Source organism: Haemorhous mexicanus, chromosome 1, assembly GCF_027477595.1.
Source record: "Haemorhous mexicanus isolate bHaeMex1 chromosome 1, bHaeMex1.pri, whole genome shotgun sequence".
Taxonomy (NCBI): domain Eukaryota; kingdom Metazoa; phylum Chordata; class Aves; order Passeriformes; family Fringillidae; genus Haemorhous; species Haemorhous mexicanus.
The window spans coordinates 61429657-61644760 of record NC_082341.1 but is presented as its reverse complement, the minus strand read 5'-3'; the positions used below and the strand labels follow the sequence as shown (position 1 = coordinate 61644760).

General features: G+C 37.1%; 2 protein-coding genes and 2 long non-coding RNA genes across 6 annotated transcripts in view; 3 read left to right on the top strand and 1 right to left on the bottom strand.

Annotated features, from left to right (window-relative positions):
• Positions 1-2007, top strand: part of SALL3 (spalt like transcription factor 3) — a 19697-nt gene extending 17690 nt beyond the window's left edge. The window contains exons 3-4 of the mRNA XM_059840740.1: positions 142-482; positions 1456-2007. Coding sequence (XP_059696723.1) covers positions 142-482; positions 1456-1887 — 773 coding nt within the window. The 3' untranslated portion in view covers positions 1888-2007. The remainder of the gene's footprint in view (positions 1-141; positions 483-1455) is intronic.
• Positions 2008-40111: 38104 nt separating this feature from the next.
• Positions 40112-43409, bottom strand: LOC132329813 (uncharacterized). Its single transcript, XR_009487193.1, has 2 exons — positions 43031-43409; positions 40112-42612 (listed from the first exon to the last, which is right to left on the bottom strand). It is a non-coding gene; the product is annotated as an uncharacterized LOC132329813 (long non-coding RNA).
• ATP9B (ATPase phospholipid transporting 9B (putative)) lies at positions 43380-196749 on the top strand. 3 transcript variants are annotated; one of them, XM_059851261.1, is made up of 30 exons: positions 43380-43523; positions 59453-59626; positions 68560-68710; positions 72184-72297; positions 75879-75987; positions 83546-83604; positions 89969-90020; positions 104510-104604; positions 113254-113334; positions 119705-119780; positions 126785-126861; positions 147036-147196; positions 158388-158530; positions 166372-166484; positions 170760-171008; positions 179347-179508; positions 180113-180205; positions 181341-181424; positions 181975-182145; positions 183550-183648; positions 186201-186290; positions 186746-186890; positions 187224-187288; positions 187721-187876; positions 188026-188090; positions 189276-189384; positions 191031-191088; positions 191718-191921; positions 194404-194436; positions 195232-196749. In XM_059851261.1, exons 1-30 carry the CDS (start codon positions 43429-43431, stop codon positions 195366-195368), a joined length of 3420 nt encoding a protein of 1139 aa, XP_059707244.1. In that variant the 5' UTR covers positions 43380-43428; the 3' UTR covers positions 195369-196749. The 3 variants fall into 3 exon arrangements, with proteins under 3 accessions (XP_059707244.1, XP_059707253.1, XP_059707262.1); XM_059851270.1 differs by lacking the exon at positions 194404-194436; XM_059851279.1 differs by lacking the exons at positions 191031-191088; positions 194404-194436; positions 195232-196749 and having other exon boundaries at positions 191718-191879.
• LOC132329817 (uncharacterized) lies at positions 43899-46522 on the top strand. Its single transcript, XR_009487194.1, has 2 exons — positions 43899-44863; positions 45682-46522. It is a non-coding gene; the product is annotated as an uncharacterized LOC132329817 (long non-coding RNA).
• Positions 196750-215104: the final 18355 nt, after the last annotated feature.

Sequence of the window (215104 nt, the reverse complement as noted above, 5' to 3'; positions counted from 1 at the left end):
GCAGCCATACTAAAGAACGTCCATTTGTTTGTACAGTCTGCAGTCGTGGGTGTTCCACTATGGGTAATTTAAAACAGCACTTACTGACGCACAAATTAAAAGAGCTGCCTTCTCAGTTATTTGAACCCAACTTTACTCTAGGTCCCAGCCAAAGTACTCCTAGCCTGGTCACCAGTACAGCACCTACCATGATCAAAATGGAAGTGAATGGTCACAGCAAGCCGATCTCTTTGGGTGAGGTTCCCTCGCTTCCAGCTGGAATCCAGGTTCCTGCTGCACCACAGACAGTGATGAGTCCGGGGATCACCCCTATGCTGGCACCCCCCCCTCGCCGGACTCCCAAGCAGCACAACTGTCAGTCGTGCGGGAAGACCTTCTCCTCAGCAAGTGCACTGCAGATACACGAGCGCACCCATACCGGTGAAAAACCGTTTGGTTGCACAATCTGTGGTAGAGCTTTTACCACAAAGGGGAATCTTAAGGTAAGAGGCCACATGAAACTGTAAAGGCTTGGGGAGGGGGGGGTTAAAGAGCACTGCTCTTGAATTCAGCAAGTTTTAGTGCTAAGTGTTTGTCCCAAAGACAGGTGAGAAGGGAGCTTCAAGGATGCTTGCTGTACGGTGGTGGTCGTTATGCTTTCACAGTAGAAGATAAGGACTGGAAAGTGGCCGTGCAATGATGCGAACTTTAAAACTGGTTCCAGCTGTACGTGCAGGCATGTTGTAGTTCTGACTGATATGATGGCATACCCAGTCAGCTGGTGGACATGTTATGAGAGTTCTTATGGACCATCAATGCAAAATAACCTTGCTATAAACCAGGAACACAGGACTTACTCAGCTCCTTGGGTGCCTCCCCAGTTTCTATTTTCTATTCCACTTTGCAGCAATTGCAGAGCAATTGATGTTTCTCACAGATTTACTATGGGTTACTACAGGACTGATCGCTGCTATTCCTGCCTTTTGGTTAACCATCAGGACTCAGCCTGGGAAGACATTTTAAATGTCCTTTTTAAAAATACTAAATTTAGCAAATTGATCAGTGCTTCTGAGATAAAACATGAAAACAGACAGGATGAAAAAAAGAAAAGGGAAAAACCACCCATCTTCTAGTATGAGTAATGCCTTTGGTAATCTTCAGCATGTGAGGACTTCCAGCTTGCATGTGAAATTGTCTAACCTGAGAGAGTATGTACCCTTTAGTCTTACAGTGCTGCTTGTTTTCACTGAGAAGAAGCAAATGCACATTGAAAAACTACCGCAGATCTGGGTTTTCTTTGTGTGGGCTGACTGGAACTTAGAACTGTGTCCATACTGGAATTGGTTTTTTTCAATGCTAATTAAAAGGCATTTTTTTTAAAAAGCAAGCGCTACTCTAAGTAACAACATTTCAGACTAGACACCTCACCAGAATGTGCTAACTTGGGAGTGCTTCTCTTCCCTGTTCACTCTGCAGGTTCACATGGGGACTCACATGTGGAATAACGCCCCTGCACGCCGTGGCCGACGCCTCTCCGTGGAAAACCCCATGGCTTTGCTCGGTGGTGATGCTCTCAAGTTCTCCGAGATGTTCCAGAAGGATTTGGCAGCTCGGGCCATGAATGTTGACCCCAATTTTTGGAACCAATATGCTGCAGCTATCACTAACGGACTTGCTATGAAGAACAATGAGATTTCTGTCATACAGAACGGAGGCATTCCTCAGCTCCCAGTAAGTCTAGGCGGAGGCGCCATCCCGCCTCTAAGTAACCTTACCGGTGGCATGGACAAAGCTCGCACGGGCAGCAGCCCTCCCATTGTCAGTCTGGACAAAGCAAGTTCTGAGACGGGAGCCAGTCGTCCATTCACCAGATTTATTGAGGATAATAAAGAGATTGGCATAAATTAAAAGCATTCATTCCGAATAACTGTTGGACCTCTACTCGACACAACACTTGTCCTGTTCCATGTACAGCTTTTGAAGCTAAGCTTTAGTTTCCTGACCTAAATGCATAGGTTCCCTTTAAAATTTTACCCATAGCAGAAATACATAACTTTTTGTGGCTGCTGAAAAGTTGTCTTGCAAGATCTGCATGGTACTTCTTTCAACAGTGAGTTTGACTGTTACTGAGAACTTTGAAACCTTTTAATTTAACAGAAAACAAACAAACAAACCAGTTATGGGATAACTTCATTAGAAACAGAAAGAGGCTAGTCTGCATTCACTTTGCTTCTTACAAAACTTACTATCACCTGAGAAAGGGGGGCTTCATTGCGGCATTCTGTCACACTTATTTTCTGGTTTTCTTCAAATTAGTTAGCAACTTGGACTATGTTTTTAGGAATCTTAATCTTAAATAAGTGATTTAGTACCCCAATGCTGTGTATTATTACAGTATCCTTGTCTGTAGTATTTATAATGTTAAGATTATGCGGGTAACAGACAATATACTAGCCCCAAACTTAAATGAAGCTTTTGTACTGCAAAATTCATCTGGCTATGTGATTTTTCTTTTTTCTTTTTCCTTTTTTTTTTTTCTCTTTTTTTTAAGCAAGATTTGTTTTACTATGAATAAGTGGTTTCTTTCAATGCAGGCAAAATTGTGAAGTTTTATTGGGAAAGATAGCATGCTTTTCATGTGCAAGTACCTGTCAGTAACAAACCTTTTTTTATTTAAATATTTGTAGCTGCTATGTGGACAGTTGTTCTATTAAATGAAAAAAAAAATGTAGTGTGGATTTTAGCTCAATGATTGGAAAACAAGTTACAGACAAACCTTAGCACCATAATTATTCACAACATTATAAACAGTTGTGAGTAAATACTCCGTGTTATCAAAGCTGCACAATAAAAAGGTAATGTTTGTATAATGTGGTTGCAAACTCTTAATTTATACTATTGCACTTTTAGTATTTTCTATTAGGGAGGTTTGTCTATAATTTGAAACCGAACAAAGATGTCAACTATTTTATAAATAGTACTTTGACTTAAGGAATAAGGAGGAGGACCCTGTTGCAGTTTCTTGTTTTGTTTTAAACTCCGACAATGAGAGATTTCTATCAACTAAGCAGAAAATTGCAGAGAACTGTCAGATCCTTAGGAAATATGGGGACTGCCGTTTCTTAAATGGAAATGATTCATTTAACTTTTCTACGACACCCACTTAAAAGCGTGACCACCCCTGACAGAATTCTGATACATTTATCTTAGGAGTGTGATATTAATACAAGTCTAGGATAGAGGAAGGAGAACATTATGTAGGTTTAATTTTCCTGTAATGTGTTCTGTCTCTTTCACACATAACCATAAGAAAGATGCTGACTGCCTAATAATAGTGGGAACAAAAGAAGAACTTTTGGGCAGTGTGAGCAGTAGTAACACACAAATGCTCTGTATTTATTTCCAACTGTCTGATTATCTTTTCAGATTGCTCCAAAGCACAATGTACTCTGATTAATCAAATATAATTTTACATTGATTGCATTGTTGGAATTACGCTGAGTAAACAAAGGGATTGGTTCCACTCATAAGTTAAGCGGGGGATGCTGAGGAGACTGGGGCGTAATCAAAACTTGAACAGTAAATGTTTTGTGTACTACCTCATTTTTGTGCATTACAAGCATGGTGGAGTTGACACTCTGAACTTCCGTCCAGCAGAATTGCTTGAGGGACATTATGGGTAGCTGGGTAACAGCGCAAGGAGTTTCATGCCCCTGAAGAACGAATCAGACAGTGAGGTCTTCTCAGTTAAGACTGAAAAATAGGACAATCTTTCTTATAAAACAGAAACCATTACTGTAAGAGGATGGACTATTTCTGCCATCACGTAATGGAGTGAAAAGAGGTTCAAAGACTTATTAGCTGTTTGTTTCTATCGGAAATGAACAATGAAGTCTACAGCTCCATTTTCTACAGTGATGAGATAGAGATATATAGATATAAATATATATCTATATCTGAGCAAAATTATATATCTGTAACACCTCTACGATATAACATAATTTTTTGCCACAGTGTGTGGGTGGTTAGGGGTGTTTTCAAACATTAAAGAAAAAGAAAACTGAGGTGGCTTAATGTTGCTGTATTTCAGCAATTGAATGTTTTTATTTATCTGTGTAATTTTTGGTGTGACTTTTTTTTTTTTTTTGTTAGTATTTGGTACCATGTAGTGTTATCTCTATTCCCTAAAGGATGTGTATAACTTAAAAAAAAAAAAAAAAAGAAAAAAATAAAAAAGAAGGAAAAATAGAGAAGAAAAAATGAAAAAGTAAAAAGAGAAAAAATATGTATAGTGTTGTAAATAAGATGGTTGATGATGGTACAGTAAGACTGACCCCATTTTGTATTCAGGGTTAGGCCATTCCTCTCTGCATGGTGAAGAGAGACACTATTTTTATACTGTGATACCATGCAGGGCTAGGAGCCTCCCTGAAACAGCTGGGAATTGTTACCTAGATCCAATATTTTTTATTATTAAATCTTGTTGGCTTGACACATCTACTGATTGAAATGGATGTCTTAGTCTAGGTTACTATTTTTGTCATATGGAATTGAATAAAATGCAGGATGTAATATTATTTCTGAATTGCGTTCCTTGATTACTCTAACAACAGAACAAGATATGAGACTAAGGTCACTCGTGGTAGATTGGTGTCAATGACTTCTAATCATTGCATCTGAAAATCAGAGTAAGGTCGACACCGTATATTCAAATGTTTTTCTAATTTATATTAACAGTGCAAAGGGATAGAATTATTAAAATATCTTTTCCAATGAAAATAAATTTTAAGAGCATTTATCCCAAGGCAGTAGAACTAAAAAAGACACCAAAAACAAAATTTCGGAGGGGGGAAAACAGACTTTAGAATGACTAATGTTTCCAATTGACTGCTTTCTGAACATTTATCCCGTACTGTCTAATGAAAAAGCCTCCTTTTCAGGTTGTTTAAACATCTGCCTAATATTCACGATACACTGCATGATAAAATTGGTGAACAAATTTATCAGGAGCAGTTCAAATTCTAAAATACAAAAAGGAAAAAAATTGACAGCTCGCATCCATTCATTCCAAATGACATAACCTATACGTTTAAACCCATGGTTTTGTTTTGTCTTTTTTTCCAATATCCTCAACTATCAAAGCATGTCTAACTTTAACCAAATTATTTTTTCACATTGGTTTAAATAAAAGTATTTACATTCTTAAGGTTAGGCATGTGGTTACGTATCTCCTGCAAAAAAGCTGTATGTTTGAGTAAACTCCAAGCTGTTATATTCCGATGGTGAATGCCTGCTGCATTTAAAACAGACAAAAGATAAATAAAAGAGAAAAATCTGTATTAATCATTTTTCAGTGGCCTTGTTATGCAGATACTGTGTTTTATAAGACGAACCCAAAGAAGGTATGAGTTTCCTCAGGTGACTCAACAACAATGATAGATTTGTGCTTTTCTTCCTCCATGCACGTCCCTGAGCCTTGCTGAGAGAAAACATGATATGCAAAAGAGAAGAAAAGCAAAGGAGAGCTGATAGCTATGGTTCTGTTCAAAACACAAGAGGAAAATTGCCTGCTTTCCCCTCCTCCCCCCCCCCAAAAAAAAGGATGAAAGCAGAATGGTATCTATTTTTAAATATGTATGGGTTATTTTTTTTATCATACGAAGACATTAAAAAATAAAATATGCTACACAGATTAAAATGGCCAAAGTCTGTTGAATTACAGATGTTTAAAAGGATAGCCATGTAGGAACTCTATATATGATCAGAAAAACTGCCTGTTACAATTTTTAAAGGAGAGTGTTCCAGAAAGGCTTTCAAAGTTTTCACTTCCATTTTTCCCATGAGTTATTAGACAGCATTTATTAAATGATTGAAATAACTTAATTTTTACCCAATTCTTTTTTTTTCATTTTGTATATATTAACCCTCAATACATTACCAATTCCTTTACCTGTTTTTTCCTTTCTCTTTTGGCAAAAGCATTGTTTTTCTAAAGCTGCATTTGTGCTGTTTTTCTGTTGCCTTCAATTTACTTCTCTGCATGTACTCTGTCATTTGGAAGATACCGTGGTTTATTTTTTTCCTTTTTCTCTAATTCTGCAGAGGTCAAAAGAGCTGCCTGTTTTTTACGTCTATGTGTAACACTAGCATAATGAGTGATGAAGTCTTCAGTGATGTGATCAGGTATGTGCATAGCTCACAGGATTTACTGGCAAACGCGCCATTCACACTCCCTCCGGCAGATGAAGGCATGAAGCTCATTAGTTCTGCTGGTAGAGGGCAGCCACAGATGGGCAGGAGGATGGAAGTCCTGATCCTGACTTCACTCTGCCTGCTTTTACACCACTGAAGCTCTACGGCCTTCAGTGGAGATACTCCAGGTTTATTCTGGTGCAAGAGGGACTGCTTCCATGTTCAGATGTCTTGCTTTTCTTTATGCATCTTCAAAACAATGGCTAGCTACACAGTATTTTAAAGTATGTCTAAGCAAAAGCATTCTGGACTTTATTTTTAAAAAGAGGGAAAAGAGAATACATATATTTTAGTACATTCCACAGGATTATCCCAGTTTTAAAGGAGGTCCTGAAAGCTGAATCTAAAAAAATATATGGCTGTGCCCCTTAATATATAACTTGATGCCACCATACGACCATTCAAGTATTCACATAAATCAGTAAAAGAAACTGCAATTTTTATGCAAATAAGTGAAAGAATGGGAGACTCTTGCTACAGCTCTGCCACACAAGGTATGCACTCACAGGGAAATGCCTTTCCTTTGCAGATATGAAAGGTATCAGCAGACTTAAGAAAAGAAAAATACATGTTTGTGCGTGTCACAGGACCAACACGTAGTACCTTATTTTTTCAAAGGGAGAATGTCTCTATCAATTGACAAAGTGACAAATATGAAAGCCAACAGCTTTGGGCTGTGCCACTGACATTTTTAAGGATGTGGGCAAGTTCTTTATTAGACTAATATTTTGCTTAAGAACAAGATACTTCTGGGGCCTCTGGGAATCCCCTTGCAGCATCAGCTAGCACCTTGTAGTATTGGGATGAGTTGCCCCATCAGTAAGACGGGGTAACACTTTCGTACCTACCTCACAGGAATGTTGTGAGGAATAGTTTTGTGTTTGTATAGTGTTTCAAAGATGGAAAATGCTTGGTATTATCACTGAGTTTAGAGACTTTACAGTACATGTACTATTATTTATTATTTGTACTCCAGTAGTACCTATGAGCTCCAGTCAGGACTGAGAGGCCTTATCCTAAATGTTGTACACTCACCTAGTTGGGACTGATACAAAATTTTACTCAGTAACATTTTTCAATGGAGATATTTCATTATCAAATGCCTATTTGATTACTATAGGGTTTAATTCAATTATTTAGATATTTAAATTGATTATCAGTTTTAGGCTATGGCAGAGAATTATCTAGTATCACATTTTGTTTTGAGCTTATATTGATTTTCAGAGAAAGTGCACCAATTTTCTATGGATACTCTACAATCAAATCTTGCCATCAGTGGAATTCTACTGTACTTTTTGTTATTAAAGATAAGCATTAAAATACATGTGTGTGTATACATTATTATACACCAATATATAATATATATACCTTTAAACATGTATGTTTAAATTTCTTTAGCTACTTAGATTAATTTCAAACTGTGTGTGGCATATTTTGCTCAAGAATTGCCCATTTCAGATGCAACTTAAACATCGTTAAATGGTGTTGGCTCTCAACAAAAGACATATTGTTGCTATCATATTTATGAAGGCTTGTAAGGAAAGTGTCTAAGTCTCAAATGTATTAAAAAACCTTCAGTAAGTCATAGAAGTCTACTTAGATTATGTTGAAATAAACTACTACATCAGAATAAGATCACTGTATATAAGTATGTTAAAATGAATAAATAATTCCAAAGGTAATGCTTGCTATCATTTGGATGTTGAACAGAAAGTAATTGTTTCCCAGACTGGCAAACTATAGTTAATATGTTTTTACAGGTATCTGATTTACAAGACTGTGTTAAGCAGCCTCTTTAGCATCTGGTCATGTGCTAAATATATTGGCTCAATTAATTCTATTGATAGTCTTGGCTTTTTTTTTTATTTTAATGAAAGTTTTTGGTTAGTTTTGATTGAATTGTCATCAGTGATGTTAGTCTCACTGATTTCACTCAGGCACATCATGGAGTAAACATACGAGCAGGAGTGGGTGAATCTAGTCCAAAGAATGTCTCTTTCTTTTCCTCCTGTGTATTACAGATACCTCTCCATCAGCCCATTCCATGCTGGTCACCAGCAAACATGCCATAGGTTGCTGTCTTCCTTGTGTATTTATTAGCACTCATGGCTCAGCCAGTTTTGTTGAACACTTGGCACTTGTTCTGCTACAATGCACACTTCATGTGGGACCTATAGAAACACTAACATAAATATCATATTTAAGACAGGCTGCTAGTGGAGTAAGTGAACACCTCTGCTGGAAGTTGTATGTCATTACCTGTCATGTGTGGTGAATAAAATGGGCACATTTGGTCATCAGGCCACTTTATACTCTCAATGATGTGCTTGATATAGGAGCATTGGTTTGGGTTTTGCTTTTTTTAACAATTGTTGCAAGAACAGTTATGAAAATATACCTTAAAAACGTGAAAATACATTTTCAGGTAGGAGTTTGGCAGGCAGAATTTGATTGGAAGCTGCCTTTTTTCTGCCCATTTTCTATTAAATGATTCTTCCCAACATAATCTTCTAGATAACTTCACAGTCAGAATTTAGTCCTTCACCTAGGTTTTAGTGCCACTATCCCATTCCAAACAGGCTTACTAAAACCAAAGGGCTTTATGCTAAGACATTAGCTAATGCATCTAATGGGTAAGAGAATCCATTTCCCTGAGCAATTTTGATATTTTCTTAAAAGAAAATTCAGTTAAATCTTCAAAGAGTTTTTCATGTATCTTGTGTCATTGAATGTGATACCTATTCCACTATTTGGCAACAGTCTGGGCCACTCTTCAGTGCTTTCCCTTAGACTGAGTAGCCCAGTTCTCCACAGTTTGCCCTAAGTAATGCAGTGACATGTTCCAACCAGTATTAGTCATTAAATGGATTTTTTTTTCAATGTGTTATCATTGAAAGTAAGTTATTACAATAGCTGCAATTCCAGCCTCACAGAAGGTAAAGTGAATGAGCCTGGTAGACTCTGCAGCCTGCATAATCCCTCTTCTCCAAGCCCTACTGTCCTCATGAAGTAGTTTGCCAGTGTTTCCTCTATGATAATGTGTCTTCTGATTCTTTTCAGCAAAGTAGTGCTGCTATGTTCATTTCTTTGGTTTCATTGTCTTTCTGTACATGATCACGTTCTTCACATGTTTTCTTTTAAGGTAGTGTTATATTTGCCCAGTACACACATCTGCCCTTGCATTATGTTGAGATTAATTTCTTTTTTGATTTTGGGGCCAGGCCATATTGCCTCCACTCGTATCTCCACCTAATTTCAGTTAATTGCTTTCACTGGGACTATGAGTAAAAGATACTGTATAATGAAGCAAAATCCAGCACTCTGAAACTTTGAAAAATTTTTAAATGTTTGTCCAGCTGGGATTACTGCACACCCACATGTTGCACACTTGATTTTATCAGCTTCAACTCTTGGGCCTGTTATACATACAACTAGTTCCACTCTTAGTTCCTTCATGTCTGGAAACTCTTTCAGGCTGACCCTGATTTCACATACTTTTTAAAAATAACAATATATTACTTTTCCCAAAAAACCTGTCTCAAAAACCCAGTCATTTAGTGGCTAATGTTTTCTATGCAACAAACAAATTGTAACAAGGAGTAATCAAATTTTGCTATCACTTCAATGGAACAACTCACATGTAATGCTGAGTTGGAAGCAAAGCTCAGATGAGCACAATAAGTAGCCTTTTCTTCACAAGTATCTTTATAAGAAGCCTTACCTATATATCCCTACTGCTAAATTGAAGAAAAAGAGATCACAGACTGCATGATTAGCAACTGACATGGAGATCACGGCAATAGTGGTGTAAAGCACAAACACAGGCACAGTACAAGAAAGAAACACAATAGAAAACACAGAATTTAAGATACTACCTTTAAAAAATATACATCATAAGGAAACAGAATCACACCTCTATGCAATTAACAATCATGAGCTTTATTTTTTTGCAAGGATTGACTTTCCTGAAGTCAAGAGCATCTGAGGGGAGCCAAGCAGCATGTCCCTGGGTTCAGCTTCTTCTCAGACTCAGGAAACACTTTCAAGTTCAGTTGTTAAGGCTGGGGAACTCCTGAAACCAGAAATATCCTCTAGTCCATGTTAGCATGTATGAATGTCGCAAGTAGATTTTCAGCTTACCCCTACTTCACAGTCTCAGAAAAAACTTACCGTAAGGAAGAGGAATGAAAATGACCCTTAGCACATCCTGATAAGTGAAGCTATAAAAGAACTCATCTTTCTTCTGGGCACAGACATTCTAATTTCTACAGAATCACTCCTGATTTACACTGGTATGGGCAAAATCAAAAGGCTGTAGTGACTGTGTCATCCATTTTTCATCAGAACAAGACCCTTGACTCTTTTCTTAAATAAATTTATGGTGGAATTCATAAATTTTATTAATTCCATAAAATAAATTCCATAAATAAATTCATAAAATTCATAGATTTTTCAGCCTACTTTTTGCAGTATAAATCACAGTACACTCTGGAACAAGCATGGGATAATCAAAGTGTAACTGTACTTCAGTATGTCTCAGACCTGTTCCTGTTCTAGAGGCCACCTGTCCCAGCAGAAGCTGCATCCATATAATTTCAAACTCTTTCAGTCTCTTGGAAGAGGACAGTTACATCCAAAGGGAATATTGAGATTGGCCTTTGTCCCCCAGATCCCTCTCGGATATTGAATGGGAATGTATTTGTCAGCCTGTGTCAAAGCTTCCTGTGAATATGTTGCAGTCTGGTGGGGCAATTCCTGGCTGCCTGCCCTGGTCCTGGTCAGCTCAAGGAGATTATTAAAGCCTGTGAGGACAAACATTTCTTTCCTGAGGAGCAAAACATGCTTTTAGGTGGAGCCATCTTCTATTCTGCTTTTATTGAGCTGTACTTTTGAAGTAACTGGAATGGCCTCTATCAAACCACCCCATTCAGCATCTTTCTCTCTTGCCATGAGGGATTTGACTCATAGTATGTGATTTCATAGGTCACATCTCATGCTCCTGGGAAGCTGGGCTTCTTCCACCAGCTCTAATGTGCAAAAAGTGAATCGCTCCTTGTAGGTTTTCCGATTCAGTGAAGCTGCCAGAGCATCTTTTAGCACCTGTTTATTCATTATTTTATCTAGGCATATTATCTAGCCCACTCTTTTTCCAGCAAAAGAATGTTATTCACGGTTATTCAGGAATAATATTTCCTGAATACTTGTGTAGACAGAGTAGTCCCTTAAGTAATGAGTTCAATTAGGCAAAGATACACTGTGTAGCAATTCAATAACAAAAGTCCTGGGAGGTAGAGGGAGGAGAGGTTTGCCAATTGCTTACACGCAGTATGCTGGATGACAACTAAAGGCTCCGTGCTGTGGCATATTTGGCACATGCTGGCCTTCAGTTATGCCTAGCAACTCCCAAGGTTTGAGCAGTTCCTTACTAAGGTTTTAATCAAGGAAAAAAGTAGCATGGTGTGCAAATTAGTAAGACAACAGGCTCCATTTGAAATCTCTTTGGGGATGTTCATTCTTACAGAATACCAGCATTCAAGAAAATCAATTTATCTTCCATTTTTTCCTAAAAAATGTCAATAGACAGTTTAATTTAGCAATTCACTACCCTGAGCACAGGGTATTGGATTCAGAACTGTAACTTTAAGAAAAAACTCTCAAAACTTGGAATGGCAAAATTTGACAGATTTTAATTAGGAATTACAATGGACTCAGCATTGGTGTGCATTTCTCATTCCCATTGTTAAAACATTTAAATATTTATTCTAAGAAGATCAGTTATCTGCTTTTTAATTGGGCGAAATGTTCTACCAGGTACTTGAAAAAACATACCTTCTCTGTATATTTTTTTGAGAGAATAATACATTGCAAAACTGCCTAGAAATCTTCTTTGGCTCTGCTTGTAGTCTAGTGAGATTATTCTTCTCAGTTTCCATTTCAAGTTCCTTTTGAGGAGCCCGCCCTGTAAAATGTTGCTCATTTTTGGAGAAAATTCCTGCAAGATTTAAAACCTACTTCAAGTCATTATAATGACTATTCAAATGAAAGCAACACCCAGAACCTAGCAACACTACATGAAAATAATATGGAATTAAAGGATTCTTATGCCAATACCTCTGAGTCATCTGCTTTTCAGGCTCCTGGTTTTGTGATAGCAATGAGATTCTGCCTCCCAGAGCATTAAGCATTCTTCTCCAGTTTCTGAGGAGGTGACTGCCAGTCAAGCCTCTTGACTGCTGCTGGGGTAAAGTCTTCAGAGACCTGAGATATTGATAGAGATTTTTTAGCATTGATTTTTATGGAGAATGTTAAAATGTAAAGTTTCACTCAAATGCTTCAAACGAATTACATTATTACAGTAGTCAAGCCACAGAAGCAAAGGAAAACTTTGGGTAATTAAATAAGAGCCAAAAGCAGATTTCAGTGGCTGAAATTATGCCACAGCTTTAGAATCTGTGCTGATCGGCCATTCATGGTCTACAAAGGTTAGAACTTGCCCACTGGGTTAGGATTTCCAAGCCATACTATACCTGACTGCTCATTGACCCAGTAAAAGCAAGACCCTAACAGGGTGCTGGAAAACAGAAAAAAGCCCCTGTTTCTCCATTGCAAGACAGAGATTTGACTGTTCTCCTGAGCACTTAAAGTTGATGTACTATAGTTTTCATGATTAGAGCATTACAGTAGAGCTGAAACTCTGCCAGGGATTTCAATATGGATTTTGTGTGCTTTGTTTTTAACTCATCTATCTGCCAGTTCATTAACTTGAGGTAAGCTTTTCTCAGCTTGTATTTGACTTCTGCTATCATTATTCTTAAAATTGGCTTCTGTCCATGCTATTTTGTACACGGGCAAGTTGTACTGTTCTGTTCACAGGATGTATTACTCAATAACTAGTTGTAATGTAACTGAAAGCATTCAGAGAAATCACAAACCCATCACATTGCTGCTTTTATTTGTTAAGATGTCAGATACTGTACTCCTTTAAATTCTTACCTTTGGCTGAAAGGGGTAGATTTGTCTCCATTTTTTTCTTTTCATGTACACCTATAAGTAGGGCACAGCCACTAAAATGACCATGTACTTGGTAGTTGATTCTTTGTTTTAAAACCAAACTCTCACTAGCTTGTGCCTGAAGTTTGTATTTCTCCCAGAGTGGTTTAACAACATTATATGGTTCTCCATCAGTTTTGTGGCTTATATGTAGGAACTGGAACAACAGGTTTTTTCTTCTCAGAATGATTCAGAGATTTTAGTCACTTATTAAAATGTTGCTACCAAAATGACCAGAAATGGTTGGTTTGAGTTGCAGAAAAGCTGGCGGCAATAACTGGCATAAAGTGATGCAGGCAGCCTTACTACAGCACAGAAATAACTAAGCAGGAGACAGGAAATTGGCTCAGGGGAAGGAAGGAAGGAAGGAAGGAAGGAAGGAAGGAAGGAAGGAAGGAAGGAAGGAAGGAAGGAAGGAAGGAAGGAAGGAAGGAAGGAAGGAAGGAAGGAAGGAAGGAAGGAAGGAAGGAAGGAAGGAAGGAAGGAAGGAAGGAAGGAAGGAAGGAAGGAAGGAAGGAAAGTGAAGAGTGACAGAGCTAACTGTTGTGCATTTAGGAAAAAATCTCTTTGTATATAATGTCTTCAAAGAATACAAGACAAAGGTAATACACAGTTCATATATATTTTGTGCAGACTGCAGGCTTTTCATTAACTGTTTGATTTTCTTATATGCTTTCAGACAAAACTTATCTACAATTTATTCCTTGTCTTCAGTATTTCACACTCTGAAAATCACTCATTTTTTATTATCAGCCCTGGTTTTGCCTCAACATCAAACTTTAAAGCTCTAATTGCTCAATTGACTGCTATAAATGCTGTCCTATTGCAAGTTACAGTAGTACAGTAACAAATTCCATTGGCTCCTTCTGAATAGAGAAAATGTATCTCAGCTAAATAAAGCTTTTATCTAGGATCATCTCCAGCCTGTGTTCTGATACCATAAAATTGGCCTTTCAGCCCTACTCGAGGCTCAACTGTTGCTGTTTATGTATGTGTTGTAATTTGGCTTTATTTTCTTTGAAGAAGCTGGGTGGACTTACTGAAGAAAAGTTTTGAAACATTGTTGAACAGATTCAGGGCAGACCACTGGAGTTCAGAGAGCCATTGCAGATCCGCTCAGTTTGTATCTTTCAGAGACCAAAAGGCTGAATGAAAGGCCTGGAAGCAGACAGCCATGCCTGAAGAGTGATGGAAAAAATATCATAGGGGTGTGGGAAACTCAGCAGACTTTTCTGCTTCTCAATTAGTGGGCTGGCTGGGGTGATGGTCACACCTGAAAGGCTGCTGTAGGCAGAGAATTGAATGTAACACAGATGATTTTGCTCTCTAGCTCCTCTGAGGGCATTTTTCTACTTTAAACTAGTCGTTCAAATAAAAGCTTTTATTAGAATAAAAATTAGCTTTCCTGAACTGGGGTGTGGAAGAGGAGGAAGCAGGTCTGCACCAAAGCTGTAGTTGAAACAGAGCCTCACGACTTTTTCCATATGTTCATCATGGCAGCTTCCTTAGGCCACCACCAGCTCTAACAAATGTTCTCTTCCCTCATCCATTCAGCCAGCGTACAAACACAGCCAGAAACTTCTTCTGAACTGTATTGAGCTTCTGCAGGTCCAAGTGTCTGCACAAGCAGGGTAATAAGATGATGAGGAAGGCTTGCATCTGTCCTAGAGAACAGGGTGGTAAAGGAGATCTGAGGTAGTAAAGCAAATGTAAGGAATATCTATCCCCATTAGGCATGGCCCATGCTTGGGCAGGAGGTGAAGGCATTTTTTCCAGCACACAGCTCATTGCAGTTAACTGCCTCCAGGCTGATTTCTGACTTTCTGAAATTGTTTGAAACAAATCAGGAGCTATCACTGATGGAGAGCGAGGTTTTCCACTCCTACAGATCTTCCCCCCGTGCAGAATGGACTGTCCCTGAGCTCGTAGCTGCATTTGCTTTTATATGGCAGCAAACACAATTTAAAATAGTGATCACATCCATAGCTGAGGGGGGGGAGCAGGATGTTGGGAGAAGCTCATACATGTCACCTCTAAGTCTTCCCGGGTCTGGATTAGCTTCTTTGGAGGTGTGATTCACATTGTTGTTATTCCCTCCTGGATGAAGTAGTGGGAATTTAAAAAAGTTTGCAATTGCATTAAATGAAAATATTCATTCTGGACAGAAGGAATGGATTTACTTAGGGGCATTGGTCAGCCCTGTTCTTGCACACATGCAATCATATTCTTTACCTGTATTCAAATCACAATGATAGATTTTAAAATGTATTTAAAGAAAGAGCAAATAACTGTTTAACTACCCAATTTCTGAAATACCTGTATTCTCTACAATGATGGCCTGTGTTTTCCTGAGCCACTAACATCTGAATTCACCTGTCTGGGTTTTGCTTTCTTCTGTATCCCTTGCTAATGCCACTTTTGGGAATGATCTGCCTATCTAATGCTACCAAGCTCCTGAATATGTGCACATTTTCAACTCTCCTCCCCCACATTTTTTCCCCCTTTAGTTACTTCCATGGCTTGTGGACCATTATAACTCCACTTCTGCTGGTTTAATTAAATTTACCTATGGAAAACAAAGACATGAGATCTGGCAGTCAGGGAGCTCAGGGACACAAGGTGGTCTGTTACTGAATAAAGTGATGCTTGAGAGGTGCTATTCTTTATGCATCATCATGATCATCAGATAAGGAAGAATCATATGACACATTGCAAGAATGCTTTGAGGAAAGTGAAATTCTAATCCTTTCCCAACATAATCATAATGATGTAAATGTATCCCTTTATGTGGTGTAAAATTGATTTTTCCTTCCTGTTAACAGCTGTACAATTTTTGTTCTGCACACATTTTTCTTCAAAACTGCCTGGTTCCCTCTGAGTACATTATTGTTCTTTCCTTTATCCCTTCCTTAAACTCATTCATTTTTTATTTATTTTATTTGCCATCCTGACCCTTGGTAAGGTTAAAATGATTATTCAGCAGTTGTGCACTGTTGAATTACCTGGCCTTTGTTCCATGGTCTATTTTGTTGTTAGTGTATTCCATAGACGCCTTTGACTCAATTATCGCTGATATTGTTAATCTCTGGGCTACTCAAGATGAATTCCCAAACTGTATAAAGATGACATTGGTCTATTCTATTCTTAAAAGACTAATTCTTTTGACAGAAATCCAGGAAACTTCAATCTGTGAATGAATAAGGTAAAAAGGACAGAGCAATGATGTGATACTTTTTATCACACTGACATTGTAACTTGACTCTATTATAACTTCTCTTAGGAATCTGATATCCTAGTCCAATAAAAAGTATGGCAGCCTTTATTTTATGTAACAAAAATCTAGCTTGTTCATGTACACTGCTGGACCTTAGCTGTCAGAGTGTGGTCAAAGGAGTGCAAAGGGCTGTGCTCTGTTCTCAGAAATAACTTGTGTGCTTAGAAACTTAAGGAGTCCCAGAGATGTCCCACGATAGGAGGAAATTTTACTGATTTACTGCCTTGATAGGGGAGGGGGCGAACTATTGTGCTGCTGAGTTCTCACGGGAAGGCAGGAGTGCTGAAATAGGTGTCTCACAAACTCACTAGACTTTTGCAGCTCTTGAACGAAGTAAAGCCTTACACTGCTTTAAAGGTGCAGTGTAAGTCCTCAACATACAATTGGGCACATGTGCTTGGATCCAAAATGCTGAGAGCAGCACCCATCAGGACCTCGGGGGAGGTGGTCACCCATAAGTACTGCCTGCTTACAGCACTGAACACACTCTAATAATTCAAGACTATAAAGCTAAAGTACAGGAAAATTCGGTAAAAGAAGGATTTTTCCATTTAGTCTCTGATCTCATTGTGGATTTAATACCATAATTCTAATGCTAATGTGAATGTTAATAGTTTAAGCCCGCCTCTCACTTTTCTCCTGCTTTTCTGGCATTCCACTCCTCAACATCCTCATAGATATGACTCTTGCCTTTTCTAAGTTTACCTGCCACATCTCTCCCTAATCCCTGTCTGCCAACTCACATCCCCCTAAGCTGGGACACTATATTCAAACTTCACACCTGCTCTTATTCTGGAATATCTCATTCCCTTGGCTCTACTCACGCTAGTCCAGGAGAAGTCAGTTCCTTAGACCAAGATCCATCCAGTTGCAGAGCTTCCCACTGGATCTTCTGAGTGAGCTAGTTATGCCTTTAGCCTGATTAGGTGGCTCAGATAGGACTTAGATACATGGCATGAAGGAGATTATTCAAAAAGGAGGATTAGACAGATAATAGCTAAATTGGCAGGGAAGCTAATCCTGTGCATATGCAAGAGGGACAACTAGCTGTCAAGGGACTTTTCCCTCCCTCATCTGTGTGGTTGCTGGGATAGGATAGATGGAAACAAGGCAAGGTGGGTGTGTGGAAACAAATGGAGTTTAGGTGTGGCTCCAACAGCTCTGTGTCCCACTGCTGGCTTTCACAGCTCTCCTAAAATGGGAGTGAGCCTAACCATTGAGAGAAGGATACAGATCCTGGACTAAGGGCCATCAGTCAACTTTCAGGATTCAAAAAATAGATTGGTATGTAACAGAGATGTGTATCTGTATGACCTTACAAGATACTTTATGTCTGTACAGCTGCTCCATCTGTCTGAAACAAATTTACTGCGCTACTATAAAATAGCTATTTCCAGTGCAAGTGCAAAACCAGCCTGGGATCTTCTCTTCTCTTCTCTTCTCTTCTCTTCTCTTCTCTTCTCTTCTCTTCTCTTCTCTTCTCTTCTCTTCTCTTCTCTTCTCTTCTCTTCTCTTCTCTTCTCTTCTCTTCTCTTCTCTTCTCTTCTCTTCTCTTCTCTTCTCTTCTCTTCTCTTCTCTTCTCTTCTCTTCTCTTCTCTTCTCTTCTCTTCTCTTCTCTTCTCTCTCTTCTCCTCTCTTCTCCTCTCTTCTCCTCTCTTCTCCTCTCTTCTCCTCTCTTCTCTTCTCTTCTCTTCTCTTCTCTTCTCTTCTCTTCTCTTCTCTTCTCTTCTCTTCTCTTCTCTTCTCTTCTCTTCTCTTCTCTTCTCTTCTCTTCTCTTCTCTTCTCTTTTCTCTTCCCCTTCCCCTTCCCCTTCCCCTTCCCCTTCCCCTTCCCCTTCCCCTTCCCCTTCCCCTTCCCCTTCCCTCCCCTCCCCTCCCCTCTCCTCCTCAGTTGGGCTAGAATGTTGGGACTTGAGTTTGCCAAAAGGATCATAGTCTAATTTTTTTGTTGTTGCTGTTCTTTTGGGGTTTTTTTGTTTTGTTTTGTTTTTAAGACTTTTCACCACTCTGTCTTTGACTATAGCCTCTATTTATTTACTGTGACTTCTTTACCAGCTCTTCTGGCAGGGTATTGATCAGTGCAGATTTTATTTGTCTAACACTCTTCATTTGTACTTTTAGCAATTAACATGATTTGGTTGTCATAATTCAATACTGATCCTAGCCCTCTTTTTCTCATCTTATTTTTTTCCTTTCAAAGGATGAAGCGTCTTTTGAAATATTCTCTGCATTATTCAATCCTTCTTACCTTCAAATATTCTTCAACTACCACACAAAATCACATTTGTTAATTTTTTTTTTTGTCTTTGGCTATTAACTAACTTGCAAGTGCACAGAGGCCTTAGGTATCAGTATTTTCTTTTCTGCAGTATTTTCTTTTTATTGGCAATTCTTTTTCTTTTCACATAGCTGACCATTTTACATAAGCAAAGAAGAGCTAAAAAACCTGAGATTTCACTCTAAATTTTTAGTTTATTCTAACTGAAACAATATGTGCAGTTTGAATTTACACACTTCCATATGAGAAGATTTCGGAGGTCCTGAAAAATTAACGTTTTATTAACTTCTTTACATTTTTATTACTATTCATTTCAGGGCAATGGATCTAATTCAGAGTATTTTAACATTTCAGCTGGCTTGAAATGAAGTTTCTGTTTCAAAATTCATCCCCCACAGATCAAAACTTCACCTTTAACTTGCAAGGCCATGCACATTTTGTCTACATGCAGACTTGGTGAGATAACCAGTGGCACTGGGAATGCAATAATGAAGTGAGATAATCTCCCTTTCCACTTACTTGTGGCCTTACTTTTGTGTTGTCTTCAAGGGAAGTCAACAACTTGATAAATCATCAGAACTTTTCCTATATCACCTTTTTTGTGTCCTAATCAGGTTGAATTATCTTTAAATTGTGACAGAATTGTGAACTGGAGTGAGATCCTTGCACAGAGATGGTTTTTAAAATGTAAGCATGATGGTTTCAAATTTAAAATATGTGCCAAATGAAGCACATTAGGTTGCACTCCTTATGAGTCTCATTTACTTCTTTGCCATTTTTTCTAAATTACAAGGTCTTTGCTCATTCAAGAAATAAATACATCTAATTATTGTGATGTGGAGAAAAGAGCTTCCATTTTTGAAGTTGTCCTGACTGACAATAAAACAGCAGTTCTGCTCAGAGAAAATAGCCAAAAGCATTGTAATTATTCTGCTATTGCATTTTCTATGTGCTTGGTTTTGAACTGTAATTATTTACTTCGTTTTTAGACTTGCCTATATTTACCCATGGTCAGACTTTTCTGCTTTTGTTTGACTCACATTACATCTAAACATTACTGAAAATATAAACACAACTGTGCTTCAATTACTATTTTCCTTCTTCCCTAATCAGGCTTTTTTCTTCCTTATTTTCGTGGCTATTATTTGCTCCTCTTTACCTACTCTAGACTGTTTCAGTATTTCCTCTTTGTCTCCATGCAGCCCTGTGTCACTCTTTTTTTGCTGTGTCCACTTCCACATAACTGTGGGCTGCCAAACAGTCTTCCTTCATTTCCTCCTACTTTTGTCTTAGAGCCACTGAGCTGGCAAAATCACAGGAGCCCACCCATTGACTGCAGAGAGAAGCAGGTCAGCTCTCTCCACTCTCCATGCTTTGATCCTGTATGAGAGGAAAGAAGGGAAAAAAGCTCCAATGAGCTCCTTCTTTGTGTGTCTTCTGTGTCCTGTGTCCTCTGTCTGCCTCAGTTTTGCAGCCTCCTTGAAGTATAGCTTTGTTTGGGTCACTGAGAGAGGAAAAATACTGTTTTAAATGTATTCACACGTTTCAGTGAGACCATTAGTCTTGGGGTGGGATGTTTCGGGATTTTCCCTACTGTTTCTAAACCAGTATTTAAGTAATACAGTATGAGGGAAGTCAGAGACTTTATTACTATTCAGAAAGCTTAAAACATTCCCATCCACATGCAAAAACATTAAACTTGCAGTTCTCTTATCAAAAGCCAGAGATGCATCTATGCTGGTGCTGAACAAGTCAGACCAAGGGAGGAAAAGATTTATCAATAAATTTTTTAAAACTGACTCAACTCCACAGGGTACAGGACTGAAATTAAAAATATTTTCTGATCTCCATACTCACTATACAGGAGATAAAGCGATAAGGAAGAGCAGTTATGAAAGATAATAATGCTTTGGGGGAAAAAAAAGGATTAACTAGTACACTTAAGCCCCACATGAAATGTTGGAGTAGTTGGGATGCCTGAAAATGCTTAGGGCATGCATAGCTGAGGGCTCAGACCCAGAAGGATTTTTTACAAGCTGGCTGAAAGAGTTATTGATACAAGCCAATTTAGCTGCCCCAGTTGTGCTGGCATCTGTCAGGAGCCTTCTTGCTAAATAAACTTCTCCCTTCCTGTGTACTGTGCTGGTGGGTTGTGTTATTGTTTTTGTAATAAAGAGGCTCCTTAAAACATCTAGAATTGCTTCTAATCTGAATTACCAAAGTTCTGCTCTGGGAATATACATCCAGATTACACTATGTTACTTTTGCAGAGGAGACAGATGTTCATGGCTGTGAAACAGACCTTTCAATATATTGGTTTACTCCTCGTGCAGTTCACTACCCAGCCGGACTTTGGGTACAAGGCAAGAGGCATATGGACAGATTTTAACTCCTGATGAAGCAAGCATGTTTACACAGGATCAGTGAAAGTGAGACTTCTGTATTTTCAGGAATGCAGAAATTAATAAATAAAAAAAAGATCCTCTCAGAACATTTCATGATGGAGCAGCAAAATGTGGGATTAAAGCATCCTATAACATAGTGGTTACATTTCTTTATGTGATACCTTTATTTAATTCCTAAAGGTTCAGAGGTAAAATCCATACCATCATTTAAGGATGAAAAGAAGGAAAAAAAATACATGCTCTGGAAGTCACTTCCTATATCATCGTGTCATGACTGAATTTTAGTTACCTGAGATTTCAGCAAGCAAATCAAGAACCAAGACCTCTTGAACTATATATTCCAATAATAATTGCTGTGTGCAGTTTTTTTTTTCTTTTTTTTTAATTGGATATGCTTATGTGCACTTGGAAATATAGATGTAGTCCAATTGACTACAGGCTTTTTACACCTGAATATGACATTTATATTAGGGATATGGAAACCTTCTGAGGTACCTGCCAAAGGTAAGAGGGACAAAGCCAGTCATCCTAACTCTTTTCTTTTTATTTCGTAGAGTGTCTCCTCAGTCTTATACTGCAGTTTAGTAATGAGGAGTAACTGACTGCTAGGATTTACACTATAATGGTATTATGATAATTGTATCATGTCACCTCTTATTCATCTGCCTCATAAACAGGCCTAATCTCTTCCCATGTGGAATTATTTCCTGGCGTCTGATCACTTGCCTGTAAGTCCTTCCAGTTTATTGTATTTTTGCCCTGCTTTGTGAGAAGTGCTGACAAACAGTAAGCAGGATCAAAAGTGAAGGGAAGCTATTAATTTGTAGGATCATATGATAAATGCCTTCTAGAAAGTATCTTCTATTCCATCTCTTAATACTTCCTAAAACACTGTGGATTTGTTTGTGGTGGTTTCATGTTCATTTTTAACTTGCTGCTGCATATTGAGCAGATGGCTTCATTTGAGCCACACACAAGGATGTCAAGGTCTTTTTCCTGAGTGTTTATAGTTAATTTAGAAAAGTCCAAAACTGCCTCTGAAGTCAGTGGGGAAAATCAACAAGAACTGCTGAGGAAAGGCTCAGAGGCTGTCAGGATGTTACAGTCTAAAAATCTTCAGTATAATTTGGAAAAACAAAGAAGGCAGATTCTTTTTCTGAGATACAAACATATTAAAATGATAGTGCTAATAGCTTTCTTTTGGTAAAACTGGATGTATGTGATGTAGATATCCATTTCTTATAAGTGGGATAACATAGTTAGAGAATTAAGCATTATAAATAGGTCACAAAATTGTTTCCTCATTTCACAGACCAGAATGATGTAGAACAAAATTTCCACAGCTGGATGTTTCAGCATTCTTCTGGAGGCACACGGAGCCATTGGCATTTAGCATAACTGAGAATCACACTTTATTTTGGTGACTCTGCATGGAATCAGGATCCATTTAATTATTTAGCTTTTGAGCTGAATAACTTTTTGTTTTCCCCTGGGTCAAATGGTAATGCTGCTGAGGCCAATGACTCCTTCACACAAACCAAGGAAAAGTGACAGAGGGCAGCCCAGCAGTAGGAGCAGGACCATGAATTGGGCTGTTCCCATTACTCGCCCCCTTCTCCAGAAAATCACACATGGAAGATGTACAAGAGCACAGGACATATTTCATATTTTCAATCTAGAAGTACAGGGAGTAAACAGCTTTATGTTATCTCAGCTTCAGTGGTGGGAAACAGGCACTAATTGGGTGCAACACCTGCTGTTTGACACCTCTGTGGTCTTGGCTTAACCAGATGAACAAAGGCATCTACAATAGGGGACTTTACAATCCTGCCCTGAGTTAATAAATGACCAACAGTTGTGAAGAGCTCTAGATATATGCATGTCCTTGGCATTGCTGACCACATATGTAGCTGAAACTCCTATAAGATGTCAATAATATTTCAGCAGCTCATGCAGTTCTTATATGAACTCCCTTTAGCATTTTAATAGAAAGCATACTGCTCTCTGTCAAACTCTATTTTTATTCTTGTATCCTGGTGTTTGGTTACATTTCATTACATTTCTCAAGATCTATTTCTTTCTGTAACGATTTTCCGTGGCAATATAAATCTATTCAAAGTGGTAAGTGGAATCTGCATGAACCTAAATTTTTGTGAAATTAATTTTATCTATGCAGTTAAAATATTACTTTCATGGATTATTGCAGTTTTTGTTGTGCAGGTACAAACTGAAGTTGTTTGTTGGAAATAATTTGGCATTGCAAAAAAGTCCTATTCTTTCTTTAGCTATCTTACAAGTAATTATGCAGATTGCTTAAATAACAACTACTTACATGCATTATATGCTAAAACAGATCTTTTCTTTGAAGTCCATTAGGGAATTAGAGAAAACCATTTCAGTTACTGATTCTGTTCTATGAGTTGAATAATTTGACAGTTTTCTTCTTGCAAGTTTATATGTTCATAGATAACCATTTATCTCTAGTGTGGGTATTTTTCCCGTCAAAATGTTTCTTTTGAAATAGGAATTTACTTAGGGAAAAACGGGGAATTCCATGTCCAGCTGTCATTGGTCACTAAACACTTAAAGAAAACATTTCTGTGAGGTTTCTTATATTGACTCGGCTAGATTGGGAGAAATCCTTTAAAATCTTATTAAGGGTAAGAAAAAAACCCAACATGTCAACTTTTCAGACCAAAGAAATTCCATCAATAATTAAAACACATGTGAACCGACAGTAGCTTGGTGACAAAACTGCTGCTGCATGATACAGCTGGGTTCCAAATGATCAGGAGGCTTCTGAGAAAGATTTTGTCTAGCTTCTCTGGTTGCCTCTTGAGTAAGAGTCTCACAGAGCAGTCTGTCCATTCCCCTACACATAGTAGTGCTGTCTAAACTAAGAACAAAAAGCCTCAAGAAATGTTAAACAATGGGCTGAAGTCATGATAACTTTTTTTTGAATGCTGGCACCTAAAGAAACCAGATGGAAAAATCTGATCTGGTTGTGGTCAGACCAAGAGATAGTGAACATGTTTGTTTGGATTCATATTTCTGGCCAAGATGACAAGAAGTGGCATTTTACTGGGACATGAGAGGCTTGATCCTGTCTCCTGTACATATGTATTAGTGCCATCTGAGATTCCCTCAGGTATCCCACCTGATGCCCCTGGCCCACCACTGCTGCAAGGTTAAGACCTCTTCTAGTCCTATATCACATTTGCTGGGCCCATGCAGAGGTCTTAGGCACCACTCCTCTGGTTTTAGGGAAGTGAAATGTGCACAAGGTGATGACTGGAGCATCTCAGTATTACATATAGATAAACTATGTGCAGTTTTTGGTATGTGTGCATTTTGCAGCGTGTTTTATGCAAAGGACTGTAGGTGAGATGTAGCTGAGGAAAGTTCTGGGTGACAATAAGCTAAACCACCACAGCTGGTTTTGCAGTGAAGAATTCAGAGCTTCTTTTGCTGCTTAGGAAGGCGAAAGTGGTGGGGGTTTTTATGGGGTTTTTTAAATTTGTTTTAAAGAACTATTGGATAGCAACAGCTCAGACCATTACAAAATAACAATGTTGCAACACACAAACATTCTTTTTAACAAGGGGTCAAGGAATTAATTTTTAATTAGGGAAGAGAAAGGTTAACAGTTTACAATACTCCTATGTGTTCTTCATTTGGCTAGGCCCTTAGTTAATTATAAATCTAGGGAAAAAACAATATCCCCTCACACAAAGATCATACCATTATCACTAATTATTCACATGTTTTATAATATCTACATTCAGGAGGAAATAGAGGGCTAAACAGAAACATGGATTCAGTACAAACAAACATCAGTTTTATTTAAAGAGACAATATTTTCCAATGCCTAGACTCAATCCTATTGACTGCTTCCTGTGTTTCAGTCAAAACTCTCATGTCTCCCATGAATCTCAAGCTTTAATTTCTAGTTAAGGTATTCATTAAGCCAGATTGACTTCAAATGTCTATTGAATACAAATTTCATCTGCCTCATGTAACGGCTTTGAAAGGGCTGGTCCTGTGATCCTTTGTCTTCATCAGTTCTTTGGACCTACAACCTGTTCAGAAAAGTGTACAAAACTTAGAAGGCTCCAGTGGATGCTTGAGTAAAGGTGTTGATTGGTACCCCATTTGTCAGGACCCTGCTTCCTGACAGCTCCTCCAGCACAGGTGCTTCCTGATCTATGCTGCTGATGGTCAGGCTGGACAGGTGATTGCTGCTTGGCATCTTTAAGCTCCCAATTCTGGGTATTCTTTTTTCTTTTTTTTTTTTTTTTGCCTCCAACAATCTTGCTCTGTATCTAAATGTTTGCTATCTAATCATCTGATTTTTGGCCAGGACTTCAATGGTTCCTTGCTGACAATTTCCAAGGCTGCAAAAAGCTGCCAAGGGGGTCATTAGCACAAATCCATAAACATCTGCTGTGAGAGGGAGTTTTTTTGCCAAAGATAGTAAAATTGGGAAGGAAGTAAAGCTGCCCCAAAGAAGTCAAGGGAAGCAGCACTTCATCTGTAAATGAAATCAAGCTCTTTTGGGAACAAGGAATTTTCCTTCTGTGCTCAAATTGATGGTTCAGCACTCTGGTGCCTGAGCAATCTCCTGGAAACTGGAGCTGAAGTAGGAGGGATGTGCTTCTGGAAGAAGAAAGATGAGAACTTAATATCCCTTCAGCAAGATGTACAAGGATGTACCAGGGCATACATGCATACATACATACATACTTTGCATACTGATTAGGGTGCAGTCATTTATATATATTGAGGTTTATACAGCTCATCTGCCCATTGCATGCTGCCAAGTGTCAGGTGATGATAGTACATAAATGTGCTGGTAGAGTGAATTTGATATCCTTCCTTTTCCTCTTTTTCTCTTACCTGATAAATCTGTGTGTGTTAAATGTACACAGATGCTTGAGTCTAATCCATGAACTATGTGCTAGGGAAGAAAAGGATTAGACTAATTTCTACTTGACTGGGATGCCACACAAATGAGTACCAGATCAGTGCTCAAGTCAGCTCCCCCAGGTGAAAGACAAAACTTTTTATCCACCCATATAGCACCCAGTGACTTACTGGGAAAGGAAGTGAATTTGGAGAAAATTCTCTGCAGGTTAAGTATATTCTGTTATAGATGAAGCACAAAACTAAGGATCATGGACATCTGAACATGTCTGATGCCCCTCAAATCAGCCTTCTAACTCCACAAGAGATCCTACTCACTGCCAGAAACACAAACATCACAGAGGACATGAGAAAGGATGAGATAAAAATATCTATGATGGACCACTTTGCAAGCACACTGAACAATGGCCTCATTCAGTACATGTGGATGTACTTTAAAGCACAAACTAATGAGCAAGTAAGTGATGTGTTCTAAGGGAAAGTTAGCTGGCAAATAATTTTTTTCAAAATTTTTTTTTTCAGAAAACAGCACACTAAAATATTTACCTTTATGGATTACCATTGCTGCTGTTTTCTTTCTGTGTAAATAAGGATGATAGGAAGCCTAGAAAACAGCATCACCTATTTAAAGATATTCCCAGTACTTACAGCTGGAGTTCCCCATGCAAGATCACTGTACTGAAATGGAGGATGACCTAAATCAAGCTTTCCACTCACCTCCAAGAGACATACCAAATAAGACTTTTGGACTCTTGTGTTATTTTCTGCCAAAGATTATACGGAATTATCTATGTAATTGCATAGGATATAATTATATAAGCAAAAATATATTGATTTTATAATTATACAGAACAAAGAATAATAAATAAGAATAATTGGGCCCTAAGAAATTATGAGAATAGTATTAAATTCTTTTAGCTAGTCTAGTGAGGGATGGTCTCTCCCTGTGGTATAAAGATACTATTATCAGTTGTGCACAATTTTGCTGAACTTTTAATCAAAGATTTACACCATGGAGAATTGTCAGGAGGTGGGATTTTTTGTTTGCTCACTGCAAAAATATTTCTGTTGCTTCTAAAAATGAGTTTAAGGAAAACACATCACTTTGCCAGTATTAACTGTGAGTAGGATTCTTTCACTAAGATGTTCTTATGCTCTCATGGGTGGGAACAGAGATTTGAGGCTTGATGTGGCATTGCACAATTTTCTTTCAGCAGTGTTTCTTTTGTCATTATTGCACATTAAGTGTCCAGATATGGCCCCATTACATGTCTTTAGAAAAGGTCTGTCTTCATATGCTCTTTACAGGCTTGTCAGGCTGGCTGCTGCCTTTGTGAAAGGGCATGCTTACAGTGAATGTGCTCTAGTTTTTTACAGGTGTTCTTCCTGGGTCCTTTGGTACCAAAATTTAAATCAGGCACATCCCCTCTTGCCCTTTCATACCCTTCTCATGCACAAAGGAAAAAAAATGCCTGAGTGGGATAAAAGGGGAAATGAACAAGTCCTAGACTAGAACGCTAAAGATGAAATAGGGTAAGGATCTGAAAGGTTGGACTGTCAGGCCTTGGGGAAGACTGACTGAGAGAGTAGGGGAGTCTGGCATTCAGACTGAGGGCAGAAAGGATGCCTGAGACTTAGTAACCAATTCAGAGGCAGGACAGAGGAGGGCATTCTCCCCACATAACTTGGGAGACTAAAATCAGCATGTCAGAGGTGAAGGTTAGCATGGGAAGAAGAGGTGTGGAGAGTCTAATAGAGTTGCCTGACATTAGCTAAGCCAGGAGTTTTAAGAAAAATACACTGTGTTCAGTGTAACTAAATGGCCTCATAAAGTGTATAGAGCTGCATTGAGACTGTGGGAATTTGGAGGTCAAACGATGATGCCATTTTTGTCTTGCTTTATTAGACTAATAGAGAAAGGCTGAGATTTTGGTTGGTTTGTTTGGTTTTTCCTTTGTGCAAGTTTGAAAGGGAATTAATCCTTTCTTTTTTTTTTCTCTGACAGGCATAAAAAGAATTCTGTTCCTCAAAGTGCAAGCATTTATGAGGACTCAGTGAAAGCAAGAGCCTGAAAAGCCTAGGAACACTTACAGTGCTTGCCTTGGAGCATGTGTTACACCCTGCATGATACTAACCACCTAGAGGACTGGTGTACCACAGCACACGCAGTGATACCCTGCAGTGTGGTCGCTTCTGATATTTATACAGCCTAGAAAACACAGAGACTCAAGGGAGAAATGATCTCACAATATAAATACTTTCTGGTAGAATAAGGAGCAATGGCCCGAAACTAAGAGAGGAAACATTTCGACTTGCTATTAGAAAAATGTCCTTAATGGTGAGAGCAATTGGGCAGAAGAACAGATTACAATGAAAAGAGATCAAGGAACTGCTGCTATTTTAGATTACATTAGGCTGAGAATAATACCAAAAGCCAACAATACCTGTGGAAGTTCACTTAAGTGCTTCATACTTACAAAAGGTAGAATTTGTAAATAACAATATACAGTTATTATGTATTCTTTTTCTTCTGATTGTTTTTCAAAGCAGTGGATACGATACATAATGATTGCAACCAAAAAAAAATGGATTAGGGGAAAACCATAGGAAACTGAAAAAATGCCTGATGGGATTTGCAAATTTCTTCACCAGAATGAAGATACATACACTCATGGTATTTCTTGGTTACCACGTCTGGAAAACTTAGAACAATGCTGAGTACCATGAACTGAACTTCCTGTGAGAGCTAAGCCAGTTAGTGGCAGAAGGGATGTGTTCAGCTGTAGCCAAACCACAGGCAACCTCACTTTTCCACTAGGGTGAAGTTTTGCAGCTCTGAAACCTGACTGATCTCTCATGATGGATGCTTGGAGGAGAAGTCATATGGGGGGAAAAAAAGACTGCATGTGTTGTAGCACCAAAGAATGTGTTCAACAGCTTTGGCATTTGAAGAAGGTAGACCTCAAAAAATTTTGCAATGCTAATAGGTTTTCTTCTGTTTGTGTGCAGTTTATTGCCTCTTGCAAATGCCTTTGTGTCGAGTCAGAATCTTCAGTCATGCACTAACTCTAAATTATGACAGTAGTAATAATAAAAAAAACTACATAGTTATTACAGTTTTGGCTTACTACAAGATCTAAGAGAATCAATTACATTATTTGAAAAAAAGAGAGGCAAGCATAATAGCCAGTGCAAGATGTTGCAGAAATAAAATAATAATCTCATAATGTTGTTTTGTTTCTAATTTTTAATAGCAGGCAACATCTGGAATAAGTAAATGTTTTCTAGTTTCATGAAGAATCAGAAAGGCTACATACCAAACCCTTTTATAATTGAAAATAATGAATGCCTGTGGAAATATTTTTGTGTTATGACAGAAAGGAAATTTTTATTGTTCTTAGCTACTCATTTGCACCGTTGATATTAGAATTGAAACCATCTTAGCACAAAGTCTCTGAACGAGAAATAAATAATCACTGACTGACATAGTGGGATACCTGATTGAATGTAACACCTGATAATGGTATTGAGATGCTTCAAAGCCCCAGCAGATATTATGGCTCAAAGAGGATGTTCATAAAAATAAAAATCTATGCATCCTTTTGTAAAGTATTTTTAGGTAGTAACTTGAATAAATTAATTTCAATTAATATTCTCTGCAAGAACTATGAGGGGAAAGTACCTACAGAAGCTAATAAGCTGCAAAGGTAGTTCTTGAGCTCAGAATGTATTTTTCAAGACTAATGTTTCGCTGCACATGTGATGATCCACAGTGCCTCATCTTTTTGTTACATGAAATATATGATGGCACAGCTATTTCAGCTGTTTGTCACACCAAGCACAGGAGACTTTTATTGAACTTTCACTATCCATTGATTACCTGCCATACATTCTGTGGCCTGAGCTGACCTATTTGTATTTATAGTTTAAAATATACTTAGGACACACATTATAAAAAAGATTTTGTTATTGTTAAGACTTTATGCTTAACTATGCAAACACAAGTGATATAAAAAACCCAGTGAGGATTTCAGCATCACCACAAAAAAATAAACCTACTTGTGTCATGTAGTCTTGGAAGATTAATTGAAAAAGAAGCAAAATTAGCTTCTTCTTATCTAGGCTGTCCATATTTTTATTTTGAAGAGTAGGGGTTTTTTTAATGCCATTTAAAAGATCTGCTCCATTACACTGTGGCTTTGCAATAAAAACTCAGTGTGGGACAGAAGAACAGCTGTGCTATCTCAGAAGCATCTTAGTGAACCTAAAATTGCCTCACACAATTTTTTCCCTTTTGTCAGAAACTTGGATAATGTGGCTGAAGTTAGTTTGAGTTTTCTTTTATTTTTTAAAGCTCTTAGAAAAATACATCATCCCTTTCCTTTTATCTGTGGGATAAACTTTTCAAAATATATATTTAAGTATCCAATGTTCCATCAAAACAGCTTTATCTGTATGTTTTTGATTAATCTAGTTTAGAACCACAAACCATTATATTTTCCATGATCCAAAAAGGGACTAAGGTGGTTTTTCCATTTGCAGGGGCAAAACTCTGCTAACAAGGAGCCAAACCTTTCTTTCAGCTTCTCCCTTCTTGCAATTTTTTTGTAACTAGGAATCTGTATGCAACACTGGTCTGTGAAAGAAGTAAAATACTTTAGTTAGTGGCCTTGCAAATAAAGCATATGGAGAAAATGGTCAATCAGCACCTTGTCTTTTGATTCCTTCTTCATAAATAAGCACCTTCACCTTTTAAAGACAACATCACAAATGTAGATAAAGGATGGGTGAGAGTTCTCCCTGGCTCATTTACTGGAGCCAAATGCAGCTCTTGGAAAAGGCTGGTAAGGATCATATTTTCAAAGAAATAAATAGGTCCACAGAATGTGCCAAAGCACAGGACAGGTTTTGGGGATAAATAAGAGGGCACAGACTAGGTAATATCTGCCTCAGCTCTTGAATGTGAGTGACAGAAGTAGTTGAAATACTGGCAATGGTCCATCAGTTACATGCACTAAACCCTATTGGCTCTGCTTAACCTACAGAATTCGAGGAGGGGTGTCTTGGCTACACATCTGAGAAGGGTGGAAGGATGTAACCTTGTCCTCTGCAGAGTTGTGTACAGCATAAAATTGAATTATGAAAACATAAACCATAAGAACAAACAATTCTAGCAAAATACTGAGTGTCTTCAGGATGGCAGGACTGCAACTCCCAACAAGATGGGTACAGTTCACAGTGGTTTGTGAATGTTACATGGACTTCATCTAGAACAAGATATTTTTAAAATCTTTCTTCATAAAATGGGTATGTAGTTTTAAACAAGTTCATTCACAGGGAAAATTCAAGAATAATATAAGCAAATGTCTGCTTATGTTATTATATTATTAATATTATATATTAATTTTTATAATAATATAAGCAAATGTCTGTAAAGTGAAATTCTAAAAATACCAATAGTGCAAAATTCAGCACTGCAAAGCTCTTTCTTGCCTCCTGGGACCCGGACACTGGAGAACCACAAATTGCCAGATCTATGCAGAACATGATGAGACTGGCACTTTGGGGCTACATCTCCTTGCTGAACTGCGTTAAAAAGAGCAAGGGGGTTATTTTGGTCTTTTAGAGCAATTATTATTTTTGTCATGTGGCTTTATAAGATCAAGATTAACACTTAGAGACAATATATGTGTGTGTTCATTATTACCATCGTAACAAAAGTGTTTCTGAAATATGCAGTTGAAAAACCCCTTTTTTGATTATTTATGGTATTTTTGCATTACTTTGGAAAAAACAACTCTTAGAAAAATAAAAACTTTGTTTACAAAAGAAGATGTTTGCACATCATGGAAAAAATCTGCTTTGAATATCCTCAATCATTTTGTTAGTGACAAGGAGAAGCCATATTCTTTGAGCAAGTGAAATTCAGGAGGTGATGGTTGCTCAGAGCAGCCTAAATTTGCAAGAACAGCAATCTTTGTCTTTATTTTCTTAAATCATTGAGGAAGACCTCTTGTCCTGAAAAAGACAAGAATGCAATATGATTGGGTTCTCTCTACTTTTTGTTATTTATTTAATACATAATCATCTGTTGATGGGAACCTGTTGTTAAGAGACGGGATTGCACGAATGAAAGGCTAGAATCCTTGGGTCCTCTCTCCCTTCTTAAGAGGGTGCAGCCCTGCAGGATTTGAATCTATGGATGGGGTCCCATTTGCCCTGAATGCACAGCACACTTGCTCCAGAGCATGGTTTCAAGACTCCATGTCTTCTGGTCAAACAATAGTGTAGCATTTCTAGTCTTGAGGCTGACTGGACAGGACGAATCATTTGAGTTTATCTCAGCCTTAACTATTTGTTGAGAGAAGGAACTATGGATAATTTTCCCTGTTTGCTACTTCAATGCAGTACAGAATGGGCATTACCTATGCCAATGTGCTCTGTGAATATGAGGCAGGAAAGAAATGAAAATACCATAATCATCCTTTTGGAAATGCAGGAAGATTTAGACAGAATAATTACTGAAGCTGGAATTTAGCCAGAATGCTGAGTCTGAACACATTTTCTGTTCCAAATACTACTGTGGATCCTTTTCTGACTGCATGTGGCCAGAATCTGATTTTTTGCATGTGTTATAGCAAGCTGCCATCTCCTTTCATCCTCATCCCAAATTAAGAATGACATATTACATCCAAATCATAGACCTGCATTATCAACAGCTCATAGAACAGTCTTCAACATAATCAGTGTAAGTAATTTACCAGATAAAAGAATGTTAATAGCAAGTACAGTATAATTTATGTGGACACAAATTGTACCTATCTTTCAGAAGAAGAAAGGCACTGCTGCGTACAAAGAGTGGATCAAGAGCAAGGTCAAGTGTAAGCACTTCTGTTTAACATGCACAGCCTGAAAACAGCAGGAAGAGCTTTCAAAGACAGATGGAAATTATACCAAATAAAGTTATTATAAATAATTGCTGTTTTTATGCTCCTAGTGGGTTTGATATGAGAGGCAGTTATAAATGGAAGACTTATTATTTAGAAGGCATTTGATGAAGACCTCATTTCATCAAAAGGGTTGAAAGTTTACAACTTGTAATACTAGAGAGAAATGGTCATTTTAGTTAGCTAAGTTTCTTAGCTAGTGTGTGTTGATATATATGAAACACTGGTACAGGAGATTTTGTTCACAGTTCTTGCTTCTCAGTTATACAGGTCTTAAAAGCAAACACAGGTGAAATTTTGTCTTTGGATTTATGGACCATCTTTTCTTTCTGAAATTACCAGTGCCTAAAATGTACTAGGAATGGACTAGACTGCGAAAATTAAGGGGTTTTTTGATATGTACCAAGGCTTGGGATTTGTTAGCTGCACAAAAGATCCCATTTTGCCTATATTTTTTTCTCTCCTCTTTATAACTCTGTTTAATAAGATTAAAGGAAAACATTAAGAACTGTCATGCTGTATCTTCATAGTATCTAACAACAAAGCTTCCACTTCTCAGGGAACCTGCTCTTTGCATCATAAGGTGTTTCCCAAATCTACTCCTTCAGCAAAGGAAGAAACCTCAGGCTCTTCCCTCTTATGGTAGCACATGGACTTTCTGAAGCACAGGAGAGAAAGCCACTTTACTGACTGGCTTTCAGAAGGTTGCTTAGGCTAGACACAGTCTGTAATTGATGCGATATGAGGAATGCTCATTAAGAGTTGAAATTGCACTTTGTATGGCATGGAGAGCACCCCAAAAATGTGTTGTCTACCATTCTGAAAACCTTCATGCTTCAGAGATCAGCTATGCAATCCAGCGGATGAGACAGATTTCTGTCTAATGAAGCTCCGTATTTTTCAGCAAGGTAATTTACCTGGAATAAGCTGGCAGATGACTTTCTGGACAAGATACTAGACTAGGACTGAGGCAAAAGTGAATTTTCCACTGGATTTTCCACAGCCTTTTTTAGATCATTACTGTTCAGTTCTGGTCCTATATTTTTATGTTGTGGAAAAAAAAACCCTCCATCCCAAATTTACTTGGGAAAAGTAGGGAATAAATGAGGCCAGACATGCCACACTGATAGTACCTTCTCAGCACATATCAGCACATTTTCTTCTGGGTATCTGCTAATTTTCACCCCATTTTCTTCACCTTCCTGAGTCAGCCCTGTGTCCAAAGGCCTGTGTCTCAGGCTTGTGCTTTGGGAGCTTTGCACAGCTGTTAACATAACTCATCTGGTCAATTCTCCTAAGTTTATCCAGATTTTTAGTCGTGCTCTGACCAACAGTGAAGGCAAAGTGATTTTAACTGGTAGGTGAACAATAAGAGATGTCAGCACTCTGCAGCATTTCTGATCCCAGAAACAACACTGGTGATATAGGGATGCTTTAGCTGATGTCTTTTTCTTGAAGTATATGCCATGGCAGGTAACAAAGGCAGCCTTTCCAAACTTCTTAGACAGAACATGAATCTCAGTCACAGACCATGTCCATATGTCTATGGGTATGCACACACATATACACACACTCACATCTATACTGAGCAAAGGTAACTGAACGAAAGTCAGATATCCACAAAGTCCTCTTGTACTTAGATCATGTTTTCCACTGCCCTCAGTCGTGTTCTTGCCTGAGCTCACTGCCAAAAACCTTTCATGCTGTACCCACTGCAAAGAAGACAGCAGAAAGGCTCCTTGCTGTAAAGACACAAGGAGGTGACCAGGGTGACTGAGGAGAAATTGAATTTCAAATACTCACATACACCCCATTCACCTCACAATGATTCTATGGCTCTATGAAGCCTAAGGCTATAGGCCCATTCTAAACTCCACCTTTTATGTACCACTGCACCCACATTGTTCAAGTTTCAGAAAGGGCACAAGGATACATTTCTCCTCTCTATCAGTGATGCTTCCATCTCAGCAAAGTCTTCAGATAAGAATCCTGTAATGAAATGCATTTTTTCTTCTTAGAGACCATGTTGCACATTATTAGTACAAAGGGATGTGCAATGTAAAACATTAATTTCTATTTTCCAGAAGAAACATCTTTGATCTTAAAATGAAGTTACATTTATTTACTTGAAAATGTCATACAAAATTTGCAGGGTACCCTCTCTCTTTTTTTTTTTTTTAATGCTGATCAACTTGTCTCTTTCCAGAAAGCAAACCAGATGCAACTTGAGACTACACATGCATTCTAGAAGATCAATATTTAATAGTAATGTGTAGTAATAACCCATAAATTTCATGGAGAAAAAGGAATAGACCTATGATCTTGACAAGACGGTATAAAGCAGTCCTAATCCCAACTGAATCTGTTTGTGAGTAAATTGTTTTAATCTGTATTGCCATACTGCACCAGAGGTCTGGTAAATTATTTTCAAGCGCCTCACTCACTGCTTTCAAACTGATCACTCAGATCTTTCCATGTTTTAAGTGAAAAAAAATAAAACCACAAAAAACCCCAACAGGATAGGGGAAAAAGAGCATATAATCCCTCCCAAAAAGTCTATTTTCAGCATCAAGAGAAAATACCCTCTCGTGTGACATTGATAGAACTCACTGAAGAGAGTATGGCTTTTCTTCTTATTTTAAACAGGACATATATGGGAGAAGAACAATTCCCTAAGATTCTCACTTTTTTGAAGAGCTTCTTCCTTGACTCTTATCCAGCTTTCCTCTTGCCAACAACATTCTAACTCAAAGGTGCAATGCACATCTCTCTCTCCCTCTTTAATTTCTTTTTAGCCTTCGAAAATGAATTAATTCAATTTCCCTGAAATCTATACAAGACATGGACTCTTTTAGATTCCTGTCACAGAAAATTTACTTAGGGGTTAGAAAAATCTTTCTTTTTACCAGAAGACTGAAAAATGACAAGCCACAGCTGACAGTCCTTGCATCCTTACAGTTGTACATGCTATCTGCAAAATAATTTCATGCTGCTCATTCCCTTAGGTGCTTGTTTCAATCGGGTTTTGTCTTTTGGGTTGTTGCACCTATAATTTTGGTTATATAAATATTTTCATTAACGTCATGGGTTATGACTCCACACCTCTGTAATCCAAGAAATTAAATCCTGGCAATTTTAATCTAAATGTATTTCAGATCTTAGGCATTATTTTTAAACAATGTACTAACAATTTATATAGTCACAGTCAATTTTTGTGGATAACCTATTTACTCTGCTATATGAAGTATATATTTCTTTTCAGTTTAAAGCCTCTTCACAACAATATTATCTACTTTCAAAAACCACTGTGTTTGGCTACCAGTTCTTCCAGATTTAGATAAGTTAGAATCAGATAAGGATATTGGAAGTTGCAGGTAACTAACATTTGTAGAGTGACTGGTCTTTATCCTAGTACTTTGAAGACAAAATTGATTTTCTTTATCCAGTATTATTGAGGGCAACCCTGGCTTCAGTTTGCTTTGTGGAAGGAAGCTGACCCTTTTTAGTTCTGAAAAGAAGCAATGAGGGGGGTTTTTTCCATTTATGGGAAATTCCCCAAGGAATGGGAGAAAATATTTGCAAATTATAGAAGTAGACAAAACCCACTGGAATTATTTGATTATTATAATTGGAAGAAATCTCTCAGTGACAAATAATGAGTTGAGTGAGAATAGACGGCTGGTCAGGGCAGTACTGGGGAAGAAGGTAGAGGAAGGACATGGTGGGGCCACACCTCAAATCCTGTTTCCAGTTCTGGGTCACTCACTGCAAGAAGGACATTGAAGTGCTGGAGTGTGTCCAGAGAAGGGCAGTGGAGCTGGTAGAGGGTCTGGAGCACATCCTATAAGGAGTGGCTAGGGGAGCTGAGGGTGCTAAGCCTGGGGAAAAGGAGGCTCAGGGGAGACCTTCTCACTCTCTACAACTGCCTGGAAGAAGGCTGTAGTGAAGTGTTGTTTGGCTTCTTCTGCCATGTCTCAGGTGAAAGGACAAGAGGAAATGGCCCTCAGTTCTGCCACGGGAAGTTCAGATTAGATATCAGAAAAAAAAGTTTTCACTGAAAGTGTGATTTGGCTCTGGAATAATTTGCCTAGGGAGGTGGTGGAGTCACTGTCTCTGGAAGTGTTCAAGAGCTGTCTGGATGTAACACCTGGGGATATGAATTAAGGGTGACTATGGTGGTGTTGGGCTGACAGTCAGACTAGATGATCTTGAAGGTCTCTTCCAACCTTGATGACTCTGTGATTCTGTGAAAATAATGTTTCCTATATGGATAAGAGATACAAGAAAAATCTGTAAGGTTTAATTTGCTGCTTGGAGTGAAATCAGTATACAAAGAGAAGATGTTTAGGTTTTAGCAGAAAACAGATCTGACTGGCAAAAATATCTGAGGAAAAACTCGTTTCAGTAGCAGGTCTGAGGCAAATTTTTTTTTTTTTCTTTTTACTATTAGTCTGAGCTGATGGCTGGGACAGACATAGGGAGATATCAAAGAAAGAGGAGATTTCAAGTAATTTCAGACTTTTGAAGGATATGCTTTACAAGACACTTAGTATTTTTCACTTCGCATCTGGGAACTTTTTCTTCATCTACTTCTGCATAGCTCCCAGAACAAAGACTCCCTAACCCCAAGTGAAGCTTTTGGTCACTATTGTATCAGAAACTGCAAAAGGAAATCAGATGCAAGCAAGTCTGATACTAGCAATCACAACTGAGTTTACACTTGGGCCTTGTTTGTCCTTCCATGACCTTTTCAGAAGCTTTGAAACAACACAAAATTTGTAATTAATCCACGGGTATATTTTCTTTCAGTTTCAAGGAATAGTTAAAACAGCTGTATTTATTTATTTGAAATGTCGACAGCATGGAATTTGAAGAAATAAACCTACTGAGAACACTCAAAAAGAAAAAAGGGTCCTTTGAAAGTAGTGGTGTGCTTTGCTGTAATTTTTCAAAACAGATCATGGGAATATTTTATCAGATATTCTCTCATTTTAAGAGAAGATCAGAAGTCGGTAATACAGCTCAAGAGTTTTAAATCCATAGGGCTTTTTATTCTCCAATTAGAAATAGAAATCTAGCACTGAACTTAAATACAAGAAGAGCATTAGAAAGAATACTTCAGAAGCTAACTAGAAATTCAAAGGCATGGGATTTTGGAATGTATATTAAAGCAATGTTTAAGTTAGAGGGTAACTTAACTGAAGAGATACTGTGCAAAATTACTAGATGGTTGTCAGTGAAGGGTCACTGTGAAAATGCAGTAAAACAATGAACATTGTATTACAAGTTTCTCCTTTTATTTATTTACAATCAAAACTTAATATCTTAAGTGAAAGCATAACTGATATTTATATCAGAAGTCACGAAAGTTTATCTGCTTTTAAACCAATTTTATTTAAGTACTCCAGGATTTGCACTTTTTTCTGCCTCAAGTGTTGCCAAGCAAATTGGAGAAAATGCCCTGTCAGCCAGGCTTGTTACTGTCTAGAAGACATATCTCTAGTAAAATCCAAAAAACAGCATGCACCTTATTTTTCTTATGTAATTGGAGAAGATATTGCTTGCATTTTATTCTGAATATCTGACTTGGTGGAGTACAGGTGAGGGTAACACAGGACTGAAGCCAATGCTGAGGGATCATAGTTTGGTAAGGATGGACTGCAAAAGGAGGAATAGAGATTTGGCAGTCCATAAATGCTGCAGGGCTGCAGAGAGTTGGCATTCGCCTAAGAGAATACCTTGAAAGAAGGTGTGAAAGAAATGTAACAGCTGGGAGTACAATTAATTGACAAACACTGAATGTTGTGAATATTAAAAATAAAATGTGTAGAAATAGAATTTTCTTCTAGCTATGTAGACAATAATATTTTTTATTATGTGAGTAACATTTTGTTTTCAGCATTTTTATACTATAGAAATATTTTAAATTATTATTTTTACTTCTTTTTGCTGTTTTTAAACTCCTATATTTTGGCATATAAATGAATTGCATGAGGCTTCATTGTCTGAAGAGGTCTTTCAAAACAAGGATCCTTTCAGAGAAAACAGTGCCTCCCCTTTTGTTCTTTCCCAGAGCAAGATACTATTTTGTTATATCCTACTGTTATATATTGAAGATTCGAAGGCACAGCTATTAGCATTATTAAAACTGATAGAAGGAGCTAAACCAGCTGCACTTATTTAATATTTGTTTTGCTCCCTTTCTCTAACAGTGTAAGAATTTATTTGGTGTACCATTCCTTGCTGCCCTTAGCTCTTCCCATAAACAAAACCATATTCTTTCTGTGTTGGTGTGCTTAGGTCTTGCCAGTGATTTTTTTTTTAAGCCACCAGGTGTTTTGGACCAATTTACAATTAGATGAAGATTTGAAGACAGATACCTAGCTGGTTCACCACTGATGAAAAAAGTTACACAATTAAAAGAGAGGTACATGGAGGTTTGAAGGATAAGGAGGTTTGAAGGATAAGGTGAGAAAATACCCAGTATATAAGGAGTGCAAATTTTGTACCTGTAACATTACATTAGGCTTACTTTTTATTTTATTTTTGAGCAAACTTTTTATATTGTTTTATATCCAATGATTTTTGTATCATTTCTACATATTTACTCCCGTACAAATGATTTTATAATTTGGCTTTGAGAAGGATAGCAAAGAATGAATTAGCTTCCAACTGCCTTTCTTTTCCCCTGTTACCCCAGCCCAGACTGGATACATAATCACTGTTAGGAGGGAGGGAGCACTTAACCTTGAACATTTACAGCAGAAGTAGAATGGCAACAGAAGTATAAACTATTATTAAATGCCCTCTGGGGATATCAGGCAGAACTCGTTACAGATAGCTTCTGCACCTGTAGCAGATACATGCAACAAATGCAAAACAGTTTCCATGCCAGCTCATTCCTAGTCAAACCAAGAGTTCACAAGATCCATAAATCATAGGTTCTGGATCTCTGCCACTTATTAGAAATGCAAAAGTTATGCAAAAAAGAAGCACAGAAAGGATGATACAGAAAGTTTATTTCAGTGTGGTGCTATATTTACTTCTTATCACAATGTATGTTATCATGATATTTAAGTTACAAATGCTACTTAGCCAAGTATTGAAATTAATATTATAATATTAATATTGAAATTAATTCCTGAAATGAAAAGCTTTTTTTTTCATAAAGAAAAATAACATCTGCCTGAAACACCTGAGGACCAAAATCTGGATCAAAAGCATGTTTATTCTCTGACGTTTCAGTATTGCTAAATAAGAAAGGAAACATATTTTCAAAATGCAGGGACATTTTCAAAAGGCAACTTGAAACGTTATCACAAATTGTATGCCAAATTGTCAATTCTGCATGATGAAAACTTTTATATAAATGTCTAGAATTTTCTTTAAAAAAGAAAAGACAGGATCACATCATAATCTAGAGGCAAAACTGAATAATACATGCTAAAAAATCCTGCACTTAAGAGCTTCTACCATTTTATGAAAATAGTGATGCAAAAAGGCAATTAAGAGCAATTAAGAAAGTGAAATCATTATAGATTTCCAGCAACTGTCTTAACAAGCTTTAAACATATATTTGAAGTAATCAAAACAGCATGTATTTAAAATTATTTTGTCACTCTCTTGGCCATTGGCATAATAAAAAAATAATTTTGCTCTTCTTAGAAGGCTTTCTGGTCAAACTCTTCTCAGTACACAGGCAATAGAGAAGTATTTCTTTCTTAAAACCTTAAAGTAATCATAAATAGAATAATGCTTTATGGACTACATGAGACCCAGTAAGAAATGAAGACTCTAAAGGTATTTATGGTTCCTAATGATTGTCTCATGCTGGGGCCTTTACAAGTCTGACAATAATAAACCTTTCATTACACATTCCCGATCACTTATTTGTCTATGTATATGGAATTTACAAACACAAACACAACATTGACTAACATTAGAGATTAGTTTCAAGCCAAACAACCTGCTAAATAGCCAGAAATATAACCGAATAACCAGAACCAAAGTTCTGCACAGACAAGAAGATTAATCTTAGGCCACTAAGTTGTGAATGAAGTGCTTTCTGTTCAGCTCAAAAAATTGCTCTGCCATGGGCTAGAATCCATTAATAAACTGGAAGCAACAGCTTTCATTCTCTTGGCCTCAGTGATCTGCAGTATCTTACTTAGCCATGTGAGAATTCTGAATATATAGTTATTAATATTAATGTTTAACATTTTAAAGCTGTGAGATGTGCAGAATTGCAGTAACAACAGCCATGAAAGCACCTAGGACTGGCATTATTGTTACCCTGAAAGTTTTCCAGGCTGTGTTTGCTTATTCCAGCATGTAAGCTAAAGCCATCACGGCAGAGCAGGCCACACACACCCCATAAACTGCCATAAACATAAAACACATAAACATAAAACACGTAAAAAGTGGATGCAACAGCAATGTACCCTTGAGCAGAGTCACCCACATACACTTTGGGCACTACTACTAATTGTGTAGCCAGCACCTACAAGAGGGAAGTGACCCTTCTCCTCTGTCTGGTAGTTGCAGGACCTTATCTGGGTTACTATGTCCAGTTTTGGACTTCTCATTACAGAAGCTCATTTTTTTTGTCACTCTGAAGTGAGTCTATGAAAAGGTGACCAAGATGGCCAGGGGGCTGGAGAACCTGGTGTATAAGGAGAGGTTGAAAGTTCAGCCTCCACAGCTTAGAGTAGAAAAAGTTAAGAAGAAACTTTATGGCTGAATAAGACTACTTAATAGCAAGACAATACCAAGAAGATGGTGGCCAGACTTGTCTCAGAGATGGATGGTTTTGACTGAGCCTGTGTTTCCCAAGCTGGACCACAGGAAGTTTTGAGTACTTATTAGCAATTTGTTTATCTCAAGATAAGGACTGCAACAGCTAGCCCAGAGAAGTTTTGGAAACACTGTGCTGTCCTTGGAGGTGTTCAATACTCCACTGCACATGGCCGTGAACAACCTGATATTAAACGTAAGGTCTTGGTCTAGGTGATGTCTAGACATCTCTTTCAATATAAACTACAATTCTGGATTCTACTGATGAACTGATTCTGATTCTAATACCAAGAACATTATAGGGATTAACAGAATTAAAAAGCTAAATAAATATCTTTTCCCCTTTCTAGCATTTCCATGTGTGACCCTTTGAATACCCAGCAAAGTCCTGTCACATGCCCAGCATGTTTTTCCCTTCTATTCCTACAGAAGCCTTGTGCTTCCTTTGTAACTGTTGTTCCCATCTCCTGGTTCAACTTCAAGAGTTCTGTATCTGTCAGCGAGTTCAGAATCCAGATAGTATGCTTACAGTCAAAATTCTGCTCAGAAATTTCCACTTGGAAAGCGCTGCTGGTGCTCCATAATCTTCACTCCAGCAGACAGGAGCATCCTTCATTGTAAGCTGTGTGTGTTGAGGAGCCTCCACAGTGATCATCTTCCCTTGGGCGAAGGTACACTTCAGGGAACAGCAAGGCTTCAGTCCGAAGTGCCTGGCTCATAGAAGCAAAATTCATTTAGCAACAGGCATTGAGGAAAAAAAGAAAATAATTCTATTTCTCCTGCTGTGCAAAGTCTTCTGTATTTGTAATGGTGTTAGGCATTTTGCTCCCCCACAGCACCTCATTTCAGAGGAACACCAACAGATAACATTCTACAGGAGGTCTATGAACACAAATATCTTTCAAACCAACTTCTGCCGGTGACGACTTGTATATCAACCCTGTGAGGTAACACAGACTGGTTCATTATCCCTGACATACAGAATGTCTACTTCCACGTGCCAGTACTTGTCTGTTTAATGGCAGGAAACCATCACTGGCAGGCATAGGCACCTCAGAAGCTGAATAATTACGGAATCACAGAACGTCTCAGGTTGGAAGGGACCACAGGGCCCCCAGGACCACCAACCTCCCTGTCCAAGCAGGGTCGCCCTAGAGCCCAGGGCACAGCGCTGCGTCCAGACGGCCCTTGAGTATCTTCACCACGGGAGACTCCACAGCCTTCCCGAACAACCGCACAGGAAAGAAGTTCTTCCTCGTGTTCAGGTGGAACTTCCTGTGCACCAGCTCTTGTCCTACAGCCTGGCAGCAGGGAGCAGAGCGCGGCTCGCTCCCTCCCGCCCGCCCACCGTTCCCGCACTGCGGATCCCCGCACTCGGCGCTCCCTGAGGGGCTCGAGCCCCACGCGCCGCCAGCCCAGTGTTTACCCCGAGCCCGCGCCCCGCCCCTCCCGACGCCACCGGCGTGGCCGTGACGTCAGGAGGGCCCGGGCGGCGCCCGGCTGGGCGGCGGGGGGGCGCCCCCAAGATGGCGGACCAGATCCCGCTGCGCCCGGTGCCGCGCAGCGCCCAGCGCAGGGCGGCCTATTACAGCAGCGCTGCCGCGGCGCAGCGGCACAGCAGGTACGGGCGGGGCCGGCGCGGCAGCCGCTGCCCCCCTCCTTCCCCTCTCCTTCCCCTGTCCCTAGCTGCGGGCGGGGCGGCGTGCGCCCCTCGCCCAGTCCCGCTGCCCTGCGGGGCTCCGGGACCGACCGCCCGCTCCGCGGGGAGGGCGGGAAGGGGCGGCGGCCCCGCCGCGGATGGCGGAGGGGGGTGTTGGCAGTCGTTGGCTCCCGCAGGCCTCCGCGGCGGTGGCTGCCTCTCCCGGGCCGCTGTTCCCGCGTCCCGGCGGCGGGGCTGGGGCCGGGACGGGCTGCGGTGGTGGCGGGAGGATGCTCAGGGCGCCCTCGGCCCGGCTGCTCCCGGCGCCAGCCCCGCGCCCGCGGGTGCGGCCTTCGCTCGCCCGGCGCCGCCGCCCGCAACTCCGCGCAACTCGCGTCCCTTGCCAGGAGTTCACTCAGGAGAGGGATGCTCGCTTGTTTGGGCGTCCTTAGTAAATATGTTCCGAGCTAGTTGTTGGGTGCTAGCGCTGACACCATTCCTGAGTGTGGGAATTAAATAGTTTCAAATTTCTTCAAAGATACACTATTGGGCTTAAACAATTTGGAGAAGAAGATTTAAAGATGTGCCATCAAATTGTTTCCAGGCAAAAATTTGCTTTGCTTTGCTTCCCATTATTCTGAATAATTTATAGGTATGCTATTGTTGTGAGCATGGAGAAACTCTTCTCCATAATTTTGGTATCTCCATTGGATAGCACTCTTACAGTGGATTATGTGATTGTACTTACTAGTTACAGGTTTCTTTCCTCTTTTGGTTCTTGTAGAGCATTGTCTGTGGGTAGAAGGACTGGAGGGAGCAGTTGTAGGATCTGAAGTAAATGGTCTTGCTAAGAACAGAGTAGTGGATGCTCTTTTTCAAGTTCAAATACAGTGATAAATCTGTTTCATAAAGAATAAAATGTGATAAATCTGCTTCATAATGAATTGAATGTATTTACTTCTTTGGCTGGATGGGATAACCAACAAAAAAGGTAGTTTAAAGCTGTGCAAAATAGGTTAGGCTTACATTATGTTGTCTTGATTCTTAAACTAGATAAAGGGGTTTTCTGTGAACATTCACAAGTTTGTGGGACAGCCTGCCATAGTATTAGCCTTCCCCATCTCACTAATACTTGAATGTCTGACAACTTGTTTTAGATTTGTCCTCTGTCTTGAGGTAGGGCAGTGTCATCATCATTAACCCCATTCCTTAGAGAATTGAATCAGAGAACGCTCTCACTGAAATTTGCTTCTCAGTAGGTGTTGTGCTTGGGAATGAAGAGGAGGATTTGGTTGGCAAAAATTTAGTCCAGACTGTCAAAGGTACTGGAGTTCTGTTGTAGGTTAACCAGGAGTGTTCTGGTGATGCTGTAGATGGGATGGCTTGAGTCCATGAGTCTGATGGTTACACAGGTTAATTGAAGGTATGTGTGTGGGTTTCATTGTGGTTCTTTAGACAAACTGTTTAATTGTGGCTTTATAAGCAGATTTGGCAAGCTGTAGGAACTAGTAAGGAACTAACAACTCTTTACAGATTTGCTTCTTGCCCTGTGTCTTTCATCAGTGTTGCCTTCCAAAGATTGTGGATTACATTCCTTCCAGTTTGGGTGACATCTTTCAGAGTTAGGGTCTTTTATAATCTGTGTATTTAACATATTGATCCTCCATAAAATTAATTATCTGTGTTTTTAGTTACTTTAGTGCAGCTTCTTGTAGGTATATAAAGGCTTTAAAAATTGACAGGCTCATTTTATTGTGTTTCTTCATTTTTGATCAGTTGATTAATAAATTGCTTATCTGAGCTCTGAGAATCAGAATACTTATACCAGCCTCTTCACTCACTTTACTGGTTTTATTTTTCTTAATGTGAGTTGGGTAGGTTGGTCATTCTCCTTCAAGAATACCTTACCTTGGATTTGTGAGAGCACCTCTGGAAGGTGTCCTATGGACCTGCAATAAAAACATGGGAATGCTTGTGTTGGGTCTACTACAGCTGTCTTGTGTAGAGTCAAAGGGGAAATACAGCAGTGCAAATAGTGGAATTACAACTTGCAAGTTTTATGGCTCTAAGCTTGTAATTGAACTACAGCTTCTATGTCTTTATGAATGATTCATCCTGCTTTTTTAATCTTTATCTTCAGCACAGACTCTGAAGAAGCCTTGTATTCCTGTGGAAACTGCAGCAAAGGTCCTGATGTCAGATACTTATGAGAGTGTTGAAGTCACTGAGGTCTCTGATATGCAGAAACCTATCATGTGCATGTATGCTTGAGGATTTTGCCTAAAAGGGTGTAATACATATCTCTGAAGATGTCTAGAAACAAACACCTATTGAAATATACTGGAGTTGGTATGTCGGGTTTAATCCAGTGCTGTTGTTTCTGGACCTTCAAGACATTTTGACTTGGTGTGATTTATTTTTTCAGTGAAGAATTTACAGTCTCTTGGAAGTCTTACACGCACATCCTTAACTTTAGTGTGGTGGTGTTTTTAACTCCAGTTAATTGTGCTGCTGCTGTGCAACATCAGTTAATACAACTCATCAGTTGCTAACCTTTATTGGCCTCGCTGCTAAGTAGGATGACTTCTTTTGCTTGAGCTAAGCAGTCTGTAGGAGTCTTTGCCAGTGTTGCTGTAGCTCACTTTGCAGTGAGGACAAAGATTATCATACTCATTGTTTGTCACACTCACTGTTTGTCTGTAGTTCACGTTGTGCTTTTGAGATTTATTTAGACAGACTGATAGTGCATATTTTAAAGCTATAATATGTGTTCCCACACATACCTAAAGAAACTTCAATAATATGCACACTTCTGTATAAAATTGTAGCCAACTAAGAATCATTAAATGTCCTGGGATGTACTTGATATATAAATAAACATGAGAAGATTATGTATTTTTTATATATTCATACTGTATGTCTTAAGGCCTGTTAAAAATATATTAAAAATACATATTAAATATTACCTATGGCTCAATGAACACATGCATCCTGTTCTGCTTTTATTTCTGATGTGTAAGCACAATTTATTACTTTTGCAGAAGAAATTCAGTTTTTATATTTTCTCTCATCTTTCCCTACCTCAGATGGACAGAGAACTGTTCATGTGTTGCCGTTAACAATCAGGGAAATCTGTCTTGGAGGAAAAAGTTGTTCACCTTAAAATGAATTTGAAAAATCCTTGCTGTAGTTTTGTATATTCAACTTGCATAGTTTTATAAAGGCTTGGAGGAAAAAACTGATTGGTTCAGCACTTGTTTCAGCACCTTGTCCTTCAGCTTGAAGGTTGTTATCTACAGGAAAATAATTGCTGCTTTTTGTTTACATGGTGAGGGAGAGAGAGGACCAGAGAACATTCAGTTTCACCTTAAATGTGCAATGAGGCTTATTCTCATCTATTTGACTTGTATTTGTCATCATCAACCGCAGAGTAATCAACTGCTGACCACAGGAAGGAAGTTGACTGTGCTGTCATGTGAGGTTGGTGGCAGGAAAACAAGAAGCCTGGTGGAATTTTGAAGCTGATAAGGGACTAAACAGTAGTCAACTATCATATATCCATAAACAAAATACCTGGTTTATTCAGGTGTCTATGCTTGCTGCTATCAGTGCTTGATTGTATTTGGCCTAATAGAGCTGAGGTAAGAGGTCTTGAGACTGCTGGGCTCCTACCAGAAAATCACATGTTTTCAGCTCTCCGTTATGTGACCTAAATTCATTTGCATTCCAGATATTCATAAAAGAAATCTGTCCTTGTTCATGGTGTGGGCCACAGTAGTGTATTTATGAATGGCACAACTGGATATATTAAGTGATTGTTGTAGGGCAAGCTGTGGAACAGATCAACTGCTGTTGCTTGTCCCTGCAGTTTGCCACTGATGGAGCAACTCTGTTTTGAGGCAACTGACTATACTGTTATTTTGGAATTCTTTTATGTCATTAGCAAGTAAGAAAATTGCACAAGAAGGAAAAAGGAAACAAGTAATAGGATAATGTGTCTTTTGTGTAGGTAAATGTAGAATACTTGTTGCTTAACAATTTGGGAACTGTAGCTTATTTAATGTGAAGTATGTGTAATAGAAAAAAATAAAATATGTTCCAGACAAAAGGGAATGGAAGTCTGCAGAACTTGAAGTTCAATGAAAATTCAGATGGTTCCCTGATACTTACAAATCTCAAACCAGTTTTTGTAGTACACAAAAAATAACATTATTTAATGTTGTAATACTGTTCTAATGCTTTTGATTTGAATGAAAGCTGTTCCCAGCAATCTTGTAATCCTTATGGTTATGATTTCTCAGAGTGTTTGGCTAGGTTCCACATTGAACCACCAAAAAAAGAGATAAAAATGTCAATAGGTAATAGTCAAGGTATGTACTGTAATGCTGTGAGATTTTTCATTTCTGACATAGTCTGATGTGAGCTTTGTTAAAATACCTTTATTTTCCTGCTGCCTTTCAGTTCTTTGTTAGAATTGTGTCCTAATTCTAAATGACAATGTGATTTTCACAGTCTAGATGTTATTCTTTGTATTCCAGTGGGTTTTGATATTTCATGTGCAATGACTAAGAATAATGTCTCCAAATAACAAAAAATATTATTTGGTAAGACTGTGTAACAATCAGAGCTTTTAGGACCTAACATCTCCTGTAGAATGCTGTTCACAGAAAGTTCATGACTTATATTGCTAAAAGTGCAGGTCTGGAAAGCCTTTCAAAATGTCCATAATTGTTCAAACCCCCCAAATATCAATACATTTTAGTGGAGTTTACCCATTGAATGGGCTATATGCAGTGATATTTGGTATTTTGTACAGTTTTGTGAAATGCTGCTGGTTCCTATGAATCTCCTTCCCTGGGTATTTCTGAATGTTTAGAACAAAAGTTCTTACAGTATCTGAGCAGAGTTATCCAGGTTTCAATTTCATCTTCTCCCCAACACACCTGCTAATTGAATGGCTCTACATATTTCATCCTGAAAATGAGCTTGAAAATGATGGATGAGGCTGAATGACTGACAATATTGGCATTAATTTGAATTTTAATACAGTTTCTGTGATAAAAAAATTCCAGAGATGGAACTGAATTTACTTTTGAACATCTGTGTTTTAAAACTGCTTTTGCAAAGTGACAGTAACTTCTTCCAACATCTGTTGTTTGACCAGAAGCAATAACTTGTTAAATCCAGAAACATAAACTATAAATATCTATGGTTTTGTTGGGTTTTTTGGTTTTGTTTGTTTGTTTGTTTGTTTTTGTTTTTGTAGAAATAGCATTGTTAATGCTATTCATTCTGCTACTCTGGACATGATTACAGAAAGTTAAGCAGCTGTGGGAGTGTGTGGGCGTGGGCACTGCTTATTAATTCTCCATATGTGTACTGGCACACCTGCACTTCCTTGTGGGTAAAACTCCTAACGTCATCCTAGTTCCTGTGGTGCTTCATTTAAATCAGAGCTCCTGTCTTGTGTTGTTTTTCCTCTGTGACAAGCAAACAGGAATGGCAACAAAATGGATGCACCATTACTGATGAATCTTCTGTCTCTGTAGGACAGAAATCTTTGCTGGAGGTAGTGACTCAAAGTGAGAGGTATCAGTAGTTACTGTGATGCCAAAAGCTGTAAATGTTGCAGGTTGCTCTGATACTTGCTAGAAATGTCATGAACTGTGAACAACTAAATCTGTTATTCCTGGGAAGTGTTTCAGGCTACAGGTGCTGATATGTAGATGTTGTAGTGTATTGGGAATGAGAACACATTAAATTACACAGCTGTATGTTATGCTGATATATTCAAATATATATATTCATTACAATACACCTCTGTCTCTTGTTTCAGCCTGAGGAGGAAAGGATCAAATGCAGTATAAAGAAATCTGTCTAGAATAGTCCTTAGGAGAGTTGTCTGTACTTTCATGCCGTTCTTGCAAAGTGGATAGATCATGTATGTCCTTTGTTCTTTTCCAGGAGAACTCTCACCCCTCTCTTTATTCAAAGTGTTCGTCTCTTTTTCATGAAAAAAATTTCAACATTGATGTCACTGTCTTGCAGGATGTACTGCTCTTTGTTTATTAGCCTTTCCTGGATTGTGGTTTTGGACAGAGATTCATCTCTGTTATTTGGAACTATGTCACTCAGTGACTTTTAGGCTTAGTCTTAGATTCCATCTCGGAATTCTGATTCTTCCAACAAGGTTGTTTGTTTGGCAGCTTTGTACTTGGGATGCTGTATTTGTGTAACAGTGGTTGAGTTGGGTCTGTTTTCAAGAACTGAAGTTGCGGAGAAACTAGTTCTCTAGTTTTTAGAAAAAGGAGTAGTTCATGTATTCCCATTCCTGGACTTTATTTTTTGTTGTTGTTTAGGTTTGGTTTGTTTGTTTGGTTTTTTTCCTTTGCTAAAGACTGTTTTTATAGGTTAATACTGCTGGCTGGGACTGATGCTTGATTTAGCACACATGCAGATTCTGAAACTTCTGCCTGGAACAAAAGTCTAAGGAGTTTGATGTATAAGTCTTGAAAAATAGTCTTGCCATATGTGAATATTTTCAAACCTTTTATGCAGTGTATGTTGTCATTGTTAGGTTCTGGGCTTTTACTTTTCAGAGCAAAGTTTAGTGATTTAATGATGCTGGTAAGCATATGACATGCATATAAAGTTGTTCATATTAGCAACTGTAAAATAATTTTACAAACAATAAGACTTTTATTGGCGCCATACATGAGAAGCAGTTTGTTGTATTTTATCTGCAGTCACAAATTTAGATGACATACAAACCTTAGGTGATTTTAGTAAAAAAGTGGGTTTTAATTGCAGTTCTTTAACTTGATGTTATGTAAACTGTGCATTTGGAAAAAGTTTGTGTTTTTCTGTTCACTAGTTATGGTCTTTCATTCCAAGATAGGTTTACAGAAATTCATAATTTTTAGCAGTTATTCTTACAGTAACTATCCTGATCTGAAGTGTTTTAATCATTGGGCAGAAAAAGAGTTTGAGAACTTCAAATAACTATTGCAGGTGTTACTGTTGTTTGCATAAGCACAAGTGACTGCATGTTTAAGCTATTATTTTTGCATGCCTTCCTGGTTTGTACCTATAGTATCTAAATACAGTGATTTGTATTGCTTGGGCAGGCATTTGGATTGCTAAAAAGAGGGAGAGAAAACAATTGATTGGGCTACAATGTCAATAACAATACCCAGTGACAGTGATAAAATGGCCCTGTTGTTCTGATCAATGACATACCCAACTAATTAAAAAAGGGTTCTGCTGAATGTAGATGATGTTTCCTGAGGTCCTGCTGTGTACTTAGGTATTTCTGGTATCTATGTGTTAAATACAGAGACTCACTCATCTTGTCATGGGTTGAAAAAGATCTTGTGTTAAAGTATACATAGCACTTTGTAAGGTGAGCAAGGGGGAATAAGGATGGGTGCCTTTTTTCATGGAGGCTCCATTACATATCTTCTCAATTTGCTTCTTCTGTATGTTGTTCTAGTAAGAAAGTGTAGTGCAGGAGAAAGAGAAGGCAAATAGCATTCAGAATATTTGATCTTTGTCTGGTGGAACCTGTTGTTTTAGTGTCTGTTTTAAGCAATTTTTTAAAAACTACTGATGAAAGGGAGCTGCTGTGGTAATAAGTTTCTATCACGCTTGTAGACCTTTATCTGAACAGATGTAAGGGGTTTTCCCTTCGTTCTGCAAGGCTGAAGATACCAGCTTTTTGTTTGTTTGGGGTTTTTTGTCTGTTTGGTTTTTTGTTTGGTTGGTTTTGTGGTGGAGCTTTTTGTTGTTGTTTCTTGGTTGGTTTGTTGTTGTTTTATTTTTTTGTAGTAGTAGTTCAACAATGCTGCCTTGTGATTTTCCATATTATCTCTCTGTATCATTTGGGGCAGGGGGGGCAATTATTTATTTGGTCTTATTGCAGAGTTTGGTCTTACTTATCTCAGTGACACAGTAACAAACTTGCCTGCATGCAGTAGGAGTACTTTTTCCTTATATTTTGTTGTTCAGTGGATAAAGATGCACTATGGCAAGAATATTGTACTAAGTTTTTAAAAGATCCTGGATGTAAATGTTCTGCTTTACAAATATCCAGCATCCTTAAAAGTTGCTAGTATTAACTGTGGTTACTCCATAAAAATTTGTAACAGCAGTATTTTGTGTGTGTGAATTTTTTTTTTTTCAGGTCAGGACCTGTGTTCAGAGACTTCCCAAGTAACACTGATTAGGGTGTTATACTTGCATTAGAGGCACAGCTGAAGCTGAATAGGAACATAGAGCAGCAAGTTCTAATCAATTTTAAAAACTTCAGAAATACCTTTTCTGTGTTTTTTGGGAAGAGGTCAAAGAAAATGCTTTCAATTTCATGCATTTAGCTGTAGAAGATTTTTCTGTTTGCAACTTCTTTTGTAATCTAGGAACAGCATGATTGCTTTGTCATTTAACAGAATTTACTGCTGTGTGAACCATAGAGATTTTTGAAATTAGAGGAAAAATGTAATTTTTAATTCTTAGAAATGCAGGGTAATATTTGAGAAAAATACTTATTTGTAACTTGATTTTTCTTGGGTAACTTCTAGCAAAGCAATTTATTTTATGGATACACTGGTTATTTGTTTAAGAAGAAGGGTTACATGAAACTACATTGTTTAGTTATAAACGTGGTTATGAATGAATGTGCCTTGGTAAATAAAATCTATGCAGCTGCAGTTTCCTGGGAATTTTTTCTTCATTACTGGACATGATCTGGACAGTTTTGTCAGTGATACAGGTGGTCTACAGCAGTTGTTGATTTGGTTGTTCATCCTGTAAGAAACAATTTTTGCTCTTTGTATGGAAATGCCTGTCACTTTCTTCATTTTTTCTACTGATGCCTCTCTACAATTTGGCAAATTCCTCCTTCATCCTCAGACTGGGAAAGAGTTCTTATAGGTTGGAGGTAGAGCAGGATAGGGTATGAGTGAGACAGATTGTGCAGGTTACTCTGTCCTGTGCCCATGATGGGAAGCAGAGGGAGTCTTGTGGCTGCCACTCAGCCAAATCACCAGCTCTCAGCGGGATGGAACATGGTCACAGCATTGGGTGGCAGTAGCTCAGCTAGTCTTTCTCAGCTCTTTTACTTAAGACTTTCTGCTGCAGCTTCTCTTCCATGCTACTCTGCATCCCACAGCCATCTCCTGGTTCCAATTCATGCATAGACTCATGACCATGCATTCCTTTTTCGTCCTCACTAGGTTTGAGAAATACTGCTGTAAGACATCAGCTTTTTTTTCCTTCTTGTGAATGGTCATCTATAGCAAAATCGATAGGTGATGAGGAACAAATATTTATGCAGGATCTGATGCAGTGCTTATATTCCTACCTGGGTCTTTTGATCAAGCAGATAAAACAACCCTCTTCATAAATACTGCTTCTACAGTTGTTGAGTGAGTAAAACCAGAAAAGCATGCAGTCACAATTGCCCTGTGTCTTGCACCTTCCTGCTGCACCCTTGGATATTGCTCCTTTAGAGTAATGGAAAGGTGGCAGAAAGCATAGAAATTATTATGGACCTGAATAAGTAGCCAAGTTAGATTTAAATAACTTAAAACGTCTTCCATTACCTGTTGTACCTATGAAACTCTGCGTCTCGTCTGGCAAACAGCCATCAAAGTGGAGTGACGTAGGTGCATGTGACTTCAGGCATCATTTTCACAGCAGATATTTATATCAAAATTTCACTTAAAAGGATTTAGTATACATGACTTTCTTTCAGTTAAATCTGTTCAATGAGATTCCTAATAGCAGTCAGATTTTGTGGAAAGTTGTTTAATATTAATGTTCCTTTTTTCTTGAGAAACCATATTTTGTCAAGATAGTTTTCTTCATACCTGATTTGGTAGCAGTCATGCTGAGAGTTTTGATGTCTCCTCTCTGGCTTCTTTATTCTTGTTGCTTTCGTTGCTTCCCTGTTTTAATACAAGTTTCTAGGATTATACTTAATTGATTTGTCACTCAAGGAAAATCAGCACTTCAAGCAATTAAGTGCAGCAAAATACTAGGTAACAAAGACACAAAGGTTTTTTGTTCTCATTCTAGTTATGAAAAATCCATTATTCATTATCTTACTGTTTTTAAATACTGAAGTACAATTTTCCAACACAATAGCAAAATTGCTTTTGAAACAGAATAAATTGCTTGCCAGTTCACAGGCTGTATTTTGAAGTCAGGCTTACCAAACATGATGTTGCTTATGCTCATTATCTTCACTACTTGGTGAAATTCCATATTTCAAAGTGCAAAAGTAGATACCAATTGTGGAAAAGAACCCCCTTGTTTTTAATATAATGGTAAACAAATCTTAAGAAATTATGATTAGAAGATCAATGTATTCCGCAAATACTACCACATTTACAAAATAGTTTTTAACATTAATCATATCTGTGAATGTTTCTTCGTCAAATCTCTCTCATGATTCTCTTGCATTAATGTTTCTTCATGAAAGATTTTACCCTGTTTACTGTGTTACTGTTGTTTATAAGAGATACTATTTTTCAAATCAGACACTTGTTAACTTTGTAGGGAAGTAAAAGGAATGTGTTACTTTGTGATATCTTGTACCCTCAATTACAGCTGTCCGACTGTGATCTCACTGGGTGGTGTTAAAATACATCATTAATAAGATGTCCAAGAGCAAAACACAATGCAACATAAAGCTCTCTATTAAAACCATGATAATGTAATTTACAAATTTAATTAGAAAATATTATAAAAGCATTGGACAGGAGTATGTTTAAACACAGGACTGTCTTATTGGAAGTCTAAGATTAAAGTAATATCTTTAGTTTTTACTATGCAGTGGTTTTATTACCTAGTATTGATCTAGTCTGAGAAAAATCAATGTAATTTGATATAATATGGATCCTAACCTGTAATAACTGCTGTGTTCTGTGAAGAGAATTTTTTGTATAATGTTTTTTCTTAATGTCCATTAATAATAATAATAATAATAAGAGAAAATATATTTCTAGATTGTCATATTAAACTAAACATCAGATACAGCTTTTTGCAAACATCATTGTGAAGGCCAAGTTTTCTCATGTTTGAAATAAACTTTTTTTTTTTTTTAATTGCATGCTCTTAGCAATAATTTGGAAAGCATTTTCCATGACATATTCTCACATAACTTTCTGGAAACTCTTAATAGTTTAGTATTAGCACAGTTTATTTTAGTTTGAAACTTTGGTTGTGTTTACTGCAGTGTGGCAGTGCTTTTACACCATTTGAAACGTTGATGACGATTTCTTGTCACAAGGCCTAATGTAGTAAAGGTTCCAATACTCAGTTGACTTGCAGTGGGGTATGGGAGATGTTTGCTTATTATTACTCCTAGTTATGCAATATTTTCTAGTCTGGTCTAAACACATCCCTTAATGGTGTTCCATGCCAAGTGATCCCAAGGCAGTGCAGAAATCAGGGCATCACCTGCCAAAGAAGAGAGAGAGTGTCTAACTCAAGACTTGTTAAACAGTAGTGGGTTTAGGGCTTTTTGTTCCCCTTCCCTGTTAGAGTTTACTTCTTAACTGTGTTGATACCAATTTATTATAAAGCCAGTGTCAAGTATGTGGTGTACCTTTCCAATAGAAATCTAATATTCAGTCTCTTGCTTCCCTCCCTCCCTTTCCTGGCATCCAAAAAAGTTAGTAACTGCTTTAATATATATTCTTGTATACAATAAGGCTCAACATAGAAAATTTAGGGGGAACAGAAATAGTTTCAGGCTTTTGTATTAAATATGTGGCGAGTTGAAAAAATGCAAGCCTTTTCATGCTTACCCCTTGTGTTTGTAATATTGCTTAAAACAAAAACAAAGCTGTATTTGACTGAATACTGTTCAGGGTGCTGGGTGCTGCTCTGTCAGCAGAACTCCCTCCTGCTCAAGCAAGGCCACCAACAGCTGCTTGCTCAGTATCATGTCCAGACAGGTTTTAAATGTCTCAAAGAATGGAGATGCCACAGTCTCCCTGGACTGCTCATGCCTGTGCTTATTCATCCTCAAGTTAAAAGTGTTTCCTGATATTGAGATGGCACCTTCTGTGTTTCAGTTTGAGCCCATTGTCTCTAGTCCTGTGACTGGGCACCACTGAAGACAGCCTGACTCATTCATCTTTGCAACCTCTCTTCAGCTTCATAGACATTAATAAGATCCTGCTTGTGCCTTGTCTTCTCCAGGCTGAGCAGTCCCACCTCTCTCATTCTTTCCTTGTAGGAGAGATGCTTCAGTCCCTTCATCATCATCATCATAGCCCTTCATTGGACTCTATTCAGCATGGCCATATCTCTCTTGCACTGGACACACTGCTCCAGGTGTGGCCACCCCAGTGCTGAGCTGAGGGGAAGAACCTCCTCCCTTGATGGGTGCTGGCAGCACTTTGCCTGATGCAGCCCAAGATACTGGTGCCTGTCTTTGCAGTGAGGGCACAGCGCTGCTGTCCGCCAGGATCCCCAAATTCTTTGCTGCTAGGCTCCTTCCCTGGAGTAGCCCCCAGCATGTAGTGGTGAGTGAGGTTGTTCAGGTGAAGAACTTTGTAACTTCTAACTTCTTGCTGACCTTCCTGAGGTTCTCATCAACCTGTTTCTCCAGCCACTCAGATTTGCACTAGATAGTGGCATGTCATCATTCCTTCTAGTTTTGTGTCATCTACAAACTTGCTGAGGGTGCATTTGGCCCCATCTTCCACATCATCAGTGAAGATGTTAAACAAGACTGAGCCAGTATGGATCTCTGGGGTACACTGACCTGGGGTACTGACCTCCAACTAGACTTTGTGCCCCTGACCACCCTCTGGACCTGGCCATTATGACAGAATTCAATCCATCTCACTGTCTGCTCATCCAGCTATTGCAGCAGCAGCTTAGCTGCTTACCTACAAGAATTTTATAGGAGACAGTGTCTAAGAACTCCATGCAGACACTATCCACTGCTTTTCCCTTATTTACCAGGTCAGCTTTTCAATCTTACAAGTTTATCAGGTTGGTCAAATAGGACTTCCCTTTGGTGAAGCCATGCTGACTACTCCTCTTAATTTTCTCGTCCTTTTTTGGAAAAGATTTCCAAAGATGAGCCACTCTATAACCTTCCCAGGGATTGTGATGAGACTGAGAGCTAAGGGCAGGTTCCCTGGGTCCTCCTTCTTGCCCTTATTGAAAAGGAGGAGTGGCATTTGCTTTCCTCCAATCTTTAGTCACTTCCCCCAATTGCCATGATTGATCCAAGATTATTGGAAGTGACCTTGCAATGACGTCTGACAGGTTTCTCAGCACTTGTGGGTGCATCCCATCAGGGCCCAAAAGCTTTTTTATTTTTTTACATGCAAATATATATATAATAGAATACTACTAATATATAAATATATAATACATATTTAATTACATATTATATTTATTTTATTATATATGTAATATTACACTATTTAAAAGAAAAAATATATATATATTTGTATTTGGTTTGCTTAAGTGTTTCCTCACTCATCTTCCTTGCTTTAGGCTGTTTTCCTGTTCTCTGAGACCTGAGACTCCTAAAAGTCAGTCTTGCTAATCAAGACTGAAGCAAAGGCATCCAGTACCTCAGCCTTTTCCATGTCCTGTGTAACTATATCCCCTGTGTTATTCAATGAGACCCCATTTTCCCTAGTCTTCCTTATCTCACCTATGTACTTAAAACTTCTTGTCTTTGACATCCCTGGCTGGATTCAATTACATTTGGCTATAGCTGTCCTAGCTTTGTTCTTGGAAGCTTGGGCAATGTTTTTGTATTTCCCCAGATTACCTGTCTTTTCTCTGTGCACTTCCATTTTGTGCCCGGGTTTGAACAGCTCCTTGTTTGTCCAGTCAGAGCCATCGCATTGGATGGGAATCTCTTGAACTTGGAGTGATCCTTGAGTACTAGCCAGCTTTTTTGGGCCCCTCTTCTCCCCAAGACCTTATTCCATGGGACTCTTTCAAGCACTTATTGAAAAGACTGAATCCATTTTGAATTCCAGGGTTGTGAGCTGCTTGCTACTTTACCCCCTGCTCTCAGGGTCTTGAACTTCACCATCTTATGGTCACTGCAGTCAAGGCTGTGTTGACCTTCCCATCCTCAGTGAGTCTCTCCTTGCTTTGTGGGTATGAGGTTCAGCAGAGCATCTTGTCTCATGGGCCTCCTCCAGAGTAATTAGAGGAGGAAATTGTTGTCAAAGTGCTGCAGGTCCCTCCAGGATTGCCTATGTCCTTTTGTGTTGTTCTTCCAGCAGATACCAGGGTGATAGAGGTTCACCATGAGGATCAGAGTTTGAGAATGTGAAGCTGCTTTTCTCTGTCTGTAAAGGGCCTCACTCGCATGCATTTCCTGTTCAGGGGTCTCTAGCAGACACCTACCAAAATGTTACCTTTACCTGTTCTCTTTGTTCTTAATCCAGAAGCTTTCAGTTGCCTTCTCATCCATCCCTAGGCAGAACACCATGCACTCCAGCTGCTCACTCACATAAAGGGAATGAATGTCTAGTTTTGTTAATTACTATTTTTAAATGGTTTGGGATTAGCTTGCTGGGGAGAAAATGAGACGGTCCTGGGATTCACCTTGTAAGAGATGACTTTAAATACAGCTTCATAAAAATTAAATTTACTAATTCTGAGTAACATTGTGTTGTATTGCACTAAACGAGGCACGATCTTACAACAGCGCATCTTCTTTCAATCATCTTCCCTAAGGTATAAAAGTATGAAAGGAGTAAGTTAGTCAATTTACATGCACTTAGAGGAATTTTCTTACTGAATATTCCAGTGTTTTGTCCTAGCTTAAAAAGCATTCCATATGTGTAAAATTGAGATAATGAATAATAATTTCTGGGGAGGAAAGGACCATTGTTAGTCTAATGTTGTTTCCATGGCTCTGATGCCTTAAGTTTTAGCTGTAATATGTTCCAGATTCTGTGCTGCATTAGTATATACCTCTGAACTTCATATAAAGTGTTAGCAAGTGCTCTTCACAGTTTAGTTAGACAAAAGAATCCTTTTCCAGCCTGATAACTAAGGACACCCTTGCAGCTTCAGGCCCGAAAAGTATAAACAACAGCGAATTGAGGAGAGCATGGGAGGATGGGACTTCATAAGCTGAAGCTGTAACTGAGCAATTAATCCCAACATGCAAATGAACCAAAACTTATAAAAGTGTGAAAACATGTGACCTGTCATCAATGTTGGGTGTAGCCTTGGCTAGGCTCTTGTACTGCTCAGGGTATATCCTCTGAAGGCCTTTTTAATAAATACCTACTTTATTCCTTTAACACTTTCTAGCTTCTGTTCTACGTAGCTTCTCAAGGTATCAGGTCCCACAGGCAAATCTTCTTGACTCTCTGAATGTTTTCATGTAGAATTATAAGAGTAACTATAATGTTTTCATAATTAAAACCAAGATGCTGATGAGTGGTGTAGAAAGTGAGGCTCAAAGGCCTGCACACACAAGAAAATTCAACAGGAAAGCAGGTTGAAAAAGCACAGTGGAAATAAAAAGTCTGTACTTCCGTCTGTACTCAGTCACTTGTGTCTGCTATAAGCTTTGCAAAGTAACTTCTACCTAACAAAATCCTACAAAGAATCCTTTGAAGTGTAGGAAATTGCAACTTTGTTTAAACAGATTATATAAAAAATAAGAATTTCCCTAGAATTATTTATACTATATTTATATAATGATTGCAGGCTTTCTGCTGTATTACACAATTTTAACTAAAATCAGAATATCTTGTTAATGTTTTAACAAAAATGCATGAGATACTTAGATGAAAATATCTAATGAAATTCCATATGGCAAAAATTAACTTGTTAGTTTAGGAAATTTTCGGTAATAAAAAGTATGTACTGGCTATTTATGTAGTGCTTTTATCTCATTTTGCCAGGTACCAAGCGGAAGATGAGTCCTCTCATTTGGATGAAATGCCACTAATGATGTCAGAAGAAGGCTTTGAAAATGATGAGAGTGATTACCACACTTTACCAAGAGCCAGAATTTCTCAGAGAAGAAGAGGCTTAGAATGGTTTATCTGTGGCGGCTGGAAGTTCCTTTGCACTAGGTTTGTCACATGCTAGTACTTCTAGTTAAAGTTTTAAAAAAATAGGAAAAAATACTAATTTTGTATTGTGTGATGTGTGCAGAGTACAGAACACAGAATAATTTGCTTGTCATGAGTATTTTATTTATTTTATTTATTTGCCTGCATTTTCCTTACTTGGACACTGCCAGCTGTTAAAAGCAGTTCTGAGGAGATGATGATGCTGTTGTGCTTCTCCTGTCTGCCTGGCTGACTTGCAAGAGGGATCATGAGCTAAACTTGTGTTATTCTGAGGTCCATAATTTAGCATGTAATCCTGGTTCTCACTTCACTCAAAAGTACATTAGGGTAGAGGGGTTAAATTTTTAATTTTTTCAGATATTAGTGTATTAAGTTTTCAGTATATAAATTTATTGATGTTGCTGTAAGGAAAAAGCAAATTCATCAACTAATGAGTAGCCAACCCTTCAACCTTAATGGTTAAAATATAAATTTAACTGGTGGTCTTGGAGTGAATTACAATTGGAATTAGCTCTTGTGATTTGGTTCTTACTTACAAACTTTCTCTGCCAAACTCTGCTATATTCAAATACCTTGGAATAGTAATTTTCTATTGAAATTTTAGCAAAACTTCTAAGTAGTGAAACTGCTGTTAGGATTATTAAGGATCTTCCTTTTTCTGTAATTTGGAGTGATAAAATCTGACAATCAGTGAAGTCGAGTGACTGAAGCATTTTGAGTGAATTTAAATAGCGGATTCTTTCTTTGGCAGATGTTTTTAGAACAGATTTAGATAGAAGTCTTCACAGCTGATTTTCACGGTGCATTAAGAGGCCTGCTGTCTTAACTAAGCAATGCTGTGTTTGTATGCCTTCAGTTTTATGAAATAATTGTTAGAAAGCTTTTAAAAACATGGTCTGTGTTGATTTCTGTTTCATATAATGATTTAACAAAACCTCATGGTTCATTATTTTATTATTATGGTTTATTAATTTTATTATATGCGTTAAGTGTTTGGAAGGTAGAAGGAAGGAAGGTGGAAAAGTTTAAAGAAGTAGTGTTTGTATATGTTAATGGGTTGTGGAAACAGTGTTTCTGGTATAGACCTACATTTTAGCTGTTAAAAAACATTTATAAGTATTTAAAGAAGTCGTTAATCTTTTGGACGTGTCTTAAAGTTTAGATACCTTTCAAACAACATACTTTTATGTGAGTTCAGCTCTGTAAGTATTAGTGATTATTAGTTACTGTGATTATATTGCTGTAAGTTTGATGAAGACAGGCAGATCAGTAAAGACTGCACCATTTACAGTGTTTGGATAGAGACAGACAATTGCAAGGTGAGTTTATGTTGGAATTAATTAAAAATTGTAAGACAATATCACAAGAAATGGTCATTAGTGTTGGAGATTGCAAAATTTCATGTTCCTGCTTGCTTTTTAAAATTGAGAGGTACATCTCAGCTTTCAAGCCTAGAAACTTTAAAACCTGTTCTCTAAATTACTTGAGTCACATTTATGGTAGATTTTTGAGAAGGAAAAGAGAAAGGAAATTGCACTATGGATTTTTTTTCTTTTTTTCTTTTTTTTTTTTTGCTATTCTCTAGACATACTTTACTCCTAATATAGGTGTGTGAAAAGGAAAGTCTTCACTAAGAACTTCACTAAGAAAGAGGCTTTAGGGGAGTATGACTTCTGCTTTGCTGATTTCCTCACCTAAATTTGGACACAGTAAAGAGTCCATTTGGTCTTGCATTTATATCTGCAGGAATTGTAATCACGTTAGTGTTCTCTAAAATAGAACATCATAGCAGACAATTTTCCTTTTTCATGGAAAAAATAATGAAAAAATGAGCATCAGATTCTAGCAGAAGCTTGAAATTTCAGTTGGATATTAGGAGACAGAGGACACTCCCATAGGAAAGCTGCAGGTGCCAGCTTATGAAGTAGGGAAAAAGATGTGGAAGGGAGGTGAATCCTATGGTATCTTATCTACTGGTCCAGTTAAGCTGGGTAGAAACCTCCTCTTGGGTGTAAATACATGTCATTGTAGTAGGGAGATTTCATCCGGGCTGACAGCATTATTGAGGCTTTGTAATTGATAAAAATCAGGGATGTGCAGTCAGTGTAAGTTATTCTTTTTGATGGTTTCTCATTGTAATAGCACTTCACAAATTTTTGCTAGGGCCCACAAAATAGTTGAGTTTTTGAAATGCCAATTTGCAGGTGATGAAGTTAGCTAGAATCATACAAAAAATCGTGGAGGAAACTTGGAGGCCACTGTATTGTCAAACCTGCAGTATTTACTTTGTGTTGTAGAATTAGTTACAGTGTTTTTATGTGGTGAGAAGTATTGGTTTGAGATACAATTGTGTGTTGATGCCTTCACTCTGGAAATGGAGAGGATCACATTGGAAAAAGATTTTTTTGTGTGTTAGTGTATTCATGTTGAAGGAACAACTGAAACTTATTTGCAGAAGACAAACAGGGTTATTTTAAGTGTAAAGTAAGATTAAAGCAGTCTGAAACCTGTTCATTTAAACAGAACTTAAAATTTCACCTATTTTTATGGAAATCAATACCTCATACCTGCATCTGGGTGAGGTTGAAATCTCTGCTTCAACATCTAGAATTTCTTTTTGTGCTTTAAACAAAATTGTAAATTTTTCAAAGCTGTGACAGAAAGATGAACACAATAACAGACTCGGCATTATCCTGGAGCCAAGTTCAGGGGGCCCCTGATTTCTTTTGGATTCTTAGTGAAAGTCTTGTGTTTGTGTTCAAAATCACTTTACATGTTGCAAACAAACAAAAACCCCCATACCCAGTAGGGGTTTTGGTCTGTCTTGCATTGTTAGGATTAATCTCATTTTTGTGAGAGGAAGTTTTCCATCTCTTTCTTTTCACCTTTGAATTTTATGTTCTATAGATGTTTGTTGCTACATCACAAACTGTTACTCTTTATATTCTAAAAAGTTTCAGCTGCTTTGCAGAAGGAGACATGGAAGGTTTGACAAAGTTCTGTGTACTTGAAAAATGGTTTTGTAAAAATCTTTTATTCAGCTTTTAACTTCAGTTTAGACAATAGACTTGTTGATCAGATCTGAATGGTGCGAATTTTATTTGCAAATCTTCAGCTCTTTAAAGAGTTTTTCCATTTGCAAGAAAAACATCATAATTAAATCAAATGTTGTCTTTGATTTTGAACAAACTGAAGGCTTAATTCACCCAATATAACTTTTAACTTCAGAAACTGCCTATTTCTTGCTTTCATAGCACAGTTAAAAGAAAAACTTTGTGATATAGCAGCTGTTTTGTGGTTGTAATCATTTCCCCTTTAACTTACAAATTCTCTTCAAGCTTGTGAAATTATAATGCACATAGATCAATACTCGGGAGTTCTTTGGGCTGGATTGATTTCTTTCTCATGAGATTTACATTCCACTTGTTATCAAAAAACACTTTGTCCCTATGAAAATGGTGCCATTGAATGGCATTTCCATATGAAGTGAAGGGGATATCAAATGCTCGGATTAATTTGGGCTCTAAGATGGCCTGTACGCTTTCAATTAATCTGCAACGCATTTGTTATGCAGAAGCATGGGAAAATGCTGATCTTTTGAGAATGACATGACCACTGTGTTGCTTTTGGCCTGATTACTGAAGCTACCTGTTGAGTACAATAATTACAGTATGTTTTCTTTGCAGAACTAGTTTCTGCTACTTAAAACCTAATAAGGAAAAGCTGACCCTTGCAGACAATATAGAGCTTTTATATTATCTTTCCATTCTGATGAAAATGCTGTTTTGTGAAAGATACTGGCAGTTAAGCTTGTAGGATAAAAGTAATGAAAAGAGAAAATAAAAAAAAGCCTTTATTATTAGAGCTGCAGAGTCAGTTGAGACTTTTACTTTAGCTTTTGACTTGTAGAGATTCGCTCTATTTATGAAAAAGTTAAGGGTTCTTATTTAACAATTACTTCAGGTTTTCGTTTGCTGATGGGGAGTTTTTTTGGTTGGTGGGTTTTTTGTTGCTGTTTTTAGTTTAAATATGGTATTAGTTCCTAATATGAAGACAGTGGTTATTGTTCCTTCACATCAAAATAATGCATTAGAAAGCAGGTTAGTAAAATGCTATTTAATAGATATGCCTTGAAGTTCTTTAATAAATTTAGTTATTTTTCATACATACAATTTTCATACATACAGTTATATTGATACAGACAACACAGCTTGCACCTAGCTTAAGGAAAAGACTTTCTGTGCATATGTTGAATTTTCTGGGCAAGGGTATTTGAAATACAAACTTAAATCAGTAAACAAGGATGCACTTTATATTTTTTTATTGCTGAATCCCTAGCATTATATGTGGTTTTATGTAAGAGTTCAGAAAAATCTGAAATGTCTCGATCGTGTTGCATGTTACGTTATGTTTCTAGGCTATTTGAAACTCGGAGAAAGCTACTCTCATTTATCATACAAATTTACTGGGTACAGAAAGCCCTTGAAAGGGTCTATACCCTTGTTCATAAATATTTTCTATATTGGAGAATGTTAATTCAAGAACAGATTAGAAATGTGTTGGAGGGTGATAATCTGAGTTGCAAAACTTTTGGGTAGACTTCATAGGTGTTAAATTTTTAAATTAATATAACTTGATTAGGATTTCTGAGGCCTGCATGTCCACCTTGTATTCTTTCTGTGACAAAGCAGTAATTGCTGCTGAGACTGTAAATAGCAGAATCTAACTGATTTCTATTTCTATGGTAGTAAAGCTCATCTGAACCATGACAATATTGATTTGGGCATAACCTGTAATATTTTCATCATCTGTGACTTCTTACCTCTGAAAACTTGACTGTTAGCTCTGTGTCAGTCAAACCTCTTATCAAAGGTATTGCAGTTGTTTCCCAGTCAGACATGACTCTTGTGTTTGTACTTTTTGGTATTTGCTAAACTAATGGTCATGATGGTATCTGTCGATCTGTAGCAAAATAAGTAGTTTCAAGGAGGGGAGACTCTGTGGCAAGGAAGGCAGTGTAATTATGTTGCTTTAGGTGAATGTTTAACTTTAGCAGTAGAGAAGTCCTTAGTGTCTGAGGAAATGATTCTACAAAAGAGACTGTGCCTAATCAAATATTCTGTCTGTTTGCAGTTCAAATTCAAAGACTGATTGAACAATGCTGGATTTCAAAGATTGTTAGGGAATTTCTGTCTATGGGACTGTAGGCAGATCTGTCATGCTAGCTCACTTTCTCCAGGAAAAAGTTATTTTCCTGGGAACTTTTTTCCTCCAGATCTGTCCTTTCACTTCTCACTACATAACTAAGCTGTCTCTTCTGTCTCTATGTCCCTGCCCTGCAAACTATCAAGTTTAAAGCTTTAATGCCATGAGCAGTTTTATCAAGTTGGCACTGAGTGGAATCATTCTGCCTTCTGCTGCAAACATATCACCTGCGTTGTTTCAACTATTTTTACAGTTTTTTAGATTTTTAAAGGTTGGGGATGGATATAACTGAAAATAATCCCCTTTTATTCTGCATTAGTTTACAGCTGGGTTGATTTGCAGGCCTAGTTTTCCCATGCGGTTGCATGAGTATTTGTGCCAGCACAAGAGAAGGAGCAAGAATCCACACCTTTGTCATGGGGGGAGGGAGGTACTGGACATTTCGGCAGCAGCAGGATCTGTTCACAGCCATTAAACTGTTTGTGGAATCATGAAAAGGAAAGATTGCTGTTTATTTTGCTTTAAAGACAAGTTTAAGTAATAATATTTCCCTTTTGTATGTTACTAAATAACAGGGCTGAATTTTGAAAGTTGAATTAACGCTGTTAGAATTTTTGTGATAGAATAATTCTTTGTCACTGTTTTAAAGTGACTGGGAGAAGCTGATGAAAGGACATTTCATTTTTCTATCAAAAATAAAAAGCATGCAATAAAATGCATGTTTACGTCTATCCCAGAGTGAGAGTTTCGGGGAGAAAATTTTAAGAATCCAGGAGAATATCTTAAGAGTCCAACATTTAAAATTGAAGTATTTTAAAGGTCAGCTTGTGAGTATTGATGTAGTGGTATTTCCATAACAAAGTTACTGTTGCTATGAATAATTTTGCTATTGGCATAACCTTCAATTTTCTTTAGGAAGAACCAACAAGTATGAATTCCATTCTTTGGCAAAATTAATTTGTAATAAGCATGGGATTATGTAGACTACACACAAGAACACTTTAATAGGCATTGTGGCAATGTAAGCTAACTATCAGCCTTCCTTCCCTGCAGTATTTGTGTGTTTCATGATTCTCTAATTGTGAATAAGCAGACTAGGAAAGGACCTTAAGCGGTTTCCAGTTGATTCCTTACCTGTACAGAATGAATTATATCTATCACTGATGTCTGATCTAACCACATCTTAGAGATCTGCAGAAATTTCAGCCTCCTTGAGTGTCTCCTCCACCCCTCTCATTTAAAGCCTCCTTGAGTGTCTCCTCCACCCCTCTCATTTAAAGAGTTTACGCAATATCTGTTCATGTCGTGCCCACCCTGCTTATTGATTTGCTACAGTTGAAGGTCTGTCATTAGTTAATGGTGGTGGACCTAGAGAATAATGGTCCCTTTCCTCTTTGCAGCAGGTTCTTACATACTTTTAACCATATTAGGTCCACACTCAGCCTTCTGTGAGCAGCTCTGTTTCTTTGGTGTATCTGGTAGTCAGCCTGCCCTGCTTTCTAGACCTGTAATTGTTTTCTTGCTCTTGTGTGTGGTCTCTGTTTTCCCAGTAGGCCTGTTTGTTGAAAGTTGGTATTCAGAATGGTCCTGTAAGCCAACTGAGATCATGCTAACACTAACTGAGAGAAAGGAATACCTTCATGACTAGCTACAAGCATTCTTGTCCACACTGAACAGATTTGCACGTGTATAACATTCTCATGCAGTAACTGAGCTGCCACCTGGTTTTGGAGCATTTCCTGGTTCTGTATTTGTGTAGTTGGTTGTTTCTCTGTAAACTGTGTTGCACTTGTACCCATTCAACTGCATTCTATGTCTTCCAGGTAGTTTTTTTAGTTTTTCTAATCTGTTAAGACAGCCTTAAACTCTGATCTGCTCTTTGTATCTACCCCTCTCTCTTCTAGTTTTTGTGGTCTGAGAAATGAAATATTCAACAGTCAATTACCCAGTAAGTTCTAAATAAAGCTTTAGAGGCCTTCACTGAAATTACTTGGGTTTTATATAAGCTGCTCTGCAATTATGATTTTTCCTACTGCATCAGTTCCAGGAATATGTTCCTTTATTTTTCTTATGATAAATGTCTTGAGAGTTAAATTTTATTAGAGACATAGAATCATAGAATGATATTAGTTGAAAGGAACCTTTAAAGATAATCTAATCCAGCCTCCCTGGCATGGGCGCGGGCATCTCTCACTGGATGAGGGTGCTCAAAGCCCCAGGACTCCATAGAGGACTCAAGCAGTAGTGCAATTGGTTCTTAGAGTGAAATTAGTTCAGTTTTAGACATTGTTCTTGACATGTCATTGTTGGTTGTGACTTCCGTTTTCTTACAGGTGTGTACAAATATATATGACTATAAGAATGAATCCAGTAAACAGTGATGAAGTGATTTAGATTTAAATTTCTCTTTTGTTCTCAGCCAAATTCTTCCTGTTGGTGTGAATAACATTTGTAAGAATTTCCTAACATTTGTTTTCTTTTTGCTGCATCAAAAATATTGCCAGTATATTCAAAAACCCCACTAGAAATTGTTTCTCATGTCAGCTTCATTAGCTGATGTAGCTGAAATCTGTTATCAGCTCAGTCAACTACCGAAGAGGAAGAGCATGGAAGGCCTGTCTGCTCAGTGTTCCTGATTCACTTGCCTAAAACAGACTCCCAGCATGACTGAGGCACCTCCTCACTGTATAAACAAATAAATACAGATAAATTGTCCTTTAATGTATGGGATTGTAAATCAAGACTATGCAGTGTATAGCAAACCCACTTTTCTCTGCAAATGGTTTCTGGATAGTCTTTCTGCCTCTGTAGACAGTACTAGCAAGTACTTAAGCTGATTACATTATGTGAGTTGAGTCACATCCATGTTTGTTCCTTGTTTTATGACTGTTAGTAAATATTCTGTTGAGCCTCAGAGGCATCATTCCATTTGCCAGCTTTTGTTCCTCCTTGTTGTGACCCCTTCCCACCATTCCTGTATCCTTGTCCAAAATGCAATTGTTTAAACGTTGCTGTGAGCTCTTTTCTATCACACTGCCCATGGTTTAAAGTTCTTCAGTAGATTTGTAAACTGGTAAGGCAAGGATGCTTTTCCTTTTTCTGTGAACTGAAGTTCCCCCATTGCAGATCATTGTGCATTCTGCATTTATGTAGTGGGCTTGTTTTGAAGGGTTTTCTGGTTTTGTTTGTTAGATTTGGTTAGGGGTTTTTGGTTTTTTTTTTATTATTTGACGGTATGGCATTAGCAGCAGTATGGAGGAAACTGAAGATTTGCAAATTATGTGGTAACTGTATCCAAAGCTGCTGAAATCTTTTGAACTGAATCAAACAGAAGCCTTATTTCCTCTTCAATCATTAGCATAATCTGAATGTTAGTAATCCAAGATAAAGAGTTTAGCCAAAGGACTAAAAGGCATGATGCAGAATCTTATTAACTAGAATTTTTTGAACCTGTATCAGGGTATGGTGTAGTGAAACTTCTCATGAGTGTATTACGATTTTCTGCAAAGAATGTGCAAGTGTTTATATGTGTATGTCTGGGTTAGTTCAGTACTCTGAATTGCCCTAAACATTAGAAGCTAACGTCATGCTTGTTTATATAGATGTGGCAAACATTTTTTTTAACCTGTTTTTCTTAGGTATTTGCCTTCAGGGATTCCAGGTTTGGAAATTGTGATCTTGTGTAATACATTTTTAGTTTTAAAATAAACAATTGTCTCTCTTTTCAGTTGTTCTGATTGGCTCATAAACATTTGTCGAAGAAAGAAAGACCTGAAGGCTCGCACAGTGTGGCTTGGGTGTCCTGAAAAGTGTGAAGAAAAATACCCCAAAAATGCCATAAAAAATCAAAAGTACAACATCTTTACCTTTATACCTGGGGTAAGGCCACTAAACGTTTTCTGGTGTTGTGCTGACTGTATGTTCTGCAGTGGTTTTTGACCGCTCCACAGAAAGATAAGTTGATTTGCTCGGGTTCTTCTTTTTCTTTCTGTATTTGTCTCAATTATTTCAATGAAAGTTAACAGTTGAGAACAAGGTTGCATTTTTGTTAAATTGTTTGATTTTTGAAGGGATATGTACTTAATTAAATTTTCAGTGGTTCAAATTCAGTGAAGCTTTTGAAATTTGAGGTGAGTTTCTTTGCACTTTTCTATTCAGCATTAGAAATTTTTAAATTCTTTTTTAAAAAATAAACAGTTCTTCATGCAAAGGATTGACTTCAACTGAGAAGCAAATAGTTGAAAATTTCAGTTTAGTCCCATGGATCATTTCTCATACTCCTTGCTATTGAAAGTATAATAAATAATGAATTCCAAAACAGACAGCTCTTAAGGGACAAAAAAAACAAGCATCTTCAATTTGTATCACAAGTAGGCCTAATTTAATACTTTTCAGAATTGAATTTGTTACTGTAGTCTTTTTGCAGGTATTTTGGGCTTTGAGTGCAGTTCTTCAGCAAATACTTTTGTTGTGGAATGAAAAGTTTTTTTGTCACTTTTTTCCTACGAAGCCATATTGTGCCTTAATTTCAGTTTTTTTGCTTGTACTATACACCGTGTATATGAAGCCAAAAGAGAGATTACAGTTTTGTCTTGTTCAGAGTTTTTAAAAAAATGTGTTGTTAGAATGAAATTTAGCAACAGAGAAACAATTTTTGAAATTTAAGTAGTTAAACTTAAAAATGTATCCTAGTGGGATATTATAGATTTTAGTATTACTCTTTTAATCATATTTTTACAAATACCATCCAAGAGTTCTGTGTCCCATAGCAAAAACTGAATGTCTTATACTTTTGAATAAATACATTGAATGCTTTATCTTAAATTTTTTATTTAAGTGATCGTGCTGATTTATAAGAGTATTGATTCTATTCTTCTGGTCTCTTTGAACTAAAGACTGGCAGGTGTTTGGTAATGCATTTCCTTATTAAAACAACAAAAAAAAATTAATGGCCTTGTAATTAAGACTGACGTCCTGTCAGGAAAATAAAATGTCACTTATCACATGTGGATAAAATATTCTCATCATTATTGGACAAAGTAAATGTTTTCTTCCATAGTTTTAAATTATTAAATACACTGAAATTGGTTAAGCCACATATGCTTTCCTAAAGGTCACAAAATTCGTTAAGCATGTAGTAAGCCATTGATTATTGCAACTCGAAATCTGCAGTGTGGATTACAAATTGTGAACCGGATTCACATTCCTTATAGGGATCAGATGTAGTTTGCAATTCCCTGTTGTGAGAGAGAATGTTTGTTCCTTTCTGATCTTTTAAAAATCTTGTCTTTATCCAGTAGGTCAAGTCAGATTTTTAATTTGGTGCTAGTATTTGAAAACTCAGTAGTTACTTCAAAATGAGGTGAGATCCTAAATGTGAAGCCCAGTAGTTGGTGAAAATGAAATGTTTTCAAATTTTAATTTTAGATAAAAAGTAAGACTTTTCATTTATTAAAATATTGAGTAGCTGTCTTTTTTTATGCTGCTTTACTGAAAGTAATTTGTAGGGAACATCACTGTATTGGTCCCAAACCCATAAATATAACAAAATAATAAGTATTGACTCCAATGGTCTTCTCTGGTTGAAATTTTCATCACGTGAAATTTTGTCTTCTCTTCTATGGTTTTTTAAACATTGAGGCTGGCAATGGGTAATATTCAATGATTTCATATCCAAATACAAACTTAAAATAATGCTTAGATTAACAGAATTTTACTTGCTGGCCAAAAGAGCTGTAACATTTCCAAAATATCACCTAATTTCTGAATATTACATAAAATACTTGCTGCTTCTCCCTTTATACCAGTCTTTTCAATTTCTATTTACAATTTCATATGCATCTTGATACAGCTGCTTAGGAATTTTGCATGAGTTTCCATAAAATAGATCTTCTTTGATGGGTGGGTTTTGAAGATACCCCTCCTGAACTTCAAGGTAGTAATTTCATTAGTTTTATCTAGCTGGAGACTTTTCAATTTGCTTAACTGGACTGAAGTGCTTAGCTTTGTATTGAATGAACTGTCAGTGGTCTGCCAGGATTCATAATATTTGTAGGAAGGTGTTTTTTAACTTCCACCTTCTCCTACAAGATCTGCACCTCCTAATGTACTGTCTGCACTTTTCTTTGATCGGGTGTATCAAGCTTTTATAAATAGTTAAACATAGTAGCAGAAATGAGTGGATGAACTTCATCAGGATCAATATAAGGCACAGGTTCAGCATGAAATACTTTCATTTTGGAAGAAGGCTCTGACCTTTCTGACAACTTTCAATTTCACTTTTTTATCTTTACAGTTTTTTTGATAAGTCATGAAATAGCATTCTGTGCTCTGAAAAAAATTCTGATGTTTGGAGGCTGTTTAGGTAGTCTCTAGCTGAATTGGCAGCTTTGAGGTACCTGTACTTTGTTGTGCCTGCCCGAATGACACTCTGAACTTTACTGAATATTTTTTTCCTAGCACCTGGGTTTTTACATAATTAAGAAATAATTTCGGACTGGTAAGAGCAATAAATGTGAGTCAAATAACTTTAATTTTTATGCAGAAGTCATTGTAATATTAACTGAATTTTAAAATTAGAAAATGGAGACAATCTCTGAATATGGCTTTTTGGTCTATTTTGAAAGTTTTATCTTTTAGATAATTGGTTGTTCATTTTCTTAAGTGTTCCAAGCTCAGTAACCGCTTCTCTTAATGCTGCTGGAGGTGCCATATTAGCCTGGCTTACTGAGGAAATATGTGAAGACTTTGAAGATTCAAAATTCTATAAAATGAATAATGTTCTTAGCATTGTAATTACAACCAAAGCAATCTTGAGAACTTGTGCTTGCTGAAGTGGTGCTTTTAATTACCAAAGGAATCTCTGCATCTGACATTGCTTTGGACTATGAGACAATGTATTCTATGATAAGTCTACTGTGGCTTCACTTAAAAGTTGGATAATTAGCTCTGAGTTTAAACCAAATCTTTGATTTAGTAATAAATATATCTTAATACCTATATTTAAATCTTTCCACAGTGATCTTGATACATAGTCCAGTTTTCAAAATACCTAAAATTTAGCAAATTGCTTCTTTAGAGTGAAAAGAGGCAATAGTATCAATGGATTTTTCTCAACAAAAATATAGCAGTATAATATAAAAATTACAGTATAATATAAAAATAGCAGTATAATATTAAAATAACATAGTAGTGTGTGATGCTATATATTGTGCTATATAAGTATTGTAATAATGCCATCTATAACAGTATGACATTTAATGCTTTTATATGTCCTATCATGAAAAAGTATACTTTATGTATATTATGAATGGAATTTTTAAGACATTTATTTACTTTATTTTTCATTTTAGGTTTTGTACGAACAGTTCAAGTTTTTCTTGAATCTCTATTTTCTCATCGTGTCCTGCTCACAGTTTGTACCAGCACTGAAAATAGGCTACCTGTACACGTACTGGGCTCCTCTGGTAAACAGAAGAATATTATTAACTAGAAATTTGGGGGTTTTAATGTCAATGAAAGGTTCATGTCTATGTACATTGCATAAATCTGCAACTGGTAAACGACAGTGGTCAAGGAACATAAGAGAAGTAAAATACTTATTTGAAAGCTGTTGTTTGACAGCCTTCCCTTCCTCTTGCCTACTATGCCTCTGCCCCTCAGGCAAGGTCGCTTTTGTTAACCAGCTAGTGTCAGTGTGTAATGCTCCATTCTGCCTGCTGTCTTGAGAGTTTAACAAAACCAACCAGCAAAAAAAGCTCCAGCTGCTAAAGAAACTTACAGGGTAACACAGGTAATTTGTGTGTCAAATATCTTCCCATTTATTGTTATTTGGTGACTCTTTTATGTTTTCAGACTAGGTCAGAATTGTGAGCATAAATTTTTTGCATTCCTCTGTATCAGTTTTGATTACAACCTTTTCTCACAAAAATTGAGATCAAATATTTTAAGCCGTGGATAAATCAGAAGGAAATTGTGCCTTGAAAATAAGTTATTAATTAAACATGTTTCTCCTAATTGATCATCCTGCCAGTTGCACTGGCTTTCTTTTGATATGTCTTTTTATTACTGAGGTCTCTGCAGTATTTTCTTGGGAAACTGTTCAAGTCACTTGCTTCTGACTCAGGTTTCCTATGGTTTGCAAACTGAATTCTCTTCAGAGGAGACCCTGGCTGGTAGTCTGCCAGCTGTATTGCCATGATTTGGAATTATTTTCTTATTTATAACCAGATCATTACTTTTTCTTTCATCTTCTTCCCAGTCCCTTCACACTAGATTTAAAGGCAGGACGAGCTAATGCCTTATGTTTTAAACTTTTTCTAAAAATTGGTATTTTTCAGTAGCATTTATTTTCAGTAGTATTGAAGAAGAGCTGTGACATGCTGACTGCTTGAGTAAAGGTCGTTCTTAATGAGTCAATAGAGTAAATATTCTGGATTGATTTCATTGTTTTAATTGTTGTAACATGTGTCCTTTTAACTATGGATAAATGAGGAGACCATCCTCGATGTTCTTCCCACCTCTCTTCCCAGAATTTTGCTTCTTCTGCAACAAAAAGCACTTTCAAGACAGAAAGCTTGTTCAACAGTGGGATTTTAAATGGATATTTACAAGTCTTTGTCACTGTCACAGTAAGAAAAGGCAGAAGTCAGCCTTATCTGGAAGTTGCTCTGTTCACCATGATGTGCTGTGTGCAGAACTATACATTAGTGGGATAGTAAGGAAAAGAAGCCAGTAAAACCTTAGCATCTCAGCTCATTTCTATCCTGCTCTAAGAAGGGAGAAAATACTGTATTTTGTGAACACCAGTGATCTGTCATGTATAAACATGTTTGTCTTATTGAAAGGTATTTTGAATTATGCATCCTAGTTTTCACATATAGCTTGAAAATATTAGTACCTAGTATGGGTTTTTTTGCTAAACTCACTTGTTTCTACTTTAATAGCTTTTCTACTAATAATCAACCTACAGGTAGAAAGCAGCAATTGAATGTTTTGCAAAGCTAAGCATCTATGAGGAAAATAGGAAACATTTAAGTCTGATCTATTGATCTGCTTTTGCTGCTTAACAGATAAGTTTAGGTTTTTTTGAAGGGCGTGTACCTACTGATAAATCTTCAGTAATAATCAGAGGAGTAGCTATGACTTGTATTTTTTCTCAAAATTTTTAAGGAAATTGTTTGCCCTGTTACATAAATCCAAATGACTAGAAGCTGACTATTGCTAGAACTGTTTTGGGGGTTTTTGATGATGTATGTGGATTTTGTGGGTTGTTTTGTTTAGGATTTTTTTTGCCTTTGGTTTATTTCAACAGATTTTCACAACACAGATACAGTTATATCAAGCCCCAAAGTTCTTAAAACAAGACTATTTTACTAATTTATTTTCAGTTGCTTTAGGGAATGGACTTCTCATTTCCACTCCAGCATACAAAAGGTTTTAAAGCATACAGGTTTGATTGTAGGCAGTACATGAAAGATACCTGCTTACAGTCAAAGAAAGAGGACAGGTTTCCTTGTTAAACTGGCTTCACAATTTTAGCTCTCCTTTGAAAGAATATCAGCTTCCTTTGAGCAAAAGAGTAAAAAGACAAGTGTCTTTCTTAAATTGTTCCTCATAGTCATAGTCAGCTGTACTCAACTGTTCACAAGAGGCTGCTAGAAGAAATTCTTGCAAGTAGCACCTTGCAGTCTGTGTTATGATTACTGTCTAGTAGCAATGTGTGCAAATGAGAAATATGTTTGAAGGTGCTTCAGGAGGTCCCTTTTTTTATGTGGCCTAAATGTCTATATTGCCAAAGCATATGAAAATACTGCTGTCACAAAGGGGGAAAATCTGATTTTTTTCATTCAGTTATGCCCTGGGGAGTAAAAAGAGAATGCTTTTTGCATAGGCCATACTTTGTTCTATGTAGTTCCACTATAATTGTAGCCAATGTAAACTTGAACAAATAAATAGTGCTTAACTATAATGTCACAGCTGGATAAGCCTTGGAACTTTGGTCTGGAACTGCAAAACGTTGCTAAAACCTGTAGTCAACGTTTTTTTAGTCAACACTTTTAGGAAAACTCTACATCTTCACTCCTTTCATATTTCTGGGACATTAGGGGAAGTTTTGCAAACTGTGGACTTCTGCAAGAGAAGTCTAATGGCATAAATTTTCTTCTATAAAGTAGTGGTGGCTATCTGAAGCTAGATAGATAATGTAGAATCTGATTTGTTGGTGGATTTGTTAATATTTGAATTTTGTATCCATCTTATTCATAGTAATGAAAGGTCCTTTTACTGGTAAAATTTTTCTTTCTCTTTCATTGATGGTGAAAAACTCTAGTGCTGAGTCTGAGCCAGAAGATCTGATCTGAGGAGGTTTAGAGAGGTAGAGAGAAGATTTATGTGCTTATCCCTCAATTGTTGTGTTTTTTAGCTTACCACCCATTCTAGCCAGAGACCATCACAGCTGAGTGCACTTCCATAGAAGCTGCAGTAGCATTATCTGTGAAAGGAGCAGCCAAAGCATTTAGACACTTAGTTTTTCAGAACAAATCCCCTTTTCTTGTGTCCATATTTGTGATATGTTGCTAAATAGCTACATTTAAGATCAAAATTATAGAACTAGCCATCCATTTATCTTTTTCTGTGTATTAGGAAAAAGGCAATTTTTCAGCATTAGAATTGGAGGCTTTTTAAATGTTTTTGGTAAAGCCCTAAAGTTTGTGGATGATAAGGAAATAAGCTTATTGAAACTGTAAAGGCTGTCTTTAAGTACTCCAAAGCATATTCCTTTTTTGCATTTCAAAATGCTGTTTAAATTATGTGTATTTGCACAAGTAGTTACTCTAATTATAATTGTACAATGTGCAAGTATGATTTTGTTTTTCCTGGACTAAACCAAGATACTATTTTATCTTATTGAACAAAAGACTCAAATCCAAATTGAAAAAAGAAAAGTAAATGTTCTAAGCACATGTTCTTACTCTGTGGTGTTGCTACTTGTCTGTTTCTATTCTAGCACTGAGAATTCTGAACTGCATAATTGTATCTTTAACAGGGATTTGTTTTGACGGTCACAGTGGTACGGGAAGCTGTTGATGAATTTCGACGTTACAAGAGAGACAAAGAAATGAACTCACAGTTGTATAGCAAGCTGACAGTACGAGGTTAGCAACACCATTTTGTAAATCCTTAAAATATTTCATTCTTTTTCTTATATATGCATTTGCAGGCTTTCAGTTCAAAGAAATAACTAATAGTTTCAAGCTGTAAGACTCAGTGTGAAACTTATATTCAACTAAATAAAGCAAGTGATTTTCCTTAGACAAATATGATTGTTAAATTTGGTTGTTTAGGAATTTTAATAAATATTTGATTGTTTGCCAAAAAAAGGTGTATGTATATTATTGTATATATTTTTTTAAGAATTCTGCTGTTTAGCACCCTGTCTTCAAAGTGCAGTTTACCTCTGAAATTGATGCTGAATAGTAACTCAACAACATTGTCAACTATGTATCAAGCATATATAGGAAATAAGTGAGTAGTAAATAATGAAACTAATTAAAATTCCCTGGAGCTTTTCAAATTTGGTGGATATATTTGTGCCTAAGAAAAAGAAAGCATATTGTGAGTCAGCTTCAATATCAAAAATATTAATTTGAATTTTTGCACGTAATTTGAAATCTGTTTGATCATGCAATATGGAAGAGTCAGTTTTCTTTAATGAAAGGAGAAATCAGTTATGACTTTTTTTTGACTCAACACCTTTGACAGGTTTTCATGAAGACTTTTAAGGAAGTGAAGCACTTCAGATGTGAAATGACAATTACATTTTGTAGGATATTGTAAATTTTAGACATGAGCAGAAGAGAGAATTGTGCATTGCTCTTCACTTTTATGTGCTTAGCACTTCTGACTGTTAGATTCAGAACAGAGTGCCACATAGAAAGGTTCCAAAAATATTATCAATTATCAAATTGTCTCAGGAACTGACTCATAGAGAGAAGGGGCTTCTTAAAAAGAAGCTTCAAAAATCCCCCTTTTTTAAAAAAAGGATATCAGCTTTTAACCTACAAGAGTGTTTGTCATTTTGACTTTCAGACTTTGGTGTCAGTGCCATCATGAATTCATACTTGAATTTTGTGCTATTTTGTGTGTTTTTTGAAGACTGGTCTTCTACAGAAGTAAAGATTCAAAAACTGCTTACAGAGAAGTCTGAATCCCATGTTGACAATTATGTGTGATCATGAATTAGCAATGTTTTGAGTAATAACTAATTTTAAGAGTGAAAACATTACTGCAGTCACCACTCAGAATTGTATTACGCGTTGCCACAAACCCATATATAAAATCATAAGTAGTGATAAATTTCACTTTTTTCCTAATATAGGGTTCTTCCATAATGAGATATTCTGAAAAGGAGAGATATAATTTTGATACAAAAAACAGGACTTCCTCCCATCATAATATTAGACCAAAATTTTTTACATGTTTTAAAAAGATGTAGGTTTATCTTACTTATCTGTGTAAATTAATAAAATCAAGTGTATGCTTCCATACACTATTCTAAAGAATAGCTTTCAATATAATTACCTAATTTTTTCTTATCGACAGTATTCTTCAAGTGGAAAAATTTAGTTAGGCCTACAATACTAAAGTACAGGCTAATGGTTTGGAGAAAGAAGACTTTGTTTCTTGTGAATGAACAAACTTGATACTGATTTAATTAAAAGCCCGAAAACTGATGCCACTCTTGAGAGTCACTTTTCAGAGTGGAACTGCACTTTATACTGCTCTAGCAATTTTTTTCCTAATGATTTTATGACTTGTGCTAGTTTTACAGACTTCTATTTGAAATATTTATTTTTTTCCATCTTAAAGTGAGAGAAACTGACATAGAGACGTTAAGCAGGTTGCCCATGCTCAAACTAGACAGTAGAAAAACTTAAAATTAACAAGGCTCAGTGTTCAGTTTTGGTTGATAAAAATGGAAATTTAATGAAAATAATGTCTAGTTAGTTGTTTTCCAAATTATGTGTTTACTAAAGGAAAATAAACATATTTGTCACTGTAGAAGTTATTGGGATCTACATTGTGATGAATTACTTCCAAAAAGGTAGTGTGGGTCAGCTGATTTGAAAACTAATTTTTTTAAATACAGTGCTGCAGAAGATTAAAATTGGAAAGTCTGTGACTATCTATCAGGCTTAACTTTCCGTTGGAGTCTTCCTTAGTCTTGGGGAATCCTAAACATGTAAAACTTGTGAATGCAGTCTTATGACTTGCACGTTGCTAGTGTAACAACTACCAACATTTGAGGATAAGAGTATTCACACTAGTAACTTGTTGAAAACTTAGAATTTCTTTCTAGTGATTCAAAATCTTGAATATGTATTTATTGTAATCAGCTTTTTAAAATAATAATGAGCTTTTCAGAGCAGGAAATCAAGGGGGAATGGGGCATCTCTTTTAAATGTTACTTATTTGTAGCTAGACAGGTATTGACGAGATTAGCATCTGTTGGCTAATTCTGATTCATGAGATATTCCGTGAAGTGCAGTTCCCTAGTTGACATGTGACATGGAAAAATCTCACTATGTTGCATGGTCACCCCTTGTTGAATTTGCAAACTTTGCACTTTGCGAGTTGGTGAACCATAAAGTTTGAATTGTTTCTATTATTTGAACCCTTCATGGCAAGTGACGAGACATGAAGATCAGTAAATGCATTGAAGTTTTTAAGTGAGCAAGTCAATTAAGTGTACCTGTCTCCTGTCTGTCATGTGATTCTTTTCCTTTGCTTACTTGATGCTTGATTATTGTATTGAATATATTACATTGTTCAGTGTATGAACAATTCTGCTGTCCTAATCTTATCGAGATGTTTGCTGCAAAATCTGCTTTGTTGCATATGAAAGTCTGCAGATCCTTAATAGTTTTCAGTCAGCATTCAAGTTTAAGTTGGAATGAGGAATTTCTGTTTCAGAGCAGTTCACCTGCATATCCTTTTCTAGAGTAGAAAACTGCAATGGAAAAAATGAGAAAAAATTTAAACCTGGGCATGCAGGTTTGGGAGGTCTTCTCTTTTTCTTACCTAAAGGACAATTATACTTTTGACACAGTTTATTCTCTTTTGCACTTAGGTATGCCCAGTTAAGTGCCTATAAAAGACTGCTATTCTGAAGCAGAATCACCTCAAGTTTATATACAGGCTGTTATCTTTTTCATTAGCCTGTTAAAAGCCAATTGGATAATAAAATTGTAAAGCAATTTTAACTCTTCTTTTCTCCCTTTCCATTGTTGAAGTTGGCAGTTCTGAACCTTTCCTAGTGAGGTTTGTCTGTGCAGTGTTACTGAAGTTTCCAATAAAAAAATAAGGTCAAGAAGAAAATAACTTACTATAATAGTCACAATGACTAGTGGCAGAAGAGGCCTACATCTGTCACTTTATCTCATAATGTTTAACATTTTGCAGAACTCTCACTTTGCAACCTGCAAAGCAAAAGAAAAATTGAGTGTCAGGAGAGATAAGTTCAATGAAATAATTCCATCCAGGATTCAAGTGTGAAAGCTTAGGTCTTGGCTGTATCCTTAAAAGCTATTAAGGAATGTAATGATGTCGAAAACATACATTTAAAATTGTGTGAAATTAAGAAAATATCATCAACCAGTAATTACTATACAAGAGGGAAAAGTATGAAAGCTAGTATCTTTCTTTTGGAGACCCAAAGTGATTTCCATTTTTTTTTTTGTTAGAATTTCAGCTCTTCAAGAACAGGTTGTCCCTCTGCTTTGAAAAGCCAGTCCATTAAGAAACCACACTGTATCTGAATCTAGAGGTACAACATTAGGTCATTATTGCTTGTAATATTTCAGACCTACTGATGATTTTATTCCTGGTATTCAGACCATTTGCAACAGACAAGTTTTAAAAAAAATTACAAAAACTTTGTCTGATTAGGGAATCAGTACTATCAACAGAAACAGAATTTGAAATTTGAATGTAAGAAAGAATTTTTAATAGAGCCAGAAAAGAGGAAAAATCAAAGGGACTGTTATTCCACTTTTTTGCAGCATTGAGGAGATTGGATAAGGAAGGATTTTACCCAAGAGTAGACAGGACACGTAGGAGAGAAGCTAGGAAGCTTTTTTGTAGAGTTTTACAATTGGTGGTTAAAGACTAACCTTGCTTCACTATCTAAGATGGAGTTTAAAAGTAGAACCTACAGACAGCAGTTGCTCTGAAAGATCAGTGTCCTCATCTTGGACTCACTGGAACTTAAAGTTTTCCTCTGCTGCCTGCCGGCTGTGTTCTCCTCCAACTTCTTATTACGTTATGTGTACTCTAATTATGCTGACAGTTCAGGCTAATAGATATCAGGAAGAGCTTTCATATGGTCTACACTGCCATCAGTCAAAAGAGTTTTGTATTTAGGGGTTAGAGACAAACGCTGTTACTAACTCCACAAACAGTACTTCAGACAGTATTAAAGGTACCAGGGGTAAGGTGTAATAGCAACTTAAAAAGAATTTGAAAATGCTGTTGTCAAAAGTGTCTGTTCTTTCAAGAGTAGCAGTCAGGTGATGGAAACACTTTTTAATGAAAAGAAGCATAGTTTATTCCCATTTATACCCACATTTTGTTTACTTCATTTCTTATTTTTTTGTGTGAAGTACTTGTTAGCACATATGAGATATTTATTAGTTTTTCAAATCATTGCAGTTCATTTAAACTGGCTTTATCTCGGGAGTATAATGACTTACTACAGACACATTTCAGTGTTCCTGTTCTGCATAATTTTATACATTGCTTTAGGCGAAAGCCTTGCGCCTTGGTGGACTATAAAGTCTGGATGCGCAGCCACTTCTGACAGCTTTGGACTTTTTATTGGTAATTACACAGATGGTGAAGTGTGTTTTGCTATGGAGATGTTTTTAGAGAAAAAATAGTTTGCAAAAATAATTTATGCAGTGAATAACATTCAGTGTCTTTTTTTTCCTAAATGCATCTTCACTAAGATGTAATATTGCATTATTTTAATGTTCTCTGAAATGGTATCTAATGAGTCTCATTTTTGCTTGCCTAAAGAAAGCATTTATGTTGACTTTCCAGAATTTTAAGTAACTTTTTTAATTACTGCCACATTTTATCATTTAGTATTTAATGTAATATATCCGGCCATTCAAATTTATTGTAGAATTGTCCTGTATGTATGTAAGGCCTTTTCCTTACATGTGAGGATGTACAGGATGATCCAACAAGACATGTTAGTGTCTAATAAAGAGAGCATTCTCTTTTATGCTAAGCCACCTAGAAAAGAGTCTGATAAGGTATACTTTTCAATTCATTAAGAGAAATTCCTGGAGTTGCTAGATGAAGTACAAACACAGGTGCAGTATGGGTTCCTCTTGGTGTACTTGGCACCAAAAATCTTTGCTTCATGTCTGCCCTACATCATGTTGCACATGAACATTCTACCTCCTCTTGGTTATTCAGGTTTAGTGTCTTTTGGCCTTTACTGTAGGTGCAGTTATGGCCTGACTGTGGAAAATCTGATTGTTTAAGCTGATAAAATTGCCAGTAGTTACATTTGGTTAGTACTTCTGAATGAATAGTTTTACTCAAACATTACTGTATAGGTAGTGTAGATTTGAGACTTGACGTAGCTCATACTAGAATTTTTGTGGCTGTTACTGCTATAATTAGCTGATTGACTGATAACTTTATGAAAATTCTTAGCAGAAAAATAGAAAACAATATAGGTAATGCTATTCTTCTGCTAAAGCCAGCAAACTTGGAAAGCAAAGTAACATTACAATGTTTCTTCTGGTATATACTATTCACTTCTAGTCAAAACTTCCAAATTTTTAAGGAGAATTCGCAGTTTTGTGCAGGTAAGCAGGTGAATTATGTTGATTTTATGTCAGACTGTTGTTTTAGTGGTTGAGCTTTAGTATTAGTTACTTTAAATTTTTTTTAAAAAAAAGCTTTTGATGCATTGACACTTATTTAATTTCCATAGGTATCTTGAAATTCTTGTAAAATATTGCTGATGTTCTTGCTACAGCTTTTTATACCTTCTGCAGTGTTCTCTTACTTCTTCTCACCTCACAAATTTATCTATTGAAGACAGCATTTGTCTTATATTTGAGAGCAGAGGACAGAAAGTGCTTATGGCAAGTGAAAAATTGAACTAGTGTAAAAGGTCACTATCAGTAGCAAAGTCTAGCTCTCAGAAGTAACATTGCAGATAGGCCAAACAAAAATTGTGACTTTCCCGACACTGCACATTTTTGAAGTGCTATTTTAATGGAAAATGTATTGAATATTAGCTGTATGTTGCAGGAATGCATCTATTATTGACTGAATTAGACATAAAGCAGCTGCTGCTTTTGCATGAAATTTTAAAGAGCAAGTACTCAAAATAATTACTCATAATGTGAATCTTACTGCCTTTTACTAAATGTAAATATGAGTATAAGGAATTATGGTCTTCCTTTACTGAGAGTTGTAATGAGAAGGGTCTCATGGATTTGCATCCTACCCTAGTTTTTTTTGTTATACTTAGTATAAGTGATGTGTGACTGTGCATTGACAAATCTGCTACTCATAGTATTTTTTATTAAACTTCAGACTTTTTGCTGCTCATTCTGTGCTTTTGTGTGTCTTCTGTTCTAATTCATTCCACTTGTCATTTAAAACTCTTAACACCTTGCCTTGTTTTGACATACTTTCCATCTACACCTGCTGCTTGGAATCATGGTAATATTTCTGTTGAGGGAAGATCATACTTACAGGGGGTGTGTTTCAGCTCAGCAGGCTATTCAAATACGTGTGTGTGTTTATATCCTCAGGGGATGTTGGGTTTTGGTTTATTTTTAACTCAGGGAAGCCACTTTCTTTTGGAGTCATACACCTGGGATTAGAACTCCTGAATTCTAATGAGATCAATAATAACATATTTTGGGCAATAGCTTAACCTCTCTGTCTCAGTTTTCCAGTCCATCAAATAAGATTTTTAAAACTTAAAGAGTCTTACAAATATTAATACCCTACAGAATGTATGGAAATTAAATTGGAAAATGTGTTGTGTATATTTTTGAGTCAGTTGTTCACAGCAGTTACTGAACAGGCAGCTTTAGAGAATGAAGAACTTCTATTTCAGCTTTTGATATTTTACTTTTCTAGAATTAAATCTTGAGGCATTTCTTTGACTTCAGAGAGTTTTTTCGTCTTTTCTGCTATAATTGCCAACATTATCAAACAGTGCCAATTACTTCAGGAACTTCAGTGGTCAAGCAAAGTTACCTGCTGGTCACTGTGCTGTGAATAACAACTCATGTGTGCAAGACTGCTCCATGACTATAAACCTAACAATTCTTGTCAGACACAGAAGCACTGCCTATTAGATGTGAGAGATTCCTTTTTCCAATTTTGCAACTCTTACAGATACTACAGATCAGACTTGAGCATCTGCCATATGTATTTTTTCTTCTAATACTTCTCCAATAGCTAACTGGTTACAAAAGTGGAATTTTTTAAACCACTGGGTTGTTTATTCAAACAGATGAAATGTATTTACCAATGTATTCAGCAGAGATCTGTTTTGTATCAATTGTACCATTTTCACTTAATAGTAGCATCAATAAATAAAGCTTGCATTCTGGGATTTATATTCTTGTTATTCTTTAATAATGTTGATTACATTTCTTCTTTTTTTTTAAGGTAAAGTGCAAGTTAAGAGTTCAGACATACAAGTTGGAGACCTCATCATAGTGGAAAAGGTTGATACTTTTAAAATATATTTTAGAGACTAAAGATTATTAACATGCTAATTATCTTCTGAAGAAAAGTGTATCAAGGTACTTATCTGTGAAGTCCTAACTAGCTAGTATTTTAGTTCAAGTCCTATTTAGAATCTTCAAGGAAGTCTATTATAGAATTAATTGTATTTTAATTGAATTTATATATTTATATTTTATGAATAGTTATATGCTTAAATCAGTCTTGTGAAGGGAATACGACTACAGAATTAAATTCCCTGACATGTGCTGTGCTGAATGTTTTAAGATGTCTCCTTACTGATACCTTCCTTCTGATGGTTTAATCGGTGTTTCACTGTCTGAAACTTTCAATGATCATCTTTATTTATGCATGTATGTATATATATATGTGTGTATATATATTTTTTTAATATAGATTTGTATCATTTTAATATAATATATATCTAACTATATGTAATTAAATATTAAGAAAGTTTATATGTTTTTTAATGGACAGAAAGCTTTCCAGTTTGTTTGCAGATGGTGAGTGAAAGCTGTGAATTCTTCTTTGCTCTGATTACAACCTTATAAATGTTAATATAAAGATTGTTGCTTATTTCAGTTGTCTTTCTGGGCTACTAAGAAATTATTGTGATCTTAGAGGTCAGCTTAAATTTGTTGTCAGAGGTAACTATTTTTGCCTAAATTAATTCTGGAAAAGTGACTCACTTTCTGGGTGCCTGCAACTAATCCCCGTCACACTTTGTATGAGAGAGCTGATTCATTGAGATACTGGAAGGAGGCACCTCAAATTGAACCTTGTATCTACTTCTGCTTGGTTTGGAAAACTTCTGTTTCCTTCCTTTCTATTTCTTCTAGTTCAAAGAAAAAACAATACACCCAGGTCTCATTTGACTTGCTGCTCTCAGCTTAAAATAGATATATTTTCATGTAGTTTTCACCATTTCTGGCTTTTTTTTCCTGTTCTTTTTTGTCCGCTCTGTGTACCTTTATAACTTTTTGGGCCCATCTGAGCAGCAGTACTAGGCTGTGCAAGAAAGGCACTGGTATGTCTGGTCTTTACATGTTTTGCTTTTTACCTTGTTACTTTAGAGTGCAGGTAGAATTGGCTTGCACATGCTTGCTTCTGCCTTCCAGAACTTCTAGGAGACTGAGATATTTGCTTTGATTTTTGTTAGGGAAGTGTTTGGCCCTTCTTGAACTCTAAACCTGGAATTAATTATTATAGAGTGTAGGGAAGACTCTGATGGCTACTTAGGTAATCTGCCTTCCCTGAAATTCACTCTGATCCATCTCTGTTGGATTGTACTAGAATTTGGAAAACTGGAGTTACTTTGCAGATCATTCTGTCATTCATGAGGTTGCTATTTTAGCAGTATTTGCAGTAGCTTAGAGCTCATATGTTGTGAGTACCTGAAGTTTCTAATGAAAAAAAGTAATATTTAAGGATTTAGAGAAATAATGATTAATGGGCTTTTTGATGAAGATTTGAGTCAGGTACTGTCAGTAAGATGCATATAATGGTTTGAATGTAGTATTTCAGCTTCAAGCTCCCTACTGCCCCAGCAGAGCTGTCTTTTTTCCTTTTGACCTAGCTGGAGGTGCTTTCAGGCTAATGAAATTAAATGTTTTCTGGTTCTGTTGAGGAGTGTATTTTGTTGGAGCAAGCAGTTTTCAATTTCAGAGTATGACTCTTAAGCCAAAGAACCAGTCAGGAGTGAAATGTTCAATTGCTCACTCTAATGGCAGAGAAACAAGTTAACATTGTATTTGACTGGTAGATGCATCAACAGCATCTGCAGTGAAATTAATGACTCACTTGAGCTGAAGATCCATATGTTAACTAGTGACTGCATCACAAATACTAACAACTTAAGTGAAGGGCTTTTCTAGATTTAAACTTTTAATATCCTGTGATTGCCTCTTTTTTAATAGTCCTAATTAATTTCAAAGGATTTCTTAAGTGACTGTAATATGCTTAAAATAGTTTAAAGTAATAAATCTATTGTTCCAGGTGAAAATTTTCATGTAGCACTATTACTAGTCAGGATGAAGCCTGAACAGATGAAAACATTGCCTAATTTTAAAAGCTCAAAGACATTCATATCTGTTAGCTGAAAAATGCCTTTAGCAGTCATGCTACTTCTGGATGTTCTCCTTGGTTTGTGTTAAGATACATTTCTAGTTTCCAGTGGAAGCACAGATGTGCATAGTTATTCCTAAATAAGACAATTGAAAGGATGAGTTGTTGAGTTCAGATATTGTTATTTAGATACTGTACCTTACTGTCTGTTTGGAATACATTTTGAAGATGTGAGGAGGGCATAAAACTCAACAATATGTTTGGTTAATAATAATAACTGCACATTTATGGGACAACATTTAACAATAACAATACATATTAGTGATTTAAAGCATGAGAACAGTAATGCTTTTTCTTCAAACCTTGAGATCTTTTCTTGGAGCTGTTAAGGTAGAAATTGTGTACTTTTATCTTGTGTGTAAAGTGAAATTAATCCAGTATTTGCAAGGATTGCAGCTAATGCTATCATGCAGTGTTTCACAGCATGCAGATCCAGGAAGACAACGGGGAAGTGCTTGTTCTATTTATAACTCAGAAGCAAGCAGGAGTATTTCAGTTAATGTAAGAAGTACATGGTTCATTGCATGCATGGAGAAAGAAGGACAGTAAATGCAGAATTCCAGGGGTCTGTAGCTATGCACAGTGTAGGGGAATGGGAAGACTGACTAGGGAATAGGAAAAGTTTATGTTAATAACATGAGAAAAATATGAAAGTAATTTGAAAGCTATGAGAAGAGTATTTTGTAACTGAATATTGTAGCCTGTGTTGCAGGAAAGTATAGATGTCTTTATGGGTTTCTTGTTTATCAGTCTGGCTGGTATTCCTGGATGGCATAGTTACTTATGGGAACCCTGGAGCTGAGGAAGCACTTGCCTTGTATTGACCATTGGCTGGCTGTAGTTAGATTTCTAGGACCGAATCTGGAAGCTGTAAACACTGAGATAAATTGAGCCCTCCTTCTCTGGATCTCTAATTCTGCCCAGATATAAGAAAAACAATATATTCAAGTAATTTTCATGGCTTACATATTCAAATTTCAGTATATGTTAATAAGCATTTCTGGTATAATCTCCATGGTAATTGAGATTATGTAGTTTTTTCATGGGTTTCTGAATGATTGAAGTTATATCTGTTGTCATTTTAACTTGTTCTACTTTGATAAATATGACATGAGAGGGCTAACGTGATTGACATACTGCTGCTGTTTGACTGTGACAATGTACAACAGAATTTAATTTTCTCCATAATGAGATGGTAAAGATTTTTGTAGCATACTTGCCATCTGTTTCTATGTCGTCACACTTTTATAGTGACTAGGTATGTATCTGCAGGGCCATCCTTGCTCTCTAGAGTCAGCAATAATAGTGACACTGTTTTTGGTACCTAGTACTCCTGTAGTGTCTTTCTGCCCACTTCCAAATTATGAAAAATCTGATAATAAAAAAAGATGTTAATTTCAAGTACTTTAAAGACAAGTCAGTCCCTAGCCTTCCCTACATGGTAGGATAGATACATTCAGACATGTTTATGCAGAAAAGGTTTCATTATTTTACAGGAAAGAAAAATGAGCAAGACAGAACACAAAAGAAGGCAAAATCAATATCTATTTTTTGTATCAAAATGAGAAAATAGTCACATGACTAATCTGATCACAGTCTATAACTTTCTTATTGGGGGGCAGAGGGGGAGGAGTTGCTGATCACCCTTTGGTGATCAGCATCAGGACATGAGGAAATGGAATCACAGCGGTATGCAGTGACAGTACAAGGAGTTATGGCTTTAAATTGAAAAAGGGTAGATACAGATTAGAGAGTAGCCAGAAATTCTTCACTATGAGGGTGGTGAGACACTGGAACAGATTGCTGAGAGAAGCTGTGTATTCCCTCTCCCTAGAAATCTTAAAGATCAGGCTGGATGGGGCTTTGAGCAACCTGGTCTAGTGAAAGGTGTTCCTACCCATGGCAGAGGATTGGAACAAGATGATATTTAAGGTCCCTTCCAACCCAAACCATTCTATGATTCTATGAATGAAGCTGTGTTAGGGAAAGTTCTGAAAAAAGACTTGTCACTGAGAGGCTGGACAGTCATTGGAACAGGATTCCCATGTCATGACACAAAACCTGTTTGAGTTCAAGGACTGTCTGGATGTTGCTCTTAGTCAAATGATTTAGATGGTCCTTAAAGCAGCAGGGAGTTGGACTCTGTGATCCTTATGGGTCCCTTCAACTTCAGATATGCTATGATTCTGCCCAGTTTTGTCAGGCATAAAGTATCTGAATCTTGGATACTCTGTGCCAGGCTACTTTTTCATTCAGTCAATTGTGAACTGAAATGTGTCCTTGGTGGAAATTGGTAGTGACTTGTAGGTACCTACTTTGTATTACCAGAACTTCTATTTAATTCAGTATTAGATCCTTTAAAAGTTATTTTTGCAAAATTTTTGGATGTTGGTGAAGTGTTTTAGTTTGTTTACAAGTAATTGGAAGTTTGTAGGCATGAAGTCAGTAACCTGAAGCTCATGTAATGGATTTATGTCAGAGCTGGCAGGGGAGCTGCAAAACTGTATAGCTAATCTATGTTAAGACTGGATATCTGTTTAATTATTATTGTCATTTGAGGACAGAATTATTTAATTTTGAAGTTGTCTTTCCTTTTTCTCATTTTTCCTTCTAATAGGTGCAAAATAATATCGTTTAAGGTTGATTTTTTTTCTGTAAATTTGAATGAGGTATTCCTACTGGAATCTGGGCTCATGGTGGATAATAAATTTCACTACATCCTTAATTATTAGCTCTTATAAGGCAAGATGCAAAGAAATGCTGTACTAGTTAGAGATGAACAACCTCTTCAGGGTGAATACTGTTGGCATACAAGAAAGTGAGCTTTATTTGTAAAAGCATAAAGAGTTAAAATGGGAAATGCTGCAAACCAGGAAATTTTGATGGATGAAAATGCATCATTTTAAGTTATGCACAGGGTTTTTTGCTACCTATGTAGAATTCTCAGGTAAACTAAAACATCCATCTATGTTTTAGTGTTTCCCAACTTCCTCATTTTTCAAGCTTCATCATTGCTTATGATAGTAGCCTTCTCTGTAGCCCTTTATGGCCCCTCTTTACTGAACTTCCCATAGAGAATACAATTGCCTCCAGTCCCATTTATAAACTGGTGTTGCTGAGAGTATGTTACAAGGAGTGCTGAGAAGTACTGTTGTCCCAGAGATTCAGAGAGTTTACATCATGATTTTGGAAGCTAAGCCCATATAACACATAGTCTGGCAGTTGATTCTGGCAGATCTCTTCACATCACACTATTCCAAATGGCATTGTTGTGATGGCATGCTGATTTTGGGAAGGTTTCTTTGGATTAATGGAAAACCTTTTTTTTTTTTCCTTTCCAGTCCTGTGTCTTGCAAATTTTGATATGCTGGTTATTTTTGCCTTCTCTGGTGTTTCATTCCTAAACCCTGTGCTGGCCATGTGTAACTGGTGCTGATAGATGCCTTGGGAAAAAGTGGAAAGAGAGCTGAGGATTCGGGTAGTCATGTAGCAGATACCATGTCTGTGGGAGGCTGGTATTGTTCATTTTGTTTAACCTCTGAAAGCTTAGATTGGCCTTTCTGTGATGAACAAATAATTGAAAACTTGATACACACAATTCTGTGCTGGAAAGGAAAATGACAGAACAGGTACATCTGACTGTACATGTCATTCTGTGTCTTAGTGAGGAAGAAATTCTGTTAATTTTACATATGTGGAATAGGAAAATGCTGTTCCCTAATTTGCTATTTCTCCTGTGTGTGTTTGGAAGAGAGAAGAATGCTTGGTATACATAACATTTGCAACTTGAGTGCCAAGAAAGATATTTTAAATTTATCTTTTTTTTTTCTATTATGTGTGCTAACTGAAGTCAGACTTTCGCTCAGTGAAACTGTGTTTTAAGATATTTCAATTACATATTTATATATAGACGTATTTTTTACTTGAAGTACTGTTTTCAGTCAAGAAAATGTTAATCTCTTCTTCAGGTATTTATGATTCTCTTATAAAGAACATCTGAAAGGATTAGCTGTTGTTTGCTTATGGTATAATTTTTCGAAAATATTGATTTCTGAATTGCAAATGCTGAATGTAAAGTACTGTGAGAAATCCTATTTTAATTGAGTTTCAATCCAAGTGTGACCTTTTGGTGATAGATCTTACTGGACTTTTGATTGGAATTCACTTTTTTTCATACTTACAAAAAAAATGTACCTTTTTTCTTTCTTCTTCTTCTCTCAGAATCAACGAATCCCATCTGACATGGTGTTTCTGAGAACCTCGGAAAAAACGGGTATGTTTTCACAACTCACATTGGCTGCATGATAATGTAACCACAATTCTTATTGATTACATGGTTGGTGGTTGTGGTAGAATTTTGGATTGTACATTGTGGCCAATTTGAAATGCTTAAATAGATTGATGGAGCTCTACCTTCATCAGATTAATGGGAGAGAGTCCATACAAACACATTATGCTTGGACTGTAAACTTGGAGTAATCTTACTGTGACCGTGAGACTTCTATAGATATGTTTCTCTACATGAGTGGTTCTTTGAGGTGTTTTAACAAAAGGCTTAAATATTAAAAATGCTAAAAATATTTAGCAAATAGATTTGTAAGACTGCATTTGATTAGTATGATTTGATATTTTCACATTTTGACATGATTCGCAACTGATCATTGTCTTGCAATGTATCTTTAAATGTCATCTGATTGTTCTTCTGTTATTAAATTTGAAAGAACTCAAATCTGAACTTCCTAATATGTGTTTAAAATAAGTATATTTGGAAAAATTTATTACAATGATCTGAACTCCTGAAATAACTTTTTTGGGTTCTTTTACTTCCAAATAATACTGACTTTTTGGTCAGTCAAAAAAAAAAGCCAAAAAACCAGGAATATTCTTGCATGAGAGAAAGAAAAGTGCTGCTTGTTAGCTCAGTTTCTCTTCACATGGTGATAGGGGAGTGCTCTTAATCTTTGAGAAACAAATATCTCCTTTATAGAAACCCTATAAATTATAGCTGTTTTGTAAACTTTAGAAATTACTACTGGATGCCCCTGTGTATAACTCAAATGAGTTTTCCTCCTTTATATTACCATTTCTCTTCAGATCCTGAAGAACTGTCTGGTATTTGTCAGACAGCACTAAATTTCACAAAGCTAATGGCTGTGATATTGCTAAGCCCTGTATTAGTGGCACATAGTATTTCACTGTGGCACTGGAGTTCTATCATAAATTTGAGATAAAAGCCTAAATTTGTAGAGATCATTTGAAAAAGACAAAAATACTTCTGATAGCCTACGGAACTCCAGGAGAGCTATATATCTGCTAAAAGAAGAAATTTCTGTACAGTTACTGGGTCTTGTTAATGCTGATTACATGCAGTGGGCATCTATAACTGGCCCAGAGTGTCAAAGTCTTCTAGTGGTCTTATATAAGCTCCATTTTTGTTAACCACCCTCCGGTTCAGGATACAGGGATTTTCTTTTTATTCCCTCTCAGAACCCCAATCTATTAAAAAGCCTAATTTTGTGTTTACGAGCAACAGGTTAACTAGTTTTATTGGTGCTGCACTTCTTTAAAAACAAAAAAAAAAAAAAAGAAAGCAAAACAGCACAAAAATAATTTCCTAAACTTCAAGCATATGGCAGTAATTGTTTTTTGACTGAAGAGTGAACACTTACATCTGTAATTGTTTCTTCCTGATGTTGCAGTTTTGACTGATTTATGCTTTAATTTATAGTTGAAACTTGTAAGTACTTTGTGAAATAGTTTTTGCATGGTTTAATGTTCTATATGTAATTTTATCTTCTGTGTAATAAAGCAGTTTAACCATAGCTTCTTTCTATAAATCTCTAAAGAGTAATGAACTCTTTAGAGAGTTTGAACTAATCTCAAAATCCAAACCTCCCTGTAAGCTTCTTTTGGGGTAAAGTACAGTTTTCCAGATTCAATATTTGCATTACATATTAATGTAGTTTTCAGCACTGTGGTATCCTACATCATCACTAAGGCAGCTTACAAAGTTCATCCAGAAACTTACCCCCCCCACCCCTCCCCCTCAATGCATTTTTACAGTTTTCTAGGATATCTTTAACTCTGCATAGCAGAAGCTGCATTCTGGGGAATCAAGATAATTTTGATAAAACTAATTTCTTATTAGATGTATTTTTCACTTTCTTTATTGAATGCATTGTCTTTTAGGTAGAATGATCTCTTCAAAGATCTGATATAATAACTTGATGCCAGTTGTGTGCCTGTATCTAATTTCTAAGTTTCCTATGTTTATTAATCAGACTTTACAGAAGTTATAGTCTAAAGGCTCATATTGGTGGGACTTTCTTTTGTATTCATGTGACAGTTTGTAACATTGGTATTCCTCTCTTTCATGGATGGAGGCAGCTAGATGGCTGTTTGTATTTTCAGTTAACATTACTTCCCAGGGGGATGGAGCAGGTGGAAATCATTCCTCAAATGTGAACTCTTTGCTGCTGTCTGGCTCCCTGTTATACAGAGGTTTCCAAAAGATTTTCATTGACTTCCAAAATAAATAAAAATAATTTTAAAAAAATAGGCATGAAAAGCTTATGGAGCAATATGTTGGAGTTCTGTGTATTTGAAAAGGTAGGAGGAGATTATCCATGACTGAATCTTGATTTTACTCATTATATATGGCAGAAGTGACAAGCAATTTGTATGGTTTGTCCCATTTGTCAGCCTTCCACCAAATAAAAGGAAATTTTCATGCTGAGCTGGCTGCAAAAGATGGTTTAAAGGTTATTTTCATTTTCTGTATAAGCAGGCAGCATGCCAAAATCAACTGACTACCTTAGTGTAAAGCTGTTATGCAAATGTAGACAAGATCTCTGTTACACCAACACAAAATTCCCTTGATGAAATTAAACTAGATCTTAAGTGGCCCTTAATAAAACTTTCAGGATCATTTTTAATTTCTTTGGCATGTTCTCTACATTTCATTTGTCTATATTCCATCTCAATCAAAAATCAAAGGTTAGACAGGGCATTCCAGAGATCATTATACTTGTCCCCAGAAACTGCCAGCTGAAGCGTGTGTTAATAACTTCATTATGGGAATATCAAAGATACTGTGTGTGTAAAACACAAGAAAAATTTCAAAGATAAACCCTTTCCTTCTCTGAGCTACAATCCTTGCACTCCACATTGGCTGCAGTGACTGGCTTCTGATCCAGGTCAGGTATTCCTACAGAAACACATGCTCTGAGCATGGGTCTGGTCCTGCCAGAGAATCTGGTGCATGTGACTGTAAGACTCGGTGTTTCTGGAATATTTGTACTCTTTCTACTTTCAAATGTGAAATTCTGAAAGGAATACAAACTTTACAAGGTGACTACAAAGTGTCAAAAAAGAATGAATGAAGCTTATTTTTTTTCCAGACAAGCTCTTTATTTGCATGCCCCTAATAATTCCAGATTCTTATTATTTATGGTGAAAAGCTGGCAAATGCAGTGGCAAATTCTGAGCTAAGCAAATGTTGATTTTTAGCTATCAGTTTTTGCTAGGTCCTGGAACAAATAACTGTTGGAGTTAGCAGCTTGGTTTTTCTTTTGTTCATATGGCTCTCTCATCCTCTCTTGTTTCACAAAAGCTCAGGGAACTTCCTGATTTTGAGTCCATTGTGCTGCCATACTAGGTTGAAATCGGCCACAAGTCAAAAGTTACTGGGAGAAAGATGGCATGGCAGAATAGCATTGTACATGGAATTACAGCTAAAGGAACTAATTGCCTATGTCTGCAGCTGGAATAGCCAAGGGGTAAAAAGCTTTAGGTCTTGTGATATGCTCCATACACACTAGGTCTGCAAAAGATTGTTTCTGCTAACTACTTAGGCCTATGACAGACTAATCACAGTGCTGGTAGGACACTGACTTTCTTTAGTTGCTTTTTACAGGGGTAAGAATTGCTTAATCTTAGTCAACCCTTCTGATTGTTCCAGAGCTCCTCTTTGTCACAGAGAGTGCTTTGTGATAATATGAAAAGTAGAGCTGGATTTTTTCTCACCTTTTCTGGTGAAACTGAACTTCCAAAGGGAGAACAGGAAGTGGTTTTCCTGGTCTGCTTCTGCTTTCCTGACCATAGTATTTGAACCTAGCACATGTCTTCTGCATATAATTAAATTTTTTGCTAGACATTTGATTTCATGTAAAGTAACAGCCACGACTTCTGGAAAAGTAGTATTTATTTTCCAAGAGAGAGAGTACTGCATTAAAATATTTCTTTTTTAACAAACTTGTAAAAGTTCATAAAAAAGATGTATACGTAGATGTCTGGTAAAATAAAGTTAAAATTTATTTTAATATCTCAGCTACTTTAGATTTCTCAACAGCTATGAAATTGACAAAACAGTTTTTTATTTTGGTTTGTGGTTTTTGGTTTTTTTTTTTTAATTGTAGAGGTGATACTCTGGAGAGAGCAACTCTCAGTGCCTGATCAGTTCCACTGCTGTCAAGCATACTGTCATGCAAATGTTTTTGTCATAAACCAATTTTGGTACTGTTTGTCCTTAAATCCAGTACATAATAACTTACTGGTGTGGACATGGCAAAACACTGTCCACCACTACAGCTGTGCGATGCAAGCAGTAGGGAAATGGAAAATCATTTAAAAATTCTTACAATCCTTTCTGAAGAACATTTAATTCTTTACAAGGTAATGCAAGTTGCACAGTTGCTACCTGCAGTATTTTTCAGGCCACTGTTACATTGTTCTGGTGCTTGCTCATCAGCCCATTTCTCCAGCCTGTCAAAGTCCCCCTGGACATTTCCCATTGCATAGACCAATGTTTGAATTCCACTTAGGAAATTATTTTAAAATGGTATATTTACTCAGGCATAAAATACTAGCTGCAAACATGTTTATACTTTTTAGAATTGTAGCAAAAAGAGTCATCTCCCTTGCATTAAAATTTGTAGGTAAGAGTTTTCAGGATTCTTTGCTTGTAATTACTTTAGCAACAATGGTATAAGTAAGATGCGGGAATAAAACAGGAAAATAATTTTTATTTTGAGGCTTTGTAGCAATTCATTTCTGTAGCAATACAACTCTCAGATGTGATTTTTATTTTAAATGCTAAGCATTTAAATAGCATAAACTCTGCAAAGCAAGTACAGGCTTAAATAATCATTTGTGCAAGTTGATTTTCTGTTGGAAGGAGCTGTGAGTTAACCAATAAAGATGTACACCAGAGTCTACCATCATAAACAAAGTCTGCTCATTAAAGAGTTCTTAAGCATTTCTATACAAAAAGGGAGCATTGTGCCCCCAAATACATCTTACTTGTTTAAAATATCTGGGTTTTAGGTCTTAAAAACAAGTATTAGTAGAACATTTATGTCAAAGAATGAAACTCCAAAACTCACTGCAAGGAAGAATATAATAAAGGTGATGCTAGTACTGTCTATTTATTCTGGACAGTTAGGAGTAAGTGTTCTACAAATAACTTGATTGTCTGGGCCCCAGCCTGGTCTGGAACTTCAGATATTTGAAAATCAAACCAGAGGAGAAAACGTCAGTTTGGAATTCTGTTGTGCACCTAATGTCACTTTTTATTTCTTCATAAAACCAGCTACTGCAGAATAATAAGGCTGAAGGAGTTGCATTTGCCACACATTCTGGAATTTTCTATTATGTTTAGAAAACAAGTGTTGTAAAACCTACCTGTCTGGAAACTAAAATGCTTTGAAAATCTATTGCTATAGAGAATGTTAAATGACTAGAGTTAAGTTTTGCACATACGGCCAGATAAAAGTTTATCTTCAGGGCATGAGTAGCTGCCAACAATCTGTCCAAACTACTTTAATCTGTTTCTCTATTTCAGTTCCTATTCCGTTTTTAGCATTTGATTTAACTCAGGCTTGAAATGTTTTGGTATCTGCTTTAAGCCACTGAGTACTAGTGATTTGACATGATCAGCTACTTGTTTAAAATGTAGTCAGATAGTATGAATGTCATGTGGTGGAAGGAGGTGGTCTCAGCAGGCATTAGGCTCCAAATAATATTCTACTCTCTCTATTAGAACTGTAAAATTACACAGTAAAATATTATTAGAAGATATGATCATATATGCAATTCCCTAGGTATTTTATTTTCTCTGCATACTTGTCTGACTACTGCAATCCATGTGTTTCATTAGATTTGCAGCAAAATAAGCATTAGCAATGAAAAACTTTAATTTTTTTTCTGTATTTAAAAAAAAAGACTAGTAAGAATTGAGAAAATTAATGTGTGAGGAGACTGTGTGTTGTGTTAGGCAAAAATGAGCCTCTTCCTATTTGCCAGTGATAATGCATTTTCCCAGAAATTTGAGGGGATTTGGTGGCTTGGCTTGAGTAGCAGTCTGTATGTCCTGAAATCCCAAACAATTCCCCCTTTTTGGGAAACGATGTAGAGAAACTGAAGGTGAGAATCATCAAAGCAGATGTCAGAGGCAGGGCAAGTCAGGCAAAAATATGTGTATATTAAGAGCTGTTGTCAAAGGGTTTGAAAATAGAGAAAACAAAATTACTCTTGCAAAAGTAGGGTTCAAGAATTCCTTGTGTGGAAGTTTATAACGTGTTGTCTGTAAAGTATCCTTTAGGTCCAGTGTTAAATCTTCATAGCTGGGTCTCTTGTTTCTTCCCAGTTACCAAACAGTAAAGGAAATTTTTCTTTTCCCTACTAAACTTTAACTAAAAATTTATCCTCTTGTTTTTCACGTGCCTGTTTGTCCCCTGATGGCTTTGTCAACTCCTTTGACTCATACTTTTCTGTGTTTAAGCTTTATGAGATACCAAGGCTTTTATTACTACTCCCCCTAATTTAGTTAGACTGTCCTTCAAGTTGATTATTATTGCTGCTGCTAAAATCTTGGAAGCAAAACATATTCTCAGTGGATGCTGGTATATTTGGCCATATGCTTTTCTCAACTTCCTCTGTGAGCTCTGCTTTCATCAAAAGAGGAAATATTCCTTAAGTCTTCTACAAGCACTCTTCTTTGAGATGTATATGTATTTATTTGTGGTACTGGTCTTTAGAAATACATAAGTGCATTAGGGGCGTTGATGGGGACAGTGAGTTCTGCTGTGCTTCCAGAGCTCTCAAATCATGGAGCTGTTTAGTTGGTATTCATATTTTATCTGAAAAGTGAGAATTTTTTCAGTGTTCTAAGCATTGTCTATGGCAGACTTTTTGATTTAGTCATTACTCTGAAGATGTAAATAATTCACACCATCTTTTTTCTGTATCACTGGGTTTCTGCAAAAAGAGGTTGCTAGTATGCATCAGAAGAATAATGGAGCAAATAATGGTGCATCAAATCCTGTTAAATGGAAAAATTAATGCTTTTGAGTATCCTTCTGTATATCTCAAAATAATATAAATCAGTAAGCCAGAATTTGAGAATTTGAATATGAATGGAGACTTTTTAAACTTGGAACATTGTTTGCTATATCTGAAAATTCCATAATGTTTTCATAGAGATAAAAATTCCTGAAGCGTACTGAATCAATACCGCAATTCAAAAAAGATGCAATGTGATCAAGCTTGGATTAAAAAACGTCTGAGTTCTTGTCAATAAGGAGCTGTGATGAGTCTAGGGGTATCATATTGACTGTGTATTAATACATGGTATCCTATAAGACCATCAGCTGATTGTTTAGAATGTAAATGAAACTGTTCATGGATCCAGTGACTGATGGCTTAAATTCCAATTAATCAATTGCTTCATCGGTTTCTTAATTCAGATCAAATATCTCAAGTACACACAGTTCTTCCCCAGTCTTAAGAGAAATGAATGCTTTTAAACTAATTTAATCAGTCTTCCATACACGCGCATCTTCTGGAATGGCGATGTAGCTTAAACATTTAGGATGTTTCAGGTGTCTTGCAGTTTTGTTCCTCCTTAGAAGCCATCATAATTGAAAGCTGCTCATTAGAATAGTAAATGAAACTCTGTACTCCAATATGTCATCTTGGTGCTGCTATTCACCTTGTCATCAGTTTAAAATTTTCATGTACATAGGCACTTAAGTAATATAAATGATTTAAAAATTAAGTTGTTTGTAAATGATCTGGTGTTAAGTGTGCAAAGCCAAAGTCTGTTTTTCTTTTGTGGAGTACATTCTAGTAACCCATCACTTTCAATTTTTTTCACTTAAAGGAGGGAGGCTGGTAATATTGCCAGAAAATATAAAGCGGCAACGCAGTTCCACATGCCCTGTTTCCCACTGACCCATCAATTAATTCATCAACACTTGACACAAGCTCTTCACTCTGACACTTATACCAGTTGATCTTAATTTGATTGCCGTTAAAACCTTCCTTTCCTGACAACTGTTGTCAATTATACAAAATAAAATCAAGTATTCATAAGTAGGCTGTAATAGGATATAGGCAGACAGATTTAATAATTCAGTTTTGCTGAGGCTTGAAAGGCATTAGTTGTAGCTGTTGTTCTCATTTGTAAAAAATTCATTGGATACAGCTCTGGAGAGAGAAGGCAGACATAATTTTATTTATTTAGATTTGACTGAGAAGAACGCAGACATGTAGTGATGGTTTAGGATTATCTCTGTTTAAGAATGACAGAAATTCTTATCAGTTACATATTTTAGAAAGTAAATGTTATTTACTTTTATGATTTATTTTTTTTTACTAATTGAAGTACACACATAATAGGGTTGCTTTTTGACAATATCTGTAATCGAGTGTGGAATTCAACCCTGCATTTATGGAGAAAAAACAATACCTTTTCAAGACTGGGGTGCCTTGCTTTTATTATGCTTGTAAAATATGCATATTCCTGTACATCTGCTGTATACAACTAAATTATAGTTGCTTCCCTCTGATGCATCTCCTTTACTGTATAACATTAAAATGTGTGCTATGGCATATACCTATCAGTTTACTATAGTGCTTATTGGCAAGTTGACTTTTTAAGCTTGCTGATAATTGGCAAAAAATTGCAAGCAGAAATCTATTGACTTTAATGTTTTTTGAGAGAACATTACAGTTTTTAGAGCTTCTGTGTTGATTAACTTCTTATACACTGTTCTTTACTGTCTACACTGATGGTTGTAACAAATACCATAGGAGGGTTGATTGGTAAGGCTCTGTGGATTTCCATGGACTTGTAAAATCTAAAAATAGAAATATTTAAAAAAATAATTTCATTTGTAAAATGCTGATTAAATAGATGTAGTCAAAGACAAGATCTGCTCTAAGTTATTGCTCAAAGCAAGAGCAGAAATATTGAAGGATAGAAGTGTGCAACTCCTTTTATAATGTGTCATTTACTTTGTTGCTTTTTACTGCTAGTCAGAATAAGTTATTCCTTAGCAGGTTTTCTTCTCCCTGAATTTAGAATCCTATTGTGTCTCATCTCATGACTTAAAACTGCTTTCTCAGACCCTTCCTCCAGGCTAAGAGTTAGGAAATGAAAATTAAGTTTGGATACAGGACAAGTTGGATAGCTTAGTTATGTCAAGAAAACTATCTTAATTTTTCATGTTGCTATTTGTCCAGAAACAGGGCCAATCCTAGAAGGCAAGTATTAGCACATTTTAGCTTTAGGTATTAGCATTTTTTAGCTTTTGGTATTAGCATATTTTCCAACCTACTCTTTGTTAAACAAAAGCCAGTAGACTTCATGATCAAGAAGGAAGGGAGGAAGCTCTGTCTTTTCATCATGCCACTCTACCTAAACTTTTTGCTCGCCATTTTCAGAGTCTGATTTGCTCATAATTTCCAGCAGTTGATGAATTCATTTTGAGGTATTGGATTCAATTATGCAGTCTTGGATTATTCAAGTGTCTTACGGCCTAACAAAGAACATTGGGTCATATTTTCATACTTGGTAGGATATTCTGTGTCTGTCTGGCTATTTAAGGGCACTATTAGGCTATTAAGAAAAGTATACAACAGAACAGTCTTTGCCTAAAGCCATTTTGAAATTAAAATGTCTATGATATGCAGGAATGTATGTAATCTAACATCTAGGAGATGCTACAAATAGCACACAGTTTTGGTTCTGCTTCAAACTAAATCAACTTCTCTAGGGCAGTGGAGATTTTCTTTCCCCACATATTTCAAATATTAAATCTCAATGTAATTAGGATAACATGATTTTTTTCATTACAGCTTTCTATTAAAATCAGGGATGCAGTTTTACAAAGAAAAAATTATTTTCATTTTTGTGAAATAATTGCTTTTAGTACGTCAATTTTGGGTTTCTTGTGTTAAGTGCAAGTTCTATAAAAACTACTTGTTTAACAGGCTTAATATTAAGCTAATTGTTTTGAGGAGAATTTATCCATTTTTCTGCTTAACAGAAAGAACAACCTTTCCAAATCAAATAAAATAGGAACAAATAATTTAATTAATACCCAGCAAATTTTCTTTTCTGACTGACTTTCTTAATAAACCCTGGAAGCTAGAATTCATTTAAGACAATATGTAACATCCCAAGTAATAGCTTGTTTTCAGAAGCTTAATTTAAAAACTGTGTTTAATATTCTGAAGTATGTATTTTAAAAAAAATGAAAGTGTTTGATATTATCAAAAGATCATATACATTACTATAATTTCAGGAATTTAAAGACATCCTCATGTAAAGAAATTAATACATAAACTGTGATTAGCAAGTTTGGTAGTATTAAAAAAACTAGATTAGGCTATCTGGTGATGATGCATAGTATTAATTAAGAGAAAGGTTATGATATAATGTGTTTTACTAGATTAAGGAGCTTCCCTTTCTGTTTTGGGGAGGAATTTTTTTTTTTTTCTCTCTTCTGCACATTTTTTAAGGTGAAAATATTCCCAGCTTTTTCAAAGGATGACCTGTATTTAGTTTGAGAGTTTTTGTCCAGGGCCCTTTTCTTCAGGATTCCTAGAGGCAGGTAGGTGACTGCTGCATGTGCATATGTACACCATTCCCAAAAGCATTTGGCATGCACACATCCTTGAGGTATTATCTGATTGAAGCCTTAAGTCCAGCACACACTAAGTAGAATTCTTCCTGCTTACTCTGTATTAACAATACAGAGTCTGTTTGACAAATCTAGGCCAGGCATATCATGGCTCTAGATTAGTGCCATCATAGATAAGCTTTTTTATCTCTGTTTCAAAACACCATAAAAGCTACTGAAGTAAACATTTTTCTTCAAAATTGTACTAGCACACAAATTTCCTTTAAAAATATATTTTTATCCATAATATCTCAAAAAACATAAATAAGAAGTCTGTTAATAATTATCAGTGTATCCTTATAATGTGAAGTTACATAGTTATTTCAAGTTCTTAAAATGATTTAATCCTTTGTATTGAGGTGCAGTTTTTCCTTGGAAAAGTAACCTTAGAGTAAATTCTGGACAGAACTCAAATAATTGACCTCTTGCTAAACCACCAAACAGAATTGTGAAACCAAAACAGAATTGTAGTCCCAGGACTTTCCTAAGCATTAAGTTTCAAAGTTTCAACTGAAATGGTTTCAAAAATCAGTTTAGTTGCTACTTGGGCAGCACTTTGCATGCACTTGCTCTACGTTGATTTCTGCCTGTCTTCAACTGATTAGGCTAAACAAATATTACATGCTTGTAAATTAGTTTAAATGTGCTCATGAAGTTTGCACCACTTTTGATAAATGAATAATCTGTATGGGTTCAGTGTAATTTCCTTGAATCAACCTTGAATTCTAATTCAGATAATTCCAAAATTTTCACTTGAATGATGGAAATAAGTCAGAGGGTCACAATGTACAACTTTGTCTACTAATTTTGAAGATCTGTATAGTTGTGGGAAATGAGCATCTGAGTGCTGCACTGTATAAGGTAGAAGTTTTAATTTTGGGCATTCTTCTTTATATGTAGCCTTATGAAAATTTCTCATGTTCAGTGTGTAATTAATTTTTTCTTTTTTTAGTATTTTCTTTTTGTAAACAGCTTCTTTTGATTGGTAAATACTTAAAATACTTAATGGCATTTCCTTAAATGCCTCATTTTTAAAAGCATCACAAACTTAAAAAGAATTCACTCTTGTGTGCTGTAAAATAATTGTCAGGTTCAAGAGTTATTTCTGTATTCAGAAGGAATAGCAACTCCTGACATGCATAGATGATTTGGGTTTTTTTTTTTCTGGCAAGGCATATTTGGGTTAGATATGTAAGAGACTTTTCACACTGTCCTAAAGCATTCTGCTGAAGTATGTAACACAATTGTTGCGACTTTTTTGTATGAGCCTTTTGATTTTAATTTTGTTACTGGGGGAGGAGGGTGCAATGTTTCCAAGCATTTTAAAATGGAAAAATAAAATACTTATTTTTTTCAAAAGACATTGATTTTTAGAAGTTTTATGTACTGCTGACTCAAATACCTCTCAAAGGATAAGTACATGAGACTTCCACACAATAAACATCGGGGAATATTTAGTTTTACAAAAATAACAAGGTTTTTTGTAGGGGTGAAGAGTTCTTTTTTTATACTTTCCAATTACATATTTAAAAATCTTCCATGTTTATAGTTTAGTTAAGCCCGGTTAACTTAGAGAATAAAGTTACTTAGTCAAATCTACTGCAATATTTGAGGTGGAGGAGAGGATTGTATTGTTTCGGTTTTGCTTTTGTGATCACTATTGAAAGCTGACTTGGCAGAAAGCAGTCCCTTTTTCTGGATAAAAGGGAAACAGGCTATGAGATAAGTTATTGATGAAATTAACTGCTGAAGTGAAGAGGAAATGCAGCTGGCCAATACATGTCATAGTGTGAGCTCTATTAAATGAATATATGTGCAGTCAACCATTCACAGCAGCCACGCTGGTCTTGAACTGCATTGATCTATAGTATAATTCTAAATGAAATTGATGCAAGAGAGCAACCATTGACAGTAAGGGTAAAGAGAACCATGAAATGTCTTGTACAGGAAAAGTATGATGGAGAGTAGGCTCATCCATGCCATGGACAAAAAATGCAGTGATACTGTGGTGTTTCTAGGTGTTCCTAGGTACGTCACATTTCTTTATAATACAATGGATGTTGCTGACTCTTCAAAAAGTGCTTTATAGTATTTTATTCTTGGAAGAAAATTCATAAAGAATTCTATTAAGAATTTAAAACCAGCTTTTCAAGAACTTCAGACACAGATTTGCAGCTTGCATCTCTGTGCTTTGGGTGACATTTAGCCGTGATAATGTTTTCTGAGAGCTGTCTATATTAACATTTAAAGATTTGTTTATTTACAATGCACTTAATATAAATAGAGCTGTTGCATGAAAGCTTGTAAGATTCTTTGAAGTCTGTTGTGCAAAACCACTTTTAGTCAGGTAGAATTTCAGGCGGCTTTTCTCTCAAGCATGTCCTTTCAGGCAACCGCTCATCAAACTGCTTAATTTGCAGGCTTTGATGGATAAAACATTGGGTTCTATCAGACTTTACTTACACCAGGGTCCACTTGTCCTATAAAAGAATCTCTCTCTTAATTTATGTTCACTGGTAGGTACCCTTTCTTGGCATACTGCCCTGACACATTCTAGCAGACTCTCTTCTTGTCTATAATAAGACTCAAATCTGGACAAACTATGCAGTGTTTCCTTCCACTTAATTGCTACCACATAGCTTCTAGGGGTAAAACTACTTTGTTAGTTTTTAATGGATTGGTTGAAATACAGATGGAAATAGTTGTGTGTTTATATAAATGTTTTTTTGTTAAAATTTATTGAAAACTTGTAAAATCTATTCTTTGCACACCCATAGCACCCAGTAACAATAGTGTATACATTTGTTTAGCTATAGTATAAAGGAAATTGTAATTCCTACTTCAGAATTATTTACGGCTTCTCTAGTGCAGCAGTTGTGAAGAGTGTTGCTAAAATTTTACCACCTTTTAAAAAGGCTTCAAGCTTAATGGAAAGGCAGTAATTTTGTATTTTTAATAGATTTGCAGTGTTTGTGTGTGGTCTTTTTTGAATCTTACATTAGTAATGTATGTAATACTCCAGACTTGATGATATCCATCAAACTAGGTATGGGGGTAAGGGTAGGCTCTGCAGTGGTCTCAGTTTTCTGTTTCTTCAATCCTGGTCTTCGGTCTGTACAGCACACTGATTCTCTTCAGTGCATATCAGTGTGTATCTTGAGTTTCCCTCATATCCTAAGTACTCTGCATGTGTTGACAGGTTTCTTTAGTCTTGGACCACCAATAGTTGCAGGTAATTAAAAAATACTTCTTTTAAGTATAATACATTCAGATCCACATTGTTTTGAATGCTGTCCATGTTAAGGACCGATTTAATGGTTTTTTTTTTTCAGAGAAGCCAGGAGACAATACGCAATGAAAGTTTGTGATATCATACCAGCATGAATTAAAAAATCACAGTATTCTGTAGTGTTGGAATTGTACAAGTGACAATATTTACAGAATTCCATAAAAAAATGAAATTAAATCTTTTTCAACTCAAGTTGAAGTTGTATCTCTTGAGGATAATATTTGAAAACCTGTTTAGAAACTTTGAAGAAATTTGTAGAATAGAAGTTACCTCCATTCATAAACAGACATATTGCTAATTTTATTAGAAAAAATGGTGCAGTTGTGTGATAACTAAAGCATTCCTGGAAGAGAGCACTCAGAGACTCCAAAATACAAATCCTTTTATATGTTGCACATTTATTTTAAAATGGTTGCAAGTGGTGGTTTTTTCACTCTTACATGTTTTTAACCCAAACTGAATTTTTGCAATTGAAATAATAGTTCGGTATCTCTTTGTAACTTCAAGGTTCATGTTTCATTCGAACTGACCAGCTGGATGGGGAAACAGACTGGAAACTGAAGGTTGCTGTCAGTTGCACACAAAGATTGCCAGCTTTGGGGGTAAGCATTCTGTTTGCTTTTAAGTTATCTTCTGTGTGTGCATTTATATCTATTATCCAAAAGATTGTTGCAGTTACTGTAAATGTTGAAAAATACCTCTTACCAGAACCTTAGTTTTTACAATAAATAAGACGCAAATATTCCTGGTTTTGCATTGAGAAGAAACTGAGTCAGAACTGGATTTTTATCTTTCAACCTAGTGGTTCTCATTGTTGTCCACAAGAAGATTCACACTCTCCAGAAGCAAGTCACAGTGTTTTCAACTGAGTGTTAGACTGCAAGTACAAATTATTCTTGTCTCAGGAACCATTGCTTTAATCACTTACTTGTGAGCTTGGGAAACAATAGTCTGCTCCTGGAAGGTGAAGTGATTTTTGTTGTCACCATTCTTTCTGATCCAATGTGCCGGTTCTTGCAAGCAGAGATCTCTCTAAGAGTGGCCTGAATGTGGGTATTTTTTTAGTGCATACATGTGTTATGTCACGAGTAGATCTAAAATCATGGAAAGGAACACAGGTGTGTGTGTGGGTGTGTGTGTATGTATATATACACATCCAAAATAGACACATACCTACAACAGCAGATGTAAAATTGTATATAAGTCTCCTTTACCAGGAAGCTGAATTGTTTCCCTTGTACTGGGAAAGCTTTCTGTTATACCAGCAAGTTGGCTTGGTATTAGGAGACCTTCTTTGAAAACATACTCAAGTGACAAGCTTGTGGAAATTTACCTCTACAGAATTTCTGGTGTTTTGACACTAAATCTTTTAGGTGTTTTATTAAGGGCAAATACACCTTAAGAAGATTGTTTATATTCCATCTCAATAGCAAAAGTTGTAGATTATCTGCTGGATCTTAGCAGGACTTCTGCAGTTACACTTCCAGAAATAGAGTTGCTGCCACAGTCATACTAGCAAAAAGGAGATGTTTTCTCCTGTGTTCATATTCTCTGACTACTGGCTTCACAAGTGACAGAAGGAAGAAGTAGTTACATGCAGATGCACTTTAAAGGATTTGAGAACAAGGTTTGGAACCAAAGGTTGGTCATGCCAGACAGAGATGCCAAGTCAGGCTTCAAGTCATGAGTTTTGGTGCCAGAACAGACTTTAACAAATATTCTATTACTTGCAATTGAATTTAGTGTTTGTAATAATGCTTCTCCTGTCATTTTTAACATTTAATCAAAGCCTTCTCTTGTTTTCTCATTAAAAGAAAATCATATGCAAATTTGGGGCACATGTAATGTGTTTCACTAAAATACAGTCAACTTTCTATCTTGCTTTAATTTTTTTTTTTATTTAATTTAGTAGTACTTCTCCAGCAGTTACTCGTGTATGAAACATTACCAACTGCATTTGCAAATACTCTGCAAAGCACTGCCTCAGAGTTTTATTTGTTGATTATAATTTTGATATTCTGAACTTAGAAGTCTTGATCTATTGAGGCTGATGAAATCTGGAGTAAGTTACTGTGCAAAGGCTTCTCTGCATTATCCTTTGGAAAAGAAAAAAAAATGCTTTGCATTAACTTTTCTTTTTCCCCTAAAAAATTCAAATATATGTTTAAAGTTTCTTGCTTCTTGTTAGGAAGAAAGCATGAAATTACCTGTCTAGCTTTCATGTTAGGAGGAACATGAAATTTTTGTTTTGTAATTTTTATAATATGTTCTTTGTTTAAAAAAAATTATCAGTATCAATAGACTTGATAAATAAAGCATTAGGCATCTATGGAGATAATGCAAAATTATGGTTAAATCTGTACAGTATTGTGATAGATGAGTAATGCAGTGATTGACTCTCACAATTAATGGACAAATATCATGTATATAGGTTAAGAAAAGTTTTATAGATTTATAGTTATGGTGCTACCCCCTCGCGTGGTTATCAAGGGACAGCTGGAGTTGGGACATCTGGGAGGGCTGGCTTGTCACTATGGTGACATCTGACCTCCAGTCAGGGTTTGAGGAAGAGATCTAGACCACTGGACAGTGAAGGTTGATGGACAGAACTTTGGGAGGGGGAAAAGGGGAAAACCTCCACTGTGAGAGGGCTGAGCACATGGCGGGGAAAATCTTTGGCTTCCAGTGCCATACCCTTTTTTCTTTATTCAGTCTTCTGTTGTATTTTTGATAAGGTTTAATAAACCTTCCTAAACTATGAAAAGAGAGTAGCTATTTCTCTCAGTATGATTTGGAGAACTAAATGATTGTATTTTTTTAGACTAGTAAATCAAAAGTGATTGAAATTGGGATGTCTGCATTTGAATGGTGGAACATGTAGCTTCATCTTCCTGCAGATGTGAAGGTTCACTTCAGGTGGTACTTGTTTTGGGTGTGAAGGGGGGAGAGAAGGCAAGATATCACCAAGAAATTATTTGTGCATCTTGGAAACAGTATAGAGGAAACAATCTTGGAAACAATATTGTACAAAACTGTACAATATAGTAACCATTTCTTCCTTAGTTGTTTCCACTTAGGGCTATTAACCTCCATCTAACCGATCTGGGCTTCTTGCGAAATCTTTATGCTCTCCCTCTTGAGCTGTAGGTGATAACCTGAGTCATATTTTAAGTGTGGTTAATCAGGAGCTGCTTCCACTTAAAGCACCTTTCCTGGCTACCAGCAGCATATGAAAGCCACAAGCAGTTGATGTGCCTCTGCCCTTTCTCACACCACTCAGTTTTTGGTGCTTACCAGGTGCTAGACAAGGCTTTGTCTGCATAAGCTGACATTTCATCCTGACTGACACTGGGTGTAATATTTCCTGCCAACTAAACTGAAACACTTCCAAATTATTCTACTATGGGGTTTGGACAAACTACTTACACCTGGTGGTTCTTCACTGAGCTCATTTTAAATGGCTGCTCCCAGCAAGACTTTGACCATTTGCAGTGCTTATGTCATATATCTGCTTTGCTCCAAGCCCCATCTGTCTGTGACTTACTTTGGTGGAGTGGTAGCCCAATGAACCCAAATGTAAATGGTTTTTAAAGGATTCTCATATCCATCACAAAAAATTGTGCTCAGTGCCCATCACAGAATATTATTTCCATTCCTGTAGGAAAGCACATTAATAATTAGATTTCTGCAAAGATGTTTTTACCTTTACTCAAATTACAGTGATTTGCAGGAGTGTCAGTCATGTAAAGAAACTCTGTGGATAGACAACTTCAGAGATCAGTATGGAGGTCTAAGCAAGTGATGAATATCAAACTAAAAAAAATAGCATTATTAAATTATTTTACTGTCAGCTTAATTTTTGTGCTTTATAATATGGTCATAATTATAATTATTTGTATGTGGGCCCTATAGGAAGTCAAAAGGCAGTGTCCAGAATTACTTCATTATAGTTACACAGTCAGGTTCCCATCCTGTACAGAATGCCGGGCGGATCACGCAGTGACCCACCAGCTGCCGTGTCCGGCAGTGCAGCCGGTGCGTGCCTGCAGCTCGGCGCTCCCGGCGCTCCGGTTCCAAAGCCGGCCCTGAGCACCGCGGGGCCCGGCCGCCCCTGCCGCCTCCCGGCCCTCCCAGCTCACTGCGGCAGTTCGGCAGGGCGGCACAGCCCTCGGCCCCGAGGTGAAATCCCTACGGCTTTGTGATGAGCCGGCACCCGGCGGCTTCTCCCAGGCAGAGCCCGTGGCAACCAGGGCAGCGGAGCTCAGTCCCTGCGGCTGTGCCCTCTCTGCCCCGGGCTGACGTTTCTGGCTGTCACTGGGTGGATCACATTATTCCAGCGAGCCTCTGCCCGCAGTGGCCTCCAGAGACTCATCGCACTTCCCTGCCACAGTAGCTTCTCCACATGTTTGTGGTGTACTTTCAAACCTGAGGCTTACAGTTCATGCTTCCATATAGAAATATATTTTTAATAATTAAAAAATACGATTTTTGCAAGTTGAATGTAAAATAGACTATGGTTAGCTCTTGTGTTGGATAGAATAAATTTGTCACTCATTTTGATTTCTTTAGTTGTAAAATCATAGTCATTAAGGTTGGAAAAGACCTCTAAGACTGTTGAATCCTGTGAACAGCTCCACTGTGTTCACCACTAAACTGTGTACCCAAGTGTCACGTCCACATGCCTTTTGACCACTTCCAGGATGGTGATTCCACCACTTCCCTGGACAAGCTGTTCCAATGCCTGACCACCCTTTCTGAGAAGGAATTTTTTCTAAGATCTAATCTAAACCTCCCCTGGAGCAACTTGGGGCCATTTCCTCTGCTCCTGTCACTTGTTACCTGGGAGAAGAATCTGACCCCCACCTCGCTACAACCTCCTTTCGGGTAGGACAGTGAGTATCTTGTGTTGGCATGAGTTGTCAGCCGTGTCACCAGAGCAGCACTGTAATCCTACCCCCTGTGGCACCCAGAACAAACAAACCTGCAGACCTTCAGAGCTTTTCTTAAAGAGCAGATGATACCACCAAGATGATCGGTACAGATTTTGTTGTCTTTCTAAAGCACTTAATGTGATCAGAGAATTAAAATTTCAGCAAGTCCCTTAATGATGGCTGAGCTGCAAATATGGTAACACCTGGATTAGGTTTCTTGCAGTTTCATAGTTATAGGTGGGACAGTTCTGGCAATACACAAGTTCTGAGGCATTCTTCTCTAGCCTGTGTGATCAGCTATATTTATTAACAGCAATGAGGTCACTGTAATTTTCAATAAATGGTGACTTGCTGATTTATATCAGAAGATCCATACGGCAGTAAACAATACCATTTACATTTAATTAGTTTTATTGAACCAAAGGCAATTTTATTTGCAATGAACTACATGTTATGATTAAGAATGTATTTTAATGATCTTTAAGTAAGGTAAACAAATGTTGCCCTTGACCTAATAGAGGAGATTTTTCTATGTTATTGATAACTGTGGCGATTTTTAAATTGTGAAATGCAAAAGAGAGCATTTTCATTATTGTACCATCGCAAAGTCATTTTCTGACTTGCAGAGTAGAAGAATGAAATGCATTCTTCTCAATTATTTTTTTAAGTATGAGATAATTAAATGCATATTAATTTTTAAGAAAAACTCATCTATTGTTATATAAGAATATTATTTTACTTGAGATTCAAGTCTTTCATGTAGTTTTTTTAATCTAGAACTGTTACAATCCCCACCTAAATGATTTTTTTATGTCTTGAGTAAGAAAATAACTGAGATCGTTTGACTTTATTACATCCTAAAAATGATGTAATTTTAGATGTAGAATACTGTTTCCATTGAAGGTATCAGTAAAACTATTTGGCTTCAGTGAATCAGCAGTTCAATATATTAATATGAAAATAAGTCTTTACTGAAGCTAAGTTTCACAAATCCCCCATTAGTTAAATCATTAATAAAAAGTAGCTACCTTTTCTAAAAATAATAGAATCAAATCCTTTGTTTAAGGTAATTTCCTTTCCCACTACTTTTGTATAAGGGAAAGCAATGACATAACTGAACAAGGTAATTTTTTCTTGCCTAGTGAGCAGAAATTATATTTACATGTACTGTTGCTTACAAATTGTGATATTTCCTTGTTAAAGTCACCCTCACAATTTCTTTCAAGACATTGTGAGGAGAAATTAAGAGCTTTCATACTGGAAAAGCAGCACTTAGTGAAAAAATATCTCTATATTGCCGTAACCTTTGCTGGTTGTTGAATGGAGTTCATAGGAAATTTGTCTTCTGTAACTGTGTCATTCTTCAAGTTTTTCTTTTTTTACCTTTTATTATAAAACTACCATATTTTATTGGCCTGAGAATGGTGTACAGTTGGAGTACAGAACACTTGGCTACAGCAAATAAGAATCTTTAACAATTTTCTTTACCCTAATAGTGAAAAAAATACTTCAGAAATCTACTGAGCTCAAGTATTATGCTTTTATGTCTTTCTGCTGCTCATGAATGAAATGCCAATGGGATATCACCCTAGATTTCACTCAGAGCATAGGTTTTTATTTAATTTTACAAAAAACCCCCATGCTCTTCTGGAACACTATGCCAGTTCTAGCTTGTAGCATTTCAGGGAAATGCCAATAATGTGCAGATCTCAGTTTTTCACAAAGATAAGTAAGTTTGTTTCACAGTTGAAATTCAAAAAAGAAAAAAAAAGAAAACACAAATTTAGGTGGTAAATCTGAAATAAAAAAGGGGAACTAAAGCATAAAAAGACACCAAAGGAGTGTAGATAGGTAGACAGAAATTTTTACATTTGAGATGAAACAAAGGAGAAGATCACAGTAGAAAAAAATAGATTAGAACCAAGGAAAATATATTACTGTACAAATTCACTTAAAAAAAAGTGGATATTCCTACTTTCTTTTATTTTAATTTTGCTTCCCAGTAAGGTGTTCTTTGAAAAGAGAGAAGTTGACGCATTTCACTAGCAGTTTTTATTGTGTATATGAGCATGTGTGTGGTATTAGTTTTCTTCTGTTATCCACTACTGAGAGACTCTTTATTTTTCTTTGCATAATAAAGCATATAATAGCTTAGATTAGCTAAATTGTAGGTGATAACAGATTGGAGAGAAGTGAATGATGAAGATATAGGACACCACATGTGTATTAGTTTCATATGAATTATTTCTCGTGAACTTGTTGAAAGTAGGTTGGAAGAACAAGAGTGCAATGAATGAACTTTGTGTGATAGACTTCAATAAATGTCTAGAGGTTTAAGATAAAGATAAGTTGTGAGATTCAGTGTTGAGATTTCATTCATGTTTTAAAAAGCATATGAAATGCTTAAAGTGTGTGTGTTTTTTGGAAGCTATGAGAGATTTCTTGTCTGCAGAATATAAACACAATTTATTATTTGTAGAGCTACACATTTTTAAACTAAAGTCAAAGATATTTCATAAATGTACACTAGATTTTAAGAAAGCATTCATTTTGATAACGAAAAGCAAAAGCATAGTGATATTTATCAACCTAGCCATTGTATCAGAGATAATAAAGGATATAAATATGTTGGGCTTTAAGACATTAACACAGGCAGACAATTGCACTTTTAGTTATTTTTTTTACTGTTCAAATTGTGAAACATTCTTACATTGAAAATTATGGGGAAAAAATAATGGCCTACTTTTCAAAGTAGCATTTGAGCCAAGGTGTCGTTTATATGTCCATGAAAGAGGCTGTAAAATTAATTCTGTTTTGAAAGGCAGCACATTCTAGCTAGCATGAACAGGGTATTGTACCCATGTGATTTAGTCCCCAGAGATGGTGTTTGATTAGCCTTTTGCAAGATTCATCTGGTAGTAAGGAATGGAGATAACCCAAATAATGAGGTGCTACACAGAGTGGGAAGGTGTACAGCCTTGCATTTGATCAGAGGCTGGAATTCCTAGATTGACTGGGAGTTGGTATCAAGCATCTGCTTCTCTCCAGAGTAGAAATGGGACCGTTGTGTATTCATGCATGAATGCTCATGAAATCCCTTTGCTGCTGTTGGTTCTTATCACCTAAAAAGCACCAAAAATTTGCTTTTGTGATTGAAAAATTCCTTTCTATCGCGGTTTTAGTCTGTAGTATTTTTGCTGTGGAAGGTGGATGTTTTACTTGATGAAATAATTGTTTCAGAATTTTAAGGTGAACCTCCCTGGGCCTCTAGGGACAACTCTTAAGATCTAACAATCATCAGATTTCTTAGGGTTTTTTTTTTCTTTTGTTTATAGTATGCTGCCATCTGTTCATAGAAGCTGCTACCATACTGTCTTAGGTGTTTGTGAAGACGCTGTGCCCTTGAGTATAGCTGTATTATGATAACAAAGGTGCTGTAGCCGAGAGCAGAGCATGAGAAAAGGGAGATGTAAGTTGTAAAGAATGAGGAAGTAAGAATAACCAATAGACTGCTTAGCTTACAGAATATGCATGAGCTTGTTACGTGTTGTGCTTAAATGTCTGATGCTCTAATCAATAAACGAAGCTTGCTGATTCTCACATTGAAGTGTCACCGAGCCTCCCTCACTGCGACAGGTGTTTCCTGTTCTTCTTAGTTTTAGGCTAGGAACATTTGTGGATTGTTTGCTGTCATGAGTAGTGGTACCACATATATTAGACCAAATCTTATCAGACTAGTTTTGATGTATCCCTGAGTTTAAAGATTTGAGTAACCCTGTTGATGTAGTCAGGCTTTCCTGAAGCTGGTAGGGTTTTCTTGTGGGGTTTTCACTGGGGTGCTGGAGCATTCAAGAGAACTGAAATCCATTTCATTGTTGCCTTTTGTATTCAGTTGGCTTTGTCCTTGTTGGAAAAATATTTTTTTCCTGTTTCATTAAAAAACCCAACCAACAAACAAATCAACCCTTCTCCCTCCCCCACTTTATTTTGAAAAGGACAAATACCTGGAAAATATTGTAAGATTACACTATTAATAATTAAAATGGGGCTGGTAAAAGAAATTAGATAAAAATATCTAACTCATAAATGTAAAACAGTTTAGTTTTTGAACTATCAACACATTAAGGATATCAACTTGAAAGGGATTCCTCTATATAGCAAGATGTACTGGAAAATAACACCATGTTTCTTAGTTGGGTAAAAGTTGTGTGATCTTAGTTTGGGGTGGGTTGGTGGGGGTCATAAACTGGAATCTTTACCAGGTCTTCAACATAAATGATTATATTTAAGTAATAGTAAATACATTATTCTGTTTTACAGGATCTCTTTTCAATCAATGCTTATGTTTATGCTCAGAAGCCACAGCTGGATATCCACAGTTTTGAGGGTACTTTCACACGGGTAAGTAGTCCATGTAAATACATGTTCTACTTTCCTCTTTAATACCTCAGTCCTACATGTAGTGTCAACTTTATACCAGATTTTTATTTGGCTTTGCAGCAGTATTTTTTCATATGTTCCTGCCATGGCAATACTTCATATAAAAAATAACCTGTAACACATGTATGGCAGAAAACTAATGCATAGAGAATATCTGAAAAATCTGAATTGGAGAGTTGAATGTTTGTTGATTGACATCACTTTAATCTTTTTATGTGAAACTCTCTGATCAGTATACTGTTTCCAGGCATCTGATATATTGTTCATATATGTCAAAAACTGACAAGTTGAATAATAGCAGTAGCCTGAGACAATGCATCTGCTAGTTTATGTGCAATAAAAGTGTGCCTTGTTTAACAGCATTTCTGCTGTACTTCCAAAGTTCAGTTTTCTCAAAATGTAAAAAAAGCTTAAAGCTACTCATGGGGGCTTTGTATTGAATCTCTTCAACACAGATAATTATATTCAAAACTAATTATGAAAATAACAATGCAATAATATCTATGTCTTGTTTCTGTTGTTTTCAAAAGGTGGCCTGCTAAAGTTGATCTTTTAAAGCAGTGTCCTAATAGGTAGTAAATCTTTTTTTTTAAATAGATTTACAGTTTTGTAGCACTATGTTAGCAAATATAGTGATTGTTCTGTTTGTTTCAGCCAAACTCAGCGGTGTTAGACTCATTCCTCTTGATGGTTTGTTTCTAAAATAATTTGAGAGAATTAACTGCTGGGAAGGTAAAGAGAAGGGTTTTTTCCCCATGACTCAAATTGGTAATAGATTTTGTTTTGTAATTGGAATTCCAGTTCACAATTGTAAATACACTGATGAATGAGATACTGCAGTTGCTGGCTCTCTAAGACCAATTTATACCAGTTCCATAGTCCATGCTGCCTACAAAGTAAATGTCGTTTGTTCACACCTTCTAAAGCAGTAACCAACAGTGTTTACTTAAACCTTGTATTGACCAATTGTCCAAATGAAACTTCTATTAACAGCTGTAAATTCATATTATTTCTCTCAGTGGCTAAGTGTGTACTTTCCTACATATATCTTGAATTCTTTGGAATCTTTTTAACAACTCTGGAATAAGTAATTGAGACATTGGGAAATCATCACAGTAATTTGTGTTGTGGGTTGTTTGTACATGTCATAGGAGCTGTATGATTCAAATATCCTCGTGTGTGTAAATAACTGGCGCATTTTGTGGTTTCAGGATTGCATATATGGCGGGGTTTTTTGGGTGCTTCAGTGCAAGGATAGTTTAAACTGAACTTCTGTGTTCAGTTTAAAGTATCTAAGGGCATTGCCCTCAAATTTGATTCACAGTGAATCACACTAGAGATTTTTCAAAGGTTGGGTTTTGTTAGTGGTGTACCTTCTGCATTGTGAAATGCTGTTTTAGGACACTTGTTTACTGATTTATCTTTCTGCTTTTGCTGTGAGCCCTTGCTTCTTACAATAAATCAGTTCTTGCATCTAATTTCTATTTTATGTTAAAGCAAAAAAAATTAGTGTGCTTAGTGATGCTAATGCATACATTTTTTTTACTTAAGCATTGATGTTCAAAGAATTCTTGCAAGGGTAGGTTGACAGGGTAATAGCACATTGATTTTTCTTTTTCTTTTTTCCCCCCATTATGGAGACAGAGTACTAACAATGTAAAAGACAAACTTAGATAATTTCAAAAAGTATGTGTCCATAAAACAAACCAGAAACTTGGGAGCTCAGTGCTGGAGTTTTTATGAGCATGCAAGGTCTAAGTACAAATCTATCCACAAAAAACCTGGGAGCTGACAGAAGATATATTTCATAGAACACCTGCATAATCATGTCAGGAGGCATAAAAGCTTTGCTGTACTCTAGTGATATCTGCTAGCTTCACATGAAGCTGTTTTCCATTGTTCTCCATAGATTTTGGTGTGTTTTTCCATTGTTCACCATAGATTTTGGAAATGCAGTCAGGAGTGTGTGTCCTTGCATGATCATGTCTGGCCCTTGAATAATGGCATAAATTAATTCCTCTCCTCCTTTCACATTTACCAGACAGACTATCAAAAAACAATAGGTGAGCTAAATTAGTGTTTTGTGGAGATTTAGGAGATAGTTTTATTTGTTCTGAGAGCATCATCTATGTCTTTGCTGAGCTTATTTTTAAATAGTGGTGTACAGAACAAGGATGTAAACAGATATAACTGCTAGAGTTTTTCTTCTGTCTGATGCTCCTCTGTAGGCTTGATAAATGAGGGAGCAATTTTATTTAATGCTGAAAATCTGTTAAAAGACAATACAAAGTAACCATACTTCTTAACCCAACTTTTACTGGTTGGAGCCTAAAGAGTATTCTAGAGCATTACACCAGTGTGTATTGGCATAGCCAGTATTATTTAACTTTTGCTTACTTCTGTATAGGATCTTGGAGAGTCTCTCTTGCTTTTAACTTTGGCTATTTTTTGTTTAAATTTGGGGGTTACTTTCACTATTCCCTTAAGAATATTTTCCTTTTATTTCTTCTATATTGCAGCTCTGTTCTGTTCCCATAGTCTCTTCATTTACTTTGGCAATAGATCTTATTTTTTTACATTCTAATAGCAATCTTAGAAAACAAATGCCATTGAGTTTGGTTCAACTACTTCAATAATCTTTTACTTTTCATATGGTACAGAACTATGTTGTATAATATATATAATTTTTTACAATATAGCATCTTGTTTGATGCTTAAAATAAACCTACCCTGATGTAAAACCTGGTGTGTGTAGCTTTATTCATTAATGAGTAGAATCTCTGGCCTGATGCTAATTATACCAATGTTTTCTTGGATATGCCTTGCATTTTAGTAGAGAGAACATTAAGTCACTTTTTTCATTCGTGTTTATTAAAGAATTACCTGTTTGGAAGCAATGGTTGTGTTCACTTCAATCTGGCTTACTTTTATGTTGTCTCTGAAGAGAATGGCATTATGTTTTGCAAATCCTTTTGACTCCCCTTCCTTTATGCCAGCAGTAACAACTATACAGACAGCCTGACTAGGGAGCTAATGTGTATAGAACCTAATCTGACCCTGTCCAAAACACATGCCAGTAAAAGGAACATAGCCAGAAAAATTAACTGTGGGGTTGGGTTGGGGAAGGAATCTCTTTCAGTGATTCAAGTAAATTAATGTGTATTCCACTTTCCTACAAAAGTTGATGGTGGTTGTTGTACTGCATCCTGTGATTCAGGAACAGAGATAGAAAAGGTCAAATAGAAGTTGTACACTGGTTCACTCAAGGATTAGGGATTTTGTCTCAAAGACCTCACTTGTTATTTACAAAAAAATCTAAAAAATTATAGCTTTGAAAATTTTAGAATGACTCCTTGAAATTTGTCATGTTCTTTGTCAGCTGTATTATGAATTCATGAAAGGACTTTATGAAATTAATGATGAAAGGACTGAAAATGGGTTGTATTCAATTTTTATTTCACTGATCATCTTTCCTTTCTCACTGCACATGCAAGAGCTACAGACTAATTTCTGAAAAGCAACTATAGACAATTTAAACCTCTATGATCAATGCTGCTCACAGATTAAAAAACTGAGCCTGAATATGAAGCTTGAATATAATACTGAACTCCACTATTCTGGTAATGAACTTAATTTAGAACTCAAAGACCAAGAAACATACAGCTGCAAAATGAAATTCAACCCAGCAGACCTTAAGTGGAAACTTTGTCAGCTGGACAAAGAAGCCCTTGTATGTCAAATTTCTGCTATGAGAAAAAGTGATGGATTTCATTTAACCCAAAACATACATTGTTCTGTTAGTGTCAGAAAATTTGCAGTAATATCTCCTTTAACACAGGTCTGGTCTTACTCAGGAATTGCAGTTCTTGTCCTTCCCTGCTTCATCCATCCCTTCTATCTCTCTAGAAGTACAAATAAAAATAGTGTGAAATAGCTAAACTCATAACCCTTAAATGCACCTTGTATTTTTCATTTGAGTAACTTAGGACAAAAGAAAAATAAGGGTAAACCATCATCTGATTGGGCATGGAAGGTGTAATATTTTGGAAATGGATTGAACTGTAGAAAGCTGAAAATGTTAGGTGAGGGCATAATGACATGAAAGTATCATAATGAAATGAGCAGAAGATGAGGGATTGGCAGACCCTTCTGTGGATGAGCATGAGTGGACAGAGAGAGCTCATTTGATGTTTTCCTATTTTGAATGACCTAAAAGAAGGTATTTCACTAAATCTTGTAGCAGTCTTAGACATTGAACAAGTGACTTTTTCCTAACCCTGTTGTCAGCTCTCCACAATCATTGCAGGGCTTTTGATTTCTTCTTGTAATATGGAAGAGTTTCACAATTCAGTCTTACAATCTGCTAACTGAAGAATAAGGGAGAACAAAGGATTTACCTGGCTTAGTATCCTGTTCTTGACAATAGCCAGAAGCAGAGTGCTGGGAAGCAGAATGCAACGAGAGTAAGGATACAGTAGTTCCTCCTCAAAAGAGCCACCTGTTTCTTAACACAAGATGTGGGATATTTCCGGAGTTAGATCTGTTTTCTGTAAATAACTTGCAATGAATTTTCCTTCTCTAAACTTACCCAGTTCACCCTTGAACGTGTGTAACCTTTGAATATTGAAATTGGAGGAAGTTATACAGGCTAAGTACATATTTAAGAATGATTGCCTGTTGTTTCAATTTTGTTGACTTTATGACTTCTTTCTTCTTTGGTAAAAATAAGCAGCACCTATCCTCCCTTTTTAGGTGCTTGTTTCATAGATGTCTGTGATATTCTCCATTAGAAGTCAGGGTTATTTAGTCATATCTAGTAGAGAAGCTATGTTGACCTCCCTTATTGCTCTGTTTTAACATTTTCCAGTTATTTTTACTTTCTGTTTGGAATAAACACAAGAACTAATCACAGAACCCAAATAATTTGGGAACAATTGTAAATCAGACCAGGAATCTAAGCATTAAGATGTAGGAGTATAACAAATAATTCTTGCAGTAATAATTCCTGAGGTAAGAATCAAAAAATAATTCTCCTTTTTCTTAATTTAAGGCTAATCTTATAGAACATTAATGATTTTTCACAGAATATTCTGAATTGTAAGGGACACGCAATGATCATCAAGTCCAAATCTTAGTGAGTGACTTTTAATGGGGATTGAAGCCATAACCTTGGCATAATTAGCACCATGCCAAACTGAGCTAATCCCAAGATCATCAGAATATACGTCTTGATTCAAAATTGGTGGTTTTCTTATTAGGGCTAATTCCATATCTCCCTCTCTTCCCCTCTGTTTTTGACAGAATGGTTCTCCATGCCTTTTAAATAAATAACAATTTTTCCTCACTTAGGAGAGTAAGAACTGCAGTTTCCTTGCTATATTGGGATCTCTTGATCTATGCACAAAAAGTTATGTGTTTAATTGGAGATTTTTCTTTTTTTAGAAACAGAAATTTCTGTGCAGCTCATCCTGTGCTTGGTGGTTGTTTCAAAATAGAGATGAAAAATGGGTGTAGGTTTTGATTATTGACAATATGTGGAATTTATTGTGTACTTTGATAAATAAGTCATCTCCCCTTTCTTGCAAAATGTTTAGCGACAATCTGTAATTTGATCAAATACACTTGATTATCCTACCTCCTAAAGTTTCCTTTAGTTGTAAACAGCACATTTCACAGCTGCTAATGAGCAACAAATCTGTACATGCTCCAAATTGATTATGAGAGATTGTCTGTTTACAATCTGCAGATCATTATTGCTTGGGAGGAGAGAGGGGAGGAAAAAAGGGGATGTTTAAAGTGATCATGGAAGCAGTGTTCTATTGGAAGTTTTTTCCTTAGGAGTATATATTTTTTAAGCATGTGGTAAGATAATACAAGCCTGCATTTCATTTTAAAAGTTGCAATATTTTTCCCTGAAGTTTATATGATGTTAATCAGGTGCAAAATGATGATGACCATATCTTACTGTATGAATTATACATGATTCAAATACAGAACAGGGTGTTAATTTTTGGGAGTTAGTGTTCATTACTCACTTTAACTGCATGCTGTAACATACTGTTTTGCAGTTTGATACATCTGAGGGAAAGAAAATGTTACATTTAAAATACTTTTGACTAGTTCCTTTAGAATGATTGGATAGAAGTAATATGAACTTCAAACATTATTTCACTTTTTAGACAGTGTTTTGCATCTGTGTATGTGCAATGAATGCTATTATACAGTGATTGATACAAGGATGCAAGCATCCTGTGTCAGTTATTCAGATGGTATGACATGGTTCTTAACTTGTAATGCTGATTCACTTATTAGCTGTTCTTATTATTAACAGGAAGACAGTGATCCTGCAGTTCATGAAAGCCTAAGCATAGAAAATACATTATGGGCAAGCACTGTTGTTGCTTCGGGTAAGTGCTGCAATACAAAGCTGCTAATGTATCTAAATACTTCCAAGGAAATGCATCCTTATTTTTCAAAAGCCATTAATATTTCACATTGTAAAATACTTTTATCTTCCAGGCTATTAAACTGTTGCTTTTCTGCCTTCCCATTTGTTTTATCATGCTGCTCAAAATATTTTCATACATTTTTAATCCTCCTTAATAGCTTTGGGGGTTTTTTAACTTAAATGTTGGTCTTGCAGTAATACAGTCCCTTGTAGCCCACTGACGTCACTGACCTTTTTGATTAAATTAAAACTTTAAGTTGTAAGGTGCTCTATTCATTCACAGTGAATGTTTTTCCCTGCTGAAAAGCAAGGGTGGTTTTGCATTTTTTAGGAGTTTTTCTTCTATGTATACTCTGTGATTAGTATCTTCTATTAGGCAATGAGAGAGAGTAGATAAGTTTCAGAGAGAGTAGATAAGTTTCAAAGTTAGGTAATTTTAAAATACTGAGATCTAAATATTATGGCTGTTTCATGTATGTCCCAGATATTATACATGAGTACACATTAATACTTAGATGCTCTATTCAGACTTTAAGCCATTGTAACTTTTTAGTTTTTAGAACAGAAATTTATTTTCTTTCATTTTTGCTCTATGTAAGAAAAAGGCTGTGTTATTCTTCTGCATGAAGACTGAGAATAAGGAATTGAGAGAGCATGATTTCTAAAGAGAACTAGGATTTAAGATGGGGAATTGGAACTACTGGGAACAGCCAAGAAATGGGAAGAAAGTAAAAGAATCTCCAGCAAAATTGTAAAGTTAGTCCATACCATGAAGACTTCTTACATCAGTGAGGAGCCTGCTGGAAGGATGTAGGGAAAAGATGAATTCTGAGGAGGTAGCAAAGAAGTCTGTGACTGAGCACTCCTTTCCCAAGTGCTGAAAAGATAGTCATGTTCTTTGATTCTTAGTGTTTTTTGGTTTGATTGCACTGGAAAATTATTCTCTCTAAAACTGTTTGGTCAAATGGATGATGCCTAAAGTTGTCCTCAGTTAGGTTTTTAACTTAGGTAGCCAAGATCTTTAAGTTTGTATAAAAAGATGCTTCTCATGAATTATAAATTTCAATGCTGTCTAAACTTGGTTTGAGTTTCCTTTTCCTCAAATCTATGTGTGGAAGAAAACTGCAAAGAGTATGCAGTTGCAAATTCTTTAATTCTGAATCAGTACATTTGAATTTTAATTGAAAGCTGTTCATGTTTTCATTTCCATGGTAGATGATTTTGTTTAGAAGTGTAGCTATTGACTGATTGCTCTTGATCTGCTATCTAAATTTGGCACCTATATTAATGGAAACAGTTCTCCTCAAAATTTATACCTTAGGATAAGTTTGAGGTTTTTACTTCTGAGGGGTCTTGTGAAAGTTTAATTATTTATGAAGGACTTTAGCTCATTATTAATGATGGCAGTGGAGAAACATAGGAAAAGATAATTCTCTTGATGGGACATAGTTTTTAATAGTGGAATAAGACTTTAAGGCAGACTAAGGGCAAACTCACTGAACAATACAAAGTAAAAAATATTGAATGGCTCTTCAAGACTGCAATCCCTTCTGAAGGGAAAAATAATGTGATCAAGAAATGAAAAATAGTGCCGTGGTGTGCATACAGAAGTTACCTTGAATTTAGGTACCAGACAAAAAAATTATTTCCTTCAGTAACTGATTTTGTGACATTAATTATATCCAACCTTTGGTGTATCATTCATTTTGCTTACCTCATTTCACGTATTAACTGCAATTTAATACCATGGTAGTGTGCTTCTCTCATGTAAGTACTCATTGTCCTGTAGGGCAAAAATCCAGATCTTAAGAATTACTCAGAAACTATGTGGATGTAATTTTAGCATTTGATAGGATTAGCCCTTCAGCAAAAGCTAGGAAATTATTTCCTTCAGTCTGTTGCTTATCTAATAAGACATTTATAAGATCTTAGAGGTACACTGTGCATATAGTCATGAGGAAGACCATAAGGTAAAACATCTAGCAAATTGTTAAAATTCAGATGTTCTAGATCTGGTTGATAACTGATGTATCATTCAGTTGTTTCCATCTCAGTTCCAAGTTGAATGGACATAACTAAGTTAGAACACTTGATGCTGAGCTAATTAAATTTGCTTGAGGTTTTTTTTAAGTAGGTTTCATAATTGAATTTCCAAGATTTGTGACAACTGAAAATCTTAATAAAAATGCTGGTCACTGTCTGACTGCATTATAAACATAAATAAGCTGACTTGCTTAAACCTGCTGTGGAAGGATATCAAAGGTGGACTCTGCCTACACAAGTTTGCAGGTGCCTCTGCATTCTCTCCCCTAATAGTCAGTCACAGCCCTTAATTATATCTGAAAAATCTAGTGGAAGGATATGCTTGTGCACAGCTTCTATAGGTAAGTGACACTAAGATTCCATGAAAACAGAAGAATAAACGGCCTGAAGTGTGTGAAAGTGTGCCGTTTTCCTATTCTGTAGACAGCTACCTCACCCACACTTGTATGTGATTTCAGTGTCCTCACTGTCTGGATTCACAGTTCAGTTACACACATTTTTCACTGAAAAAGTCTATGACGTCTGTGTGCAATCCTAATAATTCTATTATATTCCACTTTGGTTCAAGAAAGGGGATTTGAGGCCTGAGTCCAGGTAGTGGAGGGTACAGTTCTGCCATGCAATATTTCCTGTACATCCCTTCATTTACCCTAAGACTCTTCAGTATGACAGTCTTTAATAATGTCTAGCTTGAAATGCTGCTCCCTCCAGTGCTCTCTAAGCAGCCTAGACATCATCTGTTACTAAGCTAAGCAAATGTGTGACTTATTGGGACCCTGTTAGACCCTTTCCAACCCCTTGTAGGTTGTTACAAAGTGTTCTGGGTCAACCTAGCACTATTATCTTGACATATTACTGACTGATGGTGTCAGTCTCAGGAGCGGAGAGAGCTACATCACTGACACCCAGGAAAGGAAAATGTACCTCAGTTGCAGATGCAAAGCCTTATTTAATTTTTAAAATGGTTTTATATAGGACATACAGAACAATTTTTGGGTGAGGGGGTTCTCCTCACAGTGATTAATAGATGTTGAATTTCCTGATAGTACTCTTTGACATATTACAAAAACCACATTGCATCAGGTAGGATAGCCCACTATGTCCAGGATACATGCCATTGCTATTTGTCAAGGTGATAGAGAGGGTCAAGGTTAGGCTGGCAAAAGTGCTTGGGGAATTATATGGGGAATACCTCAGAAAACTTGAGCTCTAGTTGCTGATGCCATGATAGTTCCAGAAGAGAGAGACCACAAATCAATTATTTCACAGATCAGTAACAGTAAATTTAAGTGTATAACGGTTTCAAGAAATCTTATCAACTGCATCTTGAATACAGATTACCAAAGCTCATGAGAATATCAGAATACTACAATAATGGATTCTACAGAGAAAAAAAAGCACCTATTGCCAGAGCAGTAGAAGTGACAAGAAAAGTATTTGCTATAATTTAAGACTTTTTTGTTTTCTTCATGAATTTTGGGAACCAAAACATTGATTCAACAAAATTGTGTAATTCCAAACAACTCAAGAATAAACTATTCCATGTCATTTTTTATATCAAAGTATAGTGTTCAGAAGAGTGAGGTTAATCAAATTTGTACATTTGGAAGGCATTTACTTTCCCTGGATTTAGTTTGTCTCTTTACCCCATAGAAGAGCAATAAGCTAAATGGGAGGGGGAAGAGGAATCCATTTTACTACACCTAAATATATACCCAGTTTCAAAACTGATAGTTTAGATATCTAAATGGAGATTCTTACTGATATCCAATCTGCAGGGGTTTTTGCCCTTTGCTGTAAAGCTCTAACAGAGACCTGCTGAGTGTCTGTGATGCTTATCCTAACCCTAAAAAGGACAAAGCTTAATGTACCCGGATCACACTGGAAGCCTCTGGCAGGGATGGAAATCAAAAGCCTTTTTCTCAAGTCCAAAGCATGCAGTCATCCTTTAGTTATTCTTTAATAAGTAAGGTAGGAAAAAATATTCTCACTGTTTCGCTTACAGGCAGTATTCTAGCAGGTTTTTAAAAAGTAACAGTAAGGCACAGAGTCTCTGTCATTCTTAATACCTGTATTATCACTGTGGAATTAATAACAGTGCCTGAAGGAAAGGAAATTTTGGTTAGTGAAAACTTGCAAAACTACTGTCCCTGGAGAAACACTTCTAAATATTAGCAAGTAACTTAAACCACTGAGTATTCTGAAAACCTCTTAGTTTATCTTCAATTAAATTACTTATCTTTCAGATCACTTGTGCTTGTGGCATCAATGACTGTGGTGTTTGTGCTTATTGAAAGCTTCGATAGGTTTCATTTCAGAAAGGGAGACAGGAAAGTTAGCAGTTAAATTTTAAAAAGCCTCAAAAAGTCCGCTACAGTATGGACTTCAGCTTTTTGTTCTCCACTTATGGTAATGATCAGTGTGGTTCAAATGCTGAACAAGATAATGCAGCTTTCTGAGAAACCTGCTGAGATACCTATTAAGAGAAGATTTGTATTAATGAAATTGCATCATCATTTTGGCAGATGTCAGTCTTGTGAAAGTCACTTTAGATAAAATCAGAACAATTTATATAAATGCACAGCTGTCAAAAGTGGTATTTTCTGCCAGCTTCTACCTACAACTTTAATTAATTTGAGCACACCCTAGTTTTTATATGGTTCACACAGTGAAGATATATGCTTGGGAGATACCAAAATTGGTATGATCACACACTGGATTCAGAGTATGCCTGGCTACCACAAGTCTGCTTTTCTTTTTTTTCTAGGTCCACATTTGTTCTAGTGGTATGTCCTAACTTCTCCCCCTGTCATTAAGCACTCCACCCATACCTATCAGTGATTGCCCAGTGTAGGAGAGCCAGTTTGCAGAGGTCCTGTACATAAAAATACGTGAGTTGGTGCTTTTAATAAGCTGAGGCTTGCAGTGCAGCTGTGCTTCTGGAAATCCCAGATTGGATTCAGTTCATGTTATTGGATACCAGAACTGTCCCTGCTGCAACCACTATGGGACAACAATGAAACTACAGATGGAGTTCCCTACACCAAACTACTTCAGATCTAAGGAACACTTAATTACCACTGATACTGTGCTAATGCCAGAAAGTTTAAATCTAAGATCAACAACTTGTTATAAACAGCAGTTTAGTCAGATCTAACCAAAATTCTGCTCTAAGTTCAGTAGTCAAAATGGAATTTATCTGACTTTCACCTTTGAAACCAACTTTTCAAGGAACAAAATATGAGATGAGTAGGACAGTATTTTTCTGAGCTGCAGCAGCCAGGCAAAGCTTTGTAGAAATGTGCCATGTGGAATATAGAGTCCTCCCCAACTTCTACTGAACAAAATAGCTGTGAAGGCAGAGCTTGCTGGAGTGTGCAGGAGGAGATTCCCTGCAGCATATTGTCCAATTCGTTCTGGCTATTGGACACAGGTCAGCTCAGGATCACTCCAAAATAAAGTGCCCCAAAGGGATATGTGGACATTGGTTGGAGACAGTAGAAAGGGTTCAGAAATTATGGATTAGTGACTATTGGAGGGAATTTTGGGGTGGCCTGGGCATTAATCAGTGGGCATGAGTAATGGTACTATGCATCACTTGCTTCACTTGGGTCTTTTTCTTTTGGGGGGAGGTGGGGTTTGGTGTTTGGTTGGTTGGTTTTGATTTTTGTTTTTTGGGGTTTTTTCTCCTCATTACAATATTTATAATCATTAATATTATCACAAGTATTACTACCACTGTTGTTATGTTTACTTTGTTTCAATCATTAAACCATTCTTATCTCAGTCCATGAGTTGTGATGACATTTTTTTGGTTTTGTTGGTTTTGTTTTCTTTTTAATTTTTTTTTCCTTGTTCTCCTCACCATCCTGTTGTTGGTGCTCTGGGGAGGAAGTGGGTGAACAGCTGCATAAAACTTAGTTGCCTGGGGTTAAACCAGGATTCTTATTTTTGAGTAAATGCAGACATCTTTAATGCAATCATCTTTCACTATCATCATTTTTGTCTTTGGGAGTTTCTTAAATTTTTTACAACTTGTTACACTGCAAGAGTAGTAGTAGCAGATCTTAATTGCGGTTCTAATTGCCAAAGACAAATTAAGTTAATGTCAGACAAACAGGTAACACTTCTACTTTTTTTAAAGTTTTCTGAGTAGGCAGTTTTTGAATAGTTATGTTTATAATTTCTTCATATCATAGTGACCACCAAAAAAATCACGTTATTGGTTGTATTGCCATAAAGCCATTTCAGGTTACCTTATGAAGTAATAGAAATAAGGGGAGTTTTTTATGCTAGAAAGTGTTATGTGACATATTAATAAAAGAATAGGTTTTTTTAATATAAAAATTAATTTAGTGATGCTGAAGCCAAATTTTCCTATACTATGCTGTAAAAATTGACTAAAAATAATTTCAAAATTAAAATGTTTGTAAGCTAATGAAGATAATATTTCTGTATAGCATTCTATCAAAGTAATTAATTGGCTGAACCAGATTTTACTTCATTATAGATGGCAGAGGTAGCAAGCAGTTGGGGTGTGATATGTTCAGCACCACTTTACTCATTTTTTATTCACTCTGCAGTTATTTATGCTGTCCTAACTTCTGAAAACAGTTGGAGGAAATTTCAAATTCAAATACAAGTTTCTAACCAGTTCCATTGGAAGTATTATTTCCATTAAAAAGAAGGAAAGCATGTGATCATCTTTACGGATGTTTATTGCAGAAGTTAAAATAATTCTTCATTTTGAATAATTCAAAAATTCTTCAAAATGAAAATCAGCACTCACAGGGTTATACAGAAATGTTGGGATTTTCTTCATACAATTGATTTATTTAAGGAACTAAATTAGTGCAAGTTTTAATTTGGGAACATTTTCTCTCATTTACTTGACACCTCTGGGTTTTGTTTGTTTTTCAGGAACTGTAATTGGTGTTGTTATTTACACAGGCAAGGAAACACGAAGCGTAATGAACACATCCAATCCAAAAAATAAGGTAAGTTAGTCTTACTGTGGAATTGCCAGATTCTGTTCTCAGAAAACTTAAAAAGAGATGTACCTAAACCCAAAAATCTAAAAGTTTTTACTGTGATATGTTTCATGTGTGCTGCTGCCTTAAATTTTGGTACAGTCTGCCACGGTCAACTTTTGAAAATAAAATTATTTTTCCTTTAGCTAGGATTGTTACAGGTAGTAATGGGGGTATTTGTCTTGGAAGTATCAGTGTTCATCTTCAGACCTTTATAATTCTGTCTCACAGGTAAATATTAATTTTCACTTCCCCCAGATTATTTTACTGTACAGTATTTGGCTAAAGGTAGACAGTAGTTTTAAGGAGTGTTTATAACAGAATACTAAAGTTGATTCAGGCTACCAGTGGTGGTAGAACAAGATACCTAATGTCCTAGTCACTACCCAGAACACTCTTTCAGGGATTTTTGCAAGCAATTAAAACATTTTCAAGAGATTTTTCTTTCAAGAAGATACCAGAGGTTTCAGTGCTTCCCTCTGTACAAGATTCTTTCAGTTCTAAACAAAGCAAATAGCTCTTCACTTAATCAGTAATGTTTCTAATGTAAGTTGGGGAGCACTCTCAATTTTTAAAGAAATAGAACTTCAGCTGTGGGCTGTACCTTACAACCTAAACCTGTGTTTAGTAAGAAGATAATTATATTAAGAAAGGAAAAAATTATTGCAAGACGTTTAGAAAAAAAAATCAACAGTGACAGGTTGCCATTTTCACGCCATTCATAATAAGTTGCTCTGAGTAGGAACATCAAGAGTGAAATGATAATACAAATTGCTTGAAGCAGTTATTGCAGTCCCCTGAGTGTATTGATTTGTGTTTCTAATAAAGAGATGCTTTTAAATGTCTCATTGACAGAGACAGGTGATATGTACTATTATGAGGATTAAGATGGCCTTTTATTATTTTAATCTTTGTAACATGCATTTTAAAATAATAGAGTAAAATGGAATCAGAATGTTTGTGGTGTATGGTTATTTTCTCTTCTACCTGATACAAAGATGAGCCCTTTAGTAACAGAATCTTTCTCTTAAGAATTCTGAACAACTTCTCACTATAAAGAATTCACACAGGTGTTTGAAATGAAATTATTTAATGTAGTAAACTGATAAGGAAGTATGCATGAGTGTAACATGCATTACCTAAATTCAACAGATTCTGGGGATTTATTAGGCTTTTAGTAAATATTAAATTTTTTGTATGTGACTATTTCAACAATAGTATTGGTGTGGAGATTTTGTCTCTGTGAACTGAACAACCATGTATAAAGACATAGCCAACATGTAACATGGCCAGTAAGGATGAATTTGGGAACTGAAACCAGGAAAACACTTACAGCTCTCACAGCTGAGTAAGTGATAAAATGGAGTACTGCACTGTAAAAAATAGTTGTCATCATTTTTAAGATGTAGTTTTAGCTGTACCTTTATTTTCAGTCTGAATCTTACTGTCTCTTTATCTTCTACCATGGGATGAGATTGATTTGCATACTTCTATATGATGAGACACTTGCTGTGTGTAGGGGATATTTTGTGCTAGCTAGCCATGCAGAAGGTAGACAGTACTCAGTTCATTCCTCCTCTTTGTGTTCCAGGATCCTCCTGTGTTTTCTCAAGCTTGAAAGTAATGGTTACATGTTAGCTAGGGTATGTAGCATTAGGACACAAAAGGAGGGCAAAGGGAGTCTAAAACAGCCTTCGAGAGAAGAAGATGTATTACATTTGAGAGATTAAAGATTTGAACATTTAAAAAAGAAATTAGCATACAACTTGAAACAAAATTAAAATTAAATTGATCATTTTTGCTCTTGCTGCAAACTTGAGAGGAAATAAGTCTGCAGGCTTTTCTGCTTTAAAAAAGAATTGTTTGAAATACTGTTTGAAACCAGTTTTAAATGGCACATTGTCTCTCTCTGCTGCTCTTTGAAGACAAATAAAAATAACATTTTAGAGATTTTCCTGTACAACATGTTGATACACTCTTGTTGGGAACATAGTTCAATAATGCTGGTGTCCTCTTTCTCTGGGAGAAAGCAAACAATGAGATCTATGATTTCCAAATTACACTGTCAAGCTGAAACTCATAAGTCCAGAAATAAGCAAGAAATTCATGGGCCTGACTCTTTTATCAGTACTCTCTTCATTGAAATACAGAGAAGTGCTACAGCTATATTTTTTGCTGGAGAATAACATTACTGCTGTATTTCATATTATAATTTTTTTTTCTAATGGTAGATTTTTAATTTGCCTTCTTAACGCTAGATGCTTTTTGAATGGACCAATATTAAAATTTAAATATGCAGACCTGCTCTATAAATGCTCAGCAAAGACTAAAACTGAAATAAGTTTAGGAAAACTTGCATAAGAAAAATTGTGAAATTTATGTACCTGTTCAAGCATGGGATTTATCTGTATGTTAAACTTAGAAGGATTTATTGTGTTTGCTGAAGTATTCAGTCATTCAAGCAACAATTTTCTTAACTTAAAGTCAACGCTTACTTGTTTTATTACAATTGTAAAAATTGTTTCATTGCCTAAGGATGCAAACACAGTCTGAAAAACACAAAGATTGAGAGTGTAGAATTTTCTTAATGGATCAATTCAATATGTTTTTAATTCCAACAATATAAAGAAAAATTATTTCTGGCAAGGTTTAATTTCAGTCTAAAATGATATATGTTCTGTGCTTCAGATAAATGTGGAAGTGGTAACATCAACATTATAGTGTAATGACTCTCTGCATTTTACCTCATTGGCAGTCACATCAGCTTACTCAGGAATGCAGTTCCAGTCTTTAAAGAAAAAAAAAAATCAGATTGAATTGTGCTCCTCACAATGCTGTAATCAGTAATCAATCCTATTTGGATAGATATTCTTAAACCTTGGCTTTCTGGATGAAGTTGGACTTGTCAATGCTAAAGGTCATTTATAGGTGTTAATTAACCAAGAGGGAAATTAACAAACTAAGGTTATTTATTTATTTTGTCTGGCATTTTGCAGTGTTCTCATTCTTCTTTAAAGTGCAGAACAGTTTTTTGTTATCTAAATTCAGAGTTGCTTTTGCAGCTTTAGTCTTCATAGAAAGCAAGAATGTTGGTGCCACCCTTCTGCAAATGTGACTTGTTTCCATCAATGGAAACAGATTTTTGGGGGTGAAGTTAAAAAACTACAGTATCCTTGGCAGGAGATGGAAATAAATTCAAGGTAATGTATTTTGGGTACTAAGATGGAAACATTAAAGTTTCTTGGACTTTGCAATATATATACACCCAGAATGTACACAGTAATGCATCAAAATTAGTAGAAATTATCTTAAATGGAACTGCTGAGAAATCAGTAGCCTCTCTAAAGGAGCTACAGCATGTAATCTGCCTAGTGTGCTTCAGATTAGTATAAAAATAGTTTTAATGTTGCTAATCCTTACAAGCAGCATTCAAAATACTTTTTCTCCCCCCTTATTTTATGGAATTCTACATCTGCTGTTAAATTTTAACATCAGAAGTAAAACTTCATAGTAACCATTTAGTGTTCATCAAAATAGTAATATTGTTTTTACCCTAATTCTTAACTAGCCTGAAAGTTAACTACCTAACTACTCTTGTGGTTCCTGCTTTTGTTGCTTGTTTGCTGTTTTGATTTGGTTATTTTAACATATGAAAATCTCAAAAGGGTGATTGGTATTTTTTTCCTTTTTGTGTGTATATGTTGCCCTTGGTTATTTGAAAATGGCCTTGCTATTCTAGTAAACTGAGGCAAAATTACTTTGCTGCTCTCTCTCTCTCTCTCTCTCAGTCTCTCTCAGTCTCTCATTCTTTCTCTCCTCCCAAAAAAGTTCTTTCTGGTTTTTTGTGACCAAATTTACTTCTCTGTGTTTAAAAGGCTTTTATCTATGCTCTTTCTCCATTTTTATGTGGATGGTTTTTGAAAAATATTTGCTAAAAAAAGGCTAACCCTCCCTCCAACTCTTTTTTTGAAGTGCAACGGAGTGGCTGGAGCAGATTCATGTGGTCCCAGAAACTGATGCCACTTCACCAATTTCCCTGTTCAGCATAGCTATTTCAATACTCAAAATATATGGTTCTTCTGCCTTGACACATTTTTTTGCATGACAATAAATTAGGTTGTCCAGCATCTTGTTAGTGTCATTAGTAAGCCATTGTTGTCTCTTCTACCCCAAAGGCTGACATTTGTTAGTCCAATTTGTATTTCTGTTCAGGGCTTCATAAGGGCATTGACTTTATCCTGCTGCTACATTGTTGTGCAAGAGCCCAGTAATTTCACTTGCATTTTTTTTTTACTAAATTGGTAATTTCATGTTCCTAGTCTGTTTGAGAAGAATGGTTTTCTCTGGCTGTATGTCTGAAGGGTCAGAGTTAGAACAGAACAGTGAAAACTGTTACACGGCTCTTCATGGCAAATGTTAGGGATTTATAAGAAAAATGTTTGTGCAGCACTTTTTAATGGAGTATAGTCTGCTGTAGTTAATCCCCCTAAAAACTTCTCTTTGTATTGGATAAAACTAAAAAAACTGTCACCTACAGGTAGTATGTAGGTGACATGCTTAGTTTGTCCCCTGACACAGAGCTTCTGTCCAAGGAAGTGCTTAACTACCAGCTTCCCATGAAGTATGAGAATCCTTTTCTTGGTGTACAGGAGAATTTGTGGGATGAGGACACAGGGAAATACATATCATGTAGTGTTGTTGATGCTTTTCTCTCCATGTGCTGACATCTCTGAGCAAAGGAAGGAGTGTAGCACCTTGAAAAGCCTAGTGTCTCTCAGCAAGAGAGATGGAACAGTGTTGGGTAAGGAGGAAGACAGAAGGTACTTTAAAAGTTTGGAAAGAAAGGGCTAAATGGCAATGGAGGCACCTTTGTTGTTCCAAAATTAGAATGTAGGAGTGTTGATGCTTGGAAGCAGTCAGCAGCGTTTTGGCAAATCAAAGACAAAATTTTTGTGTCCTTTACTCTGAGACAGAGAGAACATCTACCTACTATAATTATCTTTAACACCATTAACTGAAATAGCAAGAGTGTAGAAGTGGGAATTTCAATCCTTAGATGACTAATATGGAAAAAGAATAATTCCACATAAAGGAGCTGAGGTTTTCAATTTTCTTTGATATATAGAAAACTGGAAGAGTGCTAGATTTATTCCATGATTTTAAGACAAGAAGAAAACAATAAGACTGGAAGCCTTGATTGACTTCCTTGAGTGTGTATGTTGACAAAAAATCACTTAGTGCAGTCTGTTGTGCTGGGGTGTTTTGTGCACTCATGTATTTTATTTACAGCATGCTGCTTCTTTTCAGAGACTTGGTGGGGCACTTTTTATCCTCATTAGCAATGCTTTTCAAGTAGTGGTGTATATATTTTTATTCTCTTCTTCTTTACATTGTTCTCCTCAAAAGAAACAAAATGGTAGTACTACAAATGGCAAACTGAGGCACAAGAGATAAAGGAGGTGGGGTGGGGGGAAAGCAGAAGAGCCACAAAAGAAACAGGAAATGAGAGTGGTCAGTTTAAGGTATTCAATTTCATTTCTCATCCAACCTAGTTGAAAGTTTTACAGTACTCTTAGGTTTCAAAATCCACTAATTTTGGGGTTGTGTACACATGGTGTATATGGGTTTTTCTGTGTGATTCCTGTGGCCTTAAAGTTGATCCTCATGTATTTTCTTTGGCATCCTAAAATAATTAGATCATCACTTGCTTATCTGATTTGCTGTTATATCCCCAAGCTAGAGAAGTTGTTCCACGATGTGGCCTGCTATCAATTCACAAGTTAAAGTTACAGAATAACCTATGTCCTGACTTCTTATTTGTTCTGAAACCAACGACTAAACGTATTGTGCAATTGCTATACCAAGGCATGTGATAGGTCTTTCCTGGCAGCATGTAAGTTGTGTGGTACACTGTGTTGCCGTGTGGTGCCTGAGGCACTCAGCCTGAATGCTGCTCAAGGACCAGGCTGAAAAGCTTGGCTGTGCTGTGTTAAGGTACTGCTGCTTGGGACATGGATGTTGAAACGCTGTCCTTTTTCAGTTGGTGCCACTCGCTGTTTACAATCCTACTGCAAGGAAAAGGCAGCAATATAGAGTTTAGTTCTAAACAAAGTCATTGCTATACAACAATATACAGAACAAGTGAGGGAATGGCTCTTCAGTAGTGAGAGAGAATTCTTACTGTACTCTGGGTATACTCCTGTGTTTACTGTGTATTTTAGAGTTCATGCCAAACTCTACCACTGATTTTGTAAAGCCATATAATTTATTCACAGCTGTAAAATTCCTACAGTGTTAAACTTATTCCCTGTTGCAAAGCTGTAGAAGGATAAAAATTGATATGTGGCAGAATATTAATGGCAAGCCACAAACCATGTCTAACTTGGAGTCCTAAATTCTGGTGATTCTCATCAAGAATGTTACTTGATGTTCTGTGATATCTCTCTTCCCATTTTAGAGACTCCCATTAAAAAGTTTCTTGGATTTTTTTATCTTAGTATTTTTAGAACATAGGTAGGTTAGAATTTGTCTCAGTAGTTCAATGTCATTTCACACTGGTGTTTAAGGAAGGATCAGTGGTGGAGTATACAATTTCTGAAGTACTCTATTAATTTATTAAAATAGATTAACCTCACAAAACAGTCAGAACAATTCTTAAAATTGATCAAGTTATGGGATAGCAACAGTATACTATTCAGCTCATTCACCAGAAATTACATGTATTTTACCTGGGGCAATCTAAGCTAAAATTAATGATTTATGGTAAAATCAAGAAATCATTTGAAGTGTTGTCATTCTACAGGAGACAGTGCAAAAGGGAGATTCCCTGATTTGGCTTGTGTGGAATAACCCAGTAAGCTCTCAAAGAGGCAGACCCTGCTGGCTATTTCCTCTCAGCTGCTGCCTCCACTGCTGCTAATCAGCTGAGGGAGCTTGCTTCTACCTTTACATTGCTCTTTATGGCTTTGTTGCCATTCAGAATTCAACCATGCCCTTGGCAAAATTCAGCTGCTGAGAGATGAGAGTAGGGACAAAGGGCACGGCCTCTCAGAGGGTACTTGGAACCTCATCCCATGGCTTAGGACTGCACCATTTTCAAAAGGCTCTACCTGCAAGGCCTTGCTAGCTGTGAGCAAGCCAAAGTGGTGGCAACTAAAATACTGATGTTGTGGAAGGAGACTGCTGTGCATTTTCCTACATTAGGGTTATGTTCTGTGCACTTGGTGTTTGTTAATAAGAACAATCACAGTCAGCACTTTTTGTGGTTTTTTTTTTTTTTTTTTTTAATTGTGTGTATTTTATTGGCAATCTGAAACCTCATTTTTGGAATTATTTTTTCATTAGTTAAGATGCATGCAAACACATTTCTTTGATGTATAGTTCCAAAAACTTGATGCTGCAACTGTGTAGAAAGTCGGGTGTGCGTAAGGTCCTTATGAGCTCTAGTTGTTATTAGGAAAAGCCTATATAATGTCTTTTGCATAATTTTCATTATTTCTGCAATTATTTTCATATTTTCTGAATAAGCCTAATTTTTTCTAATATGGAAAGGAACTCTATAAGAAAGAATAGAGATACTAGTTTTAGTGATGGTTAAGTTGAAAGTATATTGATAATTATTTTTTACAATTATTATGAAAGTGGAATGTCACAAATGTTAGAAACTAGGTTGTTTAAGACCTACAGAGCATTCTTAGAATAGATGCTCATCCAATTTTCAAAACTTCTATTTGGATGCTTACAAGCATTAATTATTATTTACTGTTATTATTGGATAGCCTTCTCTTTGTGTAGAGCAAGTATTTTGAGGTTTTTGTGTGACTCAATAATTCATGCAACTGAAGTCTCATGTATTTCTCTAATTAATGGAGGCTCAGAAACCAGCATGATTCACGTGACCTGAAATCTTAGTCTACAGTGATGGATATCTAGAGGGAAAGTTCTCTCCATATCAGAACATAGTATTTGTTTTGGTGTAGGCTGAACATAGTGATCATAACTAAGATAATTTACTGGGTTGTGTTAGATGCTTGAAGTAACAAGCTTGTCATAACCTTAACAAATACAGTCTTTGCCCTTCTTTTTTACCTCAGTTCAGAGAGCAAGCCTGTGATACACTGAGCATTAAAATCAGCATTCCAGCTAGTACCAGATGAAAATAATGTGGTTTAGATTGGGGATTAGTTTGTAAAGAGTGGATTGCTTTTCATATTCTTAAAGCTCATTTCCTTCCCATCATATCTTTTGGAATGCATCCCAAAATACTGTTTATACAAAACTGCATTCAGTGTCATTTCTTTTATGATTTGGAGACATTGTGGAATCTTTTCTTAATCTCATAGTCTCCAAGGAATCCACTCAAATGTTTTTTTTTTTGTAAAAGCAAAGATAGATGACTTGTGACTCAGCTCAAGAAAGAAAATAAGATTCTTACTGATGCTTACTGGGTTTGAGGGATGGGCTTTTTTTGTTGGTTTTTTTTGTTCTGCCTATCACATAGAGCTCTTTTTCTAGTCTAAGTTTGTCAGTGGTTGGACAGTTGTTTATTTTGGGTTTTTTGAAAGAACTGTTGAAAAACTTTTTGATTCAGTTTGTTGTGATTCCCTACTATATGTATGGTCTCTGGAAGAGATTCAGCCAGCACCAGTCCTCTGCTTTGTATTCAATACATCTTTCTTCTGACTACCTTCCCCCTTGCCTTGTTCTGCTTCTCCACCCTGTCACTCTGGTCTGTCTAATACTTTCACTAGTTCCACCTATTTCTTTTCTTTCTTTTCTTTCTTTTCTTTCTTTTCTTTCTTTTCTTTCTTTTCTTTCTTTTCTTTCTTTTCTTTCTTTTCTTTCTTTTCTTTCTTTTCTTTCTTTTCTTTCTTTTCTTTCTTTTCTTTCTTTTCTTTCTTTTCTTTCTTTTCTTTCTTTTCTTTCTTTTCTTTCTTTTCTTTCTTTTCTTTCTTTTCTTTCTTTTCTTTTTTTCCTCCCTCCCTCCCTCCCTTTCTCTCTCTTCCTTCCTTCCACCACTTCCTCCCTCCCTCCCTCCCTTTGCACATCTTACGCATGCTTGTTTTTTCTCTGGCAAGGTAGTACATTTATGAAGAAGGAAGTTTAAGTCTTTGATCAACTGAAATTATCACATAATAATCTGTCACAACTTGTTTACCTTGGAAAATGCTGTCTTGGTTAGTGTGCACTCATTTTGTGATGATAAAAGATGATGATCCTGGTTCACCTCTTCAGCTCTTACCTACATTTTTCCATGGGTTCCTTCTTCCTTAGCCTATCCAGCCCTGTCACCTTTTAAAGCCACTTTTATCACAACTCATATATCTTTCATCTGCTCTGCTATCAAGTTGTTGGCTGCAACTTGTGAATGCATGGTTGATTTTTTAACAGTTTTGTGCACGAGAAGAGATTCCCTGTAAGCAGCGGAGTAGCCATTTCATTGACCTTATCCATACATATGTTTGAAATTCCCAAAGGTTCTCTGGTTGTATGTCCACCTCTAAGTCTCACTTTTGGGGTTTTGTTTCAGCTATTACTGTATCATTACTTTCTCCTTTGTGCTCAAATCAATTTGTCTTTCCTTGGTTTGTTGAGGTAGTTCATGCAGTACCTAGTGCAGCGCTGTGCTCCGTCTAAGAGGATCTCACCCTCAATTTGCAGCTAAAAAAAATTGAAGCAAATTTGTGTGTATTTGTAAATTTGGAGGTTGTGGGAATTAATATTTGTAAATGAGATACACCTAATTGTGTTTGAGCTGTGAAGTAGCACTTTTAAGGGCACAGTAGAAGTGTGGAGGGGCATCCATTAAAGTGTTGTATTCCACATATGAATCTTCCCCTGGCCTTTTTTTCCTCTTGCATTGAAGCATGTATTCAGTCAGTATCTTACTCTTGCACTGAAGAAGTGTGTTTATGTGTCCCCTCCTTTGGGACACAGGTTTGAATTGTTTAGCAGATACATTAGCTGATGTTCCTACTAGTTTTGTAATGACTCTCCCCATTGTGAGGTTAAGATATGCTCTGTATGCACTGTCTTACTTTTAAATGTATTTAATTCTGTAAACACTAGGTGAGCTTTTAATGCCTTGCATAATATTTTATATTCTATTTTGACATTCCAATTTTCTTTAAGAACCTGAATAATTTATTTCTAAGCACTGAAGTGTTTTATAGTTGTACTGCACAACAGTTTCCTTGTGGAAGGTCTGCTAGCTTCCAATGACCCTTAGCTACCATCTGGTAAAAATTCAAAGTGCTTCTGTCATCTGCTGCTAATTGCTGTCACCTGCATATTGCAGTCACTGAGCAACTTGGAGTGCAGTAAAGCAGGAGGCATACTGCTTTCTATAGCTGCAATCTATCCATAATACCCATGATTTCTTTATTAATATTAATTTAATAATAAAAGAAGTGCATGCCTCATAAAATGATATAAATTAATATAAATGACATTTCATGTTTATTTTAGTAACTTTCAGGGTTTAATCTGACATTCAAAAATGTGTGTAGATTTGTATTATAAATATATTTATTATTTCGGTATTCTTCAGCCTGTTTATTCTGCTGAGATTGTTCAAACTGAATCTTACAGAAGGGTTCTTTAATCTTTTTTGTAAGCTGATAAGCTTTAGTCAGGGCACTAGCCTACAGCACCATATTATATTAATGTATTTTACTTGTAATTTAGAGAACAAGAAGAATATCCTGATCTGAAGGCTAAACTGTCCCCTGTGGCACTTGCACAGCTGATAATCGTGAACTAGAAAGATGTGTATATCAAATAGTTTACAAAATGAAGCCAGCTGTGTTTCCCTACATACTGTGGCTTCCTGACATGCATCATTAAACCTTATTAGCTACTTCCTTTTACAAAGATTCTTGTAGTCTTGAACATTGCATATTAACATTTTCTGCCCCTCCAACTGGAAATTATTTGCTTTATTGTAGAGTGTCAACTTGCTCTGGTTTCTGATATGCGTTCTAATTGGTACTTTGGAGTATAATCATAGTGAAATACCACTCAGTGCATTTCTTTATTTGGAAAATTAATACAGACCTTTTCACTTCGTCTGTCAATCTGTGCAACTTTTCACACAATTCCCAACTGTTGGGATTGCTTGCAAACCATTAAGTATGAAGTGGTTCATAAAATGTCTTTAAGAATATAAGCACAAAAAGAAGGAGTTGACTTTTATGGTAAGATTTTTTTTTTGTTGTTGTTGCTTGCTTAATAGAAATAAAGCTATTTCAGCTGATAGATTTAATGATGTAAAAAACCTCAAAAATGTAGTGATATTATAAAGTTAATTTTTGTTGTTCAGATGAGGCTTTGTTTAATAAAACCACCATCCTGCACACATGCACACACACGCACCACTTGATTGCGGAATTGTGAAAATTAAATTCAGCTCTTAAACGCCAAGAAAGCAGAATTTTTGAAATATTAATCTCTCTGTGGGTAAAAACAGATTTGGAATTAAGTACAAAAATCAAAATATGTATTATGCATATGCATTTGTACATATTTACAGCTCTTTTGTATATCTGACTAGAAAGACAATTAAATACTTTTGATCTCTTTGGACAACATTTTGGAAAATATTATTCCTGAACCTTATTTGTTTGTATGATCCCAAGAATAATTTCAAATAAACATGTTCCGTTAATTGTCTTGAAATATATTTTCTGTTTATTTTAGGACAGGAGGCACTAGTAACACAGACATTATATAGATTATGAATAATATGTAACTGTATAAAGAAAAAAAATTAGGAACCATCCTAAAAACCTTTTTGTTGATATTCCTCATCTAAAAAGTTTGATATTTGTTTCCGAAGGACAGTTTTATTTGTAAACACATCAATGCATTGAAGTTGAGCTAGAAATTTTAGAGCTCAGGTCATAATTTCTTCTACTTATTTGAGTCTGAAAATTGATGTTTTTACATAATATTAGTAAGAAGTTGCATGTCAAATCTTATCTAGAAGTCTTCACTGAGGAAATTTGTTTTTTATGTCCCTTAAATGGTTGTGGACATTTGTTCTGGATTTATTTTGGGTATTTCTACTCAGACTTGAAGAAGGGTCACTCCCCTTTCTCGGGCATTTTTCCTTATATTCTGACATTTAATAATCTTTTAGGAGACTACTGATGATTTCCCACTGTATGGAGCAGCTTTCAAGCTCCTGTTTAATTTTTGAAGTAAAAATAAAACCAAGTTTTTCTTTCAATATATATCTCAGGCTTTTTGAAACATTTCTTCTCAGTTTGCAGGCTAAGAGGATTTTATACTCAGGAGTAGCTGGCAGCAGAGACAAAAGTTCCGTGCAGGCAAAATGCTCTTTCTCAGGTCCTTTCTCACTTTCTCACATGTTTTTCCATCTATTCTTGAATATTATTCTATGTAAATATACATTCATATTCCTTGTGAATAGAATTCAGATTTAAATGCTTTGAAACAAACTTTGAGATGCTTTGTGTTGTGTGGCTGTTCATTTTTTTAACCTGATTTCCTGTGCAAGAATACGTGGATGGTTGTGTGTGTCTCTGGACCTGTGCTGAGACAGGTTTAATGATGGACGTGGGTATACACAGCAGAGGAGGAGGGAAGTTGTAGAAATGCTCCACCAATTAATGAATCACTGCATACTGCCAATTTTAATTTTTCATTCAAGAATTTTTATTTATTCTTTTGCATTTATTGGCTCATCCATCTTCTGAAAGTTTCGTCAGTCACTTTAATAATCTGTGTGTTGTATCTACTGTATTACTTCATTTACATTTCCATGAGGAAAGGTTGCAGCTCTGATTTCCATCTACTTTGTGGCATAAGCACCAACTTAATATATCAGTGTTTCTCACTGAAGTTTTTTTCCAACTTTCATTAACTTTTAAAATAACAAGGTGTAATAAAATAAAATGTGTGTCATTTACCTAGAAAGAAATTTTAAAAATGCACCTCTGAATTTAATCTCTAGCAAGATGGAAGGAAAACAAATCCTTTCAACTGTTTTAAAGCTTACTTTCAGTTTGAGATAAAATGAAATTGTGGAATTTTAAAATAAGCTTAGACTTTCTGGGTTCTTGTCTTCATTTATTTAATTATATTCTTAATGGAAAAATTGACATGTGTTTTGATAACCTTAGTTCTGACCTCTCTTACCCCAGCCCTGTGTGAGATTAAACTCATTACAAAATGTAATAATCTCTGCTAATAGCTTAATCTAGATAGTCTATGAGGAGATAGTTACTAACACCTTCTTTTGAATGTGGAGTAAAGAAATGTTGGATTTCTGTAGGTATACGTTTTCCAGTATTCAATTTCAAAGATGTCTTTGAAAAAGCTGTAAGGTAATCATACCATTTATGAAATATTATTACACATACTGTGTCATATGTAAAACCTACAAATGCAATCCTTGCTATGAAAATACTACATTTGTGCAGTTGTCTATTTCAAAAAGTTATTTAGACCAGTCAGCCACATGTCTGACAGGTACACTTCAGCCACAGGTCTGAAGTGTAGGTATATTACTATTCCCAATGTTTATGCAAATGAAAGAGCTAGCTCAATTTGTTAGGTCCCTTTTGTAATTCTTTTTTCTTGAAGGAAGTAGTACCTGTTACTGAGCTATTTATTTTCGTTTTACATATATCTCAAAATTTTGCATTTATTTATTTATTTATATATATACAAATTTTACTCAATAAAAATTTTTGAACCAGTTTTCTCTGTGCTAATTTTGCAGTTATTTTGGTACAGCTAATTATCTTAATCTTTGAGAGTGTAAATCATGTTTTTTAACCTATTCAGATTTTAAAAAATGCCATCTCCATTGAGAGTGTTTTAATAATAGTGTGTAATGTGTAAAGCTGCTTATTCTGTATTCTGATCCTTGAAAGACTTGAGTACATGACAGCATCCGTCGAAAAGTCTTGAGTTGAAGCTGTTGATGGCTGAGCTTAAAGAAGGTATAACAAGCACATGTGAAAGGTACATATGAAATATAAATCTAATGTTCCAGTGTAAACTCAAGCACCTTTAAATCCTGCTCTTCCCCCACCCCTGAGAGTTCCATGTCTTAGCAATATTGATCAGATATAAGGAGGATTGTGAGTGCTTAGAAACTCTAAATTTCTTCTGTGCTGTGTACCTAATTTTTTTTTTTTAATTGAAAAAAACCCCGATGAATTAGAGTTTCACTGTGTGAATGTTTTTGGTTGTTGAAGTTTCCAGTATCTTAGATTACTGAAGCAATTATTCTAAATTGATGGGTGGTCTTGAGAAAACGTTTCCAACTGGTAGCTTTTAATAGGAGGAGAGTATGAAATACAGCACAGTCCCTGTATGGATACCGGAATTCAAGGGGCTGTTTTAATAATTTGCGTTCGTGACAAATACGTAGCGAAGTCGGAGAACATATGGTCGCACAGCATCTGACTGCTGCTGCCTTCAGGTGCCAGACTGTGACTGTATGAAGGTGTGGAAGTGTAGCGTTTCGCTGCGGAGGGAGCAGAGCGGTGTGAGCGCTCGCTGCGGTGTCAAAGCCGAGCCGTTCGCTCCGAGCGCCTCTCGCCCAGCGCGGCTGCCGGGCGAGGCTCCGTGCGGCACAGGCGGGCGCGGGCGCCCTCTGCTGACCAAAGCGCGCATGGCAGCGCTGTCCGCACCAGCCTCCCTTTCCGCCTTCGGGCAAGCCGGAGCCAAAGCCAAATATCCCCGGCTTGGCTTCCCTGCTCTGCGTAAAGACTCGTTCTAAGAACAAACAGCGGATTGAAGCATATTTAGAGACAGTACCGTAGTTTACCGAGCCGCAAAAGTGTTAACGAAAGCCAGATTTATGGTCAGAAGGATATTAGGAATGAGTCGTGTTCAGTTTCTCTCGCTGGGATCATTTGAAACAGTATTTTTCACTACAAAAAGAGTAAATCGCTGGCATTCAGGTAAACAAGGATACAATTGAAACAGAAGACACACTTAGGAAGGTTATGAAATCTGTGACTAGCATTTGACAAAACGAGGGCCTTACTTCAAACAGCTGAGCCCTACCAAAGTGCAGTTGTGGAAATAGCTCACTTACAGTTTTTATTGCAGTAGACAACTAGAGACCTAAGCACCTCTAAAATCCTGGAGAGGACTCTCAAGCTTCAGTTTGAGTATCCAGCCTCAGATGATGATGAGTCTGGAAAAGGCAACAATATAAAATGGATGAATAAATGAGGCAGAGAGAGAAAGAACAGTGTGAGTCCTCTTTTTTTTTTTTTTTTTTTCTTAGAGAATTATAGCTATTTCTATTTATAAAAGGAAATTCTGCATCCAAAGTGATTACTTTATTTCAACACACATAAATATTAATTTATGAATAGTGTGTTAAAGTAAAGCCAGGCAAGTCGGGTAATTTCAAAACATAATACTAGTAGTCTGCTTTTAAGAGCAGTTAAACTTCTGGTTTTAAATATGCATCAAAACACTACAAAAATGTACTTGAGCTTCTGTTTCATTGGACAATGAACTGTATTTCTTTTTGAGTTCTAAAATTTCTGCTGTTTTCAATGCCTATGTGTTGGAGACAGACTGATTTATCTAAGAATACAGAGAAGTAATTTGTTGCTTTGGGGATACAATTAACACTAAATATCTAAAATTATTTGTTGCAATCAGTGTAGAAATTACATAATTCAGTTCCATAAAACTGCAGTATTAACATGATACCAAATATTTCACTTTGCTCAAAGGTTCAGTTGCATGGAGTATGAATATTTTTTTTTGCCAAAGGTAAGACAGAAAATGTTACTGGAATCAAATGACCTATTTTCTGGTAATTACTTCTGCATAAGTCAAATGGAGTGGACTAAATAAGTAAAGTTTATTTCAGCTTTATGGACTTAAGTAGACCAGTCCTCCCCCTGCATTATTACTCAATTCTAAAATTAATAAAACTTGTAAAAGGTTTTTAGTGCTTCAGAAAATGTTTTCAAGGTTTCATTGTTGCTCTTGCAGCTAAACCAGTGATGAGACTATGTTTGAAAATTGATATCAGAAAAAGCAGGGATAGGTGACTTTTTTTACTAAATGGTCACTTTATGTATTTTTGTGTTTTCTTTGCTTTTCCCACCTTTGAATGTACTGATTAAAAGAATGAGAAAGATATTGATTAAACAGAGTACCATACTGTATGCAAGATTTGGTAATTTTGACATTAATCAGGTCAGGTTTGTGGAGAAACATATTTGTGCAGACTATTGCATGAGTAGAGGGAATTAAGGCAAGATGCTTCCTAAACCTGAATTTACTTGTTTTGATTCATAGTTATATTATCTTAATGTGGTTACTGGGATTGCTGAGCAGCCAAGACTTTGAATCATAGGAGACTTGAGAAAGAAGAAACACTTACAGATTCCAAAGTTGCTCTTTGTGGTTTTAGTGTCAAAGATTAAGGTAGATAGATAAGGATGTGTCTCTTTATTTAGCCTTTAAACACAGATTAGTAATCTGTTATTTCCAGGGACTGTGGGGAGGGTTTAACAGATTATTGGAGAAAGTCTTGGGGGTTTGGATAAATGCAGCTGATTGTACAGTAGAATATATATAATTTTTTATAAATTATGGAATGCTACTAATCATTTTTGTTAGGCAAACCTTGTTTTTGTCATTCTGAAGCTGAAAGATGTATTATTTGAATTTTAGTCTTTTTTAATATTTACCATTACATACCTTTTACATCTAAGTGTAGGCTACAATTCATGGAAACGTATATAATAGACTAGTATTCAAGGCTTAATAAATTAATTTCAGAGTATGTATTAAGAATAGGAAAGAAAATTTTTATGTTTACAGTGCAAATTAAAACCCAAGTCCCTCTCAAACATGCATACCATGAAATTTCATTGTCGTCAATGTAGTGTTTGGCAGTGCAGAACCAGGCTGATTACTGAAATATAATTACCTTTGTGGAGGAATTTGGTTGCAGGGGGAAGTCTGTCCTAAGACTGTGCCTTAATACTTCAATAGTATTAAAGTAGGGCATTTAAAGGCTATTCATGACCAATTATTTCTAATGCACTTTAAACTGTAATTGAATAAAAAATGGCTGCACTAGACTATTTTGAGAAATCTTTACCATTTTATAACATTTAATTATCAAATTTTGCATTTCAGAATTCTAGCATTTTAAAAGTTCTCATTTTCAAAGTAATATACATTTTATAGTGCTAAAAGAATTGTTCTATTGCTACAATAATAGCTTCAGAAGATGACCTTTCCTAAAAGTTAAGCATTTAGGGTGGGAAAAGCAATATTGTTGTTCAGATTGTATTTCAGTAACCAGAAAAGTTCTTGTTGTTTTCAGCTTTTTAATTAAATTAAGATTTTTCTCATAAGATAATAAATTATACCTTGTGGCCCAAAATGTAAAGTGTAGACTTTGAATCATTGCCTCATTCAAATATGAAGTATTTTAAAAACTTGTCAGCTTTTTTACCACACAAGTAGACAATTGATGGTATAAGCCATTACTTTATTGAGAACCATTAGCTATTTAAAACTCTGTGCATAAATTAAAGAGGAGCTAAATGGATTTGTGGTTGTTACCATTAGTAGCATTTTAAATTATACAGGCAATTATTGTGTTCATTTTCATTATCGCAGAGCAGCCCCTTTGCAAAACTATTGTGGTTTTCTTAGACATTATGTACAAATTTTCCCTTGGAGATTAAAATTTCCAGTGGTGTGTTTAATTTTGTTAAGTTGTTTCAAATAGAACAAATATTATGACAAGTAGAAGAAAATTTGTTTTACTAATATGGGAAATAGCAATAAACGTGCAAAATTACTCCAATTCTGAATTCATCTATTTCTAATATTTTCATTGTTATTCCAGTTACTATTTTCCAAAGAAAAGAAATAGCTTTTGTGAGATGGCATATTTTACAAATGCTTTGGTAAAATGACAGTCTAGTTAAAATGAAGTCTATCCACTTTTCCAATATTCAGATGAATTTTAGAGAATGTTAGTGTGTTTCTACATGAAATTTATCTGGATAGTTCAACAGTATTTCATTAGTTGACTGCAGAAGTTATTTAAGTGGAAAGGCACAGAATTAAACTAATTAAGTATCTTTTAGTACATTGGAGTAACTAGTTTTTGAGAAATGGAGAATGCATTTCTGATAAAACTTACTTTCTTTGTGTGCCTTCTTAAGCAGAAGTTTGCAATTGCCTTCACTTAACTGTAGTAAAGAAAAACATTGGCATTTACTATGGCCAATAGTATGATCTATATTAAAAAGAATTATTAGTGGCAAATCAAGTGTTCTTGAACAAAAGATATGTAGTGTGAGAAGTTTTTCAGCATTGACTTTTTTATTGTCATAATAGCTCTCCAAACACATTTTTTTTTTGGGTCCCAAACTTAAATTCACATCTGTCTTCATCAATTAGAAAGGTAATAATGCTTTGAGCTAACTACATATCAGTGTGCAGTGGACTAAATTTAACTTTTCTGTCCTAAAAGTGGCATTCTTTCCAAAGAAGCTCTTTATTCATTTCTGTTCTGGGGTGGGGTTTTTTATGGGGGGTGGAGAGGGGAGAGATAGGCTTTCACTACCATGATGCAGGGGAAAAAAAAGTGTGAGGTAGTAGTTATGCATATTGCAAGACAGTGATTCTTTATTTTATTACAAAAAAAGACCAACTCTAGAAGGCCAGATTAAATCATTCCTTTCACTTTTTAATGGGATTTGGATGAATAGAGTAAAATATGCACTTTGCATTCATTGATAGCATCTTTAGGTTGAGGTAATTGAGTCTTTTTTCCCTGACTGAATGAATAATGACTTCATCTGATCCTCAGCGAGGCCTGAAACTTAGGCTGCCTTTGTCAACGCAAAAAGATCTGGGCTTTGAAACATGCTCTACTTCCCTGGCTTCATTTTTCTTCATTTTAATCCAAAAACCTATTTTTCTCAATAATTCAAGCATAAACTATGTAGTAGTTGAAGCAGCGGAAATTGCAAGATATTTGTCCTCGTTGTGCTGCTTTTTAAATGCAGCTGATAAATCAGCCACTGTGGTCTTCAGCTGCCTGATTCTCTAGGGAAGGGACAGCCCATGTGTAAGCAAGATTGCTGGAATTTTTAAGAACTATATTTAAAGTGCTTCTTTTGCAGACTGTTTGTTATCTAAGGAAGTGTTATGTTTTACTGCTCTTACTGGCAAGGCTTGGAGATAAAAGGGGCATCTGTGATGGGGCCTAGGAAACTGTTCCTGACATGATTTTCCCACATATTTTACTGACTACTAGACCATCCCAAAAAGTGGAGTAAAAATACCTTAGCTTACATCATACATTATTGAAATGGTGAGAGTCTTAGTTACATAGCTTAAATATATTTTTTTCATGAGAAACAGTGTGTGAAGGATAGCTTCTCCTAATGTTTTCCTTAAAATGTTTCTAAATCAAATATCTTTTTATTCATGTGAAGTCGAAGCCCTGTTTCACTATATTGGTTTGAAAATGGATATTCCACTTGATTGTTGTTTTTATTATTATATTGGATAAGTGAAAGCTTTATACAATTCAAAGTCATTTCTGTGCATTGGTTCAGATTTACAGAGTGGGATGAGAGTGTAGTGACGAGTTGCAGTGCACTTGTCACATGAATAAGAAGTCACAGGCTCCATCCCATGTGCCTGTTTGTTCTGGAATCTAACAGGTATTTGATCTTCTAGGAGTCAATGAGCTCCCTACAAATGTAATACACCGTGCCAGTATTTTTGCTGCAAGCATGACAGAAGAAAATTGTCCCTGCTCATTTGTTCATCTGTAATTATCTTTTCTCCTTGCCCTTCTGTGTCCCTGTCCTAGAACAAGGAATGGAGAAGGGATGTGTCAGTCTTGAAGGCTTGGCCAGGACAGTTCACAATGGTTCTAGCAATTGTTATTGCCACAAAACCAGGGAACATCTTTTGTGTGCAAACATAGGAATAACAATCAATGCAATTATCAAAGTTCAGTTAATAGTTGCAAGTGCATGGATTTTTAATAGGTAGGAATAACCAAAGCAAATAATCGCTAATTGTTTGCATTGCAGAAGCATAAAGTAAGAAAAACTCCTGACTAACTTGATTTCTTTTTCTTCCTCCAGGTTGGCTTGCTAGACCTGGAGCTGAATCAACTGACCAAAGCCCTGTTTTTGGCTTTAGTTGCACTATCAGTGGTTATGGTCACTTTGCAAGGATTTGTAGGCCCGTGGTATCGCAACCTTTTCCGGTTCCTCCTCCTGTTTTCCTATATCATCCCAATCAGGTATGTAGAAGAATGAAAGCAAAACACAGTTGCCTAATTTTACTGTATGTGACTTTCTTGAAATTTATACTTGCTTCTTATTGCAAAGGAAATTGATCTTATCAGGAAGCTGAAGGAGAAGGTGCCAACAAATCTGCTGATTCTTGAAGGATCACTGTACAGAAAACAATACTGTTGTATTTTTTTTGTATAATGTTCATCTTGCTGGAGTAATCAGGATATCTAATCCTTTGCTAGCATAAATGTATTAATAAGGATACAAGGTATATGAGAAGGTGGTTTCAGGAAGCATGCAGTTTAATGAACTGCTAGACACATTACGGAATTTTATTTTTAATGCCTAAATACTTAAAATGTTCCATTTCTCTGGTTAAAATATAGGCATTTTACCCCAATAATGATTAATTTAAATTGGATGGCTGAATAATGTAAGTGCTCTTTTACAATGAGAGGAGTTTTAACGTGTAACCAAGTAGAGGCTTGCCCTGAATTAATTAATTCATTAAGCATGAGTACTGTATATTCAAATTGCAGATAAACTGGAACACGAAATAATATCCATGTGTGTAATCAAGTCTTCTGTAGACACAGAAGTGAGAACACTGCCCCTGAACTGAATTATTTTCTTTGCATGGGTATTGCCTTTGCAAAATGGAAATACAGTTTCCTGTTAAAATACCCAGTGTTTAGATTAGGGTAATTGTTAATTTTAGATCCTCTTTAGAACTGTTCAGTTTGAGATACATCATTCAGTAAGCCCGGTGATCAGCCAGAGTTAGCAGCATCTAAACTGTAGCTAGATTTAAGACCTGTCCCCTCAGGCATCCACACAATATTTAAGTTCACGTAGTAAAGAAAAGAAAAATAGCAGGAGGATTTCATTAGGCCTTTTAATCTAAGCTTACATTACTTACATGTTACTGTGATCACATTTTTAAAGTACATGTCTGTGTGAAGGAATTGTATCATATTTGACCAATGGGATGCTCAGGTAGCCTCTGTCTTAACATTTTATGCTTAGGACTTTATTTTTATAGTACTTTTGTATTGCAAGAGAAACTGATTCTATGGGAAGTTGAAAGAAAAGGTTCTGGCAAATCTGCTGGAACCACAATTTTGGGATATCTTTCTAAACACTGTCACTGTCATAACTCCTTTACTGCTTGAATGATGCTGTTAAATCATATTGCCATCCCACCCCCCCCACCATTACACACACAGTTACTGAGTATTAAGCAATTTACCCATTTTATCCATGTGAAGAGGCAAAAAGGCCTCCATTCAAATGTTTAAGTCTACATTTTACTCAGACATGTAATGTACTTTAAAACTTCCTGGGGAGGTGAAAAAAGAGGATCACTTCTAGCTGAAGGATAACTTTTAACCATTTTATTGTCTTAGTTACTGGATGTAAGAGGATTAAGGCCATATAGGTGTTGTAAGTAAATTTTACTTTATATTGAAAGTTCAACATATGCCATTAAAAAAACATTTTCACTGAGCAGCTCATTTTCAATGTGAGAGTTCTACAGTGGACTTGTGGAATAGCTTTTCTCCAAAAATAACTTCTAGTTTGCATCTAATCCAATTTACAATTGTTTGTGAGAGATAATATAAAAACTAAAAGTATTAGAGAATAAGGTTGGTTTAGTTCATCAGACAGGAATTTATCACAGAATGCTTTCCTCCCTAGAGATTTATCTGTTTCTCTACCAAATTTTCTGCAACTGGAACTTCATAAATACAGGGTTGCTTCCCACACTGTCAGCAAGATGAACAACTCAATCATGCTGGTGTTCAGACTTGACTACACTTCCCTTCCTTCCTTCTGTATGTTAAGCATGGGAATGACTTAATGTTTAGGCTGTATTTTGAGTGTAAACTCAGAGATGAAAATTACAAAGCAAATGACATTGAAGCACCAGGTGTTGTATCCTCCCATTATTTTAAAAATAGCTATGTGGGGGAAATAATGAACTTAAAGATGTAAATGAAATGTCAGAGATTAGAATTCACTGGTAGAAGCAAAGCATATCTGGACTCAGGCACACATGAAATGTGTTGCTTGATAGTTTTAGAGAATTCAGGAAGTTTCTAATTGTGGAGCTTTTTTGCAGTTCTGTTTGGCTTTTGGTTTGCAGAGCAAGGAAACTTCCAGGTATGCAATAAAAATAGTTTTTCATGGCTAGACGTGTTTGGTGAAGATCATCAGGAAGATGATGATAGAGTTAGCAGAGTTTAACTGATCTCTGTGCAGCCTCCCCTATAATTAGTAGGAAGAGAAACTTTTCAGATGCTTCAGAAAGAAGTTGGTTCCTTGTGTTTCAGCTGCATCCTAAATACTAGTCTAGATCACTGTTGCTTCACTTTGCGCAGGGTATTACTGTGGGGTATGTAAGACTTTAGAAGTATAAACAAAAAACAACTATTAAAAAAAATCCAACAGCAAAGCAAAATAAAAACCACCCTGATAAGCAACACTTACCTACCCCCCACCTTCAAAAAATCAACTTCCAACATTGCTCACATTCTGTGGTGTACAAGGAATCAAGAAAAATGGAGAAAAGTAGTAATAAACAGCTATCAGAAGCTCAGTCCATCTTTAAACTGTTTGTAAGTTAGAATCATTGTGCACAAAATGTTTTGAACAGCCCCATACCTCCAGAAACTTTTGGCCCTTGAAAGTGTTTATGTCGTTGATGTTTACTTTTTCCATATGCAGAAACCGTAGCCCAGGGAGCCTCCACAGGCAATCTGCTGCCCCAAAAAGTCAAGCTATTTTAATTTCTTAAGATTTATCAGGGAAAGAGGGTATAAAGCAAGTCCTGTTCAAAACAAAGTAAATCTCTCTGTGATTATCTTCATCCATTACCTGAGTTTTTCCATGTTCCTTAGCATTTTTAGGCATTTTCCTAGCTGACTCTAGCCAACTAGACTGTATCACTTAGTGCAGTTGTCACATAGCAAGCTAGCAGGATGTGTATGCCCTCAGGTGTGTCCCTGCTGCTGCTCTTTGTGATACCAGTGTGGAAGTTCTTAAGTCTGTGTTGTCGCCTTTACTTTTTTAATAAGGTGCTTTTGTTGAACAACTTGTATTTTTTGGATTGTCTGCTTTCTGAATGACAAGGGCCAGAGGGCAATAACAGTCATGCTAATGAAAAGCCAGCAGCCTGGGTGGAGGAAGATTTTTGAGTTTTAAGTGCAAGAGAATAGAAGAGGTTTTAATCAGTATGGGGTGCAAGATACCAACTACTACTGAGATGGAAATTCCAATGTTTGTGTATATGGGTGTAGGAAAGATGTTAAGGCTGTTAGAGAGCCTTGTCACAAAATGTCTCTGTTCTTTTCCCTGGCCTTGAGTACTAAAATGGCTTTATCAGCTCACTTGAGCTATTATAGCAAATGGTTCAGAAAGCCCAAGCCAAAGAAAAGACTTAGTGATGGCACTGCCCCACCAACTGGATTCCCCACAGTCCATCACCAGTGGACTATGTTAATTCATTATCCAGTCTTCTTCACCACCTTGAAAGACAAAGTGAGTTGCACTTTGTGTTGAGGTCTTCTGTATGTTTGGGTGTAGTTTTAAAAAATAAATAAATAACTAAATAATGTAGCCAGGAAATTTTTTAAAGATAATTAGCCAAAAACCATTTGGTGAAATTGCTGCCTCATGTACTGACATGTGAGTCTTGTAGCTGTATGTACTTCTACTTAGCTATTAAGAACTGGAGAGGATTTAACATAAAATTATAAGATATTGATTGGGTATCTGTTAAAAATGTATATCACCAAGGCTCCATATTTAGTAGCAGTTTAGAAGGATCCTTTAGTTTTAGTGTGAACAGAAGCAGAAATGTCTCTTGTCCTTTCCTTTGTACACCCCAAGGCTCCTTGTCACTGAGCTGTTCTGCCAAAAGAAGCTGTCCCAGATGACTGGAAGGAACTGCCTTGCACTTTAGTAAAGTTTTGGGGCACTACATGGTTCCCAGCTGGGTTTTTTTCAGGGTCTTTAAGAGAAGCACTTAAATCAAATCCTTCAAGTATGTCAGTCTTTTCTCAGGGGCAGTGAGGAAAACACTGCTAGGAGGTCTAATGTCTGAAATTCATTAATAACCTCTCAAATCCCAGATCATACAGATATTAATTTCTGTGTTTTCTTGAGATCCAGGGAACTCATACCTATGCAGGCTGTCTAATAGCCAGAAGCAACTATGCTGTGTTCAATCATGCTGTAGCTTCTGCTGTATTGGAAATTATCTGTATAATCTATAGGTGTGAGAGTATCAGTATATGAAGTCTTACACAGAGAGACAGAATATATATTAGATATATGATGCAAAGGTTTCAGTGTGGAAGAGCCATCTAGTGTATTGTGCTTTACCATTTAATGATATATAATGCAATCTCTATAGAGACTGAAAAACATTATATGATGCTTCATGACATTTTGCTAATTAATTTTGCAGCAGAAGTTAAGGTGTGTCTCTCTTGTGCTAGGACTGTCTTACCCTGTCCAGTGTGGCGCTGTACTACTGCCTGAGCTAGCTTTTTGCTTCTCTTAAAATGTCTGATATTTATGCTACACAGAAAAAACACAAAATCAAAAAGTTATTTAGATTAGAGGAGACTTAAAAGATCATCAAGGCCAACTATTAACCCAGCACTGCTAAGTCCACCACTAAAACATTTCCCTAAGTGCTAGTCAGATCTGTGGGTCTTTTAAAATACCTCCTGAGATCTAGACTCTACCACTTCCCTGGGCAGCTAGTTCTAATGCTTGGCAACAGTTCTGGTGAGGAAATTTTTCCTAATATCCAATCTAGAGTTCCCCTGGTGTGACTTGAAGCTGTTTCCTTTTGAGACCGACCCCCACCCGGCTACACCCTCTTTCAAGGCAGCTGTACAGTGATAAGGTCACCCCTGAGCCTCCTTTGCTCCAGGCTGAACACCCCCAGCTCCCTCAGCTACTCCTCACAGGACTTGTGCTCCAGAAGCTTCCCCAGCTTTGTTGCCCTTCTGTGGACACGCTCCAGCACCTCAATGTGCTGCATTTTTGTAGGGAAGGGCTCAAAACTGAGCACAGGGTTCAAAACACAGCCTGACCAGTGGTGGGTACAGGACCATCGCTGCCCTGCTCCTGCTGGCCACACTATTGCTGATGCAGGCCAGGGCCATTGGCCTTCTTGGCCACCTGGGCACTGCTGGCTCAGGTTCATCACTGCCAACCAGCACCCCCAGGTCCTTTTCTGCTGGGCAGCTTTCCATCCAGTCTGTCCCCAGCCTGTGGAGCTGCCTGGGGTTGTTGTGACCCAAGGGCAGGACCTGGCAGCCGTCCTTGCTGACCCTCATACAATGGCCTCTGCCCATTGACACAGCCTGTCCAAACCCCTCTGTAGGTCCTTCCTGCCCTCCAGTGGATCAACACCCCCACCCAGCTTGCTGTCCTCCACAAACTTACTCAGGAGGAGCTAGATCCCCTTGTCCTGATCATTATTACAGATACTTACAAAACAGGACTGGCCACAATACTGAGCACAATCAGGCTAAAAGAGAAGTCATTTTTCAAACTGATCTATTGTAGTAAATCTTGCTCCTTTCAAATCTTGCAACATTGTCTATTTGCTTCTAAGTTATTTTTCTGGTTTTACACCAAGTAATACTGAATTTGTGTAGAATATACAAAAAAAAATACAAAAACCCATGTTTTAAATATTATTTGTATTGGACCTCCAATATCAATATTGTTACATTGGTATAAGAGGCCTAATGAAGGACAGCATCTGAGCTGGTAAATGTGATAATGACAAACATTTTTCATAGGACGTGATCACTGTCACTCTGATCTGCACATGCTACATCTCTTGGACAAAGGTGCTTGTTTGACAGACATGTGGGGTTGGGGTTTTTTGCATTTTTCTGTGTTTTAAGCCCATAAGAAATTCACAGATCATTTTTTTCATTAATTATTCCCTAGATTTCCTCCTGGATTTTTAAGGTCTATCTGTTACAACATGTAATTATCTGGGTGGCATTTGGCCCTTGAAAAACTGCATCTACCACAGTCACTGTAGCAATATAGAGTTGATACACATTTTTTTGCCACAAATATTTAATTCCAAATGTGTGGGGTTGAGTCTCTTTTAAAGTTGCATTAACTCCCAGGGTTTCATGCAAAATGCTATGTGTACCTTCCTTAATTTTCTTTTATATGCTCACATAATAAACAAAATTTAGAAAAATTAGTGCAAGAGAAATAGTGAGACCAGTTATGAAGCAAACAGGAATACAGTTCTGAGGCTCTTCTTGGAGGTGCCAAACAGATAGCAAAAAAAGCTAAATAAAAAAATTTGTATAGTGGACAAAACACAAAGGAATATTATATTCCATTTTACTTGTCAAATAAAATCTGAGAGATGGGGAAATTAAAGGATGACCTATAGGTTGATTTTTATTTGCTTCGATCTTTATATGATATTGTGCTTAAATGAAGTAACTTCTCTTTTTTTCTATTTTTATCTGTTTAATGCCAGTTAATACCAGTTACTAGGCTCCAAAAAATCAGTTTCTGTGAAGATTTAACTTTCCAGGTGTGTTGAATTGAAAATATTTTTGGTTGTTTCTTGACCAATATTTTAAAAACTATTCCATTTTTTTTCTACATTTTGAATAATGTATATATCAGTGTATAGTTTATGGCTGTTTCAAGAAAGTAGGGATATGTTAAGAAGGTTAGAGGATGTAGCCATAGGGGATTTGGTAGAGTTTTTGGTAATAATGGGACCCAAATATCACCTTCAGTATCATTTTCATAGAGAAGGAAATCCAGAAAATAAGACTCAATCTCAATTACCTCATTTATTTTAGAAAGTAGATACCACTTTGTGTACTCAGACTGTATCTAGAGTTCTGGCAGTGCTCTGGTGTTTTGGTTACAAAATTCTTACATATACAGAACTGCTCAGGAAGTTAGGAAAGAAATCTACTATCTAATTTTTTAGTCAAAATCAGACAAAACTTATTTGAGACAATATCACTTTGTTCACAAAATTGTCCTTGCTAACTTCATTAGGTCTTGAGTGCTTTTCACTGAGTCATGAATGGTAGAATGTTACTGGAGTTTCTAAATGTATTTGTCAAACTTTCTCAGTGAAGGCCCTTGCTTATTGGCAAATTTGTCCTTTTGAAAAAAAAAAAAAAAAAACAACAAATCAGACACCTTTAGAAGGTGTCATTACATCATTACAATTTGTGACAAAAAAAAAAAAAAAAGACATTTAGAAGTCCTGTAAATAGGAATGTTTAATCTAAAACACTGGTGTTGTTTTTGAGGGAATAAGAGCAGAACTATTCGTTTTTAACATGTACTTAAAGCAGTGTGGATTCTGAAATGTTGTCCTGAAGCTGAATTGAAGAGAAACCCTGGCTCTTAATGGAATAAATCCCCAAGTTGGATAAAAATTGCCTTAGGATTGCCTGCTCTAGGGTAACTAGTGCTGAGGTGGAGAGAAAAGAAACATATCACTGTGTTTGCTAAATATGCTCATTCTCTGCAACAGCCTTCAAATTCCTATATTAACATACTCTGCCTAAATATTGCATGTTAATTGGCTTGCTAAAAATTAGTATTACTAATGTAACAGTTGCTAATGCTACATTGGATGCTGTTCTGTGTGTTTTCATGAATAACTGATGTGTTTGAAGTTTGTTAATTTGGATTAAATTGAGAAGGATTTGAAAACTGGTGAATTTAAAATGTTTTGTTTATATAATGAGGTTTCCTAAAGTCTGGAAAGAAATTATGAGAAATGATAGCTAATATTATGAGGCACTGAAAGTAGCTTTATTTTGAGTAAGCTTAGTGTCTCCTTGTTTTATTATGTAAAAATTCTTGGACTTTTCAGTGATTTATTTTTATCCATTCCTGTGAAGCTCTGTTGGAGAGGTTTCTAGTTTCAAAAGCAAACTCACTATTAATAGGCCATCAGCATTTTTACTATTGCATCTCCATAATGTGCTAAGCAATAGCTACAATGATTTCAAAGATAAAGATTTCCTCTAAGACAAAAAACATTAAGTGAAGGAAGTCAGAAAAGGATACCGGGTACGAATTTTAGAATTAGTACTAAAAAATTAATCTCTGGCACTCATTTTTATTCCCATGTAATTCTTTATTCATCTTAACAATTCAAGCATGTTCCCAATATCTTTCTGTGTGCCAGAAAGCTGTCTTGGACTCTCCTAGTCATTGGGGAGACATTATTTCTCTACAGACCAGCAGTGCCAGCTATTAGTCCATCAGCATAAAGGGGGTACATTCTCTTCTACTTAGCAGTGCATGCTGGAAAGTTAGAGTAATTCCTAAAATGCCATAATACTTTGAAATATGGATTTCTTCTCACTGCTCAGCAAGAGAAGTTGGAGTCTTGTTTTCTTTTCTCTGTTTTCCTTACCTTTAAATTATATTCAAGTATATTATAGTTAAATGCGTGGAGTGTTTAGGATGTCAAAGCCAGGTGATACACATACTTATAAAAGGTGCAAGTAAAGATGCACTTTAGCATTGAGAGAATTTTCTGATTTTATCTTACTGAAGCACAGTTTTTCATATCTGAGCAGCTGCAGATCTCCATTGGTAGAGCAGCCATGTGTGTGCCATGTACCTGAGACTGAAGTGCTTAAATAGAGTTTCCATCTCAGAATTTCTGTCTTGGTAGATAGCATCAATGCCTCTTTGAAGTGGGGTGGTGAGCAGCTTTCATCATTCAGTTAATCCACTTGCTCGTGGCTAGAGGAAATGTCCATTTGTTTTTAAATTAACTAAGTGTGCTCGTGTTTCTCTTGTCAAGTTAGACATCATCCTTTGTACTTGACTGGCTAACTAGCAGGTCTGCATCCCCAAGAGGAGTAAATCTTTTGCTGTTCCTTTGGTTTCAATGTGACCTGTTGTTGCTTTGGTCTTTATATTCGTTCTGAAAGTTAACAGACAAGCATAATAAGAATGCAGTTTGCACAGTACTGGCTCTGGATTGAGTAAGATAGGGTAGAACTGTAGTTAAGCAGTGTCAGGCTAGTTACTTTCAGTATTTTTCTCACTATACTGTAGCATTTTCAGTAAAAAGAATCTGTAGAGTCCTCCTGTTGTCTCTCCTTTTGGTTCATGTATTTGCATGTCTGAAGACAGATGAAATTAGGGAAAGTATTGCAGGACTAATTGGGGTATATCACCACAGAGAAGGATAATTTTCAGATGATGAAGATTTTGGTGGGAAAATAAAGATGTAGTTAAAGCATAACATACCATCCTAAATGGTAAATCTTGTATCTAAAACATATGTTTCTTTTCTGCTGCAACATGTTTTGTCTTCTGCTGTACAAATTCAGGAGGTAGGGGATGTAGAATAAACTTTTTTTCAGTCTGTGTCACAATTTCAGATGCTCTCACAATTCTAATTAAATGCATCTCTTCTTTGTGGGATAGTGCAGATTGTGACTCACTGCTCCCTCCACCGTTTCCTCAGGTAATCCACAATCTGTTGCTGTGATTCCAAGAGGACAGATAAAAACTCCTGGTAGCTGCTCTTTTTGTTCTGTAGTTAAGTCAGGATGATGTCAGTTACAAAAATCTCTGAAGTGCATTAGCAGTATTTTGACCTTGATAGGTACCTTTGAACAGTTCTAAGAGTTACATTCCTGTAAACCTGCTGCTTAACTTGGGACTCTTGTGCTAGCAACTTAGCTACAAATAGTTTGCAGAATCACAGAATATGCTGAATTGGAAGGGACTCATAAGGATCATCGAGTCCAACTTCTGGTCCTGCACAGGACCATCCTCAAGAGTCACACCATGTGCCTGAGAGCGTTGTCCAAACACACCTTGAACTCTGTCAGGCTTGGTGTTGTGACAGCTTCCTTGGGGAGCCTGTGCCAGTGCCTAGCCATCCTTTAGGTGAAGAACCTTTTTCTAATATTCAAACATCCCCTTACACAAACCAGGCCATTCCCTCAGAGCCTGTCACTGGTCATCACAGAGAAGAGATCAGTGTTTGCCCCTCCTCTTCCCCTTATGAGCAATTATAGACTATGATGAGGTCTCCCCTCAGTCTCCCCTTCTCCAGGCTGAACAGACCAAGTGACCTCAGCAGTTTATGTAGCTACTGTCCTGCCTGTCTTTTCAGTACTTCTGTTGGAGCAGAGTCAAGAGAAATCAACACATGCCTTTTTCTTAGTCACTGCTCCTCTGACATGGCAGCAGAAACATGGTAAATAGCCAGAGGAAAGTAGCATTTTAATGGTTTAGAACAAGGTGGATAGAGTTTTGTGTTGGAGCATGTTATTATGGGGAAGATTAATGTGATTAAATGAATGAAGACTCTTTTATTGTAGCATGGGAATACAAGATGTTTCTTAGTTCTTGTATGATGAAGACATGGAAATATTTAAAAACGAATGCACAGAGTGAACTGGAAAAACATATTTTGATTTTGGACTTCTATGTATAATCAGTAAAACTTGGTACAAATTGCATTTTTTCTGTTAGAGAGTGGCCCAAAGATTACTTCATGCCAACATGCTATCACAAGGATGCATTTTGCTGCTTTGCACTTTTCTCCTTTTACAATGGACCCTCTCTAGCTACAATTTGGGAAGGACAAAAATATCATTGATTTGTTGGGAAAGAGGAATTGACAAAAATTGTTGTACTATCCTAAAGAAATAACGTTGTTGGTTGTTTTTTAAAAAACAAAAAACCACCAGTGACTTGAAAAGGTACAAATATATTTGTAATTTCACATCATAAAGAGAACATAGGTGGTGTTTGCATTTTTTAGTAGATAAAAACTGACTTGAATCTGTTCTTGCTGAATCTGTTCTTGCTACACGTTATCCCTCTGCATAAGAGTATAATGTAATTATGTCAAGAGTCTTCACAAGGTGTTGGAATCTGTGTCATGCAAAATGCATGATACTGCATTTGTTGGTATTGCCATATCTTCTAAAAGTCTGGGGTGAAGCCTGTGAAATGTACTCTACAAACACATAAAAAAAGCATTCTTCCAAAATTTTGGCACACATAGATTTAAGATCTTTCTTTTTTCAGATATACTAAAAAGAACTTCTGGTGTTATTTTTATGGTTATCATTTTTACTTTGCTAATACTCACACTGATTATGGTATAAATTTCCTTTGCAGTTTACGTGTCAACTTGGACATGGGTAAGGCAGCCTATGGGTGGATGATTATGAAAGATGACAATATTCCTGGAACAGTTGTTCGAACTAGCACCATACCTGAAGAGTTGGGACGATTAGTTTATTTACTAACGGATAAAACAGGTATATCAGGTTACCATTCTGAAATCTGATAATTTTTATAAAATTTCTAAATGTAATTCTATGAATATGCTAATGTAAGAGTAGATTTAGACTATTGATTTTTGTTTCTCAACAAAATTTTACACATTTGCTTGAGGACTTTTATAAGTAACAATAGGCTTGCGTAGGGCAGTAGTTAGATGTTAAATTCAATATTTGGTAGTACTCTGATTTATTCCAGTGGGAACAGCTCTTCTGTAGCAAGAGGATACTGTACAGCATGAGTAAGAGTACCATATGTGTTCCTCTGAAAAGACTCTGGAATAGCACTCAGGATGCTCGTTTATTTTGCACTTCATTGCTACTGCAATATTGTATGATAATAAGTTAAGAATGGTTTTTGAGAGAGCAAGTAATTTCCAAAACAAGTCGCTAGACCAGCCTCCAAAATGGTATCTGTTGTCCCAGTGAAGTTACTCTTTATGTTGCCAAGACCAGTTCTAGAGCTGCTGAATGATTTCAGCTGCATAACTGCAACCTGTTACTGTGCCTCCTGTGGTGTACTGGAACCCCCAACCCTTACCAGGATCAGAAGGTAAGTACTGAGAGTATGAAGAAGTAATAGCTTGTGTTACACTTTCTTGTGTCTTTCTGAGATTGAATAAATAATTCCTGGTAGATATACATGGGTATTTTTAAAGAAGCTTTACTTCTGAACAGAGAAAGTTGTTTCTCAAAATACTTGAAGAATTCTTTTACTGGTTTTATGTAAAATATAGTTCAAAATCATTAAAAGCTACTGGGGAAGCCAGGGGTTGGCGTCTATTATACTCCTCCAAAAGCATAATACACAGTTTATATCTCCTTCTGTTTTAAATGGTTCTCTGTTCCCTCCCATGCTAACATTTACATTACTGCATATTTGAAATGAAGTGTAAATATAATAAATCATCACATTTTCCAAGCATGCTTTCCTTTTTTCTTCTATAGGCACATATGTTGTCCTGTATACATCTGAATGTTGTTCTTCTATTTTGTAAAAGGGAAGTATATTGCTAATTATAGTGTGGCAATTCTTCAGAGCAAGTGAATGATTGTTAAACAAGTCTTATTTCAGTTATGTAATGATTTGTATACTATTTGAAACTGCTTATTGATTTTAATTGCACCCTTCATCATGATAATTTATGTAACCTTGAGTGCTGTCACATTGAAGCCCTGAAATATGTAATTTACTGCATATGTTTGGAAAAAGTATGTTCAAAAATAATTTATTTTCAAAATAATGCAGTGAAGTTAACTTTCAAAGTAAATTCTAAAGTTAGTTACCAAACACTACTTTCTAAGCAAAACCAATGTAGACTTTTTAAACTTTTCTGGTAGAGATTCCAGATTGTTGGTGTTCAACCTCAAAGGCTTTTCAGAGGACTGAGGTCTGCTGAGCTCTGGTGGAAGGTTTGAATCTGTACAGTAATGATGTAAAAGTGAAAGTGAAGGCCATACCCTAGGGCAGTAGTTTCAAAGTGTTTTGGAAAGGAGCATTCAGCAGTCTCACCCTATACGTTTTTACCCAAGTGTCAGTTGAAAGGTCATGGAAGTGAAAATAAGCCAGGAGTCCTGGAGACGTCACCAGCTTCACACCACTGACTGTGCCTTGCAGAGATGGGAAACACTGCTCTGTTTTAATAATCTTAAGTGCCCCACTGATTTTAAACTGTTCTTCATTCTGGACAAACACATCGACAATGTACTTTTTGCCCAGTATATTGGTAGCTGCTTCCAGTTTCCTTTCCTGAATACATTTGTTCTCATTATGCATCTTATGATAAATGTGAAACATACTGTTAGGTAGTGAACAAAGTCTGTACTCTTAATCCATGATTGATATTGCATGATTATACAGTTTATAAGAGCTGGTCTCAGCGCTTTCTCATTTGAATTTTCATTTCTAGTCATATAAGCCAGTTGATTCTGTTCTTCTGCCCACTTAAGGCCTGGCTGTCAGAGGATGAAGAAGGGAGTCAGTTTTGTAGCCATCTGCCTAAGTGGGTGCTACCAAAAAGCAACACTAAAAGGCTGATTTAGTTAAATGTAAACAGGCAAAGTTTTTCTCAATACTGAAAAGGAAAGGAAATCCAGAGAACTGTCTGCAAAAGTCTTATATTGTGGCCCAGGCTTCACTGGAAATGATTGAGAATTAGTTGTTGAGTCTAAGGAGCATTGCATACTAACATAATTGCAAGGTAGTCCTTTGTATGATTGTAAATTGGGTTTGTGCTTCATCAATAAGCTTTTTGACAAGAAGCGTCCATCACAGTGGCTCTCTCATTTGCCACAGTATAATAGAAAATGAAGTATCCCAATAATTGCATTATAGTTTCCTTATTGTGGGACAAGAAAGCAATGTGGTATAATTAGGTTTGATTGGAGTGCATGTTTCCGGTAAGATCTGAAATTAATGATGTTGCTATAGTGACACATCTGCGGCCACCAGTGCGTGAAACATAAAGTAATTCATTCGACAAGAGAAGACATCTGTTAACTGCAAGGATGCAGAGCATATTGACACTGACCAGAAATACTAGACGTTATGTGATAAATGAACAAATGATGCTGAAACAGGAGGACAGATAATTTGTACTTAATCTGCTGGGAGAACTTTAATCTTCTCACTGGTTGCATTTGACAATGCCATTGTTTAAAGAACAATGCTGCAGAGAACTCATAAATTTTAAAACTTAACTCAGGGTGCAGCCTATTAAAGCAATACATTAATTCCTTTGTTAGGGAGTTTTTTATCTTCATGTAGAACAAAGCCATTACTAAAAACACCCAGTAAAACAACAGCTTTTTTTAGGACTCACATTTTAATTATAGCATCCATTACCCATAATGCCACGTTGTTTGGACTTGAATCACATAAAAGTTTGACAGAAAGGCGTCATCCGTTTTGATGGTGGGTAGCAGTTTGCATGAGCATGGTTTCTCATGCTCTCCAGGGTACAAAAATTTCTAATGGTGAAAAAAAATTATATTTGCCAATATTTAATAGTTTAATATTAAATATTTAATACATTTAATAGAGTTTTTGTTTCTTTGGGTGTGGGTTAGAAATCCACCTGCTATTCATAACAACTACCGATGTGTTCAGCTAAAACAAGCATGTAGTCTTCCAAGTGTAGTTATTTACTAATGAATGAACTTGTATTTGAGTTCTGTAATTAACATTTTAGTGGGTATTTGGACCATATCAGATACTTAACAGATATAATTGCTGAAAAGATGCATAGAGCAATGGGATTCTTGAAATTTTTGGAAAATCTGTGTATTAGAGGTTGGTATATATGGACCTCTGTTAAATGTGCCTAATGTAATGTACTGTTAGAACATTAGTATTAGTGAATTTCAGTAATTGTTCATGAAAATTAATCTTTTTAGCTATACTTTGAGTCTTCACCTCTTCAGTGTAAGCAACTAGAGAGAAGGAGTAATTTAAAAAAATTGATGGAATAACATCTCCTTCCTTTAGTTAGATGAATCTGTATTTATGCTCTGCCTTTTAAGATTTTTAGTACCACTAGGTTTGAAGGGTGAGTAGAGCAGACTAGAAATGAAATGTTTTGATGGAGACATCCTACAGGAAGTTTCCAGACTAAGAAATCCTTACTATTTGTCTTCTGTTGGACTCCCATTCACTGAAAATACCCAGTGAGCATGATGTTGCTCTTACACTGCTGAATACACAGGTGTTGTGCTTGTGGGAGGCAGAAGGCACAGGAGAAATAGGTGCTGCTCTTCACAACTGTGTGTCATGGTTTAGGAGTGGTACTGCCTAATTCAGTGCCCCTAAGTTACCTGTTACCTCTACTGTGACCTTCTGCCCAGGAGAGATTAGGCTTAGCTCAGCTCTCTTGGTCTTCGTCCTCATTCCTAATGGGTTGTACTGGGACTTACTTGGTTTGAGGTTTTGTGTAGGTTGTGTCTATGGCATACAAATGGAGCAGCTGAATGAGCAGACATATGCTATGTATACTTACCATGAGTTTTTTTCATCTTCTTCTTATATTATATACCAGATTTTATTTTTTCCAGGGTTCATAGAAAAAAAATTTCTCTCTCCAGATTTTGTTGTCAACAGTCTAATTATTAGACTGATTAGGCCAGATCTCCCTTAAAGTTTCCATAGAAATGTTCACATTTACACTGACTTTTTATCTGTTTAAGCAAATAGCTCAAACAAAGTGCTCAAATTACATGAAAAGTTACTCGTCCTCTTAATTCCTCACAAACTTACTAATTTTTCTGCTGTACAAATTTTCTTGGTTTTTCTTGTTTTGGACTTTTTAGATTGCTGGTATTGGTCCAAATTGCCAGCAAGTAATACAGGATCAGAATGATCTGCATCTGCTTCTCAAAAAACAGCAACAAAAAATCTCTGCTGCTCTGTTGTGAATCACATCTGTTGCCACCCAAGGAATGATGCCTTCAGGACTTTTTCCTTAGAAATTAATTTCCTCTTTGCCTGCTTTACTCTGTGTTTAATGATACGATTGTAGGAAAGAAGGGGGGGAAAAAAAGCTCTTGGCTTCAATAAAGAACACACTAAATTTTTTTCCAGCAATTCTACACTAACTTTTTTGTCAGGCCATTTTCCTTGTGTGGTACCTGCATTCCAGAGTTAAGTTCAAGAACGTATAATAGTAGTAGTAGATGGTATGTTGACTAATATGCTTTCTGGGAGCTTTTCTAAAGTAAGCTTTTTTAAAAATCTAACTCTTTTTATTAGCAAAGTCCTGAAAGTATGGAATTGATAGCTAGGTCTTTAAAAATATTATTAAAAAAAGATAGTTCCTTTGTTGTTCTGTAGTACTTACCACCTTGAGCAGACTGAAAGAGCTCAGTTTTGTATTGTTTTTCTTGTTCAAAAAGTGGACTACATTAGAAAATCTGCCTCTAAATATTTGAAGAGTTTGCATCTGGGGGCATAAAATACAAGATGTGTTCTTCTAGCATAGAGTATTAGTCTTTAACTAAAACTAATTAGTCTTCAACTAAAATTCAAGACAGAACTGCTGCTAAAGTTATAACATGACTGGTTGGTACTGTGTAATGTATGGAACATGTTGTTGGGAATATTTCTGTCCCATTTGGGCATTTCATTAATTAGAAGAATTTAGAAGTGAATTCTTAATTTGCACACATGATGAAACTTCATTTTCATGTGAATGGCTGAAAAAGGTGTATTTTGTTAAGGTGGGTTTTTTTCAGAATTTTTTGAGAGTATTTTCATAACTTCAGCTACCCCTGTTTGTCTAACAAAACATCAGATTTATTATGGCTGTTCTTCAAAGTCTTTCTCTAGTCTTGAGAAGCATGAGCAAACTGGAATTGTTGCTTCTTTTCTTTGTTTTTGGTTATTTGTCATAGATATTTCCTACTAACATAGCTGATAAAAAGGATCGTATAAGAGATGTATAAGATGCAAGTATTGAATCAGGATTTCCAGCATGTTTATTTCTGTGTCTTTGTTCATTCTTTTTCCTCACCTGTTTTTCCTAAACCTTCTTCCCTGGCTCCTGTTGATTGCAAGATAGGAAAATCCATACTTTTCTGTGCAGAAGCTTTTCTTCTCTGCTTGCTGAGAAAGAGGGGGCGAAACACAGAAATTTTCCAGCCATCTACCTTTCCCTCACCAAGCATGATGGACTGATTTAGTGGTGTCAGAAGAAATAATCTTTCCATATAATAATCATAGGGCTAATTTTGTTTCCTGCTCAGTTTTCCCAAGCAGCAATTACAGAAATAGTGGGAAGCAGGTTTGACAGTTGCCTGCTGTCTCACCTTTTGACTAGCATTTAGTTTCACAACTCCTAGTGAGAGATTTTTTAATTCAAAGGCTTGGCAAAGTCAAGGACAGTGAGAAGGTATTAGCACGCCTGGAAAGTTAGGAAGGTGATAAAGATTGGCTTGAAAATTTCTTGCACTGAATATTTTTGCTCAGTGTGTGGGTTTTGGTTTTGCTTTCTTTTAGAAATGGAGATTTTAGTTTCTCATATTTATTGGTAGAAATGTTCATGTTTCTCATGTGCAAACTGGAGATTTAATTTTTCTAGTCTTGAATTAAAGTACAAAATGTAATGAATTTTAATAAAAGGTCTCAATAAAAGTACAGTTTCTAAAAGTAGAAAAAGTGAGTTTATGTGATTACCATAAAACAAAATTTCAGCTTCCCGTGTATGAAAGTAACCAAAAATTTCCAATTTGCTAATTATAGAGATCTGAAACTTTGTCTTCCTGGGCTGTTTTCCAGCCTTGGAAATGCTCAGCTTCTCATGTAAATTTTTAATACTGTTATGCCTATTTTGTAGAGAATTTATGCATTTCACATGAACCTTATTTTAGTTATTTTTTAAAATTTAAATAATATAATTATAGAAAGAAAAATCCTCAACAACATGTAAGGAAAAGCAAATGGGAAATATAGTTTTTAATGGTAATGGGGAAATTTGGAGCAAACATCTTGTACTGGTAAAACAGAAAGGCAGGGTTTGATGGTGCAGTGTGGTGGTACAACAATGGAGGTGAAGTGTCACTGTACAGGTATCAGCAGGAAGTGGGAGTGGTAGACATTTCAAATGCAGCTGGGAAAGACATGGGACTTTTAGAGCCCTAATGAATCTTTGAAGATCTCTGATAGTTCTAGCCCTGATAAGAGCATAAACTGGATGCTGACTGGCCAGACAGTGTTGTTTTGCCGAAAATTATAACATATGTCATCCTTTTAGTCTTTTCTTATCCTGTTGCTTAGCACGTAGTTTGGAATACTAGGATAAAGATGTGAAATAAAAATAGTTAAGGTAAATAAAATAATTATGAAATATTTTATTTCCAGATAATTTTCTTATACCCCATTTTAAAAATATTGTAGAAACTTCAAGAATGTCTACTCTGGTACCATGTTTGGTTTTTTATGATCAGACTTATGCATTTTAATGACACATAACTGTCTGGTTAAATATAGGAATCGCTTTATACTATTTTTATACTTGCTCTGCCTGAGTAGCTGTAGGGAAAAATTTTAGTAAGGGCTATAATCAAAATAATCTTTTGTGCACTGACCATGGAAAGCTAGGCAGTAGTGACCTCTTTCTGCCTCACATACCCCATCAGGCAAGGCTGACACCCCCCACCCCTCAATTAGAGGTTTTCCAAACCAGAGGACGTGACTGGTTGGCAGAGGTGGATGCAGTGTCAGTCTGGCTGACACTCTGTAGTTTCTTGCAAATGTGAAGTGAGCACTGAAAACACGGATTTTGTTCGTTCTGCCTTATTCTGCTTGGAGGTTAATCTGTCAAATTTGGAAGTGATGTTAGGTCTTAATGACTTAATCTAGATAACACTGACACTGAATATGCCCGATTGCCAGAATTTCTGCCTTGGTACATGAAGTGTGGAAAAACTGTAAAATTTGTATGAATTTTTGGGGTTTCCTGTAGGGTTTTTTTTTTTCTTTAGATTTTCTGATACATGGTGCAAACTCTTGCACTGGCTTTTGAGAGTCAGTTCCATCTCCATACTGCAAATTCCGTTTTTTGTATAGAAAGAAAGGTTTTGTCTCTTCAAGTTTGTGTATTTAGTTACTGGCAAAATGAGCTTGCAGGTGGAACCAGTGATTTCTTCCAGAATTACAAACCCTGATCTTTCTCCACAAACATGCCTTTAATTAAGTAAATTGATGCTAACTCTTGATTCATTCCTGCTTTCCAAAGGAAAGATTTTTTCGGGAGGAAGGGAGAGGAGGTGTCTGTGGTCATCTCATAGTATTTTTCACTGCTTTGTGATGTACTTCTCCTTTATTACAGGAACACTTACACAGAATGAGATGATATTTAAGCGCCTCCACCTAGGTACTGTTTCCTATGGAACAGACACAATGGATGAAATACAGAGTCATATTATTAACTCTTATTCACAGGTATTTCATAAATCATTTACTTTTCATATGGGGGGGTTTAACGACATTGAAGCATTGTTGTTAATAATTATGTCTAGAATTTGAGATGCTATGAAAGTTGTCATGTGTAGGTATCTCTTAAAAAATTTGATGGAAGGGAAAAACTTGAGAGAATACATAGTTCTCTCCTGACTCCAAAGTTCCTCATAATGCCCACTTAAAGAGATGTACTTTTCTGTTTTTCACTAGCAGAAATCTGTGTTAACCTGTCTGTGCAGTGCAGTCTTTCTCCTGCCAAATCATCTAAGAGTAAGCTATTCATTACTGTGACTACAAATTATAAGGAAGTGTCCAGAACAACGTGAACAGTAATTATATCTTTGAAGATACTCATCAAGAATATACATCGAAAAGCCACATTAATTGGTATAACCAAATAGTATAACAGTAGTTGTCAAAATAAAACTTACATAGGTGTATTTAAAAATTATTTTTTAAAAAAACAGGATTATTTCAAACAGCATAAAACTGGCAGGGAGAAAGGGTGAGAAAATGGAAAACTCCATATTGCTTGAGGACGAAGTGTTCCTGTGATGTATAAGAGTGCTTGGTCTGGAAAGTGTACAAGAGGATTGTGACTCCCTGTCTCTGTGTGGGTCAGTTGTGGGATTCTGCAAGCATTACTTGCATTTCCTATGTATGTAAACTGTTTGGGTTTGCAAACCTTCCTAAACACCTGATTCTACTCTGAGATTAGGATGAACTTTGTGCTTTATTTGTTATTTCTATTCTTTGAAACAAAAAAAATAAGGAAATTTTCAGAAGAGGCAACAATTGAAAAATTAACTAGTATTTCTGTGTTGTTTACAGTAGGATAATAAAAATTTATATCATTTTTTATGTAGTAGTTAATGTGGATACACAAACATGACTGCCTAACTCAGTGTCCTGGTTTATGGCAAATTTGGGAAAAAACCTCCAAATGGGGTCCCTCTAGAAAGCAAACTCAAGTGGCCCCTCCCCCACCACTGGTTTGGGAAAGATTTCCTTGAAGAAAACTGGAAAAAACTGTTTATTTAACAAGCAAAGTCTTCACAAGTATAAAGAAATGAATAATACCAAACAATGAAACCTCTCGCTGTTCTGAAGAGATGGCAAATTCAGAAAGTCCTTTTGTAGTTCCAAGAGAGTCCTCTGTGGGTGTTTCTTGGTTCACTGAGTGTCTCTCAGTCCCTCTGGCACTGGAAAATGCCACGTCCCAGGCCCCAGTGAGCCAGAGGCGTGAGGTCCTGGTGTTTTTCTGGGTGTTCAGTCCAAAGCAGTTCCCAGAAAAAGAAAAGCCACAGTCCAGAGAACTTCTCTGCCTCAGCTAGCTAAAAACTAACTAAAAGCCAAAGGAGAACTCTGTCCTGCTGTCTGTGTAGCAGACAACACAGTCCATGAAAAGGATAAAGGGGAGCAAGTGCAGTTTCTGATAACAAACTGAGCTTCTTCTCCCTCCCTCTGCTCTCAAAACCAGTCCTAAAGGTGCAGAACTTAATATCCAGCATAAACAGAACAGATAACTGGGGATACAAGCATCATAAAGTCACACTAGGACACCCAGTTAAGTTTGTAGACTGACCTCCTTGTCTGTGTCCTCATTTTCTCTCGTCAAAGAAGTGTAGGATCAACAACTGATTGGAGCATCTAGCTGTGCTGTGTTGTAAACTATGGCTCCCTTCTTATTTGCTTAAAATAAAAATAAAAGTTTAATTTAACGCCGCACTGGACCCAGTTAATACTTTGTAGCTTTTGGGAGGAGAGACAGGAGGGAAGACAGTGATGAAGTGTGTACATTTTAAGTTCACAACTTAAATTCTTAATTCTTTTCTGTCTGTACAATTCAACAAATCCCCTTCTTGAATTCTTTTCCTTGGATAAATCTATTTCAGCTTAATTTTTAGTAGGTATAGCCATGAATATTAAATGAGATACAATAATCATGCCTTGGAAATGGGAAATGGAGCTCTTTCACCTAAAGATCAGCTGTCCAGATCTGGTTCAGAATGTGTTAACTGAAATTAACTGCCACTCACCAAGTTTATAAAAATCACCCAAACCTGGCTTTCTTATAATGTGCCATTTGGGTATTCACAGTAACAGCTGTAGCGATAAATGATATTAACTGACAATCTTGAGCTGGCACACCTTGGTCTGAGTGAGTTTGACAGCTAAGCACCAGTCTTCTAGGGGAGGCATGCTCACAAATACCAGTTTTATATTTTGCTGTCTATATATTTTAAATATGCTGTTTGAAAAGAATTGCACAATTCCTGGAATTCTTACTACTCAAAGCTTTTACTAATTTACTGTAAAATTTAATGAGGGGCAACCATGGTTACAAGTTTTTAGTAACTCTAACATACGTAAAAAAAGACATGTGAGGGAAACTTTTCTTCTCAGCTGTGGGAAAAAGATTTCCAAAATGTAGGTTTCCTATTAGTAGATGATTAAAAGAAATTTCTTGGAACATCCTTTTTTTCAGCTTTATATAACACTACTCTGTGTTTAAATAATGCTTTATAAATAATGCTTTAATTGTGCCTGTGTTAGTAGCAACTCGTTAAAACAGAACAGTGATGGAGTCTCAGTAACAAACCAAGCAACTACTAAACAATTGTTTCAATCTGAAAAAGTATGGTGAGGTTTTTTAATTTAATCTATGATAATAGAAGCTGCCAGTTAGCTAGGCAGTGGTTCTTGTGTGACATTGATTTTATCCCTTGTTTGTGTTCTGTTTTATTATTACAGTGGACCTACCAGACTATTGTCATCTTAATGTAACACACAAATCTATTATAACCTGATTATATTTCCCCACTGGAAGCATTTTGTGATAGAGGGCATAATCTTTAATGGAATTTGTGTGAAATTAAATTATACAAGCATCAATAAACATAACATAATTCAGAAGGAGTAAATCAGCTTAATTTATTTGTGACTGTAATGGCATCGGTGTTAGCAGAATGCAAATGCAGAGGTTTAAAGCAGTAGCTGAAAAGCAGTGCCAGATGAGCAGAAAGTTAAACCCTTTATTAGACAACACTGTAATTTGATGGGCAGAATGTTCACGGTTCAGCAGATTGCAGTCAGGAGGAAAAAAGCGTGGATTCTGAAAAGGGTTTCTGAGTTCCATTGGAGTGAACGGAAGAGCCCTGTGGTGGTACTGCTGATATATTTAATGTGCTGACTTTTAAACAAAAAAACAAAACCCAACCAGCAAAAACCAATAACCCCCCCCAGAAAACCCCAACTTATTTTAACTAGTTATGAACACATAGTACTTTTCAGAGGAAGATTAGCTCTGTCATGTGCTTGAGCATTTGTGAAAGATAACTTAAAACAGTGCTAGTTTATTTTCCATGAAACAGTAATACAATCCTCAAGTATGTGTCAAACTGTTATTTTGCATGATTATTTTATTAGATTATTGCATTCTTATGAGGACAAAAAACATTTCAGCTGCAAGAAAAGAGTAAAACTGCATTAGTTCACAAATAATACAGAAAATGTGTAAGTTATAAATAAAATCAGCAATATTTGTATTTTGATTACTCCTAATATTTATACTTTAAAATATTCCTGCTTTTGTTCTTCTGATCTCTTCTGATCTTCTCTTCTTCTTGTCTCTCCTGATCGACACAAATATGGTCATCTTTTAAAATACAGAGATTTAGGTGATTTTTTTTTTTTTTATAGGGGTTCTTTTCAGTTTAATGACACAGGTGAAGAAGAACAACAAAACAGCAAATTTTGAAATTTTGTCTCAGTGTTTCTGAACTCATCCACTTGGTGGCTGGTTTAAATACTTTTTTTTTTAAAGGAAAAAAAAAAATCACTGAATGCAATAGACACGAAAGGACTATTGTGACAGATCATAGAAAAATATAAAATCTGAAGTGAGGTAGCAGGGGTTTCTGCAGAATCCAATCAGCCTATTCAGCCCTTTTCCAACATACTTGTTTTCATTTCACATTTTTCAATTGTCTTCAGGCTCTGTTATTGAAATTTGACTACAAATGCAAGGTGATGACACATAGTTATGTATAATTTCTTTAAAAAAGGAGATGAGGCATTTTATGTATCACAAGCTGAATGAATTAACCGTAGGTTATATAAAAATAAATGGATGCTTACTAGCCTTATCATTTATCAACCTTTGCAAAGGGAACAGTCAGATACAGATAAACAAGTATTCATGTTTTGTTTTGTTTTTTAACTTTGGCTTACTGTTCATTGTGTTGGGTCCTAAAGGTCCACTCTCAGAACAGCGGGAACAGTACGAGCTCAACACCATCCAGGAAAGCTCAATCGTCGGCGCCCAAAGTGCGCAAGAGCGTCAGCAGTCGGATCCACGAAGCGGTGAAGGCCATCGCGCTCTGCCACAACGTCACCCCCGTGTATGAATCCCGGGCTGGGGTGTCTGCAGAGACAGAGTATGCAGAAGTGGATCAGGACTTCAGCGATGAAAATCGAACTTACCAAGCTTCCAGCCCTGATGAGGTTGGTATGCAAGGCTGAAAATATTTATAACTCCTGAAGAATGGGGTAAACTAAGTAAAAAAGAGAAATGCTGTGAAAAAAAGGTGTTTTGAGCCGGGGTTTCTTTAAAATTAGTTTGTTACTGTAAGACACAAAGTAACACGATGCACACACAGCGCTGTTTTCAAAGTAAAAAAGAGAACTTTTCATTTCTAGCTTTAACATTTATAGATTTCTAAAAGTGACAGTAGATTAGAAGGCAAAAGTGCTACCTCTCCAATGACACTAAACAAACTAATAGTCTATCAAATTTCTCTTCTTCTATAAAAGAATACAAAACAATAAGTTATTTACAAAAAGTGTGTGAAAAAGTTCATTACAAGAATGTAAACATCAAAAAGCTTAAAAAAATCCTAAAAAATCAAAACAACATTAATAGTAATCTGCTTTTATATTTTCTACAGCTTAGGAAAGATCTGCTGGTTCTGATGCCTTGCTGTATAAAAGTATTTTCAGTTATTTGACTTAAAGACCTGTGAAGTCAGTGCTTCAGGGTCAATACTGTATCGGGGATTGCAGTTAAAGGTTTATGATTTTTTATTATTATTCTCAAAACATTAATCCATGTATGAATCATAGTATGCTACTAAAGGGAATTTGAAACTGTTCTGAATGATGAACAACCTGGTACAGTAGTTAGAGATGCTGCCAGATACCGGAACATAGAGATTCCTAACAGGAAAAAACAAACAAACTAACAAAACCCCCCGAAAGAAAGAAACAAAAAACCTCATCAAACCTTGAATGCTTCTGTAGAAAAGGTTTTGAGCTTCAAACTCTAGGCAGCTTCATAATCTTTAGGGTTCTTTCAAAATTGCATCAAGTGTAGCACAAATTTAAAATACCGTTTCAATAAAAACATGCCTTTGAGTTTTATTGAAATCCAAATTTTAAACAAGTCTCAGTGCTTTCATTGGATTTGAGTTTTTGTTCTGAATAATCCTATTCTGGTCCCTAAGTTGATTGCCTAAAATTCAATCTAAAAAGATACTAGAAGAGAGAGGCAAAGCTCGTGTTGCAGGATCCTGCAAAGAATTCGCTTTATAATAATGTGTGTAATTGATATAGTAAAATGGAGAAATAGACTGTTTTGAGGTTGGTTTGCATTTGAAAGTGAGCAGGTTGAGAAGAATCTTTGTTTTAAAGAATTTCTAGCATTTTCTGAAGGTACTGTTTTTGTTGTAGCCCCAGTAGCTTAGTCATAAATAAAATAAGGTTTTTGTTAGATGTGAAGAAAAAATTATGTACCCGAAAGCCTGAATATTTCTCCAGCTGTGAAAGTTGTTCTCATACAAGATAATGTTTCTTTCACAAACTTTATTCTGCTACATAGTATATTATTCATGTATACATTTGGTTTTCATGTCTGATTTGTCACCATATGTAATGCTAACAAAACTTAAGCAGTCCATACTGCAGGCTATCATTGCTAAAGGTAACAGGTCTGTAACAAGGGTTTTTAGGAATGCAAGAAATAAAATTAAATCTGTCTTCATGTAGTAACAAGGTAGCAGGCATTACATACCTTTCAGATGCCATAAACACAGTTCATAGTGTCAAAGGATTGTAAAATATAAAGTGGCTGGTTCTCCATGACTAAAAAATGGCAGTCAGAACAGTTTTAAAAATAAAACTCTTGATTTTTAAATAAAGAGGTAGAACTTGAGATGCTGATCTTTGGCTAAAATCTATAATCCATAATACTGTATATGGTGTTATATAGTGTGAGCTGATCCACGTTATGAATTGAGAATTCTGGAAGGGCATTTGTTTATGCCAGAAGGGCATTTGTTTATGATATATATTTGTATAATGTTTGACTTGTATTATGCACAAGTGAGCAAATTTTCATCTGCACATGCATTCATACTTACTTAATGTTTCAGTTTAATGAGCCTGTGAGGTACTACTGAGTATAATGAATGACTGCATGAGCAAGGATCTGACTATGAAGATATGATGGCAACTATAAATTAAGTAAATATTCTGCTTTAATAGTCAAAGGTATTACTAAATCAGGTGAAGAGATGTGCATTTGAGAGAGACTATGTGAGTTTTTTCTCCCGCTCGCTCCTCTCTCCCTGTGGGCTTTTGTATATTTGTTCAGTTGTTTGAAAGCTGAAAATGCTACCATGAAGAGCAATTCTCATCCCATATTTACTAAAGAAAGCAGCTGTAAGACTCGAGAATTATACAAGCGGTGCCCTGGGAAGACAGTAGGGAATTTGACCTTGGAAAGATGAAAGGAAGGAAAGGAAAGTTGATAAAGTGCTAATATAATAGATCTGGGACTCAGGGTGGAAAAGGAGGTAGAAGAAGAAATCAACAACAAAGAAACTGTTCATGCTGCAAGGGAGATAATGCACAGATAACGTTTTAATAATGATTTTTTTATCATTTCAACTCATACATTAAAACTATATGGCAGTGAGATGAAATGTTTCCATTCTAAAACAGGCTTAAATTTTATTTTTGTTTCTCAAAGATAATGCTTGAAACACTAGTAAAATTATCATATTGAACAAATATGCTTTTATATAATGAGAAATTGATGTTAAAGGGAGTCTTGTAAAAAGATGAAGCTACAAAAAGCATGTAAACACCATAAAAATTGCAGCATGACAGAAAAAAAGCCTAAGAGTTGAAAGACTAGCAGGTCTTTATCATAATTTTTTTAAGACTTCTATTGATGCAATGTTTGCAAATCACTGGAGCCTAAGGAAAATAATGTAAATGGTTCATTATTTAGCTTATTGAACTTTCCTGCAGTTAGGTTGACGGATGATGCCAATGTTTCCCAATCACCAAAGTACCATTTTAAAAGCATTTTTTATTGAATAAAGTGCTTTGAATATTGCACCCTGGAGCTTTATTTAGGGAAATGGTTCAATTGATGTTTTCTGTTTAACCTCAGCACTGACCTATCACAACATACTTGGTTAATAAGCAACATTATCATTTAATAGACTTAACTGGTTTTATGCATCGTACTTTCTCCACATTGCAACTCTGTTCTCTTAGATGTTGTTTATGGATCTGGCTTGATTGCAGTCTTTTGAAACAAGATGTTATTTGCATAGTTGTGTGTTGCACTATATAATATTGCATGATCACACCACAGGATGTAAAGAGCAGAGAACAGTATGTAAGTATAAACTATTCTTCCATGTAGGAAGGTATAAGCAACAGCTCAGCAATATGCTGACTATGCTACACACTTAATTAATTGACTTGAGGAACTCTTTTGAAATTGCTCACATCTGTGCATATATGTGTGCATCCATATACAGATATAATATGACCATAACAAAGTATGCACATTTAGAAGTAGGTACATTCATCATAAAAGATGTATTTATTCATTGTTAGAGTAACCTGAGATAAGTAACTGATTTTGTATTCATAATGCAAACCCTACTTATGCCAGGCTCTTTGTTTCTTATGATAAGTGATCAATATTTCATTTTCTCTGAAAGAGTGGAAAGTTTCATTTGTCTGTCACTTGTCCTCTACAGCTGAAGCATAGCAAACAATAAACATTCACTGAGAACCTACTGGATGGAAAAAAAAAAAAAAAGAAAAAGGAAAAAAAGCCACACCGAAACTCAGCTTCGACTTTGCCATCATAGGTGTGGGTTCAGCTCATCTGTAGAAAGCCAGCTACCTTAATGTAATGAACAATCATGAAAGGATATAAGCTAAGTAGGCAAAGCGATAGAGTTCAAAGGTCAGAGACCCAAGCAATTCAGGGCATGCTATGAACAGGAGCCTTTGAAGACCTTTGCTCCCCTTAGTCAGAAAAGGTTGATCAGTCATGATTTTTAATGACTGCTTACTCTCATAAACCAGCCATTTATTGGTTATGCTTTGTCCTGCACTGTTAATAGTCTCAAGCATTTCTAATTCCAGGATCTTGAATATTTAAATACTACCTAAAGTGTGGTCAGTTATTTAATTCCAACGTTTCTGTCCAGAGACAACAGAGTTGCTAAAATTAATTACAAGGATACAAAGCCAATCATTTAAAAACAGACAGGGAAATTATATGCCCTTAGTGAAGCAGCTTTTGTGTTTACAAAAGTGAAGCTGTAATGTATGAGACATGTTGTATTGTTTAATTCATTTTATTGTGTGTGCTTATTGAAGCAAGACTAATTGTGTTGTTTTGTCAATGTATTGTGAAAAGCAAATCACTCAGTAGCATAAAACCATCACTTGCCTGACCTTCGAGACCCACAAAGAATAACTACTCCATAGCTTGTCTTGAATATTGATTGGTAGTTTTTTCACATGATCAAGCTGTATTTTTAAATTAATAATTTTATTTTAATTATGAAGGGGTTTTTATGAAAAGTGACAGATGCAAATGTTAGTTATAAAATCATTGTTTATAAATATAAACAAACCACTGATTGGAAACAGATATGAGTTGTTGAACAGTCCTGATGGAAATGGTTGGAAATACTCAGGCAGTGGGGAAAGGATAGCTTATTTTCTGTTTCCAAAGCAATAGCCTTAACTTAAAAATACCACACTTACAATGTCGGTGCACCTTATACAACAGTTTGATTTTGAAAGCAGTTCCTATTGTCTGAAGTGATGCTCTTAAATACTCTGAAAGAAATACAGGTGGGCTACATGGGAATTTTTCTTAAGCAGCAAAACTGGCTTACAAAATTACCATGCCTAGTCCTTCTTTCTTGCCCTACAAATTGCTCCCTCATATATGCCAAAACCGTTGAAGACTTTATTTATGCAGGTTCTTTTTTGGTTAAAGTGGTCAGGTTCATAGCAGGGCTCCAGGAAAAGATGTGAGTACAACTGTGATGGAACTCCTAAACTGCCCTGTGAGGCAGAGAACTGCCAACTGCAGCCTCGAGGCAGTAGATCTTTTTCCTAAACTAATGTTACCTCAAAAGAGAATATTGTACATTGAAAGTGACAATTATTTGTTGATAAACTGTCTTGAGCAATAAACACTGTAAATGTTGAGCAGTTCAATATTTCTGCTAGGGAGCAGAAATGATAGTCTGGGCCATAAGGAAAGGAAAGCAGGGCATGATAGCCAGGCTGCTGGAGGCTGTGGCCTTAGTGATGAGGTGTACAGCCCCACAGGATCCAAGTATGGTGAGCAGAGCATGTCCTGTGATGACTGCATGTCTCTGCAGTCAAGAGTAATATTGTACAAGTCAACCCTAACCCAGCACATAAGCTGTTTGGTTTGATTTGGTTCCATAAATGAAGATTTCTAAACAAATGGGATGATAATGTCCCCAAAATATGGACATGAATGGTGCTTTTGAAGTGTCACCTCTTCATGCCCTTCTGGAAATGCACTTATTCCTCGGGTGACTGAGTTAGAAACACACTCCTACTGAGAGAAGCTACTTCTACCTCCTGGGCTGCTACTGCTCTAGCTGATGTTGTGGGTTGCACAGTTACTGCTTGATTTGGGAGAGTTTTCTTATGAAATCTCTGAATTTGAGTGGAAATCTGTGCCCTGGTAATTGAAGAGTTTGCTGTTTGGATCTGTGAACTATAGAAGCTCAGAGTGTTGGGTGGCCTTTAGTGGGGAGACTGCTGACAAAAGCAACCAGAGTTCAAGAGTGGGCATGTGGTAAATGGAAGCATCTGAAAGATTTAGGCTAAGAGCACTAAATGAGGTGTTCAGGTCTGTTGCATTTCTGTTTCACAATGCAATTATTTGCTCCTTTCTTTCCTAATTTGGAAGTTGCTTCTTTGACATTATGTGAGACGCGAATGGTCATCTTTAGCAGTTGGGTTGCTACTGAGGAGGAAGAAAATTAGCAAGTTAGCAACCACAAATCTCTTTGCCTCCATGTGCATTACCTGCCCTAGGAACACTGCACAGTTAGTGGGTTCACTGCATACCTGTGTCTCAGTAATGGAAACACCATTTACCCACCAACATGCTTGTGTCTCCCAGGCAGCCAGTTTCCCTAGAAGGGAAGCTTTGTGATAAGCCAGGGAAGATCCATAAAACATTCAAATAAGTCCCTAATCTGCATTCAGGAAACTTGACACATTTCATCTGTGTTTGTGTGTCAGCAAATTAGCAGTTATCTGCAAATAAATATTATCATTGCAATGGATTATTTTAAAACAAAATGGTAGCATCACTATCAAAGCCTTTTGTGCTTGTCCAACCTTTAATTGCTTCATCTGACTTGATCCATTATGTCAAGCTCTGTAGAAGCTACAGCTGCTGCATTTTCCTGGTATTCTAGGAGTTCTTGATTTAGGTACACTAGATTGCAAGACCATTTTAATGTAAAGGTTCTAAAATATGTTGAAGAGAAGAGGATGTATTTGTAGAGGGGAAACCTCAAGAAGAGAGACTAGCCTAAGAATCCTTTTTCGGAACTCTCTATAGCCAGCCTTTCAGTATATGTGTGTTTGTTAAGATTTATAATGTAGCTATTCATGCCATTTGTGAAATACTTGTTTAGAAAAAAATTTCTACATTCTAAAAGCTTCAGGCATTTTAATGGTAAGATCTGGCTATGTTGTTTTGGGTGCTGCTCTGATTTATTCTGAGTGATGGGAGTCAAACTCGTCTTTCTCTCGAGTTCTTTCAGTGTCCTTGTAGGCATCAGTTTGACTCTTGAGCCTTATTGACTGTTTCTTGTATGGTATTTGCCCTGATCAATTTAAAAGAAAAAATAAATATGCAGTTGTGTATAGGCCAGGTATAAGAATACAAAATGACTGTGCTGCAAAATGCTAATTCCAATGGTATGTGAAGCCAAGCATAAACATAATAAACAGATTTGAGTCACCAAATATAGAACACTTTAGTCCTAGCTGCAAAGGGACACAAATAAGATGATAGGGTTTTAGCAGAAAGATGCAATTTACAGGTCAGAATGTAATAGTAACCCTTCACTGTGAAAATTGAAAATTAACCTTGGAAGTACTGGATTGTTTACAGCTTATATGCTACTTCTGGAAAAGAAAAAAAAAGTTTGTAAAAAGGCTTCCTGCAGTTTTCAAGAATTTAAAATGGTGCTTTTCAAAGTGTGCTCTATTCTCTTCCATTACTGCATTTCACTGTATTTTCATCTGGTGATGCCTACACAGATGGCATTAGTGGGATTTTTTACAGGTTCATGCAGGATTTTATTCCAATTTTAAATTTTCTTAGAGGCTGAGGTGTTTTATTTGCTTTGTGTGAAATTCTTAGTGACCATCATGTCCATTGAACTTACCAAGGGAATTTTGTACTTGCATGTTTTTTATCAGAGTGCTTGATTTTTATTTTTTTTTTCATCTTGCCTGAGATTAATAGCAGAGGCTACTAATCCATAAAAATCCAGGATCCATAAAAATCATGTGAACTTCATTATAGTTATCTTTCTAGTGATTTAAAAATCTGGTTTCCAGTAAAGATTAGCATTTGAAAAACTAAAAGCAGATTGAGAAGAAGTTTTCTTTAATTGGACAAAGAATTAGATATGGAATGTGTCTTTTATATAAAACAGTAAAATCTGTGAAACAGTTTTTCTAAAATATTAATTTTTTGAAGGAATAAATCACATGGTGGTGGTGGGAGATATTTAAAGTATAATATAGAAAAATGTTGAAGCTAGATGTCATGCACTTCAAAGCAGCAAAATTTTGGAAAAGGGACTTTCCCATGTGAGTTTGTGGGATGCAGTATTGTAAGCTTGGTTTCCATCTTCTTTGATGTCAGAAGTCATATTACTGTTGAAACAAAGTATTTTGCAAATTTGAAAATTGATATTATGCAAGTGAGCAAAGTAAACTAAAAATAAGGTCCTTTGCTTACGTATTTTTTACCTATTACATTGTCTCAACTTGCATGAAACTGAAGATGTAATAAAATATTTTATATTTAAATACTCCCAAAGAGTTTTACTTACATAATAGTCTTGTTGATATTGAAATTGTCTTCTCATTTTGCAAAATTTCTACTCAATGTCCATGATTTATTGTTGAATGTATGTGGGTATTTATTAGAATAGTTATTTCTGAGCAATATATTCAGAATACCTCATTCTTAGCAATAAGTTCAAGAAAGGTTTTATATTCTTCGTAATAAATTTTTTAAGCTCTTCAAGGGAAACATGTAATTTGATGTATGAATATTTTTTACTCAGTCTGCTGCTGTTCACTTGGTTTTTTCCCAGATTCTTGGAAGAGTTTATATTTTCACCCTAGCAACAGTTTGGTTTTAACCTAATTTATGTAAGTGTCATAGACCTCTCACATTTAAATATGTCTCTTTTTACTTTTTTTTTCCCCCTTCATTCTTTAGGTAGCTCTGGTGCAGTGGACAGAGAGTGTTGGTCTCACTCTGGTTAACAGGGATCTCACCTCAATGCAGCTGAAGACCCCTGGTGGGCACATCCTGACATATTACATCCTGCAGATCTTCCCCTTTACTTCTGAGAGCAAGCGAATGGGCATCATAGTTAGGGTAATTTGGGGCATTTTCTGGGTGTTTGCTTTGATTTTTTTTTTTTAATTCTGGCAGATCAGACTAATTCATTCCTTCTGCAACAGACAATTCCACAGAAATCCATTGATTACATTTGCCTGTGTGTGGATTCCCTGAATATGCAATGAATGTTGCATCATTAAAATGTGTAACAAGCACATACACTAAGTTATTAGTAAATTTTTAATTACCAGGTATTTCAAAGATACAGAGCTTTCTGTTTTGGGCTGGTATTTGCCATCCAAGAAGCAAAATACAAGGTAGAGGGGACGTAACAGTGATATTTTAAAATTTAGTTTAGGGGTGCTGAGATTCTCTTATGCTTGTTGACTTCAGTTAGAACTGGTGCTCTTACATGGAAATAGCAGACATGTATCTCAGAGGAATCAGAGATAACACTGGAAATAGTAACATCAAGTAATAAAACCTACCCACTTCTTGGCAAGGTACTTTGTCTTTTATAAATGGGAACCGATTTAGTGCTTCAGAAGGCAATTAAGTTATTGGTAGGTAATTGTTTTGACTTTATAAACAGATATTCCTCCCCCCCTGACCCCTTCCCATTTCTTTTGTAAAATTTTAGGATGAATCTTCAGGAGAAATTACATTTTACATGAAGGGTGCAGATGTTGCCATGTCCACTATTGTACAGTACAATGATTGGTTAGAAGAAGAGGTAAGAAAATCAACATTTACAAAAATTAAAAATGCATAAAAATTTAAAATCTCAGATATATCAGATGTTATTGGGATATGTTTAAAGGACAATGTGAGACAATGCAGTAATGGATTTTGAACTTCAGTTATGCATATCCTGAATGGGTTTTAAGGGATTAAAACTATTTCCAATTCCTGAGTAACATAAAAGCAAAGCTGGTAGTAGTAGCAGGACACGTTCCTACTTAAAACAAGGAAAGTTGTTTTTTATTGACTGACCTTTCACATAAAACCTAATTATTTTTGAGAAGTATTCTGCTATAAATCTTTTTATCCCTTGTTTGATCAAAATCTGCAGTGAGGTATGATTATGAATTACAGACTTTGACAAGCATTGTGTCCAAACTATTTTTTTTTTACCGTATTTATTAAACTTCAAATAAAATAGTTAGTGACTGAATTTCAAACCTGATTAATATTTTTCAGTATGTGCTCTAGTAGATACCAGCAATCATCTTATTTTGACCCTACATACAGCCAATATGTTAATACAATGATTACACCATGTATGTTCATAATGGTATTGGCAATATGAATCAATATCTGCTGCAGGGCAGTTTGATTTATTCGGGGACATGAATAAATTAAACTCCCTCAAGACCTAGCAAAATGTCATAAAAATTACTTTTGGCGATAATGATGCACAATTAATTGTAAAATACTTGTTTAATTTATTTAGCTTTATGAGGTCAAATCAATAAGTGTTTGCACTGGAGAGCCTTGTTTTTCATTAAGACATGCTATTCCATGGCTTTTTTTAATTGTGTAGATGCTTTTCTGATAAGGATACGTTCAGTGAAAAAAGAAATGTAACTCTGTTATGTGCCTCAGCAATAGTTTTAATTTATTTTAAAGCTTCAACCTAAAAGAAATTTTCTTTAAGCTAGGAGATCTAATTGACTTACTGATAGCAAACCACTTCATTTGGGAGACCTGAAGTATAATTGCTTTTCATCCTGTGTGTGGCTTCTCCAGCGTATTTGAAGAGTCTAAAGAAACACCAAAGCTACAGATACACGGTGTCAGCATGCAGTGTAAAGCATGACCACAGGATTGAATATTTGCATGACTGTTCTGTGCTTTGGTTCATTTAGTGTGGTAATATGGCCCGAGAAGGACTGCGCACACTAGTGGTTGCCAAAAAATCCCTTACTGAAGAACAGTACCAAGATTTTGAGGTATGAAAGGACAGAGTGATCTTGCACTTTATCATGTTTAATTACTTCAAGGAGAACATTGCTCTATTTTATTTTTTAAGGTTGCAAAAAAAGATGATTCATATTTAAAAAATAGATAATCGAGGTATTGTCCACAATCTGTTAAAGATTTTGTCATTCATTAATTATGGTTCTGCAGTCATATGCAGGATCCTGTTTGCTTTATTATTGGATTGGACAGAGTTTTCCCAGAAGCTAATGTAATGTTATTTTTGTAGCTTCAGCATGACCTAAAAAATCTACTTGTTCTCAAAGATAAGGCCTTTCCTCCTTAGAAGCTGTGATGCCTAGTTCTTAATAGTTCTTCAGAAGGCATTCTCTTTAGGTGCCAGAAGAGCCCTGTATAACATTGGATATAAAGTAAAATTGCTCCTTTAGTCTTGTTCTTCATTAAAGATATATAAAGACAAACATTTAGCCTAATGGATCCATGCTATCACTGAGGGGTAGACTGAATGTATACTTTATGAGTCGTAGCAAACTCTAAGTGGTTTTGTGTTTGTGCAAACAGAGTCGATATAACCAAGCAAAGCTAAGCATACATGATAGAAACCTGAAGGTTGCTGCTGTTGTAGAGAGTTTGGAGCGAGAAATGGAATTACTGTGTCTCACTGGAGTAGAAGATCAGCTGCAAGCAGATGTTAGACCAACTCTAGAGATGCTAAGGAATGCTGGAATAAAGGTACTTAACACATATTGCTGACATAACAGGTTATCATTTATTAACTTTTTAAATCAAGACATAACTTATATTTGTCTGTATTTAGGTTCTTTCAAAGTAAGAAATATGTCAAGTCCCAAGCACATTCTGGGAATGAACTAGCAGAAACAAACAAGACACTGTGTGCAAAGTTCCCTTGCCTACAATAGTTTTCATCAATCTCAAACTTACTTCTGTAGGAAAACTACCCAAGGATAGATGTTTGTGTGTCTCAGTCATTTATCCCCTGGCTGTCTACAGTAAACTGTCCTTGCTGGCACTGAATGAGTTTGGCACAAGATTTGTGTGACAACAGTGTTTTCAGGTTTGGTACTCGTAAGAAGTTTCAGCAAAGATCAAAACATGAATTATTTGAACTAGAATTCAGAACTGCCCTTGGAGTTTGTTCAGTTCATGTTAAAGGGATGGCATGAAAAGCCATGCAGAAGAGCTGGTTTGCTAGACACCTATCAATTGCACATATCCAAGTAACGCATTCATTTGAGAGAGGGTTTCAAGTAAATATATGAACAATATCTGTGAGGAGGGGGCAAGATTATAAACATTTTGAGTTAAGCAGTGTCAAGCTCTACTCCAAATAGTTGTAATGACTTTGCATTGGTTATACTGAGTCAGACACAGTGGGATATTTTGCATATGCTGCTTGCACTGGACTTCAGCCCCTCCATTATCTGCTGGAAGGGCAGCTCAGGAGGGCAAAGCAAACCAGGAGAATTTTGGGATGCGATGACAATAATTTCCATACACTGGTGATTGAGTCATCTTACTAACTAGTCATTATACTAACAAACCTTGGTGTTAAGGGGCTGAGAGGGCTGTCACACATTGGGAACATAACTTTATCCCTTAATCTTTACTGCCTTCTCAGTTCTGCATGGTCAGTGGGTAGGATCTCTTTGGAGTGTTGGGACTGTAGCTCATGCTCCAAGATTTGCTGTCTCATGGCTTGGCTGCTGTTTCCTGAGATTATCACCAGGGTCACAGACTGTTGTGCTGCATCATTTTGCTGACAAATGTCATATATATGCTCACTTTTCTGATCAAAGTAGTATCAGAGCCATAGGGAAAGGATTTTATGCTTCCCTATGAGCTTTACTTCGTTTTCATATACATTGAGACATTGGCCCGTGTGAGAGTGGAAGGAGGATGGAGCTGCAAAAAGTAAAGACAGTTCTTTACTGCTTTGCATACTATTGCAGTAAAAATCTGTTCGTTAATTTTACTTTAAAATGCACAAGTCAGTATATTTTCTTGGGTAACCTAATCCAAAAAGGTGCCAGAGAAAAGTTGGAGAGAGATGTCATTTAGATTTGGGAAAGAGACATGCTAATGTCCAAAGAAGTAAACTCTTATATTTTTTTGCAGATATGGATGTTAACAGGAGATAAACTGGAGACAGCAACTTGCATTGCAAAAAGTTCTCACTTAGTGTCTAGAAATCAAGATATTCATATTTTCAGACCTGTAAGTATAGTTCAAACTTTTTTTGTTGGTTCATCAAAGGATGGCTAATAGCAGTGTTGCTGTATTCAATTAGTAGTTGGCTGGCTGTTGAAAGTTCTTGGGTTATTGTACTGAGTGTCATTGTAATGATTAAGAGGGTAGTACCTAGGTTGTTATTCAAGGCAGTAAAATTACAAAGCAATTAAGGGTGTTGTTTTCTAGAGTTGTTGATGTGCTGTAGAAATGTTTGTAGCTGTGTGTGGGTGACTCAGGTTTAACATACATTTTACACCCTTCATAAGAGACATAGCAAGATACCTCTAAATAGTGATGGAGGGGTCTGTGTGAGGTGAGGTGCTGAGCCACTAAGAAACTGTCCATGCATTTAGGCTGTCTGAGTGTCATTCTTGCTTGTTTTAGCATTTTCATTGATAGATCTCTTTAGACTCAAGCAGAATTAATCCTGAATGAAACTGCAAACATCCCCTGTGTAAACAGAGATCAAATTGGTATGAGAAATTTTTTTCATGTCATTATATATATGTGTGCATTTTACCAACAGACTGTTAAGGTAATTGTTAGAAAAGTAAACTGAATCTTCTTCTATATGTTTTATATGCATAGTATTCACTTGACTGAAGCCAAACAAAAATAGATTTTCCAGACATTGATTGATGCTGTGTGATCAGACATAATGCGTCTGTTTGTTCTAAATGAACCACTTGCACCTACAGAAATAATTATATGAATATAATTTACATGTAAATGTATTTTCTTCTGGAGCATCAGAATGGCAAATTAGGCCCTGCAGACTACTATTTGCAATTAAATTATTAATGCTTCTGATAAAACTTCAGATCAATTTTTGTTGACCTTTCCACATTGTAACACCACAAATTAAGTCTTCCTGAACAAAATGTATTTAGTTGAGTCAGATTTTTATTTTCATTACCTTACTGGTAATAAGAGATCAGCATAAAACTGTGTTAACTTAGAATACTCAGTTTTAAATTACTTAGAAAACACATTTATACAGAATTACTTCTGTGACTATACTTGTTGCAAAGAAAAAACTGCTGAATTAATGTAAGAAAATATCAAGCACTATGACACTTCTACTGTAGTTATAAATTAGAAAGATAAAACCTTTTGCTACTCTCTTTCCAAAAAGCTGTGTTATGTTTTTAACAAAACTGTTTATTCTTAGAAGTCTCAGCTTCTGTAGTTTGTAATTCTGGAGGTATTTACAAATTAAAAAAAAAAAAAGTGTTCTGTTAGGTTGAAATGTAGAGCAGAGAGGAAAATCACTGCTCATCAGTGTGGACAAGTGCTGACATCTCCATCTCTGCAATGCAGAAAGAATGCACTAGGCCAACACAATCTGGTGCTCCTAACAGCTGTCAGACAAGGAGGTTTCTCTTTTCATGCTTAATTGTGGAAAAGAAGGAAAAAATTCTGATTTGGGGCATGTGTATGGGTTTTTCTCTTTGCAGAGGCTTTTTAATGTAACTTAAATTTTATTGGTAGTAGAGCCCATCTGGAGGGAGAGAGGTTCTTTGAACTGCATCAGGCTGGGTAGTAGTGGGTCAAGGACAAAACTTCACATTCAATGTAATTAAGATTCATATATCTTAAAAGTTATTTAATCAATGTGATCTGTTGACAGAGACAAAATTAAAAGTGTAATCAGAGCTTGTGTTTCATTCTGTGCTTGGAACTTTGTCAAGCGTGATAGCTCTAAAATACATTGATATTGGGGAAAAAAAACCAAATTAAAAATAAAACAAATTTTAAAAAAACACCAAAACCACAAAACAAACAAAAGAAAAACCCCACCACCACACCCAAACCTGCCAGTCTCCTCAAAATCTGGTTATAATTTAAATTTTTGTTATTCTGTTTATAGTTCAAAACCTTCTAAAATGTATTTAGTAACATTTGACTGTTTTTTGCACTTCACAGCTGGGCTTTTCTGTACCAATTATGTAAATTTTAAAAATCTATGACGTAATTCTTTCATATTATGCCACTTGATCTTGTCTTCAGAGTCATGCAAGATCCAAAAGGATTAGTACTAATGAGCATCTTTATGTCCCTTTGAAATCTGTGCCTGGTTACTGAAACTGAAGGAACAATTAATAGGAACAATTTCTGTTATTCTAAGAGCATATTTTGCTGGTTAATAAACAAAACAATTGAGGTTTGTGTGGGAAATTCTTCTATTTTTCTCTAGACCTGCCAGGATGAAAAGATTTAGGCCAGCTCAAAAGTCAGATATTTTAAAGTCATTAATTCATTAAATGTCATTAATGTCATTAAATACTATTTTAGCCCTTGTGAACTTTGGTGAGGAACCACTCAAGCCAACTAGGTAGATTTTACTTGTTTGAGGATTGCTCTTTCACTTCATAAGGTTTGAGGCTTATAGTAAAATTCCATGGGTATTAGACTAGCAATGGGATAAAACCCTTGAACCAAGGCTTCTGGGTATGAGTTCTCAAAACTTGATTTGTTTAGGCAGGGGTTTTTTAAGACTATAACAAAATCTTCTAACTGAGTGTTTTTTATTGAAGGTTGTCACTCGAGGAGAGGCTCACTTAGAACTAAATGCTTTTAGGAGGAAGCATGACTGTGCCTTGGTGATATCTGGGGACTCACTTGAGGTAAAAATTTGGTTTCTGTCAAATTATTTATATGCTTATGGTCAGAAAGTAATGTATTAACATCTTCACGCTCTTTTTTCAAGTATTTCCCCATAGTTTTAAGTAGTCCTTAGAGATACTTCTGCTTATCACTGAGTGCAAATCAGATGATATATGTTGTAAATGTTACTGGGTTTCTAGTCTTCTGTACAGTAATAGAAATGGAATTTGTGTACAGCATGCTTTAGTACTGTCTAGTCTGTTAACCTGAAAGCACGTTGCTGCTCAAAGTGACATTCTCTTGGATTTAAAAAATACTAAAGCCACAGTCATGAGAATCTTTCTTTTTTTTCCTTCCAGTTGGATGTTGTACATGGAAAACATCATAAAAAAATCTTTATACTGTGTTTTTGTGTTGGGCTACATGTAGTAATATTTAATTGTAAATAAATCCAAGCTTTTTTTTTTCCCCTCAGGTTTGTCTGAAGTATTATGAGCATGAATTTGTAGAGCTGGCTTGTCAGTGTCCTGCTGTGGTGTGCTGCCGATGCTCTCCCACCCAGAAAGCCCACATTGTGAAACTGTTACAGCACCACACCGGGAAACGCACGTGTGCAATAGGTAACTCTGGGCACAATCCTCCTAGGGAAACCTGTAATAAATGTAAGCAGCAGGTGGCACCACAGAGAAATAGCTGAAACCAAACCAGAGAGGCTTCTTTACCAGCCTTTACCAGCAGCCAGGTATTGCGTAGTTGTGGCACAAAATGCCAATCCATGAGAAAGGTGTGGTTATCTTCTCTATTCTGCAGGAAAGTCTTGATTACTGAAGTAATTAATCATAAGTCATAGATTAATCGTAAGGATTTAAAGGCATGTAAGAGGTTTCTTAAATACTGTAAGGCCAGGAGAATAAAACCTCTGAAGAACTGAATATTGCAGTGACATTTTCCAGGTGATGGAGGAAATGATGTCAGCATGATCCAAGCAGCAGACTGCGGAATTGGAATTGAAGGCAAGGTAATGTTAACAGTTTCATTGTGAAATGTGTGTCACATAGAAGCCCAGTAGAATGTGATTAGAAGCTTTATTCTTAAACAACAGTGAATTGATCATTTCTAATTAAAGTATTCTGCAAGATTATAAGAATGTTTAGTCTTTAGTATTTTTGCTTGTATGTCTTCTGCTTTATCTTTTTAAAAGCAGGAAAAATTATAGTTGTTTCTGAGTAGCATTTACCTGGAAGAAGCAGGAGAAGCAATTAAACTTATTTGTTACAGCCCACTGCATCTTAGAATATGCACAAAAATTGTTGTGTCTCATTGCAGGGTTGATTTTCAAAGAAGGAACAAACTTGTCTTTTAAAATTAATTATAGCTTAAAATTTTGAAACTTGATATACATCTTTTACACTGGGCTTCATATTTGAAATATTTTTCTTTTTTTTTCTAGGAGGGAAAACAAGCTTCTCTAGCAGCTGACTTTTCTATCACACAGTTCAAACACATAGGTAGGCTGCTGATGGTACATGGTCGAAACAGTTACAAAAGATCAGCAGCACTTGGTCAATTTGTCATGCACCGAGGCCTTATTATTTCAACTATGCAGGTATTTAAAACTTTGTTTTCTGAATAGTTAGAATCCCTATGTCTGTCTTTGAAATGTCACAAAATCTTAACTAACCAGTATTGGTTTTTTTTCTATATTGTATTGTTTTGTATGTAGAATTATATTAAATAATTATCTGCTTTTTCTAGGCTGTATTTTCATCAGTCTTCTACTTTGCATCTGTTCCCTTGTACCAAGGATTCCTAATGGTAGGGTAAGTCAAAGCAACAGTTACAATTTCTGGTAATAAATACAGCAAACTAACTGGTTAAATAACACCATGGGCTTGGTGTCATCCTTGTATTTCCATGCATTTATCATGGTTACACTACCAAAACCTGGCATGAGTGTACCAAGAAAAGTCACACCAGGTTGGATATGCACTATATGATGGGGGAAGTCTCATTATCAGTTCTCTGGAGAGAGGAATCTGCACAGCCTTAGAAGAAGATACCATACAACCTGTGCACATACAGGGTGAAAACAATAAGGAAAATCTCCCAGACCAGCTTCAGCTGTCACACAGATTAATGTACAAATCTCAGTGAGAATCACAGGGTTTTGTGTTAAATATGGAGCTGAAGCTACTATGAAATTCCCTCTGAGAGTGCACTGTCCAAGTTTGCCACATAGATTTCCATTCATGTGAATATGTGCAGCACTAGGAGCACCTTGGTCATGTTGCAGCAGCTGGTTTACTAAAATGGTTCCCCAAGTTATACAGCTGAGAGCTGTGCATGTGTTTGTGTTTGTCCCTGTTCTCTGTCCCAATGACCTAAGAGCTTCTTTTTATTCTCCTTGTAAATATTAACAACAAATCAAGAGCAACTTCAATCTTAGTCAAACCATGGTCTGATTACACCAGACTTTGCAGAGGCAAGCAGCAGACCTCTCTAAAAAAGTTTGCAGAAGTTGTGCTAAGTTCCAGGGTGAAAGTGTGTATCTGGCATGTGTACAATAAAATCCAAAGCCCCTCGCAGAGCTGTTAAGACTCTTATTCATCCACCTACTTTCTCCATGTTGTCCAGAATATAGTGCCCTTTTTTAAATTCAGTTTTCATGCATCCATCTATAGATGAACTTAAATGTCAGGTCTTTGGACTGGTTGTCCAAAGTGCAAGTGCACAGGGAGTATGGTAACAGGTGATAAGCTTGGAATAGAATAAAGAAATGTGCTTATTGGTTTTGACTGTATAAGGCCTCTGTAACTTCCCACAACTGACAGCTCTCAGAACCACAAGAGCAGATGGCATGTGAAAGCTATGTTGGTAAGCTGCCTAAGTACTGGGAAAAAGAATCAGTTCCATTTCACTTACCTAAACAGAATAATTGAACTCAGTAGAACAGTTTAAAATTATGTCATACAAAAGTGTTAATGTGTGTTCTTCCTTTCTCCTAGGTATGCAACCATATATACTATGTTTCCAGTCTTCTCTCTAGTATTGGATCAAGATGTGAAGCCAGAAATGGCATTGCTATATCCAGAACTTTATAAGGATCTCACAAAGGTATGAATGTCCTCTGTGCTCAGCTACAAATGCTAAAATCTCCAGTGTGCAAAACTGGGAATTGTTGCAATGATTTTCTTAAGGTATTCCAAGCAAGACAGATTGCACAATTATTGCCAACTTCTGTACTATTAAAATAATCCACAGTACCAATCATTTTTATTAATACATTTCTCCAGTCACCAGTGGCTGTACTGAAATAATTCTAACCTGAAGATATGTTGATAAAGCAACCTTGACTTTGGCCCCAAAATCTCTGATGTGGAGTTACTTATGTTTACATTTTCACATCTTATTTTTCCATTTTAATTGGTAGATGAATTTATAGATTTATTTTTTCCTAACATGCAGAAATTATTGCTGATGTCTCCAAAAACTTCCTTTTAAATAACAGATATTTATAACTGTTATATCTGAACTCAATCATCCATGGATACTGCTTTCTTTGTGTTTGCACATACTTGGAAACAATCAAAGTTTGTAATTTTGTTACCCACAAGAGTGAAATAAATCTCAAGATTCTGTTTTAATAAGCTATTTGAAAAGCAGTTCTTCTTTATCCTTAGCTGTCAGCTAGCAAAGTTATGATCCAAGGCAGAAGCAGACAGTCTTTTTAGGGATAGTAAATTCTTCAAAGATGTTTCTAAAAAAGTTCAGAAGCAGACTCCAGTTAAAGACTCTAGTCCAAAATTTTCTGAGTCTTTGTCTTTTTAATTGCACTAAATTAGCTATTACCTATGTTAATCTGGGATAATGTTTTTTCCTCTGCTGGAGATCTTGGTTCTTTCTCTGCTTGAGAATCTTTGAAGTTTTTGAGATTTCAGTCCTTTATCAAACTCCAAAAAGCATGGCCTTCACCTCCCAAACAGAGTCATTAGCTTGCCTGTGGAAAGCTGCTCACAGAACTTGGAACTTGCTGCAGTAATGAAGAAGTGCTACTTCTTATCTGTTCAAGATTGGTCTTTTTTTTTTTTTTTGAAGTAAAATGGCTGCTTTGTTTGCCACTTTATCCCTTAAAATGTGTATCTTTTCAACTCTTCAGTTCTAACATATTTCATCAGTACCCTCACAGAATGCAAGAGTCATATCACATGTACAGCATTTATACTTTGATTTTTGCATATGTTTCAGTCTTATCATTCACAATCAAAATATTTTAAATTTATTTGGTAATAGTTACTTGCTGAAAGTTTGCAGTAGTCACAAATTTATTCTGTGAAAGCAAATGGGCAGTTTATACAACATTTAGAAGTTACTAGTAATTAACTGCAGATTTGCTTAAGGTTTTGGTCACTAGGTACAATGCTGTAGTTGTTTTGAAGACTACATTTTACAAATAAAAAATAAATGAATTTTTCTACATTTATCATTCTGAAAACCAGACAGAGCATTGCAAGCTAAAATATCTCTTCTGTTTAGGGCCGTAACTTCTTACTCCCAAATTTAGACTTCATGCAATTTCTATACAAGCTTGAAATGAAGAATCATAAAAACAAGTAGAAGCTTTGTAGCCTTTATCACTTCAAATACTGCTTATTTTACTTGTAAAATGTTTCTCTAGCAATGAACTATTAAAAATAAATGAGCTGAGTAGATTTTTTTTTTTTAAAGTTGTGTTTAACTGTCCTCTCACATGTTTCCCTTAGGGAAGATCTTTGTCATTTAAGACCTTCCTCATCTGGGTTTTAATCAGTATTTACCAAGGTAGGAGACAGTCCTAATTTTGCTGAACTGAGAAATTTTTGTCTGCTATTAGCAATATTGTTTTTCAGCTGCAGGTTGAATTCCCAAAGCTTAGCATTTCATCAGTAGTTATATATATATTGCTTTCTGTTTATCTCGTAAATCGATATTCCTGTAGTGTGCCAGGCCTATTCCAAACACAGCATGATTGGTATTTTTATTGGTGCATGTCGCCTAAAAGAGGACATGTTTTTAATTAAATGCTAATCCAGAAAAATTTTAATGAGTGCTTATCACATTGCATGTATTTACACAGTAGTTTTCTTTCATTGAATGACAGAAGTACTGTTGAAGAAATCTGAATTATGTAATCAGTTGAAAGTAATTACACTTTCAACAATATCTCATTTATTTGCAGCACTTGACAAAATGAGGTTAATTAACAGTTCATCAGATATATTGCACTAAAAGGTGTTTAATTTGCTAATAGTTTTATTTCTGTATGGCTTTACTTTGGTTGGCTTATTTCACATGTACAAAGTACAGTAAATATCCTTCTTTTAGAAACATCAATGTTATAAAAATTGCTGGACAAATTTTCACAATGCAGGGTGTGTTGCCAATCTTGTGTGCCTCTCCACCCCTCCCAGGTGGTATTCTGATGTATGGAGCCCTGCTGCTTTTTGAATCCGAGTTTGTTCACGTCGTTGCCATTTCCTTCACTGCCCTGATCTTGACTGAGCTCTTGATGGTTGCACTGACCATACGAACGTGGCACTGGTTAATGGTGGTGGCTGAATTCCTCAGTCTTGGCTGCTATGTGGCCTCTCTTGCATTTCTAAATGAATACTTTGGTGAGTAAAAGTACTTTAGCAAAGAACTGTTTCGTAGCTTTAATAATGTTTTTCTCTTCCCTTTTTTTCAATGAAGAATAGGTGATGTTTTGAAATGCAGCTTTCTTTATAAGAAATACAATTGAGTCTGAATTAGGCCTAATTAGCGGTGGGTTAAAATATTCTCTTACCCTTTTCTCCTAGAATTCAACAATCTTTATCCTGTTAGAATGGTTTATCTAGATTATAAACTTTAGTCAAAACACTCCTGCCTTTTCCATCCTTGGTCTGATATTGACAGTCCAAATAGCATACCTTAAATTGGCTTTGAGATTTGCACTATTGAAAATAGACACTTTGTTAAAAACCAGGATCTTTCGCTGAATCGGTGCATTATTTTGCACACCAGGCCAAGGGGGCCTCATTAGATCTAACTCACAAGGTTAAAATTGCTGAAGTATTGTTAGGAAGTGATGCAGCAGCCTAGAAGGAAAGATACCTTTTATAGGAGCCATTGCTTCATAATTAAAGTAAGTTTGTATTAAGCTTGCTTTTCTTGAAGTTTTGGTATGCCATACTGTGCCTTAAGGTACTGATTGTTTACAGTTCACAAGATGAAAGAACGCATTTCAACTGCAAATCTTAGCAGTCAAGAATCTGAGCATCAAAATAATACCTATTTCTTCTTGGATCAACTTATCTTTTAGTAAAAATAAAGCGCCTAGGTGTGATTTTACAAACGTAGCTTACGGAAATATACATAATAGCTTTAATTATACTTCACAAGGAGCAGAATCCAGATTCTTCCCTGCCTTTTAGGATCTGATGAGTACAGAGCTGCCCTTCTCCACCTGTCATTTCACATAGCAGAATTAAGTGTTACACGGCAGTTTCTAGAAGTCTTACAATTCTGCCTTCACTCAGTCAGTTCCCAGGTGTTCAGTGCTAGGGTAGTGTGTGTGCATTATATAATTATTTAGATAATTATTTATTTAATCAGTAAATGCTTCACTGCCTGTCCCAGGTGTTCTGGTACTTCCAAGATTTCTCAGGAGTTAAATTTTAGTGAAGAAACAACCCTGCTGGGCTTGGTACCAATAGTGTACATTATTTCAGGTTTGCCAGAGCACCCTTTTTTTAATTTTGACACTAATGCACAGGCATATTAATAGAGATTATTGGGTTGATTTTTCAATCTCCACAGTCAAATTACAAGGAACAAACAAGAACAGATATAGGTACTTGCACTTGAGTCCAGACTTCCAGGAGCTTCATAAAGCAGAACTTGCAGCTTCACCTTTGAAACTCTGTAGTACTGGTGACAGCCAGTCCTTCCATCCTTTCTGGTTTTGTTCTGTGAAAAACACTTTTAGATGATGTTCACAAAGGTGTAGAAACCACAGGAACTTTGTTTCTTGCAAACTTTTCCGTAAAGGGGAGCATTTTCCTCTCTGTGCTTGTGGATTTGCTGGGCAAGCCCAAGGGAGTCCATAGACAGTTGTGTGGCTTCTAGCAACCCAGGGACTTAACTTCACTGTTTTTTGTATTTGAGAGTACTGAAAAGGCTGCAGTTTCATGAGATTTTGTAAAGATTTATTTTACTGTGTGATGTTCACCACTTAATCTGAGAAAATGCCTTTCTGTTAGTCTCATTTCTGCTTAATGCTTTAGTCTTATTTAATCTGTCCCATTATAACTGGGGGGATGGAGCGTTTTTTGTGTATGTGATGCAGCATAAACCTAAGTGATGGTTTGCAGTTCAAGATATAGAACTTCCATGGATCAGGAAAAATGGTCCACCAATAGTGCTTGACTTCACTTGCAAAACTTACGTCAGTGATGTTGCTTTGTAAGGATCATCTCCTTCCAGGGAAATTATATGATGACATGGCACTCAAATTAGAAAGGCAAAAATACCAAAGGCAAAACAGATACTGTTCTAGAGCTCTGAGTCATGAAAGTAAACCAGTTTTTATGTTTCTGAGTTAATTGCTCACAGTGGCCTTTTTAGGGTGCCTATGATAGGTTATACAGGCTTTCAGTATGTCTAAGCAGGCTTAGGCTAAAACTGCATAACAAGTTTATACATTGAAATTTAATATACTAAGTATTTTAATGAGCAAAGTTGGAGCAGGAAAGGATTTCTTTATTGCATTTTATGAAGTGAATTTTCATTTACATGAACAAGTTGTTTATACAGTAAATTATACCTTGAAGTGAAATGTAAGAAAGGTGCCAATCTATTTACAACCTTAAAACATAACCAAATATAAAATCTCTGTTTTCAAAGTGTTTTGATTTAATTGCTGCTTAAAAGAATCTGATTGACATGTGAAAGGCAACACTAATCCAGTTAATGCTACTAACATAGTTTTCATCTCCTCTTTGTGTAGCTAACCTGTTGGAGTTTGTTGATGGCTTGGTTTTTGTTTTGGTTTTTTTTTTGCATAACTTTTGTATTTTCTGTAAATCTATCCTTTCACTTTCCCTCTTTGTGAAACAGGTATAGGCAGAGTGTCTTTTGGAGCTTTCTTAGGTAGGTGAAGTTTAACTTTTCTTGAAGTTTTGGGTTGGCTTTTTTTTTTTGATCTTTAAATATTCACTCAGGAGTAGTGAATTTCCTAATATATCCATTTTTAAATAATGGGAAAAAATAAAAGAAAAAAATTCTTGGGGTTCCCTGAGTTCTGGGATCTTCTCATGATAATTAAGTATGATCTAATTATCACAAATAGGGTCCAAAAATTCATTAGGAAGCATAGAGTATTGGCATTCTTGTTAATTTTTTGTCATAAACAATTCTCTTTTCCCTGTGGTGGGTACAATATCACTACGTTTTCCCTTGAAATATTTGGGCTCTAATTTAATCTCTATGATTTTAAGAATAATTCAGCATAGATGTTGTAAGAAAAATAATACTGAATAAAAGATCCAAACTAGCAAAGAAAAATAATACAGAATAAAAGATCCAAACTGGTTGGGAACTTACAGCAGGTAAAAATTATTCTTACTAGTAGAAAAGTAAGCTGAATTAATTTTTTACTAAGAGAGAGTCTTGCTTTTAAACTGAGATTCTGTTTCCCCTAAAAGTTACTTCAGCTGCAAAACAGTGTGAGTACCATAAAGGAACTCTGAAGTTCCTGTCTAAAAAAAATTATTTGCAAAAGCAAAAGGCTGAGGTTAACTTTCTGTTTCTTTATTGCCCTTTTTTTTAAAATTGGACAATAGCATAAGCAAATATTTAAGGGACTTTTATTGACTTTGCACTGTGGAAGTTCCAGTTTCCATGCTACTGGCTCCCATTACTTATTTTCCCTTTTTGTTTCTGCAGATGTTGCCTTTATCACAACTGTGACCTTCCTGTGGAAAGTGTCAGCAATCACTGTTGTCAGCTGTCTTCCACTTTACATTCTCAAGTACTTGAAGCGCAAGTTCTCTCCTCCAAGTTACTCCAAGCTTACCTCGTAAAAGTGATTATATTCCTCTGGTTTTTCACTCACTCCAATCTGCAGATTGCATATTCACTGTGCTTTAGTGTCTATGGATTCACGTTGGACTAAAGAAACTTAAAACAAAAATCAAAACTCAAAAGGGATAATGTGAATAGAGCACAAAAAGAGGAGGAAACATCTGAGAGATACAATAACACAGAAGTACACTAAAACTATCAGAGATAAACTAAATTTTCTTTGCGTTGATTTTCTTTTTTTCTTTCATTTGTTATGATTATAAAATAAAACCAAATTACCTTTGATTTGACAATGCTTCTGAATGGTTTCATTGCTACTGTAAAGGATCTTTTGCTACTGTAAAGGATTTTTTCCAACTATGTTTATCTTCTGCAAGTTAAATTGAAACTTTTGTTATTTATTACATAAATTTCCATCTTTAATTATTGTATGACTTCCTAATTCAAGCCCTTTCTTTTAATGTTTATATATGGAAAAGTTTGTTCATCCATACTTACTCTAACAAACCTAATACCTGTAAATGCCTGTGTCTGTATTAGCAGCTATTATTCCTCATCAGACATTGATTAATATGCACTATTTGAATTATGTACTGATGTCTGCATAGCACAGTATTATTTTAGGAGCTGTTGTCCTATTCTGTAGTCTCCATTTCTGGCACCAGTAAATTACAGATGTGTGATGTTGACAGCAGTTCTTTAAATGCACATTACAGCCAGGTTGCACAAAAGCTGTTTAAAAATTAAATTATAAATTCTGTACATAATTCCACAGCACTTATTGATCTGTACAGATATCAAAACATGGCTGCTCAGTAAATATGTTTTAAAGTTCTTATTCATTTTGTATTTGTAAAACTGCAAATAGTGTCAAAGTACATTTCTATATATGAGAAGTCCAGTAAACCTTGTATTAGCTAATATGACTAAATTGCCTTGTAATCTGTTTACTTAGGTTACTCAGGTAAAAGAAAATAAGAGGAACACATGAACATCATGGTAGGAAAATCTCTCATCTTCCAAGTTGTAAATGTTATGTTTTTATAACTTAGTTTGGGTGCAAACTTGTCAAAAAAAAAAAAAATCAAAACATTTTTGCTCGTAAGCTGTCAGAGTTGAGTGTCTTGGCTGAGTTATGACACCTTATTGCAGCTGAAGATTTGTTCCAGAAACTCAAATACTCTGATACAATCTGAAGGGTCCAAATCTTGCACACTGTACTGGCAAGTAGGATATATTAATTTTCTATTGTGATATATCTTTGCTTTCTCACGAAGTACATATAATGAATTTGGCATAGTCTGTTAATCAGAGGAAAGGAACAACATAATTATTCATGCTTTCTTTATTAAATATTTACGTGTGTGTTTTTAAAACCCACTTAATATGGATGTCATTTTTATGTTTGACTGTATGCCTTTACAACATAATTCCTCATTTAGTCTCTTTTCCCTTATTCCATTATTACTTTGGATGAGTAATATTTAAGTGATAATTATAACTACTTCCTGGGAGAGCAGAGGAAATGGCTGCAGAGCTATTTGGATTCCACCCCATTCCATTAATTTCTGTTTTCAAAGTTTTTCTAACTAGCTATTTATCTGCTTTTTTAATTTTCATTCCTCATTATAAAAGCAATAAAGCCTAATTTCTACCAAATATTAGTGGTATATGTATTAAATAAACTACTGAGGTAGAGTTTCCTTTAATTACCTAACATCACAGACTGGTTTGCCCTGTCCCTCTGTGAACTCGATTCTGTAAATCCCCACAAGATGTCACTGTTCTTGCATATTAGCAGGAGCCTTTCTGCATTCGGTGTGGTTTTGCCAAGATGCTCCTGATTTACATTTTTAGCTTAGTTCTGTGTATTTTTGTCACTGATTTGCTTTAGTTTTTTCTTTTCCCCAATAATTGGTGATTACTTTCAAACAAATAAGAAAGTCACTGGTGTGCAGTTCTTCTGAAATGTTGGTGGCGTTTTCTTCAGGCCTTTTTGTCTTACACATTGTGGGCTCACAACCATATGCATAAGATTTGGGAGATAAGCACAAGCTCAGAGTTGGTTGTCTTTCATCTATACATCACATCTGTGAAATTAGGCAGAAAATGGAAAAAGAAACAAAACAGAAATAGAACTAACAGCATGAAAGTGATAGTGTTACTGCAGTACATCTGTATGAGACACCATTGAACCCATGGGTAAAGAGCTGCTCAGTTAGAACTTAAGTGTGGGTATATTAATTCCCAGCATTAAAGCCCTTAAGGTTAGTGTGACAGCAAATGTATGGTTCTGTACACAGCTATCAGCCTTTCAAAGTGCAGTCAGTTCTCTAAAGTGCCTGCTTCCTTAGTATTTCCAACATGCAGCAAAGGTCCAGTTTCAGCTCACACTTTGTTTTAAGGATTGTAGAAGCCTGACTCAAGTAACTTACTTTGCTTTTGAGGTTCAGCTTAAATAATTAGGCCTTGGCTCTGCAAGTTACACCCAGAAGGACGTTAGATTTTCTTGGTATTAAATAAATGTTTCCTTTTGTGAGCTCCTATGTCAGATATGTATTTCTGAAATGGTAGTCGTGTCTCTCTGAAAACATATTTGGAAAACAATTTCAGAACTGGGACAGAATGGAGGAAGGAGCAAGGTGTGAGCAAGAAATACATCTTCACCAAACTTACATAACAATATGTGGACCATGTTTAATAAGCACGTGAGCTGAACACCTTGATTTCCAATGTAGCTTGATAGAAGAAGAGAGGGAAAGGAGAGATCTGCAAAAAATGAGAGAACTGGTAATTATATTGGGTTTTTCTGATGCTATTCCAAAATTCTGTGTTCATGTAACTGGTGGAATACATTTTACTACATAAGATATTAGTTTGCAAAAGGAAGATAAATTTATTGTACAATTGTACAATACAATTGTTAATTGTATACTCAACATTAAATCTGTAGCACTCATCCATGAATGTGACTGTTTACACCAATGTTTTTATGTTCAAACTGAGCTTGCTGACTCATGCAATCAGAATTCAGCTGTGTAGGATCTCCTGTTTTCTTCCTAAACCTTCAAAGTGGTTGTCAAAAAATGTGCTGTTGCTTTTATGTATATGCTGGACGTGTTTGTTATCTTGATGAGCAGCTTCCACTTAAGCAAGCCTGTATTACAAGTGTCCTACCCTCCTCCATCTGCAAGAGTGTGAGCTGAAACTTTTCTTCAGTCTCCATTTAAAGCGTGTCTGAAAGAGGGATCTTTGCAGTTGGGAACCTTTTTGGGCTGGACAGTATTTCTGTAGGCATTTAAATGGCAAGAATTTTGACAGCCAGTTAAACAGCTATGCTGTTCGTCATGAGGCTCAGACAGACAAAGCTTCTGTAGGTGAAGAGGAGGTGATTTCCCCACATATTGCTCTTGCAGCATTCATGGAGGGTTCCTTCATCACTGGAGGCTGGGGCTGTTCGAGCCTGATCCACCTGGCCTTGCATATTGACCTCATCACTGGTCTGGCTTACTGTACGGACACAGTGTGGACTTCCTCAGGGGCTTTGGAGATGGGCTGTTAGCAGAAGATACCCCGTTGTGACCCCTCTGCCTGCTTCTGCAGAGCTGCATATTCCTGAGTTTTATACTAGCAAAATAATATGAAAGAGACTTGCATCTGTTTTTCACTTGCATCCCTTCACATGCTCAGAGCTATTAATGTGGCTCCAACAACTCCTGCAGGGCAAAGGAATTAATTGCAGATTATGTGGGCTTTGGATGGACAGCTCTCCTTAAAAAAATGACAGCCACAGAAGGAGATTAAGCTGTCCTGCTCTTGCCGCTGATGCAGAAACTCTTCTTGTAGGACCTGCTTACACTGACATCCATTTCAATTTTACCTTCCACAGAGTTTCTCCTTATTTTGGCCAGATAGGAAAAAAAATTGGGTCAGCAGTCTCTTATAATACTTAATTGAATAACCTTTCTGTATCTAGGCTATTATTATTATAACTCAATTGAAACTTGAAGGCAATCAAAAAAGCCCTTCGATATGTTAGCCCCCTGCAGGGAGGAAAATCAGTACAAGTGAACAAAGATAACACAGATCCAACATTATATGTAAATAAACAGGAGGCACAATGTCTTTAACACTGTGTTAAAAAGCGTAGGAATTTCTTTTGTAAACAAAACACACTTAAAGCGAGATACTTCCCAACAAGTATTAACTACCCAACAGATGCCCTCAGCAGGGTTCACAGCTGTTATTGCAAGTGGGAATTTGCTCAGCCAATTGCCAACAAAATCCCCCTCAAACAGGCAATTGCACTGAAAGACCTATTCACTAGTTCATCGACCAAAACCATAGTTTTGATCAAAATATTTTACAGCAGAGGTGGTGAAAACTGGATGCCATGAACAGAATAATGAGAGCACACTCTGCAGTGGAGTTGACAAATTCTGCTTTATTCTTCCATCCCTGACCAGGTTTTAACAGAGCTGCAGCTGAGGTTTCTCCTGATCGTAGCCTCCTCCTCTCCTCTAGCATGCTTTCAAAGTGAGATGGTAATCAGCAATACTAAACTTCTAAATTGCTCAAAAAAAGCAGGCTTGACTAATTTTGGCTTTGGAATTTAGCCTTTATGCATTACTGAGCTATGAAAAAAGATCATCATCTGCTCTAAGGAGGTACTGTGTACTATAGCCGTGATGCATGATAAGTATTTATGTGCCTGGCTTTATTCTTCTGGCAGTAAACTATCTTTATTTCCTCTGCTTTTGACAAAACTGCTAAGAATAAAAAGAGTCTTGGTTATAATCATGTAGGTTTAAGCAAGCAGTACACAAAATAGACCATTGTGATTCTTATTTGTAGAACTGCTTTCCATTGTTTCTTTATAATACACACATCTAGTTTTTTCCATGGGCCCTCTGTGTTTTGCTCTAAGTTCTAAGCATGCATTTGATTTTGCAAAGTAAACACACGTTGTGTGGAAGCAAATTATAGATAACTACTTCAAAAGTCTGTTGAAAATGAATTCCTGACTGGAAGGCTGGGGGATGTTAATGGATGAGCAGACCTGTAAGGGGTAAGTGTATGTACATATGTTTTGTATTTATTGCAATTATCTATTGCCTATTTGAAGGAGAGATCTGGGAATTCTCAGTCAAGATGCTCCCCTGGGGAAAAGCTCTATGCTGCATGTGCTCAGTAGAGGAAGATGAGCTGTTGTTTCCCCTGTGTGTAATTGCTGGTTGCTGCCTCCTCTTGCCATTGAATTCCAAATTCATCTGCAGGAACACGGCTACATAGGCACTTCCTCCCACAGCTTCTGCTTCCCAGAGCACCTTCTCCCTTCATTAGGGTACTGACCCTTCCATGACAGTCACTTGAATACATCTGTTGGTTGTCTTGATCCCAGCTGAATGGGGTTTATCCCAGCTCTAGAAGGTAATTTTCCATGTGAGTGTCATGAGCAGGACAGGTGACACAGATGTGGTCTAGTAGATACTTACACTCATCCAAATGCAACTAAAGCAATTGTAGACAATCTGTGATTGAAAATAAATAAATGCAACAAACCTGAGCACATACAATTTTATTGAATTCTAGGAAGGAGGTGAAGGGAAACAAAAGCTAATGGCTTCAGAACTTTTACTCTGTGGCTGTAGTGGTTTTGCCTTGCTTATAGTTTCCTTTCAATTTCTTACATAACCTTCTTCACGTGAGAAAATAGTAAAATATTTCAAGATACTAAATTATTAATCTGATTTTTTTTAAATAACCTAGCTGGAGGCCTTCACATTACCTTCCTACCTGTGCATGGCTAGTTTTATTTCTGGTAGGTCCTTTTACATCATTTTTGGTATTATAATACCTGGAGGGTTGAAAGTTGAAAGCAACATATGAGGATATCCATACATTTGCTCAGAGATTGGATGTTATAATGGAGGATGCCAAGATTTAAGATTTAAGAATCTTGAAGTGTTTTAATTTACAATTATTTTATGATTCTATGAAATAAGAGGTGGAAGGAAGAAATCTGCTGCTGACAGCAACTTAGGTTTTAGATGCCCTTAACTTTTGCAGACTTCAAAAAAAAAAAAAAACCAAACAAGAAACCCACATGGCAAATCTTACTTGAAACAAAAAATAATAGAATTTTAAGAAAGTAAGCCTTTTAAATGACTGTGAGACACACACCTGAATGTCTGGAACTACTGAGGGAAATCATGTTTTTAACAACCCATCTTGGGAACACCTGCCTGAAAGAAACTATTCCAGAGAGTCAAATGCCTTGCTTTTCTGCCTAGCTTGGGTATCAGTCTAGCCCTGCTTGCATTAGAAGAGATTTGATTTCTCCTGACCAGGAATGACCAGGATGGGCTGTCACACTACACTTGCATTGTCATGTTACCCTGATAAAGGCAACCACAGCAAGGTCCCTCTGTGCTTTGGTTCAGCTGTGCCCACTGGAATGTTGGGACCAGGTAGAAGTCCCCAGCCTGAGCAGTTCTCCGCTTGTTGAAACAATTGACTTCTGTGTAATCTGGTTTGTAGAGCTGGAAGGGAAGCAGGGAGGTGAAAAATAAGCTCTCTTTGTATAACCCGAAGCAGATTTGGGGGGAGTGGGAAAAGCCAAGCTGCAGTCACATAACCATGCTGCCAGCTTGCCATCTGTCCAAAAGCAATTACTTGGAGATGGCAGGTGAGGGGGGAGAGCAAGGTCATAGCTCAGCTGTAACGCAGAGCCAGCCACAGTCACTGATCTGGTACGTGGCAGCACAGGAGTCTTTCTTCTTGACATGCAGGTAACTCACTCTGCCAGTTCAGACGTATCATCACTGTGAGTGATGGAGCTCACTGCTGGAGAAGCAGAGAAAGGCTTCTTAGAGCAAAGCCTGCCCTAGAGGCAGCTACCTCAGGGCATGGCAGCAGAGATGTCCAAAAGTGCACAACTTTACATGTTCTGGTCAGACACTGGAAATGCCTTTGGAGGCAGAAGGCTGGGGAAGAAAATGGGGGAAACTTCATTTTGCTTGAGGCCCAAGAAAAACAAACAAACCCTCACCCCTCCACCCTGTGCTACGCTGGACAGTGCAATGGGACCTCCAGACTGTGCCCTGCTGTGGAATCCATGCAGCTTCCACCTCCCAGCCCCCTGGAGAAAAATCTGAAGGCTGCTTGCAGCTATCTTGCAGGAGCCCTGAGCCAAGTCCATGAAGCTGTTTGTCTGGCTGAGCCACCCAGTGCTCAGCATGCAGGCACCGCCAGCCCCTCAGCACAGCGTGCTGCTTTGGCCCTGCACTCTTGATAGGAAGTCACTTGGCATCACCTTGGGGACATCAGGAGATCTCCCTTGGTCTTCCTGCAAACCATCTTGTTTTTTGTGTTTTGATAATTTGATTGGCCATGTCTTTGTCCTAGCTATTCGTCAGCACCTTCCATTCCTGCTTGTGGTGTTCTCTGAGTAACCTGGGTGTCTGGGGCCTCTTTGAAATTGCAGCCTGCTGATCTTGTAGCTGTTGACTCAAGCAGAGACACATCTGCATGTGGGTCAGGGCTGGTGACTACAGTCAAGACTTCATTTATTTGTGTTGTATTTATTTTTAAAGATGGGACACAAATTCCATGAGAGAGACTCATTTGGTGATCATGTGAAGAGAATGACCAGGCAGCTGCATGTGGCTGAGTTGCTTTCTGGGGAGCTGAATTCAGTAAATGCCAGTATATACTGGCAATAAGGGAGGAATTTTGGAAGGAAGACACCAGATAGAGCCCTCCAGCAACTCAAGGAAAACATGAAAAACAAAGGCTTCTCTATAGTCTTTCTTTTACCTGCCAGTCCTGTTTGAGTCGCAGACATCTCACAGCTCTTCTACTTTGTGTCCCTCCTTTCTTGGTTTGATACTTTTCCCAGGCATAAGAAATGTGGGAACTTTATCTTTTCTTATGAGAAAGAAAAAATAGGAGATGCTTGCAAGTCTGAAATACAGCAGTAAATCAGCTTCATGTTACACAAATTTCAATGAGAATATCAAAACCTGAGGCAGTAAGTAAGAATTTGAGATGTGAGGCAAGTCAAAGGGGAAAGCTAATAATTTTCATTGTTTTGCCCACGCAACAATTTCTATTCCCAGTCTATTCCACCAGAAGTGACTGGTGATTTTAAATGATACTATTTTTAATATGTTTGTTTTGTAAGTAGGAGGCCTTCAGTCTCTTGATTAATTTTAAACTGGGCAACTAAAATGATCAGCTGGAAGGGAATAAACCATAGTACATGAGCAGCAAATAGATAATGGTGTTGGTATCATATTACAGAGCTGAGTAGGATGCTGTAGATAATGATACAGGTTATTCAGAGAGAGAGAAAGACCCCCTTTACTCATTAAGAGACTGACAAGGGAAGAAGTTTTGCTGCCACTGAGAATGTATGGAAGTGAGAAAATACAACAAGTAATTGTGAGAGAGAGTGGGATGATAGGGCTAGGATTAGTCTGTAAGGAGAAAGGTCCTAGGATGTCCCTGACATGGCTTGGGAGGAAAGAAATGTTACCTTTTTCTTAGAAGGAGGCAGAATTTTCATCCAGGTGGTAAATCTACTGACTTAAAGTCTCTGACATGGGGGGCTCTACAGTGTCATTTACACATGGCATGAAGGAAGGACTTCTTCACTTTTAACCTGAGATTGATCATCCTTCTTGTTTGAGGCACATGACCTTAGGAACCGCTTCACTTCGATTTGAATTTTTGACATGAAAATAAATTGTGAATTTTCGCTATATTCAGACATGGTCACTCCAGAAGTTACCTGGTTAACTTTGGTGTAATTCCATACCCATCACTCAATTTTCTTCTCATCCTCCAGCTTACTGCGATCTCACACAAATACGTGCACTTCTGAGTACAGGAAATACACCTGCAGGGCCTTCTGTCCTGCTCACAGCTCTGCCTTGGTGCTGTGTCTGGGCAGGTTTGAGCAGGTGCCCTGCTGCTCTGCCCCTTCCCGGAGCTCCCCGGCCATCCGCTCTTTGCTGTCGCTGTGCTCCAGCCCGCCAACTGCTCGAACTCCGGTTAGTCTCGTCCGCGGAAAGCACGGCCAGCGCTGCCAGAAGTGATTAGTGTGGGACTCAAGCGATGGAGATGAAGCTTCTCAGCACAGCATAATGACCGAAATAGCTGTACACTCGTTCCAGGGAGCCGGCGGTCGGGAGAGAATGTCTGTACAGGCTCTCCATGCCAACCCAGTTTCACAGCCACCAACCCCTTTCACCCAGTGGGAAGCAGTACCCGCATCTTGACGTTTCCCTTGATGTTCAGCATCCCTGCTTTCCAAAGGTCGGCTCGGTTCCAGTTTGAATGATTGATCTGTTTAAGTAGATAAGCGTCAACATCAATAAACATAGTGGGTTTTGCTTTAGTTTATTTCCAAGGGCAAGTTTCTTGGGAAACTTTCTGGTGTTTTTATATAAGCCAGAAGAGGGCGATGCAAGCCAACAAATAAGTAAAATTCCACATTCACGGTCATCACAACCAAGGGAAAAAAATCCTTCTTTCAAGGCACAGGGTGCTCGTTTTCTAAAACTGTTTCTAAGTATGTGGGGGGGGGGAAGGAATTTTCAGATGAGACAAAAATGTGTTACGTAAAGGGTTTCTTTCCAGTTCAGTTGCTGTCAAATACCATCATCACAAGTGCTTCCACTGATGATGCAGTCTCAGTGACAGACTAATTTATTATTGGGTGTTGAAAGGTGAAGGTATTTCTGCCAGCAGTCCATCCAGGCTAGCTTCAAACCAAAGTCTTGGGTATTCAGAGCCCTCACCCTCTGAGGCAAGCTTGTGCTTTTTACTGAACTTTTAATTGGGTGAAGGGAGGAGAAAAAGCCCTTAACACCCTACAAAGTGTTTGCTGTGATAATGTCTGAATGATGGAGGCAGCTGGGTCAGGACAGACTTTGTGTCAGGGCCTTCATTAACCACTTTTTGTCAGATTTGCTGACTACTAGTGCCAAGCATCAGAAGCAACATGATCCCATGCTCCTAGCAGGACATGGATCCTAGCAGGACATGCTCCTAGCAGGACAGGATGTTTCATCTCACCAGGTCACTCCCCTCCTTACTGCTTCTGAATCAACAACCTCCACAGAGCTGCTCTGCCAGACCCAGCACTGTGGTGTGGTCTATGAACTGAGCCAGCACTCTGGTAGCCCTTCCTCTGCCTTCTCCTGCTTCACTTCAGACCTTCACAACAACATTCCTGGAAGACTCTCATCACTAAAATGTGAACCCATGCTTTGGCCCCTCCACAGTTATCCCAAACTGATAACTCTCCCTGCCTTTACCCTCCTCTGATCTGCCACTGATACCAACTTTAAATACTGTTCATCCAAGCCAATCCCAGGACATAAGAAGTCTTGCACTGGGCTTTGTACCCAGGCAGTGGACATCCTTCAAACGCCTCTGCCAGACAAAGTTTTTCCCTGAAGTCGCCAAGTCTAGCTAGCCATGAACTCTGAACAGAGGGGATGCTCCTGCGTGTGTATATGCCCATGCACGCACAGTTTCTGTGGTCTCAGTCTGCCTTATCCTGTGGGTCACTCTGTACCTGTTGGCACTCTGAGAACAGGGACAGGAGCTCCCAGGTCTGCATATTGCTGGAGCTCTGCAGCCCAGCAACCAGTGAAGGAGCCGTCTGTGGGGAGGAGAGACTATGGTGGGTGAGAATAGCCTTTCTTTGTCCTGCTAGGGGTTGCTGGCCGCTTCTGTGAAATTGGTCTGCAGCCACTTCTTGGAGTGCAGCCAGCGAAACTTGGAGCCAAATCCCAGACTTACAGACTTGACAGCTTTGACTCATGTAACTTGAGAAACACCATGAGACTTGCATTGTGGCACGGCTCTTATGGACTTCTCAGGGCATCAGTGCTGGGCAGCAAGCAGAGAGCAGCCCTTGAGCAGTAAACACGAGTGGCTTTCACCTCAAAGACTCACTTCTGGTGACAGATTCTTCAGCTGAAGTCCAAAAGGCAATTTCTGTGAAACAATTCCATGAAACAATCTTCAGGTCTGGTCTTTAGTCTGTCTTTTCCCACCTGCCTTCCCCAGAATCAGCCTGGTGGTAGACCCAGCTCCGGGAGGTTGTTCTGCCATTGCTCTGCCTCGCAGCTTAACAAAGGCATTCCTGTCTGCACAGCTCTGTCCATGCGGTTCTCTCTTGCACCACGTGCACATCTGTGGGCAGCCTCCTTCTCCTACACCGCAGTTAAGAGGTTTCTTTAATTTCATAGTTTACTCAGTGTGCTTAAAAAGCAATCTGAAATTTAATTGGACTCTCGGAAGGAAGATTGTAATGAAAGTCCTGGAAGCAAAGGAGAAGAGATTAATTTGTACCCTCTTCATGGTTTTCTGTAACTGTTCCAGGCCTGCATTTGATGTTATCTGCATTAACTCGATGTGGAAGAGTCTGTTGATGAGACCTGAGGCACAGTGCAGACACAGAGCCTGGTGTTGGGAGGTTCTGGGGTTTCGTAACACCCGTGGTTTCACTGTTGTGCCAGAGCACCGTTTAGAGCAGAAGAATCATGAGGTGCTTTTTGGCATTTTTCTCAGCAACGAGGAAAAGGATTCTCTGGCTTTGCAGAGGGGAGAGTCTCATATTTGGACTGCTGGGGCTGTGTTCATCCTGAAAAACTTTTCCATGGCTTTTGGAAGGTCCTACTCTACAGTGCATGCCAAGCAACTGCAATGACTTAACACATTCAGTTTTCAGAGATTCAACTGAGGGATCTCAGATAGAAGTTTAACCCTGCTAATGTTTGCAAATGTGTCTTGTTCTAGCTGCTAGTGAATTTGCACTCTCACATACAGCAACAGATGCAAAAGAAGAGATGGGGCTCTTCCTGGGACTTTCTGGTTCTGCATACTCATTTAGAAATCAATTTAATGCATTTTAATTGCCTATTTTTCTCCTTGGTTTTCTCTTTACAGCTACACACAGCAAAAAAATAATAAGGTAGAGTCTAGCCAGGCAGACTGCTAATGAGGAGGCTTGACTCAAGAAGATTTTAATTTTCAGCATTTGTTCTTCAAGATAGCTACTTCAGCATGCAGGGATGTCACTGAACAGGAATGCTTCTAATGGAACAAAGGCTTTGAGCTTGTACATCATTTCTGTACGCAAACAACCAAACCTATCCTTGACCAAACTACAGGAGTCTTGCAGTTCCTTTTGGATTGCTGGCCCCCTCAGTCAAACCACCCCAGTAAAGAAAACTCTAATTGTGCATGGACTGAGGTGTGAAAAGAATGAGGGAGACAAAATGCAAGCTGTGAAAACGGCGTATGTTAAAAGCCCAATCTCTTGCCAGCCTTTCAAGGTCCCTCTGGCAAAGAGAAGCTTCTGTCTCTGCCAACCTGACTGAAGTGCTTCTCAGAAATTCCCCATCCATGGGGCATTTCTGTGAGAAACCAGAATTAGCCGAGGTCTGTGGCATCCCTGGACAGACAGAGCAGGCAGGATAGCACTGGGTGTTGGATCAAAGTCAGCCTACCACCAAGGTGCCCCTGATTCCACAGCTACTGCAAGGTGCCCCTGATTCCCTGGTCACTCGGCCGTGACCTTGGCACCACTAAATGCTGTATCTGAACCTTTCTATTGCTGCTGACGTAGTACATTGCAGCTGGAGACATCTGTGTCACCAACCCCGTAATAACCCTTCATGTCCAATAGCACACACTTCCTATCATTTCATCTTTTAGGTTGAAAAGCTCCAAGTCTCATCCCTGTCCAAGACCCCTGTCTTTGGAAAGGCTGGGCTGCTCAAAGTGTGGTGAAAATAATAGCAGAGGAGAGTATATTTCTTTACACCATTGGACTGGAATTCATTACCTACTTTACATCAAATGTAAAGGATGCTCCTCAATAGGGCACAGCCACAAGTGAGGGAAGAAAACCTTGGCACCACATTTCATAACCTGGAAAATATTTCATTTTTCCCTAAATACCTCTCATCCCCTGGGTCACCCTATCATGCTGCAAGTATAGGGGAAAGGGGGAGCAGGGACTGGTGTATGCAACATCTGGCACAAAGGGCCATAGTCAAAATTGCTGCTAGAGTAGTCCAAATCCTATTCATAAAGTTTGTGAAGGTGAGCCCAGAAAAGTTTAAAGCAATGATTTTGTGTTTGCTAGAGTTTAACAAGGTTACTGACTCTGCCTCGGAAAATGAGGTCAGTAAAATGTATACAAGTATTGGAGTATCAATATTAGGAGGATAAACTTGGGTTAGGGAAGAGAGAAGTGCAATAAATAGCTCTGTGCACCAGAAGAGAGCTTACAGGGCAGACCTCCTGGGGCTCAGAGCTGGGACTTGCTCCGTTTAAGAGTTTTTCACAAAGGAGCCTGAGGCTGGCGCAATGTGCCGGTGTCCAGATGCGGATGACATCATGATAGGAGGGGAGGCTGCTGATAAATTTCAGGAACGCACTAGACTACAGGAGGATTTGGAGACACTGGGGGGAACAGGCTAATACAAAGGAATTCGATATTACACAATGGAAGGTTATTCATTTAGGGAGAACCAATAGCACATTTAAATGCAGGTTTAATGAACTAGAGCAGGAGGAAACTAATGAAGGCAAAGACTGCTGGTGCTGAGAAGCAGTAGGAATAGCAGCAGTCTGACAAGTAAATAATAGTGCAGTTGAGATATTGGAAAAGAGGGCTCATGCTGCTGCCAGGGAATCCAGGACTTCACATCGGGTCATTCATTCCATGTGGCAGTGAGGGTGCTCCAGCAGTGAACCTGAAGTATGAAAGAGGCTGGTCCCCAGTTATAGAGAGGAAAGCTACAAAGGGCACCTCACTGCTGGCCCTGCTCTATGCACAGGGACATGGAACAATATGCTTCCATATGCATGGAAGTGAAGTGGCTAAGTACATGTTTGGGCTCACAGGGCACTTGGTTGTGACCACAGCTCAAGACATGCTGCCATTGGAGTAAATCAGCTCAGTCTAGGTCTCCTCTGGCTATGGGGGGACATGCACTCAGGGACCAAGCACTGGCAGAGGGTAGAGAATGAGAAGGACTTACAGAGCCTGTCACTAAAAGCAGAATTTCCAGGGGCTGTAGAGCTTATGGGCTAGGCAAGAGGGAAAGAAGTCCCTTCTGCACCAGAAGGGCATGTGCAGCCTTTCCTGACTCCTGACCATCCAAACTCAACCACTGGCTCCTGGACTGCTGAGGGAAGCAACACTTCTGCACATGCAGACACCCCAGCCTTTGTGTCCATCTTGCTGGGTCACTGCTTCCATTAAGATTCCTGCAGCAATTCTGCTCCTTCAGATGAAACATGGACATCTGGGAAAAAAAAATGCTTTGCACTGCCTGAAAATGAAGGTGTGATCCTGTGCCTTGGAGGATGGATGAGGTGAAAGCCACCACCCCCACAGTGTGCAGGAACTGATCGCTACCACAGGTCACAGTCTGCCATAGACATCATAAATCTGATGTTTTCCTTCCCAAGGAGAGGGGTCTGCTCTGCTGCCAGCTTGAGTCCCTGTGTACCCAATGAGCCTTTCCCTCATTAAGTACTTCTGAATGAGGCAAAAAATGTGTTGCCACCCCCTGTACCAGCAGCTAGGGAATTCTGAAACTTTAAATATTTCCTGAGCTAAAATATGATGCCTGGTACAAAACCCTGTCACTTTTTCTTTGGAAGTCTGGCAATACTTGCACAAGTACAAATAGAGAGTCAGACATGTTCTTATTTTTTAACCACCCTGCACTGCACATTCCATCAGCAGGGTCCAGGAAGAAATGCAGAGCATCGGTATTTTCATTGTTGATGGTTGTTTTGCCGTGAGAAGAGAGTTCCTGAATGGCCACAGTGAGACCCCGGGGTCACGCAACAGAGACGGAATTCAGCCAACTGCTGGCACCCACCTCAGCTTGGACAGCTGCAGGGAGGATGCTGCACATTGACCCCAGCCAGCAGCAAGGGTTCTGCCCTGTACCTGCCCACAATCTGGGTTTGTGCAAGGGGCAAACTCAAAAGGAAACAGAGGGGCACTGATGCAGCCTGTATCATTATGAAATTATTTCTCTGAACTAATGTCTCAGTTTAATTCAGTCACAGCTTTCTGTATATGGGTCTGGTGCGGCTGTCTGATGTCTATCTTGATTTTTAAAAGTCGGTGTCTGAACAGATGACTGTAGCTCCAAAAAGGTTTAAGGTCCTTTGCCTGCAGTCACTGGCTGCATTCCTAAACTGTCGTTTAAAAAGAGTCCACTAAATCAAAAGCCAGGTAAATCAACAGACCACTCAACATCGTAATGAGACCGGTTATAAGGTAAATTACAACATTATTCAAGCACACGAAATTCCTCCTCTGGCATTTGTCCTGCTAAGTGCAATGCACCTTAAAAGTGGTGAAATGATTTCTGGCAGTCTGTGAAAGAGCCTGTGTCAGGGGGATGGGAGGCTGGTGTCACGGGGATGGGAGGCTGAGCCCAGCCTCTGCCTTTGCACCAGCTTCCAACCCTGGGCAGCAGCCGGCCACTGCTCAGGTGTGCTCCCTGTCTTGTTGGAAAGGTTTATGGATGGGTTTTCAAAATGGTGCTGTACCAGCCATAAACACTGGCCATGTGCTGTCTCTGTTTCCAGCAAATCTTGTTATAATTTTCAAAGCAGGAGACTAGAAAGACTTTAATTAGGGCCTTGGTTAGGGAGGCTTGAGACTTATAAATCTTTTGTTACAATGAATGAAATTCTGAACAGATGCTGATGTTTATGAAGCTGCCAAGACCCAAAAGATGAGGAGGCAGACCCTAAGGAGATGGCCACTATTACGAATGTTAGATATAAAAGGCTGTAAGGATACAAGGGCAAGAAGCCCAAAACAGGACAAAAATTCCATGCAGAGCACGGGTGGCTTTTTCTGACACATATTTTGAATTATGTGATTCTGTGCACTTATTGTAAGAAAATGTTTGATATTGGTAAACACTGGAGAGAGGGGTTCCCCCCCACCCTGCTTTCAAAACACTTTTGTGTAGACAAAGCTGAAAGTTTTCATTTTACAGGACACGGCCCGAAGAAAAAATTTGCCCCAAGTCTTGCAAGCAGCTCAGGGTGCCAGTCAGGCACAGCCTGTTGGGCAGTGCTACTGACATAAATCCTCTGGAGGGGCAAGAACGAAGGAGTTTCGGTTGAATTAGAGGTTCCCGGATAAGTACTGTGGCAACTGTGCGCAAAGGTTCATGCAAACCATCCCTCCCAGACTACTGAGGCCCAACGGAAAGGAGAGAAAAGGAAAATGGAGGAGGAAATGCACAGACTCACACAACTTCACATTTTATGAAACTAATGCAGTGAACACGAATCAGACTCTTTGGTGATTAAAACATCCTGTTTTAATCTGCAGTACTTTTTTAAAGGATAACACTACATGCAAGAGCTGAGAACAGGGGGCAAACTTAATGCTTTGCTTGCAAAGATGAGCAGAAGGGGTAAAATGTGGTCCAAAAGGGCCCACTGAAGCCTGCATCATTTGGCTCCTTCCTGGAGCAAAGGAGTGGTGTTTGAGGCTGGGAGGAAGCATGTGTCAGATGGCCAAGCTGCACAGGGAATGCCAGCACGGCTCTGGGACCACAGGCGGCTCCAGCACTGGGGGCCCAGCCTAGCAATCACCAGTGGTGGGAAGTACTGTGATTCTGGGCACTGCTCTGCACATCTGGGAGAGGAGAGAGAGGGGAGGCTCCTTTTCTACTCCTACACTCCCTCCTTCTGTAATGTACAGAATTTTTTTTTCTTTTTGTGATTTCTCCAGTACAAACTGATTGCTGTCAGGGCAGTGGAGAATGGGTGGGAACCCAAAAAAGCTCTGTCCCAAGGCTGAGGTTCTGTGGCCTGCTCTGTCCCCCTTCTTACTAAACTCTTATCCCAGCCCAGCTGCTTTCTCCTGGGACAGCTGCAGTACCCCAAGTGCACTGTCTCCCATGAGCACTGCCTCGACGTGCAGTCGCACAGAGTTTCTCAGCCTGACCCAGGCCACACAAGCCACTGCATGCTGTCTCATCTACGGAGGAAAGGTAGAGAAGGGCAGCTGATTAACCTAATTACTGGTTACATGCAGCAAGCACTTTGTTTTCAAGCACAGCCACCTCTGTGGAGGGGAAGGGAAGCAGCAGCTCACCCCGTCCTTGCAGTGGGACATGCAGATGGAGAGGGACTGCCCAGGGAGCCCGTACAACTCCGTGGTGGATGTGGATGGTGAGAAGAGAGGGCCCAGCGGAAACATTCCTGTGGAAAGCCGGAGAAAGCTGGCTGCATGGCAGTGACAGGGGGGAGACACGTCCTGGCACAGCACTTGTGACAAGGGAGGATTTCTAGCTGGGATGCGTGCCTGTACAGCCCTGTGTGGAGCAGAGCCTGCTGAGGTCCCACCAGCTCTGCTGGGATTTACCCATGAGGGATTAGGACCGGTCAGGGAGGGACTAGATTTGGACAGTGGCAGCCTTACGTCTGGTCTTAGTGCCCAAACTGGCATGCAGGGATACCCACAAAGGGAAAAGAAGGCTGATGGGGAGAGAGGCAGCAGTAGCAGACACATCTCTCTGTCGTCCACCGTGGACCTCTCCCACATGTGGGCTGTGATGGTCAGCATGTCATGCGGGGACCCAGGGAGCTGTTTAGAATGATGCTAGATGTGAAGACCTGCTTCTTGCATCTTCCCTGGGAGGTGAAGAAGCTCTACAAAATCATCAGCCCTGTCTCAAAAGCCACGGGGGAGGCTGATACTGGTCCCTGTTAACTCAGCACCAGAGGTCATTGAAAAGGACCCCGAATACTTTCATAACTTTTTTTCCCCTCATTTTTTTAGCTTGTTTTTACTTCTGTTGAAAGAAGACGTCTTAAAGTTCAAAATAATGAAGGCCGATGGTGGCCGTAGCACTTACAGGCAGGATTTAGGGAGGAGATGTGGGGAAGCAAAGCAAAGAGGGCCAGCCGATGCGCGAGCCTCAGGACAAGAGTCCTGTGGCAGCACAGGACAAGAGACCTGGCATCGGAGATGTGGCTTTTAGAAGCGCCGGGGTGCGTTTGCTACAATGATCCACTGAAACAACAGCCGTCTAAAAATAAGGTTGTTTTCTGTACTAAGCTCCTTTTAACTTCGTTAGTCATCACCGACTCCCAAAATAAGCTCCGTGTAACAGTCTCTCCTAGTAGCGGCTGTAAACAAACTCGGGGAGGCGGGAAGGAGGCGCAGGGCCGAAGGAAGCGGAGGTGGGGCGGCCCCGGGGCGGCCCCGCGGGGCTGCGGGGGCGGCAGGGCCGGGGCGGGAGTCGGGGGGCGGCAGCGGGGCCCGCGCTGCGCCGCCGCCGCCGGCTGCCCGCGCCTGCTGGCGGGGCCTTGGAGCGGCGCCACGGTGGTCCGGGCAACGGCATTAAACAGGAGGAAACAGACGGGGGATTCCGTCATTTCGGCGGAGAGCGGACCGGGGGGGTGGCGGGGGACGGCAGGAAAGGAGAGTCCCGCCGAGAGCCGCGCGGCTCTCTCCCGCCCCCGCCCCAGCCTCCCGGGAAGCAGTCGGGATCTTTCCCCCTCCTCCCCCCGCGCCGGGCAGCCCCGGCAGCCGCCCCGGTGGGCGCGGGCCCGGGCACCGCGGGCCCCCGAGCGCCGCCCCGTCAGGGGGAAGGGGGAGGCTCCCTCAGCGCCGCCCCGCGCCCTCCCCGCCCCGCGGCGCCCCCTGGCGGCGCCCCGGCGTCCCGCGTGCGCCACGTCCGAGTGGCGTGCCTGAGGGGAGGCTGGGAAAGGGCGCCGGGGGCTGAGGGCTTCCCTCCTCTTTTCTCCCGTTCGGTTTTCGTTGAAAGAAAAGCGTCGCCCTTTTGGTTCAGGTTTTGGGGCTTCCCCCCCCCGACGAAACGGCCGAGGTCGGGGGAGGGTGCTGCGCTCCCCGCCGGGTGCGCTCCTTGCTGGGCACCGTCTTCCGCCGCGCTTCAGTGGAGGAGCCCGCCCCGAAGAACCAGCCGCAGGCTCCCGTTCCCCAGCAGCAGACAGGATTTCTTTTATACTGGGTTTATTTCCAACCACACATGGGTGTCAGGGACTAGATTTATGATTTTTATTTTTTTTTTCTTCACACACCAGATATATGCTCAAAACCACCCCAACTGGCCCGCATGTCCCATTCCAAAAGTTTGGTTCCCTCCTGCCAGCTGTCGGGGCAGAGGGAGGACGGAGAGGGAGCGGGGGGTGAGGGGAGCAGGGCTGGGAGCGGGGGCGGCGCGGCCCCTCTCGGCAGCTCCCGTCCGGGGGGCTCCCGCCTCGGCCGGGGTATCACGGCCGCGTCTGGGACCGGGACGGGGCATCCCGGAGCTCGGAGGTGGGAGGAGAAATCGCAGTGGGATGGAAATCTCTTCTTCTCTCTGCTACGAAGTGATGAGACAGAACTGTGTTGCTGAGATATTTACAGAATAATAATAAATAATAATAATAAATCTGGAGCGACTGAAACCGAGTCCGCGGGTCTGTTAGTAATTTAGCAGAATGGGATTTTCCTTTCTCTCGCCTGCCAGTTGATGCTCTTTTCCAAATTTCCACAGCGGGGGAAGCCTGCGATTTTTTACATAATGATTTCAGCATGCGAGGCTGCCTCGCCTTTTTTTTTTTTTTTTTTTTTTTTTCTTTCTTTCTTTCTTTTCCCCTCTCCCTGCCTGCCTCTTTCGCTCCCCGGTCTCCCTTCTTTCCCCAC

Excerpts from the sequence above, each read along its gene's own strand:
- ATP9B (XM_059851261.1), top strand. The coding sequence starts at position 43,429 with ATGGCGGACCAGATCCCGCTGCGCCCGGTGCCGCGCAGCGCCCAGCGC. Across the intron at positions 75,988-83,545 it reads TAGCAAGCTGACAGTACGAG|GTAAAGTGCAAGTTAAGAGT; the intron begins GTTAGCAACACC and ends TTTTTTTTTAAG. Across the intron at positions 90,021-104,509 it reads GAGAACCTCGGAAAAAACGG|GTTCATGTTTCATTCGAACT; the intron begins GTATGTTTTCAC and ends TGTAACTTCAAG.